At 46.9% G+C, this 261,721-nt stretch overlaps 2 protein-coding genes and 1 non-coding gene across 10 annotated transcripts; all 3 read right to left on the reverse strand.

The window, feature by feature from the left end:
- Positions 1-7,126: 7,126 nt before the first annotated feature.
- Positions 7,127-212,933, reverse strand: LOC142557362 (homeobox-containing protein 1-like). Of its 7 annotated transcripts, none has more exons than XM_075669148.1 (13): positions 212,642-212,933; positions 96,794-96,870; positions 46,191-46,285; positions 44,049-44,216; positions 42,678-42,914; positions 41,917-42,251; positions 36,928-37,133; positions 35,513-35,710; positions 33,660-33,761; positions 31,608-31,825; positions 28,544-28,737; positions 20,325-23,591; positions 7,127-20,287 (listed from the first exon to the last, which is right to left on the reverse strand). In XM_075669148.1, the coding sequence occupies exons 3-12, from the start codon at positions 46,269-46,271 to the stop codon at positions 23,540-23,542; spliced, it is 1,791 nt and encodes a 596-aa protein (XP_075525263.1). In that variant the 5' UTR covers positions 46,272-46,285; positions 96,794-96,870; positions 212,642-212,933; the 3' UTR covers positions 7,127-20,287; positions 20,325-23,539. The 7 variants fall into 7 exon arrangements, with proteins under 7 accessions (XP_075525263.1, XP_075525260.1, XP_075525261.1 ...); XM_075669145.1 differs by having other exon boundaries at positions 41,917-42,257; positions 212,642-212,932; XM_075669146.1 differs by having other exon boundaries at positions 41,941-42,275; positions 212,642-212,932.
- TRNAT-CGU (transfer RNA threonine (anticodon CGU)) lies at positions 138,877-138,949 on the reverse strand. The gene has a single exon. It is a non-coding gene; the product is annotated as a tRNA-Thr (tRNA).
- A 1,610-nt stretch (positions 212,934-214,543) lies between the features above and the next one.
- On the reverse strand, positions 214,544-254,830 carry LOC142557363 (uncharacterized). 2 transcript variants are annotated; one of them, XM_075669151.1, is made up of 6 exons: positions 253,847-254,830; positions 249,952-250,107; positions 245,850-245,939; positions 239,003-239,194; positions 234,712-234,804; positions 214,544-228,465 (listed from the first exon to the last, which is right to left on the reverse strand). In XM_075669151.1, exons 1-6 carry the CDS (start codon positions 254,310-254,312, stop codon positions 227,966-227,968), a joined length of 1,497 nt encoding a protein of 498 aa, XP_075525266.1. In that variant the 5' UTR covers positions 254,313-254,830; the 3' UTR covers positions 214,544-227,965. The 2 variants fall into 2 exon arrangements, with proteins under 2 accessions (XP_075525266.1, XP_075525267.1); XM_075669152.1 differs by lacking the exon at positions 249,952-250,107 and having other exon boundaries at positions 253,847-254,828.
- Between the last annotated feature and the right edge of the window lie 6,891 nt (positions 254,831-261,721).

Genomic DNA, 261,721 nt, shown 5'->3' on the forward strand with positions numbered 1-261,721 from the left:
TACCTTGCTACACAACAATAAACGCCATCTGCCCTGTCCGTATTTCCTGTCTTTAACGCTGCGAGCTCGGTACTTCCAACGAACGACATGCACGTTATTAGCACGACATAGCATTACCGACAGTAAAGTAGCGGCTGCCGCGTTTTCAAGGAAGGAGACGCAAGCAAGACAGATGACGATTATCGTTGTGTGGCAGATATACACCCCAAAGGGCGTAAACCTTTTCAGATTGTAAGCCACCGCGGTGGGTATGCCCTTTAGGGTGCAATTTGGTCTTACAATAGCGAGCATTCTTGAACGCATTTCCTTTCATTGGTACAATGCACTCGCACTCTTCCGTTCAGATGAACAAAGAGCGTTTCTGATAGGCACGTACTTTAGGCGTGCAGTGTTAATAGGAGGGAAAGTTCACGCGAAATTCGGCGATTATTGGCGTGACAGAATTACACCTGAAAGGGTGTGGGATTTCAAGAGTGGTGTCCGTAATACACTCTTAAAACAGTTTGCGCTTTTTGAGGCGTATCTTGTCCCACAATTCTATAGCATTAACGAGAGGGTGGCAGGTCTTGTTGTGAAACTTAATAAGAGGTACAAAATGAAGATTGTACAGGTCTACGCCCCTACATCCAGTAATGATGACCAGGAAGTCGAAAGCTTCTATGAAGACGTGGAATCGGCGATGGGTAGAGTGAAAACTAAATACAGTATACTAATGGGCGACTTTAATGCCAAGGTAGGCAAGAAGCAGGCTGGAGACAAGGCAGTGGGGGAATATGGCATAGGCACTAGGAATAGCAGGGGAGAGTTATTAGAAGAGTTTGCGGAACAGAATAATATGAGGATAATGAATACCTTCTTCCGCAAGCGGGATAGCCGAAAGTGGACGTGGAGGAGCACGAACGGCGAGACTAGAAATGAAATAGACTTCATACTCTGCGCTAACCCTGGCATCATACAAGATGTGGACGTGCTCGGCAAGGTGCGCTGCAGTGACCACAGGATGGTAAGAACTCGAATTAGCCTAGACCTGAGGAGGGAACGGAATAACCTGGTAGATAAGAAGCCGATTAATGAGTTAGCGGTAAGAGGGAAAATAGAGGAATTCCAGATCAAGCTACAGAACAGGTATTCGGCTTTAACTCAGGAAGAGGACCTTAGTGTTGAAGCAATGAACGACAATCTTGTGGGCGTCATTAACGAGTGTGCAATGGAAGTCGGTGGTAAGTCCATTAGGCAGGATACCAGCAAACTATCGCAGGAGGCGAAAGATCTGATCAAGAAACGCCAATGTATGAAAGCCTCTAACCCTACAGCTAGAATATAGAACTGGCAGAACTTTCGAAGTTAATCAAGCGTAAGACAGCTGACATAAGGAAGTATAATATGGATAGAATTGAACATGCTCTCAGGAACGGAGGAAGCCTAAAAACAGTGAAGAAGAAACTAGGAATTGGCAAGAATCAGATGTATGCGTTAAGAGACAAAGCCGGCAATATCATTACTAATATGGATGAGATAGTTCAAGTGGCTGAGGAGTTCTATAGAGATTTATACAGTACCAATGGCACCCACGACGATAATGGAAGAGAAAATAGTCTAGAGGAATTCGAAATCCCAAAGGTAACGCCGGAAGAAGTAAAGAAAGCCTGGGAGATATGCAAAGGGGGAAGGCAGCTGGAGAGGATCAGGTAACAGCAGATTTGTTGAAGGATGGTGGACAGATTGTGCTAGAGAAACTGACCACCCTGTATACGCAATGCCTCATGACCTCGAGCGTACCGGAATCTTGGAAGAACGCTAACATAATCCTAATTCATAAGAAAGGAGACGCCAAAGACTTGAAAAATTATAGACCGATCAGCTTACTGTCCGTTGCCTACAAACGATTTACTAAGGTAATCGCAAATAGAATCAGGAACACCTTAGACTTCTGTCAAGCGAAGGACCAGGCAGGATTCCGTAAAGGCTACTCAACAATAGATCATATTCACACTATCAATCAGGTGATAGAGAAATGTGCGGAATATAACCAACCCTTATATATAGCTTTCATTGATTACGAGAAAGCGTTTGATTCTGTCGAAACCTCAGCAGTCATGCAGGCATTACGGAATCAGGGTGTAGACGAGCCAGTGGCGTAGCTAGGTCGTCTGGCACCCGGGGCCCATAGCTCTTCTGTCACCCTCCCCCCCCGGGTGTAGCCGGGGGAAAGAGGGGTGTCTTCAGCCGTATATGACACCCCCCCCCCCCGCCCATCCACAGGCCCCTTGCACCCGGGGCCCACGGCCCCCCGGCCCCCCCTATTGCTACGCCACTGAGACGAGCCGTATGTAAAAATACTGAAAGATATCTATAGCGGCTCCACAGCCACCGTAGTCCTCCATAAAGCAAGCAACAAAATCCCAATAAAGAAAGGCGTCAGGCAGGGAGATACGATCTCTCCAATGCTATTCACAGCGTGTTTACAGGAGGTATTCAGAGACCTGGATTGGGAAGAATTGGGGATAAAAGTTAATGGAGAATACCTTAGTAACTTGCGATTCGCTGATGATATTGCCTTGCTTAGTAACTCAGGGGACCAACTGCAATGCATGCTCACTGACCTGGAGAGGCAAAGCAGAGTGGGTCTAAAAATTAATCTGCAGAAAACTAAAGTAATGTTTAACAGTCTCAGAAGAGAACAGCAATTTACAATAGGCAGCGAGGCACTGGAAGTCGTAAGGGAATACACCTACTTGGGGCAGGTATAGTGACGGCGGATCCGGAACATGAGACGGAAATAATCAGAAGAATAAGAGTGGGCTGGGGTGCGTTTGGCAGGCATTCTCAGATCATGAACAGCAGGTTGCCATTATCCCTCAAGAGAAAAGTATATAATAGCTGTGTCTTACCAGTACTCACCTACGGGGCAGAAACCTGGATGCTTACGAAAGTATAGTTCTACTCAAATTGAGGACGACGCAACGAGCTATGGAAAGAAGAATGATAGGTGTAACGTTAAGGAATAAGAAAAGAGCAGATTGGGTGAGGGAACAAACGCGAGTTAATGACATCTTAGTTGAAATCAAGAAAAAGAAATGGGCATGGGCAGGACATGTAATGAGGAGGGAAGATAAGCGATGGTCATTAAGGGTTACGGACTGGATCCCAAGGGAAGGGAAGCGTAGCAGGGGGCGGCAGAAAGTTAGGTGGGCGGATGAGATTAAGAAGTTTGCAGGGACGGCATGGCCACAATTAGTACATGACCGGGGTTGTTGGAGAAGCATGGGAGAGGCCTTTGCCCTGCAGTGGGCGTAACCAGGCTGATGATGATGATGATGATGATGATCGTTCCACAACTACAATAGTCATCTGTCTTGCCCGAATTTCCTTCTTTTAACGCTGGGAGTCCAGTACTTCCAAGTCACGAACGGCATGCGCGATATCAACATAGCATTCTCGACAGGAAAGTAGCGAGCACAGCATTCTGACGAAAGGAAACGCAAGCAAGGCAGATGACGATAATCGTTGTGGGACAAATATACACTCCAAAGTGTTCAACTGTTTTAGGAGTGTAACACCCTTGGCAAGGAGCCCGAGCTTTAGAGCCCGTCCTATGATGACGTCACTTCGCTCTTGGCTTGAAAGACAACTGTCATCTGTCAACAACGTTGCCAAGAGGAAAAACGCAGCGCCAGCGGGTATAGCTTTCAGTCACAGAGAAGCTCCTTCCGTTCGGTCACGCTGTCCAAGTGGCGCCTATAGTTTCGTCCAACTTTCGTGCCTCCAGCCCAGAACACTACCACTACAGCTTGGTTCCCGGGCTCTAACGAACGGAACAACCTACGTGCAGTCATTAAAAAAAAAGGATTATTTTAAATAATGCTGTATCACTTTATCAGTTGAGTGCGCGCAGACAGCGCTGGAGCCGTTATGTTCTGCGAACATGCATTAAGTCATCATCATCATCAGCCTGGTTACACCCACTGCAGGGCAAAGGCCTCTCCCATACTTCTCCAACAACCCCGGTCATGTTCTAATTGTGGCCATGCCGTCCCTGCAAACTTCTTAATCTCATCCGCCCACCTAACTTTCTGCCGCCCCCTGCTACGCTTCCCTTCCCTTGGGATCCAGTCCGTAACCCTTAATGACCATCGGTTATCTTCCCTCCTCATTACATGTCCTGCCCATGCCCATTTCTTTTTCTTGATTTCAACTAAGATGTCATTTACTCGCGTTTGTTCCCTCACCCAATCTGCTCTTTTCTTATCCCTTAACGTTACACCTATCATTCTTCGTTCCATAGCTCGTTGCGTCGTCCTCAATTTGAGTATACCCTTTTCGTAAGCCTCCAGGTTTCTGCCCCGTAGGTGAGTACTGGTAAGACACAGCTATTATATACTTTTCTCTTGAGGGATAATGGCAACCTGCTGTTCATGATCTGAGAATGCCTGAAAAACGCACCCCAGCCCATTCTTATTCTTCCGATTATTTCCGTCTCATGATCCGGGTCCGCCGTCACTACCTGCCCTAAGTAGATGTATTCCCTTACGACTTCCAGTGCCTTGCTGCCTATTGTAAATTGCTGTTCTCTTCCGAGACTGTTAAACATTACTTTAGTTTTCTGCAGATTAATTTTTAGACCCACTCTTCTGCTTTGCCTCTCCAGGTCAGTGAGCATGCATTGCAATTGGTCCCCTGAGTTACTAAGCAAGGCAATATCACCAGCGAATCGCAAATTACTAAGGTAATCTTCATTAACTTTTATCCCCAATTCTTCCCAATCCAGATCTATGAATACCTCCTGTAAACACGCTGTGAATAGCATTGGAGAGATCGTATCTCCCTGCCTGACGCCTTTCTTTATTGGGATTTTGTTGCTTTCTTTATGGAGGACTACGGTGGCTGTGGAGCCGCTATAGATATCTTTCAGTATTTTTACATACGGCTCGTCTACACCCCGATTCCGTAATGCCTCCATGACTGTCGAGGTTTCGACAGAATCAAACGCTTTCTCGTAATCAATGAAAGCTATATATAAGGGTTGGTTATATTCCGCACATTTCTCTATCACCTATTTATTTATTTATTCATTTCCTCAAAGGTCTCTGTTGAGACATTACATGAGGGAGTTTGAGGGAGAGGGAGAGGCTGATTGATAGTGTGAATATGATCTATTGTTGAGTAGCCTTTACGGAATCCTGCCTGGTCCTTTGCTCGACAGAAGTCTAAGGTGTTCCTGATTCTATTTGCGATTACCTTAGTAAATATTTTGTAGGCAACGGACAGTAAGCTGATCGGTCTATTAAATACGGACAATAAGCTGTTCGGTCATGCATTAAGTACGTTTATATAAAACAATGTGTGCAATGACTGTCGCCGCGTGGTCCAGTTCCATATTGAAAATGCATGAGCGCAAGCCGGTCTACGACCCAATTGCTGAGCAGTGGGCACCGGCAGCTGCGTGTTGCTGTCATGCGGTGCCAATGTCGGAATACGATGACCAGGTCCACAGAGCATGCGCACCTATCCACCATGCCGACGCGATAATGCCCAGTAGCTCCGGCACTTTAGCACGTGCTATTGTAGGCTTCAGGTGGCAAGAGTGACACCGAGGCGAGTTGTATCGTGGATCCTACTTGCGACAGCAAGAGTTGATGTTTGAATTCTCTGGTTTGTGAAGCTTCTTGGATGTCATATGTGCCTCCGAGTTGCGCGATCATGCACTGGTTCGCGCCATCATCTTCTTTGAAGCCTTTTAGTCTGACGACCGTGCACAAAGGAAGGAAAAAAATGAGAAGGGACCCTACTCAGTCCGTGCACTAGAAAGGTGTGGAGGAAGTCGCGTGGTATTTTTTGCTGTAGCAGCCATGTTGTCGTGGCACAATGGTGATTTTGTTATGGTACGTGCTGTGCGCTCATGCGAGTGCTGCTACGTACACTCTTCAATATGTATATTGCCCCCTTTGGGGCTTACCTTGTCATCTGCCTTGCTTGCGTTTTCTTTCTTGAAAAAACAGCGCTCGATACTTTTCCATAGAGAATCCTCTGTCACGCTAACAACATGCATGCCATTCGTGACCTGAAAGAACCGGGCGCGCAGCGTTAAGAAAGGAAATGCGGGCAAGATAGATGATGATTATCACTGTGGGACAAGACAACCCCCAAAGTGTGCAAACTTTTTTTGTGTGTAGATCTCGTACCATGGCAAAGGTGTCGTGTGCAGGTGTTCGTTAGTCTCCCATGTTTTGTGCCGGTACGTGTTAGCTAGACCGTTCTCTCCAGGCTGTTGTTGCAGCCAGGTCGGACTGGAAGAAGAAAGAAAAAAAAGCGTGAAACGAGCGCACACACAACGCTGTTTACCACCTCCCGCTCCACGGACGAAGGACTTCCTGTCGTCATCGGTGTATTTACGCGAACATGCCATCACATACTGAAACTGGCGTTTGCTTCAGAGTATCTACAATAAACACCTTGCAGGTCAGTGACAGTTGTGCAGGGTTTCCGGCTTTTGACAGCGGACAGTGCATTTGTGGCAGGCAACATAGCCATGCGAATGTTAGCGGACGGGGTGCAAGAGTGAACAAGGCTCGGCAGAAGGATGTACGCACGCGCACACGCGATACGGCTGATCGTCACACCTAGTGTGCCCGGTCAACGCGCTAGCTGCACGCATTACGTACTTACAGAGGGATGAATACACCTCAAGGCACAGTCAGTGTATCCAGTGGCGTACCAACTATTTCTCCAGCGGGGTGGAGTGATTGGACTCCACCCCTGGACTGATTCTTATTTCATTAGAATCGGTCCAGGGGTTATCTCAGAAAAGCGTTGTGTTTTACATGTATTTGAATAGGCAGCGTCGGAGTTGCACCCGAGCTAAAGCTTCCTCTTAATAATTATTTCTTTCCGACAGCGGGCTGGGACAGGCGTCAAATCTTCGTAGTCATGGGAAGCTGGTGCGGGAATTCCAAAGCCCCCCCTGTGTCCCCTATATCTTTCTCTTGTGCGTCCTTTGCAGACTGCCAAGCCTCCATCAAGAGAAGTGTAGTCTTCCAACCTAATATTTCTCTTAAGTGTATCTATTGAGATTTGTTTCAGTGGTACCCTCCTTGCACGAAAATGAAGAACAACAAAGCAAAGAGTGTGTAGTTACTTACCAAACTAAAAATTTTATTAAGTTTCCAGTACACGCATTACAAAATGAAGGGGAAAAAAAAGGGCTACAGAAAAAACTACACAGTGTACACCACCATCTTTTTTTTTTCTTTTTTTTTTTGAAGTTTTGCTGGCACTGAAACATTTACACACACTCACACATGCACGCCACATTATATGCAAAAAACTCCTGGCCTCGCACCGTTAGACAGCCAGCCTGTAAGAATGCACGCCGCTGAAATGGCAGCACATGTACAAACCAACACAGTGCGTTAAAGAGACAACTCCGCATTGCCTGCGCCGAATCGACACAGACGAAACACATATAGCACCGCAAGGCCAGGCTGAGGCTGAACTGTTGTCTGCAATCCAACGAATTCACCAGACGGGGATGCAAGAAAATAAGACAGAAGATTCACTTGGCTGCTAACAAAATCCACCAGAACTGCGAGGGCAACCCCTTCGCAAGACGACAGGCCTTGAAGATGTGTCGGCCGTGACGTCATACAATCAGCTGTGACGTAGGCATCAACCATGTCGCTATGGCAGGACTGCTAAAAGCCTGCTGCAGTCGTGATTGGACGGCACATTACAAGTGTTTGTCCCTAAACGCTAAGACTCGTCTTTTCTCTTTGGCGTATGTTATCGACAGGCGCAAGTGTGCAGCAACTCTAGTAAACATGGAGGCTAAATGTGGCGGCATTAGCGACAACAGCACCAGTACCTATGACGTCACAGCCTATAGCCTGCAACTACTTCTGTCTCCGATTGAGAGACTTGTGGCAAAAAGGCAGTCTAGTGCTATATAGTTTTATGACCCAAAGCGAACACTACTCCAATCCCTTAGTAACACGCACGGAGAGATTCTTAAGGTTTCTTGATTTTCCAAGAAACAATCCACTCTCGTCTGGTACATGGCTACCACAGCCGATATAGCATTCTCAGAGGCACTATATAGGCGCCAGAACGGGTAACTCCACGCTGCCTGCAACGTAAAAACCTGCTGACGATGATATACATGAAGCTGATTTTACTTAACTGCTTTCAGCTAGTAAGTCTGCCTAAATAAGTGTGTCGTCTGCTAGAGGGTCCCAGCGATTCCACAGAAGACACTGCTGCAGTTCCAAGATTAACAAGCCAATCTCAATGGCTCCTAGGGAAAAAGAAGAGACCTGGCACTTTTGCACGCATATCCAGCCTCAGCCTGTTATTGCAGGGACGTCCGTCACAGGAAGCAAGCAACAATTCTTCATTGAGTTTATAGAGTACACAGGTATAATGTTACTGCACCTTCTTCGCTCTTTTAAAGTGATTTCATCGTCACACCGGAAACAACGTCGCAAAAGCAGCAGCTACCAAAGCCCACATTCACTCTTATGGGGGGTTGACAGAGTGAGAGAGAGAGAGAGAGAGAAAGGCTGAGATGCGTTTTTTTGTACTTGTCGTTACGCCATCGTGTAGTATAGCAATTATGCCGCTATGTCGAGTCTAAGATAGAACTACTACGCGCAATGTTCAGGCGAGCCGCAGAAAAAACTCTTATAGGAACTGTAAATACTGAGGTCACCGTGACGACTCAAGCATGTCAAAAGAGTGAAGGAGAGCAAACACATTTTGCACATATCTTCGATTCAGCTGCCGTGCAGGGTCTTCTTAGCCACAGCAGTTACGAAACTCCCGCTTTGAAATTGATGGCCATTTGCAGTGACCACCTCCTGGGAGCCTGCTGGCAGACTGATGCACTGCCTATTTAGAAACATGGCCAAGCAAGCACTGCTCTGGCTTCAACAATTAACGATACCCATTAGTTCATTTGTCTACTCATAGATGGCGTGACAATGATTAAATCTGCATTATTGGTGTCACTGCCATGGCAGCTTTCGCAATACGAGAAGCTTCGCAGCTGCAGTGATTAAAACACCCTGGCTGCTCTGTATGGTATACCAGTAGCAGCGGCAACAAAAAACATAGTGGACAATGTACACACTACAAACAGACACGGTGGCCATTCATCAAAGCTAAAACGAACTGACAAACTTAACTGATGCACCGTTTCCTCAGTAAACAGTGCATCATGAAGCTACATGTTGTTAACATGCTGTTAGCAATTCTGCTTTCAGTAAATGGTACAGAAAAAAAATTGTCTTCTCAATCCCGTGGTTCAGGATTATCAGGGCTGAAGCCTAACAAACGACTAGGCCTAGCCCAGGGACCCGTAATGAACAGGAATGAACCAGTCAAGGAAAGAATTGAAGAAAAAAAGAACGGCGCAGATATTGAGATGATTACACGTGATTGTGCCTGTGTATTGTACAATGTTGGTTCCAAGTGAATATCCGCAAAAGCTCTGTATGATCTTAAGCTAGTGCCCAAGGCTTTGCTTACGCATTTGAAGCTCTTATATTTTTAAATGTCCACATACACTTGATATAAGTTAATTTTCATGAAAGCTTCTTTTTTTTCACATGTTTAAGCCCAAGTAAGGTAAAAGAGGTAAAAAAAGAAGAGTCTAGCCAACATTACTGGTTTGCTAATTTAGTGGTCAGTTTACCCAGAACAAGGTGGTGAATTGCAAATGTAGCTCTTGCAAGTTAAAAAACTTTGTTGGTTCGACCTTATGCTCTGAATAGCAAGTGCTTTATGTCAAAAATCAAATGCGAAACCAGTAATTTATTTAACTGAGCCAGCCAGGGGGGGAACTAGTAATGCATTGACATCACGTGAATGGAATAACAAAGGATGGCTGTTAAGTCTGGTATTGTGGGCGGTATAATGTTCAATCTGTGAAAACCAGGTCAACACATGAATAATTACAGTTTGTGCAAGAACCTGCACTTAAGCACAAGTTAATGCACCCATACTGACGTCCATATAAACATCATAAGACAAAATTTATGCATGCTTTTTTATCCTCTCATCATGGCTAATAAAAACAGCAATTTAGCAGGGGGCTCATATGATGAGAGTGACACAAGAACAAAACAAAGGTTAAATAAAAACATGAGGTAGTGGGGTTCAAGTAGAAACAAACTGTTCGATGGGAATTCATCTCTCACAGCAAATTTTGTTGAGCCATCAACATGATCACTGTTAACAGATTATGATTATATACTAACAGTCATAATTCTTTGTTGAAAGGCTAGGTAAGCCAAAAAACATGGTGGGAGTTCAACATGAGCCAAGACAAACTCCTGGTTCTTCCAGCCAGGGTAAGCGTACAGGTTACATGCTAGATGAATTCACACGGAATGGCTTCGATGTTGTGGTGTCAACGAAAAAAAGAACAACAAAAGTACAGCATAGAATATGCGCACCTCCAAAGATATAGAATAGGTTGCTTTCATGCGCATCGTCAGAAAGAAGAGCAATGCTGAATTCACCTTCCGCCAGCTTCGAGGGAAGCTAGTGGATGGTACCCATGTTGACAGCGAATCAGAGCCCACTGATGAACACGCACATAAGCAAATGTATGAAAACAGTACACTCCAAGAAAGGCCTCTCAACTCGATAAAGTTGACACTACACACACGCGCACAAGCACACACACACAAAATTTTTTTTTTCTTTCAAAAACACAAGTGCACGGGCAAGTATTGTTCAGGGAGGTCAAAGTACGGCTTGATCCGGGTATGTGTGACACATTTTTTTTTTCTACTTAATTTCACGCGAACCGCTGCAATCCTGAAAGTAGTAGAAGTTGTCAGTCTGCGATGTATTACGCAACGAATGTCTGAATGACAGCTTTATTCCCTGAAAGTCATGTGAGTGACCGTGATGGTAGGAGAGCACAGAACGTCGTGAATGCCGTCACACCTGTGAAGATGCACGCGGCATACATCACAAGTGCGTGGAGAGATGGAAAACTGTCAAAGAGGCTTGTACTGCCACCTGTTTTTGCTAATTTGGGATGCAAATATCCAGCCAAATTTTATGGGTGGCATTTGTAAATTATGTGCCAAGTGGCCATGAACTTGCAGATGGAAGTTGGAAACCGTGGCAAACATGTTACAAGTAGCCATTGGACAGCATTCACAGGCGCATGTTCCTCAAAACCATCGCAAAGTACCCGTGAAAACGAAAAAAAAGTGAAAAACATCAGTATATCAACTTCATCAGCAGGTTTAAAAGACACTTGCCACTCGTACGGCAATAGCACATCAGCAACACTGACCATACAGTGGTCAGGCCAATTTTGATGGTGACGTACAACCCTCCCCTTGGATCATATGGCTCCCGATTTTTCAAGCATGCGACACAGAGTAATGCCTTGTATGATTAACCAAACGCAGGGGACCAATGTACTGGTCGTGAAAATTGCACAGAATCCAAACTCGTCCAGTTTTTGCACCACGATACGCGAATATTATATGCTCACGTTCCATGTAGTGGCGTTATCATGAAAACTTATGTGCCAAAAAAACACAAAACAAAACACTGTGTTGAAAGCCCCTACGTAAAGTCACCTGTGGACAGACCGTGTTCACTGTATTATTGCACTAAAATCATTTCAGAAGGTTTGCACAGTTGCTGGTACACAGAAAGAAGTGTCCATGTAGAAGGAGAAAAAAAAGAGGAACAGATGTATTCATGTATTCCAGGCTTTATTCACTAGTAGGCCACACACAACTATATGCCGGTTTAAAATGACCAAATCACATAATCTTTACATGAACATGCTCTACAGCACTTCAATGAATATGGAATAATATGAAAGAGAATACGAGATGATATTCACAGAAAAAAAAAGCAATTTCTTGCTCCACAAAATAACCAATCATACTGTGTGTGCTTCATGGAATTAATTATGCAGGCAGTATACTGGAAGGGATGTTGGCTCACTATGTATACACTGTATAAGCAATACACTGGAACGAAAATATCCTTTTATGACCAACTGCAACTTCAAAAATTCCAAGCGGATGCTTGAACTGATATTCGCCTAGAGGTGCTGGACTGCTAAAGGAAATATTGTGGTCTGCGAGCATTTGATGTTGATCTACAAAATGGTTTCACCTGTGCTGAAAGTATATATATATATATATCGCACACAGTATCAGGGCAAGTCGAGAGCGGACGGTATGTTTCATTAAAAGAAAAGTTCTTTTGGTACAACAGTGCAGAGTCTCTGCAACCTTCTGAAGAGATTTGATTGACTGACGTTTTAAAAGTCTATCCAACATGTCACTTCAAGGAGGGACTTTTCGCAAGCTAGCAGGCACAGGGCATTTCCGACTCTGCCAGAATGCTGTTTTCATAGAGTACAAAACTTTTCTTACAGTGTCATAGGAAATAAATGAAGCATGCGCAGTCATTTATTACTTCCAAAGGCAGAAAAAAATGTACCCTAGACAATATGGTTGAGGGCACATATATAAAGAAAAGAAAAGAAATAGAGATGTCGAGGAAAGGCGGTAGAGAACTGACGTGCACAAAGTTTCAACACTTTCTCACGACAGCAGTTGTGTACAGCAAGACGTCAAGTTGTATAACATGCACAGAGATGCAAGCTATACAATGAGACCCACATCTAATATGAAAAGGCTTACTCTAACAAAATATGTATATATTCGTACTTAAGTGTAATCCTAGCTTCAACAAAAATAGAGTTTTCTTCTCTTTATTTCACTCAGTTTTTTTTTTCTCTCCCTGCACCGCGGATCTCATCCTTTGCAAGACAAGCCACCAAATATTTTCCTCATTTCTTGCACGCTTCAACTTTTTAGTACTACAGTCAGTACTGTTTGCTACGCTCAATTTGTAACGGTCATAAGTAACCTTTTAGCTTGTCCTACTTCAAGTGTTTGGAGCCGGGGCAGTGCCAAACTGGGAAACGTCCCGCAGCGCACGATATGCAACAAAAATCTAACCAGTGACACATCTAAGAGCTCGCATGATACAATAAACTCTGGCCAGGAAACTTACGTGCACATGCAAGGTCTGAACATGCTATTCAGGGGTTTCCTCGGTTGACAGCGCGCAATTGACACTACAGGGGGCGCCACACCCTCTCACGCAAGTGTCATGCAACATGCGCAGCCTTCGTCAAAGGTTTAAAAGCCGTCCCACAAGCGATAGGATCCATCAGCGCAGTGTGACGGGGATTCCGTGACATGCCCAGCGCACCGAGGCTCACGAGCTTCAGCAGCGCCATCCTTCTCTATCTTTACTCATGCACTGAAAGTCCTGCTACAGGTGCACAATGACATATCCTGTACATACTGTACAAGCACAGCTCCAATGTCCATTGGATGCACTCTATGATAATTTAATAATCATGTAAATAGTTCCCGTCACGTGTACACAGCCTTCGTAAATTTTGGCAGAGACTGCACTAGTACAGCTCCCTCTGCAGTGAATGAGAACCACCGTGGACTGAAGTACTTGAGCAAGGAAGTTGTTGAGAGAGAACAGTACATTATCATGCCATGCATTTTTAAACCCTTATAAAAGCAACCTGAAAAGCAACCCTTAAAAGCAAGAAATGCTTCTGAGTCGTACCACAAAATTTTGCAACTACTGCAAGACATTTCACTGCTGCAAAAGTGCAAGCATACATGCAATCCTGTACACTTTGCAAATGCTTTTTTTTCTGTTATCACTGCAAGCTGCAACTTAGTAACCACGCTATGATAAAAAACACGGGCCCGGCTGCACCCCAATCGGGACGTGCACTCATTTTCAGTAATTAAGCTTCACAGCCTCCGCACTGGCCCTCCAACTTTGTGATGCAACTTACAAAACCATGCAGGATAAACCCATCATGCTGCACCTAATGAGAAGAGTATCATTTGCCAAAAGAGCAATCATGATTAGCGCAGAGAGTGGGGCACGTTTCCCTGCAAAGCACTGCCCCTTAAAGACTCTCCTTTTTGCCTCCATCCAGAAGCTCCAAGACAGCTTTTCAGAGGGCTTCAACGGCAGCCCTGACGCCAATCGGGAAACCTCTACCTCTAAGCAGAAGAGCACTCACGGGAAAACAAAACTCTACATATCTCGCACTTATTCACTTCGCCGTTAAAACGAATATCTACACTGTTCTAGGATTTCGCTCAATTTCCTGCCCGTTTTATACAACAAATGACCATTCAAAAAATGCTCTCAAATAACAAACTTCCCCACCAACCTAAGGCACAAACTTTCAGTTTTTTTCTACACTGCAATCAAAAAATCTTGTCGCTCTTTTTTTTTCACACTTTCACACACGTAGGTTTCGACACAGAGGGGGCATTTCAATAAAGCCACACTATCTGATGCTTTCTTTTTTTTAGAACTCTTGTACACCATCTAGACTTGACTGACTCTTTTGCCATTTAACTTAAGACCACTTCTGTATAACACTTTCGCAGCTTTTTTTTTCTTCTTTTTAATGCTTGAAACCTGACACACATGGACCTGTTTTACTGGGAGGTAGACGATGTGCATTTCCGAGGCACCGAGGAATTATGTATACATATATATGTGTATATATTTATATATAGACTGTATTCACGCGCATGTGATTTTTTTTTCTGTATGTATAATATATATATACTTTATATTTATAGACAGAAAAAAAAAAAAAAACGCTCACCAGGTAAAATGAAGGATACGAGATGGTAGATGGGGGGGGGGGGCTTGGGGGAAGGTGAAACATTCGACTAAACCACACACCGGGATTGGGCAGGCAAACGTAAAGAAAACAAAACAAAATACTTGTCAAACGGAAAGAAAAAGAAAAACTAGAACAATGTGAAATATTTTACACATTCAAAAAGATATATGAACTACATCGAGAACTGAAAAATATTGAACAACCCGCTTTCCGCCAGCAACACACAATTTCTTGGCCAGCTTGTCATGTAGCACTACTGAGACTTGGGATGCCAAACGTTTTTCCAATATGCTGCAGTTATTGAATATTGGAAAGTTATTGTATATGACATATGACAAAGTACACCTGAAATGTTTCTAGTTGATTTCAGTACGTAACAAATATATGCTCACAATGAACACTGGATATAACGAAGATATTTTTGTGTCAGATGTGACATTGTTCGACAGAGTTTTGAATGGCATCTCGGAGAAGACCAAATGAAATGACAGAACTTAAGCCAAGCCTCACCACATCATTCTGTATCTCATGCAAGGTAAAACAGAAGTATATTAAATATGAAGGAAGAAACAAAATGTCTCTCAGAATGCCATGTCTGATTTACAATGATGCCTTTCATGAGACACAAGTGCCACCACGTTGAAAGCCTTCAGAAACACAGGGTGGTTTCTCAACTGCCTGAACAAGAGAAGACGTCTGCATGTGTAGCGATCTTGTGCTAATAGTCTTTACTTGCAAATAGGTATTTAGCAGACAGGTGCTTTACTATGTGCAAAACTGAGAACAAGACTAACATGACGAGCTGTCTGAAACGCGATTGCCAGCACTGCTTCTGTCGCACAATCGATAGAAAAACGTCGCAACATTCCTTCATCAACACTGCTTCCGACTCACCACGGGCACACTGGGCACCCAAAACTATCCTCCTACCTCGCACGTTGGTCATGCTCCAAAGGCAACACCAGCTCCTACTTAAAGAATGGTGAAGGCTACAACGGAAAAGGTGTTCGACAGCCAAGAGTCTGTGACAGACATTGTGCCTGAGACAATGCCGAGGTGAGCAACAACACGTACATTATGGTCCAAAACTTTGAGATGCGTATATATATTTTTTCTTTTATTCACAGTATGTTAAACGAAACACACGAGATCGCCCTTGTCTGAAAAAACGTGGTCTTGAAGAGGTGAAAAAAAAAAAAAGTCAGAACTGTACCCGCAAGTGCTAGCCGAACCGAAGACGCACAGCTTTCTCCAAGGCTTCTATGAATTGAAACTTGGCCTAGCTCCACTTTGAAAAAATGTTGAAAACCAACTATGGCCAAACAAGGCGAAGTCCCACGAGACAGGTAATATCCTTATCTTTCACACCAAAAGCTGATGCAGCTACAGCAATCACCACACTGGAGACTGAAGAAACGCCTTAGAAAATTCACAAACAAAATGACCCAGGCCAGCCTTACGATGAAAAGGCTTTCTTTGGAAATGCAGGGCTGCCTCACTTTTCCTTCTCTCTTTTTCTTCTTTAACCAATCAACAACAGACACCATTTTTGTTTCCCACACAATTGCCTCTCCGTAAGCCATTCTCCTTTTTTGAATCCACAGTGATGACATCTTTTTGACCGGATCTTGAAAAGCCAGCAGCCAACCGACCCACTATATAACATCGGTGCCGGTTGAAGTCTCATTCCGTCAGGTACTGCTGTTGCCTTTGGCACGAGTGTGACCACCTAGAGATATCCTGGAGAGACTGCCGGCCAAAACTGGCGCCCTCCTTATGTATGCTGTGGTGATAAGCGCTGTGACGATGTTTTTTTTTTCTTTCTTTTTTTGTGTGTGCAGAAGAAAGACTTTACGAGCTTTCCTCTGCTTCCTGTTGCTTCTACCTAGCGAACGAATAAAAAAAGAATGGCGCCCAACAGTGCAGGTTGATGTACATTGTGGTTGGCGTGAATGCGAAGATCACCCGGAACGCATGCCGGGAACATGAAATGAACCGAGCAGGTGCAGGTGACGATAAAAGAAAAAGAATGCTTCGGCAAAAAAAAGAAACTTCGAACAAAAATTACACGTGCCAGGCCTGTTTACAGAAAGACCCATTAGAACGCGATATATAAAAAAGAGCCAGGGGCCTCCAGGTAGGAGCCTCTAGGGGGGGGTTCTACGATAGCAAAAAGTTTCATACCCGGATGGAAACGGCCACTCTGAACACCACAAAAAGCTGGCGGCGAACACATGCATGACATTACAAAAAACGGCACCTACAGTACAACTAGTCCGCAACATGCTGCCATCAGGTCAGGGTAGAGAGGGGCACATGAGGAAGCTGCAAAGGCAAGGGGAGGGGGGGGGGAGAGAGAGAGAGAGAATCTAGTAACGAACAAGGGGAAACACCAGACACAATGTGAACGATGAGAGCCAGCAGAAGAGGCAGGACACCCTCCAAAACTTTTGCGCATCTTGGACTTCCGTGAACTCACCGCAGGTGAAGAGAAGAGGGGCGCCACTTACCATACCTACACACAGGCATGCCCCAGCTCTGTTCATCCATCACCCCCAGCTTATCCTTCGCACAAAGAACACGTACACAGGCACCTATGTTTGAGCCGCTGCTGCAAGCACTGGTCACGAGAAATGGCCGTGCGCATATGAGAGAAAAAGACTCTAGGCAAAAAGACGCTACATGGACGCAAACGTTGGCAATGGCTTCATACCAATGCCTGCCCTTCCTGCCTCTGTCATCACTCCATCACCACCTCTCTCTCTCATATCCTCAACTGCCTGTCCGCTTTCATCCCTTATTTTTCACTCCTTTCTTTCTTTCACTTCAAGCATGCACAAAGGAAGGATCTGTCCAAACAAGTAGTGAATACAGTAAACAAAGCCCTGAGAAATGTATGTGTGATCTAACGGTTGCCACAGATGAATGCTCAATGCTTTCAACATTCCGTGCAACCGTGGAGAAATGTAACCGAAGTTCAGCTAGCAAAAGGGGGGTTTTCAAGTGCAGGCATGCCAGAGCAATGAACATATGTGGGCAGTCTTATCCAGTATTGTGGCTGGCCACTGTGCCAGAATGAGCAAGCCAAGAAAAAAAAATATACCTGTTAACTTTTTATTAAGAGTGAAGCTTAACCTGGAGACCTGTATTTTGGTAGCCATATTCGCGGACCTAACATGTTTTGCACACAGTTCTTGTGTAGAAGGAACTTATTCATTGTACCCTATGTCAACAAGGCAACAGTCAGTGTTCTATGGCATTTTAGTGTGCCAACATCTGAAAAAAAAAATAAAGAAGGAAGAAAAACATTAGCTATCATTGGGCAATGCCTCATTGCCAAGATGTGCAGAGAAGCAGTTTTGCGTGCCTGTGATGCTGCTGTCAAATGTGGATACCCGTCATAGTATGAGTGAAAAATTGAAAAGGTACTCAAACCCCTCTTTACCTGAGGTAAAGTTGCACCAAGTTCATCGTGTAAGTTGAGTAGGTGCCCAATGTCACGGTGCAAATTATGTCTAACACAAGAGGCAAGGTATCCGATCGAAGAGATAAAAATACAGAGGGGGCCGATAAGGCTAGGATTAAAAAATGAAATCAACACCACAAGTCCATCTAAACGCTGCAAGCGAAAACGCGGAATCCCTCAATTCCTCTTCATCCCATTCTACCCAATGCCACGCATATCAGCACATCGCTTTCAAAGTCTGGCATGCCCTGCACCAAAGAAAGGCCTCGTAAAATCAGTGTGCAAGAACAGACTGGTCAGCACTGACGTCGCGCAGAGAAAAACACTGCTCCGCCATGCTTGCCAACAACAACAACAACAAAAAAAAAAAACCAACATAACTTGGATTACCGCAACGCAGATACGTCCGGCAAAGGTGAACCGGAAAGCGCCCCGAAAAACAAGCAATTAGACCGTTACAGCCGCAGACAGCGGCAACTACATGAGTGAACAGACCTCACGTCAAAGGAAGAGCAAAGCATAGGAAGGGAGGGGGGGCTAGAGGGGGGGAGAGAGGCGTGAAAAGTGCTCGCGGCCCAGCTAGCGCAACAGCAAAGATATAGGAACTTTCGTGACGAAACAGGAGACGCATCACAGGAGCGCAGAACGACACACCGCTGGTAATGTACCGGTGCGAAAAACGGCCGGAAGAAACAGGTGGAGGCCCGACGTGCAGCAGGAGAAAGGTGATCGGCACGTCTTTCTTTCTTTCCTCTAATTAGGGTGAAACGGGCAGACCAGGATGCAGTCCCAACCATGACGGCACGCACACTGGACCGTTCCTGCCACACGTAGGCAAAGTGGACAGGAAAACAGCACAGTCAGAAAAGAACACCGTAGTCTCAGTCAAAACTATGGGGCTAAACACTAACGCACAAAACGGTAAAAGCAGGTGGCAAGGGGAGACAAGACCAACACAAAGAAAGGACAACCAAGAAGACAGCAGATGCCAGCAAAACCGATTATCGAAAGTGACGCATGTCCTGGTGATAGTGGGAAAAGGATGACAAAAAAAGTGCACAGCTATGCGGTACTTCTTCAAGGACGTCACTTGAGTGCTCAACGGCCGGCTGCTTCTCAATGCTGCGTGACAAGGCAGGCGGCAGTGAGCGAAATGGGCAAAAATGTGCACATGCATGCAGAGCATCCAACTGTCGTCTGCTAGGCAGCTCCTTGGGAGTGCGCAGCCCGTGATTGACAATTTCCAAGCTAAAGCACTGTTTGCCACCCAGCAGAAATGCACAAAGTGTGTGTACACTATTATTCAACGTTGGCGCAATCTATGCCACAGCAACAACATGGCGAAATAGATGCACTTCTGTCCTATCTTTGTCGACGTCGAGTGCCAGTGACTATTCATTTTGTCTGGTTCTGCGCAGCAAGCAGCAGATGTTGGGGAGCACACTAAAGGACAGCCTAGCAGACGACGGCGGGTGTCAAAACGAGCTATGCTGTTCACAGGTAATAAAATTCAACAGGCAAATGATCAGACCTGGAAAGACAGGACAAACACAATGATAGCGAGCCCTGCTTGCTAACAACGTGTTTACCTTGTCTTCTAGAATGGCGTTTTAGAGTGGCCAATTCAGCTCATGTCTTTAGAAGACGTCTGCACTGCCGTCTGCTTGCTAGCATTGCTGCACATTCTCTTGGTGTGCACTGTGTAAGGATGCGCCGACAAGCAGGCCGGTTGGCACCTCAGGCAACGTCATTAAAGAACTCAAGAGTGGAGCACTACAGTTGCAGGCTATCCTTGTCTCCCTCGTTAATTTTAGAGCTCACTTCACCTACTGGTCAAGGAAGCTGGCAGCACTGTGATGGTGGCAGTGATGCTGCCTTGCACAAAATGCGAAGGACGCTTTGAGACTGAAAAGCTCCACAACAGCAGTTGGTGCCCCAGATGCGTGCAACGGCCAAAAGTTGCAAAAGAAAACAAAGTGATACCGCAGAGCAGCTGGCCAACACGTATAAGTGAATGGGCACACGGCAGAAGACCAAGCACAATGACAATGTTTGTCTCAAAGCTGCGGAGCCAAGAGTCTGCCGATGCACGTCTCAAAGCTGCGGAGCCAAGAGTCTGCCGATGCACACTGAAAAATCGTGTGAGCAAAAGAAGTTGGAGGGTCCTTGTAAAGTGTATAAATAAAGATTCATAGCAGGCAAAACAGATCAAAAAAAAAAAAAGAGCATGGGAATTTAGTGCACCATTGTGCATCCACGGTGGACACGGAGAACAACTTAACAAAAACTACACATTGGGTGAGTTGTAAAGCACGAAGGAAGGGAACACAAGTGTACATAATAAGGGCAGGCATAGGTAGCTAGAGCAAACAGCACTCGAGGCTGTAGCCTCTGCATTCCAGAGAGGAGTCCCCATGACGCGCAATCGTTACCGTCATTCCCCATAGCACCAACAAAAACGCATGCACTACTCAGCACGTTGCGATGATTGTGATCAACATCGAAGGCCGGCAGCACTACGACGACGTCCTCCAGGCTCAATCAGAACAGCCCGTTTGGCCTCCGCCTCACCGTTGTGAGCAGCGGTCTTTCCCACCGCGAAAGCGCGTGACACTCGTAGCAGTTCCTATTGCAGTAGATGCACACACATTGCCGGCTTCCCTGCCCAACGCGATGGGGGCACGGTGTCGCCACATTTTCCGAGTTTCCTGTCTTTCGTTTTCTTCACATCCCGTGTCGATCGGCGTCACCCGTGCTCCCCCGTTTTCGGTGGCGGCGAAGGGGTCGGGAGCTGCAGATATGCACAAAGGACAGCCGCGCACTGACACCAAGCACCACAAGTCTTGCGCCAGGGAGTGTGAGAAAAGAGAAAAACTAAAAGAAAAGAAAAAGAAAATGTCCACATGGAAACTGTCTTTTCTTCTTCTTCTTCGTTGCCCACGGCACCACTGTCCCACAAAGCAATGTAGCCTCGTCGAATGGCAAAGAGCTTTGCCACACGGCGCTCCACCACATCGCATCACTCCTGTCTCTGCCAGCACCACCAGTCTAGGCACCAAAGAAAAAATAACTACAAAAAAAGAACCCACACACAGAGCCGCACCTGAGCTTGATGCGGCGACGACACTGTCAGGAGACAGGGAAGAAACCCTGCAACGTGTCGCCAGCCGACAGCGACGACTCCGAGCTGCGTGGCGCCGAGGAGTGCGCCACACGGTGATGGGAGGGAAAACCAGTCGTCAAGTTGAGCGTGTAAAATAAGTGAGGTAGGACTCGTGAAAAGAGAGAAAAAAAAGGGGGGGGGGGAGGCAATAAAAAAAAAAGAACACTGAAAAATGGAGGAGGCACTAAACACGAGAAAAGACTAAAACTGACAGGCATGAATGTTTAAAAAAAAATGGCAGGACCTTGAAAGAATATATATATATATATATACGGTGGTGAAGGTTTCGGCATCCCATCGCATTCTTCTTTCGTTCTCTCTCCATGCAAAAAAGGAAGGACCTTGCCTCACTTGTTTGTTTTTCGATGGCCTCAAGTCGTTGACCACTCGGTGTGACAAAAATGTGAAATTAAAAAGAAAAATGAAAAGGTCTGTTCGTCCGCTCCCACGAGTGTCTTGTCGTTCAGCAGAACTGACCCGTTTTCAGTTTTTTTTTTTTTTTAAGAACCTGAGCAATCAAAGGTGATTTTAGCGTTCCAAGACTTCTACTGAGGGAACAAAGGAACAAACGAACGATAAGAATGAAACCCGCACTATTCCGTTGCTGTTCTTAGCCTGAGTCTCAGTGGATTTGTACGGAAGTCTAACTGTAAACGTATGCAATATATATATAAAAAATACACAGGACTGAATGGTCTCTCTATGCGAGTACACTCGGATTCCAGTTACTTGCTGCAATACGTTCCACATACAGGACTGTCTCGAAAGCGAAGGCATGCGGACAAGCTAACAAAAGCTTAAGCCCCTTGTAACATACTTAAAGCAAACAACACCACACAGTTTTAAAATATTCTAAAGAAAAAGAAAGAGAGAATTACAGATACCCAACGTCCTAAACAAGACCCGATTTGTCACAAAAGCAAGCAAACAGGACAAAACAAGTATTTAGCGAGCACTGCGAGCAACTGCTGCATGTTGACAGCAGAAAAAAAAAAAAAAAGAATAGGGAGAGAGAGAGACAGAAAGCAAATAAAACTGACATCCTCGTGATGACGTGATTTTGGTCAACAAAAAGAGAAGACTCGTTTGACCATAATTATATCAAGGCTACTTAGCAGCCACACCAACAATAACAAATCATAAAAACTCTTTTAGAAAACAGCACCGGGAAAATAACACAGCACCCAAAGGTGACACAAACATGCACACACACACCTGCAAAAAAAAAAAAAAGAAGCATGACGTCGAAGAAAGACGTGTAGTAAGATTGCAGCGACAGTGGGTGGCTTGCTTGATAACTAATGAAGGCGACACCTGTGGTGCCTGAACCTGTGATGACTGCTAACCAAGTTACCACCGTCGAAAAAACACCGGGACTGGGATGAAACATGACGTGCACGTCGACGACAAAAAAGCTGCGAGAAAGCAAAGAGCAAAACACAAACTGACAATTACAAGCGTCATGCCTGTCCGCATCAGCCACAATAAAATAACAGGAATGAGGTACTCTGAAACACGTTACAGACGAAAAAAAAAAATACTAAACCTGTGTTCAATTTGGCATTTGTTCGCAAGAAAAAAGAGGAGAGAGAGAGGGCGAAAGAGAGAATGAAGAAAAAAGAAAACACCCAGTAATTTCGCTCCTGCCTGTCATCACTTTTGTGCCTTTTTTTCTTTCCTTTTTCATTTCACTTTTTTTTTTTTCAATCGTGAGGTAGAGACCGTGGAAAACTTGTTCCCTTCCTGGCACCTGTCGTCGAGACGACGTGCCGCAGCATGTGATGAAGACATCTGACGCAGACCCAACGGCGAACCTTGTCACTCAGCACATCACTGCTTTCGGGGCGGGTGGGGCGGCGACAATCCAACAAATGACTTCTTTCACCTGGGTGGCACGAAAACTTGTGCCAAGCAGCCCTTGCGTCTCCCTTTTGGGAAGCCGCCTCTCTCTTCTTGCACCTTTCTCTTCGTGCCTTTATCTCCACTCGGCATTCCAGGGCTGACCACCGCGGAGGACGGTGACGTTCGTACACCGTCTACCGTAGGCTCTCTCAAGACTCGTTTTTTTTTTCTTCTTTTCACTGCCGAAACGAAATCCTCCTGCGCTGACGACCCACGGTCGGTCTTGAATTTTTTTTTTTGTCTCTCCCATCGCGACTTGTCGTCCACCGCTACGCCGCCCTTAGCCATCATCATCCTGCTCCATGCTGGATACGCACTGGGAACTTGGCATTCTGAAAAGAGAAAAACAATAAACGAAACTCGTTGAACGAAGGCGACAACCGTGTTCAAGTACAGTTGAACTTCAGCCTAACGGAGCACATGTACATATGAAACCTCAATAAGATGAACATGGATATAACATATAACGCAGTCAAGGGGTCTTTCCACATAACATGCGGCTTGCATGGGTAACAGTTGTTTATAAAAAGGGAAACAAAAATGGCTTGAACAATTACAGACCTATCTATATTTTACCTATTCTATCTAAAGCATTCGAGAAAGTTATATTAAGCCAATTTAACAAATTTGAAGCAAAACACAAGATAATAACTAACTCTCAGTGTGGCTTTCAGAGAGGCCTAAGTACAGAATTTGGCCTTCTAACATTAAATAAACATATTTTAATGCATTTCAAGCAAGGTAATTTCGTACTTGGATTATTTCTGGACTTTTCCAAAGCGTTTGACGTCATTAGTCATGAAATATTGTTTCGAAAATTTGAGCGGTATGGTTATCATGGCAAAGCCTTAAGTTTAATAAAGTCTTACATGGAACATCGGAAACAAATTGTTAAAATAGCCGACTCTATCTCCGAACAACTACGGGTTTCTAGCGGTGTACCTCAGGGCCGCATTTTAGGCCTATTTCTGTTCAACGTGTATATAAATGATATTACAAACATTTCTCCTATAGCGCAATTTATTATATACGCCGACGACACGAACATTTTCCTAACAGGAAAAGATATTGAAGAATTATTTAACTCCGCAGAATCCACATTGCTTGCTTTAGAAGAATGGACTGAAAAATAAAAACGCCTGACAATCAATGTGTCCAAGACGAAATGCATATTATTCAGGTCAAAAGGAAGAAATATGACTGTAAATAGAAATATAACCTTACACTCTACTCCGATCAAAATTGTTTGTACATTTAAAACGTTAGAGGAGTAATTTTTCATCAAACATTATCATGGGATCATCATATTAACCATCTAGCAACAAAACTATCTCAAGTTATAGGCCTCACATACAGCGACCATAATATTCTGACACAGAAGATCATGCTGGTCATCTATAACAACACCCTGTTTTCCTCAAGGTTAAACTACTGTCAATTAGTGTGGGCGTCCACAACGACGGGAAATATACAAAAGCTGCATATACTTCAAGAAAGGTTTCTTTGTGCAGTAGAAAATGAGCACAGTCTTTTTCACACACACGAAATATTTCCAAAATACAATGTTATGCCTATTATGAAGACATACAATTACCGACTAAGTAAGCTTTGCAAACAGGAAATAAAAAATGGCGGCACATTCCTAAAACAGTTAGCGAACCTACATAGTGAAGCTCGTAGCCATGTCACCCATTACAACGAATACTGGAATGTAAAAACATACTGCAAGACATATGGTCTTCAAACACTGGAAAATCAGTTACCGAGATTATTAAAGAAACTGAATAGAGAAAATATACAGCTAGAAACATGTACATTTAAAGGACTCCGGAAATATTATATGTCCGAATGATCACGTCTTTCACTGTTACTGAATATATGCAATTACGCAACTCTCTTTTTATCCTTATTCCGTTATCCTTGTTCTGAACATATTTATGTTTTAATTAAGTCCTTTCTCCTTATTCTAAGTGACCATGTTTTGATTACCCACTTTTATTATATATGCATCGATGTTATTTCCACCTGAGTGAATTGTATTCATGACATGTATTTTTGAATTGTATTTTTGAATTGTAGTGAATTGTGTTTTTCTTACCTTAGTAAGCTATACCTTCGCATGAATTTTCTTTCTTTTTTAATTGCTTCAAGGTACTCGTTCTGTCATTACTCTCTGCCTTATCACAATCATTTTTGTTTCTATTTTCAAACAATGAAATTAATTTATCAGGGTGTATTGTGTACTGTACTGTGTATTGTGTTTTTTTCTTCTGTTTTTTTCTGATGTAAGCAATGCCGCTATACCGCTGTCATGTGCATGGGGGCGTGCGGCTTTGTCAAGCTGTCATTTATCACAGCTTTTACTGCTGGCCTCTAGTGTCATTTACTCTAGATGTGACACAAATAAAGGCATTATTGTTATTATTATTATTGGACACAACAAAGTAAATTAAAGAGTTTGCAGGCCGCACTCTATATCAATGGGTTAACCTACGGCTATAACAAAACCAAAAGTACCATGCAACTTGACTGGGTTACGTTGGTATGAACCCAGACCCAACACAACATTGGATATAGCAAAGCAAATATCTGTTCACTCACAGTTCAAAACATGCTTTTAGGGACGCAGGCATTCCGTAAAGGTACTCCGAGTCAATAATTTATGGGCATACGATTGATTTCCCGCGATTTGGCCACGAACATGTTGGCATCTATGAGCAACGGATTTCTGGCACAGTGGGCCAAGGTAGCGTGCTTGGCACTTTGCAAGAAACGCTACTGCCTATCAATGTCATTGGCTTCCGGTGTCGAGCCACGCAAACTCTCACAAAAGTGATTGTATTGCCGACAAGAATTGACTGAGAGTACGGCCCCTGGGTACAGTGAACTTGGAATACAGGGGAAGTGTGCGAATCAACATGATGGCGTGAGTGTTGCGCAAGGTGATGCTCATATTGGCAGTGTTGTCGTCACTCGCTATTGAATGCATCTAGCAAACTGCAGCTCCAAACTGGCCGTGCTCCAGCGCGCATCACGCTTCACTGCAGTGCATCTTCAATAGTGAGCGACTGCATTTACGCCTTTTTTTTACAAATAAATTAATATTTGCGTTCGCGTGTCACGTGACGTGATGTCAGCGTTCACGTGTCACACCGCAAGGTGTTGTTCTCACGCAACTGATCGGTCGAGCACGAGTTGGGAGAGCAGTGAGTAGCATCAGTAGAGTAGTGTGTTGAGGTGGGGTGCGAGGTTGGCGGGAATTGGTGGGCAAGCTGCCACATCGACATTATCGCTGTGATCGGCCAAATGGTATGGCCGATCCCAGCGATAACGGGGGGGGGGACATGCTGGACAGTGTCCTTGGCAGAGTGCAAGGAGGATGCCGTCGCCCGTCGACACTGACGAGCCAGTTGATAGTCACGTGAAATGTGGAAGAGATTTTATATTCCCTCTCTGAAAGTGAACGACCCGAGAATACCGCCCTTGCTGCATGGCTTGCAATGCTGATGCGCGCTGTCACAAATGCGTGGCAGCTGCTTAATTGATCAATTACTCACTCAATCAGCCATGTATTTCAGTATCAAAGACACTTGGTTATCGACTTCATTATGCTGAGTTTCACTGTGTAACAAATCATCGGATATAACAGATATAACAAAGTAGACCTAAAATTTTTCCCACAGCACATAAAGAATACATGTTCATTACATTATTGGATAACAAAAGTATAGTAAACTTCCGACAACTCGATCCTGACGGGACCGACAAAACTGTTAGAATTATCCGGTGGGTCGAATTAAAAGGCAAAAGAAAAAAAACGCCAAAACACACCATTGATTAACTTGGCAGTACTTGCCTTAAAGGGTGGCTTCGCCGCGTGACAGCTATCTTATGCGGTGAAGCATACCAAGCGGGAGAGAAAGGTGGCACCGTTACGGTCACAGCACGTGTTCCGTCGTTTTCGGTGATTTTTCTTTCTTTTGCTTAATTCGACCTGGCGGATAATTCGACCACCTTCGCCGGTCCCATCAGAGTCAAGTTCATGGAAGCTGACTGTAGTGTGTCGAGCACAGGCGCCACGGTGGCCCCAAGAGTGATGCCTGCCGACGGTGGCCATGTGGTGCACCGCAGTATGGGACAGTGCAGGTCCACTGCATGATTACAGATGTCATCCCTGTGCGCAGAGCGCAGCTTCAGTTCTCATTGGTTCACATAATTATGCAACTATTCAACAAGAATAAACTGTTTTCTTTGTACTAGTGAACGGTTGTACATCTTGTTGCCGTGGTACTGCAGGCGGCCTCCAGATGGCATTGCCTACAGACCGTGCGAACTGTGCAGTCTCCAGGCGTCATCAGCAGTGCCGCTGTCTCCCGTTCGGGATGCCTGGCGGCCAGCACACTAGTCGGCATATTCACGGTAGACGGTTGTGTTTGGTCAGGCTTTGGCCGTGGCCTGGACTTCGTTCTTCCAGGACCCAGAAACGTTGATTAGCAGGTGCGCAGCTTTCACCTCAGACGTGTTACAGATACTGTTGTACCAAACACGCATCATCACATGCGAGACGTGTATGACAGGCACATAATGGTTTAGAGATGCGTACGTTGACAGGAATGTCTAAACAGGCGAGGAAACGGGGTTCCGCTTATGCGAACTTTGTTTTACGTGCACGTGCACACACCAAGATCCATTCGATTATCGAAGTGCTGACAGGCACAGTGTGTGGTTTATTTAAAAGTACAAGTATGGTTACTCCAGAAATCATGTTGGGGTTACACGTTAAAGAAGTATTACAGCAAGAGGTCCCATAGTTTAAAAAGAATTATCTCAGAAATGAATAATTGTCATTCTATCTATATTTTATCTATGTGGTCAGGGCTGAGCCAGACTACACCTGACTTTGCCACATGGCTGGCACCGCAAAATTGATTCGCACTGCATCCTCAGGGTCACTTGGTGGCACATTTAGCATAAACTCAACCATGTAGATTGGATTAAAAGATTTTTTCTAGCTCATCTTACAGAGATAGAATGTCATATTCGTGAAGATGTAATAAGCTTTCCATACAACAAACCTACTTTCTTTATTGACTGCCTCGTGTCAGTCGTCATAGTTCCATCCAACATGGCATGCCTGTTTCATAATGAACTGTTAACACCAAGGATGAACAAGCGCACTTTTGTGTATGTAACACAGCATTCAATGCTGCATGTGATTGCATGGCGCTGCGAAGGATACTTTGGACATTCACTGAGCAACCCAGAGATGGGTGTATTCACTTACTCTTGCTTGATGACGGGCTTCATGTTGTTGTCATTGGTGGTGAAGTCGGCTGGCTCCGAGTCATGCCCGTACGACGGCAACGAGGTGGAGTCTTCCTCCTGGGAGGTGTCCGAATCCCCCTGGTCACTGTCCCCCTCGGGGCCCGCAGAGTCTCCCTGGTCGCTGCCACCACCTCGCATCGAAGGCGCCTCCACCTGGGTGGTCATGGCGACACCAGAGTCGTAGCGAATGAGTGAACTAGATCAACGCACAAAAAGAGTTGCGTAATTACTGCATTTGAGCTTAGATTTCGCAATTCCTTTTCTTCATCCATTCTTTTCATACTGGAGCACTGTGGGAATGGTTTCACGCAATCAACAGGTACAGCGCATAACAAAGTATGATGCATTGTGCAACACAGTCAGTGCATCACGTGATAACGCAAGGCGCATCAAACATGGTTGGTATCAGGTATTGTAGGGATGTACGACAGGACTAGGCGAAAGCACTCGCTGCATCACTCTGGGAAAGTCATTGACATCATCAAGTTTCATCACATCATCATTAGAATAGTCCCACAATGTGCACTAAATTGTAAGAGTGTAAATTATGTGAGTGCCCCAACTGTAAATTGTAAGAGGGAATGCATTGCGTGACTGTTAATTGCCCTCACAGGAGGAATGGAGGAAACACAGCCCAGCAAACCTTGCCAGGCATTACTTATGGCCCTTCCTGTTGTGTGGAAGTTGTAATGTTCTTCACAATGAAACCCTTATGTCATTGCTAACGATATCGAAACAAGTTCACTTTGTACTTAATGTTGCATCTTCATAGATAACACACGCCTGATGCCCTACTTGCAAGCACACTAACGAACGTCCCCGACGCTTGCTCCTCAAAATAACATGTGTGCGCTTTCTCTTGACAACAGTGTGAGAGCACATTCAGGTGGCACAAGCAAAGAGCTGGGTAAGTAAAGAATTACAGTAGAACCTCGACCATACGATCTGGTAAAGTAACGCGAGAAATAACATTGCTAACCAGAAAGAAATGTGATCCAAAGTGGCTAGAAAACTCAGCAGACTTAACTGCAATAAACATCAACATAATACGAAGCATTGCAGCACTACACGCCAATGCCCGCCAAGCCGATGGGGCCTGCGTGGCCCAACATGCATGTTGTCGTTTCTTGCAGTTTTGGCAAGCTTATGTCGGCGCTCCTCAAATTAGGTCTGTCCAACAGTCTCTTTCTTTTTGGCCGGGGCATTTCGGCGGGAAGTTTTGACCTGCACACTCTGCGAGAGATGCCGACGCGTGTCGACCGGGTGAAACCCAAGTGGCCCGAGGCGCACTTTCTCGCTTTCCTATTGTGCAATGTTTTAAGATGGCTTTGCACCACCTGCAGCAGAGAACGGCAGTGCATTTGGGCTGTCGCCCATTAAGAGCTTACGGCACGCTTCCAAAGGCGCTACCTCCACACGTTCAGACAGACAGCTACATAAATGATGCCGTGCACCGTGATAGGGTGGCAGTGACAGCCGTGGACACAATGTGCAACAGCCAACTAGGTTTGCTAGTGCCGGAAGAGGAAATTGACTGCATGCCAGAATTTTCATGATCACGCATGCCTCACACCTTTTATTGTTTACGCGGGATCTAGTGACTGAAAACATATCATACGGAGTGCAGTTTGGCAATGTGCTCAACATTAGTGCCAAAAAATCTTGTTTTCAAGGAACATACTAACAGGTTAAAAAAGAAGGGGGAGAGAGAGAGAAAGAGAAGAGCAACTGCATTGGCTCATGTTCTCGATCCCAAACTTTGGCACCGGGAAATGGTATGAAATGGGATCATATCAACGAGGCTCTAGTTATATGAGCAACGGACCCTTTTTCTGATTCACAACAGTGCTGCATTACATTGCACGTGCTACCAACTAGTGGCAGCTCAAAGTCATCATTTCACTGGGGGGGGGGGGGGGGGGAAGAAAGAAACTGAAGGGGCACTCAATCATCCCTATATGAATGCATGTGAAAGCATTGCGACCTATGCGCGATGCCTGTGCACTTTCAGCTACCTTAGTTTAACTTCAATTTAATTAACATCAAAGGTTGCAGGTTCGATTCCCACCAAAGGTCGAGGATTTGAGTGCCATAATTACCTACATCTTAATTAATGGTGCCTTAAGTAACTTTACCTTAATTAACACTGAAATCTGTGCTTTTGACTCCCACCAAAGTTCATGGGTTCTAAGGCTTTATGGAACATCGTGTGGTCATGCACCAACGCTAGATTTTCCGCTTCATGAGCCATATAATGATTTCGCATTTAAAAAAATGCAAACGACACCCGCTCGATCTCGTCTATTGTACGTGCGCTCATTCCGAGAGCCATGCCTATATTTTTTCATCTCGTAACACAAAAGCTGACTGCAAAACTAACTTTGCTGCCACTAGCTTGGCAGGATTTTCCAGTGGGAGACCTAGCCCAAGCAGCAGTGTAAGCGGGGCCAATGTTATGCAACAAGTGGCCGAAGTAGTCCAACATTGGGCTTAAAATGGCCGTTGGCAAACCAGGCTCAATGTTGTCTTATGCCAAGCTGTAATGTGTGGTCTGTGAAGATGGAACCTTAAAAGCTAAATCAACAAGTTCCGATATCAGCAAGGACATCGAGTGTCTCAACAAAGGTGACAACTGTTACACGATGGGAAGGTCACAGTGGGTCTGTCATGACCTTGATTACAGTGTTGCTAGGAGCTCAAGTAACAACGTAAGAAAGGTCATATTGTGCAAATGCTTGACGTAGGGCCAAAGCAGACCAATGTTGGGCATACAGTGGCACTGCGTTGCTAGGCAACCAAGTGTCAATGCAAGAGGGGCTATTTCGTGCAAATGCTTTACATAGTGTCACAGTGGACCAAAATGGCGGGCATACATCTGCTTTCAAGTGCTGTTAGGGGCCCAAGTAACAAAGCCATATTGTGCAAGCACGAATGTAATGCTAATGCGACCTAACATTGGGCATACATTGGGGCCACATTCCAAGGTGTCAGTTGTACACCCACAACCACCAGGAACCACTCACGTGTGGCGAGGAAGTGGGCAATCCGGCGGCACACGATGGCAATGCAGCCGCAAGGGCTGCAGCTGAGCTTCCCACTTGCGGATAGAGGCTCGGTGCGCCCCACAGGGGCGGACCCACCGAAAAGGGGGACTTCTGGTGCCCACCGCCGGCCAACGCCGCCTGCACACTTCCTAACCCACCCAGGCCACCTGCCTGTGCCGCTGCTGCCATTGCTGCTGCTGCAGGTGAGACAAAGAAGTGCGAGAGAAGGTTGCATCAGGAAAGCCATACAGTCACACGCACATGCGGCTGCTAATTCACAAAAGGGACCCAAAGGCAAAATCAGGAAAGGCTAAATTGACAGATAACATAAATCTACAGATAACAGGGATTTCGCAAGCAAAACAGCGACGTAAACATATGCCATTGTGGAAATGTTGCATTGTGGAAATGTTGCATTGTGGAAATGTCCAACCAGTATGAGCACATCCCAACTTTTCTGTATACATTCGCAGTATTTCCTGGCTGATTGCCTGCGCACCCTGCTTCCTGCGTGAAGCTTGTGTGCATGATCTCGTGCCAGATTAACATGTATTAACGCGACAGTGTTAAGGGCCTCGTGTCGCAGAAAATCCGCAGTCAGCGTCCCACGTCCGGTGCCAATCGTCTTTTTGACAAAGATATTTTCAAAGCACACATACCATACCACTCTTTTATTACCCAAGTTGCTCGTACCTTGTCTTTCATTCTTTACAAAGTTATTCCTCAGAATTTTGAGAATGACAGCCCATAAACAAATGTCATGCAAAAAAAAAAAAAGAAGAAACACCGACAGCACATACCATTTATGTTAGATCTTCTCAGACTGAAATATTAAAAGTGTGAAACAGTAACAGGGTATCAACCCCCACAAGAGGCCACGTTTCTACCAGAAAGCTCGCCTTCATGGGTAGCGTTCATCGCCAGCGTTTTCCCGTAAACATTACGGGTACATAAGCTGCAGTTGCCGAAAAGTGTGAAAAGCAGTCAGGGATCTTGGAATGCTATCGCATTCCACTCTTGAAGGCGAAGCTGAAGCTTCCTCCGAATTTCTGTCAACGGCTATGAACGCATCTCAAGGGCGAGCTTCCGTGACGGCATGCTGACTCGACATTCCTACTGGCTAGTGCCGTCTCGTTGGGAGTCGGCAGCCAAACTTGCGGTTTGGTGCAGAGTCAATGAAGTGCTTCGCACTGGCTGCACAGCAATTGCAAAAAAATGGAAGAACCAGCTCGCTAATGAAAGTGAGGGCACGTTCCGGTTGTATACTTCGATTCTCTGAGACGTGTGGCTGTTGGGTCTACATGTTTCGCACATACCGCCCATGCTGTTGAAAAATTTTGTTAGGTTGTAGTGCGATACCGCTTATAGTGGAGAAGTTCGGGACTCTGGCGACTAAAGATATAAGCAGGTCTGTGCTGTGTGTGTGCGCACAACAGTGTCGTTGTTTCTGCCTGTCCTGCCATCTATCTGTCGTCTTTTGCGAAGACAATAGGGCTTGTAGCACCTATGCTACGCAGCCTCAATCTTTTACAGTCAAACAAACACAGTACCCACGTAGACCCTTGACTTGGCTAGTCCCATGGTCACCCCAACCTACAGCAACAACAAAACCCGATGCTGCTTGCCACACAGGTGCGCCGGCTGACAAACAACATGCCTCATTGGGCACTGTTGGGCGATTAATAAACTGCGGAATACATGTGCGCTTCCCAGTTGAAGTTCTTTTTTTTTTTTCATTATATAGGTTCCCCATTGCCACAGCGCAGACACTGAAAGCATAATCTAGCCCTCCAGCAAAACCTGTGACCCCCCCCCCCCATAACAACATTGAGAAAGTGTTGAGAAAAGAAATAACACTAATAGTACTAATAATGACCCAACACAGACACTGATAGAATGACAGAAGCATGATATATCCCTCCAGCAAAACCTGTCCCCCCTCCATAACAACACTGAGCAACTGTTGAGAAAGGAAATAATACTAATAGTACTAATAATGACACTGCTCTGAAAGAATTGCACAGCACTCACCATGTTGCTGCCTGAGTTGCTTCTTGGCCTCTTTTCGACGATTGTTGAACCAGTTGTTCACCACAGGCAGGCTCACTTTCTCCCGTTCAGTCAATGGACGCTCTACAAAAAAGTAATGAAATTTTGGTTCGGTTTATTAACACATTTCGGCATATAGGTAATACTATATACAGGGTGTGCCAACTATCATACACCAAGGCTCAAATATATGCAAATGCCACGCAGTTGGACAGAACCAAGGTGATATTGTTTGCCGTCGCTTGGAGATACTGAGATTATTTTTCGCATTCCAATTTTGCCTGTATTCGCTGGCTTCTTTTACGCTCGGAAAAACACTTTTATGTAGTGCGTGTTGAGCAATAGAAAGTTGTATCTCATGTTGCTCTACAATTTTCACGTCGAGATTTTTTTATCTCATTATAATGTTTGAGAAGTTGATTACTTAATCAAGACTAATTATGTAATTAGGCAGAATGTAAAAATAATCTCAGCATCCCCAAGCGACGGCAAACAACACTGCCTTGGTTCTGTCCAGCTACATGGCATTTGCATATTTTTTAACTCTTGGTACATGATAGTTGCGACTATGGCGGTGTGCCACGGCGGTGTTCGGTGTAACACGGTGGTGTGCCACAGCGTACAGTCGCCGACTGATTTTCCGGACTCCAAAAATTCGGACATGCTCGATTATTCGGTCTGCTTAGCGGCACCGCCATTCTCCCCATAGGCCATAATGTATAACAACTGCCAAAAGTTCGGACACCTTGCAACCTCTCGTCTGGTTTTTCGGGCACTCCTTGAGCCAACTAGATGCATGCAACGATGCATTCACGATTTCTTCAAGCCTACTACCGAGTCCGAATAAGTGCGTGGAAATAAAGGATTTCTTTTTTCTTTTTTTTCGTAATCTGCTTTTTCAGACACCTGTTTATTCTGACATTTCTGCAGTCCCCGTGAGGTCCGAATAAACAGTCGGCGACTGTATGTATGTACAGATGAGGTGGCCGCTGCTAGTGAGGATACGGAGCCCATGGAATCACTCCGCAGAGTGGCCCACCACCGGCGTGTCATGAAGTCTTGTGACACAGGCGCAATCAAAGCGATTGGCGAAAAGCCCGGGGCGTCATCTGCTATGGTGAGTCGTCTGCCAAGACTTCACGAGGCGCCAGTGGTGGTGCTCAGCGGAGCGCTGCCACGGTCTCTCGTGTTCCTTCTAGCTGCGCCTGTACATGATGTGAATTATTAAGGAGGTCTCATAGCAAGACTGTCAGGGGACTTCCTTGTAAATGCGAAATTGGACGTCGACAGAATGAAGTCGGATATAATGATGCAAAATTTAAAATGTTTCACAAGAACTTGAGTTTGGCCAGGGTGGTGTGTACTGCAAGTCATGTTGTCCACTAATAAAAGACGAAGACAGAGAAAGAAAAACCCAAAACGACCGGAACAAACACGGTGCCACCCGTCTCGTTGTTTTGTGCTTTTCTGTCTTCATCTTCATCTTTTATTAGCGGTCAACATGACATGCACTGAAATGTTTCTCACCAATGCTTTTGGCATGTAATGAATAAATGCTTCTACAAATACTGGATATATGACGAATCTATTTTTTGTCACATGCCATGTCATCACAAGGTTCGACTGTACAAACAAAATAAGGAGGAGTTAGCAACTAAACTTGAGCAGCAAGATACAATGCATGTACATGAAGCACAAATAAAAAATGTGAAAACCAACACACACATAACTAAAACCATCCCCAAAACTTAAGACAGCCAACATGTTGAAGAGAAAGCACGAACAAGTGCTTCAGGGTTTCCCCAAGGTCTTGCGCATCAGGCGAAATGGCTCACCAGGTCGTTCGACGGCCTCATTGCACTCTTCGACAATCTGCTCGCGTGTCTGCGCATCCGGGTACGGGTCACGCTCGTAGTACCGCTCTAAAACGGCCAGGTGTGCCGACTTGAAGGTGAAGCGCTCCCGCTTGAGTGGAATCAAGTCGCCGGTCTCCGAGACCATCCGCTTTACGCCAGAGTTGGGGCACAGTTGCGCTGCAGGCAAGCAGGCGTGCCGTGAAGCCCAAATATCAACACCACATCATCATCATCATCATTACCAACCTGGCCTACTTCAGGTCCACTGCAGGACAAAGGTGCATCGCCCAGCAACCTTCCATTAACTCCTGTCTCGTGTTAACCAACTCCATCTCAAGTCTGCAAATCTCATCAAACAACCTAATCCTCTGCTGTCCTCATTTGGATTTCCCTCCCCTTCGTAGCCATACTGCTACTTTAACAGACTGCCAGTTATCTACTCTATGTATTAAGTGACCTTCCTAACTTCTTTTCTTTTCATTTATGAGCTACCTGGGTTTGCTATCTAACCTGTACTGTCATCATACATCTATCGTTACACCTATTGTTATGCCCATTTCTTTTTGTTTCATTACCCATCAGACAGTCCTTCACTCCCTGGTATTCAACAAGCATCGAAAAAAAAACTTTTTGTACGCTGCATGCATGTGTGAAAAAGGCCAAGATCCAAGAATGTGACAATAATTAAACAATTATCTGACGAGTACTTGACAGACATCTGCCTTATGCTCAGCTGACACTGTTCGGCAAATTTTTGCAAGAAATACTAGAAACGTTTGTGGATGGCTCACAAGTTCCTATGCTGCTCACAGGACTTTAATCCACTTCTGTCTGCACATCTTAGTAAACTTTTAGTAAGTAACATCTTAGTAACATTGTGCCTCCTACTACGAACTGTGTCCACTCTGCCAACTTATCATTATTCTTTGTTCTTCTCTTCGCCGTTTAAAAGCACAGAGGTTTCCAGAGCAAATATGGAGTTTGTGTTAATGAGTTCTTAGTCTCACATAATGCTAATGATGCTATTAGCATGGGTACTAACCATCAAATGGCTTACGCCTGTACAATTCCAAGCAAACATCTGTTCTTAGAAATACACAGCAACCACCAGATGGTCATTTCATACCTGTAATGGTTCTAGTATACCTGCTAAAATGTGGCTGTGTATGGACATATGTGCCCGCATCAGCCCATGACTCTGCATTGGACTTTACTCAAAACTAAAACCTCTGATAACGGAGACAAGGACCCCAACGTTCAGACTCAAGTGAGTTGGCTGGGTCCCTGGTTGGATTCCTGGTTGGATTCCTTACAGGAAATGTGTGGGCACAAGTGCACTTCAAACAGTACTGCCGCTTTCTCATCAGAAAGGGTCTGCCTGCACATACACTCACCCAGCTTCCAAGGGTTGTTCTTGCAGGTCAGGTACCACATGTAGAAAGTGTTTTTGGTGCGTTCCGACATGTCAGCGATGTCGCCGCGGAAAAAGCGGCTTACATACGCCTGGCTGAGCTTGGTCATCTCGGCGATCATCGTCTGCTTGATGTTGTAGCGCATCACGAAGTTGCGGATCTCCGACAAGATGGCCGCCTCCCCTTTCCTACAACACAAGGGCCGCACAGCCATGGTCAGACAAGAGCAACGGCGGACGACGACTTCGCCGCAGACGACACAAGAGCAGAAGACACGCGAGAAGACTGCATGAGGAAAGAAAAGACGATTGGAACTTGTGGGATGTTCACACAAGGGTGTTTGGCCATGGGCTGCAACCCTACTATGTCAGTTACATTTGTCTGTCTGCACTGTCCCAGTGACACAGTTTGCGTGAACGAGTGGTATGCCATCTACAGTTCAGGCAGCATGCAACAGTAATTAGTGACTAAGTGTACATCTTGAAGCAATATGGTGCAATAAGGGATGCTCCAGATTAAATTTGATCATACAGGTTTTTGATGTGCCCCCAAAGCTCAGTAAATAAGCATTCTTTCATTGTGCCCTTATCGGAATTTTGCTGCCATGATAGATGTCGACCTTGCAACCTCGAGCTCAGCACTATAATGCCACTGAACCAGTGCAACAGGTAACTCCAGTGTTCCTTTAGGGTGACGATGATGAGGAACAGTAAAGCAGCCTACACTAGTAGAGTATTAGTTCTAACCATGATTTGAATATTTGATATTGCTACTAACGATAAAAAATAAAGTCCTGACTTCCTTGAATTTCGCACCCACAATGCGGCACAAATGATATCGAGCTGATGCAACTAATTTCGAGGGAGTATTTTCCTACTCCCTCATACTTCTGCAAACATCCAGGTGTGAACAAACCTATAGGAGAGAATGTGGGGAGGGGGTGAGGGTTTCAAGAAGCAGACGACATTGTTTTCTGTTCCGACAATTCAGCAAGCAAAGAAGAACATCTATAGCAGCACAGGCAACGGAGTATGGAACAGCTGAAAAAAGGTTATTAGAGGTTGGATTGCAATCCAACCTCTAATATGCTATGCCAACACGCCCAGTCTTCAACCTTGAAAAAAGGTTGCTGCTGTCCCATATAACAAAATAACTCAATGTTCTCATGCAATGCCTCAAAACACGACTGTTAGACAAAAAATGGAAGTTAGTGAGATAGACTACTTTCAGAGCTCAGTTTCTGCATACATCGGTACCTTAGGGGAACTTTCTTTTTCTATGGACTGACCCGAGTATGCTACAGTGCGTTAAGAAAGCCTTTTCAAACAGTCTTTGCATGACAGGAATGTCACGCAGAGAGACATGCCGCAGGGGCTGCCCACAGGAAAGCTGTGGTAGTTTGTTGCTGCAGAACAGCAAGTGTGAAACCATGTTGGCTAACAGACTTATCTCTCGACTGTGGCAACACTGTTTGTAACTCAGCTACGATAACCACTCAGTTGTGATAAGTTAATTCTCGACTATGATAATACACTTTAGGCAGGCAAAATTCTCGGCTGTCATAATACGGTTTCACACTAACACACTTTCACTAGTGATAACTCTCTGATGAGACAACTTTTACCTCGACTACAATAAAGCAGTTTTACCCTCACACACACTCTCAGCTGTGATAACCCTTACATGTGATGACATAGTTTTATGCTATCACAGGCTTTCAGTCACAGGCTATCACAGGCTTATCAGTCAACAAGGTTTCCAGATTTTATCCCAAGTATTCAGCCTAAGCAAGAACCACAACTTAGCTGTTCGCAGCTGCCATAGCACATCTATGCATGCAGCACACGTCATGTAGCAGTCATGTAGCAGTCTGCTATCCAAACTGCAGGCTCTTTGTTATAAGTATGTCAAGGAACCAGCCATTAAAGGGACACTAAAACAACATTACAATAATTATCATAATAATAATTTCCATCTCTAACATTAAAGAAGGGAAACACCCATTCAAGCTAGACTGGTGGACCACTCTTACATTTTCTTCTTTTAATTCGGGCTACACTGCTGAATTTCTCATTCAGATTCCAGCTATACTGGTGGCACACACTTTAGCGTCTCCTTTGGACCCCAGGTTAGTCTGGTGGCATGCTCTTTCGGACTTCTTTCCGATTCAGGCTAGACTTAAAACCACGCTTTTCCCAGAAAAATGCCACACTGGAGGATTGGATCTAAGCTTGACTGACAGATGACACATTCAAGATGCGTGTTTCTTTTTTAAGTTATGAATAGACTACTCGACTGCTGTCAGAAACTGGCGGGTCAGCCTGGTGGATTACTCTTGTGGATTTATTTTGGGGTTCATACTAATGGTGGTGAACATACTCTTCTTCACATTCCTGCTAAATTGATGGATTACTTTTTTGGATCTAAGCTAGACTGGTGGGATGCATTTTCAAATTCAGGATACACCAGTGGATTACACTTCCAGATCATATCCGGGTCTATGCTGTACTCGTTACGCATTCGCTTAGCATGATGGGCTATGCTTCCAAATTCAGGCTAGAGAGGTGTATTCTGGATTCTGTAGATTCTCTTGAATTCTGGCTAGACTGGCAAGTTACCATTTGAGCATCCTTTCTTTTTTTTTTTTTTACTATGGTTTATATGTGGGGAAGACAAAGATTAAGCTTACCTTCTTGAGTTTCACTCCCAAACCACTGAGATCACGATGTTTGTGCAATGTCATCAATTTCACAGTATTTTATCATAGTTGGGTCTTTTTTATTATTATTATTTTTATTTTCACACAGTAAAATGTCTATAAAAGCATCCCAGCAGTAGTCTTTTTTCTTTTTTCACTTTTGAATGGCATGTTAAGTACAAACTTTTCCTCGTTAACAAACGAACAACTTTAGAGTTCAGGCAAAGCCAAGCCACTAGTTTTATGCCATCTAATGAGTACTGTACTGATGCTAGTGAGTCTTCAACGAAACCGAATCTCAGCTTACTTTACTTTTTTTTTTTGTTACAACATCAATGTTCTCCTTTGCATCCACTCGACAAAATCTTTTTACACTAAACACAGTTGTGAAAGATTAGCTCTCACTTCTGCCAAATTACGTCTTACCCCACAGTAATAATCAAAATCGGTTCAAAATTGGCATTGCCACATCGTGTACCGACACAGACTTTGATTCTGTGGTTCTGTTAATCCACAAGCTGTGACTTGCACGCACCTTACCGTCTCCATCACTGCTATCGCCAACACCGTCACCCTTCAAGAGTACCGCCACCAATATCCTACGACTGCACTCCTCAGAGAAATGCCTGTGGGCCGTTTCGAGAGTATGAGAGTGATTGAATGAATCAATGAACGAATGAATGAAAGGAGCTTGGCCATGTAATTCCACAACTTATGACATTACAAAGAAACGGCATGGTAATTTTACGGCAATTTTTTTCCTCCCCACCCCCACCTAAAGTGCCACCTTCCACTGCCAAGAGGGGTCACTTATTTGGTATTCCAGAAGAGCAATCGATCGCCTGACCTGGCTCCACCTGAATTTTCTCATCAGTCTCTTCATATGTGGCACCTTGAGCAAACTGTTTAAAGATAAAACAAGGGCACTGGTGTGCCAGGCAATGTTTATAGGGTTTCGAACAACACAACGATAGGATGCAGAAAGTGAGCTCCTCAGAACATTACAGGCAGCTGCACTGTTCTTAAGGCACTAAGCGAAGCAGGCCTGTACTGCCCGAACTGCTAGGCACGACTCACACAGCCATCATCTACCCTTGCCCATGATTGTCACGGCACTGTCATCAGTCAGGAGAGAGGCTTTCCTTGCCCGTTTCTAGCAAAAAAAAAAAAGTAATAACAATAAAAGAAGGGGGGGTTGAGTAACATCAACGATGTTAAGAGCCATTAAAATGTTAAGTTGCCAGAGTCCTGTTTTCGACAGGAACCCAGCGAGGAAATTGTCTCTCGTGACAGATGCCGGTGATACGACAATGATGGGACGGGTTCGATGACGGCTGTGTGAACCACACCTTACCTAGCATCTTACATGCCAGTTGCGTCTTTTGGAATGCCTTGCAGCCCTCTTGTGTACGTGTCAACACCTACGCGCGCTCTGAAAACAAATTCAGGATCCCTAGTTGTGCCTCGGTAAGAACTCAAATGAGGATTCACTGTGGAATTGAACTGATGAAGGTTACTGGGGATTGTTTTTAGCGTCAATGGAGACTTGCCCATATTGACGAAGCAGAGGGCACTTTTGGATATTTAGGCTAATCTCAAGTTTGAACGTCAAGAGGGGGTGGCCAAAAACCTTTTATCTATGAGAAAAGAAGGGATTTTACTAGATATAGAGTTGCAGTAACGCATTGGTAAATAAATGAACAAACAATGCGAGATCGTGAGTTGCACTGTGTTGATACATATGTGGTGCTATTGCATCGATTGTCCTAATATTGAGTTTTGATTATTGGAGTTCGAGGAAACTTGAAAAGCTGCCTGTCATTGCAATGGATCCCTTTAAGATATCATAAGGCGGCTTTCTCGAGCTTAAATGAAAATTTTACTACGATGATGGATGCCGCAGGGACTTCCTAGCTGCACTCGTGATGTCGGGTGTGTTGTCTCAGAAACTCTTCGACTTCAATCACGGTCCATGCCACAATGAGGCACTGGGCTGCTCAGCAATTCTATTGAATAAAAGTTGGTCCATGCAGTGTGACAAACTGATAAGCTCGAATGCTGGGTATGCCTGTCCTTTCAGTTGCATGGAAGTGCAGGTAGAGAGGCTGCAAACATTTTCGCTTGTTCAAGTGAGGATTGGACTTTGGACCTGTCACGGGAGCAGCGAAAGCGAGCAGAGAGCTTTGTCCAGCAACGCCATGCAAAGCCAGAGAATGAAGGCCCAGACTAAGCAGAGACAGAGAAGGTAGGGTGATGGATTGAATAAATCTTACGGTGGGAGGAGTGGGTACGCTGACCTTTTCAGCTCGTCGATATCCCCCGATTCCTCCTGGAGGAATTCATGGGGGTTCATAAGGTACTGCATGGGAACCACACCAGCTGGGTACATGTTTGACGAGGCTCCTCCACCTCCTCCGCCACTGCCGCCATAGCCTCCGTGATCCTCGTTGCCACCCTGGGGTGACGCATTGGCCGAGATCGGGATGATGGTCAGCTCGCTGGGCAGCTTCGCGCTGCTGCTCGCGGCTGTCGTCGTCGGCGGGGAGGCCACGCTCTCGCCGTTGTGCGGGCCGCAGTCCCCAGTGGCCGAGTCGTTTGACGAGGCATTCTGCAACTGGTGCAGAGCAGGGCACTGTCACCAGGTGTGCGGTGCACGACCAACAGTGCATGTGAATGTACAATGGTGCAAAGACTTGACACAGTGCAACAAACACTTTCTGAATGTTACCCTCAGCGTGCCACAAATGGCTGCCTTAATTGGCGGAAGCAGACACGGTATGTGCACAATCCGGCAATTTGCTTATTGGGTGCATTAGTGAGGAGCGAAGCAAGTCTCAGGTTGGCAAATACGAATCGCCTGTTTCTCACGTTCACTTTGTGGGTATGAGACTTGAAACAATACAATCAGCCATCTCATGATCACAAGACTTGATTGAACATAAGAAGCAAGTTCAGCATATATGCGAAGGTGAAGTCTGCGTTTGGAACAAGCTGGCAGCAACAGCGATGTCAAAGACAAATGTGGCACACCCACCTGTGGCGGCTCCCTACTGGCCAAGAAGCTCCTGGCTGCCGCCGAAGAAGACAGCAGCCCATTGTGTCCCCCTGATCCTCCTCCTGCTCCCCCATGTGAGTCACCACCCCCGCCCCCTCCCCCACCTCCTCCGTAGTTGGACCGCCCGCGCGGCATCAGCGCGGGCATCACGGGACATGGTGCCGCACTGCCCAACTCCATGTCGAGCCGATCCAGCTGCTCAAAGGCCATCATCACCTGCATGCCCGCAAGATGAAAAAAGAAAGTCAGGGTCGGGACTGCCGTAACTGTGCTTTTGAGCCAATCCGGCTGCTCAAGGGTCATCGCTACCTGCACTCCGACAAGGCCAAAAAAGCAAAGTCTTGTCATAACTGCGCTGTTGGGCCAATCCAGCTGCTCAAAGGTTATCTTCATTTGCATCCGCACAAAATGAAAAAAGAAAGTCAGGGTTGGGACTGCCATAACTGTGCTTTTGAGCCAATCCGGCTGCTCAAGGGTCATCGCCACGTGCACTCTGACAAGGCCAAAAAAAGCAAAGGTTTGTCATAAGTGCACTGTTGGCTCAATCTAGCTGCTCAAAAGTTATCTTCATTTGCACTCCCACAAGACTAAAAAAGAAAGGCAAAGTTGAGATTCTAATGACTGTGCTAAGTAGAAAAAAAAAAGCACAAAAAACACGGAAATCAAGCACGGACGCACACAACCATAAACCAACAACTGCGTATTCACCCAGGAAATTGTCAAAGGTGGGAAAAAAAAAAGGAAGTTAGACATGGAGACTCAAATTAAGATGAACCAAAAGGGACCTCAAAAATTTGTTCACTTTATTACGAGTTGAGCTTTAGAGATGAGCACTTATTTTTGAGAAATTTAACACAGGTCTCAAAACTCTCATGTTTATCAAGATTATACACACACAGCACCAGCATGAAAGCTGTGCAATGGGCTTCTGTGCCGCGTATTGTATCAATCATGTTAAGCAAAAGATGCATGGTATGATTCTGCAAGTTATCCGCTGTAACACAGGTTCCATAAACAACTGCATGCAGCAAGTTTCTGTCAGGTTTCAACAAGATCAAACAGTCACAAAATTCATCTTTGAGAGTTATTACACATTATATTGGATGCCGTGCCACAACATGCCCCTCCTAAACATATGCAAGACGATTTTGTGTGCAATCTGATGCACCACCTGTCGTACCAACAAGCATCCAACAGACGGCATCGGGTTCTCACAAGTTCCAACATTCAGAGCATCCATCCATCAGACCTGCTTCCCATTGTGTCGGACACTGAGTCAATGCAACATATAGTATGCAGTGCTTAGCCAACGAATTATGCCAAGCCTTGCTGAAGAGTGAGCCCACCCACCTGATCCCGGGTGATGCCCGAGGCCCGAAGCCTGCGGATCAGCTCTATCTGTTCAATGGTGAACAGGATGCCCGCCATCCTGCTCCGCTTTCCCGCCACTGCGGCTGCTTCTGCTTCCACTGCTGCCGACACCAACCAATGCCTGTACCTCGTCCCCGGATCCTGACCCTACAAGGCATCCTGCACCAAAGAACAGGAAGGTGCCACAACCATTGTAGTAATGCAGTGCCAAGACCTTGGTAAAGGAAGGTAGAAGGAAAGAAAGAAACCCAACAGCAGACAAGTTCCTGGTATGGAAACATGGTCGGCACAAGCTCTCCTTCTAACTATGAAGTGTGCAATGACATAGACGGCATGTGAAAGTGGACAACACACGTGCACGTATATTCTATTTCTGTGCACTTATACTCTGGTTCATGCTTAATAGTTGGTGCTGCAGAAGCTACGGAAGTACCTGCTGTGGTTGCTTAGTGACTATGGCGTTGGGCTGCTAAGCACGAGGTCGCGGGATCGAATCCCAGCCATGGCGGCCGCATTTCGATGGGGGTGAAATGCGAAAACACCCGTGTACTTGGGTTTAGGTGCACATTAAAGAACCCGAGGTGGTCTGAATTTCCGGAGTCCCCCACTATAGCGTGCCTCATAATCAGAAAGTGGTTTTGGCAAGTAAAACTCCATAATTTAATTTTTTAATTTAAGCTACGGAAGTAGTTCCATCAATAAAAGTTTCGCACAGGCATCTTGCAATTCAGTGCTTTTTTGGTTTGTACTGCCTTATACAAAATAAAACTTTATATACAACGACTTGTGGACATAAGCTAACATTAAATGACTTATCATTTGGGCACCTTTATACTTCCACCATGCGATGTACTAGGTCTTGGTCGCAAACATAAGTGGTGCTCTGTGGCTATCAGTCACACAAATCAGCCACTCTGTTGTTTGGTGGCAGGTTCAGATATGCAATGCCTTTCCTGTAATAAGTTTATCATATTTTGCTATAAAATGCTATGATACTCAATGTGACATCAAAATACATAATGCATAACTGTCTTTCCTTCATACATGGGATGCTATTTTGTGGTCGCCAATGAGAAAAGTCTAGCTTTTGTAGTGTTGTGGGCTATGTATGAAATCAAGTATTGTAGTCTGAAAGCCACCTACGAACCTGCTAAAAACACAATTTAAGGTTCTAATGTGGTTGTAATTTCGCACGCTTCTGAAATTCTTGACTGTTCCGCTCCCATTTGCTTCCCGAGGGCAAATATGCACTGGACCAGTTCATGATCACATCGTAAAACCGGCTCAAACTTCACCCGTTTCTCAAAGATCAACCCGCGCCACATGAGCCACTGTTGGCAATGGGCAGATTAAAGATGCAATCACCAAGGCAACATGCACAGTGTGGTTGTCCTTGCGCCAACTGAATGGTGCTAAGTTTTGCCAAAGGCATGCTGTAGGCTTAATATGTGATGGCAACTAAAGCAAGGAACAAACGTCATAGTGTTACACTTATGAACATAAGGGACAGGACGCAGCCACACGTAGTGCAGGTGTTGCCTTTGGTTCGAGCTGTTGACAAATCCGACTTCGCCCTGCCATGCGCTAGCCACATGGTTAGCTCAGATGGTCGAGCGATGGTCGAGATGGTCGATAATGGCCCTGGGTTTGAGTCCCGGACCAAAAGGAATTTTTCTTCTACTGCGAAGCTTTTCTTTCGAGGAACCCCTATGGGTTTCCTTTGTAGCAATTACTACAATTGGGTGGATGTCTCATTTTAAATATATTGTTGCAACACTGGAAGCAAGGTGGAAGAAGTAGAGAACGAGCTTGGGGTGGAAGGTGGCGACATTAGGGACTTGCCTGCTCTGCCTGTCTTTTGTGCATAACCTGTAGATATATTTCACTGTTTCTTTAATCCTTGTGCCACATTTTAGTGAAGGTGGCATGATCAGTTACTCCATCATCAGTTATTTTGCTGAAAATGCCCTTTTGCTAAGCCAATACCCCATTGTCTGCAACTAAAATTGTGGCAGCAACAAGCTTTTTCCATGTCAGCATACACAACCAGAGGACACGATTGCAAGGACACTTCAGCAAATCATGATGGCAAACAATGGCTACAGTATTTATCTAGGTCACCTCCTGGCAGCTGGCCGTCCAACTGCAGGCCTGCCAAGTTGGACTTGGACCGCTGACCAGCCGTTGTCGCCAGCTCATCATTCTGCTTGTCCGCCCTGGGTAGCGAGAAAAGCAAAACAAGAAAGGTGTCTATAGGGCTTCAAACAGGTGCTCATTCATTCATCTAGTCATTCTTAATACAAAGATACAGACGAATTACAGAAGAAAAAAATTGCAAGTAGAAAGTGTGTATGTTAAATTAAATTATGGGGTTTTACGTGCCAAAACCACTTTCTGATTATGACGCACGCCGTAGTGGGGGACTCCGGAAATTTCGACCACCTGGGGTTCTTTAACGTGCACCTAAATCTAAGTACACGGGTGTTTTCGCATTTCGCCCCCATCGAAATGCGGCCGCCGTGGCCGGGATTCGATCCCGCGACCTCGTGCTCAGCAGCCTAACACCATAGCCACTGAGCAACCACGGCGGGTAAAGTGTGTATGTCATGACAGCCTCATGTGTGCACTGATGTCAATAGTTTTGTTGACTGTTATTGTTGCAGTAATGACAGAACTATTGTCACAGAAGTGACAGTAATAATCGCTATTGCTACAATTGTGACAGCAATAATTGCCATTGTCACAATAGCAACAGTAATCACTATTTTCACAGTGATCATAACTGGCAGTAGTGTCACTATTGCCAGCAAAATTTCTGTTGTAGGCTCTGTCCAGACAGCTACCTTGAAGACAAGTGTAAACAGTGCAAGCAGCTGAACCAGCAAGCCTACAAACAACAACAATCTTTACACATTTTCATATTACAGCTGAACCAAATGCATATGTGCCATTATGTCTGGATCCATATTTTGAAACATTCCATTTTATTTTGTATTCTTCTTTTCCTATCTTGCATTGAACCGAGTGGCCAATCATAGCAATTATGACATAGCGGCACCTGTGTCATATCCAAATCAAGGAAGGGCAAAAAAAAGTATTGCTAAAATTAGGAGCTCTGAGTTAGTGACAACCACATGCTTTGTTAAGGCATGTGACCTTACCAAGATTAGCTATGTGATTCCTTTTGCTCATGGAACACAACATGAACCAGGAAACTCAAAAGCTCAAAAGCCACCTGTGTCACAGCAAACTGCAACTGGATTTGAAAGTGATGTGGAGTTGAACTGTACATTGTTTGACATAACTGAAGTGGCTTGCAGACAGAAACAAGCTGAACAACGGCTATTTGACAGTGACTGCGCTGTCTGTCCAGTGTGCCCAAAGTGTAACTGCCATGCAACCTGCGACGCACAGCTGCGGATTAGCACCATCGAAATAGAGGCTAACATCTGCGACAGCAGTCTTTCGTTATAGCTGCTTAGACGATGGAAAGCCTTAGTCCTTGAAGTAACATTGCATCTTCCCCGCATACACAAACTGATTCAATGCTTGATATCACAAATGCATGGTGTCCATGGCACCACTCTTAGAGAATGCAGTCCTTGAACATGCTACATGACTAGGCACTAAACGAGAGGAAACGGGGTTAACCTAGTGGCCTGATTTTTATTAGTTATATCATAAAAAGCCAACAAACACTGACACCAAGGACGACATTGGGGAAATTACTTGTGCTTAATACATGAAATAAAGAAACGATAAATTAATGGAATTGAAAGTAGATGAAGAAACAACTTGCCGCAGGCGGGGAACGATCCTACAACCTTAGCATTTCATTCATTAAGCACAAGTAATTTCCCCTATGTTGTCCTTGGTGTCAGTGTTTGTTGGCTTCTTATGATATGACCAAGCACTGTAGAAAATTAGAAAGAAGCATTTGCAAAATTCTGCCCAGATAATGATTACACCTTGATCTATGTTGTGAGAACTGTCTTTAGCAGGGGGATGTCAATCCGAGGACAGAAAGCCTCATATTTTACTCCTAGTAAGACACGGAAGACGAATTAAGAGCACATTCTTACAAGGTGCTGACTCCCAATTTCTGGTTTTACTGAGGCAATTGCCCTCGTTTTCAAACAATGCACAGGAAGCGGGAATGTCCTTGCTTCTTTTTCTTTATTCACTCCAACTCAATTTTTTCTTCTTTTCTTCTCCGTCCTTTCTCTAGGCTAGAGGTGAGGGAAAAGGAAATGTGGCTCCTTTTGTTTACAGACACTGCAACCTGGCTACTGGGTAGGCCATGCAAAAGAGATGGAAACACAATGGACAAATGACAAGCATTCCTGTCATGTTTCTGCTTCCTTCAGTTTTGCACTGCCTACATCCATGGCTCCTTTTTCTTGTTAATTATGATGGTGGTGGGAGAGGCACAGGAAATGCTGGTAACAGTGAGCACTTTGGTTCTTCTTGGTGAACAGACAAAAAGAGTACAGGTTGTTGATGCACCACAGTGCCTGAATGCAGACTAACTATTAACTGCTCTGCCATATTTGCCATACTTGTTGAGTATACTTGTCTGGTTGGTGCATACTTCTGGCTATACTTGAGATACCAGTTTGTAAATATGAAACATATCCACAGACTAGTTGTGAAATCTACCCGGAAAGTTGGCTAAACAAAAATTTCATGGTAAGTATTGTTTTTATACAGATGGCATCACAAAGCTTACCAACTGTCAGTGTTGCTCGCATCACTTGTTTTCTGACATGGCAGAGTGGCGGTGCAAGAAGCTCGTGTACTTTTTGAACTATCGAAAAGTTAGAGAACTTCCTATGAACTCTGATTCAGACGACTGCAATGTTGATTGTGAGGTGTCATTACGGGACAGCAGCAGCAACAAAGAGGCCATGCTGCTTTAGGAACACTATAATTATCCCAATTAGAATCACTTTTCTTTAATTTTCAGATTTATCAATTGTAAAGTGTTCCACAAATTTCAACAATGAATAGAATTTGCATTTAAAGTCTGTTAATGTGTTACTTAACAAACATTGAACTTGTTACACTTCAGAGGGCTGATAGTATAAGCTCAAGTATAAGGTGGGTGCCGGTTTAATTTGTCTTCACCACCAAACAGTGTCTTCACATTTCGGTGCAAACCACTGTGCAAAAATATACAGTTTATAAAGGGACACGAAAGAGGAATATTAAATTGCATTAGTAAACCACACCTTGGAAGCAGCAAAATGGCCACTCTTGCTACGAGGAGAGGCTCTGGTTAGTCAGATTAGACAAAAAAGTTGAAGAGTGGCAATGCCAGGTTTAAGTTCCCGCTCCAGCCACTGTGACGTCACGGATTTCGACAATGTCTACTCGGTTCAAGTTGAACGTTCACCATTTGGGAAGGAATGCATTGCATTCCAAAGGAAGCAAGGACTTGAGCTAGCGTGTTTCAAGAACTGCTTCAAGAACTGTTTCAAGAACGGCTTCCGAGCATACATTGGCGCCATCTTCCGGAGCACCTCGTCGACGTGGTATGAAGAATAACATGGCATGCTCTGGGTACTTTGGCTGTTGGCACTCGATTCAAGTATTCAGATGCACCTTCCTGCGCATGTCTTTAACTGCCCACAAAAACACACAAGTTGTTCACTGCCAAAACTGAATGCATAGAATGTTTTGGAAACATCCTCTTTTGACAAAATATAGTACACTCCACTGCACGACTGTTGCAATGAGGATTGCCGAGTCGGCTTCTCACATGAAAGAAGCAATTTGCAAGAGAATATTGTGTAAAATGCATTCAGGTTATGTGAAGCTGCCTGTGCAAACCGAACCTGAATTCTGAATGCAGGAATTACACAGATTCGCAGCTAGCGATTGAGCGTGTGCACACAGACACACACACACACACGCATATATGTAAGTCGGCACACAATGTTGTTCAAATTTTTGTTGTCAGTCTGCTACTGTTCTTTCAACATAGCCATCGTGCCAGCTGTATCCACCTGATCCCTCATGCCACGTCACGCCGATGGCGGCGCCACTGTTTCCAGCGGTAGCTCTTGCCCCCAATATCAACAAATACTTTGAGATCTGTGACATCACATTAGTGAGCTGGCACGACGGCTCCGTCAGAAAATTAAGAAAGGGGAAAGCTTGTCTTCACTCTTTCCACTAATAATCAGCCTTTTTTCTGCCTTCAAATGAAGAAAAATAATAGAGCTTTAAAAAAAATTTACATATCTAAACTAACCTAATGTTGTTATTTGAAGTCCCTTCAAAGCCACAACTTTCTTTTTCTCCTCCCTCTTGGCACTTACAAAAAAAAAAAAGAGAAGAGAAAGGAAAAGGAGACAACAAATGATTTGTACAATGACTACGAATCCAAATTTTTCTATGATGCAGAATACTATCACACTCTAGCGTTTAATGCCTTAGAGAATGCATCAAGTTAATCTGTCCTCAGTTGCAAACGTGACCACACAGTAGGCCATATAAGGCCAGCACAATTCTTCTCGCATTAATTTGTGGATGACTAAGGCCCCAGCTACTGTGATACAAGTAGACACACTCCTGTGCTGACCTCTGTAGATTTTGGTAATTTCTTTCACAAACCCACGAATCCGCCATTCTCAGAAACTAGACCACCGTTTTTCAGTAGGGGTGGACACGTAATCAAAAAAGCAGCCAATGGCCTGAAGACGAGCAATTTTCGTGCTTTGCTACAGTCCCCGAACAATAAGACGACCTCTTTTGTGGCTCTGTGACCGGGTCTGTATGGCTACTTCTGTTTGCTTGTCACACTGAAAGGCAATTAAAAGGAAACTTACAAGCCTGGAATTGGAAGTGCTAGAGGAGCGATAACCAGCCAGAGATCGATACCACGTTCCAAGCAAGTCTCAACCAGTATAGTGCTGTTCGGTAAAGCTCACAGGCCTATAAAAAAAGACACTTCTTGCATGTATCTGTAAGGTTGGCTGAAGATTTCGAAACTCGCACGACACTTGCGCAGCTTCTTCTACCAATGGTAAAAATTTTGAAAACAAGTGAGCGAAGAAAGAAAAACAGAGAAAACAAGTGTGGCCAGGTGTGCATGTAACATAAGGGATGGTCAGTGTTACTTGTAATTTATGATTTCCAAGACATAGCTGCAGTTCCGAAGAACCAGTGTGAACCAACACAAAGAAACGTTTCTTAACAGGAACTCCCTGCCTGACGATGAACAATGAACCTTGGCTTCTGATCGTTCATTTCAGTGTAACAATAAGGTACCCTTAACAATAGGTATTCCGCGATTTTTGTAAAAACATATTCCTGTCATCCAGCGGCAACAAAGTTGCAAGTTTTCGAGCCACCTTAACACGACGCGCGAAGCACGCTTTTCCTTTCGCGGCACAAATTTGTAAACAATGTACAATTGCCAACACAGCCTGACGGAAGTGCTGCAGGCCGGCAACATAACAGCGCGAGATACCGCATGTACATTGCATTCAATCTTGCTTAACTTTCCTCGAAACAACCAGGAACATCACATCTCGATCATAAAAGGGCAGGTGGGCGAGGGAACTGCGCTGCAATAGCATTCAAACAGGTCAACTTTATCAAGGTATACGAAGGATCAGCACAGCTGCAAGAGACAGGCTGCCACAACAAGACAGAGACAAAAGCGAAAAATTTTGCAAAAACCATCACAGGAAGGTTTTCAAAGTGAGGCAACAGCTTCGCAGTAGATCTGCTCGGACATTTATTTGTTAGCTTTATAGGTTCGTACTATGGTGTATGTGTGTGCCGTGGCGTATGGAGGTGTTGAAGTACGCTTGGCAGGTTGTCTTCAGCCTCACCGTGCACTGAAGTAAGAGAAGCACTGATGCATCCATTTTTCTTGCATGTACGGTTATACCGTTACATACGCCATGGCCAGCATCTTGTGAAACATTGCCTTTGCTGCAGGATGCTTTTATTCAATGCTGCATTGACCGGTCAGTAGTCCAGCATAGCGCATCAAGTTCAATAGAGGAATGCTGTTTGTGGAGTACGGGGAATGCCAGTTCTACGTTCTCCTCACTGGCTGAAACAAGCTGTACCTAACTGAGCCATTAGGCTGACACTGCAAGTGAAGCTGGAGTGTCTATACAATGACTATCACAACAAAAGGTAACCACACACAGGAACATACACGAACACAGGAATACACAGGAACCACATACAAGAAGGTTTAAAACATAGCTTGCCAGTAGAGTACCTTTGAATCAACATTCCTGTGCCTCTAGTGTTTACCATAATGCATGTTCACTCTGACAATCTAGTAGCGTTGGTTCCTACACAGTAATGTAATGCCCTTGGGAGTGATGTTTATTCAATGTGAAGTAACGAAAAACTTTGTTTTCCTCATCCAACTTGATCAAGTTGTTCACGGTCTCGCAAATGCAACGCGATTCTTACGCAGCTTATTCCCCGCACATTGTTCCACAACAAAGCGCATTACTGTGTTCTCTTAGAAAAAGGTACGTAAGCAATAATAGATACGCTAAGTACTCAGTAAACCTGATTTATATTCCTGAAGCTACTTCAGTCTGTCACATGAAATTACCGGAGCTTCAAGTGCCTAGCACGGCCAGTACTCCAATGACATTGCATTATTCAGCACATTCTAAATTTCTGTTGAGTTCATAAGGCATCAATGGAACGTTTTCTTCTGAGTCTCACTCAAAGATCGTTAGTAGTGGTAGCATGAGCTTTTATTAGGCAAAGAGATAAAAATTTGGAGGACGTTTAAGCTTCACCTTTAAGAGTGGAACACAATAGCATTCAAAGACCCCTGACTGCTTCTCACGCCTCCCAGCAACTGCAGCTTGTGTAACTGTAAGTAACTGTAACGTTTACAGAGAAATGCTGGCGGTGAATGCTATGCACGAAGCTGCGCTTTCTGGTAGAAATGTGGCCTCTTGCGTGGGTTGCAATATTCTATTACTGTACACAGCTCACTTTTGATGCCACCATCTGGTATTCAACTGCAAAACGACACCAATTTCAATGTTGGAAGGGACAATTGCTGGTGTTAATTCCATGACAATTCTGGTAGTATGCATAACGTGTCTTTCTTTTTTCTACTGCCCTTTTTGTCTGAACTCTCAGCAAATGTCGGATAGCGAGACAAATTGCTCCAGTTGTAAAGGTAAGTTAAATTATGAATGCAAGAAACAAGTGAATTTAAATGACCTCAACATTGTGAAAGTGCTATGTGCCAAAAGGGAATGCTATGACAAGCTAAGCAAGATGGCTGCATGGTGCATTCTGGGTTGGTATAATGCAGGGACTAAGTTTGGCCAATGCTTTTCTTATAATCTACTGGTAATGACCATGTGACCTTAGGGACATCAAAAGCTGCTCAGAATATCGATGAAGCACGAAAAGAAGAGGAAGTGGAACAAAGCCATTACATTATCTCATCCCTGGATTCATTTATATACCTCTACAAGTAGGTTAATATGCATGTAAAACTTGACTGTGTAAACAGAAAAAATGTCCTGGCCATACTAAAATATGCTGCAGACGTGACTAATGGATAACATGTGGCTTTAAACTGATTATGTTAGGTTGTGACGCTCACATTTACCTACGCAGCAGCCAATAAACAAAGTTTGCCTTGCAACTGGTAGGCTAAGTCCAAAGGAGCATCAGGGGAAAAAGTGCATGCATTCAACACAGGCTCGATTTCAGATCAATCTCTCAGTGGTCCCACCTGTTACAATGTATCTAGGCCACATTGCTGCTGCTATGTATATGTAGAAACATGCAAACAATGAGCATTATATTTCACACATATCCTTTGACAGCTAGTGACAGCCCAAATGTTCTGCCCTTCCACATCTTTGCCCTGCCTCGAAGAAGTCAACCTCGATGTGTTTCGGACTGCGTTGCAACATCATGCCTGCACATATCTACGTGCGCAGTGCCTTGAGGGTCACAAGCAAAATAAGAAAAGTGTAAACCTTGAGCAGTTCTGCGCAGTTTCACAAAAGCAATGGTTGCGACACTGTTATTGAACGAAACGACTCACCGCACACTCCTTGTGCTATTTCCGACATTTCACACAACGTTTTGCTCACTGCTGGTCCACGACATTCCAGCAAAGTAGTGTTGTCAAATATGAGGCCTACAGAGCATTTGCGCTTTGTTATGCGCTTTGTTATCTTGCCAGCCCTCAAACAAGTCAGTCTCTTGATAACATTAAAAATGTGGAAAACTTGCAGAAACAATGACAACATTGAACTTGAGAATGCACCGACTTAAAAAAGCACTACACGAATAACAGAGATAAACACTCAAGTTTACAGGAGAAAGCATGTCCTGTAAAACTGTGTGTCTGCATTAGCTATATTATTTTAAGTCAGCACATTCTCAATACTAACATGAACCAACCAGCCCCATTAATATCTCCAATGATAATGTAATACTAAGATAGTGAGATACAATGCAAAACCAGGAAGCATCTATAGTTTGAGACACTGGTGCTGTTATGGCACCCTCTAAACTTCTTCCTGCATCTGTTTTGCAAGACACAGGACCGAGAACGCGACCAGCAATAGTCAAACAAGGGACGTCTCTCAGGCTGCGGCCAACATTTCAACAAGAGGGCTTGTCTCAGGGAGGGTCAAGTCAAATGACAAGTTATTTTGCAAGACAGTTTTGAAACATCGGCTCCAACCTGACATAATTCCTTGTTCGGCCACTGTGATCACTTCATTACACTTTTAAAAAAGTTTACAGACTTTTGGGTGTATCTTGTCTGCAAAGAATAAATGTCATCTGCCTAGCTTGCATTTCCGTTCTTGAAAACCGCTCGCTCACTACTTAGCTGTCAGAAATGCTATGTCACTTCTATTAGCCCCAGGGATGACCTACAGGGCGCTGCGAGCGCCACTCGCGTGACGTGAGGGCACGGACTCGCGCCTGTCGTCTGCTGCAGTTCGGGCGGCGTCCGAGCACCTTCTGCAGTGTTCCGTTTGTTCGCTCTCGTTACCTGTGCTTGTATACTTATGGCGGTCGTCTCGAGTATATCTTTACGAGATCTCCATTCACGGAAAAATTTATTCGAAAAGCTCATTTTCCAGACGACAGTATATTTCTCAAAGGTAGCACTATAGTGCCAGCTGAAGGAGCTATACCAGCTCACTACGGGTTTTTCGTGCGCGGATCTACATTTTGCCACGGTAGCTCACGTGAATAATAAAAGCACAAATGCAAAAACATAGCACATAAGAATTCAGTTAGGATACCATACCTGCTGTGATGCAACAAGTCTCTCACAAACTATGGCTATCTATGATTTCTACAACATTTACCTTAATTTTAATCTGCTAAAGCATGTTTGCTCACAACGAGTAGTTCATGGTATCGAATTTTTGCATTTCTTCACAGAAACGCTCGGCAGTAACATGCGGGCTTAACTAACACTGCAGTTTAGATTCTACCACCACCGCTTGCTAGTTTAACTGCTTCTCAAAATTAGGCTGTTCTTCACCGGTCAAATTTCAGTGGCAGTAATTTGGAGTAATGCTAATTGAGGTTTACAGCTGTCTGCAGCACACAGAAAGGAATGTCCCAATATCTATTCCCATTCCCGTGCCACACGTTCAACTAACCTGAGCAATTTACTGGTGCTTGTAGCTTGAGGAACAGACATGACGAATCTGCTAGGCGAATTGACAAAGGCTGCTCGGCCTAAGTTTTTGAGTGAAATATACCTTTTGGACAGCATGGCTGCAGCTAGAAAGAAGGCGAAGCCTTATTCATTAGTAGTATGGGACACACTGAAAATATCATTATTTCCCAGTAGAGGGCAAAAATCAAGTGAATTCATGTGAGACTTGTGGTGTCTTCCTTATGAAGCGGGTATGTGAGGTTCCCTTCAAGTATTGAGGAAGTGACTAGTTCTCAGTTTGTATAGGTAAACAATGCAGGACTGAAACATGGTAAGGCAGAAGGTGCTTGAATTTTCATTTCCAAGGCAGCCTAAGTTGCACTACAGTGCCTCGAGTATACTTTAGGCATTGCAATTGGTGCTGGAAAAAACTGCATCATGGTTTCTATTGGTTGAAGTGAACACTTGGCTTCGAGAACAATGCGTGCCTTGCCATATTGACAGTTGGTTGCTACCATTGCGTGAGGGACATGCCATATTGTCAATAAAGGCTACCCACGGTCAATATCAAGGCCACTATGATACGATATACATAGCGCGAATTAATTAGATCCTGATCTTAATCACGAAACTTTTCTTTCAGGCGATTGCTGTTATGGTATTCAGGAAGCATATACATACTATACATGATGCGAAGCCGTGTTAACAGCCATGAGCTGCGAGTTTTCCGGGTGCCTGTTTCAGAGAACAGTGAAAGCATAATTGTAAACCTTGTCGTGCAAAATGTGTGCCTAACTATTCCTTTTACGCATTAATAATGTGGCCATATTTGACTAAAACAACTCACCAGAGTAATACGAATCATGACGAAAACTTCGGTGGGCAGTACGCTAACACTGATTTATAATGTTGACATCATATACCAAGGTTTTTCTTCCATGTAAAATACAATCTCCCTTCAGTGGGCAGTGCCCTAACACTGATTTATAATGCTGACATCATATACCAAGGTTTTTCTTCCGTGTAAAATACAATCTCTCTCATAGCTAAGTACCAAGGGAACAGTAAATGTTTAGCAAAGCATCATACATAACATCGCATGTTGAATTTGCAGTTTTTCTTTTTACGCAAAATTTATGCGCAGACACGGCACATATATGCATTGCAATATCAGTGGACCCCTTCAACGCTACATAGTTTGCGATATCCAAGTCGCAAGTTTTCTCGACTCGCGCAGTTCCGAAGAAGAAACTGCGTTTCAGGCATTACAGCAGAAAGAAGCCGACACATCCTTCAATAAGTACGGCTCGAGCCACCACAAAGGAAACGAGTGCGCATGGCAGCCAAGCGAGCCGGAGCGAGCGATGTCCTGGCCGTGACGTCACTCGCGAGAGGGTGCCACTCCAACTTCTCGCCACGAATAACGCACATGTTGTTCATGACCTGCAACTACCAGGCGCACAGTGCTAAAGAAAGGCACGCAAGATAGATGACGATTATTGTTTGAGAAGGAAAGCTCTCAAAGGTGCAAACATTTTCAGAGTGAAATCGCCGTCTTTCTGTGTACCTTGTTTTCTGAGCAGTGCAGAAAAACGCCTCCTTCGTTTTGCGTAAATTTGAAATCTCTACAAATCTTCCAAATCGTCATCTACACGGTGCACAGGAGGCTGCACCAGAAAGCAGCAAGAGGCACCTCACAAGGCTGAAATCAAGTTGGTGGTGGTAAACTTTATTGAAAGGGGGAAGGGTACAATTAATCGTTAACTGAAATGTAAAGTTGATGAAGTGATGAATTATGCACTAAGCCAATATGCAAAATTAACGTTCTGCTTTCCTTTGGTTTAGTAACAGAGAGATCTAGAATAGGGGACCTAAAGGTCGGGGATGCTATCGACCAGGCATACAAATGCCACTCAAAGAAAGTACAATATGAAATCAGCGAACGTCGAATGCCACTTGGTCACGCTATCTCTAAGGCTCCTTATTATTTCATGGCTATCGGTTCTACGGCATCACTATCATCACCACCACAACCGCCACTATCATCACTATCGTAACAGCCGAAGAAAAGAAAAGCGAAAAGAAAAACGGACGACAAAAAAAGGGGGGGAGGGGGGGGGGGACGACCACACAACGAGTCGGCGTAGGAAATACTCGGCCAAAACGCAAACGTAATTCACTTACAACCTCCTCGCCCCGTTGCCAAAGCAGCGCCGCCAAACGGGAGGAAAGGGGGAAACGGCAGTTTCCGAGGTTCCACGAGCAAACGAGATAAAAAGTAAAATAAAAGGCAGGAACAAAAGAGACCGCGCTTGAAATAGTTTATCTTCCTTCGCCGTTTCCGCTCCGACGACTGCCGCCTCCAATCGCACGCCATCTTTCATCGTACGTAACCGCACCCAACGTCTCTGTGCCACGGCACTACGCCGTGAGTGGTACAGTCAACCCGGACGCAGCTTATATATTTCCTTTCAGGCACAAAGTAACTGCAAGATGCGAGATAAGAGGAAAGAGACGAAGCAAAGAAAACCGTGCCTCGTGCGCGCGCTAGCACGCCAAAGAGAAAATCGATTGCGCAAGAAGCGAGGGAGAGGGAGTACTACTAGCTCCCCGCCGCGGCAAAACGCACGCGCGGCACCGAACGACTGGAAATCTGTTCTTCTGTTACGCCTGTGCGCACGTAGCAGATGGATTATCGCGCAGCCTTTAGCAGAAAGCCTGGCGTTCTAAAAAGAAAGAAAATAAAAAAAAACAATCAAGCTTGAACTCGTTTCGTGTACGAGGCAGATGGATTATCGCTGCTGTCAATAACAGAGTGCGCCAGCATACGTTGGAAAATCGGCGGCGCGTACACATACAGAAACACACGGTGCTCTGCTAAATGACCTAATATGGCCGCTGAATTATATAGCAGACGGCGGAACGCTTCTACGTCTGTGCGGCTAACGTTCCCTGCGAAACAAGGCGAACCGAACGACGAATGTACGAACGGATCGAATAAATAATGCCCGTAGCACAATCGCCGTTTGCAAGGGAACACGATAAACAAATACTGCAAAATGACAAAGAAACAAGAGCAAAAAAAAAATTGAGAAGAAATCGTGGCAGACGTGCAGACGAAGAGACGACGCAGACGAAGATTCCGGCTCTTTCGCGGCCGCCACTCTGACGTCTGTTTACAACGCGCTGACGTTTACGACGTGCACGTAATAAACCGCGCATGCGCGATGAACGTATACATGCACGCGCAAATCATTAAAAGATACCCAGAGGGAAAAAAACATGGCAGCGCCACTGAGAAGACGTACAAAGGGTCTACGACGTTATTTACGATTTCCAAAGACCGCGACACGACAACATAGAACGCGGACTATGGTCCAGTATATGTCATCAGATAAATAGGGCCCACAAGAAGGGAGACAACGGAATTAAACCTGAAAGCACGATTCCCGCCCGTAAATAACAAATTGAAGTACACAAATGATCAGAAAAAGGGACGCGAATTTGAGTATATCAGAATCAGTACTAATCAGAAACAAAAGGTTCCATCCCCTAAATTGACGTTCACGAGTGAAAGGAGCACGAGGAAAAAAAGCTTATACAACGCAGGAGACAGGCACAAAATCGAAGAGCGGTTCATACGAAACTACGGCCGAGTCTCATAAACAGAGGGGAAAAAAGGAAGAAGAGAGAGAGAAAAAAAAAAGAAAGCTTAACGCTTGCGCATCTGTGAGATACAAACGGCTGCAAGAACGGAAACACGCCTTCATAAAACCCGGAACCCGTTCACGGAAGACGTGGAAAAGAAAGGAGGAAGCAGAAGACAAAAGACGCGCGAGGCCACGCTTCGCGAAATATCATACGGGACTACAAAAGGAGTACAAAAGACAGCAGACGACGGCAATAAGAAACGGGCGCGGGAACGTGAGCGAAGCCATAAACAACAATTTAAGAGATTGGGGAAAAGAAAGGATAAAGAAAATTAAGGGATGATGAGGAGGAGAGGGTAAAGCATGGCAAGCTGAGGGGAATAAAAGCTTCTTTTTTATCTTTTAACGAGCCCTCTTCGTCTTCCCCCTCCATCTCTTTCGTCTCCTCCAAGAGCAATGGTCGTCTGCTAGCAACATAATAGCGGGAGCATATATGATTTCAGAAGGGGCCTGGCAGAAAAGTACACACAGTGGCTGGTATTAACGGGCGCCGTTATGAGAGTGAGGGTGTATGTGTGTGTGCGAGTACGAATCATGCGGGTCGAACGATTTTTGCACGAACAAGGAAGGAAGGCGCGCGGGATGGTACAAAGAAAATACGAGTCCGAAAAAAGCCTGCAGTATAGTGGATTACGCGAGAAAGGGGAAAGCGCGGGGCGCAACGTATATAGAGGAGGCTAAAACCCGGAGCGCGCTCTCGACGCCATTCGTTTCTGTCCCCTATTTCCCCAGCCCCATCCACTCTTGTACTTATGCTGGTATGCAGAGATAGCGCTAGTGCGTACGTCTGCCGACTGCCCCAGGGAAAAAAAAAAAGATTAAAAAAAACGAGCGTAGCAGACGACGACTATACCGGCGCACATTGAAGGCACTGCATAGCAAACACACCAGTCGACGAATGCACGATACAAGTATGCTAAACAGCTGACAACAGACGAACACCAGCGAACACAACGAGCCTTCACAATAGTGAGGCTCCAAGTGAATACACAGCAGAGGAAACTAAAGTCGGCAGGAATTTAAAAAAAAAAGCGTGCTTAGAGGACAGGGTGTTGCCGGTAGTATAGGCCCGCAGCAAATGTGGTAGCATTAAAGTTTATTTCACATCCCCCTTATAGCGTTCAGCACCGAATATATTCGGTAAGAAACGCACGCTTCAATTAACCGACGACTTAATAAGCTTACGCAACAACACACAGCCGAGTAATTCAACGAAAGTAAACCCATATTTCGATCAGCCAACATAGTACGGCGCCACAGCGCTTGAAAGCGACCGGCCTGACGTACCATAAGCATGCTCATGAGAAGGTATAATGAAACTGCTAATAACGTCCGAACCCGGCATCCAACACCCCCAACGCCAGCGGAGAACCCACCACCCCTATCAAAGTCCGGCAACGATAATTCGAGTTCTCACGTGCGCCAGAGGGAGAGAGAGAGTAACGGCTCCCATTGGTCGATTCCCTCCAACGTCACGAGCGGCAGGAACGAAGGAACCACAAGAAGCACAGCAGCGGACGGAACGGCGGCATAGAGCCCGTCCAAAAGTACAGCATGCAGCCGCCATGCGTGCTTGACAAATGAAGCAAGCAACAAAGCGCAACATGCTGACGCATCACTTCTCGGCGTCATAGTCCCGCGCTTGCTCAGACGTGGGGTATACTCTTATGGACACTGTCAAATACCATCATATCGTCAAATTTGGCAATGCCGCTAGTTTGACCCAATCAGAGATGCCGCGGCCAGCCCAGTAGCAGACCTCCGAGTCGATATAAGAGCGAACAACATGACGGAGTTTGTCAACGTCCAGAACCGCACCCACGGCCTGGCCAGGTGGAAGCTCGGAACGGCGACGTCACGTCTCCACATAAATGTCTGAAGACGCGAAACGATGGCCATAAACAAGACTTAACTGTGCGGTCAACGACCCGAAATTGTGGAGTAGGAGCCTATGACGAATGCCGTAGTGCCGAGCTCCGGATTAATTCCGACAGCCTGGGGTTCTTTAAAGGAACAATGAAAAATTCAAAATAAGTTCTGCAGTATACCAAAAATGCCCCTCTCACAGCGAGAGAAGGCTCGGTAAGCCAGAAAATACGCAAACACGACATACGGGTGGCGAAGCCGTCTCGAAGTCCCCCAACCGTTCGTCGTGACATCACAGATTTTGACGACGTCTGCTCGGGCCTAAATCGCCTCTTAAATAGTGGCCTGATTAGTGGCCAAGGTTGTTCCAGTTTTCAAATCTGGAGACCGGCAAAAAATTGAAAATTACCGCCCCATTTCCTTATCTCGTGTATGCTGTAAACTTCTTGAGCATGTAATATCAAAATCAATATACACCCACCTGGAAGACAAAAAACTTCTATATTCCAATCAGCATGGTTTTAGGCGAAATCTTTCGACAGTGACGCAACTGGTTGAAACAACTGATGATTTTGCGAGGGCTTTGAATAACAAGGGGCAAATTGACTGTATTTGTCTTGACATGTCCAAAGCCTTCCACAGAGTCCCTCATTCAGAGCTCATTGATAAGTTGGTTCATCTTGGCATAAACTACGATGTAACAACAATGGATTCGTGCATACCTAACAGGCAGAACTCAGTACGTAGAAATTAATGGCTCCAAATCGGAATTATTAGACGTCACATCGGGTGTTCCACAAGGGTCTGTGTTGGGTCCAGTCTTATTTCTTGTTCATGTTAACGATATTGCGCAATGTATTAACAAAGACATAAGGGTGCGACTTTTCGCAGATGAATGCCTCCTTTATAAACAAATAAAGAATCACGACGATTCGAAAATTCTTAACGAAGCTCTGCATGTGGTTGAACAGTGGTGTGAAATTTCAAAAATGACCATTAAAAGAAATAAATCTTTTGTATTTCGTGTCACAAAAAAGACGAAACATGTTGTTGACTTTAACTACACCCTGGGTTCATTTACACTTGCCGCAGTTGATCGCCTTAAATATTTAGGGGTAACTATTTCCAAGAATCTGAGTTGGAAGGAGCACGTAAAAAAAAAAACATTTGTTCGACAGCAGAAATGAAACTCCGGTTTTTGCGTGGGAAGCCCAAGCTTGCTTCGAAAGACGCTAAGTTAACAGCCTACCTATATCTGGTAAGACCGACACTGGAATACGCCAGTATTGTATGGGACCCTTATGAAACAGGATTGATAAACGTGATTGAAAGAGTCCAACGAAGAGCTGCTCGATTTGTTCTGCCTCGTTACTCGAGAACTGATTCTGTTACAGAAACGCTGCAATTACTTACCCTCCTTAGCCGAACGACGCCATGTAGCCAGACTTAAGTTTCCTTTTTTTTTATTTGGAAAGGGCATTTTAACATAAATACTACTCCCTATTTAGCACCAAAACAAGGCAGAACCTCAATAGGTACACGTGAACATAATTTCCGGATATCTCAACTGCACATTAATAATGCATACGCCAATTCTTTCTTCCCCAGAACAATAAATGAATGGAACAGACTACCAATAACAATTACTCAATGTGATACCGTAACACAATTTGAAAACAATCTGAGGCAAATCATGTCCTAAACAAAATTATGTACATTATGTTAAATTAACACATATTGTGCTCATTGTCTCTGCATACTGATTTTTGTATTTGTGCTGTTACTAGTTTCCTGGTTCTTTTTATGAATGTATGCTCAAAAAGAGTGTTTTATGTATAATTTGCGTGCATTGTGTATGATGAACACTATAGTTTTTCATTTTCTGTGCTGGGTACCACACCCCTGTAACGGCTTCCGGGCCAACAGTATGACTAAATAAAATAAAAATACGAGGTCGCCAGGTGAAATACCGGCAGCGGCGGCCGCATTTCGATGGAAGCAAAATGCAAAGAAAGAAAGAAAGAAAGAAAGAAAGAAAGAAAGAAAGAAAGAAAGAAAGAAAGAAAGAAAAACGCCCGTGTACAGCACACTGGGTCCACGTTGAAGAATCCGAGGTGGCCAAAATTGAGACGGAGTCCCCCCAGTATACGTTTAGCTTTTATAATAGCTGTCAGTTGGGCGCGTTGGTAACCGTTCAAGATGGAAAAAAACGCTGCGAAAACGGAGACTGACGCTTAGCTGTTACAGCATAGTAAAGGCGTCTGCAGTAGCAGTCATTAACCTAACGACACAATTATTTCCTTGTCGGCAAGAGCATTCCTGAGCCAGGAAAACGCTTCTAACACGTCGTGGCTGAACCAATCGACACGATATGGCACTACACCAGCGCTGTCGTCATCCGGTGTTGCACTATTCAGGGCACCCGCCATGTTCGCGTTTTGAGCCAATCAGAGAACGCGTAGCCGCCAAGCGAGCCAATCAGAGCTGACAAGATGGCGACTTTGAAAATGTGGCGGAATACGACAGTGTCCGGGACAGCGTGTCAGAACAGCCTATATACGCAACGCCAAAACACTCGAATATACGGCAACGGCGACAAGTACACGTCGCGCTATAAGGATGTCTCACCAAACGCGTTAAAAAAAGACAGTTCTATCAGCGGGCAACCTAATCTATAGCGATAAGATTGTTAACCGACTTACCGGGACGTTTGTACGAGATCAGGGAGCTCAAGTAGTAAGTAGAATAAAATTGGGAAACGTTCGATGCGGCGCGCCCGCGCGCTAGTGGTAGCAGCGTGTTGCAGACGGAGGCGAGGAGAGATTTAGAAAAACCAAGTGGATAAAACAGGCGAAACGAGCGTTAACAAACGATCCCAACGCACGGCATTTCGAAGGATCACACGTGTGACATTCTCGCGTGAGAGAGCGAGTGTGCGTCTCATCAGTTGGCGTTAGCGGAGCGATCTCAACGCCTACAAACAAAACAACAAACAGGAGGCAACCGTGTTGTACATACATATACTACAAGACGCCTTCGGCATTTCGTTACGTCTTGTTTTGTGTTGCTTTTTTTTTCGCAGAACGCGCGCGCGTAAGCAAACTCCCGCTGTTAATAAACCCACAGCCTTTCGCAGCTGCATACCGCGAAGGTTTCTCAAAGCGCGCACACAAAATCGCATATTATTCTCACCAGGCACCAGCAGAAATTTCCGCTAATATGTACAATGCAAGTCCAGTCTAACAAGATAAATGTTTTTCTAGACGTTTCAGTAAAATCGGAGACAAAAGCAATGAAATGAACATCGCAACGTGACGGTGCAGGTACCGGGTTAGCCGTACTCTCCCCCACAGAAGGGAGCCAGAATCCCGGAGAGACAACCCTCTCCCCTGCCCTCCCCCTACCCTTCAACCTTATTTCATTGACGGCCGGATGCCCACGTGACGTTTACAAGCACGGTTCCCGCCTTCTTTCCCTTTCTCCCTTCTTTCGCGGCGTGTTACAAGGACGGTGGAACGAATGGATGTTACAAACGTCCAACTTGGAACGGGGCTTTGTCTATAGTGCCATCAAGCTTCGCATTTTAACATTTCTCCTTGTGTTTTCAAAGGCCATTCGGATCGGTCGTTATAGTGTTAAGAAAACATTAAAACTTAAATTCGATCTCTCAAAATTATTGTGTTTTCATCTCGTGCGTTCCCTATACGCTTAACCCAACAATATAACCCAGCTTGCCTTCTAAAATTCTTAACTGTGAGATTCACTTGCCTCGTCTGTTGTCTTTGAGCCCGAGGACTCGGCCAGTGGAACTACGTCATCACCTACCGCTGCATGGATGCAGCGACGTGCTATGGATGCCACGAAGCCCTTACTGTACACTCTGCGCTGAACGTTCACGTAGTGAAACCTCCCAACAACGAAACGGGATTTAACGAGGCAAGTGAAAGTTCCCTTGAAATTCCCGTAGATATTCACACTGCAATGCATGCAATAACGGGTATAACGAAGTAATGCATATAACGAAGTAGTTCTGACTCCTCCAAATTTACTTATAATTAGGTTTTACTCTATACCGTGCGGTGACACAGCATCATATACTATGCGAAGCGTAATACCGATGGTGGCATACGTCGCTAAAACTGCCGAAAAATACAGAGGCAAAGTCGCACATCCTTCTCTCTCTAGGAGAGGATCCGCCTTCTCCGTCACCAGGGACGACGTCGCAGCTGTGACTTATCTATCACGCGTGCGACGCCTTTCCGCGCACGGACAGCCATCGTTTACTTTGTGGAAGCATTTAGTGACGTCCTCGTCCCAATCGGCCTCCCCATCCGCTCTAGCAGTCTTTTGATTAAAGGGCTCCGGCTCTATGTCTCACCTAAACTAGCCTTCTCCGACGCGGGAATGCGGCTAGAAATTACCGCTTGCAAGCTATCGCGCGTGGCGAGAACCCATTTCTCGTGAGCATTTCCTGCGAGAGGTACGGGGATCGATACCCCGCACCTCCACCAAAAATGAAACGGCCCGAGATATAAGGTTGAATGGGACCGGTACAACAACCAGTATGGCCGAACGTATTATATATATATATATATATATATATATATATATATATATATATATATATATATATATATATAAGGTTAGCCCCGCTACGTCGTCTCTTTTGTCTTGTTGGTGATCCTCGTCTTTGTCCATCTCGTGGCAGCGTGACAATATATTTGAATAGGCTTCAATATTGTCACGTGACGCTGCCTTCCAGTTCTTAAATTTCTTTTCCCTTCTAGTGCCCACACTATATATCGATGTTAGCCTTCATCAAACATAACAAATTACGTGTACACGAACGCTTACACATTTTAAGCCGCAGAGCAAACTTACGAATATATATGAGAGGGGAATCGGTTGGTATTATAGGTACAACAAAAAGATAGCTGAAGGGAACACATATAGTTTAACTGAAGGGAATAGATATAGCTTCCTTGAACCAGCGCCTCGCAACGATTTATTCACTATAGTCCCTTCACTACATTTGAACGGTTCATTCACTTCGCCATTACTAATACAATTAGCACAAAAAGTTTCTAGTAGTGCCTGGTGAGGAGCCCCCCCCCCTCCCTCCCACCCCACACACACACACTTCCTGAAGGATGCACTAAACGCCAAGATTCGGCTAGACTGGAGTTACGCGACAAGTATTTCAACGTCTCCAAATCGCCACTCTTACATTAGAAAGCACAGACCTTCACGAGCGTAAAAATGACGTCAGCGTAGGGACCATCATTGGTGGCGAAAGTAAAGCCAGACAGCCGAGATTTCATTCGGGACACGAAGGAGTAAACCCTCCACGTAGCGACAGTGAGGATATCCGACATCGCTTTCTGCCGGTTTTGATTCGCGACTCGCACGAGTCAAGAAATAGGAGTATGTGCATTACAAGCAAATTGATCGACGACCGCGCAAACCTATACGCGGCCGTATTACAAGCTATACCTTTTTCTCAAGTCTCTTGCGCAAGCGCGAAAGCTGATTGCGCGGACTTCTGCTGACGCGGCGTGCCCTCCTGACGCTTGCCCTGCGTCCATCTCTCGTTGACATCGGCGGGCATCCACAGCTCGTTTCGTCTGCTGTAACCCGACAGTAGTCGACAGCGACTGTAGCGACATCACCAACGCAGAGAGGCTAGGCCACAAACAAAAAATTAGCTTCGCCTCGTCTGTAACACCGTAATAGGTGGCGTCCAAAACACCCCCGACGTCTACGACGTGTTTCCGGCAACCGAAATCGCTTCCGCTGCACGCAACCAGCCAAAGCATAGCCTTCGAGATCGGCACTTGTTGTCCAGACGGCACCACCACTGGGGCGTAGATTTAAACACCGCATAGGCGGTGGAGAGCGCTGACGATGGCACTATGGTCACCATAGTGTTACCATCCCTACCCCAGAGGCTCTAACCATCGCTGACAAAGAAGATGCAGTACCGCTAAGATCGCGCTAAGCGGTTTAGACACAATGACGCATCGCATGCATACTCGTCGCGGCCTGTTTACAAAACCCTACCACAGAGGCTCTAACCATCGCTGACAAAGAAGATGCAGTACCGCTAAGATCGCGCTAAGCGGTTTAGACACAATGACGCATCGCATGCATACTCGTCGCGGCCTGTTTACAAAAGCCGTATATAAGTTATATATATTGGTGGTAAACAACTTCTGGCGCCCTTTTCTGCGTATTTCTTATTTTCCGCAATCCGCTACAACGGCGCTATACCGCGCGGTTAGCAGTCGACTCGGCAGAAGGCAGAAACAAAGCGCGGCGAGAACTTGTGATTCGTTAACATATGCTTAGGCGAAAAAGCAAGCCACAAATCGGGGCTGCTGCTGCTGCTGCTGCGCTGCCGGCTGCAGCAGAGAGCAGCTGCCGCAGCTTCGTAAGACGACAATAATGCCCTTTGACGAGTAAACAAAAGCAACAGAAAAAAAAAAAAAAAGCTAAGACGCGCGGACGAAAATAGAAGGTGAGGAAGGCAGAGAAAGCCTTGCGTGTCGCAATGCCGCGCTTAAAAGTCGACTCTCCGCCGCGCTGTTGGCAAGTCGCGTTTGAAAGATCTCCGATATATACATATATATATATATATATATATACGACGTTTCGGCCGCGGGGCCTGGCCTAAATCTAAGTGCATAAACTTTTCAATTATAACCTCGCGGCAACGAACATGTTATGCCTTCGAGTCTCCTCTATGCGGTCCTAGGTGTCACTGTCTGTTGGCTTCTTAGGATATGACCAATAAAAATCAGGCCCCTCGGTTTCCTCTCTTCTCGCTCATAAATATGCACATACACATTTATTACTGGTTTAGAAGCGTCAGTAAAATCCCGTTTCTACGCGGTTCTCGTCTCTCTCTCCCTCCCCTTCTCTCTCTCTCTCTCTCTCTCTCTCTCTCTCTCTCTCTCTCTCTCTCTCTCACACACACACACACACACACACACACACATATATATATAGGGTGACCCAGCTATAACTTTAGCCAGAGTTTAAAATTATGCGAAAGCCACGTCGCTGCACAGAACCAAGGTAATGTTGTGTGCCGTCGCTTGGAGATACTCGGATTATTTATTTTTCCGTTTCGCCTAATTACACAATCAGTCTTAATTAATCAATCAACTTCTTCGACGTTATAAGCAGATGAAAAGTGTCAATGAGAAAACTGTAGAGTGACATGAAAAACTCCCGATACGGCTTTCTGTTTCTGAACAAGTGCTGCGTAAAAGTGTTTTTCAGAGCGCGAAAGGAGCCAGCGAATACACGCAAAGCCCATCGAGCGGCCAATTTAATCATATGGTTTTACGTGCCAAAACCACTTTCTGGTTATGAGGCACGCCGTAGTGAGGGACTCCGTAAATTTTGACCACCTGGGGTCCTTTAACGTGCTCCTAAATCTAAGTACACGGGTGTTTTCGCATTTCGCCCCCATCGAAATGCGGCCGCCGTGGCCGGGATTCGATCCCGCGACCTCGTGCTCAGCAGCCCAACACCATATAGCCACTGAGCAACCACGGCGGGTCTCGAGTGGCCAGTCGCAAGGCAATATCGCGGGCATATGCAGGCTTCTGTCACGCACAAAAAAAAAAAAAAAAAAAAGCACTTTTACGTAGCACGTATTCAGAAACCGAAAGCCGTATCGGGAGTTTTTTTCATGTCGCTCTACAGTTTTCTCATTGACACTTTTCATCTACTCATAACATCTGAGAAGTTGATTGATTAATTAAGACTACTTGTGTAATTAGGCGAAATAAGAAAAAAAAGATAATCCGAGTATCTCCAAGCGACGGCAAACAACATCACCTTGGTTCTGTCCAGCCACGTGGAATTCCCATACTTTTTAAACTATGGCTAAAGTTGGCTCTGGGACACCCCGCATAAACACCGCATGCGAGGTTATACCAGAATGCCGGAGATCGCACCCACAAAAATTTGGCCTTGATGGCGACGTCCTGCGACACAGCTGTGAACAAACACATAGTGAATGATCTGGAATCATTATTTTTTTTTGTTGTTGTTGTCGTACGGCTGTCGAATAATGAAAAAAGAAGAAAGCACAGAAACGTCCTTTGTCATTATTGTCGATACACAGTCCATTAGTTTCGCCCAATCGTGCGGGTGCGCCAAGATTTATTTCTAGGTCTTTCAATGCGTCCCATTGTGTTGGTGGTCTTTCGCAGTCGGGTATCTGTCTGCTTGTCGTCAGAATTTCCCGTTATTTGCTGCTCCCATTCCTCGTCGACATTTTCTTATCCCACGAAAAAAAAAAAAAGATTCTTGAAACATCGCTTCGCTTCGTCTTCTTGGATTGGATACGACTGTTAGTAACTTGATATACTCGAGTGCTTCTACACTTGGGAACAGCGACAAGGTTTGTACTGCCATCCGGGACTTTCCTTTAGTTCAACGAGATTCAATCACTGCGTCCTCACCTCAATGTCTTTTTTGTTTGTTTTTCTGCTAACCCAAACACCGCGATGGATCGGTGGCGATGGCGTTGGCGGCTTAGCTAAAGGTCGCGGGTTCGATGCCGACCACGGCGACCGCGTTTCGGCGGGAGGTGAGGGAGGTATGCAAAAAACGCTCGTGCGCTCATAGTTGGGTGCAAGTAAAAAAAAAAAGGTACAATAACAGGTGGCCAAAATTAATCCGGAGTCCCCCACTAAAGCGTGTGCCCGATAGCCAGAATGCCTTTTTGGAACAAAGCAAAATTAACAGAATTTAATTTTTAATTTTAGCCTCCTATAACTTTCACCTCTTGTTTCGCTCCTTTTACATTTCTCATGTATTTCATGTTGGGCTGCTTGGTTCTTGGCGAATCGCAGAGAGCGAGTGGGTATAATGTGTGCCCCTGCGTTACACGGGTCTTCATCAGCACGTGTACTGAGCTTTACATATATGCGAGCTTTACAATTCGTCAAAAAAAAAATCAGCGGACACAGCACCCAAAAGGGGAAGGAGGAAGTAAACCCCATCATTTTTATTTGTGTGTGTGTGCGTGTGTGTGTGCGTGTGTGTGTGTGCGTGCGTGCGTGCGTGCTCGCGTGTGTCTTTCATACAAGTTTGTCTTGAGAACACACCTTCTGTTAAAAAAAGAGAGAGAGGACAGACAGACAGACAGAGAAAGAGAGAGAGATGTAATACGGGAATTATTAACAATACCTTTAGGTGCAGCATTGAAGCAGCAGGAATCTTATTCAACAGCCCAAAGCGACGAGCAGCTCAATTTACGCACCACAGCGGCTTCGCGGTATGTCGGATACCACCCGGTTTTAGGAACACGTCCCCAGGAAACTCACCCGAGACAGCCACCCGAGCGCCACCTCTGGTGTCGTTTCGCAATCGGAGGTCATTCACGAATACGGTCGAATATCGTTCGACGACCGTTACCCGGACATTGCTGGACGTGCCCATATTCTTCTGCCCGAAGACTGGGCAGGCCAACTGCGGATAACTTACGGTCACACTGTTACATGTGTACGTGTTTTAGAGGTGGGCGAATACCAACTTTCTCGAATGCGAACAGTAAGTATATCGAATATCGAATAGTCATGCGCAGACCACAAGGGAAAAAAAAAAAACTTGGAGGACGTTCACAGTTGACAGACCAGCCCTGAGCCGTCAGGCAAGCCGAGGATGCCGCCCGTGTCCAAGGACTTCGAGCCGCCACCCGAGGCCACCACAACAAAAAGTGCCGGACCATTCTTTTTAATAAAGCTTCTTCTTCTTCTTCTTCTTCTTGGAGGGCGCTTAAGATGAAGCTTTGGCTCGGGTGCTCCTATATAAATACACGTGAAAGGAGAATTCGTCTTTTTCGGCCACCACTGCACCAAGTTTGACGAGGTTTGTTGCATTTAAATAGAAAACTTGAAATCTAGTGACTGTTGGTTTCGAATTTTCGATTTAGATCGTCAATTTGTTGTGAAAAATTGGCAAAAATAAAACATTTTCAGAAAACGAAACTATAAAGTTTATAACTCTGTAAGTCGGCAATGAAAAATGAAATCACAATTCCGTGAATTGCGTCTAATAGTACATCTACCGCGGACAAAACTGATATGTCACCACATGAATCTCAAAATATTTAATAACATGGAAATACAGCTTTTGCAGAACTCCTGTTTCCAAAAAGCGTCCTCTTTGGAAGCTTTAGCTTGTGCCCTTCGGCCTATTCAAATACATGTAAAACGCAAAAAAAAAAAAAGCTTTTCTGAGATAACCCCCGGACCGATTTTAACAAAATTTGTTGCATTTGAGAGAAAGTAACATTCTAGTGACTGTGCTGCAAGCGGATTTTCAATTTAGGCCCTTAATTTTATTGAAAGAAGTTTCAATAATTCGAAAGTTCGAAAAAAAAATTGACGCACGAAGTTTATAAATTAATAGCTCTGCATCAAGAACAGATATCGCGATTCCCCATTAGACCCATTAGATTCTCCACGACATCCATTAGATCATGGAATGCGGACAAATTCGGTATGTGATTTTATATCTTACGTGAATTCGTTACGTTGTGTACAAGGTTTCTGCAAAAGCTGTATTTTCATATTACTGTTTTTTTTTTACATTTATGTGTAACATATCAATTTAGTCCGTTTTAGATGTACTATTACATACAATTCACATACTTGTGATATAATTTTTCTTTGCTGAGTTAGAGAATTGTCAACTTGATAGTTTCGTTTTCTGAAAATGTTCGATTTTTGACAATTGTTAAAGGGACACTAAAGGTTACCAGAAACTCAAGTTAAAGTGGTAGAGCAATGTTCTAGAACGTCTAAGGCGTCAATATAATCGCGAACAGAGCTTTAGTAACCGAGAAATTGAGGTAAATGCATGACACGATTTGAGACCCCCCAGCGACATTCCGGTACTAGCCCGATGACGAAAGGTCTCCTCATAATTTGTGTTACTAATACTCAACTACTCGTATTAAAAATATCATTTCATTCGATTATAAGCCGGAAAAAATGCTACTTGTCTACGTCTATTCGATTCTAGGGAAAAATAACATTTTGACGTTACCCTTCAGTAATATGGGTGTTCGAAAGGTTTCGTTTTCGCTCGACTCTGCGCCGCGCACGCTTTGGAGTTTCAGTAGTTTCGTTATCGCGTCGTGCTGTGAGGGTTCTGCTCGCGAAACTTTCATTTGGAACAAGCAGCGAGAATGCCACGTCCATGTGATGTCGTGGGAAGCCCTCGTTGCTTTCCCGCTCCGGAGAGCCGGTGTCGAGGCCGCCGTCGTAGTACGCAACGACGCCGGCAGTGCGAGCCCTCAGAAGCAGGTCGCGCTCGTCGGTGCTCAAATCGCTGAAGTTGAGCCCACCATCGCGAGCCAATCTGTCGGTGTCAGGGTCCATTGCGACGAGCGTCGAAGTTAGCGTCATAGAATGAAGTACCAGCTTATGGGCGTCTTGCGCTGGAGTGTGAGGTATAGTAGCGGCGCCTGGTGGCGGTGCGGGAAACGACATCTGGGTCGTGCCAGCCAGGGTCGTATTGAGCCCTGGCTGTGGCGAAGCACGTTTCTAGGCCGAGTTTTGCGTCGATTCGCACATTTTTATGCCCTGTTGCGAGTGCGAAAAGGCTCGTCGCTTCTCATAGACCACGCCGACCACGCTGCGAGCTCGCTGCAGCCTATAGTTTAACGAAAACGGACTCTCCGTGTGCCGTGGGACGTAACGTGGGACGTAATTCGTTTCTCCTTCCGCTAGCCACCATACTCCCGCTTTCGCTCTGCTGTCGGCTCTGTCTTGGCTCTGTTTCTGGCCGCGCGTTCGCGTTTTGCGCAGAAAAGCCGTAGCGCCGTCTGCGGACGCCGTTCTACTCACCGATGGCGCAACGTCACTATGAGACCATGATGTCAGTTCTCCTCGATCGGAGGGCGGGCGATTTGAACTGCGCTAGAGGTACGCGGACGCTTCAGAACGCATTTTCTCTTAAAATAAGTCTCTCCTTGGCACGAAACAAGCGTTTCGAGGTTTCTGGGATGGTATTTCAACAGTCCACGTTGACTTAATAGTAACCTTTAGTGTCCCTTTAATAAAAATAAAAAATTTCAGACCCAACAGTCCCTAGATATTACGTTTTTCGTTGAAACGCAACAAACCTCGTCAAATTTGGTGCAGTGGTTGCTGAGAAAAACGAATTCTCTTTTTACGTGTATTCAGATGGGAACACCCGAGCTGCTGAGCACGAGGTCGCGGGATCGAATCCCGGCCACGGCGGCCGCATTTCGATGGGGGCGAAATGCGAAAACACCCGTGTACTTAGATTTAGGTGCACGTTAAAGAACCCCAGGTGGTCGAAATTTCCGGAGTCCTCCCCTACGGCGTGCTTCATAATCAGAAAGTGGTTTTGGCACGTAAAACCCCATAATTTTTTTTTTTAACACCCGAGCTAAAGCTTCCTCTTAACGCTAGCGCGTTAAAATCACAGGCCAACATGTAGGCATCCGCCACAAAACCGCATATAAAGCTTCCACATGACCCCTCTCGTTAAATAATCAATTTCGAAACGCTTTCAATACGCACAATGTCGACGAAAAATGTCACCATTAGCGGGCTATAAGTATACGTCTCCGCTTTAGGCTGAAGCTGTCGATTAATGCAAGAATGCGAATCGGCAACGACGTTGTCCTCCCATTCGAGTACATATAATATACACGATCGAAAAACTACGCCGCTTATTTTTTTATATATTCAAGCATAGATGGCGCCAAGATTTAATTTCAAATAGTTTTACACGAGTTTGCTGCATACGTGGGCTTCGGCAAGGCCAGTTATAGATTTTATAGAAGTAGGAACCACGTTTTTCTTTTTTTAGTTTACTATAAACGTTTTCAGATAGACCTCAGCCATATAAGGTGAGGCCATACAGCTACATTCGCGAACTTTCCGGCAATGCGAATACATGGGCTCCGTGCGGAGGCCATGCGCGTGGCATTAAAGAGCGCTTAAGGGCGCTGGTTCCGTTACTATATAAAAATGCTAGTCGGGTGGCCAAAAACATCGCACGACTCAAAATGCGACTCAAACAACGAGTGAAATTTTGATTTTTGGTTTTATTTAGTTATGCAAGAAATACCGAGCGGGAATGTTAAGTTAGGCTACGTTGCTACACTTTAAATCTTCTCGGAAATTCCATTTATGTGTGGACTTCTTGCGGTGGCTTGACGTGTCACAGATAGCGCTTAAGGACGCTGGTTTCGTTACTTTTTTTATAGTAAGTGCGCAAGTACTCGCTTTATATATATATATATATATATATATATATATATATATATATATATATATATATATATATATATATATTAAGTGTCAGCAGAAGTGGCTGCAAGTTGCCGCCGAATTCTGAGAAAAAGACGAGAACTGCGCACTCACGGTTTCTCCGTCGTACTTGGCGCATTTGTTTGTTTACACGTGTCTGCGCATGCGTAGAAGCACGGTTTACAGCTAGTGCATTATATATATATATATATATATATATATATATATATATATATATATATATATATATATATATATATATATATATATATATATATACTGTACTTGAGAAACCTCGGTGAGTTTGCTGCATGCTGTTGCTGCTGCTCCCGCTGTTTTGCCGAGTGGCCCACACACAGGAGACAACGCTCGCACAACGAATCGGTTTGTTGCAGATGTCTGTATAACTGTCCCTAAATATATACAGATCGGTCGGTGACCCGCACCGCTCCCTATACGAAATCACGCGACGAGACAACAAAACGACCGTATACTCAAATAACATGCACTGAGCATAATCCCGACATTAAAACGTAGTTTTTTTTTTCTTTACGCTTTCTTTCACAGGCTATATACGCGACGCGTCTGCTTTCTTGATCGGCTTCTCTCGACAGAGTGTAATGTGGAGCCGATCTCTGAGGCAATGCAATCCGCGAGTGGCCCCGAGGAATTACACTGTGCACGGACCGCTCTTTCCCCGCGCTTATCGGGCTATATATATATATCATCATCATCATCATCATCATCATCATCATCATCATTTATTTACCCTTAAAGGCCCTTGGCTTAGGGCATTACATAAGGGGGGGGAGCAGTCGTTACATATACAATGGTCGGTAACAACAAAAAAGCAACACAAAGTTCAGGATTCATGTTCAACATTAACATCATTAGAAGCATCAACACTAAGATAGACACAGCGGCTCAAGAACAACTTGGAAACAAAACAAAACACGAATACACATTCAAAAACACGGCAAAATAGCTCAGCTCTTGAAATGTGCTGTTAATAAGTGCCTGAATTTATTAGGTTCTATTTCAGTAACTATGGAATCGGGTAAGTCATTCCACAATGTAATGGAGCTAGGTAAAAAAGATTTATTAAATGAGTTTGTGGAGCCATGTGTGCGCTGCAAACTTAAGGAGTTGAAAAGACGGCGTGAGGTGCGAAGCGGCGGGTGTAATACAGAATTTCTTAGCTGCGGGAAGGTATAGTATAATTTGTGAAATAGGCAAAGCTGTGAAATTTTACGCCGAAGTGCCAGGGGTTGAAGATAAAGGGATGCCTTGATAAGAGTTATACTGTGTCGTCTGTCATACTGCGATGTGATAAAACGGGCCGCGCGATTTTGGATGGCTTAAAGCTGATCGATTAGATAGTTCTGATGGGGATTCCAGATCGCCGAGGCATATTCGAGTTTCGAACGGATGAATGTTACGTAGGCGAGTTGACGGACAGAACGGGGTGAAAAAGCGAGGGATCGTCTGATAAACCCAAGCAACTTAGAAGCATCTGTACAAAGTTTTGCAATGTGCTCAGACCATGTTAGTGTGTTGTTCACGATGATTCCAAGATACCTGTATGATTCTGTTTCAGAGAGTGGTGTAGAATTTAATGAATACGGATAGCTGAGGTTATTTCGCTTTCTTGATACATGCATGAACTTACATTTGGAAATGTTCAGTTGCATAAGCCATGTCGCACACCAGGTTTCTATGAGATTTAAGTCGCGTTGAAGCAGAGCCTGATCATCGGGAGTAGATATGCGGCGGTAAAGGACACAATCGGCTGCGAAGAGGCGGATACAAGATGATATGGCATTAGGAAGATCATTTATAAATATCAGAAAAAGGAGTGGTCCCAGCACTGATCCCTGGGGGACACCAGAGATGACTGTAGTATTTTGCGATCTGTGGTTCCCTATTACTGTATATTGTGAGCGTTCGCGGAGAAAGCAGTCAATCCATGACAAGATTAAAGGGTCAACGTGGAGGCAGGACAGTTTTGCCATTAAACGCCGATGTGGAACGCGATCGAAGGCTTTGGAGAAGTCTAGGTAAATGACGGTCAGTTTGAAAAGAAGAATCTAAGTTTAAGTGAAGGTCTGTGGTGAATTCGAAAAGCTGGGACTCGCATGAATGGCCTGATCTAAAACCGTGCTGTTTTTCATAGAAGAAAGAGTTATTGTCGAGGTGTGATGCGATCTGCGAATATAAAATGTGCTCCAGCAGCTTGCATGGAATAGATGTTAATGAAATTGGGCGGTAATTAGAAGGATCGGATCGATTGCCTGCCTTAAATACTGGGGTTATTTTACTAGTTTTCCAATCATTTGGTATTTCGCCGTTTGAAACAGATTGCTGAAAAATAATTTGCAAAATACGGCTAGAAATGCTCACGGTGCCCTTCAATATTTTGGCAGTTATGTTGTCTGGTCCAGGAGCGCTTGACAACTTAAGGTTGTCGATGAGTTTAGCGATACCTTCATGGGTTATATATATATATATATATATATATATATATATATATATATATATATACATATATAGTCGGGACTGCAGTGCATACAGTCTTTTACCGAGCGTGCGTTATGATATATGCGTAAATTTGGTATATGCGTTATGGTAGACGCGTAAATTTACGTACCTTAGGAGCAGAAGCGATGTCAACGCTGCAGACCTTTCGATCACCTATCTCTACATCGTTTCCGTCGCGTTTTATTTTCAAGTAAACATACATAAATCATGCCCCTTCGAGTTCGCCTAAGTGCAGTGCGGAAGGGCGATGCTTTGGGCTAGCTGGCTTTCCATTTTAGACTGCGTGGTGCAGCGAGAAGCGGCGACAACGTTTGACACGAAGCGCAATGTTTGACGCAAGCGAACGACGAAGGAGTTGCGTGGGAGAGTGTTTGCTGTAATGTTGGCAGCAGCCATCCTGACGTAAATATGGACGCCCGTGCCCTTTGGTTCTTAAAAGACAGTGAGAGAGACACGAATGAGAAGGAGAAAGTAGATTTTTTATTCGCAGAAAGGCAGATAATAAACGTGAATGGAAATGCGTTGGGGAGACCACAGCGAGAGACGGCTGGAATGACAGCGTATGGAGGCCGGGAAAAGACACACGAGGAAGTGACCGTTTGGAATACTCGATATACGAGCTTCCCTCGACGCGTGATAGTATATTTATATTTATAGTTATAGTAGAAAGTACATTTATGGCTAGCTGCAACGGCCCATCGGCTGTTGCGACTAGCTATACGGTTCACAAGCGACACTAAGGAGAAATTACACTTGTCCTACAGCTGTGTACACATTCTACAGCTGTGCACAAATTCCGCAGCTGAATACACTAAGTTGGCACTTCAATATTTCCCATATTTTTTTAAAGGTTTTCCCTGGATGTTTCTTACGCAAGTTACCTGGCAGTCCACGGCACCAACGGTTAAAGCGAAAGAAACAAATAAACGTCGCAGTCTTGACCAAAAGGCGAAGCACTGATTGTGATAGCAAATTAATAGAAAGCTACACGCAGTAAGGTTTAGTAGTTCTATTAGCTGTACAAACTGCTGTAATAATTCGCTTGCTAACTATATTAACGAGCACGGTGTCGCACGCGCACAGGCAGGCAAACGCGAACGCATCTCACTCGATGGCCGCTGGCACTCGCCGGCGGAGAACGCTGGCGCGATGAAGAGCGCCGGCAGCAGCGGCGAGCGAATTCCCTCCTCCGTGCAGCGCCTCTCGCTTCAACGCAAACTAGACGCGCGAGAACACAGCGCACACGAAGCCATCAGCTACCTCGAATCGGTCGGCTAGCCTTCGATCCCAGCGCAGACTACCTGCCAAGATATAGAAGCACGCGGTCGCGCCGTGCTCAGCCTCGGCCGAGTAGAGAGAGAGAGAAGTGGTTCTCGAGGGGAAAGGGAAAGGCTGACGCTATTTTCTGCAGCCCTTGCGGGAGCACGGCTCAGCGCCAACAGGGAGGAGCGCGGGGGATACTGGGAGCAAAGGAGATGGGAGAGTACGGGGGTTAAAGTGTCGCCGTGGCAGGGACTGAGCAGACGGGCAGGAACTGCTCAGCCGCTGCGATGGCGACACTTTAACCCCATACTCGGAGACGCGCGCTACCCTGTCCCCTGCCCCCCTCTCCCCACCCTGGCGCACGCGAAAAGTCAGCGCGCCCCCTCCCCGCCTTCCTCCCTTGCGCGCGAGAAGACACCGCGGCACCAAACCGGCACCCTTATCGGCTAACCGTCACATGCTTTCCCTCGCACTTACCACATGCGGCGCGCGACCGCTATGTCGTCGCAAGTGGACTTTGCGCGGAACCTCACGGCGACGCCGACGGCGGAAGTTCGCCCGGTGTGTCTGTATAATTGCGATCGCAATGAAAACTGGTTTATAGCTCGGGAAGTTGATGTTCGCCCATAAGTTTAATCTCCAACTACTACTGCCAGCTAGTAACCTGTAAGTCAGTTGAAATGCGCTATCAGCTAGATTAGGCAGAATCCTATTTTCCATAATATCCCAACGACCCAGCAAGGTTCACGCAGAGAAAACCCGCAAAAGACACCATTATTTGCGCGATTGTGTACCTACAGCTGAAAACACCAGTCATTTAGAAACACTAAAAGTCTACTGAATTGTGTTTCTCTTTGTGTAACTTTAACGTTGTAGTGGTTAATCAAACTAGTGATATAACGTCACTCTAGACTGGTTCGACGGTTGCCTTATAGAAGCCTGCGTAATTTTGTTGGGCGACGATTCGTTACATAAGACGAATGAACGGATACGTGATTTGACGTGCCCCTTGACATATTGTAGAGACCGAGTACGCCAACGAGCTACTAGTATACTGACGTACATGAAAACACCGAACCAGAGGGGAATACACACATGCACAGAGAACAGCAAATATGGAAGGCCTCCGGGCTAACAAAAGATAAGCCATTATCATATTACGCGATAAAAAGACAGAGAAGAAGAAAAAACGACCCTGAACATGACCGTTGCAAGATAAGAAAAAAATTGACGTCATGCTGCCGTCACTCGCCCGCGAATAGTCCGTCCACAAACACTATCAGCTGCCACTGATAACGCAATCAACCGTAACAATGCTCACAGCTACACGCCCCAACGTTTAATATACATCGATGCTTGCTCGCCTACCAGACAGAAGACAGCGACGAAGACAAAACCAGAGCAGGAGGAGAAAAAAAAACTTTTGTAGTTATGAGGGTATACGGTTTAGGAGCCTGCAGGAAGACATGAACAGAGCCTGCTCAAAAGCTGCATAAACGATGTTGACCATCATTCGGCAAGCGCTGTCAGCTGCGCTGACGATAATGCAACCAATCGCAACACCGTTCAATCCTGCTTTCGAAAGAAATATTAATGCCTGTTCACGTACCAGACAGACGACAGCGACTGAGAGAAGAGCCGGGAGAGGGCAGACAGGAAGTTCGTCTGCAACGCGAATCCAAGCAAGCGCGTCGTTCTGCGGTGCTTAAAGGCTGATCGTCCGCCAGGCAGTTGTGCAGTGGTTACTGCAGGGAGGAAAACTCCGGAGCTTCGTCAAAACTATAAGACGGCCGTTGATCACACGTCTATGGAGGTTTTCAGCTGGCGCCGATCACGCAGCACTTAACCCTAATGTCGCTGATCCGTTCGTTTGCAGACGACAACTACTCCAGTGGTGTATTCACTACGTGGACAGTCACACACACCCATTCGAACACTTACGAGGTTCTGGCACCAGTTTGCAGAGGACGCGTAGGGCAGGCGATGCAGTAGCACTTGCGTACAACACAGCGCAAGATGTTAATTCACTCAACGGTAACACCGGTGTATCGCAAATTGCGAAACAGCAACTCACTGCACAACGAAACACGACAAATGAAGATCCGGAGAGAGGTTCTTGGAATCTGCAGCAGAGACGTTCACGGAATTGGCCGCTGGCTTGGTATCCAGCGCGGTCGGCAATCCAACGAGGCGCGCGAATTTCCAACGGTCACGTAGGACGGAAACCTTCATATTCGCGACGACTCCATCGTCAGCATGGATAGTCCTGCTATATCTATAGCGTCGTGAGCTTCTTCGCCGGTACTCCGAGCCGTCACCAACATAATAACCAGCACCAACAACACGTGCACGCACCAATCCTTTCCGCGGTTGTTACGTCAATCAAAAAGGGGTCAGTCGACAAATCCAATCCAATCCAAAGTAATCCCTCTGCAAAGCGGGGCCGTATCGCTCATGGCTCAGCACAATTATCCAACGGCTTCAGCTGGAAGGCGTAGGCGACTGCTCGCAAAAGCGTTACAACTTGATACAAAGGGTTAGAAAGGATGTTCTCAACGCATACGTCAACACGGGCATGCGAGAATGCAGAAAATCAGCGGATAAAGAAGGAAGCAGAGAGAAAAAAAGGCCTATACGGCGTGACGGTGCTGGCGGCAAACGAAGTCTTTACCTTCACCTCCCCCCCTTTTTTTTAATTCTCTCCAGTACCCGACTGCTATCGGTTTATCGGCGCTCCTCGGGCAACGAGACGGGCGATCACGGACAATGACAACTTTTTCAACTTGACCGTTACCCACTCCTATCCTCGGCCGCAAGCACGACCGCACCTCAGCTTTGCTCGCCACAACTTTTTTTTTTGCACGCGACGACCCACACGAGTTACCGGCGCAACGAGCAACAAAAACAAAGAGGTTGAGAAAACGGGCAGACAAGAAACGTGAACGTATACGATGTGATATCTTTCGACACGTGTCTTTTAGAGTGAACCGGACACCGCAGCGCACGTGACCGCTTCATTGCAATCGGCGGGTGGGAGGACACCGCCGAGACGTCGCCAGAGGACAACGCTGAAAAACCAAAGCTTTTTTTTTTCTTTTTCTTTCTTTCTTTTCTTTAAGGGAGGACGGAGGAGGCAAAAACGCGAGTTCTAGTTGTGTGCTTGATGAGCGTCGCTCATCTTACATACTCTTTCGGTACGCTTACTCGCCTGCGAATAAACGCAGCAAGCTGGGCGAGTCGGTGACTGAACATATTTCTAGGTGTGGGCAGCGCGACCGGGACGAAGGACAAAAAGAAGCGCACGATACGAGCGCACACTACGAATACGATTTGCGAATACGCCATTTTCTAAAACTCCCTATTAGGGAAGTCTCAAAAAAGCGAACGCAAACGGTTTAGCGCATCCAATAAGGAGTTATGGCGAGCCAAAGTTAGAATGCGGTATCGCCCTGGCGTACAAGATAACGCAAAATGCGTACGAGAAAGTCTGTGTATTTGGGTAGGCAAAGCCACTTCGGGACGCATATCAAAAGCTCCCTAACGTTAGGGAGTTTTAGATATACTGGAGCCAAAGATCGGAGACGCTGCACACCAGGCGTACCGAAAGAACGCGAAAGGGGTAGAAAAAATATGCCTGGGTTCAAGAACTCCCTATGTTATAGAGTTTTCGAAACTAGTTTTTTTTTTACTTTTACACCACGCGAAGCACGCAAAAGCGAAAATGAGGACAAAGAATGGCGAAACAAAAGATTTACAGTATAGATTGCTTGCGAAGTTTGACTTGCGTGGTGTAACACTTAGTTTAACTAACACAGCTTCGCTGTTCGACCAACTTCCGGGACTGGAAGGGGCGGTGATATTTTTTTTTTCTTCAAGCTTTGACGCCGGCGCGTGTTAATGTAATGCATCGGCGTGACGGCTTGTGCATATGTGTTCACGAGGAAAAGGAATGAACAAATAAGGAATGACAATTAGAGAGACAGAAAGAGAGAGAGAGAGAAAGAAGAGAGAGAAAAAGGAGAGACGAACAGATAACGGATTAAAGGAACGAAATAAATAATGAAACGAAGAACTGAATGAATGAATGAATGAATGAATGAATGAATGAATGAATGAAAATATGCAATCGGTTGCGCAAGTATACACTCACTCGTCAATCACCAACTCACGGCGTGTGCGTGCCCCGCAGGCACTATTTGAAATTTCCACCAATCCTTAGACTAATCCATAGTACAGACTATATTACGGAATAGTTTAAACGCCGCCATCTTTGGCTGCTAACGCTGCTGTTTTTTGTCTTTAACTTCGAAGTGTACGTTGGCTACAGTCGATTCGCAAGAACGAGAACAGCAGTATAAATGCGTTCAGCGTTTCATGACCATGTTACGTCACTTTACTTTCTAATAAAACACGGAAATAGTTTGCGTATAGCAGCCCAAGATGGCGGCGCCTATGAAGCCAATAGCGATCGCCGTTTCCACGCCTATACGAATACATTGTTGCCGAAGTTGTAATCGATGACCGTATTTACGTACCGCCTGAATCATGACCAGACGCGGAAAATTCCGAGCGCAGAAAAAGAAAAAAATAGACAGTTTTCGTTACTATATATAGATACATGCGGTTGTTTTCCTTCCAGACGACCTTCTGCAATACATGTAAGGTGAGCCGCCATGCTAAAGGCGTGTAGGCGACGTCCTACGAGCAAGCCGCGAGTTGGTTGGCGCCACGCACGCGTTTTTTAAACGCGCGACGACGTCATCACTCGTCCATACTTCCTCGGCTACCGAAACTGGTTCGATCGTATTCCAACAGTTAAAAAAGAAAGGGAAGGGGGGGGGGCGCCGGTATACCATACCGGTATACCGTAATAACGTAAGTGCCGGCACATAGCGTAAACTAGAAATGCGTTACACGGACCAGCTAAACGAACTCTAACGAAGCCGAGAACACATGCGAAATTTCCCGTACACTATATACTTGGCTTCCGCTAGATGTACACGGGTGTCAGACCGGAGCATGACGAGACCACTTTGGCGTCGCAGCGTAAAAGAAGGTCTATACATAGAAGATTAGCGCTCGTATTTTGACTATATATATATATATATATATATATATATATATATATATATATATATATATATATATATATATATATATATACCGAGAGCTTGAAAAACACTCGCCACTTCATTTTCCGCTCTTCTTTCTTCCTATACCTTCACCGGCTATCGGTCAAGTGTCGATAAGAGGAGAAGGTCCTGTCTCTTGACGCAAACGGGGCGACAGCCGGGGTTTGTTGGGGCACGTGCGCCGCCTCGACAATGACAAAATAACAAAAAAAAAAAACATTCAGAGATAGGAAATAATAACAATAATGAAACGAAGCTAAGTTGCAATACAGGGCGTAATGCAAAACTGCACCGTTGTTCGTTTGCTTCCTCGTTCGTTCGCGAACACCGACGGCTGTTCGCGTAACGCTGTTGCAAGAAATGGGTGGACCGCGGATTAGTCCAAGTTATAATTGGAAATAAAATTTTCATGACTGCTACAAATTAAGTGTCGCTGAACGGTGAAACTGCGCGTTAAAATGAAGGCAATAACGGACCGAAAAATCAATAATCATTAAAGTACAAGCACACACACAAACAAACACACACACAAACACACACGCACGCACGCACGCACGCACAAGGGGAAAGATACAAAAAGGGCATCTGGTTGGGCCCGATAAGATATTCCTGGACAGTGAAGCCTGACATCCCTGTGCCTGAATCCAATTGGTAGCAGAAGCCACAGACAAACGAATAACAGGCGCTGCTAAGTCCAAGCGAAGCCTTCGAAGAGGTAGTTCCAATCAACTTTACGAGATTGTTTAGGTCGGAAACCGCTCGTTCATTGCACGGCCGGTGGATGACCGCACGGCCTATATAGCGCGAAGCGCCTGTCCGTCAAAAACTATCCCGCATCTGCGGCGCCGACAAGGAATCCAACAAGATTCTAACAACGCCAACAACTGTGCAAAACTCCGATACACCGAACACAAACGACGAAGAACACGACGACGACCAAGACGGCGTGGCGAAAACGACGACACGACGTCAGCGATAACAACGACGACACGATGACGTCACGATGACGACACGACGTCAACGATAACAACGACAAAGGATGACGAAAATCCAGCTACTGCAGCCAGGCGCCTCTGCATAACGAAGGGATAATGGCGCACGCCTCGGTTCCATTGCGTGCGGTGCGGTTCGTGAGCTTTAGAACGCAGTGACCTCCTTATAACGAACGATTTCGGGGGGCCCCGAGGACTTCGTTATAAAGGCGTTTGACTGTGTGTACGCTGTACACCGAATACGTTGACGCTGTTTGGGACCCGCATCTAAAAAAAATAAAGTAACACGCGCCGCATACAGAAATTGTGCAAAATAAAGCATCGCGATTTATCTTTCCACGCGTATGGCAGACATGCGTCCGTAACTAGCTTCCGCACCCAATCTGGACTGCCCTCGCCATGGAGTCACGTGGCAAACTTCATAGGCTAAACATGCCCTTGCTTCGTTTTTTTTTTATATTATCACCAACCGAACAGAACTTGACTTGCACTCCTACAAGCAGTACATCACAGCACGACAGACTCGCGGCAAGCACTAAAGGTCATTAATAACGGCCCAAACGAGAACAAAGGCCTATCATTACAAACACACACACACTCTCTCTCTCTTTTTCTAGAACAATTTTCCAATGGAACTCACTTCCTCTTGGTGTGACGCAGGCGGCGTCAAGAGAATCCTTTTTGTTGAACAGTGACTCCTCTTCTGCGGTGTTTGCATTGACTTGTACTCGTAAGGGTCGTTATATGTTAGGTTTGTGATTTCCGTCTCCTTTTTGATGGTTTCCTGTAGCGCCTCATGCGCCCGCGATCGTGTTCAGCTTGTGACTTATTCTTGATATGCTTGTTATTTATTAGAAGGCTGCTGGCAGTATTCGAACGAACGAACGAACGTCCACGTCCTACTGGGTGGCGCCCTCTGGATTTAAACTGCGTATCTTAACGCTATGTTTCAGCAGCTTGAATGCCGTGGAAGCGATTTTGGGAGCCGGAAACACGACACAGACGTCGGATTTTAGTCACCACCTGTAAGAGTTGCTGTTTAAGTAATGTTGAAAGGCAATTTGGTAGTCTGTAGCTCAGCCACATTTCTTTATCTTTTGACTGTCCCTTTAGATATAAAAGAAAGAAAATGAAAATGACACACAGCCGGAGCCTTTTACCCATAGCAACACTTTCTTCCAGACGGTGCTCAGCAAAATAATAGGGACGCGCAAGGTATATGAATGAATGAATGAATGAATGAATGAAGCAAGCAGGCAAGGAAGCTGGCACGTTGGGAACTACGCAATAAAACGCGGCTGCGACTTTCACTCACCCGCTGCTGACCGTGGTACAACATGCAAAAGTTTGTCCAGAAGTCATTGAACATATGGTGTTTCTTAAAGCACGTAAATTTATATTGCCTCCTGCGGCGCCCTGCTCCAGCACTCCAACTTCAACACAGTAGCTTAAACCAGTAATAAAGAAAGAACATTTATTAACCAATCTCAGTTAATCGTCCGCGCCGAAAGAACGGATCATGAAGAAGGCATTATCCTACCGTTTAAATCCTATCTCAGAAAAAAAAAGTGCGTTTCTATTAAAACAGATCACGCTATACTAGCGCAGCCCACAAGACAGCTTTTTTTTTTCCCCTCTGACAATCACGTGCATCGGCCTTCGGAAAAAAATAGGGCACGTCAATTTCGACGGTGTGCATCACGTAAACATCCGTCAGGCTACCGCTGAAAGAAACAAAGAAAGAAACAAAGAAAGAAAAGAAACAAAGAAAGAAGAGAAACAAAGAGAGAAGAGAAACAAAGAGAGAAACTTACTGACGGAAGTCGAGTGACGGAGTATATACACTCGGTAACGCGATATCCCTAAACTGCAGCTGCTCCCGCCAGCTGCAGCTGCACAGTGCGTGGAACTTGTGGAATACGGGTGCGTCAAACGCAGACCTGGGTCCCGCCCAACCCCCTTCTCTCACCATTTTCTTTCTTTTGCTTATTTGTTTACATCTAAAAAAAAAAGGAAAGTGAAAACATGGTAGTACGGTGGCGACGCCTGGTCCTTCTCGCGTAAGTATTAAAACAGGATACCTGAAACAAAGCTATGTATCACATCGCAGCACAAAGTCGGGCACAGGTGTGCGTCCCCCGTCACGTCAGTTTGGAGATTCAGCTAAACCGACATTAAATTCGGGGACGTTGCATGACCTCTTTCCGACGCGTCCCTTCTTTCGTCCCCACTCCAGATGAACACCTCGACGCGAGTCGGGCGTGTGTCTGTGATAATCTGGAACAGTCAAATGCCGACGATGACGTAGAATTTCCAACGGCGTTGGTGTTTTGGAGCAAATGTAAGGGCGTGCTGTCGCCGCGCGAGAGAGTCAGCGCTGACAACATGGCGGAACTTGGTAGCGTCCGGAACAGCGCTCAATAAATTACGCAAAAAAAGAAAACAAGGCGACCGTGACGTGCGTAAACACCTGCAACTGTTTCCGGCTCTGGCAGTGCGCGAAAGTATGGCCTCCGAGATTGGCTTCCACTACTCCCAAAGCGGGCGTATCTTGTCCCCGAAGAACACTCGTCCCCTTGCGTGACTCTTCGTTCCTTAACGCTCCGCGCACGGTACTTCGACGGCAGGAACGGTATTTCGCGTCATCAGAGTGACATGTAAACCGAAGTTTTAACGAGAGAAAACGTAAGCGAAACGAGGGTCACAATTATTGTTTGGGGACCAGGATACGTCCCAAGAGGTGTAAGCTCCTACGTCTCTTGTTTTTTAAATTTTATTTTGAGAGCGTATATGCGAAAGAGATTACAGATAGGACAAACTGACACGACAAACGACGTTCAACATTTACGGCAAGGTTCGTTAGCTATACACAATCCTGGCCGCGTAGCAATAACGACGCTCACTCCCGGGTCAGCGTCCGGCGTTTTCAACCTTCTCGAGCGTACAGTACTCTCTTAAAACGCTCCTCGCTTACAAGGTTCGCTAATTTCCGAGTTTCCCCGCCTCCTTCGTTTTGTTCGCATGAACAACTTCGCGCACGAAGCGTCCGCAACTGCACCCACGTACACGCGTCGCTTTGTTTTTGTTTTTCTTTTTTCCATGTAAACCAGGATCACACCGCAACGCCACCCTACGTAGCACACACTCTGGGAATTATATCTCGCTCCCTCCCCCTTTGTTCGTAACTATTTTTCCCTACCCTTTCCCGCGCTCTACACGCATCGCTGCCTTTTCGAGTCGCTCGGGCCGAGCGCGGAAGAACCCGTCGAGCACCGCCATGTTCTTCGTCTCTCGACACCTCTTCCTCCTCATCGCAGCTGCGTCGGTCTCGGGGGTTCTTTTCGTCTCCAGCGGCGGGCGTTATTAGTAGCGTTTCGTTTTGTCCCCCCCCCCCCCTTCAACCCCATAACCCCCAAACATAGGGCCCCTCGGTTTCGCGAGCACTCCAAGGCCCCACCCTCCCTCTGTCTCTCTCTCCTTACGCATCTCTCTGACATTCTCTCTCTTTTTATTCTCACTAACAGTGGTGAATGTCGCCCTCCCCCCGCAGAACCCTCTCCCCTATGTCTCTCCTGACTAACAGTATAGTGTCGAGTGTTGCGCTCTCTACGGGAGGGGGGGGGGGGAGGGTCACGAGAGAGGAGGTTCTAGGAGGTGCCGCGCGCACGCCATAACACGGCGGCGGCGGCGGCGGCCGTTCAACTCGACGGAAGCACGTAACACACAAGGCGCGCCGTCCCTGCTTTCTTCGAAGGTCGCGGCGGCTTCCTGCGCGACCCGATGACTGCCTTCGCGGGAGAAACGGTTCACGAGCGAGAATCCGTGCGACGGCGCACGCGTTCGCCGTGCGCTCTACGAGACGAGCTGCCGTCCCCCTGCGGGTCGGATCGCCAACGTTTAAAGGACACAACTGCAGTAAAATTTCCGACCGCGCAAAGAAAAAAGAACAAAGAGAGAGAGAGAGAGAGGTCTAGTTGCAAGAGAGTACACATCTTCAAAGCACCTTGTGGCACCTTCAAAGCGCAATTACACGCTTGAAATGCCAGTAGATGCGTTACGAAAAGCTCGTTAAGAGACCTTTAATTTCTTATATATACTTTTTTCTTTCGTTATATAAGTATACAAAAACGGAACCAAAAATAAGTTTACCTCTCGCCGGAAGTACGCGCGACTGAGAGCGCCCGGTTCCTAAGACATGATTTTCGAGATAAGGCGGCGCCTGCTAGCGCGTAGACATTTATGGGTGAACCGTCCCAGAGGCTACGCGCTGAGACTTACGTCATATCAGCTTAGGTGCTGTTAAAAGACTTTAAAAACAAATGTGCAATTACCAGCCCTGCAGCTTTGCGCCAAACGCTATACTACATATTTTCAGCGGTATATTATACGCCATTCATCTTGACTCTATAAACAAGTTGAGGCCAACGTTAAACATCCTTATAGTTGGCTTTCACCTCTTCGCGATGCATTGTTCCAGGGGCAGTAGCTTTGCTAACAAACCATTTAAGTTTAGATTCATCTCTTCTTATCACTCGTGGAGCCGAATGGCCGATCTCAGCGACAACGGAAAGCGAGGCAGAGTCCCAGCCAATAGCCAGCGGTGAAAGGAAAGAACAAAAAAAGAAAGATGAAACGGATCGTTAAAGGCACGGTTTTAACACAGATCAAAGTACCTCATTATCTTTAACTCCCGTATTCTAGAACTTCCCTCCACTCAAACACTCCCCCTCGACTAAATCGGCAGTAGCACTACCCCCTTTCAACAGAAACGCTCACTGCGCTTCATGACCTATGGCCTCAGAGATCACGCGGCGCGAGGTCCTCGTGCGCCGCCCGGTGATCTCGGGGGCAATGTTCGGGGGCAATGTGTGATAATTCACGCAAATTTTTGAAAAGTGTGGTACTCCTTTTTCGCTCTTCTTTTTTTTTTCATTCGAGAGGCGGCACTGGGCTCAAGTTGGTGGAGTGGAGGAAGAACTTCCAGTCGAGGACAGTTTACGAGTTTCACGGGAGTTAGTCCCACGGTATTTTTACTGCCTTGCCAGCGATGTGCACTATACGAACTAAAGGCGTGGGACCATGGGTAGTTAGCGTTTTTGTGGAACTGCAAACAACTGCGCAATCGAGAGAGGGACGACAAGAAACGACAGCGAGAAGTGTGGACTTCCAGTGACCTATTTTTTTTTTCTCCAAAAGCAGCAAACATATTTCTATACGAGTGATTTCACAATTACCAAGAAGTGTTAGGAGCGACAGCACTGCAAGCTCGAACGAAGGTGCGTGCAGATTTGGTAACAAGTAGGCGCACTACCGTCGGTTCCCTCCCCCATCAAAAAAAAAAAAATAATCAATAGCTCTTAAGTGAATGAGCAATAGCAGGCTTTGTGACGGCCCTTCCGCTCTCCCCCTCCGCCTCCCAACAGCCTTACCAATTGCGGCGGTTTCGATTACGATTCTGGTTTGATCGTTCACTTGCCGCTCCTATCACAGCGGCAGCAACCGACGAGCGGCCGATTATAAGTAATGGAATAGAAGAGCAAGAGGTAACCTTAGATTATGCCGACTCAACGTCCATTCTGTTTCACGCTGACGCCACAGTGAAGAACGGGCATCGTCAGGATGCACGCGAGTCCATTATTGATAGAGTAACAGGAAATAAACAACAATAAGAAATGAAGAAAAAGAAGCCAATCTCGCTTGTTCCTCCCTCCCCACCCCCCACCCCAACCGCTGCCGCATTGGCAAAGCAGGAACTCTGATGCCAAGAAGATGCGACGGAAGAACGCAGCCGTCGAGGGTTGGCAAAGATTAGATAGGCGGAGCGATATCGGGCCACGTTACGTCACCCGGGAAACCCAAGAGAGCCGCGACGACACCGCACCGGTGGTCGCAGTCAAGTCTGCCCGCTGATTCGGCTAAAGAGCGCCTACATACCCGTCGAGGAATACACGAAAGGAAGCACCGCAAACCGCTTTCAAAAAAGGCCGCGACGCGGATAAACACCCCCCTCCCCCCCCCCCCCCCCACAAAAGTATTTTACGAGACTGAATGTAACATCGCGATGTAATCGTCGCTTTAATTATGGATTCCGTGTTCCCCTTCACATCACTGAAGACCGCGTAGACAAGATTTTTTTACGGCTTTCCGAGTCCTCATGAAAAACGCCATGAAAAAGAAAATAATAATACGCGCGTACACAATTAAAGCTTAACTCCATCCTGTAGTCTCGTTGAGCCGAAATACGGGCGGGAAGAAACGGAGGACAGACAGACGGGCGTCTGTCCTGTCCACTCCGTTTCTTCCCGCCCGTATTTCAAAATAGCCCAACGACACCACGTGGTGCACCAACTGGCCCAACAGACTTTACTACATCCGTTGTCGCAGTAAGCAAGCCCAGGGACCGCGGAGCGGATCACTCACACGAGGAGTTTCGCTCTCTCTGTCTCTCTTTCTCTATTACAAAAGAATCATCTCGAATGCCACGACACCGCGACTGTCCTCCCATCCTCGTCGCAATAACCGTGCCGCGTTTTTTTTAAAACACGCCTGAATAACGCAAAGCGTCCGCACCCGCCTTCAATCGTCGCGATTACCGCGCGGTATTAAAAGAGAAGCGGCTCCGTTATCTAAACGTAGCTATCTACACGACGATAACGGGCCGCGCCACAAGGCAGGGGAGAAAGGACGGGCGTTATCGGGACGCGCTCGACAAAAAATGCACGCACGGGCCGAAATGACGACACACCGCAATGCACAAAATACGCGGGCGGCCGCGCGGGGAATGATTAATCGCGCCAGTGCCTCCCCCTCGCGGCAGGCAAGTGCACTACAAGGCGAAGGTCGGTTTGCGTCACGTAACCTTTTCTTGTCCTTCTATAGGAAGCGCCTCGCCTTACGTAAGACCTGGTGAAGGAGACGCGCAGAATTCAGTCGGGGAAAAAAAAAAAAAGCCTACGTATACACAGCATGCGCCAATGTATACCTACCTACCTGCCTTTTGTCGCGTAGTTTCCTACATTAAATTTATTAGAGGGAACTCTGGCGATGCGATTGAAGAGCTGTACTGCATCGGAATCGTGGTTACGTAGCACGTGGATTTGCCTGATGCAGACGTTCTTGCGGCTTTGTTCACTATACGCTTTATCTGTTTGGGCATGTTGGTAAGACATCAATGCAGCTTTTTTTTTTTTTTTTTGCGCACGAGGACGATGGAGAGGCTGGGACACACGAACGCAGACTCACAGAAAAAAAATAAAAACGTTGTAAGTCTGCGCTCGTGTGCCTCAGCCTCTCCTTCGTCCTCGTCTTGTGCGCAAAAAGCTGCATTAATGATTTTTCAGTGTTTATTAGCCCACATGGCAAAGCAATCAAGTTCTTTTCTGACCTCAGGACGCAGTGCGACTACCGTGTAGACTCGTGTAAGGGCCGCATCCCCAATTTGGCAGCCCGAAATCTGGAGAAAAGAAGAAATCCAACGGAGACGCAATCGCGTTCGGTGCCCCGATGGCAGGTGCGCTCATCAGCGAATTTTGGCGCGCTGCGTACTTGCGCGCGCCACTACTAGATGGCGCGAACAGCGCGTTGACGTCTGATGCAATAGATCCGGGGTTGGCCACCCTACCGGGGTGCGCACAAGTCGCCGGCTAGGCCGGCGCCATTTTGGCCGTAAGCTTCGATCCCGTGTAAGGGCCGCACCTCGTGAAAAATTAAAAAAAAATAAAAGTGCGGCCCTTACACGAGTCTACACTACGGTATAACGCACATGCACAATCACTGCTGTAACTAGCGCTTACAACGCATTGTTTTGTTGAAAGTTATCAATTTGCAAAGTCACAAAGCTTCCGTTTGAAGCCAGAAGTCAGAAGCTGTTTGAACGTCAACGAAGTTTAGGCCAACATTGCCGTGCTGGCCGAACCACCGTGTTTGCAGCGTCCACAGACACCTGCGTCACAGCGTCCCTCTAGAAAGTTTTCTAGGAAACTCTACGCCCTCAGTATATGCGCCGTAGTGGTCGACTCCGGATTATATGTGACCACCTGTTCTTTAACGTGCACCTAAAGCACGGTATACACGAGCGTCACGGGAATGCTATCGCCGCGGTCGGGAGTCGAACCCGCGACCTAGTCAGTGCTCTGCAGCGAAACGCCACGGCCGCTAAAACAGCAACACTGCGCCAGCTCATACGCTTGGGCAACTATCGCGCATGAAGGTTCTCGAAACTGCGCATGGGTTGCGGTGTTTGATTTCATTAGAATGTAATATAGTCACATTCACAGATAAGCGTAAGCATACCCGTGTAGACGCTGTCAAAATGCATGAAGTCATGGCGTAGCGGTAGTGGCGCGAGAGCTTCAGAGTTAGCTTTCCGCCTCTCTCTCTCTTCTTCTCTCTCCCGCAATTTTTTTTTTCACCTCCGCTGTATCAAGCCTCCACTCGAAGTTTGCGTGGTCGCTTTGCTATTGCGAAAGCGTAATTTACTAATACACACGCAGGCGCGCTTTCCGAAAGGCTGCGCCGTATGCAGGACTGAAGTTTGGACTTCGCACGCAATAGCTCGAAAGCAGGATGCGCTATGCCGAGTACACTGGACAATGGTGACATACTGTGCTTCGCCATCACACGAAGAACCCGTTCCGAATGCCACGAGCAGCATTTCCTGATGCCCATCTGGCTGCTGTGGTCCCTATTAAGCCTCTCCGAGATGCCAACTGCATGTTCATCTCAGTTCAGATGACCGAACAACCATTACAGGGCGCCGCGTAAGCCTTTCCGGTTCTGACGTGAATGGTGTCCGTTTACGTAACCTCAGAAGCAAAATCATCAGGTTCCCTGTCCGGTTAATTCGTCGAACCCGTATTGGACGTCAACGCACCCAAAACATTCGGTGCTCCCTTGGTTGATGCGGTACATTTCCCTATTTCGCAAGCGAACCCACACCACTCTCTCGCGAGTCCCACACCAGCAGCGAGTCCATAAATGGGCGCCTGTAGCCTAACTGGTGCACACGTGGTTGACATGTGGTCAGTTTTCAAGTCTGGTGCGCCAACTTGTACCACACTCTCCCAGTGACTCGGCGATCCCTCGCTGTTCGTCATGCAGCGCCTTTCCGGTGCCGACGCGGTTGATGTGATCGACTTCAATCATCCAAATTGCCAACTCATATAGGACACCCCACTTGACGCCGCGTCGCCTTTGTCGGGTAGTCTATTTCGAGTATCACGTGCCAACACACACCACTCTCAATTTCAATGTCTCAACGATCTCTTACAAGTCGTCTCCAGCCTATCCAGTGCCGACGTAGACGATGTGAGCCACTTCGGGCATCCCATGCCAACCCAGAATCGTATACGATTGCATGGCTCGGGGACCCTTCACTTGATGCCGCAAAGCCTTTCCTGCACCCGCGTGGTTGGCGCGGTCCATTTTAAACTATCACGTGCCCACCGACACCACTCTGTTCGAATGTCTTAATGATCCCTCGCTGGCCATTAAGCAGCCTCTCGGACGCCGACGTGGTTGACGTAATCCACTCGAGCAACCCATGCCAACCGCTAACACCTTTTGTTCTCACGACCCGACGACCTCTTTCGGTGGACGGCGGGAGGCCTTTCAGGTGACCACGTGGTTGGCGCGGTCCATTTTCCATGTACGATGTACGGTACACCTCGGGTCTCGGGATGTGAAAGCACGCCATTCTCCGATCGAACGACTTAACGATCCCTTATTGGACGCGTCGTGCAGATCTTCCGGGGCCGACGTGTTTGAAGTAATCCAGTTCGAAGTTCCCAGAAGTTCCCAGCGGAACCAGCTTAAGCACTTCCTCCGAGGTATATCAAACTGCGGATTTAAAAAAAAAAAAAAAAAAAAAAGGAGGCCACCGGTATCTATATCCGCATGCTATCGCCCGCTGACTATATAGACTGCTGAATACGCACTGGTGCTCTCGGACATGAAACTTTCGCGCACAACTCGTCGGGAGCGCACCCGAACATGGCGGCAGCTCATACAAAACCCACACGCACGCACGCCCGCAAGGAAGGCCACGGCCTGACTGCCGTGCGTGTGAATTCACGGCGTGGTACCGAGCAGCGAGTTTTTCGGAGAAAACGATAATGAGATAAGGATGTACCCCGCTGCACCCACCGAAGATCGCGTCGGGAGAAAAAAAAAAGATAAGCGAGACGACACGTCGCAAAAGAGGCACCGTAGTGACCAGAGCTCGGGGGGGCGGCAAAAGGACAAATACGCGATCAATCGCGCGTAATCATCGGAGGCAATGCGAGCGGCAGAGTCGCCCCGCAGAGATAATGCTTTTCTTTTGACACCGTTTGTCTAACTCTTGCTGCGCTGACGGATCACTGACGTATTCCAACTCGCGCCCAGTTCTCGCTACTCGTGCAGGGATCGCAGTACAGCGTACGCGCGATACGTGGGCACGTATGCAGGGCAAATTGCCACAGAGTATTTTCTTTATTCCTCAATTACCCCGCAGCGCCCAAAGACGTTACAGCAGGGGGGTTACAACATGAAATAAAATACATCTTTATTCACAGAATGCACTTGCTTTTCAGTCGGCTCATTCCACTGTTTAATTGTTAGAACAAAAAATGAATTGGCATACATGTTCGTCTTGGCAGGGTACTCGAGGATTTTGCAACTATGATCAGTTCATTTTGAAATGTAATGAGGTTTCCGTAGGTAAATTTCTTTATTAATTCCAGTTTTATTATAGTAAATTGAATATAGAAATTTTAATCTCAGTTTATTGCGGCGGGCAGAAAGAAATTCCCATCCTAGCTCAGCCTTCATTGCAGTGCAGCTCTCCCTCCTTCCGTATCGCCCCGAGACGAACCTGGCAGCACGGTTTTGTATTTTTTCTAGAGCGGCAATGGAAGATTACCTCGTCACGGTCCCACACAACACAGCTATATTCTAAGAGTCTGTCGGAACGTATTTTATCGGCACGTACAGTCAGCCGCAAAAGTTTAGGGGCCGCAGGATCTGCCAATTGAAGCTGAATTCTCGCGAAGCATGGTCACACATCCTCGAATTAAAATTTTCCAGCATGTAGTAGCCTTCGCCACTTACCCACAGTGATTCATTAAATACGAAATGTCATGCCTTAGCAGTGCAGGAATTCATATTTGAAGGGGAAACTGCATCCCGTAAACTTTTCCTGTTGACTGTACGCCCTCGGCTTCGCCGCAAGCCATCCGGAAAAGCATTGCTGCGCCGAGCGACCGAAGAGCGCCTCGGAACCGACGGGACTGATGGATTCTGAAAGGCTCACGGCCCGGGAAAGGGGGGCGGGGGGGGGAGGCACACACACACACACACACACACACACACACACACACACACACACACACACACACACACACACACACACACACACACACACACACACACACACACACACACACACACACACACACACACACACCGGGAAAGGTGTAGAATTTGGACCGCATGCCGCACACACGGTCGGAGACGAGTAACGACGCACATCGACCCCAAACATCATCAAGGCGTGCGCGCGCCCGCGCGGATTTGTGTACACCTCGGAGAGGAGGACGCATTCCATTTCCCCAACTGCTTTTTGTTCGGGACACGTACGGGGGTCGTGAAATCTTAGAACGCCTCACTGTATACATGGCGTTCGGTTAGGCGCACAACTTGCAACGTTCACTCAAATCGCATCGCCGGCAAGTGCAGCCGCGTATGCCAAACGCAATATCGCCTGAACTGGCTTCGAGAGCGCGAGCAAGAGGAGTACGCGAGTTCGCCCACACCCACGTGCGGGGGCGAAAGAGACCTAAACTCGCCACGTACACGGATCACGGTGCAGCGCAGAAACGCCGCAAAGGGGCGGCAAGCGCGAATGGCGAGACCGCGCGCACACTGTCACGTGGTCTCGGCGGCGCAGATTCGAAGTCGGGCGCGAGCCGCTCGTAGTCGCATCCAAAGCCGACGGATATAACACAACTAGAGTGGCCAGAAGGAGAGGTGTGATTACCGGCGGCGCTTTCCTCCGGGCGCGCGTGACCCCCTTGCGCACCGATGCCACCAGGGGGAACGTGGCGCTGCTGCTCGCGGCGTGGTACTTACGGCGTGGTAACACAACAGCCATCGGTAACACAACCGGCCATCGAGACAACCGCGCCCGTTTTTCTCCGTACTACAGCGTATTCGTGCGCGAGCAAGGCGCCGAACGAAGAGGTTGCGAACAAAGCGGGAGACCGCAACAAGACGCGGGGCTTGCTTACCTCCAGAGAGAAGCTCCTCCAACCGTTGCCGTTCCAGCAACGTCCAACCGTACGACGAGATCTAACTTCCTCCGGACCTGTTCGGGCGAAAAGAATTGAGAGACAGAAAGAAAATTACAATTTCGTCTTCAATAGGTAAACGAAGGCATTCGGCACAATTACTCGCAAGCGCTTGTAGCCAAGGCGAGGAAACGATTTGTGACACGAACGACTGTCGAAAATCTAATAATAAAAAAAAAAATATCGCCGGGACCTATTTATGCGTAGCTTGAAGTCAGAGCTTACGAAAGCGGCAGAGAATGTCAAACAGGCAACGCATGAGAACAGACGATACGCCGCGTTTCGCCGACCGCGAAAGAACAGCGCGTCGGTTACGAAACAAGGGCGAAAATCCGAAACTACCTTCTAGACAAGGAAAGAAACCCGAGGTATGAGCATATACCACACAATCAACTTCCCTCTCTCCACCATTCATCCCATTATTATGCAACCAGAAAATTTTAAGTACAACGCGGCGAATCACAGACGACAGACGAACGCTCAAAGTACCGACAGTGAAATTACGGCGTATAAGGTGCGAGAAAGCGTAATACTGTAACAGAGATAAGAAAAAAATCATAATAATAAAGAAACTACGTAGTACTAGCCTGCGTGACGATCCCCCTCGAGCAGACGATTTCGTCACTCCTATAGGCCCGATACTGACCACTGCCACCGATAACGCGCGGGGTCCGATTACGCAACCATGCTTAACACAAACCACAGGAACACGCCTCGCACGTTTGTCTACTAGCCACCATCACTATCAGACGGGCCGATGCTGCGCGATAGCTCGACAAAGCGCCGCCAATATCCTTCCCGACTCCAATAGTTGTCGCCGGCCCACGACCGTATAGTAACCAAAAAACTACTGTCTCCACGGCTCCTCCGCGCCGACAGAAACGACATCGATTGGGTCGGTTACAGCACGTCACCTGTAGCGAAATCCATCGTTTCACCCAATAGGCTCCCTCCCGCCTCCGCCGCTGCTTATCACAGGTTATCAACAGTCACGACGTTGGTTTGGCGACGGCCGAAACGCAACGAAAGATAGCAAAACGAAAGAATGAAGAAAAGAAAGAGAAAAAGTTTAGAGCTTCGGAGAGCTCGCAATCTCTCTCTCTCTCTCTCTTCCTGTCAGTTTCCTTTCCGGTCGTGCCGTCCCTCTCCGCTCTTACACCGACCGCCCGCGCCCCTCGGCAACACTTTATTTTACTTTATCTTTTCGTTCATTTAATGTCCCACATAACAGCACTCTTTACCAACGCTCGCCGTGCTGTCTCGACATCAGCTCTTCACGCTAGCAGAAGAGGAACTAGAGAGTCGGTGACAGCGAGGCAAGCGAAAAGAAAGAAAAAAAGATAGAGGGGGAGTGTAAAAAAGGCTTGTCCTAGGGCCGTTCATCAGTCTATATATCAAATCTCACTGCGGCAGGGGCCCGCAACTGCTTTGGCTCGGGATAAGATAGGGTAGAGAAAAAGAGCTCGAAACCACTTCAGCGTGGGCCAGAACGCTACGAGGAAACGGCCGTCGAGGAAGGGCAAGGTTATCAATGCGTCGGCGTAAGCGATCCACTTCTTTTTTGTGAGAGTTGATGTTTGTTTAATGCGCAATACCGACCGCCTAGTTTATATAGGTGGAGAAAACCATTTTTTTCCCCTCTTCCTATCTTGTCTTTTACTTCGCTACGCTCCGCTGTTAAACAGCGCGGCCTTGGCAGAAGCGATCATGAGACGATCGAATGACGTTCCAGTGGGCACGTGACAAAGCGGATCGTCTGCATGTGACGTGACCGCGGTAAATCAGACAACATGACTCGCGAGCCGTCTGCGTGGGCGCAGCATATAGCAGACGACGCGACCACGCACGTAGTATAATCTGCACGCCACTTTATACGCCACATGTATAGCAGAAGACACGACCTAGACCACATTCTCACGCCTTGAGAACGTAAGGTATACACTGCAGTTCTAAAACCAGCGTCGGATCGAGAAAGTGCAAGAGCGAAACCCCCGTTTTCGTTTCCCTAATATATGTTAGAAGATTAGTTGAATTTCCTTAATCGATATTCTACCGCTTCAACCCGTCGGTTAACACACCCTCGCGCTACTGGGCGAAGATAAATCAGGATGCCGCTTTACAAGTTGGCACCCGATCAAAACCTTCGCAAGTGGCAAGCCACCTGCCTATTCAAATATACCTAACGAAATATCCAGATTTAACCTCATATAGTAATGCTTGTCTGCAGCGATACGTTGGCAAAATTACGAAGAGCGTAGCCGTGACATAACCCCGTGCTTCAACTGGGGCAGGTGCCCGGCAGACAAGTGCAAGGTGCGATCATTTTCACGGAACACTGATTGCATTATGTAATGATCCGTTTCGTATACCATCTGCTGAGACAAAGTTACTAGCGCTAACAAGAGTAGCGGAAAAAAAGTTGGGACAGGACAGAATGCTCTGTCCTGTCCCAACTCATAGACAGTAACTACGTCTCAGCAAATGCATCAACACCAACTAGCCCAGCTTTCTGCGTTAATTACGCGTATACCATCCTTCTTTCTGTACCGACTGATTTACTCGTGGGGTTTACCGTCCCAAAGCAACTATGAGGCTATGGGAGACGGCGTATGTAGCACAGGTCTGTCAGAGTGGCATAGAATAGAGCGGAAGGCATCGGTAGAAAATCGCAGCAAAAGGCAGGGTGATTAAAAAGGAATATGAGGTGGATCGTTACAAGACAGGGGCCAAGAGGGCTTATTTTGTAACGATCCATTCCAGAGGTCCCGGTCCTGCAACGATCCATTCCACATTTCGTCCTGTTTCACATACCTTGACGAAGCAAATGACGAAGAGATAGATAGATAGATAGATAGATAGATAGATAGATAGATAGATAGATAGATAGATAGATAGATAGATAGATAGATAGATAGATAGATAGATAGATATGAAAAGAAAAGACATCGCTATAGGACACGGTACCGCGTAGGCCAACCATTTCTGAAACGTCCGCCTTCCCTCTCACAAGGTAACGCGTCTCATAACTGAGTTATGCACCAGTGACGACAGCTGCGTGGCCGTAAAAAAGATAACGTGAGGGCGAAGGTCCGGATCGCGAAGCAGAATTACGACAATCCTATCCGTATAATAGAATAATTTTACCCCGATATACGAATACGTTAGAATGAGTCTTGCTTTGTGCCGCTTGCGATGCTATTGCAGTTCTTGATAAGTGCCCTTCGCATTTATTTGTGATGGTGGTAATTTATGTTTTCAAAAGCAACAGCGCTCAACGGACAAGGACTTAGGCAAAGAAGAACACGATACTGGCGCAACCTTTAGGCGACCACAAGTGTCGAGAGAAATATAGCATGGCCTCCGAGATCACCTCGCGCTATTTTACGCACGCGGGGGCGATCTCGGAGGCCATGAATAAACATTCACACAAGATACCCCGATAATCAAGAGCAACACGAGAGACGCCTTCGACCTATGGATTCATACATTTCAGCCGTCACCGGAGCAAGCAATATATATAATATAGTGGTGCTTATAAACACCTACAGATATAAAATGCACGGAGACTTCGTTAATGGCTTCCGTTCAAAAAAAAAATAAAATACGCAATATTTCAAAAAGCTAAAAAAAATTAACATTTCGTGAGTGGGTGAGCCATATCAATGTGATGTAGACGTTGTCAAGTTCAAACATTAAAGAAAGAAAGAGAAGCGGCAGCCTTTACAGCCTCAAATTATTCCCATAAATACACGTTTTCTTCTCCTTTTTCATTTTCTTTTGCAACCGCCGTGGTCGCTCAGTGGCTACGGTGTTGTGCTGCTGAGCACGAGGTCGGCGGGATCGAATCCCGGCCACGGCGGCCGCATTTCAATGTGGGCGAAATGCGAAAAACACCCGTGTACTTAGGCGCACGTTAATCTAGAACTCTAGGTGGTTGAAATTTCCGGAGTCCTCCACCATAAGGCGTGCCTCATAATCAGAAAGTGGTTTTGGCACGTAAAAACCCCCATAATTAAATTTTTTTTCTTCTTTTTTTAACAGCAACGCACACATCGGTTATTAAGAGCACGCTATCGGTTTACACAGCCGATAAGTGCAGAAAGTCGATACGCTTGTTTACAGGACTCACGCTGATGTGTCCCACGCGCGGCTAGTTATATAAACCTGGCGAACACCCAGTGGCGGTGGTATCTGTGCGAGCAACACGCGTTATCTATTTTTGAAGATCCCAATAATTGCTTCCTTTGCGGCACATATAGAGTAACGCGGTAGAATGAGCATTTCGAAACGCAGATTGGGTGATCCATTTGAGAGATCGTTTCTTCAAAACTGATAAGCCAAACCAGCCCTTCTCTATTTACACATATCCCGTATTACACAACGTCGCTTCAGACGAACTGCACAAACATTAGTTTTTTTTTTTTCTGCCACACGGCATAATGTCGGAATAAAATTACACGTAACATGAAGCCTCGTCTCATGCAGATACTACAACCGAGACTTTTGAAAGATATTGTCCGTGAGCCACATCGTTCGTAGTCTTCGGGACGGTCACAGCTTCACTTCACCCTTCAAAGTATTCGATCTGTACAGGTGGTGGGGTTGTGCCGAAGGTGGCCACGCTGAAAGAAGCCACTGTCGTTTGCTGCATGCTTTATGTTTTATTTCTCTGGGCGATTTCGCCGGAAGGACGCTAAAAAACCAACACTATAAACCAATTGAAAAAAGTGGCGACGAATTCTTTCAGAACCACATTCCTCATTATTTTGGCGATGGAAGTTTAACTATTAATGGTGAAAATGAACTGCCAGCATCCTTTTCTCGAATTTCGCACCGAAAGCTGTGCGCCGGCAGGTCTGCGCGACGTCACAGATTTTCAACGTATTTCCTCGGGCAAACGTGCCCATATACGCCGAACGAAAAGTCGTCAAAACCTGTTAGGTCCTCAGTTCTTATATGATCTAACGTAGTTCGTCTGAATCGATAAGCAATTAACTATAAAGCAGACGCTAACAAAATCCATGACATCACATGCACTGGATATGGAGTTTCAGGACAACGTTGCCACTATATAGTCTTTCGTTTTAGCATCTATTCCGTAAGTACTAAGCCCGCTTCTCATGGTACACGAGTATACTCGTTCGGGTATTCCAAAGGCGTAATTTATTACTACCAGGTTATTTAATACTCCCTCTCGGCAAGGTAAACACGACCGACGGAACGTGAGCAGAAGTGATTGGCAGACGGTCTTTTTAACGAAGGCCGTCTGCTATTATGTGCCAGAGCAGACGATTTCCGCTCGAGGCGCAACACAGGTATACAACGAAGCAAGAACAACGCGAGAAACGACTGCCAATGTGACACTATAACCGTATTGCGAGGTGTCATTCGAGGGCACTTAACACATTCGTGAAGTGCCCATCGATCGTCAAAAGCGCGCATATATGCGCGCGTAAGAGGACCAACAAAGGCACGGAAACTCACGTGACTCCATATCGATTGCTCCTTCTGGGCATAATCCTCGCCCAGGGAAGCTCCACTGATAAGCACGTGATCGAAGAATTGTTCAGCCGAGCAGAAGCACGTGCTCAAAAGTCGCCGTCTGTGCGCGGCAATTCCCGAATTCGCTGATCAATGACGGTATTGCAACATAGATATTGCGTGTCTGCCGGGCAAATCAGCAACATTCGAAAACCCTCACGTGTCCTACGCGACCATAGCCTCCGGGATCGACGCACTTTTCATCAGGCTATCTCGGGGATCAGCCCAGTTCATTATTGCACTGCCTCCGAGATCGGCCCGCCTTTACTCGTCACGAAGCCGACCGAGCATAATCTGATTTGTAGTACGAGCGATGTCCTGCGTGCTAGCAATTCGGCAGGACAGCAGCAGCTGCCAGGGTCAACCATGTCCGGGAGTGTGCACCTACACTAATATAATTTGCACCGTTAATTGTGAAAAAGGGTGTAAATGTGTTTATGACTACCGCTTTTACGCCCTTTCTTGGTGTAAGGGCGTGAGTTATACAGGGTGTCCCTATCATGCACCAAGATTTTAATATATGCAAATGCCACGTAGCTAAACAGAACTGGGCCACGCAGAATTGCCGCGCGACTGGCCGGTCGAGGCATTTCGCGTGTAATCTCAGGCTTCTTTCACGCTGAAAAAGAAGGAAAACTACTTTAATTTAAAACACACTGAGCAACAGAAAACTGTATCGGGAGTTTTTCATCTTACTCTACATTTTTCTCATTGACACTTTGTATGAAATTATAGTCTTTGAGCAGTTGATTAATTAATTAAGACTAATGTAATTAGGCGGAAAGCAAAAAATAATCTGAGCACCTCGAAGCGACGGCAAACAACATTATTACCTCGGTTCTGTCCAGCTACGTGGCATTTGCATATTATTAAATGTTGGTGCATGACAGTTGGGACACCCTGTATAACTAACTCACACCCTTACAGCCAGAAAAGGGCATAAAAGCGGGAGTCACAAACACATTCACATCCTTTTTCACATTTAAGAGTGAAAATTATATCACAGTGTAGAAAGCTGAGCTCTACATCTACGGGTAGTATAAGCAGTATAGCAAGCTCCGGCCGCGCCTCGAACCGTTTCTCAGCGTACAAAGTGGCTTTCTGTATGCGTCAGATTTTCTCTGTACGCAGCCAGGCGGTCTTGTGACTTACAGAGTACTGGACTAGTTGGACAATCGTCCACTATCAGAACTCAAAACTTTAGGTCAGTGCTCCGAAAGAACATCCGCGTTGAAGGCCTTACTCGCGTTATCAAGGTTCCTGCGGTCTACGGGGCTTTCACGACGGACTTTAAGAACGCCGCCCCCTACCGCTCTATAGTGTGCGCGCTTTGTTCGTGCTCGTCTTTCTTTCTATCTCCCCCTTCCACTCTTTCTCTTTTTATACCCCTTAACCCTCCCCCGGTGCAGGGTAGCCAACCGGAACTACGTCTGGTTAACCTCCTTGATTTTCTCTGTATTATTCTTTCTCTCTCTCTCTCTTCCCTTTCAGGAACTCGATCGAGGCCATCAGCACACACGTGGGCAACTCGGTGTCTGATGTCTCTTGGAATACATAGCCTGCCGCGCCGACAGCCACAGTCCCCTTATAAAAATGAACGTTAACATTCTTTAGAACTCCTACCAACTTTCTATTTACTTTATTGACAGTCTATTAACATTTACATTCTAGTAACATTTGTTGATACACAGTCAAAAGACTTCCTTCTTACTTTTGTATAAAGAATATTTTCAATACACCGTTAACAGACTTTCTTCTTACTTTTCTATAAAGAATATTTTCAATACACTGTTAACAGACTTTCTTATTACTTTTGTATAAAGAATGTTTTAAATACACCGTTAAAAGACTTCCTTCTTACTTTTGTATAAAGAATATTTTCAATACACTGTTAACAGACTTTCTTATTACTTTTGTATAAAGAATGTTTTAAATACACCGTTAAAAGACTTCCTTCTTACTTTTGTATAAAGAATATTTTCAATACACTGTTAACAGACTTTCTTCTTACTTTTGTATAAAGAGTATTTTCAATACACCGTTAATAGACTTCCTTCTTACTTTTGTATAAAGAATATATTTAATACACCGTGAAGACTGATGATGATATGTAGTGTTTATTGGCGCAAGGGCCAAGTGTGGCCTTCTTACTTCTTACTTCCTTCTTACTTTTGCACATAGAATATTTTAAGGTCCCCATCAACATGTATTTTTCTAACTTTTATCTCTATAACCACTTCAGTACTACGTCAGAAGGCTAGTTACTTTTGTGTAAAGAGTGTTGTACTATACATCATCGAACTATATTTTTTTGTTTGAAGGACATGTATCCTCAGTACGTCCACAGCTCGTACTGTTTGCCAAAAAATATTTAGAATGGGAAGTAACCTGAGAGTTTCTGATAAATTTTTCTAACACACATCAATGCCGATGTATGACATACTCAGGAGTCAAGCTCATTGTTTTAAATCATAGTCCCAGTCCAAGTCGGTAGCCAATTGTTGACGGAGTGCTCTTAAAATGTTTAAAGAAATATGTTCGTAAATTCTTAGAACTAATCTTTTAGAGGATCTACTGGACTAGGAAGGAAGGAAGGAAATCAACTTTATTCAGGTCCTGCAGGCCACGAGAGCTTTGGGCTCTCACGTGAGCGTGCGGTGACGTCAGCACACTCCGAGAAAATTTGCTTGCGCTACACCACCTGACTGGTGTGATAGCGGACTACTGTGTAGGCCGCGCACCAGTTGCAGAGCTTTATCCCGACCTTGGGGCTGGTTAATTTAAGGCCGATTTACGCTTGAGCCGTGACGCATGCGGTCGTGCAGAAAACTGTACATTTCGCCCACTGGTTCACAAATTTTGGCATACACTGGGCTTGCACATGCAGTGTATAAACCGAAATGTGTGTACCAGTCTACAAAATGTGCAAATTTTCACCCGACCACATGCGTGCGGGCAGGCGGGTGGTGTGGTGTAAGGCTCGAGCGTAAATTTGCCCTTACCACGCACTGCTATTGCAATGCCACCAATTAGCTTTGCAACGAGATAATTAGGTCAGTGCATTCTGCGATATAAATAGTACTCCCTAAGCTGGAACGTGTCAGCATAGTAGCGTCACGATATTTGTTAAAAAGAAGAAAAAGAACCGAAACTCAGGGTAACACGGCGCTGGAACGTTGCCGCTCAAATGTCCAAAAGGCTGCAAAATACAACTACTGCTGAGTGAGAGCGTGTATTGACCTGAGAAGCGCACAGGTCGAATAGAAAGAAAAGCTGAACTCTGTGCAAGCAACACTTTTCTGTGAAAAAATAATTAAATTACCCTTACAGTATAAAAAAATGTAGCTTTCTACGCGTTCATATTCGCACGCTTTCGTCCCTCCCTCCTACCGACGGCTTCTGCATATTAAAGGAAATAGGACCTTGCATCAAAGTGAAGGCAAAGTAACTATGTCAACTGATGTGCTTTATGGCGATGGTAGCTTGCTGTGTGTGAAAACAGATCGAAAAGAAATAATTATGCACTCTTAACATTCAGTGATCTTGCTTCACAACACGGCGACAAAATTTTGAGCTCCGACAAGGGGTCATGACATCCGTAATAATGGCATTCCGTATACCAACAGCCAGGATATCAAAGGCCATGCTTTTGCCGTGCTTCGGGCGTCTGAAAACTGCTAACGTCATAGCCGCCACGCTTCGGACATATATTTGACTATAAAAATAGTACTGCAATGTGCTTCACCGCTGGGCGCCAGGGAGCAATGTTTTGTCTTTGAAAGCAGCAAGTGCTAAAGGATGCTCTTGCGCAAAATAGAATAACCACATAATTTACCCAATATGATTTTATTGTTCTATGTTTATTACATTTCGAGAAAAAAGTCGGTTTTCAGAAGAATAATTGTCTCGAAAGATAAAACTATACAGCCCCTAAATGCCCAACAAAATTGAGCCGGCTGCCTTCTCAGTTCTTTTTTTTTTCAACCTCGGCCATGAGGTACATTCCTCCCTCTAAGTGCAGTTCCCAGAAAGGGGTGCGTACACAAAGGCCGGCCACAGCTTTCACCAAGAGGCGAGGAATGTCTAGGTGTGAGTCAACCATCGCAAGGTAGCGGGGAGGGGGGGGGGGGTGCATGTTTCGGCTTAAAGAGGGGCTTTAGTTCCGCGGCGGTCAAGGCGAAGCAGGTGGATGGAAAGAATGTCACATGCCTCTCCCGCGCATGCGCACAAATTTGACAGTTGGCCGAGTCGAGGCAAAGAGGAAGACCATCGCAATCGCCATCAGTTCCTTTGCGACGCCGGCATGGTACGGTCGGAGCGATGTAGGTGTTTCGTGGCATATTGTAGCAGCAATCTAGCTATTTTTGCTGCTATTTATGCTTATGCTGTGTTGTGGCTAATTCATCGATGCAATTTAGTAAAGCAATGAAGGGGGCTAGTTGGTGAACGTTTCTGACCCGAACTATGATCACATTTCGCGAACTTGTCATATCTTTTATAACCCCCCCCCCCCCCCCCCGCCATATCTCCTTGTATATACGCGCGTTCTTTAACAGTATTAAACAGTTGGTAGTTTGCGCTACGTCCGTCCACGTCCTGTCCTTCCTTAATATCGTCTGTGTAAAACTGAGCGCAATATAACCATGAATCATCGATGCAAGCCAACCAGCAAGGTGTTTGCGAAGCCCACGGTGCTTTCTTCGTTCCGTGATGTGAGCGTTTCTGGAACTTCTCTGCCAGCTGCGATGCAGTGTCGTGTGAAGTGATTTAATATTGGCACTGTCCGTGTTTTAAACTGCACAAATAGCGAACAGCTGTTCCTCAAGACTGCTATGCGCCGAAGTGTTCTCTATCTCCAAATTATAATAAAAGGTATGTTCTTTTCCATCATTTTTCATAAACATATTATTTTGATGTTATTTTATTTCAGTTTCTAAGGCCGCATTTTGGCAGGTTATTATAGCGCGAACTGTAACGACGTGAAATGTTCTAAGAACGATTTTCTTACCTTTTTCAGCTGCCCCGCGTCATGGGGTTCGCTTGAAGTTGCTATAAACACGAAGCGTACAAATACTTCGTTTTCACAGCGTTCGCAATGACCTAAGGTCTGGTAAATATTGTCTGATCATGAACTCATTCTTTGCTCTTTCCTACTCTGGGTGCACAGGATGAGAAACAGTAAAATATTGAGCGTATAGCTTCACGGTTCACAATTATATATTTTTCAGCGAACCGGTTCACAATGACATAGGTTGCACTGGATAGGCAAGTGCGAATGTGAAAGAAATCATTCGCACCTGTTTAACCACTGCAACCTATGTCATTGTGAACCGGTATTTTTTGACACTGATATTTTGTTTTCGAGTAAAAATAAACGAACACGTCAAATTACAGAAGCGTTCCATATAATGTGTGCTTAAAAATGCATCAGTCAGCCATTGGTTGCTATCACTGACAAAGCATTTGTATTCTTGAATACTGCTTCAAGCTCTGTCATCTGTTTATATAAAAATGGATGACACGTTTTGCACATGCTCGGTGCAGCTAGCTGGCGCTGTTACGTTCATTCCTTCCAAAAATAACCAGCTTTGAGTAAGCGCTCGCGTGTCCACCTTCTCTGCGTCCGTGTCTATTGTGCGTGCTACAAATTTCACCATGAATAAACCATGTAATTAACTTTTTAGTGAGTAACTCATTTATGCAGGTAATTGGTAGAGAAACCCATTTTGTACACTTTCCTAATTTTAATAACACGTAGTAAATACAACGCAGCAAAGGATATGCATTGAATAATGTGCCCCATCATTGCCATCTCCTCTGCAAGTAAACAGGGATGACGGTCACAATTTTAGCATTCATGTGAACCTTAAAAAGCTGTTCTATGTATGTGATATGCTAACCTGAACATGATGTTAACACTGACCATCTTGTTTCTGTGCAGGGTTGGTTCATTCTGCAAGCATTCTGAGACATCAGCTTGCATAATCGATGCTTGCTAGAGATTATGCGACAGCTGCCATGCCGTAATCAACTAACTCATTATTCATTTTTGTTCATTTCTCTACTACTTCTCTCACAATTCTGTGTAAATATTTTCGTGTGAATAAACTTCTTTCAGTGCAAACTTGCATTTGTTTTCCATTTTCGTGCACCTTCTAGGTTGCATACTGCCGTTTACCAACATGTTCACACATACTGACAAATGTTTACACTATGCTACTAGGTCGTATGTGGGACAAATGTTACTAGGGGAATAGTAAGACGTCAATAGCAAGTACATAAGCACATGTAAGTAAAATTTTGCCAGAGTGTTACTAAAGAGCCTAAAGACTTCTGTTGGTTGACGGTTAGTAGAATGTTTACAGACCATCTATGAACATGCTTCAGTTGAAGTACGGTAGCCAATTCTTGATAGGATCCAATTCTTGATAGGATGTTACTAGGGTGTATAAAGACAAATGTTAATAGGGGATTGGTAGAAAGTCAACAGAAAATATATGAACATTTTTCTTTTGAAAGAATGTTAATACGGTGTATAAAGAAAGCTTGTTAATAGGGGATTGGTAGGAAGTCAACAGAAAATATATGAACATTTTTCTTTTGAAAGAATGTTAATACGGTGTATAAAGAAAGCTTGTTAATAGGGTATTGGTAGGAAGTTAACAGAAAATATATGAACATTTCTCTTTTGAAAGAATGTTACTAGGGTGTATAAAGACAAATGTTCATAGGAAATTGGTAGGAAGTTTAAAGACATCCTATGAACATGTTTCTATTGAAAGTTGGTGGCCAATTGTTTCTAGGGTGTTACTAGAGCGTTGTTTGGATGTATAAAGACAGCTGGTAGGATTTCAATTGACTGTTGGTAGGTTCTAGCAACAAAAGTCTATAGACTGTCTAAAAAATGTTGCTAGAAATTTTTATAAGGGTCGGCAGCGGACGCCGCGAATTCGATACATCCAATGCCTGCAGTTCGTCATCAGACGGTAAATATTTTACGAGAGTGTCGGTCGACAAGATTTGGGATGTTCGATATAGAGGATATTTCGCTTTATCCGGGTTCGTTACATTTGGTTTCGACTGTACATTGGCAGTTATGAGACTTCGACTGGAGCTAGTTGGTACGCAGTCGCTCTATTTACTGCGCTATACCGTTACACAAAGGGTAACTATCAGTTAAGGTCGAACGCGTTCCTTATAGCGAAGTGCTTAGGGCCCCGAAAAAATTCGTTATACGGGTAACTTCGTTGTAAGGGTCGCGCGCTTCACAATATAGAACCGGAACAGAATTATTTCTTCGCTATACAGGTCATTTCGTTGTACAGATGCGCTCGACTATATTTTACCATTTCCTAGGCTATAGCGTAGAATTTAAAAAAAAGAAAGGGGGGGTAGCCGTAACGGAGACAGAAACAAGTGAAATCGTGCGAGCAGGCTGTGAGTGGATGCGAGTTCTGGCGAGCTTTACAATTACCATTCCGCGCGCGTAATAGACAGTGGAGACTTTTAGCCTGTCCGCAATTCCCGTAAACGGGAGCGGTTTGGGCGGATTGCGGGATTTGCGGGGGGCGTAAACGTGAGCGGTCAAAGCGGTTCAGCCGCCTGGTGGCGTAGAGTTCGACCAGACAAACACAGAGCTAAAAACTGCAGTAACCCACTATATCTTGCTTCGCTACTGATGCAAATTTTTCGGAGCGGCGTAATTATGAACACCATTACGCCATTTTCGAAAATTTACACCAGCAGCTAAGCAGAATATAGTAATTAGCTTCGTGTCTGCGTGGTTGAGCTTTGCGCCACCAGCTGGCGGCACTAATCTGGCCGCTCACGTTTACGCCCCCGCTAAACCGGCAAACCGCCCGCGCTTGCAGGAATGCCGGACACGCTAAAAAGTCTCTATGTTTAGTTTAGCGTACGCTATACCATTGAGTACGCTATAGCGGGTCGTCACTGCGCATGCGCAGAACGCTAAACGAGCCATAGCGTATAGCGTACGCATGCTATTTCTCACATTTAGAGTTAGCGTCTTCGCGTGGTTCGCGTAAAACATGGCGGCGGTCTGGGCTGCCCGTTTCGAATTGAATTTGTCGTTGCTTTTGTAAAATTCACTTCGTTCGTAGCAAATGACTGTGCAAACGGCTTTCGCTTCGTCTCAAGTCGCTTCGACGACCGCGTTTTATGGATAACCTTGTGGAGTTTTCGAGATCTCGTTTCGAACGAAGCGAAGCCTAACCAAAGAAACCTTGGAGATGTCAGCGCTACCTATCGGTCAAGTCGGGAGATAGCCGCGACGATGGCGTATGGCCTCTGAGATCTGAAGATCTCGCCGGCCAACTAACTAAAACTGTAATAAACGTGCACTGCTTAGCGTACGCTATGCTATAGCGCATAGCGTACGCTATAATAGTCTTAGAGAGTTTAGATTAGGGGACGCAATTGGCTTGCGTACGCAAGAAATAGGGGGCCACGGTACTGCGCACGCGCAGACCCCTACGTCTGGACATGCGAATTCGCAGTACCGTTTTAGCGTACGAAAAACCGCTTGCAACCCCTAACCTAAAACTTTCTCACGTCTGTGCCTGAGATGCGCACGGACGCGAAATTAAATACACCTCTCCAAAGCCAGAGCTGTCGGTCCCGGCTGTGTGAAGCGGTGCCCCTCACACGTGAGACCTCTTTGTCCTTCTCGAAATGACGCGACAACGAACGGCCGATTTAGGTCGGCCATTGTCACGGCAACAGCCGCCGAGTTCAAGTCCAAGGCCCAACTCAAACAGCCCGCCCGTCATCCGTGCCGTCTCGTTGCCGTCGCGGCGCCGGCGTCCGTGAGAAGTCGAAACTAGGGCCATCATCAGAATTCGTCCCAGGTGAAACGATGCGTTAAGATTTCCCCGGCTACAGTTCGCAATATGCAATGTGCCTTAATCAGTAAAAAAAAAAAAAAAATTAGGGAGACTTTGTTGACGAGTGCTGTTATGGATTCAGATATCTCACGAAAGCAACGTCCGCTTCTTTTAGTATAATCTATGCAGCTCAAGGACAATTCAATTGTGCTGTCTGACACAGACGATATTTCTTTCCTTCTTTTTTTTTTGTCTTCGCGGGAACCTTCGGTCTAAGTTACTAAAGCGCAGCTGCATTTTAAATCGACAGTCTACAACAACAACTCTCGGCCAAACAGCGCTTTCATAGGAAGCTAGACTCAACGCCGCTACATAAGCAGGAAGTAAGCGCGTCGAGAACTTGGCAATTAAATATGAGTGCCAACTCCGACCCGCACAACCTGCTGCGTTCGCTCTTCATACACAACGCAAGGGCGGCGGCAGGCAAACAACACCGATGCCTACCGAAGGTTGCGTTGGCCCCTTCCAAGAACCTCTCTCGAAGATTTCTCTATACGGACCCATATTTATCAAACACGGACCCCCAGCGGAGCGCATACGTAGTGCAGCAGTTTTCGCGTCGAATGTTTGCGTAATTTCGAACTCGATGACCGTCGAGTCGTACTGCCGACAAACATTTTCGAAGTTGTACAAACTCTGCCGCACGCTTGTGGCAAGTACAAAAACGGTGACACTTCTCAGCGATGACAAACAAACTGAAATTCTGGGGTTTCACGTGCCAAAACCACGCTGTGATTACAAAGCGCGCCGTTGCTGGGGGAGGGGGAGTGGTGGGTGGAGGGAGAGGGGCTCCGGGTAAAGTTTGACTGTCTGCATGGAGTTCATTAACGCACGCACAAATCTAAATAAACGAGCGCTTTTGCGCGCAGAAACCTCAGCGCTCATACTAGAACCGGGACAGAATTATTTCTTCGCTATACAGGTCATTTCGTTGTATAGATGCGCTCGCCCAAATCTAAGTAAACATAGCATAGTGGAACGTCGCGGACTTCAAAGCGTTTACTCGTATAGACCCTTTTCATGCTTACCAACATAGTTCCCAGAAGACTTCCGGTTAAGCCCTCAGTAGTGGCATATGTTACAATAGCCTATAAACTTATCGGACCCTCCAGCTGGCACCAGTTTTGCTGCAGAGTTGGAACGTTTGACAGGTGAATTGTAGTGTTAAGTGCAACAAAAAAAGCCCCTATATGAGCTTGATGTTCAGCGCGCGTTCCTTATATCTGAAAACACCAAGAATATGTGCCTGGAGTACACTATGCGACAAAATACTTATTTTTTCTTGGCTAACTGGACTGTCGAAAATGGCTGACCGGAAGTTCGCTGGGGTCATGAACGCACTGCTGCCACATCGCGGATGCAAAAGGTCTATTAGGGCCGCATTTGTGGAAAAGAGAAATTTTCCCGACACTTGCTGTGTTCAGTCTTCTGGTTCCTTCAGAATGCAAATGTAAACCTCGTCAACCAATTAACAAAATTTGACCACAGCATACGCTATCGAAATCCGTGGCCTTCTAACGAGACAGTTGGGGGATGTTACGTCTTAACACGCGTCCAAAGGCGTTAATTACACGTTTGCTACAAGGCAACCGCCACACCTCCATCAGCGCCTACCAAGAGGTATGGGGACCCGACTGCTGACGGGTCCCCATAAGGCACCCACCCCCACCATTACCTAACAGCCCGAACTAATGATGAAAAGGGCCAACGTCAAATGCTACCGAACACCGGCGCCGACCGTGGATCCCCGTGATGTTGCTATCCCGCCCCAAGTCTATGCCTCGGGTGAGCGGAGGCTTCGGAGAGGGGGAGGCCGCGGAGCGTTGCGATAGCACGGGCTTGGCACCGCAGCCGATTTGACGATTGTGATTGGCTGCGACACAGTTCTCAGCCTCCCAAGTCAACTCGCCTAGGGAAGCTTGACGACGGTATTAAAAGCGGATACTTGTCGTGCAGCAGGGCGACGTGTCCTGATCTGAAGTCGGAGGTTTAACATGAGCGCTCCTGCTTGGATTGGGCTTTCGTAACTGGAGCCGTGTAACTAATATCAAATAAAGCCTTTTAACGCGATAGCGTTCAGAGAGGACCCCACGTCGCCGAAAATCCGGCGTCGGATGTCGTTTCGGCAAAAAAGATTTTCGAACCACTTATACCCAGGCCCTCCATGTGGCGCAAGGAATCTACTGAAATAATTGAATTTCTCAAGCTAAAATACGCAGAAAAATCGTAAGGTACAAGTTACAAAAAACCTACAGAGATGATATCTCTCGGATTGTAATTTGACTATACGAGAAAACGCAATCCTGTTGCGAAAAAAGAACAAAGAAACCCCGTTTCCAGCGTTTCACCATTTGAGCGCGCCGGCGCATGAGTATCTCGGGGGGCCACGAAGAGGCGCACCCGGTCCCTTGCAGTACCTCCAGATGGCGCTCGCCTCCGCCGCATCGCGGCCCACGCAAGATGCCGCGTTTCTACCAGAAAGCCCCCCTTCGTGCATAGCGTTCGCGGCCAGCGCTTGCTCGTAAACATTAGGGTTACATACGCTCCAGTTGCCACGAGAAGCAGTCAGGCATCTTTGAATTCTATCGCGTTCCACTCTTAAAGGCGAAGCTTAAGCGTCCTCCATATTTTTCCTTCATTCCTACTACTGGACGTGTTCGTCGATGGGCTTGGTGGATTCCTTGCCCTAACGCCAGCTCGAGCCGCAACGGGGAGTTAACTTCGCGGAGGCGGTGACGCTCTTCGTTTTTCGTTCTAAAGCGAAGCAAACTCCACGAAGGGTTCTCGCAAACAAAGCTTCACTTCAGCAAATAATCGTGCCGAAACCGTGGACGGTGACTGAAAATGTAAGCGAATTAATCGCCCTAGGCTTTTAGAAAGCTTTTCGCTTTCATTGAAGGAACGACGCACTCCTGGCGCCGAGGAAATTTAGGCGTAGAGCGCGTTTGTCGTTTCATTGCGTACATACTCCCGCAGAGAACGCAGCCGTTAACCAGCCCGTATGTGGCGGTGCAGTGTCGGTTACTATACGTATAAGCCTATTCGTAATGTATGCGCTGTCGTCCAATCGGAGCACGAGCGCCGGCGAGGAAGGCGACTTAAAGCCCTTTAAACTTCGTAAAGTAGCGCCACGCTTTGAAGAATGCCGCCTCCTCCTCGCGCGCTCTGGCCGACGCCGCGTCGCTATTGGCCTAATAGTATCACGTGGGCCCTCCCGCCCTTGTTTCAGCGCCATTTTTGCTCGAGAAGCGTCCACGGAGTGGCGCGGAGCGCATGTTGGCGCCGTTGCTACGCTCGAGCAGTGTAGGTGGCGCCACGGTCGAGGAGCGAGCGTGAAGGAGAGGAGAAACGAGGAGGAGTGAAGGCGGAGGAGGAGAGTGTGGCTACTTTACGAAGTTTTAAGGGGCTTTAGGGCGACTGGCATCTTCCTCTCCCACTACCGGCGCCCCCTCCCCGCCGCCGTCATATGGGGAGAAGGGGAGGGATGTCCTTCCCGAGCGGCCCACCAAAAAACCCTTCAGACACCCCGAAGCTCTCGCGCACGTATGTAGGTACGACAGCACGAGTGCGTCGTTTTGACGCCGAGAACTCGCACCTTTGCACCGCCGTCTTCGCGTCGGCCGCGAAAGCCGCATCCACCGACGACCGCCATGAAAAAAAAAAAAGAAACGGGCGAAAGAGCCAAGGACAGACACCTCGCTTCAAAAATGTAAACCCGTTTAACGATATTAATAGTGCCGTTGCTTATACACGGTGCCAGCACGACGGGGGAAAAAAAAGAAAAACGACACGCGCGAAAAGTGCGACGCGGCCCCGTTACACCCTGCAGTGCCACCCCCTCCCTTCGTCGCGTTCGCCGTGTGTACACGACATGGTTAGGTGCACGCATATTTTAGTTACGCCGGGTTGTCAACGCACGCGTGCTCTGAAGATTTGTTTTTTCTTTTTTTCAATCTGAGCCGCCAACACCCGTCTCCTCTTTCCGCGTGACGCAGCGGTCACGCGGCAAACGTTCAGCGCACCCAGGCGTTCTTTTCTTTTTCAATGCGCAGCCTTTTTTTTTTTTGCCTCCTAAGTGAAGCTCGCACGTAATGGAGGGATTTCACCCAGAGTATTTTTTAACTCCAGTGGTCTGATAATGCTCCACCCATAAGACAAGACACGCATTCGCAGCACGTTGGAATAGGGAGTTTAATAACAGTGTCCCCAAATCGCTTTACGTATCCAAAACTCATTTGGGCTGTAGAAGGGACGCGAAACAAAATGGAGACCGTTTCTGATCTGAGCTTCAATTTGTTTTGCGTCCTATAACACTACATTTGATAATTACGAACCAACTCGCACAGCAACAAGTAGCTGTAATACGGAACTCCTACGGAGGTGTTTCGCACTCCTTTGCGTACTCTTTTTGTTCTTTTGTACGCCTGGCCGACACCGTACCCAAGCATTGAGACTCCTCTTTCTAATACTCACTCTACTCAAGGGCAACTTTCCGCGGCAATGAAGGAAACGCTAAGGAGGCAGAAGCCCGCGCAAGAGCGCTTTAGAAAAGAAAGTCCCACATTCTCATCAGCGTTAGCTTGAGCTGGATAACTTATTATAGTGGCCGTTCCTCCAAATCAACGACCAAAGTCGGTGGGCACTTTCCCCAGCTTTGCGTGGCGCAGCGTCCAGTACGAGTTTGTCTGAAACCTCCTTGCCGTTTGAGGATTGCCAGTCATCGTATACACGGGTTACCGGACGCGTGAAACGTGAACGGCCGGATGCGCATGGGGTTGCGTCGGAGGAACTGCGGAGGAAGTGTGGAGCTCTGCGCCACCTGTTGGCGCAGCGCTCCACCAGACAACAATGAAGAGCTGCTATTACGCGCATATGTATTCTACATCGATTCTGGCGCAGTAAATTTTCGGCTACGCCCTAATCGCGAACGCGTTGCCTTTTTAAACGTTTTTCTTTTCGACGAGAACACTCGGGTAATCCGAACACGTGTCTGTAAGGCATTGTGATTAGACGAAGTGTCACAAGATGTCGCTACGAGCGCCCTGTAACCCGGTATTGCGCAGACGGCATTGCGTATAGTGGTATACCGGACGCGCTAAAACTCTCGTAAATCAATAAACTTCATTTCAAGAATTCCACGTAGCGCCACGAAAGATACAGGCCGCGTCAATCAATCAGGAGAATGAGAGAGAGAGAGAGAGAACCAGAACAAGGCATTTCCTTCACTGCCAGCTTCTGATCACCGTTTCCCGCGACGACAACTGAATGGAAGCTTCGTCACGGAAGGGTAAGTGGCACAAAATGGCTAAGCCGCTGCTCGCCCCTTGCGTGGAACATGCAGCCATCTTTCGTTACAGATTAAGTGACACGGAATCAGAAAAGTAGCAGCTCACTGACCAGGGTGAGGGGAATATTATGTAAGTGCACACCTAAGTGAAGATGTCCATTTCGTCTGCTGCTTAAATTCTGAGTGGCTGGGCCGAGGTACGCGTCGGAAGGAGACGAGCGCCGCAGCCAATCAGCGCTTCAGCAGCAGACAGAATGGACACGCCCACTAGGTGCAGACATACAGGATACCCTCTCAACCCCCCTGCACCCCACCCCGAAGTCGAAGCAAAATGACCTTTTTGAATCCATACGGATCCCTTGTTCACAATACCGAAACGTCATTTTGTGCTGACTGTGGCCAGTGACCTACTTCTTTTCACCTGACCAGGCGGTATTCCGTCCAACCCTCGGTTATATGCTGACGTAGAATATAGCTCTATGTTGGGGGTTTTCAACGTGACTTCACGTATGCCATTTTGTTGTACTATTCGCGGATTCTACTGCGCTTCTCGAGATAAGCTGATCTATACATAACTCATCACTATGCCCACTGTGCAACAATACAGCGACCTCAATGACATTGGCGCAGATACTGCTAATAGAGAGAAATCTTTAATGGAAACTGAAGATGTCAGCTTTGCAAAATTCAGACGTTAGTATATCAAGTTAACATGAGAACGAGCAGAATATGAACAAAAACGAAGAAATAGAAATAAACTCAGAATAAACGAGCAAACCAAGCCAAGATGACCAACAAAAAAGCAAAAGAACGTCTATGAGACCTGGGCCGCGATCTTGTGACGGTTCCGAAAGTGAACCGTTCGCTCACGATCGCGTGATTTGCACAGAATTGCGCTTTCGATCGTCATCAAAAGCGTAATTCTGGCCAATCTACCCGAGGTCTGGCGAACGGTTCGCTTTGCTTCCGGATCGTCATGACGAGATCGCATCCGTAGCTGGCATAGCTGCGACAGCTATGCTCGGGTGTCTTCGTGGCTCCGATAGCCTCCGAATAACAGCGAGCCTGATTAACAGATTCAAGGTCCCACTGCTAACTCAAGACACAGCCCCACGACTTCGCAGAGCGTTAAACAACCACTCGAAGAGAAGACCAACGACGCGAAAAAATGAAACAAGGGGTGTATATATATATAGTAGAGACGAAGCCTCACCACAACCGAGCTTCAACTCCTTGCGGGCGAAGCTTCCGACGGAGAAAGCGCGGTCACTTCGACAACTTACTAAGCAATAACCCACGCCGCAATCCAGCGAGCGCATTAAGAAACGCTCCTCGACGAAGCACTGCGCATGTATGGCGTGATACGGAGCCGCGCACGTTATACAATACACCGACGCACATCTCGCATAACCCTTGCCCGCCAACTCCGACAGAAACAGACGCATTCGCGTTTAGGTTGAGAAAGATTGAGATAGCGCGAATTGGCCCCCCGCGCTAGGAAAGCTCGGCCCAGAGCTCGCGACGAACGTTCTCTGCCTCGTGTATGCCAACTGCCCCCCCCCCCCATCGTTTCCCCCCAACCCCACGAAGCCTGCAGACGTTGGGGAATATTATATACGACGTTGGTTAAGAGGCCCGCGCCAACCATCGCGACCGCGCACTGAGATAAGCCGAGCCTCGGCCGTTATCGCCACCGCAAACGCGAGCTCAACCACGGGACCGCCGTCTCCTCCGAGGTGGTGCAATCGCTTCGCTCGCGTATACTTAACGGAGGCGAGCGATGCGCTTTATCGCGACAAAGGGATTTTCTCGGTCATCTATAGTCGTGCGTCGTTTCCTCGTCGCCTGTCAAGTACCACATACGCCTCGCCGGCAAGCAAATAGCACGTACATAAGCACCTACGCTCGCGGCCTGACTGCGCAGCAAACGATGGGAGAGACCCGAGAGGATTCGTAAGGTGTCGCGTCATGAGACAGGGAACCGACGTAAATTGGCAGTCGGCAACACTTCGATTGTTCGCCCTGTGAGGGGCCGTATTGGCATGTTAGATCACACTTTTCATATATATATATATATATATATATATATATATATATATATATATATATATATATATATATATATATATATATATATACTGGCGGATCACACTCTCAATACCGAGACGCCGCTGGTCTTGCACCTATGGGCAGAGTTGCAAGTACGAGTGCATGCATTGAGAATTACTGCACGAAACGCACAACTTGACGTTAAACGCGCCTGCGCCCGCTGTACACAGACATGATCATTGCATTTCTCGATACAAACGTCGGTAAGTGTCCTATAAGGTCGCACTGAACTATACCCAAACACAGTAGCGAGGCGTATATACCAGCGCGTATAAGGAGAGCATGGCCTCCGAGGTTTGCGCGCGCTGGCTGGTTTTGCGAACCAGCTGGCGCGCGCAAATCTCGGAGGTCATGCCACTCCCCCGCAGTGACGTCGCAGCTGTCCTTCGCGCTTACTCGCACATCGGTTGCGTGAGAGACACCCTCTCGCTACGTCTAGCCGGCGAGATACCGACGCCAAACTCGGAGAAACGGGGAGAAAGCAGGTAAGTCGACAGGTGAGCATATGAGCAACTGTTGCGCGATGACATCATCAAGATTGAGACACCAACGCCATTGAATGCACTGCATTCATTGATGGCCGCGTTGCAAACCAAATCAACGCCTTCACGTGGACACATCGCGCACTGGAGTCCCAATCGGCCCACCAAGCCACCATTCAGTTTTGGTTACACCGCCTCCGAGAACAACGCAACTCACTCGGCGGGATAACACAACATGTCAAACTCAGGGGAAATAGTCAAAGAAAGCTCTGACCTCTAGTACAGCCTAACATTCTCTGTAAAAAAAAAAAAAAAATCATTCACCTAGCAGTTAAAACTACTTGTATGCGAGTTGAGAACATTCCAAGTCGGTCTCACACCATTTGCTACCTCGGTGTGATATTTGTAAGTCGATAAACGAAAACCGAAACCGGCATCTAGCACAAAACACCGTTTTTTATATTCGCATGTTTTCGCACTGAACAAATTCTGTCTTGGCATGTGAACAGCCATGCACATTATGGCGATCTGTAAAACAGTCACCATTGTATGAGATAACGGCTTTAATTTATGCACCCGAGGTTTTCCGTTCTTTTTTCTTTTCTTTTTACCGTCGATGAAAAAGAAAACCGTGCGCAAAGCGTTGTTTTCCGAGACGGAGATGGCGACACGCTGACGCGTTCTTGCTGAATCACGACACGCGACGTTAAAGTCGGGATTTATCCCGCTTGAGCGTCGCATTCGGATTTTACGAGCCTAGATTGGGCAAGTCGCGAAATCGCGACAACAGGCCAGATGAGGCCAAATATAGAACACCTCGCAAGCGAACTTTGCATGCAGGCCGGCGGCTATGCGTATATATCACAGACGAAACCGCAGATCTTGTACTCACAAGCTGCAGATAACCGACGGAATCGGGACGTCTACACTGAGGTGGGGAATCGATACACACAACGACTTCGCCGTAATACAGTCACACACACGTTGCATGGCCAACAGCAAAAGACTCACCACGGAAGTGTAGCGAAACGATACAGAGGCAAGCGCGAGAAAAAATAGGAAAGGGTTTAAAGCAGGGAAGGTGCTCTTTCGGACCGGACAACTAGCTATACGACAAACCATGTTGTGCGTAACCACCAACTGGCAAGAAATAAACAGAAGGTGCTGATTGTGTTTTGCCACGGTTAGCGGCGGCGATTCTTTGTAAAGCCGGGCAACGTTTCTTTCCCAGCGCGAAAAACCGGCAGGCCCTGACCCATTCGAAGTGGCAGGGCTCGACTTGGCGCCAACGGTGGCTTACAAGCTGTTCAAGTTCAGGCGCGAACGTTCGGCAAGGGGTTCTACATCAACACGACAAACACAAGCCTGGTGAACGAAGGAAAAAAGAAAGTTACATTGTGCCACCAGGCACTGAAAGGAAACAGCGTCGTGAAGAGCGGCGTCGAAGTTATTCGGGTGATGCGGAGTTTCGCAATTACCGACGTTTCGGTGGCGAATGGGAATTAGTGGAAAGGAGAGAGACGAGCGACAGGGCACACTGGCAAGCTTGAATTTGATTTTCATCGGCTGGAAAGTTTTTGGGTTACAAGTGAAGGCCTGCAGGTACTAATATTAGAGAGCTTTAGCGTGTCCAAAGAACTCTTTACAGTTTATACGGAATACCGAGTTAACGGGACCGTGAGCGGCAGTATCTTGGGCCACACTTTGCAAGTACAAAGCTTTCAAAACATTTTTGTGTTGAAAGAGTGTTCCCGTCGAAGGAAAATCATAGAAGGACCGCACGTTAACGATTATGACGCTATCGACACTTTACACTAGCAGTTAAGTACAACACGGTAAATCACTACATTATTAGGGCTACTGTAATAGCTCCCAGAGGGAATTATACAGTGCCTCTATACAGTATTAGCTTTATGTGACCTCAGGTGCTAAAGCTCTACACCACAATATGTCGTTACCGACGTTGTCGCTGCCGCATATCCTCTCCACTAACCCGGTAATCCGCGAACTGTAATAGTCTTAGTTTATACACAAGCTTCTTAACCTTTGAGGATTACCGGACGCGTAACGTGAGTGGCCAGATTGGTGGCGCAGAGCTCAAGCACACAAACACAGTTATTATAGCAGTGACCACTGCATTACACTTCGCTGGTGGGTGTAAATTTTCGGCAGCGGTGCAATCCTGAACACGTTGCCTTCTTGAACGTTCTTCCTTTTTTCGGCCAAGAACACTCGGGTGACGCAAAAATATCCCTATAAGGCATTGTGGTTCGACGAGGAGACACAAGATGTCGCTAGGACCGTCCGGTAGCCCGCGGTATAACGCAAACGCCATTACGTATACCGGTATACCGGGCACGCCGAAACTCTCTAATACGTTTACGGACAAGCTCGTCGCACTCTTTTAAAACTCCAGCACGAAGTTATACACGTGAAGCCACTCCTCGTCGTCAAAAGCAACCTCGGGCTAGTGTCTTTAGCCACGACCGTCGAGGGGGGACAGAAACACGCGGAGGCCAACAAACAGCTCACTCGAGAACGAATGTGTCCTCGAAGAAACCGATTGGCCAGCGCGTTTACCAGTGACAAAGGAGTGCAACTTTAGTCATGCAGCGCGGCGTGCCATAATCTTTCCCAAGGCTCATGTTCCCAGGGGGTCGCCCGCCGGTAAACACACACCCGCTAAGTGGGTGCTGGAACCAACTCTTTTTTTTTAATCAAATACGATTTTCCACTCTCGCTCGTTTCACAGGCGTACCCTAACAAGTTCCTGCACAGCTATAGGCGTGGACTCTTTGGTTCGCTGCATTGCCTACCTGAAAAGGTCGGCATTCTCAGCCCCCCCCCCCCTGCGCACAGGTTTCAAATGCCTGAGAATAAGCGTTACTGAGTAACTCAGGGTGTGATTTGACGTGAGTGTGAATACGAGCAGGTTAACGCAGGTACGAGCGAAAGTCACGTGACGATCATTGTGAGCGGACGCGAGTACACGAACGAGGGTGACTGTCGTGGACGTTGGTATGCATTGTTAGTGAGTGCGGGCGAGGAGGGGTGGATGCGAGTCGTGAGCGCGAGCGGTGAGCGCGAGCGGAAGTGACTATCGCGAACGCGAGTGAGTGATGGTGAGGCCTGGGTGAACGTGGGAGAGCGCCGACCATTGCGAGTGCTCGCGAGTGTTGGTGACTTATGTTAGTGATGAGTGACCATCGGCCTAATATGTCGGCCTGTGCCTAGATGGCGCTGGATGATGAGCGTCAGGCGACGAAGATTCCGGCACCTAGCTTTTAGACTCCCAAACCAAACGCATCTGTAATAATAGAATCTAAGTAGTCTGCGCTCAAGGTTACAAGCCTTAAACGAAGGAGGAATAGAAAATAACGCAGAGGTATCAAGCAACCACGGGGGCTACGGGGAGCCTTCATTCAGTTTCTACTAGCGGAGGCCACCAGTTGGCGCCACCTGTTGCCAGTTGAAAAGTATGCCGAAAACATTTGAGTAAAAAAAAGATGACGCAGAATCACCTTCTAGCATCTCACCTGTTCATGAACGCGGAGCAAACGGGAAACGGACTCATTTTTTTAATGAGCGTTTTCGCACAGTAACTGCACAATTATGCGCGTTGCCGACGCATTTTACACCACTAAGTTAACGAGCAGTATCTGAGTGCCACCGCAACAAGTGTTGTACGATATAGTTCAATTCGACGTCACGAGATGGTGCCCACCAGCGTTGCTACTCCCCATGCAAATCTCTGGTAAGTTGTAACGCGGTGTTCTGTAAATGGTAACACGCACACAGACAAGCTGAAGAGCCCTCTATTCGAGACTTTTAGCCTGTACGTAAACGTATTACCCTTTACGGAAGACCGGATTACCGGTGACGTGGAAGCCAGCAGAAATGCTGGTAGCGACGCCTGGTGAGGCGATGTTCAACTACAACGCACTTGAAACTTCTTTTTTTTTTTTGGGTGCTGCGTGCGTGTTCCTGCCGAAGGCAAATCGTGAAAGAACCGCGCGTCAGTGATCACGTGACTACCTACGCTTTGCACAGGCAGTTAAGTAGAACACGTTGCACACTGTAATACCACGTACGGTTACGTGTGGTTACATTCCGCGCCACGAGGTCGTGTAGCATCCGCCGCGGGAGATGCAGCAAAACCTGGTTGAGCCAAGCTAATTGACTATCTGTTGCCGTCCCGTTTCAAAGGGGTTACCAGTAAACATCACCATCTTCAACGGCTCGGTGTATACCCATTACCTAAGCCTTAGCGCTCGAGGTCGCGGGTTCGATCCCGACTGCGGCGGCCGCATTCCAACGGGGGGCGTTATGCAAAAAACGCTTGTGTAGCTTGCATTGGGTGCACGTTAACAGCCCGAGGTGGTCAAAATTTACCCAAAGCACCCCTCCCACACCTACCTCCAACGCATGCCTCATAAGCTCATAATCAGATCGTGATTTCAGCACGTAAAACCGCAGAACTTAAGATGGCGACCCCCACGTGTAACCCGGTATACCGTTCTCGGCAACACGTTTACGGAAAAGCTAAGAATATCTCTCTCTCTCTCTCTCTCTCTCTCTCTCTCTCTCTATATATATATATATATATATATATATATATATATATATATATATATATATATATATATGCAATCGAGGCATCCTGAGGCTGCTCTCTCTCTCTCTCTCTCTCTCTCTCTCTCTCTATATATATATATATATATATATATATATATATATATATATATATATATATGCAATCGAGGCATCCTGAGGCTGCGACGTTGGAAACATCCTCTGTATAGCTCCTCGCGCACATTTGCTCGGACGGTGTCGCGCATATAATAACGGCCTTCGGTGAAAAGAATGGTCTGTCAACAACTGCACGCAGGAGAGTCGAAAAAAGAAAGACAAAGAAAATAATTCCGCCCGCGTTTGTCTTTCCGTGATACGCAGGCACCACTTTTTATTCTTTGTTTCACACTGCAGCTTTATGCAACCGCGGGGGGCGCGATATCGTATTTACAGCCGCCGTAAAAACGTCGCAGTATAAGCCAGCATCCGAGGAGTAACGTTTCGAAACTGCGCCAACCAGACGACGACGCGATGCGATGAGCGAGCGGAAGAGGGCGCCACCTATTACGCTAGCTGAAGTATAAAGCGAACTCTCATTTACGGCGGGTGGACACACTTTTATGGAAGCGCTCGAGCGCCGCCATCTTGGACCGTTAAAGGCGCACTAAATGGGAGACAGCGAGGTCAGGTTATAATTGGACTGATAATGAGGCATTCTTCTAGCAAATTTATTTTCGTTAAGCTTCCGCGGAAATTCGTCGCTTTTAGCGAAAGCGAAGGAGCAAACGAAGATTTTTTTTTTTTTTCGACACCGCGTTGAGCCAGCGCCGCCGGCACGCCGGTGTGACGTCACGACGTTCGAATTATTTTGTCCGCATACACAACTTGGAAAGTTGCGGCTCAGTATGAAGCTTCGCGACACTCGGTAAAAAAAAGAAAAAAGAAAGAAAGATCACTCCGGCACCGGAGGGGAACACTATAGTCGTTCTCCACCGATAAACAACGAAGTAGTCGCGAGCAGACGTCGACGAAATAAACCATGACGTCACGGCAAGATGGGTGGAGACAGAAAGAGAGAGGTATTTATTATGACGGAAAAAGCTGACAGGTAGGCCTGAATCAAAGTTCCGACCTGCTACTCGGCGTTGTGGGAAGGGGAATGGGTGAAGAAATAAGAGTTTCCTACAACAATCACTAGCAAGAACCTTGGCGCTGCGATCGTTCAGCCACCATAACAACGAAGTAGTCGCGAGCAGACGTCGACAAAATACACCATGACGTCACGGCAAGATGGGTGGAGACAGAGAATAATAGTTTCCTACAATAATCATCAGCAAGAACCCTGGCGCTGCGATCGTTCAGCCACCATGGGAACGATGGGTACAGTGAGTGCACGGATCTGTCTGATCTTCGTGCTTGGAGCTTCGGGCGTTCTCGTTTCATCTGGGCTCAAACTGGACTAAATTTCGAAGCAATTTACATTCTGCGCTATAGAGCTCTCCCCCCCCCCCCTCACCTTTCCGTCGTGTCGGAATCCTACCGTAAGAAAATTTTAACAACGTTTATTTGATTACACACAATGCAGTACACTCTTAAAGAACGATCGCTTTGCAAAGCCACACGAAACCATTTAAAAGCCAGAAGGACGAAGTTGAGACAAATCCACGTACCACCCCATCGTTGCACCCATGCTGGCTGAACGGCACCTGCTCGCAGCTCCCCCAGACAGACACTAGCGCCAAAGTTCCCTCTAGCAGTGAGTGTGTGAAACTACTACGGTATAAACGCTACAGGGTCGTATAGGTCAGCTCGACTTCTGGCTCGAACGGCACTCGCGTTGCGTTAATGGAAACGAAGATTTTTACCACTCCAACAATGGCCCCTTCGGTGCTGCTGAATGTTGAAGGATTAGTCGTAGTCGTAAGTAGTAGTAGTAGTAGTAGTAGTAGCAATAGCACTATACGCCGTATAACTACCAAGTCAGTATACGACCGCCACAAGGGGTCGCGCCGCAAACCCCTGTCACACTCGCCTAAACCCACTTCGGCGTTGAAGAGACTAAAAAAAATAATAATAACCATAGAACACGGGGGAGTATGGGAGAGAGAATACTGAACGACGACGCGAGCCCTTCTGTGTCACTTTCACGAAGTTGAAAGGACTGGGCACTAAGTTTCGTTTTCTAGGCTTCGCGCGCCTCCAAACTCCCCGCACTTAAAAAAAAAAATAAGAGAAACTTTTTTTTAACGACCAACAGAGGCTAAAACACGACGAAATTACTCTTTATTAGTGCAGTTGCTAATTTTTTTTTCGTTTCTTCTCTTGCATTTGAGACGCTGCGTGGCGCTATAAGGTGACGTACGCTTTTTTGACGGCACCACCGTCCACATCGACGCGGCCGGATGCTCGCGCGAGTAGAGCAAGCCGTTCTCGCGCATACGTTTTCGAGTGGAAGGGAGTAAACGGAAACGAAAGGAGAGACATAACCGTAGCAAAGACGGAAAGAGGAGAAAAGTAAGAAGAACCAAGGAGGGAAATAAAGAAAGTAGTGAAATAAGAAATAAAAAAAGGCGGAGAACGATATAAAGACAGAGAAGGCCGGAGAGAAAGCTCCCCCGTTCATCCGCGCGGCCTTAATAGTCGAAAACCGAGGGCAAACCAGAAACGCGATTAGACGAAAAAAAAAAAAAAAAAAAGCTCGAACGTACCTACCTACCCCCCCCCCCCCCCCCATCCTAGCTTTCTTTCTAAATATCTACTTGAGATATTACACATAAACATACCACACCCGCTCGGATAGGACAGAGTTCGAGAAGGAAGGCGAGTGCGGAAGAGGGTGAGAGAGAGATAGCACACCACTGGGCCATCTATACACAGCGCGGGAGGGGAAAGGTGGAGAGGGGGGAGATCAAAAGAGGAGGCCGAGAAGGTAAGCGAGGGGCCCCGGTTTATTGACCTTTTGCCACGCATTCGTATGCCAACGTCGTCGCCTTGGGTCGGTCTCGTCGTCGCCCGACTCATATTATACACGTTGGCGTCGACGTACGTTACCACCGTGCGAGCGTCCGTGCGTGCGTGCGTGACTACACGGTGCGCATGAGTCGCACGTACAACACACTCGAGCACAATGGGCACGGAATTATTGCCCCCGACAACACACTCGCACACACGTACAGAGCAAGAAGAAAGAAAGCGAACGGGATCGAACCCGCGACCTCAAGATCAGCAGCGAAAGCGCCGTAGCACACTTGAGTTACAAGCAGCGGGATGGCGGACGTTTAAGCTCGCGCCACATACACATAGGTACACGTACGCATATACACGTATGTGCGTGCGTGCATATACGTGTTGCGTGTACGTACGTACACACATACACGTACGCACATAGACACACACAGTTGGGGCCGCACAAACGCACGAACGAACGAGCTTGCCAAACAAAACAACAAAGAAGCAGAAGAAGTGCAGATACAACCGCGCGCTAACACACGCACTGGCCACACAGAGACACGCATCCTTCCAAGTAGACCACACAGACATTTTACACACGCAGGCACAACACACAAAAGCATGCATGCACCGAGAGACAAGCACACACCAGGAGAGGGACGCACACAAAACACACTAACGCCCACACAAAACGCGAGAAGGAGCCCCACATGTGTACGCGTATCTATGACGATGACCCCGATGGCCTCCTCTCACCGCGGGATTACATTCGCTAAGCTCATTCCACGCACGCAACCGAGCGCGCGGAATTTCGACGCGGAAAAGAGGGAGAGAGAAAGAAAGTCGGAATAACTACGCAGAGCGCGTTATATATTTGACGTCCCCTCCCATCAAGCAGACGCAAAAAAAAAAAAAAGAAGGGAGAGCGAAAAAGAAAGAAAGAGCAGATTTATTCCGGCAGCTATAGGATCCGCTACCGCCCTTAGCTCATCTCCCTCCATTTTTGTTTCTCTCTCTCTCTCTCTCACACACACACTTCGTTTCTTTCTCCCGCCTCTTTTCCGCGTATTCCTTCACAAATCATAACCGCTTCTAGCAGTAAGCCCCCCCCCCCCCCTTCCTTCTGATCAAAACAAGAAAAAAAAAAAAAGCCGCTCAGGCTCGGCACTGGTACAGGCGTTGTAACATTGAACCACATTTTTGTTGGCCACTGCGCCTACGTCCGCAGAATATGGAGATAAGTTTACACGTACAACACAGAGACTTTCAGCTTGTCTAAAAACGTGCTGCCTGGCCTTTGAGGAATGCAGTCGAACGCCACTACTACTAGATTACCCCCGTATCACAAAGGATTTCGTACGTCCCAGCCGAATCTTTGATGCGTATTGTGAACGCCTCTACAACGAAGACAACAACGCATTTGCCTGTACAACGAAGAGATTTAAGCGCCTCCGCAAATGGCTCCGCCCGCTGGTTTCCAACGAACGTTCCTATAGGGACTTGCGCCACCATTTTCTCCGCATTATCTATGGCAGCCCCCCCCCCCCTATATTTGAAGCCAACAGACACACACACACACACACAGGAAAAAACAAATACGCCACTATAATAGTGGTGCAAAACACACCCCGCCCACCCGATCTCTGAGGCTATGGTAAGAACCAACTGGCTACTTTTCTTTCTGCCTTCTGTCAATTCCTCGCCCGCCCCGCGCAGGATGGGTTGGCGCAAAGCCAACAGCCAGCGTCACCCTAGAGCAGACCCAAGCCGAGAAAAAACAAAAAATAAAGAATTTGGAGTCGGGACGCAGGGCAAACTGAGTGGAAGCAAGCGAAAAGGGTCCCACTAAGCCTAATCCCAAACAGCACCACGGAGTCGCGTACAGAAGACGGGCTTCTGTTTTTTGCACGCGTCTGTTTACGGCCTGATAAGGGCGTCACATCGACTGCAGGTGCAGCGCCGTCTGGTTCGGAGGACAGAGAAACAGACGACGGCGCTTGGATCGAATGCATACGAACATTACTTACGAACATTACTTGAGAGGACAGAAATTGCACGCCCCGTTCGGTAAACTGAAAAGCTTGCACAGAGTTCTGAGTTTTTCCATGCCCATCAATATCAAACATTTTCTTTCTTTCCTTTTTATTTTTGCGCTTACTGTTCTGTTCTTCAAATTATGCAGCACGTTCGCATTTTATGGGCCGGATCCTTTATTATAACGTTGACACTGTCACTTGACTCCTTTCTCTAGAAATAAATAAATAAATAAATAAAATACTAATTTTCATTCGTTTGCACCTCCGTAGTGAGTAGTGGAAACCAATCTCAAAGGCCATGCTTTCCCCGTACAGCAAAAGACGGAAGCGACCAGGTGACGTCATAGCCGCCACGTTTCGGCCACCACTTCCGGCGAGAGGCATAGACGATGGCAAATTGGCTTATTATTATTATTATTATTATTATTATTATTATTATTATTATTATTATTATTATTATTATTATTATTCCTTTTTCGTGCAGAGGAAGTGCCAAGTATTGTGCTGAACGACGACGAACGTAAAACGCGATGTCACTGCGAAATTTCAGCAAGAACAAAGCAGCGTGAGCGCACAATCCTTTATAATGACGTGCAGGAGAAAACGCAGGTATATCTGCACTAACAGCGCCTTCAAGCAACGCAGCCTTTGTATATAAAACAAAACAAGCCGCTTGAACGCGGCAGGAGGCTTAAAGAAAGAAAGAAAGAAAGAAAGGAAGAAAAGAAAGAAAGTGCGAATTTCCATTCGTCTGCATTCCTAGTGATGCCAACATCGCACCTCTGTAGTGAGTAGCACGAGCACAGAGTGACACTCTTGTTTCTTGCGCAGCACTTCCGGTTCACCTTCCGAGACGACCCCAAGACGAAATTCAATATAAATCAGGAAAAAAGGACAACAATAGTACAGTACAAAATTTATGCGTTTCATTATAGCTATGACATGGAAGCCTAAGGTTAGTTACAAACTGAATTACTGAAGCGTCTGGAATACTTAGAATTAATTAGAAATCACCGAGGCAACAAGGCATAAATAAAAAAAAACGAAAGAAAACAAAAAAATAGCACAGTAGAAAATTCATGGGTCTCATTATGGCTATGATATCGGAGCATACGGTTAGTTACAAGTTGAGTTGCTGAAACGCCTGGAATAATTAGAATTAATTAGAAATCACTGATTACCGTACACCAAACCACATAATCGTAGACTTTACAGACCTGCCATGCGAGAACGACTTGGGCGAAATTCCTGGAAATCCGGAAATAGAAAGCGGAAGTAATGACTTGGCTGATGACGTCACACACAAGAAAGTGGCACGATGTTTAACCGGCTAATTAACGCAAAAAAGTTGCCTCCGAGTTCGGTTCGTGGCGTTGCATTTGCCTAAAGTTAACCTAAAGAACACCAACGCCGAGGTGCGAGTGCCAGACACCTATGTTAAAGATTAGGATCGCCTATAGCATTCTTTTTTTTCTTTTTCCAGAGACCTCATAGAGATCTCATGCAGTAATTGACAACGCGCACTCGTCAGTAGCATTGCGTTCTCGCTTCGTTCTTATGACGGTCTCGAGTCCCCGCTCTCGCTAATGTCGCCTACCCAATCATTCCAAAAGCGTCCATTTCAAACAAACCTCATATAGGACACATATGCCACGTATCTAATAATCTCGTACGAGCATACGAGATCACAGACGAAACCATGCGTTCATACGAGACTCTTTGCAGCGATAGCCTACATACCAATTCGGTAGAAAAGTTACCCATCGCGCGTATTCCATACGAAAATACGCCGTCTAATAATTCCAGTTCAAGCTACAAAGACAGGAAATGAACTTTAGTCTTTCTTTCTTTTTTCTTCTTTCTCCGCTTATATGACTTCCTACTCCCTCTACTTTCCTCATTACTAGGTTACTTGCAACAACAGCGCGGCCTGGGAGAGAACTCTCGACCTCCGATAGGCTACGGCTGATTATCTTCTTCTTTTTTTCTTCTTAAATCCTACAGCTAGCGCATACACGTAAAAAGTTCTCGCGAGATCACAAGTGAAAAAGATATGTTCCAAACGGAACAAGGGCGTATATAAATTTAAAAAAACAAAGACACAACGTAACGACTGTACGTGTACGCGGCCCTGGCTCGGAGATTTCACTCCCACGTTCGTTTCATCCGACCTAATTTTTCCAGAAATCCAATTCGCCCGTACTCGGCCACGCGCACGAGCCCCATTTAAACGTACGCACGAACGCACGCACACAGAAACACAGACGGTCGCGAGCCTCCGCGCATGCGCACATGTTCAGACAAACGCGCAAAAGAATGCAACGTGTACGCGAACACACAAACGCATGTAACGACGCATACTGTAGAGTTTCTCGCTGTAACAGCTCGAGGGAAATCTGGCGCCACCGTCTATGGGAGTTTGCTAAGGGGCGCTGCGCCGTCATGGGAATGACGGTATATGTATAGTGCCTAGAATACACTGAATATGGCTACACAAATAACGCGTTCTTAAAGTAATATCTTCATAGAATGTGTCCATTCACGCATGTTACATCTTTACTCACCCGCAATGCGTGACCAAGCGAAGAAAAGCAAGAACAGACGACAAACTGTTTCAAAGCGAGCGATAATCTTGTCGTCTGTCCTCCAACTTTAGCGGCCCACTGATACTCTTTACGCATAATATACTTGTACATGCAATGACAAGTTACCATAGTTAAACAAAACATGTTTTTTGTGTAATAATAAAGCTAAAACAGCTTTTTACGTGCCGTTTCAGTAGAAAATTAATCACTGTGAATGACTGAACAGCGCTTGCCTGTCTCTCCGAGAACGATGCCAATCCGAAGACACAATATACCGGCATTCCCATGCATATACCGCAGCGCAGCAGCGCCAGATTTCCCTCTAGGTAATATAGTGAGAAACTCTATGACGCACACACTATGCATTTCGAAACAAAAAACAAAAAATGGAGGATTTAACACGGGGGTTCCGCGGTTACTGGTATATCTATTAAGCTTTCTTTTTTTTTTTTCGTAAGTCGGCTTCCGCCCTGCTCTCTCCCGAGCCCTATATCGAGCACGGCAGGACACCGCATGTACTGCTGTTCATTAAGATAACATATATTACACCCTCGCATTCGTCGCTCCACCGTAACCAGGTTATCCACACTAATAGGCATCACCGCTCAGAATCTAGCTCTGACACGATCTTTTTTTAGCGACAGCAGATGCATTTTTATTTCTATCTTTTTCCTTCTTTTTATTCAACTGACACGCGCATAGAGAAATCACGATGAACAGCAAACTCGATCACGCCTATACTCGCTCGCTTGTTTGCTAAATTCGCGCCATTACTATGCACTTGTGTGACGCGCTCTCCCCTGATTGGCCATCGCGTTCGCGGAATATTATAAATAAAACACACACAAAAAAAAACATTGAGCGCGAACACACACACACACACATATATATATATACACTGAGACAAGCGCATACAAAATATAAATACGAAAGTACGGACGCAGTAAAACACACCTCAACGAACGGAAGAGCAGTGCGTCACAACATTTTCTTTCTTTCGCGTAGAAAAAAAAAAACGCAAACACGCGTACATATCGAGGTCATCTTCAAAGCATACATAGGCGCAGCTAACGCAACACACACACGCACACACACACGTGTATGTGTGTGTGTGTGTGTGTGTGTGTGTGTGTGTGTGTGTGTGTGTGTGTGTGTGTGTGTGTGTGTGTGTGTGTGTGTGTGTGTGTGTGTGTGTGTGTGTGTGTGTGTGTGTGTGTGTGTGTGTGTGTGTGTGTGGTGAACGCATGCGCGAACGACTATATACACTACATGTGCCAGGAGAACGACAAGGACAGAGAAATATAAATTACGCGCTATGTAGGACTCGGCTGAGCCCGTTACCTAGTATGGACGACCTGGTTTCGAAAGAAAAAGAAAGAAACATTGCCCCGAGTTCGACGTTGCACGTACCAATGCGCGTTTTGCTTCCTGCTTTCGTGTGTATATACAGGGTGTCCCAGCCAACTTTAGCCGGAGTTTTAAAAACATGCCGATGCACTCTAAGATGACGCGACCAAACGATCGTTACTCACTTCTGTATGTAGATGGTCACGCTATTTTTTGTATTTTGCTTAATTAGATAATTAGTCAAGTTTAATGAACCAACTTCTGAAGCGACGAAGCTAGGCAAAAAAAAAATCCAATTTGAAAGTTGTAGAGCGCTTTGCAAAAACGTCCGATTTGACAGTTCCTAACTTTCCATTTATTAAGTATTAGTGTTTTCCAGCTTACTGTGGGTGCCCGCGAAATACCGAAGAAAAAAAGATAGACCACGTGACATGGACGCTTACTTGTGCGTCCACTGCTCCCAAGCATTCCGCGCACAAAGAAACACAGCATTTAGCCGGTGTGAACACCCGTCCGCTTATCGCCATCGTGAACCGCCGCGAGGGAAGCACACCGCTGGCGTCGACACCGCAGCCAACGCCTTCGTCACTGCCTTGTCGCCTTTTAAGCGGCAGCATGCCCTGCTTGATGCTATGTTCGTTACTACGCGGACGGTTCGGGAGTGCTGCAACCAGGGTGCGCAGCGGGTATGTCACGCGGTATGTTTCTTGTATAGCATTTTTGTATATTGTCTTGCACACACACACACACGTTTTATATATATATATATATCGTGACTGGCTTCTCGTACTTCAGACACATACATACTTCAATGCATAAACATTTTTTTGGCGAGTATACCAGAAAAAAATCTGTCCATCCCGTGACACCTTATATCGGCCATATAGATGCATAATTGGTCAAGTTAACACACCGTTAGCACAATCGTTACAACAGTGTAATATATGATTGGCAACGAAGGGTTGACATACATACGCTAGCTAAATAAGTACGCAAAAGCGAAGTAGCAGCCGAGCCAAAGAATGCTTAGGCGTTAGCAGACCGTTCTCAGAATTTCTGCAGCATTTCATTTTTCACTTTATACACTCTCGATGCTAACGCATTAAAAAGACACCCCGCCGTGGATGATCGATGTCGTTTCATGGACGGTTAATGTTTCATGTTAATTGTTAATGTTTCAACTACCAATGTCAGTTCATGGTACAGATGGTTAACCTTCTGTACGAAGTGCTTGGACGGCATCTTCTTTTTTTCTTTTTTTTTCCTTACTACGAAGCATTATACTGAACGCTCTTCAATTACTGGCTAAGCTCTTCAATTACTAAAAGCTCTTCAATTACTGGCTAAAAAAGTTCACCAAAGCGGCATGGCCGCTCCTGCAGCTGTACAAAAAAATGCAAGAAAGTTACCAGAAAAGAAAGAAAGAAAGAAAGAAAGAAAGAAAGAAAGAAAGAAAGAAAGAAAGAAAGAAAGAAAGAAAGAAAGAAAGAAACAAACAAACAAAAAGCTCACTAGGCGTGCCTAGATATAACTTACATACACACCTTTCCTGAACGACACAAGGAGAGCCCGCACACTCGCTCGTTCAGTCAAAAGGTTCTCTAAGAAACGAGCACGCGGTGACCACATTTCTTCGGAGGCGTTTCAATGCTAACCGCGCGCTGACACGAATCCGGAGAAAACTGAGGTGACCTTCCGCAGCGGCGAATAGCGGAAACAAAAGATTTGCGTGCTCGCGTGTCGACTGCAAACGGCGCATCTTGCAGCAGTTACGATGACAGGCCGTCACAGTACAGTGTTGAGAAACCCTAAACTGGGTCACTGAGGAGCGGAGGGCTGCGCATGCAGAGTGTTCTTTCTTTCTTTCTCTCTCTCTCTTTCATTCATCCATTCTTTCTATCCCTCTCTTCGTCTAAAGTTCGACGAAAAACTAGTCAGGCGAGGTTGATACATTGTCAAATAAACTCGCAATTGTGAGCAAGGGACCCGTACGTAGCGGTCTCGAAAGATGTTTTATTTCCTGTTTGAACCTTAGGCGAGTGCCAGTTTAACGGCAGCATCCCTCCCGTTTATCTTACTCTATACTCTACCTCTTGTCTAGCCAACTCTGCCACACTATATCCCGACATTTTTCTCCACGTGTTTACCTGTCTTCTCTGTCCTTCCAATCAATCCTTGTACATCTGTATTCTTTTTCTAGCTACAGCTCCCTCTCAATCGTCTTACCTCTGTCTGTCTTTATCATTTATCTGTCTTATACTTCTGTCTATATGGTTCTTCTAGCCCACTATCCTCTTTTATACCAGGCTATCTATCTATCTATCTATCTATGTATCTATCTATCTATCTATCTATCTATCTATCTATCTATCTATCTATCTATCTATCTATCTATCTATCTATCTATCTATCTATCTATCTCTACGCTAATTCTCATGCAACACGAAGTCGCGACGCACCTCCGCAGCTTCGAACACGCAAGCATCGGCGGATAAACAAGACAAAGTGTGTTTTCCCGTGCGCGCGCTTTTTGGCATTAAATAGACCATCGGATCTCTTCAATCATGCTGTCCGCGAAGTGCTATAGACGCGTGTCCCACAAGCTCGAAAAACATGGCCAGCTAATTTAAACCGCGGTAGATTAGAAACTTCAAGTGAACGTCAACCCGAACGCCAACCTGAACGTCACGGTCAAATCTGCACGGTTTGAAAGTGAATTAACGGCAGACGTGGACGTACGCGGAAGTCCAATGTTTACACCGCGGGTCAACTCCCGTTTCTTGCCCACAGGGGGCGTCGCGCACGCGTGCCCGAAGGCTAGGCTAGGTGGCTGTCACCACATCGTTTAAAACGAGATGCCGATAAATAATATTTATCACGCTTAGCACAGTATGGCGCCACTTGTCACGCGATGTAAGATGTGCGCCGCGTAGCGTCGATGCGTGCATACTTTGCATTCAACTGCATATTACTACACCAGGGGCATGCCACGTTGCAGTTGCGTAGGTAGCGGTACAAGGAAGATTGAGAAGGTTTGAGGAAGGAAAAGAAGATAAGGAGATGTGTAAAAAAAATGCTGGAGTGAAGAACAATTGTAGATTACCTGGTCAAATGAAGCAGACTATGTGGATCTTTGTCACCGCGCAGTTTTAAATAGATGCCAACAAACCACCATCATCATCAGCAGCAGCAGCAGCAGCATCGTATCGTGCCGCTGTCACGCAACGTGACATGCGCGCCGCGCAGCGTCGATACGTGCAAACCTCGCCTTGCACTTGCGTTGTATTCCGCCAGGTGTCCCGACATGTGGCAGTTGTACGCTACGTGTAGCTGGACATGATTAACTCAAGCAGGCTAGGTGACTATTTGTCGCCGACGCATTTCAAAGGGGATGCCAATAAATCGTCGTCATCATCAACAAGAGCAGCAGCATCGTGCCATACCACGTGTCAAGGGAAGTGACACGAGCGTCGCGTAGCCTCGATCCCTGCGTTTGCTCTTCGGTACAAAGTTGGAGCCTTCTCGCAAGGTACCGACCGCTGCTGAAGAAGCGAATCGTAAAGCTTCGCGCGCGGCTGCAACCAGGCAACGCCGGGTTCAGCAGACCGCTGTGCAGACGGCAGCACAAGCCGCAACTCGCCGTCCCCGCAGGGTGGACAGTTCAGATCGTTCTCGTGAAAACGACGCAGAGAGACTTCGCCGCGAAGACCCTCTAGTGTGTGCTGCCGAAAATGGAGGTCCTATGGAGCCGCTCCTTCAGCTCAACCTGTGACAGTGTTGCGTGTGCCGCTTCTTTTTTTTTTCTTTTTTTGGACACGATTGCTTTACTGTCCCGAACAACTGCGCAGTCAAAACCCGTCACAAACCGCGCTGGACGGTCGCCTCTCAGTTACGTCAGCACCCGATGGTTAAATGTTCCCAAAACTTGGCACGATACGGCGATGATGAGAGAGCAATAGGAAAGCAAGAGAGAGCGCACGCTTGCACGCGCGGGGCGCAATCATTGCCGTAATCAGCGGTACGCGATGAGGCGTACACGTACCCAACGCACCGAACCACGCTTATACAGCTTTCTTTCTTTCTATTTTTTCCCCCTTAACGCTAGCCTCCTACCAAGGCGAAGACCGTCGTAGCAGGAAATGCGCGTACCTCTTGACGGGAGAGGGGACAGGAGCCAATGGTCACCGACAGCCAACTATATGTATATAACTTTCGGGCATTTCTTGTCGTCTGCTTCTTTCTCTGTGGTTATTCACAAGGCAGCAGCAGCTTGATGCGCGAATTGAGGAAGATGGCGAGAAGGGAACAGGCCGTTCTTATCTTATTTGCTTGTTTGTTTGTTTTCCCTGTCTTCACCTTCTTCACGAAGCTTTTATCTTTTTTTTTCTCTCCACGTCGTCTTATACCAACATGCCCGAAAGTACGACGAGGTTCACCGTTGCTACACGTGCACACTAAATAACGCTTGGGAGAAGGATGTATAATGTCGGAGGAGGAGGAGGAGGAGTGGTTGCTGGAAGCCAACCGTACGTGCGTCCTTCTGAGCCGGCTCTTCGTCTCCTCCCCTTCCCCTCCCCGGCCCCCCAAACTTTTCTTCGCTATCTCCAACTACACAACGACCACCACATCTTAGCTGGAAGCGTATAAAATGGCGACGAGGAGACACCGCCAACAAAAGAGAGAGAAATACTTGGCGCCCGCACGAGGGAGAGGGTAAAAAAAAAAGAACGAGTGGAGGAAGACACACGCGGTGGCGCTGGTACAAGCACGTTAACCTTGGACCACGCAACGCCGCGACCAACCAGAACAGAAACTGGCACGGTGCAAGAAGCAACGAGCGGGGAAAGAGGTGCGGGGAGGGAGGGGGAGCAAAGAGGAAAGCGAGCAAACGCCCTGAGGAACAGCAGCAGCAGCCACACACACACACACATACACGCACGCACAAACGCATCCGCGCGGACAGGAACGCAAGCAAACAGAGGCAAACGCAACGCGGCGAGCCAACTCCGTCCGAGCCGAGCCGGCGAATAAAACGCGTATATCTTAAACCCACCTTACCACTTCCCTCACTCTCTTGATTCGCCGACGCCAATCCCTCGCATCCACTTCCCCTCCTCTACCGAACGTAAACCTCCTCGTGCTCCATCCAACTCGAGTGCATTTCCGTGCAACGGAGGTAAAAAAGATGAGAGGACGCAATGCAGGACTAGACGAAAGCGGGAATGCGCGCTTGGGCTTTCCGCGACAAAATGTAGTACTGTAGCATAGGGATTTTATAGTGATTGTCTAAACGGCTTTACAAATTGTTTGTGTGGTTATCTCAAGCTGTTTATACCGATGCGACTTCGCGTATTCCCCGTTTTTCGCGCTCAAGCCATTTCCGGGAAAACAAAGAAATAAAGGAACAATTTTTTTGTTTTTTTGCCAACTCGAGAAAGGTAGAAATTCGGCCTTGATTGCGCCGTTCCGACAAGAAATAAAGATGCTCTAACTACACTGATAGCTGAATCCGCAAAAACGGATAGCCTCGGTTCTTAGCGTGTAAGCAACCCTTCCATATACCGGTCAAAGAGGTGCCATCTTTGTTTAAATGTAGATTCGTCCGCCAATGACTCCTAGGGCACTTGAGTGTCACTTGTGAGCATAAAGAGCACCCACGCCCTGCTTCAAATAAATCATTTGTTGAAGTTAGCGCATCTGCTGTACCCTCCGTCTGTCCTCGTTTGCTTCGCTTCACTTGCAGTTTGTACAACCTTGTTTGATGTACGATGTTCCCGCCATGCTGTCAGAGCAGGAAGCTGACGGGCTTTCAAGTCGTAAATGACGGATTTTAACCTCAGCCCCCCACCCACCACCCTTTTTGTAAATGAAAATAAGTACTTTGAATGAATGAATGAATGAATGAATGAATGAATTACACCCACATTCTCAACTACTTCGGTGACTTCGTCACAGGGACACTCGACAGGAAAGAAACAAAATATCCAGACGGAGAAAGATGGTTTGGAGCGCATCTGGTAGGCCACCCAGCAGCGCCAATGACCAGCAGCTTACTGACCGGTAGCTAAGCAGTGCTTAGAAGCACTCAAGCTGTACATAAAGGCAACAGACAATTAAGCCTAAGGAAAGCATCAGGGAAATTAACTGGTTGAAAGTGAAATGTAGAAAAAAATGAAGAATAGGGAGAATGGAAGTGGACGAAAAGATAAACCTGTCGCCGGTGGGAACCGAACCCACGACCTCCGCATCACGCGTGCGTTGCACTACCAACTGTGCCACGGCGACGGCTGTCAACTAGTCCAACTTTGGTATTCATGTTTGCTAGATCTTGCCCTGAGAGTGTTAGCCAGCGCTACTCAGAGCCATGGTGGGCGGATGTGGAACATCCTTTTTTGATCGATGCCCTCCGTAACCCGTGATCATAGGAGAGCAGGCACATGGCAAATAAACGCTCGCATGATACCTAAATAGTGCCTTAGGTAGCATTTACGTAGCATCTTTTCATGCACTTTCATTTTCTCTTTTCTTCCTTGGCTTCCTTGGCATTCCGTGGCTTAATTTATGTTGGCTTTATGGGGTTGATTGACACAATCGAGCCCCTCGGTTCCCCTTCTCAAATTGCAGCACTGGCACATACGGCAAGTATAAGCAATAAGTCATCATCGACACCTTCCCGTTAATGTGCATAAACATTGCGTTCTACTAATACTACAAAAAATAATTTAAAAAGTTTTGTGGCTCAAATGACTCGAAGCCGCACCGTGGGTTATGAGAGACTTCATGAAATGAAGGCCTCCCGAATTCATTTTGGCCAACTAGGATTCATTAACGTGCTTCAACTTTAACAACCGTTCGCTGACTTTAATTTTCAAATTATTTTCTTGCAGAACTCTCTAAACATTCCACCATATATCGTAGTCCGATCACGCGTCTCGATTTTCTCAGGTCATAAAGTTCGCCGCCCACGTAATTGCGCCAGCACTTTCCAATAATCATTCTTTTTCGCGCGCAGCCGAAGACTGGAACGGATTCGCTAACAATTAACATCGCCGCCGCCACCACCACGAGCAAAACGACATTTTCAGAAACTGGTGCCACTATTTTCTCCTGCAAGTGTAATCTATCCATCCCTTATGTTACACCCCGAATCAAGGTCTTCAAGGTAATAAAGCGTTGTGATGTGATATGAATCCATCCCAACACACATACAGAGAGAGAGAGAGAGAGAGAGAGAGAGAGAGAGAGAGAGAGATCCAAGCGTCGCCGGCCTGGCATTTCGGTGAGAATTTACGCTTCAGGGTCAGTGGCGCTGGACTGTCTTTTCAGTGCCGATATCATCGCTTTAGACCTTCGAGATGACCTGGCTTACTGAGGTGTTGAACGCGTTCCCCGTTTTATTTCCGTTCTTAAGACATCATCGCTTTTGAGGGCGATCGCGCTGCGTTAGGCGTTGACGCGACGTAGGAAGGAACGCAGCAAATACTGCCGAGCGCAAGCGTTCAATCCCGACTGCCTGAGAGAAGAAGCAACCGGCGCCGCAGCTACAGGCGACGGGCAGGGCGATGACAGCAGCAGACGACCGCGACGACAGCGAACGGCGGAGCGATACACCTTCGGATGCCCGCGCGTTTCCGTCTGCTTCTTCGCCTAACCCCTCACGGTGGCGTTAAGCCTCGCGCAAAACTGCACGCAACTAGGCGGGAGGCAAACGAGGCAAGCAAGGCGAGAGAAACAGGGCGGAACAGCTCCGCATGCAAGACGGGCAAAAGGGGAGGACCGGTATTAGTCAAGGAGAGATACATTATATTACAACCGTGAAGCCGAGCGAGAGGCGGAAGGGGGAGAGCGCGACAACTAGCGGAGAGAAAACGAAAGCACGTCGTTCACATGGAGAGAAAAAGAGAACGCGTGATAAAAAGTAACAAGATACACGGTACAAGGAGTGGGAAAGATGGATGGCAAAGAAGAGAGTGAAAACAAAAGCGCACAACACGGGAAAGAAACCGGTCCGGAGAGAGAGAGAGAGAACGAGAGAGGCAGAGGTGGTAGAGGGAGCGATCGAGAACAGACGAAAGTGTCAGCAAGCGACAGGCGATCGAGAAACGTCGTTGTGCTGCGGCGGCATGGCAGCCACGATCCATCGCTCTCGCGGGCACGATCACGGGGAAGCAAGTTACGTTGACAGCTGGCTCCCTTTCTACAACGAAACGGAAAGTTTAAAAACTCGCACACTCGTGGCGCACGGTGTGCACCTGGGGTGGTATTCTGCAAGCGTCCACCTAGTGGGCAGGTCCATTTCGTCTGCTGCCAGAGTGCTGATTGGCTGGGGGCGCCTGCCTCTTTCTGAAGCGTACTCCCTGCCCAGCCAATCATCACTTCTGAAGCAGACGAAATAGACATGTCCACCATGTCAATTTCGTCTGTTGCTAAATTTCCGATTGGCTGGGATGGGGCACGCGTCAGAAAGAGGCAGGCGCCCCCAGCCAATCAGCACTCCGGCAGCACACGAAATGGACCTGCCCACTAGGACACCTGCAGAATACACCTCTCCCCCTCGGCAACACCCTCCCCCTAAGTTTCCTATAAAAGTTACAACGGCGAACAATGGCGCTGCGATCGTTTCGCTACCGTGGGAACGATGGTCGGCTAGATGGATTTGTTTAATATTTGTACTTCCAGCTTCAAACGTTCCCGCGGCGTCATTTGTTACGATTAACCGTTCTAAATTTCCAAGCACTCATCGTGTAGTTCTAAAACAAGGCTAGGCAATTAGTTTTCGCGCGCATGCGTAGGCAATGTGAATTTTCTTTAAATCTTTTTTTTTTTGCGTTTGTATCGCGAAACGTTGTTGAAAACAATCAATTTGAGAAGTCACAGGGCCGTTCTAATCCAGAAGGTCGACGATCAGACAAATCCACGCAACGTCAATTATTTCACCATTCTTGCTTGTTCCCAAGATGCTGCTTGTCAGAAGATATGTGTTCGCAGGTGTTATCTCGGTTAAAATATTGCAATCAATGTCACGCGACGCACCGACAGCTCTCGCAGCATGACGCGGTGCACAAAACAGCGTTATTATTATATTTAAATCTAAGCACGGCGCTGCAGAAATACGGCGTTTCAGATTTCGATGTACCCACGTCCAACTTAACTCGCATAATAAACATGTAACGCATGTAGTCTCACTCAGCGCGTGTCTGCTCACACGCAAGACCCGTAACACGGCTACACCTGCGCGTGACGTGAACAACACGACAACGATATGCAGTCGTCGTTCCGATCAACGCAGTATCGCCCACTCCAGAAGCGGTTACTTGCGCTGGCAACACTGTGACCAAATAAACAAAGAGGTTTACGGCGGCTCCCTCGCTCGTTGCTGCGCTTGCGTTTCCATTTTGTGGCGTCGAATCGAGGTGTTTCGTGGAAGCCGAAATGGTCCTAGCTGCCGATCACCTTATCTACATCGGTATCAAGGATATCTGCGACGAAATCGCGGAAATAGTTCCAATCTGCGCCCAGCCTGCCCATAGAGCCGCATCAGATAAAGAGCCTTTCAAGTGAGACGGAAGGTAAAAAGGGAGGGCGAGTACGTAGCGAGCCTTCGAAAGGTCCAACCTCTCTGAGAGAGAGAGAGAGAGAGAGAACTGTTTTCGACCTTCATAGGCAACTCCGTGCTGAGACTCGTGTAGCCATATATCACATACAGCATCTCACAATATATGTGCTGTAACAGTTGCCGTGCTCTCAGAAGCTAAATACGGCTATTCTGAACTGACAGAACGAGGCTAGAAAGTTGTAACGCTACCTATAGTCGGTGGGTCTCGCGAAAGCTACAAATGAGTGTTCCGTTTGTCAGGCGCGTCGGAATGCTCCTTTTTTAGTTTTTTTTTTTTTTTATATTTAGGTGACGCGTGTGATAAGGTCGTCTGCTGATTGGCCAGTACTTGTTCGTACTCGCCGTTCGCGGTGTTCGAGGTAAACAGCAGAGAGCTTCCGCCCGTAGGAATTACCCGGCGAAACGTCAGAAATGAATAACAACCAAATCGGACGAAGTTGAGTTTCCTCCGACAGATTTCCAAAACTTTTAGCGACGGTTCTCTTTCGTGGCAAAGTCAGTTGCATTATTGTAAATGCGTGACTTCGAAAAACGCATTGAACCAGCGGTAATGGAATTTAGGTGTGCGCACAACCTCACAAACCGCATTTCGATGGGGGTGAAATGCGAAAACACCCGTGTGCTTAGATTTAGGTGCACGTTAAAGAACCCCAGGTGGTCAAAATTTCCGGAGTCCTCCACTACGGCGTGCCTCATAATCAGAAAGTGGTTTTGGCACGTAAAACCCCAAATATTATTATTATTATTATTATTATTATTATTATTATTATTATTAACCTCACAAAGCAAACTAGTGGCACGGTGCGCAGGTCGAGCGCTCGAAAACTGGAACGAACGCTGTTTGCAGTTCTAAATTTCTTGCGAGTAGACGAACTGATAACTCACCGCGTTGAATGAGAAAACAGCGTCTTCTGCTTGCATCGCTAGACTAAAGCATGCTATGAAAACGCTATGTCCCTTCGCGGCGTAACACGTCATGGTCAACTTCCGACTTTCCCAGGTATAGTTATATCATTCCTGCTACAGTGCCTGCAGAAAAAAGAAAGTACATTAGCGATAATATTCCTGCTTCTTAAAGCATTAGCAACACTAATGCTGGGTCAGAAAACTAAACGCACGAAACCTGGTTAAACTTAAGCGCACACCACTATAATTTATCAAAGCGATCAAAGCATCCACCGCGATTTGAAACGCGATCAAGATATCCAAAATAATCAAGAAAGCAAGGGTCTACTCGGAGGGAAGAAAGAAGTCGTCCCTAATGAAGTGTTTCGAATAAACGCTATATATAGTATCACGTAGTGTCGTTGATCCATGATACGGTCGGGAAGAAACGGAGTGGACAGGACAGTTACGTAGCTTTTCCCAATGCGGAAGTTTCTCATCTAAATCGCCCTACGATGCGCGTTTTCTGCATGCTTCTTTCGGGATGACGTCAGCGCAGGTCATCTATACTCACGGGATACACTAAGACCAGGCAGACACGTTCTTAAAGGGACACTAAAGGTTACTATGAAGTCAAGTTAAAGAAATAAAGCAATGCTGTAGAACGTCTAAGGCGTCAATATAATCGCGAGCAGATCGTTAGTAACCGAGAAATTGAGGTAAATGCATGACACGATTTGCGACGTACCCCCCAGCGACATTCTGGTACTAGCCCGATGACGAAGGCACTCCTCATCATGAGTTAGGTCCCTAGTACTCAACTACTCGTATTAAAAAGATCATTTCATTAGGTTATAAGGCGGAAGAAAATGCTACTTGTCTACTTCTATTCCATTCTAAGAAACAATAACATTTTGACATTACCCTTCAGTAGTATGGGTGGCCGAAAGATTTCGTTTTCGCTCGACTCTGCGCCGCGAGCGCTTTGGAGTTTCAGTTGTTTCGTTATCGCGTCATGCTGCGCTGGTTCTGCTGGCTCGCGAAACTTACATTTGGAACAAGCAGCGAGAATGCCACATCCATGTGATGTCGTGTGATTCGCAAACGGTCTGCGGAGCTTGGCCAAGGGCAGTTGCAGCGGCGAATCCAACGTTACTTATCACTGTGTGCCAACGTGCGAACCTCTCCGTTCGAAGTGGTTAAATGCCGTAGCTCTGCCAGAGCGCGTTGGCAAAGAGCCGAAAAATCGCATAGTGTGCTCGCTGCACTTTCTTCCAGAGGATTACGAGTTCAACGCCGACTTATTGAAGTCGTGTGGAGTGCCCTTCAAAGCAATGCTTTTCCGTAGCGCTGTCCCGTCGGTCTTGCCTGCATTCTCCGAAGCGCAAGAACTGCAGGTCGAAGACGGGGCGATGAGTGCGGCATTTGCTTTTCACGAAGAAAAAGCTACAAATGGGCGAATATGTGCAGCCATGACATACAGTTGCCATCGTAAGTACGCAACGCCACCGGCAGCGCGAGCCCCCAGCAGCAGGTCACGTTCAGTGCTTAAATCGCTGAAGTCGAGCCTAGCATCGCGAGCCAATATGTCGTTGTCAGGGTCGTCCATTGCAACGAGCGTCAAAGTTGGCGTCATAAAATAAAGAACCAGCTTATGGTCGCGCGCTTTCCCTTCCGCTAGCCACCATAGTTTCGCTTTCGCGCTGCTGTCGGCTCTGTCTTGGCTATGTTTCTGGCCGCGCGTTTGCGTTTTGCGCAGGAAAGCCGTAGCGCCGTCTGCGGGCGCCGTTTTACTCACCGACGGCGCAACGTCATTATGAGACCATGACGTCACCACTTCTCGATCGGCGGGCGGGCGACTTGAACTGCGCTAGAGGTACGCGGACGCTTCAGAACGCATTTTCTCTGAAAATGAGCCTCTTCTTCGCTTGAAAAATGCAAGGGCGAAATGCAAGAGCTGCGCTGTCAACAGGACTTCCTAGTTATAGGAAGCAAATGAATGAATGAACGAATTCAGGGGTTTTACGTGCCAAAACCACGATTTGATCATGAGGCGCGCCGTAGTGGGGGACTCCTGATTAATTTCGCCCAGCAGGGGATCTTTGACGTGCCCCCGTGCACAGGACACGGGCCTTTTTGCACATCACCGCCATCGAAATGCCTGCCGCCGCGGCCGGGATCTGATCGCGCGACCTCGCGCATAGCAGCACAACACCACAGCCGCTAAGCGACCGCGGCGGTTAGTTGGCAAGCGAGAATACTCGCCATATAGCCCGAAGTCACTCCAGTATTCGCGCCCGCCGGGTTGAACCGCGTCATCCCAGAAGTGACTTGTACAAGCACATCACGTCAGGTGTTCACGGTGCCCGCTACCACTCCCTTCCCCATCAACCGCCTCCGCCCCCCCCCCACACCCCCTCCACGAGACACCGGGGGTCACGGCAATAGACGCCTCAATGAAAGAGGAACGTGGGGAAGCGAAGGGGAGTCGCCTGCGATCATGATGATCAGCGGCAAACACCAGAACGAGCAGGACGAGTGGGCGCGAGAGAATGCGGGGGAGGCAGGCGGTGTACAGGGAGGGGGAAGGGGGAGGGGGCAAGAAGGAAGTTGCATACAAAAGCAAACGTGTCGGCTTCGTGCAGGCAACAGCAAGGAACGGAGACAGGAAAAAGGGCGAGGTGCCGGCGATAACGGCAGGAGGAACAAGCGTTGAAAAAGAAAGAAAAGTTAAAAAGAAAAAAAGAAACCTCAAGAGCGAGAAAAATAAAGACAAGGATACCGACAACATACAGTCTCAGTCGCGAGAGTACGTGGCCCGATCATGAAACGCATATGGCTGTACATCAGAGCAACTCGCTACGCGAGGAACCTTGCGGAGTGGGCGAGTGACGCATGAAGAGTATAGTATTGGTGAAGTAGTTATATATATATATATATATATATATATATATATATATATATATATATATATATATATATATGCAGAGAGAGAGAGAGAGCACGGTAGTAGTAGTAGTAGTAGCAGTAGTAGTAGTAGTAGTAGTAGTAGTAGTAGTAGTAGCAGCAGCAGCAGCAGCAGCAGCAGCAGCAGCAGCAATGGTATACTGGTAGTGTAGTATCAGGACTCCAGGAGTAACAGCAGCAGATCACCCGTGATCAGCGCTGCTCACGCGAATACAGTGCGTCTCCTATGTGCAAAACGCCTCCAGGTTAAACACGCAGCTCGAGGGACGAAAAACAAAGCAAGCAGAAAGGCGAGAGAGGGGGAGAGACCATCACGGGTGAACGAGAGAGAGAGAGAGAGACGACGCACTGAAGCAGAGCTAAAGAGACGACAATGGGTCGCAAGACGCGAGTGGAAAGCAGCGCACATGCGGGAAGGAAAAGGGGCACGGACATCGCCGCCGGAGGTTGGGGGAGGAGGAGGACGAAAGGTATCGATTCCCTAATCGTCATAAATATTCATGGCACGCGCGCGCAAGCACGTATACGCATTACTACCGAGGGCACCGGGCGAAACGGCCGAGGCATACAGGAGCAGGGCGCGCACGGCTCCTCGATCTCCCTTTGCTACAACACACACGTTGTTATCAACATCAGCAGCAGCAGCCGCGGTTGCCGGAGGCCCGAACAGCTGATGCATCGACGCTGCAGGCAGAAAGCAAGCAACTGGATGACGCCAGCAACCTTGGAGGAATGGGGAAAAAGGGGAAAATACTACAGAGTCGAACAACGCCTTTATAACAAAGTGCTCTAGGTCTCCGAGATGATTCGTTACACAGGTCACTTCGTTGTAAAGGTAGCGCACCACTCAGCTTACGACAGTGCCGCGACAGAATTATTCCTTCGTTATACCGGTCATTTCGTTGTAGAAGGCGCTCATTGTAGGGGCGCTCGACTGTACTCCGCTTCTTACTTAGCAGGCAACGCCGCGGAAGCTACGCAAGTACAGTGCGGTCATAGATGACTCGCTCCGCGAGTTTCCCAGTGCAGTTGTTTTTCATCTGCGACGGAATTTCTACGGAATAACTACATACCTTGTACGTTAAAGCAACGAGTGGTGGACGCCAGTTTGCGTCATGTGACGTATTACTTGTACACCTTCGGGCGTCCGGTGTGGGGACGTTTCGGTTGCGGACGCAGGTGGGTGCGTTTTGTGCTATGTGGTCGCAAATTCGTGTCACTCCGCTGGTTCGGTGGTAAATAGGGTTCGGATTTGCGACGCATTGCGTGTAATAAATACGTCATAGTTTAGGACAAAAAAAAAGTACGGCATTCAACGTTACGTCGAATTACGTGACGCATACGGACCGTCTCTTTTGTATCGCGTGTGACGCACTACTTTTAGGTCGCGGATGCGAGCACCGAGAGAAGTCTCTCCAACCTTGGCAGCGTTAGCATCGCGTGCATTTGGGCTGGTTGGGACATCTCGACACACAGCAGGTTTCTTAAACGGCGCGACGCAGGACGAAGGCACATGCAGGACAAAGCGCTATGTCTTGCGCCTCCTTCTTTCGATCGTCCGGTGTCGCGCTGCTTAAAAATCCGGCAGCGTTGCATGAGATGGAGCGTATAGGAAAAAGCGTCAAGTGACAGTGTTGTAGTCTTTGTTCGGCGATTAACCCTAGTATTCAGCAGGAGCTCCGCCCAGAGAACCGCACTGCAGCTGCCCTCTGCGCCTCAGCACTCCAAAGACAAAACGCTTAGTTCCAGTGACACGCAGATTTCCGAAAATTATAGCTCGCTTCTCTCGTGACGTCACGCAAATACGCGAACGTAATTGGCCGGGCCGTATGTCTTCTAATCTTCGACAGCGGCACATTTACCGCAACGTTTTTTTTTTTTTGGTTTTCATCGACCAGTCATGAAAAACACACAGTATTAAAGCTCACGGGAAATAGGGCCTCTGTCACGTGACGGGTAAACGGTAATTTACAGCCGCCGAGCGCGAGGAGTATATGGGGGAGAGTAGAGCGGGCCAGCCGGGGCCAATCGTGACGAGAGTGTCGCCAAAAAGCTACCACGAACCAAATATAATGCCTTGAAAAAGTCCGGCAACAACGTAAAGCCTATTTTCCCAAGAGTCAACGCAGCTAGTCTCGAATAGCCACCCCTCCTTTGACACCACCCCTTGCCCCGCTTTCGGTGTCGATAAGCACACTGGCCCTTGGGAAGTGGGCCCTAGAAGGTTGGCAAACGTTTCAAGGCCCTATTTGGTTCGTGGTAGCTTTTAGTTACGGCACCTCCGTCACAATACGACGCGCGCTCACTCGCGTCAATCTCCTCCCGCAGTATCGGCGCGATTGGCGGCTAGAAATCACCGCTTGTCCATCACGCGGGGAAGGTCTGCTTTCCACGAGTCTTGATCCCTCATATTATTTTATGAATTAAGCTGTATATAAGATAGTCAACTGACGGTCCTTCCCAGCCTTTCTGCCTTCCTCTACAGCTCCGAGAGAAAGGAGTTGCTGTATATGCTCCCTATGCTCCCCAAGGGTAGCACCACGCAATAACTTAACCCTGTCGACCAAACGCCAGCTGGTAAACGGAGCAAGGCAGGCGGACAGGTCGCCGGACTGAGGAGGCCACCCGCAAGGAAGGCGACTCTTTCCCAAAATATCCGTCACGTTACAGAGACTCGCCAGGAGCAGGCAAAACCGACCAGTAAACCCTCCTACGCCGTACGCAGTGTCAAGGGTGAAAGTCAAAGAGCCTGTAGCCATCGCGGTCGTTCTCATTAACACATGAGTATAACTCGGTTGCGAGTGATGATCTGCGCATGCAAAGCGAGTAGGACGAAGCGCGAATAATCGCTGCTAGAATAACGAAGTAAACTTTGCCCGCGCGTGAAAGTGTGTACACGAAAGAAACAAATGTCGACTGAATGCCTCCAAGCCTCTTTTTCGCGGCCCCGAAAACCTGAATTCACGCCATCCAGCCTGCACAGCTAAGGAGCAGCTTTTCTCTTTTTTTTGTGTGTGAGTGTGTAACATGTATACGCCGCGGCCAAAGTCACAGTAACATTTTTAAACAATCTTTTTGTGCAAAAAGTTTCTTAAAAGATGAATCTGTTCCAACTAGGCCGACTCGCAGTTATGATACAGTGACATCACAACTCGCCGCCGAGCTATATGGCTCTCTGGTTGTCGCGGCCGCATGGGATCGTACGCTCCGGCGCCTAATGACCGGACCTCTCAAAAGTTTCCCAATCCCTCTATTTATAGAACTCGTAGCACGGGAAGCACACGCGAGCTACTGCGACCGGATTTCTCGCGCAACAATCCACACCACTCCGACCGCTCACTCAGAAAAGAACAACGAAACAAACAAAAAGGCACGCACGCGCCCAAAAAAGCCAACTGGGAAAAGAAAGCAGGTGTCACCACGCATCTGTCGTGTGTCAAGTCTATGCGCGGCGTATACAAACATGTAACGCCGCTGCCGAACCGGCAGCGCCAATGTGCGCGCGCGCACACACACACACACACACACACACACACACACACACACACACACACACACACACACACACACACACACACACACACACACACACACACACACACTCACACACACACACACACACACACACACACACACACACACACACAAACAATCGACGAAACCGAAGCGTATGACAGAGTGCAGCTGCGCGCTACACCCTTCTCCAACCCCTCTCGCTACGCACATACGGGGTCGCTGACCCACGCTTCCGTGACGTCACGGGCCCCCTGACGTCACCCCGGCCGTTCCAAGGAGCGCGTCTTGCGAGATCAAAAAAGAAACGATGTCGTCGCTGAAATATGGCACGTGCTCCGAATGCTACGAGCCACTCACACCGGGGGACAACACACGATCCCCGCCCGCGCGTACATGCATTGTCACGACGCAAGTATTGGCATTTACGTTTATTACGTCCGCAGACCAGCTGCGCAGGGAGCACGGTCCCATACTGAAGGGGGCGGGGGGGGGGGGGCATTACGCAAGAGCGATATTCCACCTCATCCATCTCCTACACCACCCTCTCCTACATTTTTCTTATTCTGTCGACAGAAGAAGCCAAAGAAAGAGCCAAGGCCGCGCTGCGCATTTGAAAAAAAACGAGCGCTCAGTGCGTGATCCGCCGCAAGTGCCTCCATCGGCGGTGGTCTGGGGGCGCCCGACAGCGAAATCGCGGAGTAAGAGGCGATTGCAAGATTGGTGGAAGTAGGGAAACGACAGAAAACGGAGACGTACAAACGCAAAGTTCGTAATAGGGGGTCAGAAAATTGGGTTGTGGGAGTTGCATATCGTTTTTCTTTTTCTTTTTTAAACTAGCTAGGACATTAGGCAGTATAAAAGCAAGAGCCTGGCGGCGCAACCGACCGGCCCGTTCCAAAGGGGACGCTCATAACATCCATCCAGCGGTACTTGGACCGTGACGTCACAGTGACGCGCCGGAGCGCAGGTATGCACGGGCTCCGCTACTGCCTCAAACCGCTCGCCTAGTACCACACCGTGCATAATTATGACGCATCAAAAAACTACACCTTTTTTTTCCTGCTCGATACTGTGATTGGCTCACAAAAGAGACCGCTTCCTTTGAAGCCAAGCTCTCTTTGCCTTTTCCACCCCCCCCCTCTTCCCCCACCACCTTTTCTTTCCTCGTGTACTAGTTCTCTGCTGCCTCGGCCGTCACGCAACAATTTCGGTCACTGGGTAGATGTTCCACTGGGGCATGTGAGCCCGAGCAACAGACAACTTGGCACGCTGGCTACGTGCGACTCGGCACGTGCGACTAGGTTCCGTGAACAAGCGTCGGAAACATACCCCAGAATGGATATGTGCCGCGCTGATCAGGTGCCCGATATGGCTAAGCCGAACGAGAGGCGAGAAGTGAAGCAGTCGGCTACAGAGGCAGCCGAATGTAGAAATAAAAGAAAGTGAACAAAACGGTACACACCAGAGGGCACACCGAGCGAGAAGTAAAAAAATATTTGAGTAATACATCAAAGGAAGTTTCACTCATCACCGATTCATACACACCCCGTGATTCCTTTCTTTCTCCCCCCCCCCCCCCCCCGCCGCCCGCAGTGCTCCCGAGATGAAACGCACACCAAACTCGCCCATCTTTCGATTGGCCCCTCTAATTGATGGGACAATTAAGCGCGCAGTGCGGCAATGGCCTCGAGAAAAGAACAAGAAAAAAAAAAGGAACACAACATACAGAAAACGGAACACGCCACTCCCCGAGGACAATCCTCGATTAATCGTGCGTAGTCCATCCGACACACGCACGACCGTGTAGGGCTATATATTCGCGAGCGTAACATTAATCCCAGCCGTGGGCAACGCGGGCAAAAAGCACGTGCCCGGCGGAAACGCGACAATTAAGCGCACGCAGCGACCTTCTCTCTGCCCTACGAACGCCTCGAAGACGGAAGCTCGAGCAACGCGCGAAGATTAATGAACGACACTTAATTAACGACCCTCCCAATGTCCCGAAGAGCCGCGCGGACGCATACGGCTCCGAAGGAGCGCTCTGACAAAAAAAAAAGATCAAATAAATAAAGTAACAATTCTCTATCATCTTTTATTCCCGAAGCTCCTACCGGTTGACATGCTGCTCTTAATTTACATCTGTTTGTCGAGTGCGTAAAACGAAAATACTGTGCATATTGCTTTGATATATGTTGAGTGCTTCTGTGTACATTTTACACACGCACACACACGCACACACAAGTGTGCTTGACACAGGCGCGCAACGAACGGGACAAGCCCGTAGGCGTGTGATTAATTTGATCGCAAGCGGAAATAATCTATTTCGGATATAAAACATATTTCCGCGGCTAACTGCGCAACGAAGAGGCGCGAAAATAACGAAAAAAGGAAAGAAAAACAAGTTAAGATATGACTTACTATAAACACCAACGATGTTTATTGCTACAGCGATGCATTCAACTGCGTCATCCGCTTCAACGTATAAACAAACACCAAGCGCCCCTTTTCGTACCTTCAGTTGGAAACTTCCGTTCGCAGAGTACTATATACGTATGCCGGCCAGACGGGCAGGCGCCGCATTTTATAGTATGCAAACGTCGGTGCGTTTTACGGCGTGTCAGTATCATCATCATCATCATCATCATCATCATCATCATCATCAGTCTATATTTTTATGTCCACTGCAGGACGAAGGTCTCTTCTCCCAGCGATCTCCAATTACCCCCGTTTCGCGCTAGCAGATTCCAAAATTCCACCTGTAACTTTCCTAATTTCGTAACCCTACCTAATTATCTGCCATCCTCGATTGCGCTTCCTTTCCCTTTGCACCCATTCTCTCCAATGGTCCACCGGTTATTTGCCCTACGCATCACATGGCGGAAGCCCAGCTTTCTGTATTTTTTTCCCCTTAAAGTCAACTAGAATATCGGCTTCTATCGTTCGCTCTCCGATCCACGCCGCCCTCTCTTCCCGTCTCTTAACGTTAGGCTTAACATTTTTTCGTTATATCGCTCACTGAGCGGTCCCTAACTTGTTCTCGAGCTCCTCTGCTAAACCTCCAAGTTAGCAGCAGTAGACCTCCTCATATGTTAGCAGCAGTAGAATGTAATGATTGTACACTTTCCTTTTCAACGACAGCGGCAAACTTCAGTATAAAGGGTTACTAAAGGCAAAAACAAGTTCAACCATGCGTAAGCAAATTACCCTTTCTACAGCGCCAACAAAAAGAACATCTTGGCCTGGCAGGAGGTGTGGTAAGACAGAAAAGACGTCCAAAGGATCGACGGGTGCCGATATCGCCTTGAACTTGCCGCACAAGCGTGCCGTGACGTCACAGATATTTCACAACGATCCACTTGAATACAGTGAACAAACAATTCACCAGTAAATAGGGGCAGTGCCGCTGTATTCTAAAGCGTTGCCAGAAACCGGACTTGTGAAGTTTCAAGAAACCTTACTTCACAACAACGGTTCAAATACGAGAAACTGCATTTTGAATATTCAGGACCTCACTCCCGTACGGCCGGTGGGGAAGGGGTCGTTTGGCACGAAATTAAATAAATGGCAGATTGGCATTCTTTTTCTTTTTTTTTCTATTCTAGCAATCAACGTCACAACGCGAAATTAGCGAATCTTAAAAGAGTCTCGAAAGAATATTTTATCAGCCTAAGCTGTTTTCCTGCTTCTCTTTGGTGTCGTTTCAAAACAGCTAAAACTGCCTCGCGCCTTGGCGTTCGAAGAACGCTTGGCGAATTTTACAAAAGTCTTACGGTACTGTCACACTGCATACACGCAACAACGTTCAAGTCATTGCAACGGACAGAATGCTGGTATTTTTTTCGGCCTCTCTGAACTTCAGCTTCAGTGCACGCAACTTCCCGACTCACGGCGCGAGAAAAAGCACGCGCCCTGATTACGCGCGCTGTGCTTTGCAGTGCGGCGTGATGGCGTCGGGTTGCAAAAAGCGTGCCCCTGATTGTTCACACCTTTCGCACGGCGCTGCTGCACGCAACCTCCGACAAGCGGCCATGGCGGAGCGTAGACCATAAACGCTACCGCGCGCACGCACGTGAAACGGCAATGCAGGCGGTCAGAAAAAAAAAAAAAAAGAAAAAGATCGTGGCTCTGCGGACACGTGCGAATCCGGTCCGCATCGTCGCGCGCCGCTTCTGTCGGCCAGAGGGCACGAGATGTGCGCACGGTAGGTTACCGACGACGTGCCACCCGAGCATTCGCGCCTTTCGCGAGAATAAGCACGCAACAACACGGTGCACCACACTCTGCGAAGAAAACTGCACGCACGCCCGTACGAGCTGCCGGACTGCAGAAGCGCCCCGCGAACGCTCGCGCCATATGTTGTGCAGCACTGCACGCAACTTTTTTTTTTTTTTTTTGCAGACGAAGGGCAGAGGGTACTCTCTCTCTCTCTCTCTCTCTGTGTGTGTGTTTGCGCGCGCGCACACCGTGACTCAATCTCGTGCCAATTAGAGCTGCTCCTGTTATGTGTAGACAAAACCGAGAGAGAGAGAGAGAGAGAGAGAGAGAGAGAGAGAGAGAGAGAGAGAGAGGGGGTTCAGGACGGGAGGCGCGTTTACAGTGCGAGCGCTGACCCCGCTGTTGGAGAATGAGACTCGGTACACACGCAGCGGAGCCAAATGTTTGCGATTCTCCCGGCGAGGAAATAACCCTCCCCCCCCCCCCCGTTTCTTTTTCGTTTTTTTTTTTTTTACACGTTGTAACGTCGCCGCTTGGCTCCACACAACGGACATATGTGTATGCAAAGCAGTATTACGGAGGGAGAAGGCTGCCCAAGAGAATTTTCGCACGACACCGTCTGCGTCTGCCACTTAAGAAAGAAAGAAAGAAAGAAAGAAGGAAGGAAGGAAGGAAGGAAGGAAGGAAGGAAGGAAGGAAGGAAGGAAGGAAGGAAGCTGTTTGCATGTAAAACACTAACGATCGGGCAACAAACACAAATGGAGCGAGCGGAGCTCACGCGCTAGTAAACTATCCAAGCTTCAATATCCGACGCATTTTTACATTATCCGCGTAGAAAAACGAAGCAAGCCCGCCTGACGAAGACGCCCTGCAGGCGAGCGTCTCCGCAACAAACACCTCCACAACGAAATAATCTGCATAACGATGGAACGATTCAGTCCCGGTTCTACTGTGAGCTGTGTGGGTGCGCGACATTTACAACGTAGCGACCTTTATAGCGAACACAGCGCAAGCAATAAGAAAAATACGCGAGAAACAAAGGAACAAAAAAAAAAAAAAGAAAGCCCTCACTCGTTGTGTCCTTCTATCCGCCTTTGATGAAGTCTTCCCACCCGCTTGAACACATCGAAATTGTCTTCCAAGCGTCTCCGACCAAAGTTCTCGCAGATGCGATGGCGTAAAGGTGATGGCACACGTTCGCGGCTGGTCGGCCGGTCCTTCGAGAAGCACAGTTCACGGCCACCACCGCACTGGCGCGCAGCAAGTTCGAGGTGTCGCGCGAAGGTCGCGGGTGCGATCGTTCCTCGCGGTTTGACGTGTACTACGGTTGATCAGTAGCGTTGGGACGACGCTGGAAAAAAAAAAAAGAAAGCCGTACGCCTCGACGACTGCCGGAAGTTCAAGTGACGACAAACGGTGGAGACGACCATATACGAGAGTAAGCGGAAGAAATACGTCTTCACGGCACGCCGAGGGAACGGCCCTGCCCCTTATTAACTAGTTATAACCTGCTAGTTATAACCTGAAGTGGGAAGTACGACTCTCCGCCAGCACTGACAACGTGTCACAAGCCGTCTCAAAAAAAAAAAAAAAAGGAGAGAAGAGAGAGAACAAGAACAATTTTTCTTCTGCCTGTACGTAGCACTTGAGTAACAGGCTCCTTTTCAGGACATCCCAGTGTGGTAGAGAATCCAAAGAAACTAAAAGAGGGATCCCCCAAGCCGGAGGCACCTAGTCAGCGATGTGCTCACTGCGAGGAGATGAAAAATTTTAAGAATTTAAAGATAATTTACCTCTGCCTGCCAAGTATATCGGGATAGCCACAGGTCGGTGAAGGTGGGCTTTCTTCCGACCAATATAGCAATAATGTCATGCAGCGGCGACGGAAAATTACAAGCTGGAAGTTACATCCGGGCTGCGACGTCCTCCGACAAACACCAGCAATCGGCACTGGCGCAGCCAGAAGTCCTTACCGTTTCAGGTGATCGCAAGCCTTCGATACGAAAGTAGCAAACGCACACTCACGGCTGAACAACAAAGCCAATGAGTTGCACACACACACACACACACAGCTGATGTGGTGGAAGCTTTGTGGTATACCAAGCAGGAAGTTAATTACAGCTCTTAGGCGCTCCGGAGATACCAGGACCCGCCGGGTACCAGAGTCCCAAGCCGTTAGCTACGCTCACACTAATAAGAACTGGCTTATTAACGGCAACGAAGCCACTGTATGTCAGCTATCTGCTCCAACGCGTCCTCCGGGAACACCAAGACCAACTTCTGCAAGCCGAACGCCTTGCCTTCTGGTGCTGGAGCGCTCCGTATACAAAACGATGCCAAAACCCAATCCCCGATCGACAGGGCCTTTCCTAAAAAAGCAACCAAACTTTCAGAAGGTTCGACTCACTCCTTGTCCCACACAGCAGACGAACTCAAAGATACAAGTCCGCTCTTCAATCCAGACACGCCTTCTAAGGATTCACAGAAGATGCACGTTTTTTCTCTTGTTTTCGAAGCTGAAACACCGACGCACGTAAGGCGAAAATAACACTTCAATCCAGAAGCGTGTTGCGAGAACAACGTCCAGTTCGTGAACGATCCTCCTCTTTAGCCAAATTCAATCCCAGTCGAAGCGCCTTCCAACAGCTAACTTCCAGAAGACAAGACTCTGCTCTGTCCTTGTACCAAAACTAACTGACGCGCACGCAAGGCCAAGTCCACACTTCGACCTCTTCAACCACAACGCGCCACGCAGAACCAACTTCCAGGAGGCAACGGGTCTTTCTTCCAACTTATTTCAGAAAAACGAACAACTGACCAACGGACGGCGAAGGTCACAATCCGATCCAGGCACGTCTTGTACAATCTTCCAGAAGGTTGAACGCTTCGCTGCTCGTTCGAGTGGAAATGCCCGCACACACGCAATGTGAAGACAACTTCAATCCAGACGAGTCTTACAAAGGCAACTTCAGATCGCAGGCGTCGCTCCCAGTTTTTGCCCTAAGAACAAACGCACTATAACGCAGGAAAGGTCGAGGCCGGCAAAGCAATCCCCGAAGATCGTTCCGAGAAGCAAGTTCCACAACGCGGACGTCTTCTCTTCGCGTCCAAGGAACACGACGTCGCACGCAAGCGAGGTGAAGGCCGCGCACTACACACACATACACACCAGACGGGCACAGGTCACGCAACGGCGTAGAAGACACCGCCTGGACAGTCCAGAAGCAATGCACCCAGCGGCAAGACGACGGCAATTAAGGGGGGGGGGGGGGGGGACAAGATCGTGATACGATGGAACCGAGAAACTGTCTCGTCGTTTCACCGAGAAGGAGCCAAAAGAAGGGAGACCCGCACTGTTCTCCCAGGGAAAGCGAGAAGCGCTTCCTTCAGGACCAAAGGAAAGCACAACACCGGGAAGCACCCGGCAGATGATGAGCGACAGAGCGCAGCGCGCCAGGCAGACACAATGTATATGCACCGGTCTACTTCGACACACACGACCGGCCTCGCCGCAACAACTGCTACTACTAAACAACCAGCGACTACCCAGCACCACCGGTCGAAAGCAGCAGAAGAAGCTGTAGCAAGGTGGCGGAAAGCTGGCCGAAGTCCACCCACGGCTAGGGCTTGGGGGGTGGGGGTGAGGGGGTGATGGGAAAGCAAGGCCCACATACGCAATATGGCAAGCGTCTCGAGACGTTTCGTCAAGCCACACAGCGTAAAACCAAACAACAAAGCCTCCCAACTCGAACTACAAAACCCTCAGCAACCAACAAACAGTCACCTCCCCACCCCCCCTTCAGCCCAACCTACCGGCGCAGCACCGGGCCCTGAAGCAGGCGAGCGCCTGGCGCAAAGTTCGTGAAGACCCCCCCCCCCCTTACACCACACACACAGACACACAATCTTGAAGCGTCGTACCAGAGCAGCGGCGATAAGAAACAACGAAACGCTGCGGAATACCGACGTGGGGAAACAAGGAATAAGATAAAAAAATAATAACAAGTGGAGGAAATAAAAGGGCCACGATCGAAAAAGAGGGGGGGTGGGAAGGGGGGGGGTCGAAGGCGAGGCGAATGCCGTCGTCTCGAACTCTTGGGAAGAGCGTGGATTAGAGACGGCTGCTCGTCAGACTGATCTAACCAAAGCGTAGCTGCCGGCAGGCGCTACGCGTGAGTGACGCCTGGAGTGGGCGTACCGCGTTCCGGACACAGCAGCACTTCTTTTCTCTTCGACAGGAAATAAGAGGTGGGGATGGGGAGGTATGAAGGAGGGGTGGGGGGGGCACAAGGAAAGCCCTGGCCCACCATCGCCACGGAGGAGCTGCGTGCACGTCTACGGTACGTCAGCTCAGAGACGTAGATGCTGAAGACAACAGAACGGCTATACACCCGATGGGCTAATGAGGTAGGAGTCCGGAGGATACGCGCTTCCACTGACAGCAGGGCACAATCAGTGGAGAGTCGAACTCTGCTAACTCCGCAAGTTGGTCAACGGGGGTCGACGTGCGCTCTGTAACTCAGGCTACGTCAGCTACAAAGATGGACTCGAGTGTTCATGTCTATAGCGTTGCGTGCTGAAGGACTCAGGCTCATCGGCATCTCCAGAGTTGGTCTCGATGTCAGGTTCAAGAAGCTAAATATATACATAAATACAGTACTGCCTCTCTCTCTCTCTCTCTCTCTCTCTCTCTCTCTCTCTCTCTCTCTCTCTCTCTCTCTCTCTCACACACACACACACACACACACACACACACACACACACACACACACACACACACACAGTTAGCATTAAGGCAGAGAAACAGTTATCACCAACAGCAGCAGTTGCCAATATCTGCCTACTGCAGGATGAGGCCTTTCTCTCCCTCAGCGACGTCCAATTTAACCCTTGCCCTACGTCCGCCAATTCTAATCTCATGGCTGCGAATACCCTTCGCATCACACCACTAATACCGTCCACGAATGCGCTTCTCCTTCCCTCTAGCACCCATTGGGGACGTCACCGAAAGTGATCGTCGCAGAACACGTCCCTTGTATAACTATCTAGCAGACCAACGGTTAAGTGCTCGACGCTTTGCCATAACCCGCGCAACTCCACTTATCTCCCGCTTAATTTCAACTAAAACATCAAATGCCTCTGTTCGCTCTCAAATCCACACAGCCCCCGTCCCGATTCACCACATTCGCACATACACACACGTGTACGCATCCACATTTCTATATAAACCAACTTCTCACGTCCGATTCACCACAGAGTAGCATCCCGACGTGAACTGACGTGAAAAATAAATGTGAATCCCGACGTGAAAAAAATGTGAACTTCGAGTCACCTCCGCTCCGGTTCAGCTCGACGGGCAGAAACCCCTTCGCGAAACGCCTCGCCTCAGCCCTTCGCGCGCTCGCGGTTCTCTTGACGGGCCCCCCGACGGACGGGAGTGGAGGAGCTGTTATACGTTGTTGCTGAATCGGGACGTGGTCAAGACGCCCATATATCCACGAATACTGCAAGGAGGGGAGAGCGGGGGGGGGGAGGCAAAACGCAGAGAGAAAACCGGTAATAACCGGCGCACCGACCCGAACAGCCCCCTCAAGAAGAGACCGCGACGGCGACGGCGGCGGTGGTAGTTTGCGGGCCGAAGTGGCAAGCGAAGCGCCACTGCCGCGCTGTGATGAGCAGCGCGGCTAGAGAGAGGTTATTTACTGCCAGGTCTTCCTTCCTTGCCTTTGCTTCCCACGACGCCATTAAATCGCGAGGCATGATCGAACCCGCATGCACCGGCGGCATTAAAGTTAGAAGACACAGTAAGGCTACGCTGAATCGGACGAGTTACGTACAAGACCACGGCCGCTCGCTCATCGCGGCTGCCGGACATGCAAATGTCCGGTTGCCCAACGCGTTAACCGCGGTAGCAGCATCGGCAGCGGCAGCAAAAGCAGGAGGCCAATGCAAAGGCGATGACCGCAAGTAAATGAACAATATTAATAGGAAGAAAACACGCGACAGACAAACGAACAAACACAAAGATGCAAACACGCGCTATCTGTGTGTCCGTTCCTGCCAGCTATCGAGGCATTCAAGTATTATTAGCATTAGTATGGTAGTAGGACTATTCAAATATGGATGAGCTATCTAGGGCAAGGGGAACAGAACCGCAATGCCAAAAATCCGCACGTGAACACGGTTATCGCTCTCGAAAAAATGGAAGCAAACATCGTAGATTATCCGATAATACGAACTTCGGGATAATACGAACAGAACAACATGCCGTTGGAGATGCTTTCTACCCAGATAGCTTGAAAAGAGCCCATGACACCTTGTATTAACACAGCAAGCTGGGCGAGTTGGTGACTGAACATATTCCTATGGGTGGGCAGCGCAACCAGGACGGAGGACAAAAGGAAGTGCACGATACAAGTCTCATCTGCGTCAATCTCATCTGCACTCCTATCGTGCACTTCCTTTTGTCCTTCGTCCGGGTTGCGCTGCCCACCCCTAGGAATAAGGACCTTATATTAATTAAGGCTTTCAAGTGACATTTCTTTGCAGCCAATTCAATGCTACACGCATATATAATTTGCTTTCAGGGGAACTACGCCTTTCCGCTCCATCCCCTGCTTTTTCAAACTATTCGAGGTGTATCATCATCAGCAGCAGCAGCCTGGCTGCGCCCACTGCAGGGCAAAGGCCTTTCCCATGGAGGAAGGAAACTGAGGAGAGGCCCTACCCCCTCCGCGCGCTAGGAGAAAAGTGTGGAGGAAGTGACGTAGTAGGTTCTCCTCTTTTTTTGTTGATTTTTCAATTCTTCGCTGTAGCAGCCACGCCTTTCGGGCCACAATGGCGGCTCTGTTTTGGTTCTGTGCGCTCACACGTGTTGCTCCGTAGGTTTCGTACCGCGGCAAAGGCGCCGTGCGGGCAGATTTGCGTTGGTCTCCCTGTTTTGTTGCGCTGCGTTATCTGGACCGTGCTCTCCCGGATGTTGTTGTGGCCAGGTGGGACAGGAGGAACTAAAGTTCGTGAAATGAACGCGCATGCAACGCTGTACGCAATGTACCACGCCACGGCAATGGCAACGGACGAAAGAATATCCGCGGGAAATTTTGCCTTCTTTGGCGGAATCATGCTAACGTGCTAACGATTGTTTAGTATTGCTGCGGAGCGCGCGGGTCCGAGCAGCACGGTTGCGCGCAGCACGGCGTGGTTTCGCGAGAAATGTAAACAAGAGAGGAGAGCTGACCCGATAGGCGGAGCAACGCCATGAGCAACGCCATGAGCAACGCCAACTTCCGGCTTCACTTCAGCTTCACAAAGAGTGACGTCAGGGCCTCTCCTGAGTTTCCTTCCTCCGTGGCCTCTCCCGTACTTCTCCAACTACCCTGGTCATGTGCTAATTGTGGCCATGTTGTCCCTGCAAGCTTTTTAATCTCCAGGTGTATCTGGCCTACCAAAACAGCAGGGTATTTTTAACTCAACGTTACCGTCCTATACCGTTATCGGTTGCTACGAAAAAAAAAAAAAACATTATACTGAGTGGACAGCGAACAAAGCACGCGATGCCTTGCAGAAGGCATTAGCAGCATACTAGAATGATCTGGTAAGCATTTGTCTACGCGCACTTTGATATTAAAAAAAAAAAAAGAATTAAATCTTTAGCGCTTCCGTACACTATACACTCCAGTTCACGGAATGACGGAATCCAGGGCGGCAGCAGTCCCCGTAGCGGCACACATTCAACAAAACTAGTCAAGGTCGTTTGTGTGTTGCGGGAGTGTAGTCACCGAAGAGAGAGAGAGAGAGAGAGCTATAAATGACAAGTTTTCAACGTCTGTACACGAGCAACTCAACAGAACACGATCTTCGCTTTCTTTTTTTTTTCTTTAGGTTACGTTTGCTCTCTGGTAAACATCGTAACAGCATGACGCCACCAGCGCTCTACATTTCCTGCATGCATGTACGTAAAGTCTAACAGTTCACATATAGGATAACTCTAACTGTATACGACCCTCCAGCAAGCATCTATTTACCTACGCGCACTGAATAACTTCAGCCTCATATACAATGCTTCGAAAAAGAAGTAGCAGCAGCACTCGGTGTAACCCACCGCAGCGGAAATATTCGCACTTTGCGCAGAGCAAGTATACAGCGAGATGCGCAGAGAATGCGATTGATCCACAGATCACGTGCAACGTCCCGAAGCAATCCAGGGGCAATGGGGAAACAACGGCCGGCGTAGTAGCAGAGACGTCCCCATCAATTTCGACCGTCCGGGTCTCTTAACCACGTGTACACTTCAATGTCGGGCACTTCGCGCACTCGACAAACAAAACAGGACAAGTCAATGCCAGGTATAATAACGTCAATGGTGGCAAAAAAGAAAGAAAAAAAAAACATAAAGAAAGGTCAAGTCCGGGTACGCGCCACTTTCAAATTCCGCCTCTAACAGAATGTGGCCGCTGAAACCGGGAATCAAACCCGAAACCTCGCGTTCGGCCGCGCAACGCTACAGCCACTAAGTGCCTGCGGCGGGCAAGAAGAGAGAGAGAAAGAATGCGAAAACAAAAATTTAGCAACAAACGCGTTCGCGGTCAGCAAACCGAGCGTAACGCGACCGTAAATCAGTTCGGGGCGATAATGGGCCAAAGGAGAAACGACGAAGTCGACAACACGCAAAAGCAGTTCGCAGCTCATCAGAGGGCACAGGCACACCCGGTGATTTCCTACGTCCTATTACATCAAGGTGCTAACGCACAAAACATAACAAATAAAGTAAGGGAGATGAGGGGAGGGACAGTATACAGTAAGCCAGAGAAGCTCTCCCGAGAACCTGCTTCACAAGAGCGCCAGAAAAGCTAGGCACAGTCACTTTGCAGAATAAACTACCCACTTAAATCGCCGAGCCACAAAAGCGATTTCCCCGCTACCCAACCAGAACCAAAACCAGCCGAAGTTAACGCCACACGCTTGCCGTAACTACACACCTGCAGGCGATGCGGCATTTTTCCGCACCACGTAACTCGGCCTAGTAGGAAACGTGCGCCGCTTACTACAGCTTACTACGGTTCACTACAGCATAAAGTATGCCCCCTACGTTACGGCCAAACCAGAAACCGGCAAGCCAAACCCTCATTCAGATTCCGAGCCAAGAACGCATATATTATCACGCTAGTCCCGCTTCGTTTACTAACACAGCGCCAGTCACACAGAACCAGGAGCGACGCGATTCCGTGTTGCCTAATAAACGGGCGAGCGAGCGGTGACCGCGTACGTAACTACGCATTTGGAGGGAGAGGTACATAATTCTTGCGAAGCAGAGAAGGAAAACGAGAGGCCAACGCCTTTGAGGGGATCGGTCGAGCGCGGTCAACAAACCAGGCGAAACCTGTCCAAGCAAGGGGGTGGTTCGGTCAAGATGACCAGCTCTGCCCTCTCACGACGAGTTTTCAAAACACCGCCCCTGACGTGAGGAGCGTGGAACAGACGACAATGACGTCGACGGTATAGTAGACCAAGGAACTATGCATGCATAAGACAAGCCCGCATGGACGGGTTACGTAAAGAGATAGAAAAAGAACAGGGAGAGAGAGAGAGGAGGGGTGTTGCCCGCCATAGAGCGGTCGCTAACCCTATTTAAGCAACCGCCGCTGGCAGTCGGCGTCACGCACAAAGGCTTTGAGAGAGAGCGAAGAAGGGGCGGTCGCTTGCAACATTGTATCCAGTATATTAAACAGGCGTAACCAGACGACATACTAACAGCACGGCGTCTGCAGAAAGAGAAAGGGCCGCGGGGTGGCGCTGCGAGAGAAGCGACGAGAGACCGGTCTTCTGGTGGCGTCTGTCCATCCGGCCCGTCCACTGAGGAGAGGTAAAATGGGAAGTGGGGGGGGGGGGAGGGGTGGCGTGCGTCTGTTTACCTAATTCTGTACAGCGTTACGGAAGCTGGACTTGGGAGTGGATTAAACGGGCAAGATGGCGTGGAGCGGTGCATGGACTTCTTTCGCGTCGACATAAACGTATCCCGGCAGATTACACGGTGTCGTCTGCTGCGGCGAGGTTCAAACAGACGACCGCTGCAGACGCGCACAATGCGGGATCCAAACGCCGCGCCGAGTTTAAGAAATGAGTTTGCCCGCATGCCAGTACATCGAAACGAACATTTCCCTCTCGGTAGAGTGAGACGATTTCGCCGAGTAGTGTGAACACTTTGCGTACGGAACACGCCAGAAAGAAGAGGGAAGTGTCCGTAAACCAGATTTGTGTTCGGCGTCAACCACACGGGACGCACTTAGGACGTATGTATATGCGACACATGGCCGACCGGCGATAGCGCCACCGTTACCGCGCTCACAATGAGTGCCACAAGATGTGAGCCTTCATCCACACCAACGCAAAACATTTTTCGAGTCATACTAAAGCGCTGCGCGTGCGCCCGGCATACAACGAAGGCGGCAACAGCCCGGCTGCGCGACGCCAATAATACGGTGCAAATGCGCTCCATGTGGTTGAGCCTTTGGGCGCCTCAAACTGTAGGTTATCCTCACGATACAGCGCGAAAGGCGCCGGCTAAAGCCCCTGCATCTACGCGCCACCGCCGCTTTCTGGTCGGCGGAAACGTGTATGGAGGGGCTTTAGCGCCGGCGAGTCGTTCAGCAGAGCCTCACGTGCGATCAGTTCCGCGAATTCGAAACCATTATTAGATTAAGCTTCCCCTGGCAGTTTACATTTTAACACGCGTGTTTTGTGCGGCTTCCTCGATGGCAAGATCACACACCGTTTCACTCTAAGCCTGTTACAGACTGCCCCTCTCTTAGCTACGACACCACGGGGAGGGTTAAAATATGGGTCGTTAGCCTCTACCAGCAGTGTTCGGAGACTTACTTCGAACGGAGTTATGGGGATGGCGGCGCACAGGAAGACAGGTTCGACCTGAGCTTGGCTTGAAATGAAGACGTCACTATACAGAAGATAAAGAACATTACGCCGATGCGAAATGGGAACGCTGTGAGGTCGTCAGACACGGACGTCACGGGAAGCAAAAAAGAAAGAGAGGACAAAGAAAATCAAAGCACGGGATTGACGTAAACCGAGCCATCGGGGCGCATTCGATTTATATCTACGAGGAAAGTACGTATTACTGCCAGAGGTTCCATATGTCATGATTAAAAATGAGCAGTGCAGTGGTGGCTCGACCCTTGGTGATATTAAGGCCGCCAAATGGTGGGGGGGAGGGGGGGAGGCTAACAATCGCAATTCGATCGCGCACTCACACATGCCCTCTGCTGACACGACGATCGTACGAATACGATGAATGCACGAACAAGGAAGACTAGAAAGAGGTTGGCACGGCCTAGTACACTACTGCACGAAGGGGTTCCTATATAGGCAAAAGAAAAAAAGTGGCAGTTTCGCCCGCTTTGACGACTTTGACAGCGATGACAAGGTAGAAGGTTCGCAGCTTTGTACATAATAATTATAGGTTGTGCCGTTCCTACAAAACTCAGGTTACGGCTAAGACGCTAAGCGCATTGGAATTAGGCAGCGCGCATGAAGCTGCATGCAGCCATTTTAGCTCGCCCTTGCATGCTCGCACTGGCATTCGTAGCAGACGGCCTTCACTGCGGGGCGCGCGGGTCGCGAATGCGCTAAAGCCCCTTAAACTTCGTAAAGTAGCGGCACGCTTTGAAGAATGCCGCCCCTACGCGCGCGCACTGGCCGAGGCCGACGCCGCGTCGCTATTGGCCTAATAGCGTCACGTGGGCCCTCGCGCCGTGCATCAGCGCCATTTTTGCTCGAGAAAACGTCAACGGAGTGGCGAGGGGCGCATGTTGGCGCCGTTGCTACGCTCGAGCGGTGTAGGCGGCGCCACGGTCGAGGAGGGAGCGTGAAAGAAAGGAGAAACGAGGAGGACTGCAGGCGGAGGAGGAGAGTGTCGCTACTTTACGAAGTTTAAGGGGCTTTAGAATGCGCTCGGCCGCACAGGCTCGATCACGTGACCTACATTTGGCTCGCCCTCGCGCTTGCCCTCGCTCACGCAGCGAGCCGCTCATTGTCCTCGCGCTTGTATACTGAACACGTGACAGCACGGCGGCGAAAATGCGCCTGCGACCGCATAATTTGCAATTGCAATAAAATTGCTCGGTTATAACGAGAACGTTGGCTGGCATAAACAGATTTGTCTAGTCTTCGTGCTTGTGGCTTCAAACATTCTAGCGACGTCGTTTATTACGCTTTATATTTCCGAACTTCCGAGCACTCGCGTTTTTTTTTCTTTCATTTTTTAACACAGCAAGGCAATGTATCTGCGCAAGTGCACAAACACTGAGAATGGTTCCGTACCTACACGAGTATAACCCGATTGCCAAAATAAAACCAGGGGACTTTTAAATAATAATATTACGATTACAAAGCGAGATCGAGACTTTTACGGGCAGCCATAGTCAAGGGGGCTGTCCTTAAATTCACGAGACTGCCCCCCTGAATTACTAACAAAAAAGGAATATCGCGTTATATCCGTGAACATACAGGTATTACGCGATATCTCGTTAGAGAAGATCAATTTGCAATGCCGCCAGAGCCGCAAAATTAATTTGGAGTCCCTCCCCTCCCCCCCACCATTAGGGCGTGCCTTATAACTATCGATCATGGTTTTGTCACGTAAAACCTCAGATTTATTACTACTACTACTACTACTATTTCTCTAGTGTTTACATAAACCCGACCACCGGTTTTCAGCCCGATAGGTTACCTGAGCCTACCCTTTATCGGATTTATGTAAGCGTACCTTTACTTGGAAGGCCTCCTATCCGAGTTCATGTCAAAGAAACGCGACCGTCGTAAACTTGACGATACCTCGCAATAGACAGCACTCAAATTGACCTGTGATATCCTCGTCAACTGATTAAGAACGATGAACAATAAAGATTGCACATCGAAAAAGAAATACCTAACGAATAAAAAGTTGCAGGGGAAAAAAAAGGAGAGACAGGACGTCCCACTCAAGGTGCTGCAAAACGAAGGCCCAACGCAGGCGCGGAGAGAGGTCAGGCACGCGAACAAACGCGAGAAAATAGAGACGACAAAAGAAAAGAAGAGAAGATGAAAGAACAGGAAAAAAAAGGGAAGAAAGAAACAAGATGGTGGGAAGTGGGCGAACGCACCTCGCTACCAAAGGAGCAACGGCGGCGAAACGCAGCAAGAAAGAAAGAAAAGAACAAAAGGGATCGAAGAGAAGAAAGCTCGCTACGGCCGACGCGCGAACGACTGGAAACAACACCGCACAACACGAAAAACAATAAAAGGACAAAGAATCGGAGTAACGAACGCAGAGCAGAGAAAGAAAGAAGTGGGATCGCTCGGCGCGAAGGAACAGTGCTGCTCTCTCTCTCTCTCTCTCTGCTTTCCACATCGCACCCTCGGCTTCTGTCACGCCACCCCATTTCCCTCGAGACTTCCTCGCGCACCTCTCTCTCTCTCTATCTATCTTTTTTTTTTTCGGACAACACTCGCGTTGCTTCGAGTGTGACGGGTGGCCGTGAATTGCTCTCGCTTTCGAGCAGCAGTGCAGCCAGGGCCTCCCTTTTTTTTTCTTCTTCTGTCGTCGTCCTTTCATCTCTATCGCTTCTTCATCTGTCGTTTACCTTTGACGCTGCCTGTTCTTCGGTCTCTCTCTTTCTCTATCGCTTCCCGTTCCATCGTTCTTTCTTACCTTCAACTTTGTATTCGGCGGTGGAGCGTCGTGCCCACCTCGCGTCGATCGCTGACGCGGAAGAGGCGCAAGCACAAGTGGAGAGAGAGAGAGAGATGGGAAGAGGACGGGAGCAGGAAAGAGGAAAAAATGAACGCGATACACACCAAAGGAGCGAGAGAGGCGCAAATGGGCAGGAAGCGCGTGCCCAAATTACACACATCACGCGACGCGAAACGCCTTGTATACTACATAACCACGGCCGTCGACGCCAGCGCCACCGCAATCCGCCACTGAATCGGTGCAACACACGGCACGCTCACAGCTTACATCGGCGCTGGGCTTAGCGCGGAGCAGGGATGATGGGCGCACATTTCGCTTGCTCATCTTCTTTCCATTCTTTCTTTATTTTTTCTCTTCGTTTTTAATTCAGTATTCCATTACCATTCTCCATTTCTTTCGTGTTTACGGTTGATAGTTTCTTCAGCTTCCTTGATTCATCCGTTCGTTGTATATGCTTATTTCTTTTTCTCATTCAATTATATGTCTCTCTCTCTCTTTCTTCTAAATTGATTCGTTTACCCTTCATTCAATCTTTGTTCCTGTGTCAACATTATTTCGATTCTTTCTTTTATTCACCTTGCATCCCTTCCCCTGCCCGCTTTCGATTTATTAATCCATTCCTCCCCCCCCCCCTCTTTACCACTTCATCGTTTTCTTCCCCCCAGTCGTGTATTCTTGCCTTCCTTACTTCTTCCGCTTATTCTCAATTTCATCGCTGAAACATAACGGGGCAATATTTTAAAGTATAGTTCCAATTTTGTTTATCTTTTTCGTTATTATTATTTCTTATTCGCGGGAATCGGAAGAACCGCGATCAGGTCGTCCAACTGGCTCCCCTCTCGGTCCTGCTCCGTACGGTCTTCGAATCTAATCGCCACTATTCGTAAATACGAGCATTTTCCGAATTGCTTTCGAATATTTCAAGTAGCCGACGGCGCGCGATCAGGCATAAAAAACTGGACCAATTAGTGCGATAAATTTCATCCCAGCAGCCAGAGATAAAACACGAAAGGTTACGCACTGGAGCACGTTATGCGTCAATCACGGAGCGAAACTTTACCGACTAAACCGTTATGATTCGTACTTACCTACGCGAGCAATCTCCTTGTTTGTTCGCAGCACTTTATTTGTGCTTTTAAAAAACAACGGTTCGCAACGTGCAATGTAATGACAGAAACTTGCTAACGTCGTGAATGTACTATGAACATCGCTTTATGTTAATGACGACAACGGTTATTGACTATACGAAAAGTATTCGAGAAGTACTCAATAATTCTCTTTCTCTTCGATTCGCTAATGGCACTATTCGATTCGAATCGGTCTGGCAAGATTACCATTCTCATACCCATTTTACCGTAAACGTCCTCGCGCCTAATGAAGTCGCTTTGCACGTGGAACAACACGACGCTGCGGCTAAAGGAGTTCAGATTGGTTGATAGCCCGCCTCCTGAAGGACGACAGGAGGAGGAGGAGGAGGAGGATGGAGGCGCACTTAGCGGCCCAAGAAATTATCTACTGGAAAGGACACGATAGCGTTACGATGCCGTCGCCGCGCCAAGGCCACATATTGCACCCTCGACATTAACAGCTAGCTGCTCTTATACTGTAGACGGGCGGAGGTGCTGCACCACAGAACGTCCCTTCCAAGATGTCCTGTGCACCGTGGCCTCCGCGATCGTGCACATCTCGGAGGACACGTCCGCGCCATAGAGGTTCCGGTATCGCTCGAAGCACTACTTTACATCACTATCAGCGGGGGACGGTTAAAGTTCCTTTAAGTTTCCTTGAAAACGATCGACTTACGCAAGAAACAAAGCCGTTTTGAAGTTTCTAGTAATTACATTAAAACAGTCTTTTTTTAAGCGTTGCCAAATGAGTTAAGTGTATAGCGATGAAGTTCGACAAAACGCCGGAGGGGGCAATGCCAAATTTGCGAGTACGTAACGCTTCGGCTAGGAGATTTGTCTTCGACTTTCCTTCTGTCGGACGAAGACAAGCCCCTTTCTCGATACGTTGGCTCCAGGTTTAAGGCGCCCCTCGTCCATCCAGTGTCGAACGCCTTGAAGTCCCTATCATCCCGTACACCGCATAAGTGCGTGTCTTTTTTTTGCTTTGAGTATCTTTGGTTGCACTACTTCTCATGCAACCAAAGGTACTCGAAGCAAAAAAAGACCTTATCATGCGACGTCTCCATAAGCTGCGGGGACCGCACTGCTTATGGAGACGTCGCATGATAAGGCAGCCACACGGTGACATAATCCGCGGTCGACAGCGACTGTCTACGGAGAGAAGCGGCGGCTCAAATGCGAAGTGACGTTTGCTGCCTTCGAACCATCTTTCCGAGTGGCTTCTCCAGCTGGACGATAACGCTCTCGTTTGCCCAAGTTTTCGTGATTATTTTCTTGGCTCTCGAGTATAGTATCTTCATCGCTTTATGCATACGGTGCTGAAAGTAGCATTGCCCTTGCGTTCCCGGCACTTTTTTTTTCACGCACGCACGCACGCACGCACGCACGCACGCACGCACGCATGCATGCATGCATGCATGCATAGATAGATAGATAGATAGATAGATAGATAGATAGATAGATAGATAGATAGATAGATAGATAGATAGATAGATAGATAGATAGATAGATAGACGGATGGACGGATGGACGGATAGACGGATGGATGGATAGATAGATAGATAGATAGATAGATAGATAGATAGATAGATAGATAGATAGATAGATAGATAGATAGATAGATAGATAGATAGATAGATAGATAGACAGACAGACAGACAGACAGACAGACAGACAGACAGACAGACAGACAGACAGACAGATAGATAGATAGATAGATAGATAGATAGATAGATAGATAGATAGATAGATAGATAGATAGATAGATAGATAGATAGATAGATAGATAGATAGATTCACGGCATCATGCTCGTCTGCCGCGGTGTATCTCGGCTCGGTTTCAAAAGTTTTCGAAGCGGCCATGGCTATCGCGACGTTGAAGTTAAATCCAGCTTTTGTAGCGTTTTCCCGCCTGTGTAGCACAACAGTGCACAGCACTGTTACGTTGGCCGCATACACGAAAGTCGCGAATATCAAACAATGTAAGAACTATCGAGTTTTTCATCTCATGTTCCGCGACCAATTAATCTTTCCGAGCCATTTGTGCATGCTCTCTCTGTTTGCCTCCCCCTCCCCTCTCTCCCCAGCGTAGGGTAGCAAACCGGATCTTCCCCTCTGGTTAACCTCCCTACCTTTTCCCTTTCTCTCTCTCTCTCTCTCTCTCTCTCTCACACACAAACACACACACACACACACACACACACACACACGGAAATGTTTTCGCCCCAGGCACGCGCACATACGTACGCACGGCAGTAACAAAACGCTGCGACACTCGGGAGTACACGCTGACGTTGCGTTCGTTCACAGGTGGCGGGAAAGGATAGATGGCGAATGAGAGAGAGAGAGAGAAACAATACTTCCAGCGGGCGGGAAGACACTGCGCGTCGTATACGTACACATACATACAGACAGAGACGCACACGTACACATAGCCGGCGGGTGCAGCGTATTCACACACACACACAACGCCGCGAAATCCTCGCGGCCACATTCGGACAGAGTGGAGGTCAAACTGCTCCGCACTCACTCGAAGGAGGACAATGCACGCGCGCAAATATGGGTCACGGCTGAAAATGCAGAGGCGAAGAGAGCGCCGCCGGGTACTGTTTCCTTATTTTTTTAAGTCACGAAGGATGCGACGCTCTCTCAGCTCTTTCAAAGCGAAGCTTTCATTGCGAACCGCCCCCCCCCCCTCGGGTATATTCCTGACTGTGGCTGTCGGATGCCGATGACCTGCCGAATTATCCTGCCGCTGTCCTGCCGAATTATCGATTACTTAATTTCTTCTTTTAATCACGTGAAGAACCCGCAGGTATACACAAAACGTGCTCAACGCTATTCCGCGCCACTTTCGCGCATTTCTTTTTAAATTTTAAAGCGACTAGCATTTTCAGGATACACTCAAAGCACTTCAGCGGTAGCAACCCATTTTTCTACTTTATACACATCTAGGTGTCTATTAAAAGCCTTGCGCGCCACTGGCGAACTTTGCGGCGTCACCGCTAGATGGCGCTGTCTGCCCAGACGGAAGCGCGAGTGAGGAGGAGCACTGATGCACAGACGACGCCGTATCGGCGGTGGCAAAAAGACGGCGCGCGCGCTGCACACTGCTTCAGTGCCAATCGCATTAACGTAGGCATTCACTGTAAGACGAGTACTGTCGGTTACTTTTCACTCTTCTTCTATCTCTTCTTTCTTTCTTGACTTTTTTTTTTTTTTTGCTACGACTGCGCGTTCCCAGACGCCCTGATCTGGCTTCGAACTCTGTAGAGGGCTCAGCCGTACAAACGGTATGCTTCTTACAGGCAGCGCAGCCCCAAAGGCGATGGGAGAGCGACAACGCATCCCAAGTGACCGCTACGTTGCGGCGCCCCACGAATGGTTATGCACACGAGTGCAGGAAGTTATAGGAATGCGGAGCAGGCTTTGTAAAGAAAAGACGCCATAGGTGCAGAGAGTGGGAAAAAAAAAAAAACTCGGTCGCGATTCACATGCAAACGCGGCACACGGTCGCCGCTCGCTTTCGACATCGCGGATGGGTGAGCCGCTAGGTACATAACGTGGCGTGCGCAGGTTGCACCGAGTAAAGAAGGACGCAGGGCAAGGCTGAACGCAAGGAGCAATAATAAAGAACGCGATTAGGCGCGCAGTTTTGAGAAACGACTCCAGAATTATTCAGACGGCAGCGGAAGGTTACTAAGCAAAACAGGAAAAAAACGAAAGAAAAATAAAACCGGTCTCGGAGGCATAATCTGACGCGGCGGTAATTAAGGAGATATTCCGCCGCGGGCAAAGCCGCAACTGGCTTCTCTGCTACGAGATAAGGTTAGATGGAACAACGTTGCAGCTCAAAGCCGTAGCACGAGGTCGCACGTTCGACAACCGTGCGCTGCGAGGAGGAAGCACCCGGATGGAACTGCGGCCGCGTTGCTTAAGTTGGTGGCTACGGCGTATGCGCTGTTGACGACGACGAGGTGAAGGGTTCGATTCCCAGCTGCATTTCGATTTGGAAAAAAATATTCGAAAAACGCTCGTGTGCTCATATTTACAGGAGCACGTTGAAGAAACTCACAGGTGGTCAAAATTAATCCCCGAGGAGCCCACCCTCCACACTGCACCCTGCAAAATCCCAGCATATTATATATTTTTTATTTATTCAAAAGAACCTTACAGGCCCTATGGAAGGGCATAAAGTAAGGGGGGCACATTGAACAGTAAGAGGTATAAAAAGTACAAATTTCTAATAGGAACAGTGCTATAAAAAGATTACCATGTTACACAATATTGAAGGCACTAGGAATACAAAGCAATATCTGAAGGCACACGAACACTTGTTACTGTTAACAGAGCAAAGGAATTCCGTTTATGAAAATGATATACAACATGGCAAAAATGCACGATAACATACACTAGATTGGTCACTCGTGAACGGTATTAAATGGGAAAAGCATGAGTAACTGAGAGCGGAACGTGTCGGGATTAGATATGGAGGCTATGTTATCAGGGAGGTCATTCCAGAGACGGATGGCACGTGGTAGTGCCGATGAATTAAATGCATTTGTTTTACCGTATATGCGCATGAAACTGAACTGATTATGTAATCTGCGTGAAAAAGAGTGGGGTATTTGTAGTTGCAACCGGGTTCGTTTATTAGTGTAAATATATTTGTGGAATAAGCACAGAAGAGCGATGTTACGGCGGATATCTAATGGCGGCAACAGTAGGTCTAGTTTAATTTGTGTAATGCTCGAGTTTATACTGTAGTTACGCGATATGAACCGGGCTGCTCTGTTTTGTATCATTTCCGTCATATTTATTAGGTATATATATATATATATATATATATATATATATATATATATATATATATATATATATATATATAGAGAGAGAGAGAGAGAGAGAGAGAGAGTGTCGTGTTTTACATTAAAATTCACAAAATTTAACGTGATCACGATGGGCATCAAAAGAACGCAAGAAACTCGGGCGTTTCGCGATTCCGGCGCACGCCTGCAAGACACAAGCTCGAATTTGGATCGGTGCTATGACGCTTCCCTAACTCTGTGCTTGTACCATCGAAAGAGGAAGTTCGCAAGCACGTCCTGTCTCGATAGGTATCATGCAGTCGTCGGCAACTTCGCGTTCGCCCATTAACGTCGGCTCGCGAATGCAGGACGACCGTCATTCAATCCCCCTCCCGCACCCTGCATGCCCCCGCCTCGGATGAGATTATAGTCCGAGCGTGTTCGTCTGAAATCAGCGCTAGTTCGCATTTTCGCGAAGTGGATGCGTCAGCCTCCGAGATCGTTAAAGACTTAATACTAATAGGGTGTGAACTTGGGCGTTTGGGTAACACATTTTTAACTTCATAAAGCACGTTAATGACGGGACTTCGATGGAAAAAACCAGGAAGAAGCGCGCTGTTTGTCTTACATGTCTCTTCCTCTAAGGCCCATCAGTAAAACTCCTTAGTAAAGTTAATATCATTTAGACCCTCTTAACCGCGCTATGGCAGCAGTGCCCTGATCCCATCTGCCCCCCCCCCCCCCACACACACACTCCCGCACAAAAGAGAGCAAGAGAAAAGCTACAGGTCACTTCGTTTCTAGCATGCAGCCAAGCTTGCAAAGGAAGTAGATTTGTCCTCATAATTATGTTCCTGATGTCATCAAAAAAACCATTTGCAGATGTATACACGAACCTGATCGAGTAATAGATACATCAAAGATACCTAAGCTTTGATGAACTTGTTCTCTCTCAGCCTTTGGAGGCACGAATTGTCAGACTGGTGGAATTGTTCTTGGTGGTGATTCATCCCCACCGACCCATAGGGTCATTAAGCTATACGTTACGTTACTACACTGCACTAAAAGAGCCCATGCAAGCGCCGCAACGGCTGTCGCTTGGCTGCGGCTTCTGATTGGCCAGCTAACGCGCACGCGTCACAAGTCACAGACGCAGTGAGAGCAAGGCGTCGCTGCGATCGCCAGTTCGCCGCGAGAGTGTTTCACCGGCCGATGCGCGCTCGCTGGCTGAGAAAGCCACGACGGCTGATAAGGAGGGACACGGTACATATCCTGCAACGTGAATATCTTGCAACATGAATATCTCGCAACGCACGTTCAATCTATGCAAAGTTTCTGACGCCCCCTTCGCCCTACTGCCTTCATAAGCACGAGTTGCTTAAAAAATTCAAAAGAGAATTCCGCAACAGTTTCACGTCAACTGCGCACGCAAAAAGAAAAAGAAAAGAATATCTAGATAAACAAGGTAGCGCGGTATATATAGTGATGGATGCGACTTTTCCAAAAGCGATTCAGTGGAATTCAGGCTATCCGCGGATTCAGCTCGTGCTTGTGTAAAGGAGCCGATGACAGCTTCGTCGAAACTGAACACAAAACACACATTGTTTCCCAGAACGTCGTGTCTTGTGGTTACAGAGTTCCATAATACCCAAACGCACTATTCTTACGTGTGCTAACCTGTCAACTTTCAAATTCGCAAAGATACTCGCAGACACTTCGAAAAAAAAAAAAAAAGTTGGAGTTGAAAGGGGGGGGGGGGAGTAGTACGCATCTTTTTATTTTTTTTAAAGAAAAGCTTGTTCTCGGTACACGTATTTCTGTGGGCTACATGCATGCACACTTTACCAATGATGCATTACCTTTAAGCGCGCCACAAAAGCAGCAGCAAACCTGGCGCAACAGGGACTGACTACATAAAAAGTTTCATACAATCACTACTAGAGGGAAGTATGGCGCTAGTGTCAGTAGGAGCTGCGAACAGGTGCAGTTCTGCCAGCGTGGGAATGATGGGTATAGTGCGTGGAATTGCCTAAATTTCGTCCTTCGGGGTTTTTAAATGACTTCGCGACTTTTGCGAGGTGATCGTTCGTAATAAAGCACTGCGTTGTAAATAATCAAACAAACATCATTAAGGTTGTCCGAAGGCAGGTTTCGAACACAGGACCTCTAGCACAGAAATAAACCCGCCATTCAAACCCATCACGCCACGGGCGCAACGGACGACCGGAACCATGGCAACTAGCAGCGCTTTTGCGTGCTTGCAGTGTCTCATTAAGTTCCGTAAAAATGACGCGAAGATACTTCGCCGCGAAGACCCGCTAGTGCGTGCTGCTGTCGGAAATTGAGCTCCTAAGGAGAGAGAGAGAGAGAGGGAGGGAGGGAAGAAAAGGCAGGGAAGTTAACCAGACTGAGTCCAGTTTGCTACCCTACACGTGGGGAGGGGGTAGGGGGAGTGAAAGAGAGTGAGGGAGAGAACATGAGTCTACATCGCACTTTCAGATGCGCTAAGTTATGTGCAGGATGTCTACAGTCGGGCACTCAAGTCTGTTGCCTCTAGGTGGTGAAGAAGAGCTCGAATTGCTTTCTGGGCTAATGAACTGTGAAGCCAGGCTCCCAAGATCTTTGCTTCTGTGAATGGTTCCTACAGGAGGCGCTCCTCTCCAGCTTACGCTGTTGACTGTGTTGCGTGTGGCGCGCAGTCCTGTGACTTTTTTTTTTTTTAATTCAGCGACTTCTACAGCGACTTTGGTGTCGCCGATTCGGCCTGCTTCGAGAACTCTTGCCTGCAGAAACTTGATCGAAGCAACTTAAGGGACGTATGCTCAGACGGTAGCCTTCGGCGATGTCGCTTTTGAGTACGGCCTTACGTATTGGCTGGTTGAGCGAAACCGGACCGAGCCGATTGGCTGGTTGAGCGCTACGTCACGCGAAGGCGATAGTATCGCCGAAAGTGATAACACGAGAATACATCCCCAAGCGTGTATACCCCTGGACAGTTCTTAAACGTACCATGGAGACTTCCAAAGAATGGTTCGGCAAACCGACCAACGAAGCTTCCTCGCGAACAGAATTTAATTTTCGCGACATACTTGACGCAACATTAGCAAAAGCTGTAAAGGCGAGCCCTAAAGAAATATATAACCACGATCTGATTATGAGGCACGCCGTAGTGTAGGGCTCGGGATTAATTTTGACCACCTGGGGTCCCTTATAGTGCACCTAAATATAAGTACACCCGCCGTGGTTGCTCAGTGGCTATGGTGTTGGGCTGCTGAGCACGAGGTCGCGGGATCGAATCCCGGCCACGGCGGCCGCATTTTGATGGGGGCGAAATGCGAAAACACTCGTGTGCTTAGATTTAGGTGCACGTTAAAGAACCCCAGGTGGTCAAAATTTCCGGAGTCCTCCACTACGGCGTGCCTCATAATCAGAAAGTGGTTTTGGCACGTAAAACCCCAAATATTATATTATTATTATTAAATCTAAGTACGCGGGTGCTTTTGCATTTCGCGCCCATCGAAATACGGCCGCCGTGGCCGGGATTTGAACTCGCGCTGCGCTCGAATTTCTAAACGTTACGGCGGAAAAGTTTCGGAGAGTTGGCACGTGTATACGCAGTGTGCAAAACTTTCTTTTTTCGACATGTGTACCCGGGGACATCATTTCTATGACGCCAGATTACGTGCGCACACCCCGTAAATTACAAAAATAAAGAAAACATTACTTCATTATGCATTTTCATCGGACGAAGAATGTACCCTTCCTGAGACCACCTTGCACAGTGGGGAGTCCAGCCATACTGACTGGACCACCTGGCTCAGGTCCGGGGACGTCGACCGGCGGCAGCTTGTACTGGTGGACTGGGCGGGGAAGGCCAAGCAGGCCCAGGGCCTTCCTTACTTGAGCCCATCCCTCGGCCACCTCCCCCCTTCAACCTCCCCCCTTTCAATAAAGTTTATCACCACCACCACCACCCGTGTTAAAGGGAACACTTGCATGCAGAGCATGCCCTCATTCTCCTCTCTCACAAGAGCACAGTCGCCCAGATTTGCAGCAGCTAGGTATCCTGTGGTGGTTGGCAGGTCTGACTCCTTTTCAACCCACCTGCTGTGCAGTGCACTGATGTTGCTGCCGCAGCCACTTGCGAACTAAGGCGCGAGCAAAGCACTCAAGTGTTCCCTTTAGCAGTGGACCGCACTGTACATGCACAGTGTTGCACTCTGCCTTCAACCCTTTTTTTCGAATAACCCGGAAGCGATTTATGTAAACTATTCTAGCCAGATTCATAGAGCAAAGATACACTGCGGGAGAGTGCACGGACGCGATTACGTCACATTCACCGTGCACGATACTACAATGCGATACTCGCCAGATGTCGACGCGAGATTAGAACGACACGTTGACGAGACGCTCTTGAGCCGTCGCGACGTATAAGTGCAGATCAAAGCGCCGAGAAGTGCGGCAAGAAAAATAATTAATGTTTAATTTAATCAAATTAATTAAGCGCTCTGTCCTGTCGCCTTTCCTTTCCTACCTTTACAGAACTTCGCGCAAATCAAGCCCATCTCCTGGATGAAATAAACTCACTAGACTACAGTAAGTGGAAACGGATGGGTACATACAAACACGTACTACAGCCGCTGTGTTAGTTAACTTCTTGTCTACTGCGACTTATCGGTTGCACGAGTGTGTTTTTTTTTTAATGTCGGTCCCAGAGACATGCCGCAAACAAAACAAAACAGAAAGGCATACAGGTGCGTTTTCCGTGCCACGCACTTTCGACAAACCTATACCATCAGCAGAGGCCAGGACAACGCTGCGACGGAGAGAGAGGGGGGAAGAGAGAGAGAAAACATACGCTTCCGCTAAAGACAGATGCATCGCTCGCCCTCGCTCAAGGTTGTAAGGCACACTGTGCTCAAGGACAATAATCTCCGTAGCGTGCAGATGGCAAGAACGCTTACACCCCCTACACCCTCTTCTCAACCACCAGACTTCCAACACATACACACACACACACGCAACGACCAAATCTACCAGCGGAATGCGCGGAGAACGGGTGGTTAACATGTCAAGGACGATAGGTCAAGTCGATGGGGCAAAGACATATATATATATATATATATATATATATATATATATATATATATATATATATATATATATATATATATATATATATATATATATATATATATGCGAGATACGTGCTTCTCGTGTTATGGACAGGAAGCGACACCCGAGGAGAACGTTCAGAGTATAGTGAGCAATTGAGTGTTAATTTCGTGATCGGAGACGATAAATATTCATTCCTTCAGACCCCCGTCAGCCCGCCTACTGCAGTAGTCTCAGCTGGCACATATATACACACGCACAGGGATTGACAACGCCGACGAGGATACTCGGAAGACTCTCGTGAGAAGCTATATAAATATAGAAAGGGTAATAAGAACTAGAAACTCGTTTTCTTCGTGAAAAAGAAAAAAAAAGCGATAAGACAAAACGCCGGGCGTAAATAATAATGCCCCTCCTCCTTTTTTTTTTTTTTCGTACAGGTGAACTTCGACGCTTATCCCCCCTCCCTCTTTTAACCCCCCTGGCTATAGCCGACCAGACAGGGTTGAATACCCTAAAAGTCGTTTTTTTTTTTTTCCTCTCTTAAAGGCCAGTTGCATATGCCGAGCGACTTTTGTCCACGTTCTGGTGGTCCCTATTTTATGTTTACACCGCCACAAGGATTCGCCTTTTCAGAGCCCGCTAAACATCCATCAGCGGCATAAACGGACTATACTACTCTCATCCTATGTATAGACCACGGAGAAAAGAAGAATATATATATATATATATATATATATATATATATATATATATATATATATATATATATATATATACATAGAGAGAGAGAGAGAGAGAGAGAGAATGTTCCTATGTGGCATAAATTTCAGAACAAGAAAAAAAAGTTACACACTTGCAAAAAAAAAAAAGTTTCCTCGAGAGAACTGGTTGCATGACGTCGAGTTGGCCAACGTCCGCATTATACATTAGCTATGGCGCCACCCCCCTCCCCCTCCCCCCAAGATACACACGCGCACACTTTTTTTTTTAACCTTGAAACCTCAACCATCCTTTGCTGTAAACGCTCAACGTAGTTCAGCAAGCCGCCCGAGTTGACGACTGTCAATGCGAAGGAAAAACAAACAAACAAACAAACGCAACAATGGTCAGGAGTTATACCCTCGAAACGATGAAAAGAACAGAAGAAAAACGATGAAAACAAAGTGACGCAAAGATTACCGCGAGCCTTCTAAAGGAGACAGCCCACAGGAACGGGGACCGGAGATGGAGAGAGAGCGATATAGAGAGGGGTGGGGGGGGGGGGGAAGCTGATCTCTTAGCAGGGCGAGCCTTAAATTTTTTTTTCTTACTTCTTTTATTATGTACGCTTCTTGGCTTTTTGGCTTAGTGTGGCCGGGCCACGGATTTTCGCCCGGAACCTGTATTCAACGCAAAATAAAAGAGAGCAAAAACTGACGCACGCGGGTAAAGAAGACGGGGTATTCTGCCTTGCCGCATGTACCGCATACCCTCACTGTAATAGCCGCACTCGCGCAAAAAGCTTATCAGCTTTATAGAAAGTTACTAATACGTGTTTCTTCTTCTTTTTCCGTGGTTTACCAGTCACAATCGGCACCGCTAACCTTGGGAGGTCAAACTGGGTTTTCATAACTTTCGTGAAGGAAATAACAAGCCAGCCAAAGTCGAGAGCCGTAGCCATAGCCGTACATCACCGCTTCTCCTAAAACGTCGGTGCCTGGAGATGATTACGAGCGTTGAGTTTACAAAAAAAAAAAAAAAAAAACTACTATAGAGAGAGATAGTGTTCTATTGTCTACAAAAGCTACAAGAATGGCGGTTAAACCAGCATTGGGAATAATGGTTAGATATATACACGGATTTGCGTATGCATCGTCCTTCGCGCTTGGAAAGAGTTTGCGGCTTTGCGAACCGATGATATCGAGCGAGGTATTGGGTTATAAATGCTACAATTCGTAATGACTATTCTGTACGCAGTGACTTATCGCCTTCGTTTGTTGAGAAATATATAAATGCTTGAAAATCTTGAAAAAAAAAGAAAAGAAGAGAGACCGTAGTAAGCAAAGCCACAAGAACGTCTGGAGCCACAAGCACGAAGATAGACAAATCCATGCACTAAAACACCATTCTCATGATATCCAAACGATGGCAGCAATTGAGTTCCATGCGGTAACTATAGGAAAATACGATCTCGATGATGATGAGGATGACTGTGATGATGATGATCATTCCGATCTGAAAGGATGGTGGCAGGCTCGGTCTACTTCTGGTGCATATTAAATCTGCAAATTACATTTACAGTCGAACGCGGTTAAAATGACGTGCTTCGCTGGGGGGGGGGGGGGGCTCCGAAATAATTCGTTATACAGGTCATTTCGCTGTAGAGGTGTTCGACTGTACGTAAACACTAAGAGCACGCGTAAAGGCTATCGCCGATATAACATGCGGGCACCACACGAGTATGCGCAGTATACATAGGGGCGTTGCTTTATTTTTTCTTTACGAAACAAACACACAGATTCGTGCTTCTGGGAAGACGAGAACTAAAGGGGAGTATGGGGGGGGGGGTGGCGCCAGACGCGGTGACTACGTGTTCCGACGCACGCGAAGGCAAAAGGAACGTCTAGATGGCCACGAGAGATTGCAATCTGGTCAGAACGTAAGAGGATGACCGGTGTGCTTTATATACGCGAGATGCGGACGAACCAAACCAGGCCGGAAAGAGACAGATACAGAGAGAGAGAGAGAGAGAGAGAGAGAGAGAGAGAGAGAGAGATCCAACCGGAGCAAATCCAGAGCCGTCCGGGGACTAAGCCAGTCGCCATGCAGGCAGGCATGATGATACGGACAGGAAGAAAGGTTGTGCGTGTTCCGAGAAGGCGGCAGTACGGGGGCTACTAGATCAACTCAATAATAAAATAACAATAATAAAAGGAAAGCGCAGGGTTGTGGGAGCTGCCACGTGCCCTAGCGAGTGATTCGGTCTCTACGGATCGCGCCGCAAAAAAATTGTGCCCACTTTTGACGGTAGTCAGCGTAAACGTTCCGTGTTTGTCGGCAGCGACTGCGGCTGCTGTTGATTCACCTAATACTTCTCGCGAACGAAAATATCGGATGGTAGAACACAAGAAATGGGGGAGGCGGAAAGCGTCCAGCACCCTATGAGCTAAGTGATCTAAGTAAAATGTGAATAACAGAAGAAAAAAAGAAGAGCCACTGCACATTCTACAGCCATGGCCCTACTAACTTTCATTTTGTAATATTTCAATATACGGAATTTGAACAACTTTCGGTTGGTAACATTCGCACTTACTGCACTTATTGGCAGCTTCCCTGCTGCGATACAGCTGCGTTTTGTACAAAAAACACTGCAATAACGCCGAAGGGACGAGAACGCTGTTATAGCGCAGCAGGGGAGTAACGGACTAAGAGTACCGCAAATTCGTACGTTATTAAGCAGGGAGTGCCCTCTCGACGTTGCTAACTCAAAGCCGTTGAAATTCTGAAGCATTCTTTTTAAAATGCTGCCCACTGATAATGCGCTTGGTGCATTGCGGCGAAGTTCCACAGACGGCCGAAGGGGGGCGCGCAGTGTCCAGAATTCGTGGACACGTGACACACGGCGACCGGGAACGCGTCGCCTTTCTAATATGCCTCCGACACCCTCCGTGCATCCGCTTCCTTCCAAGTTTTGCCGAGTCAACTCTCCCGCCCCGCAAAGCATGGGTGGGAAGAAATTTCGATGAGGGCACATTATACTACGAGTACGCTCGCCCCATCCGGCCCGCTCAGGTTCCTTTTTAACACGACGCTTTGCTTCGCCGCATTGCGCATTCCGTTAACCCTCTCCCGTTTCGAGACAAACCCTTCCCACTATCCGGTGACCAATTAAACAGAGAGAGAGAGAGAAGTGGCGTCCGCCGCACCAAATCTGTGCAGTAGAGCGAAGGCTATGGTGGTATGGGTGGGGGGAGGGGGGAGGCGCTATGGAATGTAATCAGCGTTGTGTACTTTTTCCGCCTCCTTTTGCCTTCCTGCTGTGCGATGGTGTTGTACATGCATTGGATGCACCCACGAAAAGCCTGGGTTTGTACTAGAGACCACATCAGCTTTCGCTTCACTGCACGGAATTAGTGAGGTGAAGTACACCTGCTAAGTAAAGCGAGAGCTACAGTTGAAAAAAAAAATTACCCGAGTAAAAAGCAAACGAAAACGCGTGAACGTTCTTCTTGACGATGACGGGCCATTTATATATGGAGCCGCAGACGGGCCCCTTCGGAAACCGCAAATCTTCAAATTGTTTAATTCGCGGTTAATTTTCTTTTTCTCCTCGGTCTGACGCGGGTGCGCGTAAACGTGCTGCAGGCGTCCCAGAGAACGCGACCCAAATTAAGGGACGGCTAATAAGCAGGGTGTCACGTGGTGCATTCCACGTGACCGTAACAACAGGCTGCACAGCACACCTGAAGGGTTCCACTGAGCACGTGATCGCAAATCGCCGCCGCTACATTAAGCAAGCAGGTGACAGGAAGGAGATCCCCCTGGAACGACTCGCGGCCCCTTTAATTAAGGGCACGGCGTCATTAACGAACGGTCTGCTCTGAGGCTGGATCATTAACTTCTGTTTCAAAATAAAATAAATATGAAAGCACCCCTGCCAGGTCGTATAAATTCGATATGCAAAGTATCTACGGAGAGCAAAACGGAAGGATAAGAACGCATGTGAGCTGCCTACAGCGTCTCAAAGCCGTCCCGGGTTCGGTCCCCTAAATCACAGCTGTCGCCGTCCGACGTTATGATAACAGGGCTGCTGGCATCGCTCCAAATACCTTCGGCTACATTGTATCTTCTACCCCTACAGTCTCGTCGAGAGGAGAGAGGCTTCGGGGAGTCACAACAGGTCCACCGAACTCTTTGCCTCAAATATGCCGAAAGAAGAAAGGACACAGGCAAAGAATCACACACAAACACACACACAAAAAAAAAAACAAAAGCAGAAACAGCCTCCAGTCACCAAGCAGCAGCGCATACGCACGCATACACACACGCAACGTGAGGCCATATATTTTATACCTAAGCTGTCCTAAACCCCTCCCCTTCTCCCTACCGCCCAGCTCGGAAGAGGATAGCCAGAACACTCTGCGTAATCATTAGCAGGGAGGGGGGCGGAGTGGCGCCGCTCTCTGCACCAGACGCACCGCCATCCCTGCGAAGACGAGCCACAGTCGGCAAAGCCTGCGGCAGGAACGGCAGCGAGACGCGGTATCAACAGCATCTTCGCGTGCACACCCTACCCCCCTCCCCACCAGTCTCCCAACCCTGTCTCTCTCTCCCTCTCTTTATAGTCCCTCTCTCTCCCCCAACAAGCCCGCGTCGCTGCGAGGGGCGCTCCGTTCCCCTTCCCCTCTTATTACTCCTGCTGCCCCGGTCCTGCGAAGTCGCTGCTCCGACTCGGATAACTCGGACCTCCGCAGGACCCTCCGAAGGGAGGAGAAGGAAGGCGTGAGTGGGGCGTGTGCTACTATTCACTATAGTGCTACTAATTCCCCACCCCCTCGCCAACTTCCCCCCGAAACCTGTCAGGAGGATCTCGCGTAGGAGAGAGCGAACCCCCACCGACAACACCGTCGGCGCACTGTGGCCGCAGGAGCTGCCAGCGTTCGCAGCAGCCACACCGTGGGCTTCTTCGCTGGCCACGCATGTCACGGCGTCGGTCTCCAAACCCAGGCGTCGACTTTCGCTCGCTCTCTTTCGCGGCGGTCTGCTTCTACGGAACGTGTTCGACAAGGTGTTCCTTTTATTTTTACGCGGGACACTACAAACACTCCTAGTCTCTGTCTGTGTCACTTCCCGCTGCAATTCAAGATCATGATACTACAAACAAGGACAGCTGCGATATCTAGACCCCGCCGCTTTTGCTGATAGGCTTTATGAAGTTCAGCAAATTCTATAATTGAGCAGGTTGCTATCCGTTCCAATTTCAAATCGCTTGTCAAAATGAAAAAAAAAAAAAAGAAAGAAATTTGTTGCGAGTGCAGCGTTAGTGTCGCCTCCTTCCTTCTGTTCCGTCTTTGGGCGCTGACCCCCCCTCCGCCCCGTCCACAACGCCCTCATATTCGGTACCAACTAATAGGCTAAGCGGATAGGCGGACGTTAGCAGAGAGAAAATTTTCAACAATAATTTCGCTAATCAACTAAAATATGTTAACAATTTTTTATTATTATTATTCGCTTGGGCGCACTCTTTACAATTGCAGAATGGTAACCGCGGGTTCGCGAAGTCGCATCTCCTTAGAAGAAATCATAAGACTAGCACCAGTTTCTAGATAGCCGTCACCGAAATCTGCTAAAAAACGCCACGGCGTTCCACTTAAGACCGTCCAGAACTGTTAGAGGCAGCATTCGGGAAACTGGTAATTTGAACGCCAATACATTTCGCAGCATATTTTGAGGTCGAAAGTTGCGCTGATCTTACGATTCCTGCTACGCAGAAACGACTTTACTCGTCGGCTTGAATTTCGCGATTACATGCGGCCAAAAGTTCATAAACAAACATTTCTACGGAAGATTTTAGGCAATATCAAAATTACCGTCGGATGTGTTTCTTGCTGCTAATGTGTCCGCCGAGCTACGCAGCCTATTTGCAAAAAAAAAAAAATTAAAAAAATAGCAGGGGCCCTCGGAACGACATGCTTCTGTTAAAAGAGCGTGTTCCGCATAAAACGAAACCCCGGGTATAGCAATGCACGCAGTATGCGTTGGAACGCCGCCGCGAATCGGGCCAGGCTTCACTCGTAAACTTCAAGCGAGCCACGAAGAAGCGCGCCTATGCTGCTGCAGCACTTGTAGGAATGCGAAACAGCCACAACGACATCTGGCAGCTGTCCAATGCCTAAGCACAAACTAAAAAAAAGGAAGTCCGTAACGACTGCCATAAGGCACATTCGCTAACCACGAAAGGACACCGCGTATCACTTAGAGATGAGAGAGAGAGAGTAGTGGCGTCAAACAATCAATTTGCCAGAAGGCATGCCATATATCCTTCTGACACCTGAATAGAGCTATGGGACATAATCGATTTTCAAGCTTGTTTTTATTCTCTATCGGTACGTTACGAACAAGCGAGGCCTTTTTTTTTCTTTCTTCTTTAAATGCCGCGGCTAGATATCAAATGCTGCATCTCCGTGTACGTGAAGGAAGAAACAATCCCCCCTCACGTTTGCTAGGGTAGAGAATTTCATTGCATTGCCTAAACGCAGAGATGCGGATGGAACTAGGTGTATCGTACATTGCCATGTTGCTGCTGCGCCCTGGATTTTCGCGCAATCTCGAGGAACTTAAACACACTCCGAGGTTGCCTTGTCCGCCGTCTGTAACGACACAGAGGGGTCTAAGGCAATTTAGTGTCAATTACCTCGAAAGCGGATGACAAGAATACGAGTAAGCGACGTTCGTACACAATTCAGCGCCCATTAGACTTCTATATAGGAGGAATATTTCGAGTAATCGCTTCCGAGTTAGCACTGAAAAAAAAAAAGACTGAAGGCTATGTGTAATATAATGTACACTGCCTAATGCACATCCTCCTATGTCTTATAGGAGGATACACGCATGCTATAGCACCCAAACATGGAGGACACAATGACGTCGGCGCACCATTTCAGCTCCGCGTGCATTGTTGTTGACGGCGACTGCTTTTCACTAGATTTATCGCTGTTACTAAACTATAACTCCGCGCAAAAATAACGCGTCTGCTGTGATGTCGCGCTGCTACTTTTCTCGTTTGCGCAACTTCTCGACGTGCCAGTACTGTAAGGTGGCGGCCATGATGACGTCATTGAAAAACCATCTACAGCGCCGCTTCGATTTGTCACGCAACTTTTCAGTCCTACGTATTCCACATCTTCTTTATATCTTGTTCCAGCTAAGCGCACAAGAAGAGTAAATTGTTAGGAGAAGGCCCTGCTGACACACACACACACACACACACACACACACACACACACACACACACACACACACACACACACACACACACACACACACACACACACACACACACACACACACACACACCATCCACTACCAGCCCGCGCAGAAGCAAAATGTGGGTGCAGCTTGATAGTGTACCAACGCCTTACCATATCGTGCCAGCTACATGGCGTGTCGTACCGAGCTACATAGCGCGTCGTACCGCGTCGCGTGGCGTATCGGGTCGAGCTGCGCCAGCGCTGCCGTCACGTTTCGAGCGCGTGCTTTTTTTTTTCTTTTTTGACATGCTATACTCGTGCGAATGGCCTTGGTAGGCATGACCAATAGATCTGGCCAACTTCTCCACAACTACTTTGCGAATGTTATCGCTGGAAGCGACGACAGAAAAGCGTTAACGTTTCCGGTCTGCTGTAATTGCCTTTACTAGCGCCTATTTCAAAAAAGAAATGAAGCACGAGCGTATTGCGCTCTCAAAAGCCACCGCTCGACACTTACCCTCGCAGAAGCAGCACATAGACCTCTTTCAAGTGCTCCGACTGAGGCTGAGCAACCTCCGCATTGCCCGCATAAAAAAAATGGTCAACTCTTTCGTTTTTTTCTGGAAAACGACAACGCCCTGCCAAGGCAGGCGATCGACACGACGCTGACAGTGATCCGAACTATCATCTGTTAGTCCTCGCTGAAAGCTGTATCGCCTGTCGGTGTTTTTTTTTTCTTTTTTTTTTTATTCCGCACAACAGCCTCCGCGCACTTACACAATGTAACCCGCGCGAAACAGCTACAGGCTGATGCGCTCGCTTTATTTATTTCCTTTATTATTCGTTCCGCGAGGCCGCCCGAAAGCAGGCGTATAGGCGGCCTTTACACGTATAACCGTCTCCGTGCACACCCTGTCGTTTTTTTTTTCTTTTTTTTTGAAACCACGTGCCACAGTGTGTTCCGTAAACTGTTCCCCCTCAAATGCAACAGACGGCCAAGTTTCGTATGCGTAGCTAACGCCGCGGACATAATTCCCGGGAAAAAAGAAAAAATATATATATCCAAATAAAGCGGCCGTCTTGAAGCAGAAACAAGAACAAGTTGTCGGTAAGCAGTGACGATGCCGTTTTGTTGAAACGACATACGACAATCATTTCCATTTTTCTTTTTGTATTCTTTCTTTTCTGTTTCGTTGCTTTTCTTTTTTTTGCACGGAAAACGTGGAAACCAGCAGAGCTACCTGTATAACGTCGAGTACGCAACGTCCTTCCATTGTTATGCAAAACTGAGAAAGAAGCAGAAGGCAAAAAAAAAAAAGGCCAAGGAAAAGACACCGGAGGAAACCGGCGATTTAGAAACAAGGTAACAGCGACGCAACCAGGATGGACTACAATACGACGCGGCGAGACAAAAGAAAAAAGATCGCTAAGCGGCGCTAGCGACCGCGACTGTGTGTTTGCCTCGCGCGAGAACAAGAGACAACAACAACAATCGATCAAGTGCATCTGGAGAGTTCGCCTTCTCGTTTATGTATTTGGTAATATTTTTCCCCCTCCTTTTTCAGCAATGGTTTTATTATCGGGCACTGTGAGGGAGGAGTATAAGTATCCAAAAACACGGAAGCGGAAAGGTAGGAATAATACAAAAAAGGCAGGGGGAGGGGGGTGACGTTTTTCCAGCGATTCAGGAAGGAAAACAATACCACCGCTGAACGGCGCAGAAGTACGCCATAGGAAACAAAAAAATAGTACCGCGTTTCTGTACAACTGCAGCTCTTGTAGAGCACCCATTTACATAAAATGAACAATTTTCTTCTTTCTACTAAGTGCTCGATGCAGTGCTTCGAGCCGACTACGCCTTCTTCTTCTGTGAAATCTTCCAGTGACGGTATCCGATAGCAGACGACGAGAACAGTTGCAGCCAACGTAGCCTGCTCTCTAGAAGGTAGTAACTACCGCATTTCTAGAGTACTTGTAGGAATTGCGACGTATGCGAGGCGTACTGATAGGGAAAGCAACGAAAAAGATGCCCCTGCATTTATATTTAGGTCACCTTAATCCCACCATAAATGCGGATCTCATAGCAACGGCATTCCGTTAGCACGTGATCTCCAACATCGTAGTCGCGTGAAACCTCGACCAATCAATAATTCATCAAATTACGCAAGCAACTGACATTCGTTGACCAGCGCGCTAAGATTTTTTTGTTCTTCCTAAACTCGACAATACATGCGCAATCGCTGCATGTACTTTACAGAGACGACTACGAATTAGTGTCGTAACTTGCAGACGACGACCAAATCGCTCTATCCTCGCACCGCGCGCGGATCCGCAGCGTCCTCTGCTATCAGTTCTCTCACAGCAGACGACGGCAGCGCGGAAGAACACGGCAAGAGCCGGCGCCATCTCCATGCCATCCACAATGCTGCAGCGTTTTAACTGTTGAGGGCATTGAGTTTCTCACTATATTACCTAGAGGGAAATCTGGCGCTCCTGCGCTGTGGTATGCATAGGAATGCCGGTATATTGTGACTTCGGATTGGCATCGTTCTCGGGGAAACAGGCAAACACCGTTGTCTGTCACAATGATTCATTTCCGACTAAAAAGGCACGTAAAAAGCTGCTTTAGCTTTATTGTTACACAAAAACATGTTTTGCTTAACTATGAGAAGTTGTTATTGCATGTACAATTATATGAGAGGTAAAAAGTATCAGCGGGCCGCTAAAGTTGGAGGACAGACGATAAGGATCGCCCTCGCTTTGAAACAGTTTCGTCGTTTGTACTTGCTTTTCTTCACTTGGGCATGCATTGTAGGTGAGTAAAGATGTAATATGCGTTAATGGAAACATTTCATGAAGATCGTACTTTAAGAAAGCGTTATTTTTGTAGCCATATCCACGTTTTAGACGAAGCCCGTTACACCACCAGCCAACACAAGCCTCGCAGACACATATACCGTCATTCCCATGACGGCACGGCGCCCCTTGGGAAACTCGCATAGACGGTGGCGCCAGATTTCCCTCTAGGTGTCATACTGAGAAACCCTATGGTTGCGGAGGAAGAACTGCGGCAAAAGGCGCGTTGATTTCGAAATAGTTCTTTCGCGCGACGATGCGAAACCGCACAGAGGGCGCGCGCACCGTGCAAGTTTCGCAAGTTCTCTCCCTGCACACGTGCGCAGATGACGACAGAACGCTCCTGCCTACAAAGCTGCCGCTAGCGTTTCGAAGCGTCTTTCTTGCACGCACGCATAGCGTTAGCAGATGCGGGAGGGGTTGAACCCGAAACGCCTGCCGCCCGAGTGCTGAGGCCGCTGTGTCAATGAGAACATACCCCTCACGTATGCGCGCGACCAAAAAGAAAAGTTAAGGACAGACGCGATATTGCGGAACGCTTGACGCAAAGCGAAAATAATCCTCTTAATAATCCTCTTTTGTTCTCTTATCACCGGAAGGAGGGAAGCGTCGTTCTGAGGTCGTTCCGAGGTGAATAAAGCAAAAAAAAAAAAATAAAGGATGGATGGTTCGCAGGGAATACGTAATACGCGCACGATCCACGACGCCATCTCCTGCGACCAGCTTTTTATCGAGGAAATATAGTCTCACACGAACACTCTTAAAGCGAACACACACACACACACACACACGCACACGCACAGGTTCTTTTTCTCGACACGCACAGGGGACGAGAAAAGTTGCCGCAGCCACGGAGTGCGACCCCTCGCGCGCATTGGTGCGAAGAGAATATATATATATATATATATATATATATATATATATATATATAGATATATATATATATATATATATATATATATATATATATATATATATATATATATATATATATATATATATATAGAGAGAGAGAGAGAGAGAGAGAGAGAGGACCGAGCGAAACGCTCCGCCGATGGAGCAGTGCGAATCGCTAATTGGACCTGATAGGCGGCACGGTGAAGCGCAGACAACGCTGTCTATCCTCACGGCTGCGATCCTCACGAGTACAACGTCATTCCCGGTGGTTCCTTCCAACAACTTTCGCATCGAAACGGTCGCGCGAGGCGTCGCCGAGCCCTCACCGCTCCGAGGGGTCGCTCGTCGTCATCGTACCATTCGTCGGGCGGCGCTTCTCTAAATCAACCGAGAACTAATAGGAAGGCAATTCAAATGCAAGGGGACAGAGAAAGTTGGGCGACTTGGTACGGTGACACGATCTCGAATTGTACCGCGAAGCGACACGGACGGAGACGAGACTGAGAGCTGGTAGAACCGCACCTAGTCGGCCAATTTTCTATCCTTTTGCATTGCATTTCTTGTACACGGGGCTCTTTTCAATGTCAACGCTTCAACCGTTAGCGCCTCGTCCGGTCTGCTTCTAGTCTCTGTCTGTGTCACTTCGCGCTACAATTCAAGAAAATAATAGGAAACGTTTCAATTTTTCTTTTCTTTAAAGGAGGAAAACAAATACGGCATGCGCATGCGTTAGGAAGCCGTCGATATGATTGGCTCAAAAAATAAACACTGCCTACTTCATTTTTTTTTTTAAGCTTTAAGCTTTTTTTTTAAACTCAGCAGGTGTCCCGACTGTTCGCCACCGTTTCTATTTCTCGTTTCCTTCGGTGCCACCAGGCGACGCCTGAATACGCGTCTCCTATTTTTTTTTATGCGTTCCAATAAATAAAATAAAAGGAAAGAAAAAGAAACGGTTATGAGGCTGCGATCTCGCATTCTTTTTGCTACAGCGTGTGTCGCTGGACGATTCGCGCAATGCCAAAACGTTGAGGTCGCACCACGCCGTTTGCTTCCTCGCTGGCTAAAATTTTGCGGAAGCTAAAGGCTAAAAGAAATGGGCATGGGCAGGACATGTAATGAGGAGGGAAGGTAACTGATGGTCACTAGCGGTTACGGACTGGATCCCAAGGGAAGGGAAGCGTAGCAGGGGGCGGCAGAAAGTTAGGTGGGCGCGGATGAGATTAAGAAGTTTGCAGGCATGGCATGGCCACAATTAGTACATGACCGGGGTTGTTGGAGAAGTATGGGAGAGGCCTTTGCCCTGCAGTGGGCGTAACCATGATGATGATGATGATGATGATGATGAAAGGCGCAAGCTTATAAAACCCGCCTCAAACTCCACGCAGCTAGCGCTCCATCCTTCCCATAAATACGTCCCGCGCTATCCAGACTGTTTTGCTCGAGGTTTCATCGGGAACTCAGATTGACTCCGGCATACAACACGAGCGCCCTCCCGGCACAGGTCTCGTCCAAAAAGAAAATAATAAATAAATAAAATAAAATAAAAACTGAGAAAAAATGCGCCGAGGCGATTCTCTATCCATCTCCCGAACGTCGCAAACCGCACCGCAACTAAGCGCATCTATTTATCGGAGCCGCTGCCTCAAGCGACGCAACGCGTCACGATATAAATCGCGAAATTACCATTTGAATTGCCCCAACACGCTAGTCGCCAACTGCAACCTTTTTATCGACCACTAGAGTGAATCGTATGGCCAGCATAGTAAACTAATGCTTTTTGGAGTTGTCTCTCTCCCTCTCTCTTTTGCCTGGATGCACTTCATTGCGCTCAATAATAAAAAAAAAAAAAGATCGATTCAATCCGCAGCCAACGGTCGCAACGTCACCTAGCGGGGTCCCTGCGTCCACCTACCCTCAACGTGAATACAAAGCGAAACCACGGCGGTATAATAACGCCGAAACGATCGCACGCCCACCCACGTGGGTGCGGGAGAGGTCGAACGCCGAGGGGTCGATACGGACTGGACAAAAGAAAGCCAAACATTCCGCGTAGTCAGCTAGGAGTCGCACCTGTACTTGACGCAAACACGGCCTCCCCGCTCGACGGGAGCCATTAATTAATTAATTTATTTATTTATTGCTTGCCAAGAAACTGCTTCACGTTTGTACAAGAGCTCCTTGCCAGGCGCATACATGCAGCTGACGCAATACGTTTACCTCTGACATGTGAAAAAAAGAAAGACACAGAAAATCGAACTAGGCAGACCTGAGAACACCGACTGATGTTTAAGGTGACTTATTTTCAGCTTGAGACAATATTTTCGCCTCCAGAACTCACTAGCGGTCGCTAGCATACAGTTCTAGTACAGTAACCTACGCTCTAGTACAATAACCAACGTCGTCAAGCTTTTTTGGTGCACGCAGGAGAAAGACTCGAGTGAAGTGATGATTATGTGAGCCCCAATATCGTCACGTAGTAATGATGGCGAAAATAATTAAGCACACGTGCCAATATCATCCTCAACTTCCGTCATTTCGATTTGCCAATCACTTTCTAACCATTTATATCGATCACAATAAAAAAAGAACGAACAAACGAACGAACGAAAGAGAAACGTAAAACCATCCATCCCTTCCGCTACAAGTACGGCTCTCTACCAGACATAAAAAAAAAAAAACGCGCGAGAGGGCGCCAGCGTGCAGTTCCAACTCCACACCAGCGTTCAAAACCCTTCATCGAAGTCCGGTAATCAACCGTTGCCCATCGCGCCAAACGCGGCAGCAGAGGTCGGCTCACCATCGAACATTCGTGTCAAGTGATGATTATGTGATCCTCAATATCGTCACATAGTAGTGGTGGCGAAAATAAATAAGCAACACGTGCCAATATCATCAACTTCCGTAATTGCGATTTGTCAATCACTTTCTAAACACTCATATTCATGGCAAAAAAAAAGGAAGAACAAAAGAGAGACGTAAAACAATTGACCTCTTCTGCTACAAGTACGGCTCTCAACCAGACATAAGAAAAAGCTTTAAAAACGCGTGAGAGGGCGCCAGCGTGCAGTTCCAACTCCACACCAGCGTTCACTTATATCGATGATCAAAAAGAAAAAAGAAAGAAGAAGAAAGAACGAAATAGAAACGTAACACCATCCATCCCTTCTGCTACAAGTACGGCTCTCAACCAGACATTTAAAAAAAAAGAACTCTCAAAAAACGCGCGAGAAGGCGCGAGCGTGCAGTTCCAACTCCACACCAGCGTTCAAAACCCCTCATCGAAGTACGGTAATTAACCGTTGCCCGTCGCGACAAAGGCGGTAGCAGCAGAAGTCGGCTCACCATCGAACAGACGACAAGGAATAATCCCGCGGCTACGAAGGCAGTTCAGCGGGTGACGTCATGACCACCGCTTGTTCCGTACCGCACAAACACGGGCAGCACTTTCCGACGCCGTCGACCAACGACACAGCACTTCGACCCGGGTGACGACTTGCCCCCGCCGTCCCGCACACCGGTCCCATCGCACCGCCGTCGCTATGACGACCTCGCGAACCGCATCTGATCCTCGACCGCTCAGCAGCCCACACGAAAAACTTCCAACGCGCACTCGCTAACGTCTTTCCCTATGTACACTGGTTGAGCAAGCTCTGCCATACCTGCCTCCGATGAAATGACTTAGCTTCGGGAGAAAGAAAAAAAAGAAAGAGCCGAAAACAAGCAGAAGAGAGGAAGAAAAAAAAAAACAGAAGATGAACGGAGGAAGGCGATCGGGATACGCCAGGTTGCGATATATTTAGTTCACGCAATAACCTATCGCACGCTTCAAACGCGCGCACGCCAACAGCTGCGTTGCGAAACGAACACGCCTGTTAGGCAACCCTCCTTTTTTTTTTACCCGCCTCCTCACACCCACCCCCCCTTCTCGTATCACCCGCCCCTCCTCTCCAAGCAACCGCAACAGGACGTAACAAGTTGCACTGCCGGCGCGGCAAAACGCGGATGCTAATTAAGAAAGAAAATGAAAAGATCGTCTCAGTATTATTTTTACTTCTTCTTCGCTACTAATCTTGTTCGGCAGCGGCCGCTGAAAACAGCCCTAGTGCATGCGAAAGATGAAGAGAAAAAGAAAAAAAAAGGAAGGGCCCCGATGTCCCTGCGCAGAAAGATGTAGTCCCGAATACCGACGGCGGGCTTCAACACACCGCGCGGATCTTGCCGTGTGTGAATTCCAGTGAATTCCACACGGCCAGTGAATTCAAGCAGATCAATATGCTCCGGTAGTTCTGTGAAGAAAAAGAAAGTTACGAGAATGTCGGATTCCGTACAATCCGTTCCTCAAGACGACTTCACACAAAGACCGCATTTGTTAAAACCTACCATTAGCCTGTGCGCTGGGTGGGCGAAAGACAGACGCGCGGATTTAGCGGACGACGCAAGAAAAAGAAAAGAAGGCTTGTATGCGGAAACTCGCGCACTGCTGGAATGCGCCGGGCGCGAATATGCATTCGGTAATCCTGATCGGATTTGGTGGCCAGTCGGAAGGATACTTTTCGAGTCGATAAAGCTAGAAGCAATAGTGACGACGACGACCATACATGATAGAGTTTATTCCGCTATCAGAATCCTCTATCAGTAGTAGCTTGCGGGATCGTTTCAAGTTCGACCTTGCACGCGACCAGCATGCCCTCAGCGTCCAAGACATAGGTTCGTTCCATACGTAAAAAACGTTCGACGGTGTGCTCTAAGTACGCACCGACATTATTTATTACTTTTTATTCGCACAATATTGCGACTCAACCCCCCCCCCCCCCTTTTCTTTTTTTCTACTTCGGTCCAGACAACGTAGGTCGCAATGTCGCTTAGAGAGTATGAAAAAGGAGATATCGCATGATCTACACACAGCACCGAGGTCGAAACACGAAAAGACCCCACGATACGAACGGGCAGCAAATATAGAAAAACGACTACAGAACGCACTAAGCGTTGTTCACGATGTCAATACAGCTCTGCTGCAACCCAAAATAGACCGAAGAAAGAAAGAAAGAAAGAAAACGACAGATAGACGTTGGCGAAATCAGCCACAAATATTACAAGTGATTGAACAACAAAGCACAACAAATAAACAGTGTAAATTTCTGGTGTTGACGTGTAAGTGACACGACCCAGCTTTCGCTGGTAAACGTCTGCTAATACAAGAGGCGAACGCTATGCATGTGACGTCATCCAGGAAGGTAGGATGCTCACGCAGAAATGCTGTGCTTTCCAGAAAGAAAGAACGAAAGAACGAAAGAAAGAAAGAAAGAAAGAAAGAAAGAAAGAAAGAAAGAAAGAAAGAAAGAAAGACGACCATTTTCAAGGCCTCGCCGGCGCTCCTCCCCGTGGAATTGTATAAGTTCGTGCAGTCTTCCCCTGATGACGTCAACGTTCGAACAGCTCAGGCCTACTGCCCGTCTCACTAACTCCCAACGTGTTGTTCAGCGAAAGCCGCACCTGTCGCGTTAGCCATATCAGGAACGTGAACTGGCACTTCGCCTCAAGAGTGCCCCATCGGACGCTAATCCCTGCGTGACCGTTCCCGTCCAGCCGGCGTTGCGAACGGATGAATTAACGTCCGACACGGTTAGCGAATTATGCTCCACAGCAAGTCGTGACGAGACCGAGCATTAGTTGCCGATCGTTGCACTCAAAAACGCTTGGCTGAGAGAAACGGATTAGCGAGGTCCGCGACGTAAGCACGTCAACCAACGTGGACGATGCAATGACAGCTACAATGGCGACTACAATGGCGGCACTGCAATTGACTAGTAGCGCAAAGTGACTTGCAGGCAGGTTTGATACATGGATCATTGAGTCACAAGATTTGAAAGAATTTGATCGGACGAAATTTCTTTTGATTAGGCAATTACTCATTTCAATTTCTCGTGCGGGTGATGTCTACCTCTTCGTGCAATCCGCCCCAAGGAGTATATTAACTGCGCTCTACGCCACGGGCGATTATCTTTAAATTCTGGGTAAGATTAACCTCGCAAAGACCAAACACCTGCACACATCAAAGAAAATTAAAACTTATTCACGTTTACTTTCTGGCCATGATGCGTACATACATATACAAGTAAATAAAAATGTTAACCGAGTAAACAATTAATACAGTAATAATTCAGCAGTCGGTCTCCTGAACTACCCAGATCTGAAATAAGCACAAAAAACGCTACTACGAGCTTTGCGTCTAGCTTCTCGCACTTCAATCAGAAATCTTGAGGTTTAAAACTCAGTGTAGCAACGGTGACAATACGGTAAGCATTACGGGGGGGGGGGGGGGCGAAACAAAAAAAGGAATACCACACATGGTGTACCTGCAGTTTCCATAAAGGGCTCACAAGCGAACAAACGAAAAAGGCCGCAGAAAAAAAGACGTGGAGGGAAGAAAAAAAAAAAGCTGCTACGCCATCGCGCGGTCACGACAAACCCCCCCCCCTCCCCCTTCACAAATCTTCAGATCTATCTTCCTCCTCGGGGGGGGGGGGGTAGGAAAGAAAAAGGATGAAGAAAAAGGTCGTCGTATACCTTCCTTTTCGCATCGTTGCACGCTTTTCAAATGCATGTGTCGTAGTGTTCTTTCTGTCGCTGCTGATTAGCAAACCGAACTAGTTCGACAACGACCTCAACAACCCTCCCATCCCCCCCCCCCCCGCCCTTCCATTACATCCGTACCATCCCATGGCCGAGAAAGATCACGGTGCACGCACACGTACATACCGTATTTACTCCAATTTAGCCCGGCTTCGGTTCCTGCCTTCCTCCAAATTCGGAAGGTCAGAATCCTTCTTTTTTTTTTTTTTTCCTGGAATGCAGGTCGATCAAATTATAAGCAAACAACAACAGTAACAGAAACCAAGTGACGTTTATTATAACACTATCACGAAATCTAAAAGCCGACCTAAAGTTTCTTAACTCACGTTTGTTTGTGGGGTTTTACGTGTCAGAATCACGATTTGATTATGACGCACGCCGAAGTGGGGGGGGGGGGGGGGGGACTCCGGATTAATTTTTGACCACCAGGAGATCTTTAACGTACCCCCAATGCACGGGACCCGGACGTATTTGTTCGTTTCTTTTTGTTTTTTTTTTCTTTTTTTTGCATTTCGCATCCATCGAAATGCGGCTGCAGCGGCTACAAGTACGTTTGTTAAGGATGTCCGAGCATCCTAAGCTTTCGAGTAACGAATGGAATGCAATGCAACTCCATTCAGTGCAGACTTCGCATTGAATACAGTCGTTATTGGTATAAATTGGAGCAAAAGCACGATAAATTTCATCCCCGCGGGCACAGTGTACGCATAAAAAACAACGTCATAAAACATCAGAATTTACGGCGCGGAGCAAGCTACGTTGCTCAGAAAGCCAGATTTCACCGGCTTAACTTTCGCACTCTCCCAAGGCTCACGCGTATGCAAAGAGACTCCCTTGTCTATCGGTCCCTGATGCCCCGGATTCTTGCTTTTAATAAACAAAGCTTCACAACGCGCAATGTGGCGACAGAAGCTTGCTCACGTTACAAAACACTAGAATGCGAATATCCCTTTTGTATTAATTGTGAAAAGCGACTCGGCTGTTCGGTATTCGAAAAGCTATTCGAAATGTATTCGATCCGCTTCTGGCCCTACTCGATTCAGTCGAAAAGAAAAAAATAGTCATTGTTCGCAAGCTGGCAGCGTTAACCATCGGCCTAGATTCGAATGAGTACGGTACACACCGCACTCCGTACTACTAACGTGCATAATATAAACACGCGGTTCTTTCCGCAACGACGAAGTCTTTCCTCTCCTCTACGTCACCCTCCCCCTCTCCTGCCCTGGAATCCCGCACCCCCCCTTCTTTCCTTCTCGCCCCCCTTTCCTTCTCGCCTCTCAGTGGGTCAGGCTCACGCACGTATCCAACGATCACGGCGACGACGACCAGGTTATGCACGTCGCCTCGCATACCCGTCCCGTTTCTCGATCGACCTAACGGGACTTGGCGAGAAGGCGCCGTCAGCGTCTTTATGTGCACCCGCACACTTTCCTCGTACCAGAGATTAGGCAACATAAGGTTTTCGTGCAGCGTTTTCGGCTATTCAAGTAGGTGCACGCACGCAAAACGGCTACGCAGTTCCTCGACGAGAATCGTATCAACGCCAAATGCTGTGGCGCCACCTGGTGCAAGGAAACCGTGGCACTTTCGCGGCCACGGCAGCGTCTTTTGTTAGGCCTGGCCGCGTCAGAACGTACGGCTTGGACCGCCAATAATGGCGACCAAAACAACCACCGATATTTGGTTCTCGCGAAGAGAGAATACGCACGATGGAAAGATGATTTCACAGATCTATGTTCTTGCTGCCGCGACGAAAAGCAGGCAACAAAGAAAGGGCCGAATCCGGATCGAAGTAGACCCTATTTTATTTTGCCACGCGAAACACGCAAGGATCGAGGCGCGCGATGTTGGCGGAACGTGTGCAGACGTGTAGAATTAACACACTTCTTGTCCCTGTAATGCCCGCAGTTGAAGATCAAGTAAAGTTAGAATAGCTAGTTCACCTGCACCTCTGTCCGTAGCGAATACATTTGCACAAGTATGCAATGTTGTTTGAGTAATGAACGAGAGGAAAGAGAATTGACGGACCTGATTTTGTTTACAGCGCAGCGGGAGATAGAGAGGGCGTAGAGGAAAGAGGAGGAGGGTATGGCGAAAGCGCGAGAAGGAAAGCGCAGTGCCGCGCAAGACGGGCTGTGCGGCTACGAGATGGCGCCAGAGTAGAGCGCGTCGTCTGCATAGAAACAAAGCGCTGCATGAGCGGAGGTCTGTCTGCGGCGGCTGCTGTGAATCGCGGCCGCACGTCACCGACGCGCTGCCTCTCGCGATCTCCCAATTAGCGAGGCGATCGCGCCGCACACATGTCGCTCCGTTTTCAACGTAGGGCATGAGACAGACTGCCCGCGCCAGCCAATATATCGCGAAATGAAAACACGTATACAGCTGCGCTCAAATTTCGCATTAGGGAGCATCGTAATCGTCGGTGAATTTTGTTTGTTCGTCGCAACCATGTGAAGTCGACAGCGAGGCCAAGAAAAAACATAGGGGAAAATTAACAGCGCTTTTAATTGAAATGCAGAAATAATAATAAAAGACGCAAATTAAAGTGGCCGAATATGTAACTTAGCGTAGTAATTATTTGCAATTTGTATGCTGAAATGCACAACTGAAAACTCGCTCCAGCGTATCAGAAACAATAATACCGGATGTCTCAGCGAACCCATTATTATTTTTTAATTGCGGGTGGAAGGAAGCCCAATTCGAGTCCACCAGCTTGTCTGCTCGAAGAGGTGGACATTACTTGCACACACACACACAAAAAACGAAATACATAATCGACTAATTAACAAAAGTTAAATAATGAAGTTTTAAACTAAGTGTCTTATGCCAAATATTGTAATTTTTAGCCTTGAGAAGCAATGGTTGTCGGCTGAAAAGCATGAAGAAGTCTCCTCATACTTGTTATGTACGACCAGCTTTTCTGGGAAAAGCAAGCTGGTCTGGTGGTGCGCGTTCAGGTGGCACCGAAGCCTCCGCATGTTTAGTTCAAGTTCCTGTACAGCGCTGCACAGTAATGTGGAGTGTTGCACAACATTGTACAGCGATGAATATGGGCAGTTGCAGAGTCGGCGTCCAACATTTAATATATTCAGACTGCTAGTCGAGCGTCGGTCGAAAGGTCGGTCTGAAATCGACTGCACATTCTAGTGTGAGTGAAAACCCCACGCGAGGGGAAGGCCTGCTCGTAATAACTTGTGCATACGCTGTCGAAAGGCTAGTGGGTAAAAGCAGCCCACGGTCAAAAGAAAGAGCGAGAGAAAGCGAGATAAAAACGCACTTGATAGTGTTGAACGCAATTATCAGAATAACACGCACTCACGAGCACCTACGCTGTGAAATAGTTTGCACCCTTAAAATGAATGGTGTAAAACTTAAATTTCACACCTTTGCAGCAAGAAAGGGTGTAAATATGTTGTAGACAATTTACACCATTCAATTTTAGGGGGAAATTATTTTACAGTGTAGCGATGCTTGATGCATCGTTTGAACAGCGTACATGTACGTCCGATAGGAAAATTAGATAACCAGACAGAAGCTTCTGCGCATTCACTGCTGCTATCGATTAAAAATGATTTGTACCGTTTACATCGAGCCGAGACGTGGATGCAGGTACTGTACGTAACCAACAAAACGCGCCTATACTTCGAGCACACCGTGCCGGCAGATACATGACAGCATCCCGCTGCGACTGCGCGAAGGAGACAGAAATAATCCTCGTTCTTGACCAACAACGATCGTCGAGGCGCGATTCTCCTTTCAAGTCACGCCTCGCGATCGCGACTTGCCACACGGCCGAGCCCTCTCCTTATCAGTGCAGCCCAAAGGAAGCCTTTCCGCGTTTATAAAAGTAGTTCCTACAGGAATTAAATTCGCTTTAACTTAAAAGGCAGGCTCTGCGCGATGAAAAACAGCCTTCCCTTTATTATTCAGAGCTGGCCAGTAACTTTTCAAACAGCCTTGAATATCGTTTTGCTAAAATAATTCTAATCACATTCGGCGCCGTCTCTGCCGAGTCCTGCTGAAAGCAGTTAGAAAAAGCAACAACACAAGAAGGTCTGTGCAACCATGGCCTCCGAGACCTTCAGCACGCGGGTATCCCGCCTGGTCTCGGAGGACATAGTGCAGTCAGCTATTAGCAAAAATGTACGCACACACACACACACACACACACACACACACACACACACACACACACACACACACACACACACACACACACACACACACACACACACACACACACATACACACACACAAATTCAAAAAAGTATTACAGTGATAGTCATAAAGTCGTAAATCTTGGTGAACAATACTGACTTCTTTTTTCTTTAGGGTGCTAACTGCTATTGAAAATTTTGCAGATTTTGTTTACAGTTTCAGTCAGAATGAACTGCGCTGCATACAAATGAAAACATTATTGAAGCCTATTCACGAAATATCCTTGCGAAACCGGCCGAAATTTCACTTCTCAACCAGTCGCTCTATGGAGTAGGTGCGCGCTATAGGTCCGAATAGTCGAGTGTATCAGAAAAAAATGTCTGGCTCTGAAAAATACTGTCGGCCAAGCCGATCTTTCTTTTCGTATCAGTTTTAAAGAATCAGACAATTCAGAATAAAATCGTAGAATTGGAAGGTACACGTCTACACGCTACACGTCTCAAAAGAGCCCCCTCTCCCCTCTCCTCACCCCACGTGAGCTACGTTATAATCGAGTTTGACAAAACCCCACTGCAAAAATGATCACTTTGTGCAGGAGTTGGCACGAAACGACCGGAAGCAGATGGTGAGTAACAAACTAGGCTTGTGTCGTTTCGCGGAGCCTTCTGTAGAACGAACTCGTTAACAGTTAAGTCAACTCCACAAGGTCGCGCTTTTGCGATAGGAGGGTCTCACAACTAAAAGTCACATTTATGGCTGCTAAAAGACTCCCGACGTCAGATGTGTGTCGTTAGCGGCTGCTCACTGATCTCACATGTCGTTTGCGGCACTGTGGAAGCTGCAGGTCTCCTTAAGCCAGAAGGGCGGGCTGAACGCCCCTCGAAATGTGTTCATCCGCGCCGCGTCGTCTGCTCAGCTGCTGCCAAATTTGCGGTATACGACGCGCACGCGCAAAGGTCCTAACAGATCTCACGTATCGCAGTGACCTATCACACACCAGGCAAAAAAAAGAAAAGCACGCTAATCACACCGTTAGTCAGACAATCGCACCCGGAACTATATTCCGATGCGCAAGGACCCCTACCGCCTGTGTATAATACGCCTCGAACCTTCTGCAACGCTGCAAACGGCTCGTGAGACGGAGTAGAGTAAAAAATAATGAAGACACTGCTGGATAAAGGACGCCAGTAGTGCCGTGTTATACAGGCTGCGGGGACATGCCCGAGAAGTTCAAATATAAAGCAGCGTAAAAAACGGTATATGGCCTGGCGATTCGTTTACCACAGCGAAAGGAGACAAGCAACGACAAGAAAGAAAAGAAAAGAATGCGCATTGCTTATACTGCGTTGCCTCGCCGACCTAAATTAGAAAAAAAAGAATTGGACAGTTTATACACAAACGACGACGCAAAAGCAAAAAAAAAAAAAAACGACACGTGCGTTGAAGCACACGCGCGCTTTGTCACATCGCGAGGTCACGCACGATGCTTGAGAAGCTCGTGGGCTGGCGTGATGTCGAGCGGCGACGCAGCCAATCGCACAGCGCTCGCGGCGAATCGTGCAAGCAGGCTGCCTTTCCTCCTCTCTCCGCAACGAAACCATATGTATCGCTTCCCGGATCCTTAACTGCGTTATTATTGCATTCTGCATTTATATACCCCGCACAATTAGATTTATGAGCTGGGTTGTTCGTCCGCAAGCTTTAGGTAAAACACACACACACACACACACACAAACGCCGTCTGCTACCGTCACGTGCCGTGAGCAGCGAGTGTAGGCTGAGGCAGCTGTTTGCCGCGATTAAAATCGACAGGAAATAAAACTGAAATACAGTAAACGCTTCCATACGACAAAAAAGAAAAGAAAAAGCTCGTTTGAAAAGTGGAGCGCACAGGCCTAAGCGCTTAAATGAGATATATATGATTTTAGCTGTGCTGGCAGATTTCATTTTGCAACAGCAAAAAAAAAAAAAAAAAAAGAAATCACTCTTACCCTGGGAAGAGGTTTGCTAAACCGGAAAGCCCGCTAAGTTGAGAGGCAGGTGGCAACACCGCCGTGAAGTTCCCGCACCAGCGCACGGCGACGTCACAAATTTTCGACGGGGTCTGCTCGAGCATAGTTAATATTTCTGTTTTTTTTTGTTAATCGCTAAATATCGATTGCATTGTATTCTGAAAGAGCAAAAGACAGAGTCGGCAAGTTTCACCAACATCTGCGGCGTCACAATGGCTCAAACACGAGAAGATACCCTGAAATCTGTGACGTATATGCCGGCGCTGGAGTTTCCTTCGGCGCGAAATTAACCAAAATAAATTGAACCAAGGTAATTAAACCTTCCGTTGCCAAAAAGACTCCCCAGAACTTTCATAATTCACTTTGTTTAGAAAATGGAAATATCAGGCATTCGACTTGAATGTTCTGAGATCGTTTTTTTCTGGAACATTCGCACTCGATTCGATGCATATTTTGGCTATTTAAAAGCACGCCGACTTTCTTGGTACTGTACAAGGGCAACTCAGTAATAGAGCTAAAATTATTTTCTCTTCACAGTGTCCCTCTAAAAGCCTGCAAAATATTTGTGCGGCGCGTTTATCTGTGGCTTTGTGGGACTCGAACCCCGCGACCTCGTGTGCCCAGATGCCAAAAGACAGCAGCACGTGCCAGCGGTACCCCCTTTCCCATTTCACCGGGTGTGCACAACGCCAAAAGCGCACAAAGGATCGATGACCTCGGAAAACCGCACGTTACAAAATGCGTTTCGAAGGGAGTTATCGAACTCTACACTCGGGACACATTAAGTCGGGGGGCGGGGGGGGGGGGGGGGTCTTGATGACGAGCGCCACGGCGCGGCGACCTAGCGAACGAAACTGTCGGGCAACGGGGCAAAAAAAAGAAATAAAACAGTTTTGAGAATTTGCCTACAGCATTCGCAATACAAACACGGCGTGAAAGCGCCTCGGGTCAATACACCGCAGTTACACGTGCAAATACTCAGTCAACATTGCGGGAGCAGTCCGCGACGTCGCTAATAGCCTCGCCGCTAGGTGGCGGCACGCGAGACGCCGCTTCACGCCGAGAGCCTTGCTTTGATGCGTGTCTAGTCAGCGTCGTTCGACGGCCGAGTAACTTCGATCACGCGACTCGCCAACCGTCGCTCTCGAATGCCGCGGCCGGCTTCATCTGGCTAAGCTGTTCGACGCTAGGAGGCGCTACGGCATAAAGACGCGCGCGCCACCTATGCTGAGTTTCATGGATGGCAGGCAACGATAAGAAGCCTTCAGCCATAGAGTTTTTCACTATAACACCTAGGGGGAAAGCTGGCGGCGCCGCCTATGGGAGTTTCCTAAGGGGCGCTGTACCGTCATGGCATTCACGGTATATTTGTCTGCGAGGCTTGTGTTGGCTGCTGTTGTAAGAGGTTTCGTCTAAAACATGGATATGGCTACACAAATACCGTGTTCTTAAAGCAAACTCTTCATAAAATGTTCCCATTCACGCATATTACATCTTCCAGTCAAGTTTACTCCCCTACAATGCATAACCAAGCGAAGAAAAGCAAGAACAGACAACAAACTGTTCCAAAGCGAGCACGAATCTTGTCGTATGTTCCCCAACTTTAGCATCCCGCTGATACTTTCTACGTTTCATATAATTGTACATGGAATAACAACTTCTCATAGTTAAACAAAACATGTTTTTGTGTGATAATAAAGCTAAATCAACTTTTTACGTGGTGTTTTACCAGAAAATTAAATCATTGTGACAGACGGAACGGTGTTTGCCTGGATCTCCGAGAGCGATGCCAATCCGAAGTCACAATACACAGGCATTCCCATGCATACCACAGCGCAGCAGCGCCACATTTCCCTCTAGGTAATATAGTGAGAAACTCTATGGCCGCGGCCGGCCTCATCTGTCTAAGCTGTCTGTCTAAACTGAGCATAGGTGGCGCTACAGCAGAAAGACATGTGCGCCACCTATGCTCAGTTTCATGGATCGCAGGCAACGATAAGGAGTCTACACCTTCTCTCACTGCTCGCAATTGTGACAAAAAAAAATTGTGCGCCACGTGTGAAATAAATATACAGGTACACAGGCCACATTCAATTCGGTACAACATTAGGTGTCATTCTATTTACGTCGCAAAATGTAAAGCAAGTATGACGCGAAAGACGTCGCGGACCCGATCCCATTTATCGCCGAGCGAGCGGAGTGACACATTTCTGCGAGCAGCGGCCGCGGCACACCCCTCGCGCTCGCGACCAAAACGTAGTGCGTCGCCTGTTGGAAGTGCAAAGTGGCAATGGCGTACAAATCGTACGCGATCTGACGTATACAGCCTCGGGTCTACAATTTACAGATGTGATATAGGCAATACAAAGTAGTCATCTCTTATACAAGGCGTCACGGATCAGAAACAACTGCGCAGCGAAACTCACAGAGTGAGACTTGTATGCGACCGCCCTTATTGCGCACAGCTTCCGCAGTGCTGCCAGCTAAGTACATGAAATGGATGAGAACTTCTTGCTGGGTTAGTTGGTGACGCATAACATAGACGAAGGCGAAACAAGGAGCGCCTCTCGGTTAGATACGATTATGAAACGGAGTTAACAGTGAACGCCTTCATAACGAAGTGCTTGTGGGGCCTGCAAAATCGTTTGTTATACTGCGTCACTTCGCTGCAAACGTCGCACACAGCAAGGCTCACAAGAGGGACAGAATTATTCCTCCGTCACATCAGCTAATTTCGTTGCAGAGGCGGCGCTCGTTGCAGAAGAGGCGTTCCGCACACGTTCCAGAAGACACGATCACTCGTGGCTCGGAGGAAGCGCGACCTGGAACTTCTTTAGTGTGCCGCCAGAGGGGGCCGACACTCCTGTCTCACCAGTTGTACGCAGTGCACCGGTGTCTATACAGAGAGCTTGCGCCAGCCAAACGCTAACGAGTGACGACTGTAACGTGTTGTACCGAAGGGAGGAAGGATCGCTCATCGCACGCTCCTAAGCCTTCCGCGAGACTTTCACCAAAGGTGCACTAAAGAGAAAACATGACTAATTTCTGGCGGTCTAGGCGCCGAAATAACGATTTGATTATGGGGCACACCGTATACAGTGGGCTCCTTAACGAGCACCCTACATGCAAAGTATATTAGGCGGGAGCCTAGTCAGACTTTTTTTTTTTTTTTTTAGAAGACGGACTACGTTTTACTTTAAACGAACCAACGACAGAATCTAGCAAGCTGCGAGTATTTCTTCTGCGGCCCCCACAGCGGCTCATACACGAGAAGACACCCTTCTAAATCCGCGACGTCCCATTGGCGTATACCAGCAGTGGGATTCAGATGCGAAAGGGCAACCTCCCCCCCCCCCCCCACACTATATATATATTGGTAGTTTCTGCTTCATTATTATCCTAGTAATCATGTTCTTACCCCAATATTATCCAAAATTAAGTTTTCGAGGGAGGATATATTATCATCATATGTACTGATTTAGCGTATCCCCTCACGCTTTCAGTCGGCGTCGCGCGGAGTGCGATTAGATTCGGGGTCCAATCAGAAACAGATCGATCCAACTACGCCAGCTCACAGCTCTACTTGGGCGGACGAAGTTGTGGAATGGCGGCACAGGCGTGAGCGGGCCCGGTCACGTGAGCTGCATGGTCGCGCTTTCGATTGGCTCCTTGCTAGCTATATACACACAGTCTCAGTACTTCGGCACTGTCGTTATGCCACGTCATTTCGAAACCGAGTAAAGATTTTCTTTTCTCGTCCGACAAGCAGCGACAGGTCATCGACCTCTATATTAGGCTCGGATCGACTAGGGTGGCATTCTCTTAATTAGGCGAAGAGGACTGCGCGTTTCCCTGTCGGCACGAGTACACAGTTTGATAGTTTATACAGTATGCGTCCTTTCTTTCTTTTTCTTTCTTTGTTTCTTTCTTTATTATTATTTTCTTTTGACGAGGTGTGGAAACACCATATTACACAACAGCGCCGACACGGGCTCTTGAAGCTCTAATTCAAACACAATGTGCTAGCGACGTTTATGTAATAGCACGAATATTCTCGTCGAAAGACGAGGTCACTATACGTTAATTTTTTTTACTACCGACAGTTTAACCACTTGGCAACATCATCAAAGCAGAATACCGTCGCTGTAATTGTAACCTTGTGCGCTTCAGTTAAATTAAGCGTCACGATGGCTCCACCAGCGTCTGACAGCTAAAGAGTCGGAAAGCAATGGAGAGATTGACAGAACCGGGGTCGCCGCTACAGACACACAGGTACAACTGTACGATATGGAGGTAAAGGTTTTCATCAACAGGCAAAAGACCAATGAGAGCGAGACGAAACGGTACACTCCTGCGCGCATGTGTAATACCTCATTAGCTTAACAAGGCTAGGTGACTGCCGCCACCCCAACCCGTTCTTGAAGAGGAAGCTTTAGCTCAGGGGCTCCTGCCTAAATACATGAGGCAGGTGAAATCGGCTTTCTCGGCAACGACTGCAACACATGTGATTAAGTTTGTTGCACTTAAAGGAAAAAGTTAAAGTCTAGCGACTTTTGGTAGCGAATTTTCGATCTAGGTCGTCAATACTTTATTAAAAATTGTTGAAAATTGCTAATTTTCAGAAAACGAAACTATCAAGCTTGCTAATTTTCAGAAAACGAAACTATAAAGTTTTCAGCTAGCTCGGCACTGACAAACGATACCCCGATTTTGTAAATTGCATCTAATAGTGCATCTAAAGCGGGCAAAATTTACTGTGCTATACAGGGCTCTCCCCTTATATGCGAGTAGGCCTTTTGCAAAACCCTTGTAAACGGTTAAACAAATTCACGTAAAATATGAGCTGGTGTATCAAATTTATCCGCTTTGCATGTCCTAACGGGTGTAGTTTACAGAACTGCGATATCTTTTTTTGGAGCAGAGCTAGGAATGGCGTAAACTCCGTGCTTTCCTTCTTATTTTTCAAACTTACCGATTCTTGAAAATTTGTTACGCGAATATCAGACCCTGAATTGTAATTTCGCTTCCAACAATCACTTGGATGTAACTTTCGCTCTCAAATAGAAAGATTCATTAAAATCGGCCCAGTGGTTATCTCAGAAAAGCACTTCTGCGCTCGCCATGTATTTGAATAGGCGACATCGGAGTTGGGCCGGAGCTAAAGCTTCCTTTTAAATGGGATGCCATTAGAAGTCATTGTCATCTCCCGTATACCATGAACGCTAATAGTTGATGGACAGGCTAAATGACTACAAAATAAAAAGAAAAGGAAGAAAGGAAGCCAGAATCTCAAGACAAACACACATGACGGGTAGGGTCTCCGGTATTTGCGCAGTGAACGACGTTTAACAAAAGATGTTGCACGCCTACGTAAATATTCTTGTAACGTTGATCACTGGATGGTACAGTCAATGTCCAACAATGCCTATAAGAAATAGCAGTCGAGGCGAATTCTAATTCTACCGACAGTGCCATTTATTTAACCGACAACACACACAAGTGTGCGCACTCTGTCGTTCCGCCGCTCAAACCAACGCGCACTGGCCGCTTCATGACGAATGAACGCAACCTGAAATATTACAATCGATCCGCAGGTCATTCTATCTAGCTCACGACAAACAACACGTGATCTGCATTTTCCATTCCGAAAGCTTCGTCCCCGTTTCCAGTATAATTACGAACGCGCCGGCGTTGGCAAATACTGAGAGCGCTCTTCTCGATGGCAGCACCTGACCCCGCTTTCCCCTGCGGCCCACGCTTACACAAACGCCCGCCCCTAGAGTCTAACAGTACTGCGCTCTCGGCCAACACAATCCGTGCCCTCTCCGTACTAGCAAACACTTTTTATCCTCGTCAACGAACAGCGTCATACAGCGAACACACAAACACACCGGGCTGCATTCGAAACGGGGCGAGCAGAAGTTCCGCGTCTGCAACGCCCGCATGGACAGCTGCGAGCGCGGAAGCAGAAGCCACGCCAACCAACCAAACCACCAATCGCGCGACGGAAAAATACTCGACGCGACGCCCTCCACCAGCACGGCAACCATCGCGAAAGCAGAGCATAAAATATCGCAGTGGCGAAAATAAGCCTAGCACCATGCTGGCACGGCGAAAAGAAAAAAAACAGGCGCGCAGATAGCGCACGAACTACCACGTCACCTGTGGATCGTGAGATAAAACTAGCAGACGACCAAAACGACCACAGGAAGAAAAAAGTCGCTCTGTTTCTCGCCTCACAGATGGCGCGCGAGTTAGCTAACTCCTAAGCATTAGTCACGAATTACGGCCTCGGATGTTGAGGCGTAGCAGTAGTTGCGCAACTGAATGGGAGCGGGGGGGGGGGGGGGGTGCGAAGAGGCTCTGCATTGATTAGCGACTGTGTAGCGTGAATTCGGTCTCGGTAGTCGTAGATGTTTTGCGCCTATGTGGTGGGAGTTGCTAGCGCGAACTAAACACGAAGGGGCAGGCGTGGCGGGGTAAGGACCCAACAGGACCTCACACCCGTGAAAACCGCAACAGGCGACCGCGATCTCTGGTGCGGTTTTGTTATTTTTATCTCCCTCCATCGCGAAGCACGACGCTACTTTCAAGCAGAGCCAAACCAAGCCAAAGGCGAAGCCATAGCCGACGCCCAAGTAGAGAATACTGGGGCAAAAAAGGAACCGGCGACGCCGGGGCGAAACATCACCATCTTCCCGCATATTTTAAAGCGATCGATCGACACGAATTCCCCCCACCCCCCGCAACCTTCCCCCATCCACAACGCTTCCACACCAAAAGCAGCGGCAGCAGTTCGCACGAGGAAATGCTCCTCTTCTCCGACGCGAGCGTTCGCACACCCACATCCAAACGAGAACTTTTTTTTTTTTCTTTTACATTTTCGTGCCTCTTCCATTATTAATTCGCCCACTCCCAACAGAGCGCGCGCGTTCCGCAGCCAAGCGTTCTTCCATTTCGTTTCGACGTGCAGCAGCATTGCCGAGCAAATATATTTTTTCTACTTTTTTTTTTACTTCATCATGTTCCATGCCGCGGCGGTTAAAAACAGCGACGGGTACTTTAGATCATGTAGCCCTTCCACGCTAACAGCAGCACGAAACGCAACGAACGTGGTGCGTGATGACGGCGTTGGTAGAAGAGGCGCGCGAAGCGGTCGCCGGCCACCACATTCCGCACAGCAGAAACACGAGAAACGGGAGGGGGGATGGACGGAACAAGAAAAAAAAAAGAAAGAAAGAAACATGGCAGTAACACAATTTCAGAGCATCCAGATAGAAGAAGAGGTCTCAGTGTCCGCTTCCTCCAATGGCCGTCGTCGTTGAACCGCCTCCCTAAACTACTCCCTCGAAAACCCACGCAACCAGTTCTCGTTTCCACTCACGCGAACAGCGAGCGGAATGGAAGATCAGAGAGAAAGGAAAATAACAGAACGACGACGAAACACAGAGCGCGCGCGCGCGCGCGATGAGAGAGAGAGAGAAGTGAATTGACTGGAAAGGAGGTAGCAGAGAAGGAGGAAAGAGGGGGGAGGATCTATAAAAAGAATAATAGAGGAATACCAGCGGGCGTCCGACGGAAGCCGGGCCGGCCAGCAGAAGAGAACTAGGCCCCACTGGCAGCACCAAACAACGACGTCGTCAACGACAACGCTATAAATGATTAAATCGATACAAACGTGACGCGATGTGCCTAGTACCACGAGGCACGCGAGCTCGCCTTCCGAAAAAACAACCCCCGGAACGACTGCTACGACGCGATGTTCGCGGAGAGAGAGAGGGAGAGAATGAGAACAAGAAGAAAAAGTGTGGAAAAAGAAGATGGACGGAATGAAAGAGGCTACCATAAGATACATTGTAGCAGCGCGGCGCCGTTCGCGCGGTGGAAACTAGAAAGAGGAGAACGAAAAAAGAACAGAAGGCGAGCAGCGTCCGACCGACGTACACAGACACACACACGGAACGAAATATGACTGCCGGCGCGTAAAGCAATGTTCTGTCTGTTCTTTTATTTCAGTTTCTTTTGCGAAAAAAAAAAAAAAGAAACAGGGAAATGAAGGGAATAGCTGAATGTGCGTGCGTATATAGGCTCTTCCATTCGAGCAATCTATCATAACAGAGGCAGTGTGCAGAGCTGGTTGTTTACTTTCCGTTTCTACTCGACGTTCGCTCCTACCCTTTCGTTTTTTTGTGCCTTTTTCTTCGTAACTTCTGTTTTTATTTTTGCAAACCAAGCTGGCGCCGCACGCGCCCCGAACCTCGACGCCGGAGGTTTGTCGTAAGGTTACGGCAACGCAGCCATGACGATTTGCGAGCAGCGCGCAGTCACACTGGTTATACAAAGGGTCGCTTTCCGACAGGCCTCTGGCTACGTTTTCGAAACCTCACACCGCAAGCCATCACGCCACTAGCTTGACATCAAAACCGAACCGTCGCAAAAAAAAAAAAAAGAGCAAAAGACACCAACTCGTTCCGTACACTGTCTCCTCACCCCGCCTTCCCAAAGAAAGTCCACGGGGTCAACGGAAAACAATCGCTCGGGGATATGGCACGTTGTGTAGGCGCGAACACAACTCATTCACGGCCCGGAAAGCAAGTCCGTGCTTTGATGCAAGTCAGCGCGCCGAAAAATCAGCACTCCCCGTCGCACACTGTGCGATGCCGTAACCGTACCCCTCTACCCCCCCGGTAGCCCAAAGCAGCGGCACGCAATCTCGGTTTCTCGAGCTCTCGCCGCCCGTCGTCGCAAAGGCGAACGGAAGGGCTCCGAAAGCGTCGACTGTGAACACCGCCCGATCCTTTCACAGCGCTTCTTTCTTTTTTTCGTTTACTTTGCGCTTTTCCGTCCTTCGCGAGCACGCTGCTTCCGCAAGCGGGCCAACGCCGCCGCCGACGTCCCACGAGCGATTCCAATCGTGACAGCTCGCGGCACCGTACTACGTGCGATCGGCCCGAGCACGCCAGGCGCACGGGCCAGCTCGCGACGCAAACTAGCACGTCCTTCTCGTTTCCACGCAACGCAGCGCCGACCAGCAACTATCTAAACCAAACCCCGGCCGAGCGGCGGCGAACTTCCTCTCTCGAGGAGAGCGCGCCTTCGAGCGGACGAGCTGGCTGCAAGCAAGCGCTAAAGAAAAATCGGGCCAGCGCAGCGGCGAGCAGCAGCAAGAAAAATGTCCAAAACGCGCCCTTTTAGAAACCGAACTCGGCCGTACTCGGGCGCGCAGCGCACGAGAACGCGGGTCCCAGGAAGCGTTCCTCGCGCAAACGGCTTCGATTCTCGCGTTCGCATCATGGCTGGTGGCGTGAAGGTTAGCGCTGGGACTCGCCGGGCGAACCAAAACGCGATCCCCGGCGAATAAAAAGCGATTACTAAAAATGGAGTAACCAAAATATTTCGCTCCGGAGGGCGCCTCGGCGGCGCTGGGTCGCTGGAGAAGAGCAAGAAAAAAAACGTGCGAAGCACGACAGGCTTACCGGTTCCGGCGTCACCGATGCTCCTCCCGGCACCACCCGTTCGACTCGGTCGACGCATTTGTAACGAAACTAAGCCATGGCGATGCACGAAAAACAGGGCTAAATTATCCGGGACTCGCTAACGCAAACCTTAATAATGGATGCCGCCATCTTTAAACAACGTCAACGCGCCGCGCCGCCGGGAGTCGGAGGAACGGAACGTAACGAAAAGCAAGAAAAAGTGGGGGAGAGAACGTGAACTTGCTCGATGAGCGGCGCAGGGAACTGGCCCCGAAAGTTAGGGGGGCCCGCGCGCGATATTCGGTTTCGCGAAAAAGAAAAAAAAAAAGAAAATGTGAGAGAGAGAGGAAGAGAGAGAGAGAAAGAGCTTGTTCGAAAGAAAACCTTGCTCTACCAAAAGGTCCTACCTGGCCCGAGAGGGTGCGGGCAAATAAAAAATGCGGATTTGAAGGAATCGCGAGAACTCGCGCAGGGCGATGAGACCGGGGCAGCGCGGGTCGCATACGATTACACTTTTTTTTTTTCTCTCTCTTTCTTGGTGGACCACCCAGTTTCAGTTTCGGTTGGCGCGGGTGGCGTATGCTTCGTTTGTGGTTTGCTGTTTTCGACACGCGTTTTCGACGGGCGGTTCTCGAATTGCCGCGTGCGATGTGAGGATTTATAGGAATGTCGGCTCTGCCCACCGACTGCCGCGGCCTGTCGAAATCCGCAGCCGAACGCGCCTCGAAATTAGGATGCGCGCCTGCGTCGTAGGCGCGAAGGGCGATAGATCGCTAACTTTGACGTTCACGTTTGTACGAATTCGACCATTATGTAGTTTACGTCACGTGATTGTCGTAATGTCTTGTTGCCGTGTGTCGTTGCAAACGCAGTGCGACTGACGTGTGTCGGAAATAATGCCGCTGTCACACGGACACTTTGGTTCGCGATCGAGCACCATCGGGGTCAAAATACTCGACCGCGATTGGCCCGGCCCTCTCGCAGCTTCAGCAAAGGAGCCAATCGCGACCGAGAAATTTGATCCCCGTTGCGCTCGATCACGATCGAAAGTGCGCCGTGCGACGCGCATATAAGTTGTTTCGGATCACAGCTATTTCCACGATTTTGTTTGTTTTTCAGAAACGACAAATGAAGAAATCATTTACCTCTGGCAATTGTTCAAGAATTTTGAACCTGTACTGTGGCAACGTGTTACAAAGCATAGTTTCCCACAAAACGTTCCTTTGGAAATTCTATGCTACAAAGGAGGCGACGTTTGCTCATAGGCACGCCAGTTTTAACCAGATTGTCATCAAGTGTGCGTTGCAACACCCAGTGCACGTTCTGCACATTGTTTTCATTGCTGGAGGCAGCTCAGTGGAAAGATCAGTGGAAGGCTGAAATTACCACCCTCTCAAATTCGCCCAAGCATTAGCCATAACTGAACAGGTTTCCCACACTACAATGGCGTAAACATCATCTTGTAAGGTAGGGGTGTGCAAATATTCGCAACTTTCAAATTACAGAATTGTACTTTGCCCTATTCGATTCGGTCTTCGAATAGCATATTTAGTTAGTAAATAAGAATATTTTGTGCAAAGTTTTCGAATAGTTCAAATCCCCAACTTTGGGATAATTTTCACCCTGGTGGTCATATACATAAAATAGGAAGTTATGTAGTTAGGTACGCCATAACATCACTCATGGTACCAAACGTCTACAGCTAAACCACTATCTTTCACACTCAACAATCACTCTGGAGTAGGTGAATAAACCGCTTGTTAGCTTCCAATGTTTCATTTCTGCCTTTCATAAGCAATGCTTGTGAAAGTAGAAGTCACTGGAGGAAGCCATTGTTCTGTGGTGTGCCTTCAGTAGGCTAATAATGATAAAACGTCAGACATATGAATCAAAAGCAAGATGGCGCAGATAAAAAAATCTTTAATACGGCAATATACATTCAGTGAATTGTCTCGTAACTGGCCTAGAATGAAATCACAGACAGGTTGACCCACACAGTAAAAAAGAGCAGTGTGAGGTACAGTGACAAGAGAAGTGTGCTGTATGTAGTGACAGTGAGAAAAAAAAAAAAAAAGTTCAGACAAGATGCTTAGAACTGTACACACCATGTACAAAAACAGACACACACAAAGAAAAGATCCGATACTAAAGTAATGCTAAAGAAAGCACACATACAGTGGTATTTTCTCGCAGATACCGATTACGAGAACCACGACAAAAGTTTGAAATAATTCTGTACGATGCTGGAAAAGAAAGAAAGATAAACAGCAAAAGAACAAAGAAAAGATACCAAAGCTCACCTCTAAATGAAGCGCTCAAAGCAAGACAATCCGAAACGACATCTTATCACATGCGTGGCAACGCAACTCATCATATTGAAAAGGTGCAAAAATACGACACGCTACGGTAAAAAAATGATCTTTTATACAGGGATACCAAACGTGCCGTCAACGACAGGTCCCAGCTGGCAGGCTCCCAGGAAAAAACCAGTGGTAAGCTCGCCGTGTTCCATCATAACAAATCTCGCTTGTACCATTGACTTCTCGTGCTTATCACAATCACAAGTGCGCTTTTTTTTTTTTTAAGGATGAAATCTGACACTTCTGATGTTTCCTCCAACGACACGAACGAGAGTAGTACAACTACGACAACAACTACTCGTGGACCCCAAAAAGTCAACACACGCAGTCCCGCACAGCACCATTTTTTGTAATCTTCCACTGATTAAAGACCATCCATATAAAGGGCAGGTAATTACGTCGACTACAGGTAGGGGTGACGTGTCGTGTGTCAGTGCTTTCTTCCGGAGACACACACACAACAGGTGACGACGATAATAACCGACATTTACCACTGTTTACTGTCAGGAGTTTGACAGCCTGCAAGTGACAGGCTTCAAACGAAGCACAAAAATGGCCGCTCGATGGAAAAGAACACAGTGCGAGGGTGCCACGCCAACTAGCCGGAGGGAGGGTAGGTGGCCTGATGACCGAACGTCAGAAATTTAAAATCACCCAATGTAAAGCAGCACATTTGCTCAGTCAGCTGCAGTAATTCAGGCATCGATCGAGTAAAGCGTACCTCCAACATGTTATTGACGCAACATCCACGGCCACGAGTGAAATACACCCCACGGCGTGAGCACGTTGCAGGCAGCCACAGTGACCACACGCCAACAGGGTAAACCCAGAGCTTTACAACTTGCAGTCTTTTTCAAATAGCTTCTGTGATGCTCGCACACAATGAAGCAGATGTTTCAATGCATTAGACAGACATGTTATGCTAAGGCAAATGCAACATAAGCATCCGTTCACAGCAGACGCTGCTGTGACCGCCAATCGTTTTTAAGCCAACCCCGACTGGCCGCACTGTCACAGGTGACAAAGCGTTTGCTAATGCAACTATGGCCCAATACAACTAGCCAGGCTGTGCCCCTCTTTTTTCTTCCATCGAGCGGCCGTGCAAATATGACACCACCAACTCGCCACTGTGCACACACTGCCAATCATGTGACAATCATGCCAATCATGTGACTCTGTGCAAGCAGTAAGTGAGAACCCGTCATTCTAAGCGTTGGCGGCTATCACACATGGGCTTGCCACTGCACCGTTGTGAATGCTGAACAGGTGGCGCTGGTGAGCGGCCAAGAACAGACACCACCAAAGTAATGGCTCTGCCGTTTTTATCCAGACTAGTTGTCTTCTTTATGTTAATTTCGGCACCTACCGTGTGCTGCAAACCGCACAGACAGTTACAGTGAAAGCAAAAATCCAGCAGCTGCAAATCATTCCAATGGTTGGACAGCGGTAGCTTTTTCACAGTTGTGCTTGCATAATAAGGCAGGTTATTTTGCTGTGCTTTCAGCTCACTGGCTACAATGTGCTGCTCATGGCGCAGGTGGTCACAATCAAAGGTACACAGTGCTGCATCACTTGAGAATCACGCACAGAATGAACCACTGGTTTGATAATGCTCCAATTTCGCACACAGGCAGTATGCGATGGTGCATTTTGTGTTACTTCCCAGTTTAGGTGCAGAACATTCCTTCTTCCTCCATAATGAATCGGAAGTATACAACACCTATTTGTATGAGAGACCGAAAATGTAACTCACCCTCCTGCCATCAGGGGTCGCTATTACCGAGAAAATATATTTTTTAAAATTTACAATCGCTGCAGACGGTACTTATTTGAGACATGTTGTGGACTAAACCAGTGAATACTGCATTAAAACAAGATGCAAACAAAACTGCAGAAACTCTTTCTCCATGCATAATCCAAGCACAAATGGGCAAGCAGTTTCCTCAGGTGAGCCACTTATACCTGCCTCACTAAGCAATGTTAACACTGAGTAGATGGCAAACAGTTATGAATGACAGAATAGCATTTGCCTGAGCTCATTGGTTGCACATAGCACTATTGGTTTCCAGCAGAACGTTCTGATGCGGACAGGAAGAGACAACGACACACGTTGGACTAGCAACTGAATGTTTATTATTGATTTTCTATACTTTTTATAGCACAAGATACTCAATGCCTTTTTTCTTTCATGCACATTATTCAACTCCTTAGGTTGAAATATCGTCTTTGCGCAAGTAGCCCTTTTCTTTTTCTGTTAGTAGTATTGATGGTGTACTGATGCAAGATTTCGCGCTTCTGTCAATTGCCATAGCTTCTAAAATCTCACACGTCAGCTTGTCTTTACTTTTTTCTAAAGCTTTGATGTTGTGAAATTGAACAGTGCTATGGTGCTGGTGATAATGAAAAGTGAGATGCCCAGCAGAGATTCCTCTAAAAGATGCCGCATGCTCTCTTTTTCTGTGATTGATACACCTGCCTGTTTGTCCTATGTATCGTCGACTACATGATAAGGGTATATCATATATCACCCCTGTTTTGCAGGTAGCGTGCTTGTTGTGGTTCATTGAGCACTGCTTATTTTGCATGCTCTCTTATCCTGTAGCAATGACAGGACAAGAGAGCATGCAGCACCTTTGGAAGAAATCTCCGCTGGGCATCTCGCTTTTCATTATCGCCAGCACCATTGCACCGTTCAATTTCATGACATCAAAGTTTTAGGAAAAAAATAGACAAGCTGACGTGCGAGATTTTAGAAGCCATGGCAATTGAGAGAAGCGGGAAATCTTGTATCAGTACACCATCAATACTACTAGCAGAAAAAGGGCTACTTGCACAAGGACAACATTTCAACCTAAGGAGTTGGAAAACTGGCATGACACACACACACACAACAAAAAAGAGGCATTGGCTATCTTATGCTATGAAAAGTGTAGGAAATCAATAATAAACATTCAGTTGCTAGTCCAGCATGTGTCGTCTCCTCCTGTCCGTGTCGGAACATTCTGCTGGAAACCAATTGAGTTATGAATGGCTCGAATCATTGGTCAGTCATGTCTGGCACACAGCTGTGCTTAAAGAGACACAAAAACCAAAAATTGTCCAGCTAGAGCGATACATCAATCCTCAAAATAACTAATTGTTTGTTCCTTGCCACGACAATGGCCATTCCGTAGGTTGCACTCTGCTGGATATTATGGCAAGGTTCAAGACAGAGGCCTAAACACAGAGGTTGGCACACTCGGGCAAAGAGTACCGAAAGAGAAGTTTGAACAGGTAGCATCAGCAAGTTGATCTGTAGGAAATCTAAAAGACTGACCAAAGCGCATTTCTTTTTTTCCGGTTCAAATGTGATCAGTTTTATTACTTGAAAGTTTTATCCTGTTCGTAAATGAATTACAATTTACAATGTACCAGAATACTGGAGGTATCGATAGCAGCAGCAGGGCTGGTAGCGCCATCTTGTCATGCTTTCTTCAGCTGCAATGACTTAGATTTTTTTTTATGTTGCATCTTTATTCTAGCAGGAGAGGTAGAAAGAAAATTAAATCCAGCAAACGCGAACAATGGTTGCTAACAATGTGTTTGCCCAAGCAGACGTGTAGAACATGGTTGCTCTAGTTGATGTCTGCACCACAAGATGGCACCACCAGTGCTGCCACGCCTTCTATCTCCTTAATGTTCTGGCGTTTCATCAACTGCATACATTTACGCAAGAAGCTAACACTGTCCATTACCACCGGTTGTTTGCTCTTTACCTGTTAAATATATAACATGTTTGCCCAAGCAGACGTGTAGAACATGGTTGCTCTAGTTGATGTCTGCACCACAAGATGGAACCACCATTGGCATTCTGGCACTTCGTCAACTGCATACATTTACAGAAGAAGCTAACACTGTCCTTGCCAATGGTTGTTTACTATTTACCTGTTATAAGCAGGTCACCAGCCGTCACCAAAAGCTAGTTTCATACACCACCAACAATGGTGCAACTGCTAGTCCTACGTTTACACCATTTTCTCAAAAGTTCTATTCTTTGTAAGAATGCCAGTTTGCACATTTAAGCATACCAATCTATCACCTTGCCTTCCCTTAACGCTTGCCTTTAGGATCGCTTAGAAGAGAAACACAGCAGCATGGTGACTGCAATGCAAGGTTCCACACAGTGCCGAGTTAGCAGATGAACAGTCCCGTGCAATGACGAATTAGCACACCAAAGTGTTCCCACAAATACAGGCCACACGTCCAACGGTATTCACTAGCATGCTATATTCTTGATTGTGAGTGCACGATGAAGCTCGAACAGACATAACAACATGTGGCAAACATTGATGTCACAGATTGCCAAAGTCGATATCTCATGTTTTAAACACCCATCAGAAGTGAGCATGGCAAAGCTTATTTACAGTTTCATACACAAATGTACATAATAATTGTAAGCTGCATTTGTGTGCTAAAGATCAATAAAGCAGAGAACACAACCCCACTCATCTATTACAAAAAAAAAAATAGAATCTGGCTCAAACAGTCTAAGTTTGTACTGCGACAAAAAAAATGTTCACTAAATTGCAAGGCAACAAAACGGCGACAAGGTAAAAACTGTCATGAGCACATCTGAACTGTTTGATTAGTTGTGCAAGAACACAAAACAATAACAAAACATGCCACCCTTCCACCTTCAATAACAACTTCAGGTTTCATGAACAAAAACATGTGTAAAAGAAAGAAAGAGCTGCACAATGATCAATCATTAAATTAATCTTTGATGTTGTTTCCTGCCATGGCAGGTTACCGGTCCCTGTATTGCTGCTGTGGTCGAACCGAACGTGCGGGCTTCAAAATAGAAAACAGCCACAAATCCTGGCTGGCCGGAATAAGCCCGATGCACTAGCTATAGCAAGAACAACTGGAAGGGCATCGACAAAGTGCGCCAACATATACTGGAGCAGCGAAAACATCTGCAGCTGGTGAGCGCAAATGTCGTCAACCAGTGGCTTTGAAGCAACTACAAGCCACCAATATCAATCCAAGGGAGAGTGTGTAGGACAGCAATTGTAGAGATTAAAATTCTGTGCAACAGCTTGCAGTGCAATGCTTTAAGTATGCCCTTCTCGCGAAATGAATCAAGTTAAGCACCAAATTCCGACAGGAGACACCAGAAACAGCTGCTAAAAGACAGAATACTGTAGAGGTGCCATTCCGCCATGGCTAGCTACAAATCGGCGGCTCCTGATGTGATCTCTGACGATGAGCACCGTCGACATCGCCAGCCTTTGAGCAGGCGTGCATCTAGCAACCAACTGCTTGGAAGCAGATGGCCCGGCACCCCTCCTAATGAGTGAGCAAAAACACCGGCACGACAGTGCATGTACGATGGGCCGGGACTGGTCGGTTCGACCGTGACGCATGGAAACGGCGTGTGCCGTGCATGGCATGAAGGCTCGCAGGCATGAGAATTCAAAGCCTTGTTTCTCCATCAGTCGCATTACGGGACATTTTCAGTCCCTGTGCGACCATGCAACATCCAGTGGAATGCCTGACTGGAGTTACGGCCATCCTGCCAAACGCACTCCAGATCTACGCCATGTGTGAAAACAGTGCAGGTGACAGGTCTGCTGTTCCTTTCGTCCAGATGTAAACTGCTTTAACCGATCAGCATGCCCTGAAGGTGAGATCCCCGAAAGCAGCCAATCGAGATGTGACCCTCGATCACAGCCGGACCTGTCGGCAAAATGTAAGTGCCCACACAACACTTCATGTTGCAGAACACCGCAAGCCATGAGGCTAATGTTGCGGGCCAAGTCTGTTTTTTCCTATTCTGCCTTCGTGTTTTCGTATGTGTCTCTTTCTAAAACCCACTATAACGAGACACCATTAAAGAAACAACACAGTGCTCCATCTTCACTTCCTCAACCACTGAACAATGCAAAGGCATACAGAATCCTGCAGCCAAATACAAGGGCCGTCAAAGCAGAGTTGAAGATTCAAGTGCACACCCCCCATTTCCAACCCACTCTCACTACTGTGCGACCCACCCCACACCCATGAAAACGTCCATGCAAAACTATGTGCACCGGTAACTTGGCAGCTTTTCACCTTTGGCTAAATCTCCAACAAGCATACAACAAATGCACATTGTGCCATACACTATTCTCTTCAAAACCCAAGGCCCCTTACAGTATCCATTTTGGATAACTTCTTGACGCACACGCAGACACAGCGCATCCACGTGCTCACGTCGCATCACAGCAGCAAGGCCCCTTTCGAAAAGGCATTCGGATATCTTTTTTTTTTCACTCACACAAATGCATACGTCCGCACACTGGTCTCACCAGATTCCAAGGCCTCTATCCACAAGGATGTCTTGCATGCACGCGCAAGCACACAAGTCCACACTCTGCTCTCATCACAACCCAAGGCCACTATCCATTTGGATATCATCGTCTCATACATACAGGTCCACACACATTTCTTATCACAACCCAAGGCCCCTATTCATTTGGATATCATCGTCTCATACATACAGGTCCACACACATTTCTTATCACAACCCAAGGCCCCTATCCATTTGGATATCATCGTCTCATACATACAGGTCCACACACATTTCTTATCACAACCCAAGGCCACTATCCATTTGGATACCTCCTTTCACACATGCGTCAGCCGAGGCTGCTGTACAACAACACGAAGCTTCTCATCATACCGAATGTTGCATTGTTCGGAGAGCCAGGTGCAAAACAACTCCCACGGTTAACTCCCTTCACTCGCTCATGCAACCAGTTTTTGGACATAAACATCGCTTGGTGGTCCCTCTTGAGCAGCACCCTCTTCTGGTGCAATGCTTGTCTGTTTTATCCCGAAAATAATTGCAAGTAGGCACCACCTGTGGCAGCATAGTAACCGAAAATGCCTACTTCCCAACAAGAGTGGTCGTTGCTAGGACAATGAACTGCCCATCCCAGAATTTATTAAATGTACAGTACTTTCCCTTTTCCCACATAAAATTTCTCTATATGCTCCCACAGGAGAGTTGCACATTTGTTTTCTATTCGCCGCTCATGGTCACGTGGTTAAAAAAGAATGCAAACATGCAGAGCAGAGAAGCGCCACTAAGGCAGAGATAAACGGAGCCTGTGATGGCAGCACCAGCGCATCACCGCAGTTCGGTGCCTTCTTTGATGGCCGATTCCCAGACAACCTCTTACAAAATTTGCCTGCCTTGCTCTCTATTCTTTGAATACAAAAAATTGCATGTTAAACATTCGTAGTATTTTGCGCTCACTAACAATTTTTGATTGGCATGTCTTTAAGCAGATGGTGACGCTGCACAGTGTGCAGCAAAGGTTCCTGCACCAGTTTACGTTTCAGCTCATGCAATGGGATATTTCTATTAATTTATAAGAAAGTGAATGACTATCAGAGCTCGCATGTGTTTAGCTTGCGTCATAGCAGTCGTCGAGTATCCCAGCTTATGTGTCGATGCGGAAGATGTCATTGCAGACAGCGTTTGTGTTGTCCCTTTTGTGTACGTATCTTCTGTGCCTAACCGATCGAATCATGAATCCTTACCAAGCTATCGTTTCAACTCTGAAAAAAAAAAATAATAATAAAACAGGCAACCACTGCACCCAAAAGTGTCAGTAAACGAAAACCGCCACCAAATGCCATGTCCACGAAAAATGAGCGCGAGCGAGCCAGTCTGAGTGAGTAGTCAGCGCCTGCCGCGCTGAGCAATGCAACATTCTGTATATACCAAGGCCCGTACTTTGACCCTGGTAACTGCCAGGCCCGTCTCCCGGCCACACAAGAAACGAAAATCGAAGCAGAAGCAATGGGGCCGATTCCGCTGTGACGCGAAGCATTGGCCAATTAATAACCCTGACGTGTCGTGTGACGCTCCTATGAACAGGAGTGCACCCACTCATCAACGCCTCTGGACATGCGTATCTTAACATTTTGCAAGCGTGGTGATCTTCAATCCCAGCATAGTCATTCCACAATTAGAACAGACGGTGAACTATTTCTTTCTTTTTTTGTTTTCGTTTTGCAAATATAAATTTCTTGCTGGCTCAACACAATTCTTGGTGCTGTTAACTAAGTGTAGCCCCATTACAAGCTGTCACTGCAGTTTTTGCACTAACAGTCGCCGTAAAGATTTGATTTTGATTGCAAACAGGAGTCACTGCAAGGTGAACCTAGTAACATGTTTTCAGGTTGCCCTGTGTAAGCTTTAGCAGACTACAACTGTTTACCACCACTGTTGGCATGGATGGGCTGGGCTTCTCGTCACAGTCAAGCCGGCCCCACAACTACCGCTGCTTCGGCCAATAAGCACTCGTGGCCAAGGGACAGTCTCAAACAGCGACCAGTCAGAATACGGGCCCAGCAACAAGGGCCATGTTTCTGACTGTGGTCGTGACCGTCGACGAGTTTTCTGGTCAGTGAACGTGGGCGTGCGCTTCGGCCAAGTGGAAAACGCAACCCGGCATTCATCACGGCAGTACGGCATGAAGCGACTGCTACGACCACAGTATGAAAACACGGCGTGATCACAATCATCAAAAACCGAGGAATGCCTGTGAGAGCAGGCTGTACAAGATCACAAGTTACCACTGCACATTCCCGGCCCGTTAAAAAAGCGATACCAGGAATGCAGGCTCAAACCCAACGCCTTCAAGAACACGACAAAACGAGTGCATCGTTAAGCACCCAACTGGATGGATGTCAGAGGAAGAAGAAGAAAAAAAAGAACATTACATGTATTAATGCAGGTGACTGATGTCGATTAACTTGTAAAAACAACATACCTTTTATCTGAATTATTAGTAGCCTGGAGCATCCAAAAGTGAACAGAGTACCACCAAAAACAGATTCATGGGCAATAACCAGCTCAATTAGACACATGGCTGCGCACAAACATGTACATGGCCAGAAGAGGAGTACGAAAAGACACACACAACATGATTCCGTTTGCGGGCCACCACAACCAGTATTCTCAGTATATCACTTTTGGGAACAGCTTGACTTCTCTGTGAAATTAACAACCAGCACTAGGACTCGGCGAAGAAATGGGTGTCCTGCCCGCTGGCTCAAGTCAGTTACCTCATGCTGGTTGTGATGCGTCCGAAAGTGATCCATCAAGAATATGACCCCCGATCGACGATGCCATTTCATAGGGGCATGCCCGTCACAATATACAGCGACCACAAAACATCAAATGCGGGCACGTTTCTGACCAATCGTGCCTTGTGTGAACGTTCCCTTGTCGGCTGTTTTCCGACGCATGCCTCTGCCTCTACCAGTTGAATCGACTGAAATTCTGGTTGCATGCATTTGAATTGAGCGGCTTCAAAATGCACCGAAAGTGTTACAATCAAGCCAGGCCGAAAACTTTAGACTAGGTAGAATTGCCTTGATTTTCGAATGACTGAAGTTTGAACTATCGCGAGTCTGACGTACCAGTGGCTGACAACTCTGTTCCGCAGTCCCATCCACCCTCATCCCCCATTGGTACTATCACGCCAGAACGAAACTGCAAACAAGAAGAAATGAACTTACGTAGCAGTTCTTGCGCTTGCCCAATTACTTAAAAACTTCAAAGTGTGATCATGACGTAACTGGACACTAAATGCACTTAAGCCCCAAAACTAGGCATTTGTGGAGGTATCACCTGAACGTCATGCAGTCGGGCAAAAAATGAAACAGGCTGTTCCAACTTGTTTTCCCACAATCTCATTCGGTTCTGGCGTGACAAGTGGGTGCAGTGCTGCGACATAGAATGTGACAAAGCAGGCTGACTGAAGGCAGGTTCCTTACAAGTGCCACAGTGCTCACCTTATATTAGGGGAGGACCACACTCTTACAACAATATTTTTTTTTTGTTTGAACACTTGTGAGCATGAATTGATTAAACTTGCACTCCTTGTGTATCCTGACATGGTGAACCGAAATTGGTGGTGACATTGTGAGCGTCTTTATTTAGACTGAAATATTGGCCTCAGAGCCTGGCTTGGCATCCCGTTTTCTACATCGGAAAAAATAAAATGTGTTCTTTATTTTTTTCATTTGTAATATGCAGTTAAGTGTTAAGAATTTCACTTGGTTCATTCGGAGGAGACCCAACGAAAGCGAAAAAATTTTGCACATCAGAATGTTCAGGAATTTCCATAAGTATGAAGTGAATGTTCCAGACCTTGAAATTTTTGGGAGCAATACTTCTTTTGGGCACTTTAGAGACGGCGTCTGGTAAAAGAAAACGTTGTATTATTAGCAACGAACGTCTTTGTCTTCTTAGCCTTTCAAATGTTCATCTTTCAAACAGCAAAATAATTGCAGCAGTATCAGTAGTAGTAACAGAGCCATAGATAATGCTCATTCAAAAATGGACAGTCACCACAATTAAGGCTGTGATAAAGAAAGTGCAAATTTCATCAAAGTTTATTTATAAATAAAAAAAAATGTTCTAAGAGCAGGGTCCTCACGCTTCAACAAAACCTTGGCAGCGTGGACCACGTTAAAGAACTTGCGACACTGTGACTTTCACAGCCGAGTTGCAATGCAGTAATGGGTAGCCACAATACGTCTGCCAAACAGCAAATACTCTACTGGTGTCCCGTGCCCCACGAACAACCAAACATTTCTGTTAATGGGGCTCACGGCTGACACGCTTACATACTACTCCGGAGACAGTGTGGTAAGTTGACGCAGCAACATTGCCACTTACGTGCGCACTTCGTGTAGCAGACAGCTTTTTGAGCAACGACGCCCACCGTCAGAGAGCGTGCATTCATAAGTTCATTGTGCGGCTATGTAGGTGCTGAACAGTGGGTGTAGATGGACAGGTGTAGAAGGACGGGCGTTGGCCGTGGAAGAAGAAAAACTAAGGAGAGGCCCCAGCCAGACCGGCTTGCGTTGAGAAAAGTGTGGTGGAAGTTGCGTGTCCTTTTTTTTTGCAAAAGAGAACTTGTGTTGGCGACCCAAACAGCAATGTTTTGTGCCTTGGTCCCCTATGGTCTTGTAAGCGAACGTAATGTGGGCGGCTTGCAAGATCGTTAGCACGCACGCGCACGTTCGCAGTACTTTTACTCCGTCGCTACTTTCTGCAATCCTGCCAATGTAAGCTTGACTGCAAAGCGTGCCGTGGGAAAGGGCATGGCAAAAAGAGTAAAAAAGAGGAGGAAGATGGCTCACCAAGGCAGAGGAGCATTCATATCTGGCTTCAAAGAATTTACGTCAGAGCCTCTCCTAGTTTTTTTTCTTTCCTCTACGAGTGCAGACAGATGGGTGTACGTATGCAGGTTCTTCTGGATGGAAGCAGACAATCAGGTGCAGACAAATGGGTGTGGACAGATGGATGCATGGATGACTTAATGCGCAGAAAACACAGATGCTCGTGTAGAAAAAAACAGGTAAGATGCAATGGTCCGAGGAGAGACAATAATGAGCCAGTGTGACATACAGTACAACCCAGTTCAGACGCTTTTCCCCAATACGTACGAAAAAGCGCACCAACTGGGAAAACGTGGGATCCAAAGTCACTGGACAATTCGGCAGAATCAACCGTAGTTGACGTCTATGCAATGCGAAGTGTAGTATGCAGACCCGGTGGCCGATCTGATGGGGCTGGAGTGGCCTGAGACATGCATTGGCGTTTTGGGGGTTTCAGCAAGCTTACATACAGGCTCCTCGAATTCAGCCCGAGTCAGCAGCTTTTACTCAAAGCATTTTGGTGGGAAGTTTTGGTGTGCTCACTAAATTGCTGTGACAAAGCTTACACGCATCAAGCTCGTGGGGCCTAAGCAACCCGAGATGTGCGATGTTGTTTTTAAGACGGTGATGGGAGACGGAAACGAAATCAAGCTGGTGGATAATGCCGAAATACAATGCCACAATGCCACCGGAGCAAAACAGGACGAACATTTCGCGCCGCCTAAGGTAGAAAACGGTCACCCGTTTCGTTTATTGCCTATTAAAGCCTGTAGTACACTTTGTAAGCCATGCGCTCTATGAAACAGATAGGTGAGGATACTGCTTGCAAAGGGTAGGCAGTGATAGCTGTGAATGGCAATGCCTGATGACCTGTCAGGGGATTAGCGGGAACCGGAATATGAAACTGAGTGCGTGGAAGAATTTTCACGTGGCATGTGTAGGCATTGGTCAGAAGTTCACACAAAGTGCTGCAGAAGTGTGCTGCACAAGCAAGTGCTCATTTCGCTGTCGGCACTATGTGGCCCAGTTTCGCTTACAATGGGAGATTATAGTGAAGTGGTGTACAATGGTGAGCATTTGAGGTATATTGCCTGGCAAAACATGTTCAAGTGCCCGGTTCGAGAGGAAGTGCATGCTAGAAAGTCATAGCCACACTGACTGAGCAATGTTGCCAATGCAACTTCGTGAGCACAGAAAGAAAACCATGCGCTGCAGAAGCATACCAGCAGCAGATCGGCAAAGCCAGCCACATAAAATATTTGAAACAGAAAAGCCCTGTCAAGGCAGCCAGTTAGTTTTGGACCCTGCAAGGAATAGCCACAAATTCAGAGGATTGCTGTGAGATCCTAACGACACAAGGTTACACAAGCTAGTTACCTGCCTTTCTATGTTGACATCATTGATGTCCTATTTTGTACCATGGCAACGTCTAAAAAAGCTCCACCCCCCTGGTGGAAAAACTATGCACTTACTAAGCCAGATCTCTAAGTAGTCTTAAGGCGGTACAGCTAACTGCTTTGTGTCAATGTGACCCACATCCTATTCTGTATGGTGGCAATGCCCGGGTAGTTCCTTGTTTCTTTTTTGGTGGAAATTCTTTTCTTTTCTTCAAAAGTAAGTTTAGACACTTCAGCCAGCCTGCTAAGCACTCACATTTCAAACTGACAAGTCAGACGCTCGCAAGAACTCAATGCAATAGCTTAAAAGGTGACACCAAGGCCACATCATAGAAAAGAAGCGAGCCCATTCCACCAAGCTATCTCCACCCCGCAGAGAGGATTCTGTTGTCGAGGGGCCACATGTCGCTGCCTTCCTGCTTGACCGGCTGGTGCATCGAGTGTGGTGGCGGTGGCTGCATCGCGGTTCCATCACCGCCGTGGACCATGCCGGGCACCGGACTGTCCATCCCGTGCATCCTGTGCCGCACGCCGTCCTGCCCGAGCCCCATCGGGGGCGGTGGAGGCACCGGCTGGTACGGCGCGGGCACGTGTGTGACGGCGCTCTCGAGGTCTGCGCTCCATGACATCCCACTGTCGGGAAGCACCTCTCGGTCGTACGAGCCGGCAGTGGCCGTCTCGAAGTCCAGCGGCTCCTCCTTGATTGTCGTCTGCATGCCGCCATTGTGGTGGTGGTGGTGCGGGTGGTGCGCCTGGTGGTGTGGCTGTATGGGCATGTCCGAGCTCCACAATGAGCGGCCCCCCACGTTGTTACTCACGGTATTGCCATAGTTTGGCGGTGACTGGGTGAACGTGTCAGCTGCAGGAAGAACAGAAGTTCAGGTTGAACACGCTTGTGTCACCAGAAGCGTGCGAAGCAGGGATAATTGATATCGGCACTACGAACGCGCCAGAGAATTACTCGGCCGCTGCTGCCGCCGCCGCCAGAAGTTGAAAAGGCAACAAGCGCCGCCTCACGGAATTTATGCTGAACTAAGGGAACTGCTGCTACAATGGGAAAGCGAGTAATGCGGCGGGCATCTAGTAAAGGAGGCACTGGGTCAGGTCTGGTCAATGAGTACCAAGCAAGAAAATCACAAGTTTTCAGTGGAGCAGTGAATTGCGAAGGGTAGATGTAACATGGCTGTCCAGAAGCCTAAAAACAGTTGCTGTAACCAGCGTAGAACATACATATATAGAGCCGACTTCCGTTAATTCGATCGTGATGGGATTGATGAAACTGGTCTAGTTAAACAAAAGGCAGGAACAACGCTGAAACACACCTTTCATTCACTTGGCAGTATTTGACTCAAGTTAGCTCCAGCGCAATACATCCGTGTTATGCGGTGAAGCATGCCAAACGAAGAAAGGGCTCACAGCTACGAGTTGTAGCACGAGTCCCTTAATTTGCACACGCACATGCGCCACCTCCGGTCACCGTACAAGCAGCAAGTCGCCTAACAAGCTCACACGCCAGGCATTCAGAGACTTATAAGGACCCCAGCTCTTTTGTTGCCTTTAAACGTCCCCTTGACTTTCGGAATTTTTAAAAATCTTTCCACTTTCCTTCTCGCCAGCTTTCCCAAAACCCAGATGGCTTTTCTTTTCACTGCACGGCACGTGTAAGTGAGGAGCGCGTAATAGGCACTGTTAACGGTCTCCTATACGAGACACCCATGGCAGGCGAAACGAGGGCTCAAATCGCCACGGCGACGTCACGCAGCTCTGAAAGGCTCCCAGTATGCTCATTAGGCATCTAGGTGCTAGTACTGTGACCGAAGGCGGCACGTGCACATCTGCATAATTAAGGAACGTGTACCACGTTCTGTGACAGAGGCCCCTTTCCATTCTTGATATGCTTCCCCGCAACAACTTAAGTATGCTCACCCGCATAGCACGGCTGTATTGCAGCAAACCTGACAAGTGAAATTAGGATTATCCGGCGAAGGCCAATTTTTAGATCGAAATAACGTACGTTTGGGCCCACAAAAATGTACGGGCGTCGGTCTGGACATTTCGTCGGGATCGAATTAACCAAAAGAAACTGAATTAACCGGCGTCGAATTAATGGAAGTGTACTGCATTAATATTATGATGACTAGCGAGATGTGCTACGAACATAAAAGATATACTATGTAGGGGGTGACACAATAAATTAATACAGCACTAGCATTAGTGTCTCACCAGGGCCCTTGAATGTAAGAACATGGAGGCATGTGTGCTACAAAACTCTACTAACAGCAGCAGCTTCTCGTAAGAGAAATTGCTAGGGCTGATAACGTGTAATAAAGAGCAATCAGCCGAGCACAGCAAAACAAGACACAGGGAACAAAGCTAAGAGGGCAAACAGGCGCTAAATTCTACCCTTCTATCCAAATTCATTTTCCATTTGAAGCAATGACTGGCACCTAGCCAGTTACTGCCAAGTGCATGGATGCAGACCTCTGTTTAAAAAGTTTGTTGTATTATGACGACGTCCTTGTCAGCTTACACACTGATCATAGAAGCAGAAAGTATTTTAAAGAATAGAGGGTGAAATGGTGTCAGCTGACCTTCAACTGACCGCATTGGAAAATAGTGCACCTTGAGTCTGCTGGTGGTTAGAAAAAGACTGCTGATAGTGGCTCTAGGCTTCAGGGAATCAGCTGTGCACAAACAATTTTCTTAATCATTTGCATACATTATAGTGAACGCAGGTAAAGTAAACTAGGCAGTTAGCAGCTGTGTGTCTTGTCAATTTTCTGCTCATTTTTCCTTTTTCCTGCAATAACGTGCTTGTTATTTACGGATGAACTAATTCACTCAAAGAAGGTGCTCACAAGGGAGCAGAACATCAGAACATTCTCGTGTTCAAAATTAAATTTAAATTCTAGAGGTTCATGTGCCAAAACCACCATCTGATCATCAGGCGTGCCAGAGTGGGGGATTCGTTTCTAACCACCTGTGGTTCATTAATGTGCACCTAAATTTAGTCACCGGTGCTCTGGCCCTCACTCCGACTAACTTGGCCATCAGCTAAGCTGCTACTCATTGCGCAGCTCATTGTAGCAGCACAACAAATGATTGAGCAAGCTAGAGTGAATTTCAAAATGTTGTAATGTCTTGCTCCCATATGACCACCTTCTGTATCATGACACGTTAGACAGCTACTCAGAAGCAAAACCAAAATTCGTTTGTAGAAAAGACATTAGAGAGTTTTAGAATAAGGACACCAAATGTTTGGGGCCCCAAAGAAATAGCGTTGAAGCCCCAAAGAAATAGCGTTGAAGCCACTACGCATGCGCGAGATGCAAACTGTGTTTGGGTTTTGCGTCGGGCACGCTATTTCACTGATTTAGCGGAAGCCCCAAAAGCTGCCCCAAAAGATTTGCGTAAACAAACATGGCAGCACCCATCGAAGCGATGGCTCTAACCAAGCATCAAGTTGGGCTCGATTCGTATTAATGCGTGAAGTTTGCAAGCTAGGAGAAGTGACTGCGGTTATCGCTTTCTCTCAACTAACGCGTGTTATGAAGATTAATTCATTAGACGCCGCTGATTCCAAATTCGATTGTTGATTTCATGATTCATAGTCCTAACACGCCTTAACTTGACTGGTGAAGGCACGTAAAGTTGGTCACTCAAAATTAAGCACAGCTAATTGCTTGCTGCTAATAGAATAACCTCTAAATTGTAATTAAATGTGGTAACACGAATGTCAAGATTACTCTTATCATAAAATGGTAGTATATCTCATTTAATTACTTATAATAGATTTTCTTTGACGCCGCATTGGTGCTGCAAATGCAAGATGATATCCACAAACGCAAAGCCCTATTCTAAAACTCTTCACTCCTGCATGCCCCAACGCTAACACCTGCAAAGCTCTTTGGGGCCACAAATGTTCGAGGCCCCTATTCTCAAACTCTTAATTACGTAAATTACTCAGCATTCTTCTAGGCTTGCCAATACGTTAATGGAGGTGCGATATCTGTTCGCCAACCATTAGTGTTGTCAGAATGCTGTACAGTATATGCCAAATACAAAAAATATGCCAAATACAAATTTTGTACTGCACTAAATGCGATCAAACTTTGCCAGCTTGCTGTGACATGGAATGGTTTAACAAGCAATGCATAATTCAAGCTAAATAATTTGGTGTCACGGCCCCCTTAACAATGAATCCAGGACATATGTAATTAAAGAAGCCGTTGATTTTATCTCTGAACACTTCGGTGACAGAGTGTGTGATGCAGCCAACCTTATGGCATTGAAGTTTGTCACTCGTCAAAGTGTTCAGCCACTCAACCTGCTGGAGTTTTCATTTTCTTTTTTTCCCCTTGTGCTGTAGATGGCGAGTGGGTGACACCACAGACCAAACCCTTCTGTTCAATTTTTGTTGTGCCAGTTTGCATATCAAGAAAGGCATCAGGCAAGGAGACACAATCTCTCCAATGCTACTCACTGCATGCTTAGAAGTATTCATGGTATTATACTGGGAAGTATTAGGAGTAAGGATCAATGGTGAATATCTCAGCAACCTGCAGTTTGCAGATGACAATGTCCTGTTCAGCAGCACTGGGGATGAATTACAACAAATGATTCAGGACCTCAGCCGAGAGAGCATAAGAGTATGGTTGAAGATTAATATACAGAAGATAACGGTAATGTTCAATAGCCTGGCAAGAGAACAATAATTTGTGATCGCCTGCCAGCCTGTAGAATCAGTGCAAAAGTATGTTTATCTAGGTCAATCACTTACAGAGGACCCTGATCATGAGAAGGAAAATTATAGAACAAAAATGGGTTGGAGCGCATATGGCAGGCATTACCAAATTATGGCCATGAGAATACCGCTATTGTTGGGAAGAAAAAATTCACAATCATTGCCCTTCACCGGTACTAACATATGGGGCAGAAACTTGGAGGTTAACAAGGAAGCTTGAGAAGAAGTTAAGGACTGCGAAACATGGGTAGTTGATATTCTACTTGACATTAGGAGAATAAAAATTGAGCTGGCCAGGCCGTGTAATCAATGGGTAGCACAGTAAACCGGTGGCCTGCTAGAGATACAGAATGGGTGCCAAGAAAGCAGAAGCAGAATCGAGGACAGCAGAGAATCAGGTGGAGTGATCAAATCAGGAAATTTGCAGGCATAAGCTCGACTTAGCTGACGCAAGACAGGGGAGACTGGAAATTGCTGGAAGAGGCTTTCACCCTGCAGCGGACATAAAAAATGGGCTTGCGCTTCATGTGCACGCCGCAGCTCAGTGACAACACCGTTACACGCGTTCATTGCAAAACAACAAATCAGCCATCGGGGATGACTAAATTTCTTCATTGTATGGGCAAATTTGGTGTAATGGCCTTCACTGTGGAGACATATGAAGTTCTTTGTAAAAGGCGTATGACTGTACACAAATACTGAATGAAGTGGAAGGTCGGAGAGCGGCTGTTGTCGCTGCCTCATTGGTGGACCATTGCATGCACCGTGTGGAAGTTGCAGGTTTGGATCCCACCGCTGGCAAGTTGCCATTTCTTCCAACAATACCTTGATGTGGGCGAGTCCGTTCATCTTGACAGTTTTCATAAAAAAACATTAAAGACGAAGACGAAGGAAGGCATACGACAGGACTGATGCTACTTACAACTGGTGTTTATTACAAACGATCATTTATTTATGCTCTGTGCATCACCTACATCATGCACTCATTATCATACACACAAAGATTGAACTGAATCATATTATACATACGATTGTATGATAAATCAGTTCAAGTGTCTAGATATCAATCAGTTCAAGTGTCTAGATATTTCATCTAGCGTCTAGACGTTTCTGTCGAGATATCTAGACACTTGAACTGATTGACCATACTATCATATGTATGACATGATTCATTTCCATCTTCGTGTGTATGATAATGAGTGCATGATGTACGTGATGCGCAGAGCATAAATAGATTACTGTATGTAATAAACGCCAGTTGGAAGTAGCGCCAGTCCTGTCGTATGAGCGCCTTCGAGTTCATCTTCGTCTTTAGCGCGTTTTTATGAAAACTGTCATTTCTTCCATTTTCTATTTCCCCTTTCGAGCATATTTCTACGCTTAACTTTTATTTTGTGAAGTGCACAGTTAGTTTCCTCTATGCTTTTTTTGGCTTCACTGTCTGCCGACTTTGTACATTTGTAACAAAAAAAAAATCTAGCCTCTTGGTTCCTATTCTTCTTACTCAATGCAGCGACAAGCGAAGAAAACGCGCCAATTATTGCCTGTCTTCTCCTCCAACAGTACGAGCTGTTCTCATTGCTTCACCCCTAGCAAAACTCTACTGTGTTGCTTCTCCCAACAGGCTTCAAGGCATTGATAAATCTATAACTGACCACTGGCAAATCACCCAAAACAGTATTTCTGGCTGGACTAAATGAATGTGCGTGCATTTTTTAAATTGCTCAAGTTGAAGTTAACGTAAGCTGAATGAGCGGCTACCACTTTTAAAATGGTTAACCTCCTCAGGCCCAAAAAAAATTCTAGTGGCATAGCACCTTTTAAAATCGATTCTTATTGTCAACCAGTCTGTTGTATTTCTAAAAAAGTACTTGCATGATCAGGTGGCAAAGGCACATGCTTGTATCGGCGCCTCCACTGAGTATCCAGTACTCCAGTTTGTTCACATAAGCGTGTCTTTTGTTTTCCTAAACATACAGATAAAGGTTTAATCCCACATGGTGGTTCCTCACCTTCCCTTTTCAATATGGCTTGCTGCAGCATCGGGACAGCATTTGAAATGCGCTACACATTATTTTTCACCAACATCCGTGATGATGCAGCAGCATGTTTCACACAGAAGTATCAACTTTCTCAAAAAAAAAAAAAGAAATAGCTTATCGCTTGTGGTTGAACTTCGAAAAAGATGAAAGCCGTTCTCCACAGGGTGAACTCGGGGTCCGAAGAAGTTAAAATCTGCCTTAAATCATTACAGTGCTAATATCGCTAAAAAAATAAGGAAAAGAAACCAACAGAGATGCAATGTCTGACTTTCACACCGTAGGTAACAGCGACATGCGCATATGTAGGCGTGGAACATACGTGTCTGGACTGAGCGGTGGAACTCCCTCTTGCGCCTGTTGGCAAACCAGTTGCTCACGTTGGTTATTGTCATGAAGCCGCACCGGCTTGAGCCTGCAATCAGACAGCCACGCATAATGAAACACCCCTGATGCATTGCCACTTTCTGAAACGAGGTCCAGGAAAAAAAAAAACAATTACTTTGTTACCATGCCAATCATTAAGGTACTTAGAGGAGCACATTCATTGAAGGCAGCTTAGCGGCCATGGCATTTGCCCTGTTAAAGGGACACTAAAGGAAAATACGGAGTCATGCCAAAGTGGTAGAGCAGTGCTCGAGAATCTCTAAGGAGTCAATATTATCGGGAACAGAGCCCTAACAATTGAGAAATTGAGGTAAATGCAGGACATGGTTAGACACCCGCCTGGGACATTCGAGTACTTGCCCGATGATGAAAGCACTCTGCAGTTCAATTCTGCCACTAGTACTCAACCATATGCTGCAAAAAACATGCTTGTGTTGTATTATAAGATGAAACAAAATGCTACTTGTCTGGTTCTATTTCATTTTTAGAAAAAAAGAACTAACTGAAATTACCCTTCACAACGATGCAGGCAGTCGAAAGGTTACATTTCCGCTCCACTCCACAAACACCGCGCCTCTCGCGCTTTCGTGTTTCACTAGTTTTGTTATTGCGTAGTGCTGCACTGGTTTTGCCGGCTCGCGAAACTCGCACAAACTGCAAATAGCAGAGAATTCAACTTCCATGTGATGTCATGGGATGCCTGAACAGTGTACGCCATTTGACCAAAAAGCAGCTGTAGCGGCGAATCCACCGCTCCGTCTTGGCTCGGTACTGCCATATATGTCGGGCACCGTTTTGCTCAAAGATGGCAGCAGAGTGCGGTGATGGCGTATGCAACTTCAACACTCCCCCAGTTGGCTGGCGGGAGATTTGAATTTCAAATCCCGATGAAGTGAAATTCCTTCTAGGATACCTGACCCAATCGACTTTTGTCAAATTTTAAGACTGCTTTTCACCCCTGACGCTGTCCAAGAAATGAAAGGGGATCATCACCATGGTGTGTGGTAGCTTGCATGGCAGGTGCTATGCTGCTACGCAACTCTGCAGCTAATGTAAGCAAATGGGTCGATAATAATTGCTGCCGTTTTGCATTCCAAATCCCAAGTCTGTTTATGAAGGATGGCTCTACACAAGAATGACCACAGAAAAAATGTGTTTTCGTTGTTTTCTGCAGCTCTCTATATATTGAACTGCTGAACTGGGCAAACTGGAATAGCGAATCTGTTTATACCATCATGAATCCATTTGATGTGTTGCAGATCTGCTTACATACAGTAGCCAGTATAGCCAACAAACTGCCTTTTACAAGACAATGTAGACAACTGCTTGCCTGTATTTCGGCAGCGGGAGGTTTCAGCTCTTCCAGTGATAGTCTAAAAACTCAAGCAAGACTGCAGCCAAAGCACAGTCTAGATCTGCTAAGAGCAATGGGATAAGTGCATGGCCCACAGAACTGGTCCCGCTGACGGCCGCCAAAAAAAGATATATGTGAAATACTGGAAGCCGGCTTTTCCATATTGTTAAGTTGTCCTATACAAGATGGCCGACGTTCTGCTCACTGCATTATTGCATCTAAGGCAGGCTTACAAACAGTGAGGGTGTAGAAAAAAAAAGTAAATCGGTGGCAAGGGCAGCGGCACTGGCTTGCACACTCTCATGTTTACCCATCTAGAGTGACGTTCGCCGCCATGTTCAACTAAAACGAGATATGTGGGCAAGCGCATACACAGAATTTCATATATCCCTTGTTATCACTGTGGCTACTGAGTGCATGCTGCAAAAGCAAGATGCCTGTTCCCAGGCAGTACCATGTTGAGAAAGTTAGGAGTAGCGGTTTTTGTAATGTGGCTTGATCCTGGTCCATAGGACGACAATGATGATGAAGCTAAAAGTGCAAGCCACTGCTTATGCGGGCCGCAGTTCAATAGGCCTAACCGCAGTTCACTAGGCCTAACCAGTGATGCTTTACCAGTAGCCAGTGACCACAGTTGCTGTTTTGTGCTTATTTGACAGGACAGGAACTTTGTTCATAATCACGTTTGCGACATCGCGTGCACAGGTCATGCCTGAAACACTGTGCAGCATCTGAAATTTCAATTATTCCCACTATATATTGATGCTAAGGGGCAGGTTAAAAATATTAGGCCACCGAAAAATCTATTGGCGGCTGTATTTTACATTTTTGCTAGCACAATATATATGTTGAGGCACATGCAAAAAAAAGAAACAAAAATTGCTTCACTTATAACCAATGCGATGCCACATACTTTGTTTTCGATTTCCTCATCACACACACAAAAAAACAATGATCACCAAATTTTAGATTTACTTCCTTATATCTGATAATTTGTTATATACATGTTCAATACAAGCTTCGACTGTATTTACAAAACAAAGGATCATCACAACTGAAATTGTGCATTTTCTTTCAAATTGTAAGGTGACAAATCCAGCATGGTTCAATAGAACATGGGTAACCAGACTTTCACAGCACCAAAACACACTTGGTCCAGGTTATGCCAGCAAATGTAATACTTTTCTATGATCAGGAGAGGAGAAATAAAGAAATTTTAATCTGGGGTTTTGCGTAACAAAACCACAATCTGATTATGAGGCACGCCGTAGTTATGAGGCATGCTGTCTACATGTATGAATTTAGCCACTGCCAAAGCAATTAATTGTTTGTACTTTTTAAATGCAAATTAAATGTCTGTGCAGCGACACTGCCACTCTGGATTAATTTTGATGACTTGGGGTTCTTTAATGTGCACTCAATCCCCGGCAAACAGGTATTTTTGCATTTCACCCTCATCGTAAACCAGCTGCCATGGCACAAAGATAACTCAGCAACACGGTCTTAGTCATGCTAAAGCAGTGATGGCAATTACGTACCACACCATACAGCCAATTTTGGGAACCTCTTTGTACCTTCTGAATGATAAAGTGCATTCTAGAATGTCATGTTTAAAGCAACTTTTTTAACTTTGGAGTCGCTAAAATTGTTCTGTTATGCTGTTATTTCCTCCAGGCGCCAATTAATTCTGTCCACTGCAAATTTAATTTCGCTGAATTTCTTGCATCCTCACAATCATGAAATGTGTACAGCTGCAGACTGCATAGGGGAGTTTCAACATTTCAGCAAATCTTGTCAAGCTTACAGGATTTTCACTCCCTTCAAGAAGTGCTGACAGAAATTTCAGACATGAGAACACAGACTATTTCATGTCTAGTGTACTCAGAAAGCACCTACCTAATCCAGCCACTTGAAAGATATGCATGGCGTTAAACACCGTAAAAATATGGGAGAGATAAACCCACTACATGACTCCACAGAATACCAAGAGCAAACACCCTACCGTCTACCTTCCATCTCGTTTTAATGAAGTATAGCGCACAGATTATTCAAATCTGCAATACAGGTCCAATCAAAAGTGTTTCAAGATGAATGCAACAATTTTGAAACAGTATTTTCAGCGATGCTTTCACTTCTGACAGGCTATCTTGTACATATGGTGCCTTATAGGGATATGCAACTTCAGTGCAACATTAGCGCCAGAAGGGAGCAGAGCTTTGGACTTAGTTGCAGGTGATGCGGCCGTCGTGCCCAGAGGATCCAGGGCCCCCAAAATTATTGTATGGTCGCATGACTTACCTTAAATGAACCTTTATTACATAGCTAACGCAGATCAGCTATTTTCAAACTTCTAAGTTTGCTTGTCCCTTCACACTCCTCGCAAAACCAAGAAATTGAGTTTTATTTTAAATTTCATTATTGAACTGCTGCATATATTCTCATGACTTCTCAGTATTATAGACATTAGATCTAATTTGAGACTGTAGCACTATTTTGCTGGATTTGCAAGTCAGGAATTTAATTTTAAAGAATACGCTAAACCGAAAAGGTGAAAATGACCTCGCGTGACCTTGCCGAGAGATTCCCACATGGCGCTTTGCGTTAAAATTAACTACGCTCGAGCAGATGCCGTCAAAACCCATGAAGTCATGGCGATTTGGTGCCAGAACGTCAGGCGTCTTCGCCACCCGCCTTTCGCTTTCGCGTCTTTTCTGTCTTACCAAGCATCTTTTCACAGTAGGAGGGGCTATTCTGGCATTTCAGAAGGGTAACTTACTAATGCAGTTTAAATAATTTTTCTTTTTGGCGTCCCTTTAACCGATCGGAGCAAGTGTACAGCAGGCAAAAAAAGAATGCAACAAGAGCAACGGACCACTCTCCATGGAGTAGGTGTTGCACTCCTCCACGACCCTCTCCTTGTCGTTCTGGCTAGGGTAAGGGTTCCGCTGGTAGTGCCTCTCCAAGATTTCCAGGTGGCCCTTGACAAAGGTGAAGCGCTCGCGCTGCTTGGTCAGCCGCTTCAGCGCATCCTGGGGCAGCCTTGTCATGTCGGTGTTCGGGGTGGCTGCAACGCACGAGAGAACGTCGCACATTGCAAGAAGTGCCGTTTCGAGGCAATGGCTGCTGCAAGTTTCTTTTTTTCCGGCTTGTTATAGTGTCTAGGTGCTAGCATCCATCTTAACATGTTGCACAGATTTCCTTAACACTTTGACTGTCAAGTTTATTTTCCAACTGCTCCTCCTCAGACTCTGCCAGGTTTTTTTTTTTTGTTGCTTTCCACACTATAAAGAAACCTAGTTATCCGTTGTCATTGTATTCAATCTCAGAATTTATAAGAAGTTCATACACTGTGAACAGACCTGCGACAATGGCTCACCATGGCTTCCCAGTCAATATTCAGCTCCTGCTGTGTTTTTCTCGCATGCTGGTTCAGGGGAGATTTTATGCTACACAGCAGAGGTTTGTTCATCACTGCTTTCTCTGAATTCAGAATTCATGAATAGTTTATAAATTATTTCATCTGCCAAAGTGCGGACGGACTTGCCAACTGGTTTGCTGTCGGAGCGACAGGGCACAAAGACATACCTTCCACCTGCTATCAGAAAATTACCTTATGAGTTACGAGTGTTTAGATGTCTTCTTCATAGATGGCACAACAGGCACACATGGATTTTTTTTTTTTTTGCAGGAGTTGATTCGGGAGAGGCGGGAACTGCACTGAAAACACAAAGCGAGTATACTTGGGAGAAGCAGTACCCATGCAAGGATCGGTTCACAAGTTACCTCCAAGGTGGCAGTCAAGGGGCTAACAGAACAGCAGTTCTGTGAGACTACCACATCACAATGCATACGGGTCTGCCATGGTACATATAATATACAGTAGAACGCCGTTGACAGATTTTTAAAGGGACTGTGGGAAAAAAATGTACCAGCCGAGAAAACGTAATCGTGAGGAAGGGCACATGCCACCACAGCACAATGTCAGAAGCAGTCCGAGTGGCTGCCAGTGCAGTTAGCTTTCTCGGTTCTCATACTGTGACAAGGAACGACACGTCCGGGCGAGTATAACTAAGGGATACGTATGGTGTTCCGTGACAGTGGCCCCTACCGCAGTATTTTGTGTGCGCTTCAATGCATAACACTGCGCTAAAGCTTGTGAGGTTTCGGGCTCTCGCGGTGGTTGTGTGGGGGCCATTGCGTTGTGTTGCCGGAGGCTCCGTGTCCCTCTCCTCCTTGCCTGGACGGGGTGGCAGCGGGTCATAAAACACTGTCGCTCTGCTGTCATCCTGCCCACAAGAAGGTCAACAGGCTTTCCCTATTGGCTGACGTTTTGGCGGGATATGGGCCCTGCTTGCGTGCACTCCGGGTACGCGCGCGCAAGATGGGGCCCGAGGACACCACATCGGGGCGTCTGAAGGTGCGTACGCGTTCCTCTCTGCCAGCAGCAGCCCCCTCTGTCTGCCGCCGGCCGATGGTTACCTCGGCTCGTCATGGTCCCGGCCTCGGCGGGAGCCACGGAGCAAGAAACATTTAGGAGTGGAAACTCCGCTGTTTGCGGCGACCAGAAAAAGTCACAAGCCCGCGGAGCCGTTATCGTGCTGGCGGCGCCTGGCGGCCTGGAAAGAAATTGCTGCCGCTGAGAGCGCGCTAGAGCGGCCTGCCCGGGCGCTGCATTTTTTTTTTTTCGCTGCGGCTTCTCCAACGCGCCGCATGGCGCCGCCACTGTATATGGCCCCGTCGGCGCATGCAACAATTGTGACCTTATCTGGTTCAATATAGAGCATAATCCGATATAAGCCTGCTAAATAATTGGATGTCATAAAAGCACATACCACTTTTAAAATCACTTTACTGATCAAACTAGCTTAGTTTCACACAAAATAGTCCTGCATTTTCTTCTGCTTAGGCAATTTAGCTGCGTGCGATGCACACACTTTTCCCCTTCGTTTAAGGAGTCGGAGCAGCTGAGGCCGCAACCTTCCACATTCACGCAGAAGCACCGGACTAGTGCGAGCGTACCAATCACTTCGAGGGATGTGGGCCAAGGATGGTCGTTGCTTTCCTCATTGTGCCCACTTTCACTTGCGCATGACACGATTTCGGCAATGTAGTCTTCGTTTCCGGGCTCTGCCGCAGTCGCAACACCATCGTTTGCGCTCACAAACTCGTCCACTGTTGATTCGTCAACAGCTTCCGGAAATTCTGACAGCTCGCTCCAAGTTTCGGCAACACTGGCAATGGCTGCGTCGCATGCATGAGAATTTACAGTCATCACCGAGCACGCAGAAGTCGTTAAGGCTGAAGCTATTTCGGATTACCCAATCGTACACGGCCGTGCGTACGCGTCGGGCGCCACAGGCATTGGGTCGTGAGTTAGGCCGCTTTAGCCCTAATCTCCCCCTTCAAGATCGTGCCGAGAGTGCACCTCGGAATCTTGTACGTTGCGGGGACATCCAACTTCTCACCGCATTCGACCCGATTTATGATTGAGTTTTACGACAAAAGGTGAATTCTGCCACTTCATCACGGTAACGCTGTGGGAGAAGGCCCACAAGGCGCACACAATGAACCAGAAAAGCAGCGAGACAACTCTCACTTTCGCCACCTTGCACGACGAGTGCACAAGAGCCTCTGATTGGCTGTCTGAGCAAGCGCTGTGGGCGGGCCAGGATAATTTTTGCAGACAGGTGTCGGCTGCTCCAAGGTAGCACGGTCACGTAGGGAGAGCAGTTAAATGGAGCCGCGCTGCCGGGTTTTCCCGCAACCACGAAGGAAAGCAAACTTCCGGGCGCACTTTCCGCCACTTGACGTTCGATATATCAGGAGTCGTTACTAGTTTCGTTCGATGTAAGCGTAATTTTTGCTATATATACTCATTGTAACTATACCATGTCCAGAAGTTCAATATATAGAATATTTCGATGTAAACGGTTCGATATAGTTGGGTTTGACTGTACCACCATCTATGGAAACATCCTAACAGGTGATGCACCATTGTGGGAATGGTGAGGCACCAGTGAGCCTCCAGGTGGGTGTTTATTTAACTAAGCATGCTAAAAATGCACAACTTCTGCATGAGCAATGCATGCAATTCATTGCAATTTGCACTGCGGTAACCTAGCATGTCCTGCCGCCTGCACAGGACAAGCATCCATTGCCTCGTACAGGCTTTAGCACATGTACGACGCTCAACATTTAAAGGAACCCTGAAATTATTTCAATGATTTTCTACACACATACTAAGTCTTTAGAGTACGTCCTTCTGATCATTAATTGACAATCTAAGTGCTCCGCGTAAAGCGTGTAATTTATTATAAGGTTTCAAAAATGCACATTGCTGCCAATCGCAGCACATTGCTCGGCGGAATTTTAAGCCGCCCCTACCCATATGACGGAAATCACCCATATGACGTCAGTGGGGCGAGCTATCCGATTGGCTGACAGGGCACGTGATCGAAAATTTTTCCAACTTTATGGCAAACAAATGATGTTCGTAAGAGTAGAATTGTTAGTTAATTTGTTTTCATAAAAAGAAAGTAACATAAGAAAAATGCACAAAAACAATTTTTCAGTACACTTAAGCACTTCCGGCACACAGCAAGTGTCGTCTGCTTGTGTCACAACGTGCTCCGTCTTTGACGAGAGCTCCGCCGTCAGTGTCGGTCTGTCTTTGCGTGAGCGCTATGATTCGACTTTGTTGCGTTGTGGACTGCAAACGTAGCGACTGGCAATATGTCAAGCTGCGACATCGTGTCCCTCTGCAAGCCAATAGATGAGCAGAGTGGCTGCAGTGCATCGGACTGCCGCTATCCAATCGGCGCGAGGATTTGCGCGATTGCGGCCATCACTTTACACCGGAAGATTATTAACGCAATAGCATTTCGCGAGTCCGGTATTAGGGTAAACTCAAGCGCAAGGGGACAGGGCCTGGCTGTGTCCCCTTGCGTGTCGTTTCAGGGGATGAACGGAAGCGCAAATGTGAATGGTCTGCACGGTGCAGCCACCTGGCGGCATAGAGCTCAACCACACACAGTAGCAGTAACAAAATGTATTCTTCTTTGCTGCTGGTGTAAATTTTTCGCAGGAGTGTAATCGTTGACACATTGTTTTTGTAAATGTTTAAAATGTTTTACACTTGGTTAGAGCAATATTAGCTCTTCTTTGGCTCGTTAAGCTCAGCGCCAACGGGTGGCTGGACCGTGGAGACCGATCAGGCAGCTCACGTACATCTACGCTAAAGTTCCTTAATCAGCTTGAGTTTATGCCTCCACCATTCCGTCGAAACATTCAGCTAGTGTGTGATTACCGGAATACCAGACACGTTCGGCGCTACGACAGAATGCTCGCAACGCACGCTGCTTCGATAGCTCTCGCTTGGGGTCGATGGCCAAGCGGCTAGCGGAGAGGTTTCGTGCAGGCGGGGGCTCCAAAACAACCGGAAGTGAACGATCTGACGTTGCATGATGACGCAGAACCAGTGAAGGCAGAGCTTAGCCCGGATCGCTCGGCGAACGAGTTGAGGAGGAAAAGCATGGCTAGGGAGGAGGGTAACTTCTAATCGCTTGTAACTCCATTAATATGTAACACTTCACTTAAATTGTGGTGCAAATGTTCTACTTAAGCTGTACCCTACGCGTCTACAAAATATTTGTCCGAACCGTTTCAGGGGCCCTTAAACACAATAAAGTATTTAGGGAAGTGCAAATTGAACCAAATACAAACTGAACAGCAAGGACTATATGAATCGAATAGCCTTTGCTATTCAATGTATTCAATTGTATTCAATGCAAGAGTTCACGAATTGAAGTTGCTAATATTTGTTTCACTTGAATACAATAATGGATAACAACAATAGCCCTTGCAGTCTACAGGGAGAAACAATGATGCAAATGGAGACTTGTCTGAATGATTCTGGTGTATAAGGACTGCAGTTATAGCATAGACGATCCAGTTCCCAAACAAACACATGGAGTGGGTCACTTATGCACGATAGCTGCTGTTCAGTAAGCTTCTCTCACCTTCGGTAGCTAACGAATTCACTGTCACTACTTCTGGACAATCTCACCGTGTTTCAATTACATTGAATTGATGCGCGGTGCTGTAAACTGCCCTTAGCTCCTTCAGCGAGCACTATGCGCTCTACTCGTGAACCCGGTGACCTGCTATTCCTTTCTCTCCCTACTATTATTGTCATGGTGCACCAGATGTGGTCATGCTTTCCTTTGTGTCTCACTTACAAGCTTCTCAATTTTTGTTTAAATTATGGGGTTTTATTACGTGGCATGCCATAGTGGGAGACTGAAAATTTTGACCAGCTGGTGTTTTTTAATGTGCACCTAAATCTAAGCACATGGGTGTTTTCGCCTAGCACTCCCCATCGAAATGTGGCCCCCGTGGCCGAGATTCGAGCCCATGACCTCGTGCTTAGCAGCCCAACACCATAGCCACTAAGCAACCACGGCGGATTGCTTCTTGGTTCACCTGCCATCCTACTGTTAACAACAACGAGCAAAAAAAAAAAACAACGAGCAAAAAAAAAGTCACATGTTTCAAACACTGTAAACAAGCCTTTTGTTGCCGGACAGACCACACAAAACTTTTCATTTCAATTTCTTTTTTTTTTAGAAATTGGAAATAATCATTATATGGTTCATTATTTAGAGGTCACATTTCTTGAGTATTTGTGCTCAACTTAAGAATTTCACAATTTCCACAGCCCTAAAGATGTAAGAAAGCATTAAATATCAAACTTTCAAAAAGGATACATATAGAATAGCACGAACTATATGTGATTAGTATCCAATACCTCACATATTCTCACACCATGCAATTTCTGTTTAATTCTGTTCTTTGGCTTACCAATGAGTCATAACAGTATATCAGTGTAAGCACAATATTACCAAGGCTCTTACAGCACCTTTTAAATGATGGCACTAGGTGTGAGATCTAGTTCTAAATGTAGACTGGCCGCATTAAAGGGGCTGTGAAGCACTTTTTGGACATAGCAAAAAAAAATGTTGCCAATCCGTTGCAGAGGCTGCCGTTAACATCTGAGCCAAACATTACTGTCCTGCATGCAGCAGAGAATGTACAATCTCCTGTAAAACCCAGCTAAAAGCCACTTGCCCTCACTTCCGCGATGCCGTCATGACGCGTCACCGAAAGCAGCTGGACCCATCAATGCTATTGGCTGATTATGTGACCGCAAGAGCATTCTCAGTAATACATGATTGTTATTTTGAGTTTAATAAGTAAAAAATGTATACGTCTGCAATCTCAAAAAGAAAGAAAAATAATTTCATCTTTGTACTCTGCACAGCTGCCTCTGCTGCGCATGGCCTCGGACATGGCAGCGGCGTGCTGTGTGGCACAGTCCACCGCAGCTGCTACGGCGTGCCACGATGAGCCCTTTCATTGCAACTTTTGACCAGGGATTTGCCCTTTTTGATTCACTGTGTAGTTTACAGCGGGCTAGCAGAGACAAAAAGAGAAAGAACGTAGGGTATCGGTGCAACAACTCCACTTATAGTTGAAAAGATTTGAAAAATATTTACGGCGCGAGACTCGTGAGATGGCATCCGTTAATATGAACGTCCATTCTATTATTAGTTAGATAAGTGTTTCAGGGCTTCTTCTGCAATGGCCAGGAGACAATCATGCTCACATGCACCAGCTTTCCAGCGCTTGCAAAAGAAATGAAAACTGCAGCAGGTTCTCACAGTGCTTCAGCAGCTTGCTGGCATCCTTTCGACGATTGCAGAACCAGTTGTTCACCATGCTGGCGGTCACATCTGTTGGAACCGGTTCGCCTGAAACGACAGCAATAAAATTAGAAGAAGAGGTGAGTTCATGCTCCAATGTCTTCGTACCAACCACCCCTGTCAGATTTCTTGAGGTTCTATGCAGAAAACAGTTCTGGAAAAAAAATATACTGCGGAGGGCTACCTAAAGGAAAGCACAAAAGCGCCACTAACAACAACTATAGCTTTCCTATTGAGAGCAACAATGGATAAATTTTTTTCTTTCCTGGCAGCTTTTTTGCCAAGGATGCACCATGTTGGAACCATCTCTTGATTCTTCTTGTAACATCCACTTGCACATGGTGCATTGGCTGACATTTGTAAGTGCAGCCATTTTTTAAATTAGAATTCCTGCAGATTTATGAAACTATTCCAAGCATATTCAATGCCAACTTACACCTTTCGCGTAAAATAGCAGTGTGGAACGATACACACAAGCATTGAGCCTGCCAATGCCATTTTTGCTTGCCGTCTACATGTATGAATTTAGCCACTGCCAAAGCAATTAATTGTTTGTGCCTTTTAAATGCAAATTAAATGTCTGTACAGCAGCATTGCATTATTTTGTTGTTCTTTGAACGCTTTCATTCAGACAAGTGGAGACATCTATCTTCAGTATAATAGAGCCTCAACAAATATTTTATTGAAGAATAAAGTAAGACTGCACAATAAACCACCCTGCATCCAGCACAGAAGCTTCCAGGTAAACACCTGCCAACAAGCTCACTTGTCAAGGCCATTTAGTTGTCCAACAAGTTCCGAACTGTGGCACTACATATCGCTGCGCAAGAATCTGTGCTCACTGCAGTGATTCCATAGCCTTGACTCTGCTGCATGGTACTGCTGCAACTGAGTATGTGTAACTTCAACAGCTACACTGTGAAAGAAAAAGACAGGAAATGGAAGAAAATGGATCAGAAGGTGATGCCATCTATCAAGAGGGGCAGTTGTGAAATTGAAACTTGACAACAAATTTAGACCTCGAGAATTGTCAAGGTCATCAGCGAAGCAGAGTCAGAGCGACCACATCAGTTCAGAAGCAACGCTGCCTTCCGCATTCAGAAGTTGACGTGGAGTTGACGACACTGCTTGTGTCAGCTACGTAAAGCATTAGGCCTATCATATTGGCTGCTGCACCTCTACTTTCATTTCACACATACTTTGGTATCCCGAGTGCTCACCCTATTACAATGAGTCGATAACAAAACCAGTGGCCAAGACCCCTTTTACTCCTGGTGCGGAGTAAAACCACGTTTTACTCCGCACCAGGAGACATGTTTTCGTGTACCAGCTGTTACAACTTGCCCTACGACAAAAACAAGTTTGGTGCATGACTGATTTCCTGCATATTTGGGTGTGATGTGACACCCCGCTGGCAAAGATTGCTGCACCCTTGCGGGATCCACTAAATTGCTTATGGTCTCCTGACGACACTGGGCAAATGACTGACCAACTCACCCACCCAGAATAAAGAAAAAGTATGACCTTATGGTGGCCATGGCAAGGAAAAGATTGCCTCGCCCACCGTAGGAAGACAAACCCTCGACCACTACCAAACAATGGACCTGTCTTAGACATCGGGGAGAACAATGCGAGTTCTCAGCCTAGGGAACTAGGCACCCTCTGGGAACCTTGAGACTATATAAGAGGCCCCAAACATACACATTCTAGACTCCCTTCCCTCACCATGTACGTAACCTATAAATATATGTTCTTGGTCAACATGACGCTCGCCTTCATCGTCGCCTCCTTTGTCCTGCAGTGAAGTGCACCTCACTTAGCTGAGGATGTATCAACCTCTAAGCTGGCCTATTAGACGTCACTCACCCAAATAACACAGGCGGAGGATAGGTCATTGAAGAAACAGAAAACGTCTACAAGAGGAGCACAAAGAATTATCAGGAGCGACCAGGAACCAACATGCTTCGTAAATGCCCGCTAGCAACCCATGCTTGCCACCCATCATTGCCATACATATGCAACAACAAGATGATGCCCATGGCGACTGCAAGCACCTCATTTGCAAGCATAAGCGACTATGATCCGAGGGGCTTTTCACAGCAGTCATCAATTTCCCATTGCATTTTGTGAAATGGCAAAGGGGAGGTAATAAAACATTTAGCTTGGTCATATAAAAACACCAGTTCCTTGAAATACCAGGTTTACCAGAGAAAGAGACATGGGCAGCTATGTTGGTGGCGCCATCTTATGGCACATAGTTCAACCAGAGAGCATACAAAGCCATTATAGCAGTGACCAACCACATTCAGCTTAGTTGCTTGTACAAAGTGCCGGCAAGCAAGACAACCATCAAAATGCAGTTCTTCCTTATTTTCCTCTGACAAGAACAACTATGCCGCGCAAAAACGTTTCTAAGGCGCTGTTTTTACACAACACATCACAAGATGTCACCACCGCCACTGTTAATGCCATCCACGTCTCCGGTAACCTAATACTCTGTGAAAATGTACCACCCTCCAATGATGGACTGTTGATCAGTAGGTCTAAGTTGCACAATTTTATTCCAAGGCAGCACAGGCTCAATTGAAAGACGATCATGGTGGTAGGATGATCCTCAGCACATTTTCTCATGAGTCTCTATAAATTACACAGTAATTAAACCACTGGCTACCAAAGCCATAGCCAGTTAACCGCGAAGTCCAACAACAGGGGCCATATTGCCAAAGCTCGCGAATGGCCGGGTTGGATGCTGGAGGCATAGTCGTTAATACATGACACTACTTGTTCACTACAACATAGGGTGGATTCTTTTTCTTCTTTCTTGCTACCTGGTATTTGGGGGAATTTGGCATAATGCCTAGAGGCGGCAAAAATAATCGGCACGAAGGGTTCTGCGGCGTGCATAATATTTGGTAGCCTATAGGTTAATTAGTATTACCTAATTTACGGAACGACAAGTTTCATTGATTTTATGTATGCAAGAAGAATTCAGTCACAGGCTTAAAACGTGTTCACGACTTACATGTTGCCTGCAGGCGTTAAGAGAAGAGAAACTATTATTTCGCCATTACTGAGGGAACACAACCGCTCAAAACAATCCATCAAATGTGGCAGTGACCGCAACAAAGCAGTCACGTGTAGCCGTACTCGGCACAGTGAAGTCCAACGGAGCTACACTCAGCATGTAGAGGATTAAGTTTACGCAAAGCTCAATGTCCCTGGTTCCTTCCTTGCCAAGCACTGAACAGAAATGGGCAAAAACAATTTGCATACACAAATGCGTACACGACGACTGAAGCAGATATGCATACAGACAAGCCAAGGCTCTCTAGTGACTGGGAATATCCTGGTAGCCTCTCGGTGGATACATATGTATATATCGCCCATTTCCTTTTGTCCTTGGCAATGTAAACGCATTGCCAGCATTATGTCATGACGTCAAATGCAGGTACCTTATTTGCATGATTCTAACGTGCACCTTTTTTGAATAAAAGGTGCGTTTCAAATTAGCATGCGTGTTACAATCGTAACCAAATCTACTAAATCGAAAATTAAACCGACGGTTAATGAAAAAAAGAACGCTCAATGGAAGGTAGCTAGCCACACTAACATCGAACTGGTCATCTGAAGAAAGCGATACTCAGAGACATTGCAAGGTGGGTCCATGGTGCGTGGAATGCCCTCCCGCAGACGGCGGTTGAATGGGCCTTTAAATAGTGTGACATTTCTAATGCATTAGATGGAACTGAAGATGACTTTCTGTCGTCGGTAGATAGTGGAAAGAATGTGTCGTCAGAATCTGAGAGCGACTAGCTGCTAAGATCCAGCTGTGCGCATGTCTGTGTGCCTTTGTTATGTTCCACAAAATCATTTAAACATGGTACGCATAGACTCGGGTTTCATCACTTGACGTGTGCAGTAATAGGCACCAAGTTGCTTCTTTTTATATCTGGGCGGTAATATAACTCCGCGGTAGTGTCGCGGTAGAATTGTGCAAATACAGTAGCTTGCCACAAAATTAACAGAAAACTTCAAAGGACGACCGAGACCGACAGCGTACCAGAATTGAGAGCACTGAGGTTGCACTCAGTGGCGATGGCATCCCTCTCGTCCGCCTCGGGATAGGGGTTGGCCTCAAATGCCCTCCGCAGCACCTGTAGCTGGGAGTCGGTGAAGCGGAAGTGGTGCCGCCGTGGGAATGCCAGGCCTTGAACGCCTGCGGGGATTCAACGGAGGGGCCAAGAGTGACTTCCCGGGGCAATTTTTACATTAGAAACAACGCAGTCGGCCATCGCAAATCCTACCCGAGTTGAGTTCAAGTTTTCGCTCAACCCTCTCCCATACCGACAGGACATCGGGAAAAAACTAACCGATACCCTGAATGTTCTCCACGTAGAACGCCAAGTTATCACTGAACCCTTCCTGTGCCGACAGGACATTGGGAAAAAAGCTAATTGAAATGCTGAATGTTCTCTTTTTCTTCTGCAAGGAGTCGCTGACGTCAACGGCTACACGGAGCTATTTGTTCAAAGAGCATCCTACAAGTATTCTAACACTATACGTCAGCAAGCCTACAGCCACAGACAACCAATGAGGGTCTCATCACTGCAAAGCGAGATAAAGTGTCAACGATAACTTGTTTCCTTCATCTCGTCAAAAATGGACTGACGAGGTGGACTAGAATTGGTTCACTACTTCTCAAGGATGCCAACAACCACTTGCAATGTTTACATACAGAAAAAAAAAAAAAAACTCGCTAATTCAACCATGGAACCATGTGTCAGCAAATTCGACACACAAACAATATTGGCGGAAAGTCAGGTAGAAATGCAACGCCTTTGCCAAAGGAGCGCACAGTCAAATTTTTTTTCGAGATGCACAGTTATAGTGCAGCAGCAGCAGCAATGAACAACATGCCAGTGCATGCACAGGGCATTTTGACTGATCAGCAGTGCGAAAACTGATGCAAACTCAGAGGAGAAGCGGACGTGAGGAGCTCTGCGTGCCCTGATCATTCTTGTTCCTCGCTCGTCCTTGTCACGCCCATTTCATCTCCCGAGTTTGCATCCTTTTTTGCACTGTTGATCAGTCACCATGCAATTCTATCAACATGCCCAACTGACAGGGCGATTTTTTAGCTGGCCAATGCTGCAGCAACCTAAACATGCAAAGTGTGTGGGCCACAATGCCCTCTCTCCCGCTCCCTTGCATAGAACTTAGTGCTGAATTATCTGCCTCCCTATGTCTTCACCTCCCTTGGCAGCCATTCTAGAAATGAGCCTGTAAACTTAGTTTACTGCCTATCAGGAGCGTAGTAAGACCACACAGAAACACAGCTCAACTTGAAGGGATTGTTTGTTCAGCATTCATACACTAGCTCAAGTACAGGTCACTATAGCGAGTTACTTTGAATTAATAAAACCACAGTTTGACGTAAACCTAAGAAGTCACTTTTACATTGGTGTTCAGGGAATGGAAATATGCCCTGCATAGTCCCACCAAGGTAGACTCAACCGTACCAACATGAAAAACTCATCCAACCATATGAATGGATATACCGTGGTCATGGCTGCCAAACTTAAAATTCACAAAAATCAAACGGACAAAAGAGAAAGGTAAAACAATACATTTATTTTATGACTGAAGATGTAGAGCGTTTACTAAAAGAATTCAGATGTTCATTCTGTACAGACACTGAGAATAGGAACTGTGTTCTAAGTCGCACCTACAATTATCCACACCACAAGCATACTGGAAATGTTCGTAAAATAATCCATGAAACAGCAGCCAACACTTTTTTGGCCATTGTACAACAATATTATGGAATATTTGATGGTACTGCGGATGGCCCAAATAATCAGAAGGTCCGAAAAGTCAGGCTTTGAAAACTGTCCGTCAACTGTATTTGTGCACTTTCGAAATCAATATTACCCTATAGCAGATGCAACTAAAGAACCTTGGATTTACTGGTGTCATTACGACAATGCTAAATAAGCTCTAAAGACTGGACATTTCACGATAGAATTGTAAATGTTGGCAGGTGTGTATGATATATATGGCTGCCGATTCATTTAGAACGCGGCAACTGTGTTCCACAGCTGCGTTGCAGTCGGCAAATAGCACATCCTCTGCTGTTTCTGCAAACAAAGCGCAACTCCTGTGACCTCAAAAGTAAATGTGACTGTGAAGCAACAGTGAGTGAAGGACAAAAGATACTATAATAACTGAAGCAATACGCTCCTGCATCCATTGTACTCCCCGTTCTGCTACTTCTATATGCCGAACAAACTAGCACATCAACTTGTGCCAAGTAAATGTGACTGGAACCACAACTTTGGGACACAGTACAACATCAGCTCAAGACGCAGCTTTCCAGCGAACACCAGTGGATGTAATCAACTGTGCATGGCTTACGAAACGAGTTGCTAAACATTTGCAGGAGTTGACGCAATACAGCTTAACTTCAGCCGATCCTCTATCGGCACACAGTAGGTGCGGCTGTAGAGGTCACTGACCACCGTAGCATCAATGCATTTCGTAATTACATGTTTAAATGGCACACACAACAAGTTGGGCCAGATATGTACATTGGCTAACGACTCCTTGTGACTACCAACTCCTTTTCATACTTCCTACGTTCTACCACGTAACAATGACATAGCCGCAACCTGTAATAAATGACATGCTACCTGTATGCAAACGTCATGAAGAGAAAGCACCCAGCGTAATACGGGGACATAAAAGAAATGTAAAAAGAACAAAACGAGTGCGGATGAAAATGTGCGTTTTCACACAATGCAGTCTCTGTTGACGTTGACACTCGGGACTACAGGTGCAATTACAATTGCTACCTCTCTAAAGGCTAAAAACCACAGAACCACTGAGCGAAATACACCCACACATGTAGGGGGCTGATCTGTGCTTTTTCTTTTAATGTCAGCTTAGATCTTTCACGGCATTGACGAGACCCACAATCACAAGCAGTCACTTTGAAAAAAACCTAGGTATGGAAAAAAAAAAAAAACGCGCGACCCCTGAGGATTCGCTCCAGTACGCAGATGTAACAAAAACATCGCCGTCTTAAAAAGAAGTGATATATTCCCAGAAAATGCTACGCATGTCAAGCTTATCCCAAACAAAAAGCCGCTGTGCATGAAACTAGATATTCTCTCAATAGAACGACCAGAAACCGGCGTTAACGTGAGAGCTCTGCCATCTCTCTATCAAGTCATCAGGCTGCTAGACCCGCGAGAAGTAAGTTTAGCCGATAAGACTGATTCCTGCATCGCTGCAAAAGGCAAGTGGCGAGCACGGCAACTACCGGAAGAGCGCAGGTAGAAGCTACAATCACAAACTGCTTGCACGAGGATTTCAGGCTAGAATGTGGCCAAAAAATACTTATAAACAACGATAGATTCAAGACTTCCTCGGCTAAATGATTCCACGATATCACGGCAAACCGAGAGCAACGTGCCCGAGGAACTGCGACCTGGGGCAGGGAGGTCAACCCACCTCGCTGAAGCCGCAAAAGGTGTTGCGGTCGCGCGCCGCATTGAGCAACAGATAGACCGCGGTCAAAAGAAAAAAAAAAAAAAGAGCCCGTTAAAAGCGTGCCGTCGGACGCAGTTCGAAGACGCTTCCGCGAAGCGTTCGAAAGTGTCCAAACTCGCACCGCTAAGGCTTCCCATCAGCTGATCTACTTCCGATGCGCTCCAACGCGCCCGCTCGCCGCTGTGTTTTTTTGTGTTTGTTTTTTCTACGCAAAACCTTCCTCTCGAAGCTCAGCGTTCGAGCTCCCGAAATATGCGTCTCGCTTCTCCTGCGATGGGTCACGAAATCCCGAGTTTGCGCAGCGCACAGAGGCGCCAATCAGCTGATAATGTTTAGTACGCACCGCCGAGCTGCGGCCATGCTGTATACGGAGGGGGGCCAATGAAGCGGCGTGCGAAACTCACCTCGGGGCACAACAGCGTTCGAATGTCCCTGCGAGGCGTCCGGCGGTGCAGTCGCCGACCTCTGACACCCGTCTGCAACTGCAACGACGGCGCAGTCCTGCTGTTGAAAGCCATTCTGCTGCTGCTGCTGCTGCTGGTTCGCCGGCGACTCGGTCGACGAGCTCTCCGAACTCGACGTGCACTCGTCCTCTTCGTTCCTCGGCGCCGCTTGCTCGGACGGCGGCTGCGTCGGTACGCTCGCTACGGTCGTCGGAGGCGTCGCGACTCCGTTCGGTGCCGTAAATCCACCGCCGTTAGCACCGACGTAGTGCTGGGGAGGCGAGCGGCGCTGGTCGGCGCCCCTGCGGATGGTGCGCTCCAGCCGCTCCAACTTGAAGTATATGAGGCCGATCTCCTTCATCGTGATACCGGTGTCTTTTAGCCGGCGAACCAGGTCGATCTGTTCGACCGTAAACTTGAGCACCATCGTCGTCCCGGAGGCTTGGTAAGGTCTCCGGAGATTGGTTTTGTAAGGTTGTTGCAGGCGTTGAGAGAGGCATTCGGTTATCCGCTAATAGTTAGCTTACTAACCGTGCTGGTTAGGTGAGGTTTCGCTCGGCTTAACTAGGTCCTCCGGGGTGGGGACGCGAAGTCGTCGGCTCGCTCGCCGCAGTCGGCGTCTCTCGTGCGCAGGGGCATGCCTCGGTAACGTGCCAACGAAGGCATGTTGCGCAAGGTGCACGCTAACGATAACTAAACCAACCAACTAACCCTAACTTAAACGTTACATGTTTCTCATGTGCGCCGGGGGAGGGCGCCACTTGCTTGATTGCGCACTCTAGTGGCCGTAATCAGAACTGTTGGAGACCATGAAGCATTTCTTTTTATTATAAAAACAATGTTTGGCATTGCCATTGCTTGTAAGAAATAAAAGTCTACAGATAAAGGTTGTTTATTAAGCGAAGCTAATTATTGTTACCCAGCTAAACCATAGCGCACAAGAAAAATAAAAAAAGGAGCAACACCAAAACATGCCGTACATAAAAGCATAAAAGTTGTTATAACTAATTTTATGCTTGTAACGGTTCGGAAAGAGAACCGTCACAACGTGCGTTAGAAGTAGTTACAAGATCGCGTCTCTTGTTTTATAGCCTTCGAGATCAGATTTTACCACGAAGTATTCTAGGCGCACTACACCGAGAAACCAGTCGCTGGATGGTGCAACTTAGAAACATATGTTCAATCAGTAAATTTTTTTCCAGTGCTGCTTATGGTGTCCAAACTGTAACCTCCAGCAACGGCTTTGTCAGAGTACCAAAAGTGGTCTCGAAGGTCATGCTTTTGCATACTGCAGCCGCCGCAAGCGGTTGCAGCAGTAAATCGTAACAACCAATTTTAACCAACGTGCGTTAATTCTCTGGATATGCTTAACAGCAGATACAGGTACTGTAATTTAAACTCTATGGTCGAAACTGCGGGCGAAGCTCCAATAAAGTGGCCCATACGCGCTCACATGTTACGCGGGAAATTTGAATCTGCCGATATCCGCAGCAAAACACAACACCGATCGTTCTTAACTGCTAGCGTATGTTAAAGATCAAAATAATCTTTAAGCCAACCGATGATATCGATGTGTAACTCAGATTATGCGCTTAAGGCCTCTCTAACGGGCGTAAACATTCTTATTACTTTTTTGTTGCTATGCTCCAGGATGGCGAATGCGCCACATGAAAACGCCAAAACACTTTCTGGCTGTGATAGAGTAAAATCAATATTCAGTGGCAATTTAGCAATAAATGCGAGAGAAATTCGTTAACATTACATCGCAAGTCTTTGGAGTCCCGGATCCATGATTTGAACTGCGTTCACCACATAAAATCATGATAAAACATTGTTCAGTGTGTGCTCAACACGTCCCGCCTCTTCGAGGAGCGAAGCATTTTGATTTCTTGTATATAATTCCTAGTATTATAGAAGTAATCGCCGTCTGATCGATTATTTGAGATCAAGGGTTATAATTACGCTATTTTTTGCCACGTGCAAATAATAAAAAAAAGGCCACGTAAAAACACGCCGCATTGCAGTTTTTACTCATAGGCTACCTACGCTTTTTCTTAGGCTCCCTGCAATGGTCAGGCGGCGCGGCGATCGGCTCAGCCGTCAGCGCCACCGTGTCAGTTGCGCGAAACACCGAGGCGGCCGCTGTTGCGGAGGCATGCTTTTGCGGCGCTCGTTTGAAACCTTTCGGACGTTCTAAATTGCGGTTTTAATGCAATCGAAAACGTCGAGGCCCATTTTGGACCACCGACGCTTGAGAAAGGACGTATAATCTTTTACTACAACCACGTATACTGTGTCAAAGAAGTAAACAGCACGGACATCACAGTGAGGTGCTTAAATTAAATTGTGGTGTTTTAGGTGCCAAAACCACGATCTGATTAGGAGGCACGCCGTGGTGGGAGACTCCGGAATAATTTGGACCGCTTGAGGTTCTTTAAAGTGGACCTAAATCTAATTACACGGGTGTTTTGGTATTTCGACCCCATCGAAATTCCGCCGCCGTGGCCGGGATTTATTCCCGCGACCTCGCGCTCAGCAGCCCAACACCGCAGCCACTAAGCAACCACCGCAGGTCGCGAAGTATTTGTCACAACAAAGTAAGTATGCTTACGACGTCGATCTCGAAGTGCGTTAAGAAATCATTATTTTATGCCACTAAAGTGAGCAAATACGGCCGTGGACGTCTTTGAACTGTCATTTGTCGCTTCTTACTTGGAGCGTGCCTTGCCCCTCACATTGTATAGGTTTTGGCTAATTGGCAGGTAAGTGCTTTGTTCTCCGTTGACGAAGTGCCTCGAGCACATTCTGGTATTGTCGTTCGGGCTCGACTGTGAGAGGGCATTACCGCTGAAGCATCATAGAGAGCAATCAGCTGAGACTAAACAATGTGAAGACTGAACAAACATGCGCTTGTGTGCGCGAGGGAAATGCTAATTTTCGAATACTCGACGTGTTCTGCAGTGTACTCCAACCTTAGTTAATTGTGTTGTCGTAAGCGCGAGGAAACATCGGCACGAATGAGCTCGGTTCCAGCATTCGCGTCTTGATCTTGGCGCAGGAAGAAGCACAGCGCACACAAGCGCTTACGAAGCTAGATTTGACACCTAACAACTACTGCAAGTTTGTTTTGAAGCAAGACAAGCTAAACAACTATCAAAACTGATTTACAACAGCCGGAATCAGTTCACGCATTTTTATGCAGTTGACGCTTTATTGTGTATTTTTGCAGATGGCGCTGCTGGCTCATTTTCATTTCTTTTTCTTGTTTTTGCACTTCCGTCTTAGTTCGTTTAACAGAAATTCGCAAGACCGACACGAACCGCGACGATCCACTTCAGCCGCCGGGTTGCTTCCCGCGGTTTTAAAGGGAAGCGGTACAATTTGATGCCGACATCCCCTTCGCGGTTGTGACATTTCTTAACGCAGCAGTATCTGCGCTTGTTCTTTTTGTTCACACTTCTCACGAAGAAGCTGCCAAGAGGCCGCGGGGAATCCATTGGAAAATTGGAAAAGCAAACTTGCAGGCGGGCCTGAGCGCACCACGGACAATGGTGAAATGACGGTGAGGGCCTACCCGCGGGTGCTCACCGCCGCTGCCAGGTGGCGCGACATGTACAGGCAAACTAGAGTTACTGTATATGCTACCGTAGGTAGCAGAGTTGCGCGTAGGTCCGCCATCTTGCCTGAGAAGCAACCAAGTCTATGCGGCGAAGCCGCATTCCGTTTTTGCAGGCGACATGCCTAGCGTATCGTCCATCGACCGTGGGCGCTTTTGCATCGCTTGTGCACCGCTTTTCCGCCAAATCGCAAACAAAGCGCATCGAAACAGCTGACTGGATTAGATTGTGAAGAAAAAGGCGCTGCCCTTTTTTAGCGCGCGGCGTAAGATGCAGCGCGTATATTAGTTGTTTTTTGGACTTGCACTCCCCTGTGCACTTTCTCCGCCCTAATAACGCATGAGCACTCGCGTATCTAGAATAGATTCTGTATTCTATATACGCCGATCAGATGCAGCATTCGTGAACCGCGACGGTAACGATTAGATCGCACCGAATAAACTTAGGGAATATGGTGATGTTATATTATAGATTCCGGAAATGCTACAAAACGTTTTGTGCGAAAAAGCTACTTCACAAAGTAGTATAAGGTTCGAAATAACATAGCGTATTAAAAACTTGACAAACGTTAGTAATTGAGGTGAACAATCAGATACGCTAATAACTTTCATTCGCTTGAATACTGCTTGGCACTCGGGTTTTGTTTCAACAGAGATAAATACGCTACTAAGAGCAGTGCAGTGCTCTTTTAGCATGCAAACAGTAACAAAAAGCACCGAGCCGCAACTGCCTCTTTTTTTGGCAATAAAATCACAATGCGAATTTCAGAGAAAAAAACAAAAACACTAGTGTATGTGCGTGCAAATATTTTGATGTTGTGAGCTTTATCAAGTGGTGCTCTTTCACAAAGGGAACTGTACTAAATATAATGAGGCCCATACTTGCTTATGTGCCATAGCTCTCAACATGTAGCCAGTCTAAAATATTACAGGTCAATCAATGACCAACCATTGATATTTCGACTCTGGTACCCCATTATAGATCTTGTGTAGAAACATATCCATCTACCAGCAAGCAATGGATATCAGCTACACCTGCAAGTGTGATTTCATTATGTGCCTTTTCACTGCAGGGATTCCAAAAGTAGCCTTCTGTGGGAGTGTAGCGAAAGTTTTTCTCACAGGATTGACATAGCTACATTATAGGGAATAATTCAAAACACAGTTAGGCCCTTACCGTATGTTAAATGACGACATTCATTCCTCTTGCATCCTGATTCACATAAGCTGTAGTAGATTAAATATATTTACTCAGTAGTAACCTCTTTCATATTCAGAAACAACCCAAGCAGTGCATAATCATGAAAATGTGAGCTGGCTTTTTTACGACACTTCGGTGAAAGCAGTGTGGTGCATCACATGCAGAAAACTGGTAATTCCAGCTAAATCTCCTGTATAACTCTACGTGCTTCCATTATTTAAAAAAAAAAAACATCCGGACTTGCAGTAGCTTTTAATATTCAATCTGTGATTTTTTTAGCACAGCCCAAAAAAGCACGTAGCTGTTAGTCAAGCAATTTCATCTCATACACACTTGACGCAATAGGCAGTTGACTGAAAATTTGTTTGTTCAGGTGTCTTTACCTGAGCACCCTTCACAATATTACAAAGGAAGAAAAACAATTACTCAAGTAAGGTGTAACGAGGCAGGCCGACGAAACAAACGTGAGATGCGCTGCGCACGTTGCGTTGTTGCTACGCAGCTAGCACGCACGTGAACAGCGAACGGCAAGATCGGCCGGATTGGATTTGAATTTGACTGGCGATAACTTGTGTGAATCCAGTTCGCTGCAGCGGCGGCGTCGGGAAATACAAAAATTGGCCCGAACATCTGCTTCTCCGCAATGCACGGTTGCTTGGCTACCACGTGATAACGTTCTGCCAACGGAGGCGCTAGCGGCGTGATAAAACAGACGCGCAACTCTGCTACCTGCGGTAGCACATACAGTAACTCTAAGGCAAACTGCATTGCAGGGTGCCCATAGTGACTGTACGTGTGTTTGGTATTCATGACGCCTTACTTTTTTTAAAATACGCTTCACTCTTACAGAGAAAATGTACGAATTGAGCACTGGGTGCCTGCAATCGCCCTCTTGATAAAGGCCAGACTCCGATTGAAACATATGAAATTAAATGTTTCTTTCTTGCTTTTCGACATGCGCCTGCACTTCTTTCCAATTTGCCAAACCCCGGATCTGAAGAACTACTTCCTTCACACACAAACAAACATTTTTACAGCCTAAATAACACTCCTGCTTCCTGTAGTCAGTACAAAGCATGGAAGGAGAAAAGATTGTCTCCTTCCGCAATCCTAGAATGTGCCATAGCTTTTAATTCTTCAGTTCCTTCCATTCTGTTTCGTACTAATTTCTGCAGCAAGTTACGTCATAGCGACTCAATGAAAGACTTCTGCATTCAATCAAATGTGACTTTTCATCCTCATCACCGCAGTCACAGTACAGCTGACGTAAGGCTTTCGTTGAAGGAAATCTTATTAAAAGAAACAAGAAATAGATTGCAACACCGTGCCGCGGCTTGGGCTGGTCAGTACATACTCGACAGGGAACAGCTCGAAAAGATGAAGGACAAAAAGGGAAACGCAGACGTGTGTGTGTTTCCTTCCTTGTCCTTCGTCTCCTTGTACTGTTCCCCTGTTGAAGAAGTAGATAACATGCACTGCAAGAGCCAATAATACATTCTTATTGAAACATCAAATTGGACTACATTTCTTTTTTCTTACTGCGTCCACTTCTGTAAGAATGCAGCCAGCATGTCCAGGATCGAACCCACCTCGTGAGCTGCTTGACGCCATAAAACCACCAGCTGTTACGCCACGATGATATATATATATATATATATATATATATATATATATATATATATATATATATATATATATATATATATATATATATATATATATATATAGCTATGCAACTTTCTGTATGTTTCCCAATTGGTTCTGATTTAAGATTGTTGGCATTAGGGCTTGATATGCCAATTAAATGGCCCCAATTGTGAATGTCAGTGTGTCGCAAATAAAATATTTTTCTATATTTGTTGTGATTAATGGAGAGAAGCATTTACCTTTTTGTGAAGTTAAAAATCTCGCTTGAAACATAGCTAATTTCTCTTGAACCAGTGGCACCACTTGGTCAACCAAATTTTTACTTACATGTATAGCACCTGACAGAGATCTCTCACGGTGAACCTGTGAATGGTTACACTTTTCGAATGGAGTTTCTAGTATATACGTGTTGTACCATGCAGTGTTAAGACCCATGCGCATCTGCCTCGTATGTGGGCAGTACGTGCAGGGTTCGAACACCGATTCTGTCGCAAACCCGCAAGTTTTTCTAATGGGTACGTATCGGTTTTATACATATGTGTCCCCCGGCCTGGCGCTTGGCTACTTGTGGGGGGTTCGCATTTCAAGAGGGGGCCCACAGAGATCTCTACGCGTGGTCTCCGGGTGCCCCTTGTCCAACCACGGTCAGCAATCATACGCTGTGGCTCTAGGAGGCAGACGAGTGCTGCTGTCGGGCACCTAGCAGTAAAATAGGTACAAGCCGTGCTCGTGACCAGGTGATCAGCCATTTTGGGACCTCAACACTTGGAAAGGGGCGTTTCTTCTCAACCCAAGGGTGCCCACACATAATAGATTGGGATACCACATGGGAATTTGCCGCCATGGGAACAGCCCAGACCCTCTTTTTTCAGACTTTTGTTCCCGGCTCCTGAATTTTAGCTTAATTGTTGCACACACATCTCTATACAGCAGTAGCAGACGGCAGTGACATCGCTTCCACTCGGAACCGGAAGCTGGGGCAATGCAAGTTCGTTTGACACTGGAAGCTGAGGGGATGAACAATGGAGGTGCTCGGATAAGAAGGGTAGGTTGGCGGTACTTAATCTGGTCGGCAGACACATGTATGGAGGGGCTTTACTCCCAAGCGATCTTAGTTACCACTGACCAATGTCACGAAGCTGCAGTCTATGCCTGCAGATTTTCTAATCTCATCATGCCATCTGCTGGATTTGTGCAGTAGGCAGAGGCCAGTTAAAATGCCAGATTGGCCAATTCCTCTCCTGCTGAGGAAGCACCTTCTGTCATATAAGCAGGCCATGAAGTGTAGCTGCAGCTGGACTAATACAGTCACAGGTCCTAATGACTAAGTTTGACACAAAAATGCCTTCATTATATTTGATATTCATTATAA

The sequence above is a fragment of the Dermacentor variabilis genome, chromosome 9 (genome assembly GCF_050947875.1).
Source record: "Dermacentor variabilis isolate Ectoservices chromosome 9, ASM5094787v1, whole genome shotgun sequence".
NCBI lineage: Eukaryota > Metazoa > Arthropoda > Arachnida > Ixodida > Ixodidae > Dermacentor > Dermacentor variabilis.

Excerpts from the sequence above, each read along its gene's own strand:
- LOC142557362 (XM_075669143.1), bottom strand. The coding sequence starts at position 46,271 with ATGATGAGCTGGCGACAACGGCTGGTCAGCGGTCCAAGTCCAACTTGG. Across the intron at positions 44,217-46,190 it reads GGACGGCCAGCTGCCAGGAG|GGTCAGGATCCGGGGACGAG; the intron begins GTGACCTAGATA and ends GATGCCTTGTAG. Across the intron at positions 37,134-41,916 it reads GCGTACCCACTCCTCCCACC|GAAAGGGGAGGCGGCCATCT; the intron begins GTAAGATTTATT and ends CTTGTGTTGTAG.
- LOC142557363 (XM_075669151.1), bottom strand. The coding sequence starts at position 254,312 with ATGGTGCTCAAGTTTACGGTCGAACAGATCGACCTGGTTCGCCGGCTA. Across the intron at positions 245,940-249,951 it reads CCTCAGTGCTCTCAATTCTG|GCGAACCGGTTCCAACAGAT; the intron begins GTACGCTGTCGG and ends CTGTCGTTTCAG. Across the intron at positions 239,195-245,849 it reads CAGCAAGCTGCTGAAGCACT|CCACCCCGAACACCGACATG; the intron begins GTGAGAACCTGC and ends CGTGCGTTGCAG.